We start from the raw sequence: 280,569 nt of genomic DNA on the forward strand, positions 1-280,569 counted from the left end.
CACACTTGGAAAAAGGGTTTGTGTAACGGAGTTGTGCTCACTCATCCCTCCAACCCTTCCCAAGTATTACACGCCACCTTGTAATTGCTTAATTGGACCTAGGCTTATGGAAATAGGTTTCAGATTAGCAGCTGATCAGCAGTGAACACATCAGCGCTGCTTGAGTTAACACGAACGCGTGCTTACCCAGCCTGGCATTAAGTTGGCAGATGTGTGCATCCCAGCCTGCCCGCTCTGGAGCAGAGTTCATTCCCTCCCTTACACCTTATTTTCCCAAAGAAAGGAAGCCTAAGCTTAGCCTGAGAAGACCTGAGTTTTCCCAGTCAGGGTTATAAAGCCAGATGGAAAAATCTTTATTATAGGAATTGTGGGAAATGAAGCATCTTGTTCATTGCTCACTTTATTTTACAATACTTAGTAGAGTAAGAACACCCTAGGAAAAGTATTTTACTTCAAATCCATAACATGGTACTAATCCCAAGTAGAGCAACAAAAACATGGGCTATACAGCGCTGTTATTACATCACGCAAGAGACACAAAATATTATTTTCCAAACAAGGTACTTTATGCACCAATTCTTAATGTTGTCTTTATCCAAGTCCTTAGCGGTCAGTGCATTCAGAACAGTTTTTCCTTCTCCTTCACATTTTGCAACTCCATATAATGATGCTGTTTTGCAGAACGGGTTAGTTCAGACATACAGTTGTGATTTTACTTTAAATGATCACCAATCCTATCAGTAGCTTTGAGCTATGTATTTGTACTCATTAGTGGTATAACACACAGGCAGTTTTGTTTTCAGTACTTTAAAACAGGGTTGGGTTTCATGTTCTTCTATCAGGCAGTATCTGTTGGGACAGTGTAATTCTGTACAGCTGCAGCTTTCTGATGTTCAACAGGAGCTGAGACTCAAGAGCTACAGCCAAGCCTGTGCTGGGGACTTTTGACAGCCTGTCTGCTGGTCAGGGTGAGCAGCACCATGATCCCCAGGCCTCGCATCCAAATCATTCCAGACCGCATTGGAATGGCATGTCTCTCAGGCTGCTGCACGTTTTGGACACATTTAAAATAACAAAAGGAACAACAGGCACAGAGCTTACTTTTGTAACAATTTCTTTGTTGTACAGCTGACCTATTGTTCCAATACATTTATGGAAATCTTACACATTTGGAAACTACTAAAATAAAAAGAGAGGTATCTAAAAGGTGCACAGAAGTCAGGAAGGCTCCCAGCAAAGATTTTTCCCAAAAGTAAACATTCTGGCTGGAACAGCTTGCTCATAACACTGGGCCTGTAGAGAACTGCAGTTTCAGCAGTCTCCAGTGCCACTGGAGTTATTAAAATCGGTATCAGAGTATCACTTATGACAGAGAGGTACTCATCCTCCAAGCTGGTTGCAGCACATTGCCCTTGAACGTTGTCTGTTACTTCTGCTTTGTCGACAGATCTGCGATAGCTCCTGGTAGCTTTCCCCTGTCTCTGAATACCCAGCAGACAAGCAGCGTTTCATTTGAACTGATTATCAATCAGGGTTCCTTTCATCTTGGCTTTCTTGGCTTCCAGCTCAGCCTGATTAAGAAAATAAAGATAGAATGAAGTAATGTCTGGATACATTTCCCTTCAGTGCTCCAATGGAGTTTGGTTGACCACCACAAGCTTTTCACACCAGGAGCAAGAGCAGCTCAAGTTCTTTGCTGACTCCCTCCTCCCCTGAGGTACAAAATGAGGGCCACCCTTAAAAATCATAAAAAGACCAAGACTAACTGCACAGATGACGATTTCATACTTTCTATCCTCAGGTGGAAGCTGCACATTTCCCCCTCCTTCCCATCTACTACTCTGCTGTCACAGCAGGTAGGATGTTCTGTGATGTTCTTGCCATAAATTCTTCAAGTGACCCTTCTGGTAGCAGCTGAGCTGGCAGGTCCTCCACAAGGCCCTTAGCTTGCCCTGATGCCTCATGGCAAAGACCTGCCCGGCCAAGCAGGCTTAAGCGCACAGCATTAGTGGTGCCCAGGTTGGCAAAGCCACAGTCTCGTTTCCCTCTCCCTTTTTCCTTGTCCAACAGGTCATGGAAATTCTCCCTGCAAAAGCTCTGCTGGCTGCTTGTCAATCAGCTCTATAAGTAACTGTATACAATTTTAAGTTCAGGAGGACTGGAGTATCTCTAGAAAACCTGTAAAGTCATCCTCACAAAGCTGCAAGTTACCTATGGCTGTACTAGGACCCCTCTATACTTGCAGCCCGATCTGTGAGATCTGTACAAAGCCAACAGATCTTAGGGATTCGTGTTCAACACCGAAGAAAACACTCACCAACTCCTGGAGCCTTCTCTTGCTCATGCCTTTGCGTTCCAGCTGTTTCTCAATCACTTTTGCATTCTGTGCGTAGGAGTCTGCAATCTCCCTCTGAAACACATACAATGTCACTTTGCAGCAGCAAACTCCAAAGTAACAGCAGCTCACCCACATGGTGAGACGATCTCTGGCTCTGATGGGTGTCTGAGACAGCTGCCCAGGTCAGACATGTCCACCACCAAGGGCAGACAAAACTCACCGCTTCAATCTCCTCCTCCTCTTCATCAATTGTGGAGACTGTGACAGAACTGAACTTGCCCATGTCTTTGGTCCGTTTGGTCATCATCACCTGGGTGATGAGCAGAGTATTTTGTTAAAGCTTGCCACAGTGGTTCCTCGAGGGACCACCTCCCCCTCCAAAGCTTTTGAAGCTTCTCATGCAAGTCGTTAAGATTACCTGAACTCCATGGGTGGCAAAGGAGAATTATCCCCACTAATTTCTGGGCTTAGAGCTGTCACTATCAGAAGCAAATTCACTGATACATAATAGATAAGTCAGATTTTTAGAACCACTGTGCAGACTACAAATCTGACCTACTTAAAAGTGGAAACTTTCTGGTGACTGAGCCTAAACATCAGGCACAGTCTGGACTTCCACGTTTATATTTTTTACCCTTTAGTGCTAGGTCTCCAAGCTGCAGTGACCTCTGTAAAGGAAAACTTTAGGCAGACAGGGAGAAGACACCAAACTGAGTTATCATTTAGAGGTCCTTTTCCTTCTTTTTTCTCCCCTTTGCCCCTGCTATTAAGTGATTTTATGCACCACACCTTTTTGAAAAGCAAAGCAAGCCCTTTTACTTCTCTAAAGCAGATTACCTTTTTGGGGGGTTCTTGTTTCTGAGTATATATGTTTGTTTTCCCAAAACCCTGGCCAAATTTGACCACAGCACCATCAACAATGAATGTCACAGGAGCATTTTTCTGTTGGTGTTGATAAAAGAGCAGCAGTCCACACCTAGAAACAGACACACATGTAGCTGTGAGGAAACCCTGATTCTGTCTTCCTACGGTTACCTCACAGACTCTAAAAGTCACTAAAGAGCCACCGCAGTCACTCACTTGCCACACTTCTTCCTGAACTGCCGCTCTATGCCTTCTGGTCTGGGGGAGAGAGGGAGAGCTTGAGAGGAGGGCGCAGACAGCGGGCACTGGTGCCCGGCTGATGGGCCCCAGCCGGGTGAGGAGGCAGGGCCCGCGCGGGGCAGCGCCGACCCCGGGCCGTGCAGGGGCTCTGAGAGGGACGAGGGGCGGAGGCCGGGGCCCACCTGCGCAGGAAGACGCTCTCCTCCTCCTCCGCGTTGCAGAACTTGTGGGCGTGCTTGGCGGCGTCCATCACCCGGGCGCGGTCCCGCGGCCGCATCGGCAGCTTCTCCAGCTGGCAGTCTGCGGGGCAGCGGCGGGGCCGGGATGGCGGCGGGGCCGGGACGGACACCCGCCGCCTTCCCGAGCCCTCCCCGCCGCCGGGCCCGGGGCCTACCCCCGCGGCCTACGCCGCCTACCCCCGCGGCCTACCCGCCGCCCGCGGCCTGCCCCCGCCGCTCACCCAGCACCAGCACCATCTGCCCGCACAGGCAGTAGTAGACGTGAAGCGGCTTCTCCCCATCGTCGTACTCCTCGCGGTCACGGGTGTCGGAACAGACGACGGAGCGAGACACCACCTTCGGCATGGCGCCGGGGCCCGGCCTCCCTCCCCGCGGGCCCGGCCTCCTCCCCCCGCCCGCCGCAGCGGCGGCTCCGCCCGCCGAGCGTGAGCCCCGGCGGGTCTGTCTCGGCTCTCGCCGCCGGTTCTCCGGAGGCGGTCGTTTCTCCTCAAAGGGGAAGCGGGGGGTGCCGGTGTGCACCCGGGGGGTTAAAGGCACGCCGTTTCCAAGCCCAGCGTGACACAGTGTGATCGTGCATTCATCACAACGGCAACGTTCAGGCCTTACGTCATTTCTCTTAAGGAGCCGGGGCGGACTCGGCACAGAGGTGCTCCGAGCCGAGAACAGGGAGACGGTGACACCGTTTCCCTTCACACACACTTTGGGGCAACTATGTCCAACTGCCAGCGCTTCCCTCGGGGCTGGCTGGCGGGTCTGCTGGTGTCCCCAAAGGCAGGGCACTGAATGAAGCCTCCTCTTGACAACCACCAAGAGCTCATCAGTTTCTTGTTGCATAGGCTGGGTAAGAGCAGGAAAGATCAAGAAGAGGATATTTACAGTGCAGCCGTGAAAGCAATTTTTAAAATGTTCTTTCAACTTCTGTGAGAGGCAGCAGATCTTCCTCCTGTGTCTTTTTCTGAAGTCACCTCCCCATGTGGTTATTTTACGTGAAGTTACAAGTGAGGAGACGTGGAAAAATGGGGCCTATCCAGTCTACAGCAGAAATTCTTTACCCTCAAAGGCTATTAAAAAAAGGTAGAAAAGAGATTATTTTCCCTTGGAAGCAGAAAGTGCAGCATGGCAGGTTGTGCTGGTTTTGGCTGGGGTAGAGTTAATTTTCTTCACAGTAGCCGGTATGGGGCTGTGGTTTGGGTTTGTGCTGGAAACAGCTCTGACAGCACAGGGATGTTTTCGTTACCGCTGGGCAGCGCTTACACAGAGTCAAGGCCTTTCCTGCTCCTCACCCCACCCCACCAGCGAGGAGCCTGGGGGGGCACAAGGAGCCGGGAGGGGGCACAGCCGGGACACCTGAGCCCAGCTGACCCCAGGGACATCCCAGGCCATGTGGCGTCATGCTCAGCGTATAGAGCTGGGGGAAGAAGGGGCAAGGGGGGACGCTGGCAGTGGTGGCGTTTGTCTCCCCAAGCCACCGTGCAGCCCTGCTTCCCTGGGGATGGCCGAGCACCTGCCTGCCCACGGCAAGGGGAGAACGAATTCCTTGTTTTGCTTTACCTATTAAACTGTCTTTATCTCAACCCAGGGGTTTTCTCACTTTAACCCTTTTGAGTCCCTCCCGCACCCCACGGAGGGAGGCAGCGGGGAGCGGCGGGAACACCGCTGCGGATGCCTACCGCCGCGCACCCTCCGCCGGGGCCCGCCGCCGCCTGGGCGCCCGGGGGCGGGGCCAGCCGCTCCCGCCCCGCCCGCCGCCGCGTCACAGGCCGCGTTTCCCCCCGCCCGCCGCAGCCGTTGGTACAAGCCCCGGCCCGGGCACCGCCCCGCGCCCCCGCGGTAGAGGCTGCGCTGGGGACTCGGCGACATCCGGCTCCGCCCCCTCTCCCCGCGCCGTTGGTACATCCCGGGATCGCCCGGCAGCCGGCGCAGGAGTCGGTTCGGCCCAGGGCTCCCCCCGCCGCCTCAGTGGTAGAGGCCGCGATCGCTCCTGTTCGCCAGCGCTGCTGGTGCCTCAGTCGGAGCTCGCTGCTGTCGCCGCCGCCGTCTCTGGGCGCCCCGTCCTCCCTCTGACAGTGTATGAGTGATCTATAACCCTGCGCCCGCCATGTCCACTCCGGCCCGTAGGCGCCTCATGCGGGACTTCAAGAGGTACCGGAGGCCGCCGGCCGAGGGGGAGCGGGGGGCGGCGGGCGGGAGGAGGACGAAGGGCCCGGCTCTACCGGGGGAGGAGGGGGGCAGCACAACATGGCGGCGGGGTAGGGCGCGCTCCGCTGATTGCGTAGCGCCGGTCGGCGCTGCCTGCCTGCGGGTTACGCTGTTTGCGCAGGGGCGTGGAACTACCTGCCTGGGTTACGCGAAGTGCGCAGGGGCGGCCGCCGGCCGCGCGAGGGGCGCCGGAGGCGGGGGGGGGGCGGCGGGGCCGGTGCCTCAGCCCTCCCTGTGCCCCGCAGGCTGCAGGAGGATCCCCCGGCCGGGGTGAGCGGGGCCCCCTCCGAGAACAACATCATGGTGTGGAACGCCGTCATCTTTGGGTGAGTCGGCCGGGGGCGGCAGGCCGCGGGGGCCGCGGCCGCTCTGCCTCCTCCTGGGGGGGTCGGAGCTGGGCTGCCCGCGGCGTAACGCTGTGCTCTGCTTCTTCCCTCCTCTAGGCCCGAGGGGACTCCTTTCGAGGACGGTAAGTGCGGCTTCGTGTGGGCCTGGGGTTTGGCTTTCTCGGGGCAGACTGCTGCAGTTTGACACGGCCTTGGTGTGTCACTGCCGTGGGCTTTGCAACAGGTGTGGGCTCGGGGATGGAGAAGGGACATGGGTGCATGTTCACCTGACCGCACCACCCTATGCTGCACTTACCTAAGCATTTATTTACTCCGAGAAAGTGTTGTAGGCTTAGATTGCTATGTTGACTGACAGAAACCTACAAATTATTTTATAGGAGCTTGCTTGTAGTCGCTAAATCTGACTGTCCTAAACCTAATCTACCATACCGTTCTAAGGATCTCTAAGCTTTGCTGTTGAATCCTGGATCATGTTTTTAGGGACACTCATATTTGGAATACTGCCAAAACCTGGTGTAGAACCGTTGTAGCTTGTTTTGAGTTCTGTTTTTTCTGATGCTGGAAGTGTTTTGCAACTAAGTCCCAACGTGAGTCAGCTGAAGTAGGAAATGGGCTGAATATTTGAGGAAGTTGTGAACAGATTTTTTTTGTTGTTTTTTTTTTTTTTCCTTGGCACCTACTTCACTCTGCTACAGTTGGTATCATTCAGGGTTAAAGATTAAAAGGACTTTTAAACTTTAAAGGCTGACTAAATAGGTCCTTGTAACATACCTGTGTCCTAGCAGTTTTTCTCTGGCCTTACTGTCTTTTGTAGCTTTACTGATGCTGTATGAATACTGTGGCATCTTTGTGAAAACTTGTTAGACATGAAATACTGTCTAACTGAAATCAGTGATGCTTTTTTTTTTTCTTAAGATGCTTTCAGTGTAGTCTATAATTAATCCTAGATCTCTATGACTCATGACAAAAGCATAGGAAAAATTCCTTAACTCTTATGTTGTTCTTGGCTAACTCCTTTGTCTCTGTTTGTCTTCGGAGGTAACACCTGTGGGCATGCCTGTAAATTGCAGATTTTTTTTTTCTGTGAAGATTTTAAATATTTCAGGCCTGAGAAAACTCCAAAGACTCCAGTTATTTTTTTAAAAAATATATGGGATTAATTCTGAAACTTGCTATCGTAGCTGCTTCAGAAGTCTAATGTTTAGAACTCGAGTATGCCATGATATTATGTAATAGAACAGATAGACTAAATCTATTCTGTTTTCTCGTCTTGTGAGCTTTAAAGAAGGCTCTCTTAAACTTCTGTTAGGGTTGTTGGGGCTGCTTAGGTTCTTGGTGCGCTGCCATTAATAGCGTGATTCACTGTTTGGAGCAGAAAGCTGTCTCCTTGCAGTGTGCTAAAATGCAGGTTGTTTCCATGTTCAGGCTCTTCGAGCTCAGTGTGGGGTTAACAGATGCTATAAGGGCTTTTTTTCCATATATTTCCATTTAGTTGCAGGCTGCTTTTGAGAGCCCTGACGTACTGATTTCCTCTGCGCTTTCCACTGTGGCAGCACTGTGTCTTTATTTCAAACACTTAGGACATGTTGCACTCACAGCAGTTTGAAGTTCAAACAGATGCTTGAGTCTGCTGCTGCTGTCCTACTGCTTTGCTTGATCTAATAATATAATCTTGGTGTGAGATGGATTGCTCTTTTCATAGCAAAGTGTGTGTTTTCACAGTATGCGCGCAGGAAAACAGATATGTCTTGCATTGTAGGATATGCTTATCTCCTTTTCTCTGGGATGTATCTTAACATTGTGCTAGATAACAAAATACTAAGTGGTGCCTAGAGATATGGGTGTATTGGTGCCTTAACTGTGCTTTTCCAGTAAGTGAGTGGAGTAGCACCGTTCAGATGCAGTTTAGCATAATGTAGGTAAAATCAAGGGAATTTTTATTTAACAGTACTGAGCTGTTAGTTTGGGCTTGTTTAGTAACTGTGCAGGACTGTGCAAGGCAAAGGTACACTGGAGCTCAAATCCTTTCCAGGAAGCCTCTGTAGGGCAGTGTTCTTCAGAAGTCGCTTTGTATTGGTGTCTTCAGGCTCTGTCACTTCTTGGCGATACTGTAAGACTTAAGATAACTTAGTTCTTGTGAAAGTAGCCTGTGAATTTTTTTTTTTTTGGTTGAACTAGAGGTGTAACAACTTCAACATTATGAGAATCACTGTTCTTTATACTCATTCTGGTAAGACCCTTCTCCAGTCTCAGCTCCCGAGATTTCTTGGCTTTGTCTGAACTGAAAACCTTAAGTTCAGACACGTTTGTTTACTTGCTGTGCAGCATAATGCGGCTAACAACCCTCCCTCCCCTCCACCCCCAGACTTCAGAGGGTGTTTTCACAACTCGGTGCGCAGACTGACTCGGCCTAGGAGCAACTACTAATTTAGATCAGCAGCATAACTTCCATCTTCTGGTTTAAGAGGACTTGATTGCAGGTGTCTGCAGTAGGACCCCAGGGATATTTACCCTGCCTTTAACCATATTTTTAAGAATCTACATGTGTGTGGCATCTGAAGTGGTAGTGCTGCCACAGGGATGGAAACCCAGGCCCTCCCAGTCCTTCAGACCTGTTCTTTGAAGCTGAATGGTGATACTGTGGTTAGTGCAGGATTCCTGGCTTGGAGAGGGTTAAGTAACACAGCTGTTGTAGTCTCCTGCTTTGCTCTGAGTATGCAGGAGGCTTGAACAGAGAGAGCAGGGCGTTTGCCTTCTGTAGGGTTTGTTCCTTGCTTACAGAATCTTGATTCTGTATCCTCACGCAGGAGAGGAAGAGATCATCCCTGCTTTATGGACAGAGGAGTAAAAGGGGGCTGCCCTCGCTCCTTGCAGTGAGGAGGACCCAGCAGGGCTGTGGGCACTGCTCCGGCAGGAGTCACTTAGGCCAGTGTACAGGCCGTGGAGAAGCCTCCCTGTTAGCCATGTCAGTGTCTCACATCTCGAAGCAGAATAAACAGATCAACAAGGTAAATAAATACAAGAGATAAAAAGAGAATGTTCTCTTAAGATCAGTGATGATCCTGATATCAATAATGACAATATGATAATTTTTAAATTGGCTGTCTAGGGTAAGTTGCAAGGAATACCAGTTGACAGCTATAAAATTAGTGACAGGCTGGATGCCGAAGGCCTCATCTCCAGCAGCGTGTGTCGTGATACCTGCTCCACTGTGTGGGCTTTCAGTGGGAGTGACCTTTGGACTTTGCCTCACTGGATCTCTGGATCTGTCCTTTAATAAAGCTCAACAGCGAGGTGTTGTGTAGCCCTTTCAAAGAGCCGTTGCCACTCTGGGTCTTAACTTGGAAATTTGAGTAGGTAGATGCTTCAGCTGGAAACTGTCTAATGGCTTGCTCAGATTTGTGTTAAAAGTGATGCTGTCCTGTCCCTGGTGGGGCAGATAGCTTCACTTTCTTTCAGCAGTTTTAAATGGATTCTAAGACCAAACTGCCTGTGTTACTGCTTTTTGGCCATCTTATCTATCCCCTCTGCTCCCACTTCAGTCAGTGTTCTGGAATAGCATTCATTTTCTCAAGTATGCTTGTTGAACTCTACTATTTGACGGTTTGTGCTCAGTTTTCAGCCTACTGCTTGCTTAGTCACTCTTCCACAGAAGAAAATGCCTGCTTTCCTACCTCATAAGGGGAGACTACTGAGAACCAGAACTGGGGCAAGGAGAGCTGGGAATCTCTTAAGATTTAGAATCAAATCTCTGTGTTTGATTCCAAAGGGCCAGTGTTGCTTGGGATTATCACTGTGTAGGGAGGAGGGGTAGTCCTGAGCTGATGCTTGCAGCTGGTAGAAGTTGTTACTATCTTGGCTTTCAGACTGATTTTGGATCAGTCTCTGTGCCTCTGGATTAGCTGGGGTAAAGCTTGAAAGCCCCACTGCAGACTTCTGCTAATTTGAACAATCTTAACTATGCTACTTTTGTTCCTTTTGTTTTACAGTACGATAGCATGCTGGGGGCTCTCTGCTGTTATGGTGTTAGGCTGCTAATAAAAAACAAACATGTAAAAACTTATTTTTAGGATGTTTGGACTTCCCACTGCTGTTCGGATAGCTGTGAAGCATCTGTACTGTATCTTCATGTGCAAACTGGGACGTCACAGCAATGACCTTCATTTCTTGCAACTCAACGTTATAATTTATCTCCTTATAAAGGAAGGAGTCCCTTAGAAACACTTCAGGTCCTTGCTCATCTGAAAAACAGGAAAAGGGTTGAAAAATCTGATCTCTGGCTACCAGTTGCTGGCACATAATTTGCCAGCCAAATAAAGGAATACGTTAATTATATCAGTGCTGGAAAACTCCCTTATAGTAGGAAGCAAGGATGAGCTTTATATCTGAGCCCATGAGTTTTAATTTGGGCACTGAGTGTTGAGGGAGGGGGGAAAACCTGTCAGTGATACGCAAGAATGCCTTTTCAAAAAACGTACCATGTCTGCACTGGCAGGTGTTAGAGCTGTTGCCGTAAGGTATGTCCCTTTTACAGGAGGGCTGTATATTTATACGAAGGGGCTTCAGATAGGTCTCTCTGGGCAGACCCAGGAACTCCTTGAACTGCCTCCCACTTGGCTGGTCTGAGGCTCCAGCATGGTAAAGAATATCTTGCCTGTTGTGAAGTCGAGAGCGCAGTGTTCCTCAGCTACTGATTGGAATTGCCAGCAGTGCTTAGTCCCCTGGACCCATATGTATGCAGCTTAGTTGACAGACTTCCTATTCTCAGATTGTCATAGCCTGAGGAGGAGGGACAAGATAACTTATGTTGGTGCAGGCTGTTAAAATGATTGGATTGGGGCTACACAGTTTTCTGTTTCAGCTTGATTAGCCTTTCTCAAAGGAGGACTAGTTAATGTGAAGTAAATTATCAGATTTTTATTTTAAGGTGTCGATTTGGATGCTGCTTTCAATACTGCTTTTCTACAGTAAGACCTAATCATTTCACAGTTGTTGATAAAAATGTATTTTCTTGAAATTTAAACAGTGAAAAAATAAGGAGGTCCTTGTCGTGATAGCATATCCCAGTCTCTAGGACTTAGTCAATCATGGCCTGTTACATGGCTGGTCGTACACCAATGTGTGTTGTTCTCACAGTGCACTGGGATTAGGCTTTGTGGAAGAAAACCTCAAGGGCAGATTTATTTCCTTACACAAACCTTTTGGTTGGGGTGGTGGTTTTGGCAGTAAAAGTCAGTCATGGGAGATACTCTTGTACCAGTACTGTCTGGGACTTCAGAGTTAATCATTAACTCCAAAGAGAGTAGAAGAATCACTGTAGGACTGAGCAAGCTATATTCCCTATCCAGCATGCATGTATGAGCACAATAGTACTGGTTTGTGCTTGCGGAGGGATACTAATTACTCATCCCCTGTGTAAATTCATTCTGAATAAAGGTTACTTATCTCTCTCAACTCCAGGAACTTTCAAACTTACAATAGAATTCACGGAAGAATATCCAAATAAGCCACCTACTGTTAGATTTGTCTCTAAAATGTTTCATCCAAATGGTAAGTACTTACATAATGCTTGCTCTTTTTTTTTTTTTTTTTTTTTTGCTATAGCATGCTATAGTGCTGTTGAAAAGGGTCTATTTATTATAAAAGTTTCCACTCTCTATTAAGCTACCAAAATTGCAGTGTGGTTCTGTGTAATTTTGGTAAAGATGAATATGTGAGCAGTGCTCAGGCTTGAAAGGAAAGGGGCAATAAAAGGAGCCTCTTAATTTTCAGGTGTTATAGCACAGTGTTGATGAGATGCTCTTCTCTCAGCTGCCTGTTGTTAAACCTCACAGAAGAATATTTTGTATTTAAACAGCAGTGCCCTGGGCTTTTGTTTATACGTGTGTAGTGACAGTGCTGATTGTCTTTCATCACTTTACTTCCCCAAAACGCCTGTAAGAATGTTGCACCTTGAAATGTAGTGCTAGTTTCCAGCTCTAGCCAGTGATAGTAAGATTGTTTCATTAATCCCCTTGGTAATTAGAGGCTGGAGATGTATGCCTTGCCTCCAAATAAGTATTAGCTTTGTGAAGAAATCCTGGAAACTTTCCAGTGTAGTAAGTAAGTGTGTGTGTTGGTAAAGTGCACCGAGGGAAGGTTCCTCTCGAGGTGCTGTTGGAAAGGGGACTAGAGACTGCCTGTGGTAGATACTTTCAGGGGAAATCTTATGTGTAAACAGCTTTTTGCTTGTGTTCTTTATTTGGTTCACTTGTGGGTAGCTTAAATTCTTTTGCCTTAAAATCTATTCATGGTTTTCCATAATGGTAGTTGCAATCTTGTAGAGAAGCTTGATGTCAAAGAATAAGCAGCGGTTGAGTTTAATTACCTCAGGCAGCTGTGGGTGACAAGCTTCACCTCTTCCTGCCTACAGGCCTGTTTGCTGGACTTAAGTCTGCCAGACAGTATTGACTTCTGTAGTGTTTGTCAGTTTTCAGGATGAGGCAGTGCTAGATAAAAACCGAGTAGCTGTACAACTTCTGTTTTAAGCCATTCTTCTTGAACCTTTTCTAGTCTATGCAGATGGTAGTATATGTCTGGATATTCTTCAGAATCGTTGGAGTCCTACTTATGATGTCTCCTCCATCTTAACATCCATACAGGTAAAAAGAACTCTGCATGAAAAGGCAGAATGCAATCAGGATGCTTTGACAAAAACAGCTCAGGAAACACTGTTTGTTTTGCTCCCCTCCTGCTAGGCAGTATAGCCGCTATACCTTGGGATTTGCTAGAGTGTGAATGCTTCCCAGGGGTGAGGGGAGCGGGCAGTGACTGCCGGCACCCACCCCGCGATGGCACTGGGGCGTTGCTGCCTGCCCCTCGGCTCAGCAGCCGCCTGCGCTGCCAAGAGTGAGGCTGATAGCGAAAGCTTCCCCTAACTCGCAGCGGGGATACCGCAGCCTGCCTCGCCTGCAGCTAGGTTAACCTCTGCTTGTTGACTTGTGCCGATAGTTTAAGGAATGTGTCGGAAAACTATGCATGCTTTCAAGTGCCTAAGAATCTTTTTCTCTTTGCACAGTCTCTATTGGATGAGCCAAATCCTAACAGTCCAGCAAACAGCCAGGCAGCTCAGCTATACCAAGAGAATAAGCGGGAATATGAAAAACGGGTTTCTGCAATAGTAGAACAGAGCTGGCGTGACTGTTGACCCAGGATGATGCAAATGAACACTCTGTTGATGAGGAAATAAACAAAGTGTCTGAGTCATCTTTTTCCTCCTAGCATTTACTTTGCAAGCAGAATAGCTGTTGTGCTGTTGCCACCCTCCCTTGCTGAAGCTTCTTCTCCTTGGACATCAGAAAGCACCCACTTTGAAGTCAAATGTTCTGTACTTGGGTTACTTGCAAAAGAGTTACTGATGCCGAATTCATTTCCTGTGGTCCCTCTCCAGTCTTAGGGCAGTATTGTGCATTTCTGTAGTGTACACTAAGCTTTTAATTGTAATTGTGTTATACACAGTGATGCTTATGTGTAGCTTGATAAAAGGGATGTTTATATACATACACATTTTTTAACTGATATTAACTAAAGTGCTGATGTGTCCAGGCTGGTCATTTACCTCTACTATTGGTTTAGACCCCACTGCATTTGTAAGTATTGAGTGAAGAAATAACCTCGTTTCCCTTTTGTATTGGTTTAGCAACTCCTTGCTCATGGAGAAAAAACAACTCTCAAATTGATTCCAGTTCAGATATTTACTAAGACTGTGGAATGCTAGTTACTGCTGCACTTCACACACAAGATTTATGTACAGATATACATAAATCACTACAGTTGTGGTACTTTGATCTTTGCTTAGGCTGAGAAACAACCCCCCCTTTTTTTTTTTTAATTTTATTTTAAAGGACATGCCTGCAGAGACTGCTTCAATATGTTTCTATAGTCCTGTCAGTGAGGCATTACTGGACAAAACCAGGTAGAGCTGTGGTACTCTGAGCGCAGACCTTCCGCATCAAGGAAGAGGTAAAACCTGAAGTGTTCCAGTGGTGGAATTACTCCCCTTCAGTGTCCTTCTCCTGCCCCTTATCTTTAGCTGAGGAAGATAAGAAGTTCTTTGGGATCCAGCTGTGCCTCGTGGAAAGGTTGATTGAAGTAGGGGGTAGGCACTTGGGTCTCTGCCGTTTCTGCTCTTTGTAGATTACCGTGGGGTTTGTGTGAGCTACTGCTGCATGCTTGAGTTAGTTTCCCTTCAGTTTTATGAAAATATTTTTTCAACTCTGAAAAAAACATTTGTAAGTCCAGACTCACTTTTTTTGTAAGGCTAAGTTTGTACATTTGGATACAGTACCTTAAAGCAGCAGTGTGGGATGAGACCTACAGTTGTGTTGTCCACTGTTCCAGTGTCTTTTGTGTGCACATTGGTCTGTTAGTTGAGAAGTTTAACTTTGCACAAGTAACCCATGTAAGAAACTGTACATTTTTCAAAACTTGTAAATAAAGTGTAACCTTAGTGCTTATTGTATAAATAGGCAAGAGGTGTATAACTGTGGTTATTTTGGCAGAGCCTGGGCCGGGATCAGGCCCCAGGTAGCCCCTTACGCAGGACAGTGCCATTGTTCCTGCCCAGGGCAGCAGCGGCGCCCTCGGGGGGCTGGGGGGGTGGACTTGGCCCTCCCAGCCAGGCACGGCAGCGCGAGGGGCAAAGGGCAGACACGAGCCTTAGTAAAACCAGCGCCTGCGGGAGCCCGGGCACTGTGTCAGCCTCAGCCTGAACTGTTGACAAAAAGGAGCCTGTGATAATGAGGTACAGCAATCTTTAATGGGCTCAGTAATGAATTGATAGAGGAAGCGTGTTTATTTTCCTCCTGTCTTACAAGGGCAAGAGCAGGATTTTAAGTGACTGACACATAACAGAAGCTCGTAGTGCAGCTTAGTTCTGCAGTTAAGATGGAAGCTGCCAGGCTCTTTTTAAAAATTCAAGTGGCCTTTGTACCTGCTGCTCCCACAGCTGAACAGGCCTTTTGTCTTACATGGAACAGCCTCTCACCACTGCGCTCCCACCAAGTTACAGGGGCTCCTCCCGAAGGACAGTGTCCTCAGAGCCCCGGGTGAGAGCTGCCCCGCTCCTGCGTGCGCAGAGGGAGGGGACAGCCCCTCTGCCTCACCTCGGGGTGGGTGTTTCCCGAGCGCTCCCTGTCAGAGCAAATCAAGCAACAAGCACCTTAGTCACACCAACTGTGTTAGAGACCCCAGCCCGCCCACCAGCACTGACAGGGATGGAGACACCAACCCCGAGTATCTGAGCCACGGCCCGTCCCAGCTGCGAGGGCTGCAGGCTGCTGCCAGCAGAACCCTTCCTGAAGGGGCTGAGTCCTGACGCCACAGAAGCCAGCACATCAGTCCCTCCATTTCTTATTTGCCTTGCTGGTTGCTTAAAAAAAAAAAAAAGACGCTTAAGGCAGCCAGAAACAAGAGCTGCACAGAGCAGTGTAGGGGTGTAAATCTCACCTTTACGCCCCTCTGGAGTACAGCCTTCATCCACTGACTGAACTGTAAACCACATACTCCCTCTCCAGAGCTTACGGCTCCACGCACACACCGCAGAGGGGGAGGCCGGCAGTGCCTTAGCTCAGGCCACCCCAACCTACAGCCACCCCCTGAGCAGGAAGGCAGCGGGCAGGTCCCTGGGGGGGGCCAAGGGTCACAGCTGCAGGCCAGCACCTGCCGCCCCAACCCCGCTGCGGAGACCCGGCTGCCTTCACGGCAGCACCAGGCGTTGAGGGCCTGCTGCGTGTCCAAGTGGGGGGGGGGCTGTGCTCCTGCCTGCAGGAATATCTGCCTAGAAAGTACCAGGCTTCTTCCACTCCTACATCACCATCTGCTAGAGCCCAGCGTTCTTGAGAGCAGAATTCAGAAGTAGAGAGGGAATAATGCACACACAAAACCCCAACACAACCAAAAAACCCAACATACTTTAAGAATTGTCAGATGATTTTTTTTTTCTACGAAGACAGCAGCAGCATGCTTTTATTTCAGAAGTCCAAGCTAGAAGGTGAGCTGCAGCCACTCAGGCAAAAAGAGGTGGGAATGCTCACTCTCTTCTTCCTGAGCAAATCTTACCTGCCAGGGCAGCCTCTTCCTTTCCATACTGTGGGGACAAAAATGTCTCTAACTGCACATCACCAGGATACTCTGCTTCATCAGTCGGTCAGTCACCCTCAGCACTGAGTTTTTTTAAAAAGAAAACAGAACAGGAGGTGGGAAAAAAAAAGCTAGAGGATGATGTAAAAAGATGGAGAAGCTAGTATAGGCAGCAGAAAACCAAGTGATAGCTGAGACGCACAGAACAGGCCAAAAAAACCTATTTCATGAAGCCTGGCTTCACGCTGAAGACTCGTCATCAGCCAGGCCCTGCTGGGACAGACCCGCACGGCTCGGGCCGGGCTCTCCCCAGGCCCCTCCCCAAGCCCTGCGCTCTCCTGCCAGGCTCCCGCAGCACCGGCGCCTGCGGGACCGTCCCGGCGCCCGGGCTCCCCCGCCCTGGAGAGACGCCGCACTCACACCACACGCCAGAGCAACACCACAAAGTTTACTTGGGATTCGCGCCTGACAGACACAAGCACAGGTACAGTAATGGAGCAGACATCATTAGGCACAGGTTTGACTTTGCTCAGGATTAAAGAGCTTATGCTCAAAGTAAAAAAATAAGTTATATAACAGTCCCCACAAGCTACACGAGCATCTTTGAGCGTGGGCTCTGCGTTTACCTCCAGTTCTTATATTTCACACTTCAGCATGGTATTTGCACATGTCAAGCAGTGCTCCAAGGTAAAAATGCACTGGAATTCTCTCGGTCCGATACAGTGACAGTTAAGGTGCTTTTGGGAATTCTCAGTATGGGAGACTCAATGTAGAAATCTATGAATAAAACTGTGTTGTTAAACAGGTTAAGGACATCTTTCTACATACATACACAGTGGAGACAAGACCTCTATATATTTCTCAAGAATAAATGCAGTTTTCACACATTTTTTTTTATACAAAGTGTGACAAATCCTGTTTTTTTCCAGAAATAAAGTTTTATTTTTATTGTCATTAATACCAACTTTACATACAGGTCTATTCCTCCAGACTGCATTTCCTTTGCTTTTTATTATTTTTTTTTTGTTTTTCTTAAAAAAAGGCATTTTTTTTTCCTTCCTTGGTCAAGAAGAATAAGGGAACTATAATTTTAAATGATGTCAAATTCCATCTCGTTGGACATGTGTTTTTGCTATTACAAAACTATTAAAATGTGGAGGAACAAGTAATATCAAAGACACATACAGTAACAGCACTACTGCTTTTGGGTTGTGCTAATATACTTGAACAGAACTTGGTCAGTTCTAAACGTCTAACAACATTTTTGAAATTATATTAACGAAGTAAAAGACTTCAACGTTAATATAACCCACAACAAGAAAAATGCAGCATCTCTTTCTTTAATCAAGTCTCTGGTGAGGCCCAACCTCAGTTTGCCTGAGGCATAATAAGCTCGTAATGCCCCACCTGCCCTTCTTGCTTCAGCTGGTCCAACAGATCCTCCTTGCGCCGCTTCCTGCTTACCACCAAGTATCTGTTGTGCCCCTGCCCATGAGATTTACTTTTAAGACCGTATTTTTGGGCAATCTGATGTATCTGCTTCCGCTCATCCATGGTCAGTTCTCTAGAGAAAGTCAAGTCAATGTGACTTTCTGAGCGTGCATAGTTTCGAATGATCTCTTCAATATCTCTTTTAGCGATTTTGTTCACCCTTTCTACATCAAGCCCAAGTCCCTCCCTTTTAAACTGCTCCTTCACCGAGATAGGCTCTCTAATTCCTTCACCGTCTTTCCCTAGGCCACCGCCTGTCCAGCCCATCTTTCTTAAAATTTGATTCCCAATGTTATCTTCTTTGATCTTCTGTTTGAAAGCCTCTTCTGCTGAGCGACCCCGAATCTCATTTCTGGAGATGACATCTTCGATGGTGCCTTTCTTCAGGTTATTAACAACAGTTGGCTGAGTCTTTTTGAGGATTTTCACGGCTTCCTCTGCTGCCTCATGCTTGACAGATTTCTTCACTCCAACTGCTTCTGCAATGAATTCATCTTCAAGCAGCACCTTGCACTTCCACCGCATGCCAGTCATCCTCTCAAAGACATACTCCACCGTCATCTTGTTGAACTGGGCGGTATCGTTGAGCGTACACACTGGATTGCTGGAGTTCTCATAAACCACGAGGTCCTTCAGGTCCTTCTTCCTCCCAGAGCCCCGCGATGAGCAGCCCACTTTCTGAACCTGGGTCACTTTGATGGCAGTTATATTTGACTGCATCTTCTGCAGAATCTTCAAGGCCTCCTCAGCCGCTGCGTGTTTGCTGGTCTTTTTAGTGCCAAATCCCTCAGCTAGGCAGTGATCTTGGAGATACACTTGACAACGCCATGAGCGGTTGGGCATTAATTCATATTTATATTCAACAGACATTTTGTTATATGAGGCAGAATTGTTAAGTATTCCTATTGCGTCGCTGGCATTCTCCGTGAGGACAAAACTAGTCCAGTGTTTGCTGGTATTAGTGGAACCTTTCACAGATTCAGTACCAGGCTGCATCGGGACACAGTCCCTGTTGGCAACTACAAACTCCTCATGAGGTTTAAGAGCAGGAGGGAAATCTGGGCGACTCACGCCTGCCTCACACACCACCAAGTCTTCGTGATAGGTGTGCTTGAACTTCCGCTGAACAACTCGCACTTCCACAGACTTCTTCAGCAGCTTGACCGCCAGCTCGGCGGCTCGATCCCTGGATCCGTTTTTGCTGCCGGCGTAACCAGTGGTCAGGTAGACGTTCTGACACCGCACTTCACAGGCGAAGCCATCTGTTAGAAGTTTCTTGCTCTTGGGGAGGTCAGCAGGGGCGATTTCTTTCAGAGGAACATAAATATATTCAGGATTTGTCTTGCATGCCTGAATTGAACGTGTCAAAAGATACGTATAGTTAATTTTATCAGTCCCAGTGTTTGTATCTGGGTTAGCAAGATTTTTCCAGATAGCTGCTGACAGTTTCTCAATAAAACTCTGCTTCAGTATTATAGCTGATGGGGGGAAAGTCTCTGATGCAGACTGGACAGTTGAAGGAGAAACTGAAACCTGCAGCACGCTGCTTGCAGTAGAGTCCACGCTATTCACAGCCTTCTTGGCTGCTGCTGCCTGGCCTGTAAAGCCAAACCCAGCCGAGTTGGAGAGCTGAGGATCCACCTCCCGTGCACTCACAAAAGAATTTGTACAGTTTTCAGGTGGCTGCACTATGCTGTTCGTATTTGCCTCCTGGTTCACCTCCTGCATTTCGTTATCCAGAGAATCTTCCTTCTTGTCATCTTTCTCAGCACTTGTGACAAAGTGTATGGGTTCAAAACGTGGTCGCACCCGGAATCTGGGGACCATCTTTTTGGGTGGCTCAGGAATCTCTTCCAGCTCTGGACCTATGGGGTGGAAGAAAAGGACAAGATTATCGATATGTGCTATGACAGGGAGACAGTGTTTTCACAGAGCAACCTCCAGGAGAAGCCTGCAGGCTCTGAGCACAGGATTCCCACTTCATAGCTAGAAACCAAAAGGTTTCCTTCCAAAGACATTCACAATTGATCAAATAAGACAATTTATTCTGGTGAAGGTCACTACACAGTATTTCTAGTTCCACAACTACTATGCAAAAGTCTCTGTGTATTTAGTTACATGGATTTTAGGTCCAAATCCAAACTGCTCTGCTCCTCAACATTGCCCACTGAACCCAGCCAGTCATTTCTGAAGTTAATCCATTCAAAGCTACTAAAACAAGTAAAAACTACAGCCAGCAAGACAGAACACCAGAGCGGGACTAGAGCCTCAGCTCTGACTCTGCTGCAGGGTTGTAGGATGATCCCAGATGATAAACTACTCTGTCTTCAGGTCTTCTCATCTAATGGAGGAACACAGTGCTACTGAACCGTCCTTTCCAAAACACGCAGGGCTGTTAATGACAGTGTTAACAGAAGCATATTTTCTGTAAATGTAACCACCCTTGGCTAAAAGACACCAAACATGGAGAAATCTGCCCGGGCCTCAGGCGACAGCTGCAGCAGCTGAGGGGGCCTGTTACACGTAACTGGTAGACAGACCTCTTGTTTCTTAACCAGAAGAAATGCAAATGAGGCAGAATATCCTGATACACAGAGCTACTGCAGAAAGTGAGGATCAAATAGCTGATAAGCAAATACGTCACATCTAAAAGATGGTTATACAAGACTCCTCTGGTGAAAGATTTAGCCCCCACACGCCAAAGTGGTACACGTGTGTCATTTCATGAGAGGAGCAAAAGGCCACCTCAGCGCCTTGGAACGAGCTGCCTAATCCAGTGCCAATGCATGCAATCGTAATATAGGTTAGGAAACACATCTGTCTAGACATCACTCTACCTTAACATATTTATCATAGCCTAGTTCATTGCAGATGAAGAAACCACTTCACATATAGCATAAACGGGCCCTTCACATTTAAATCAGGCAACAAAGCTCTTACACATGTGTTAAATCCTTCAGTGACCAGTTTTAATGAATTATGGCAAGTTTAAAAGTTTTTGATCAGTTTGGTATCCCTAGGATTGCACTGCAGCAGCATCTAAAGGCTCTCACCAGCAGAACAGCTCTTTATGCTGTCTGTAGAGAACCCTTCCCCTCAGAGATGCTGCCTGAGAGACAGACAAAACATGGGAGACAAGTAGTAATTTTCTCAGTTTTGCAGCTGGCCCATGGAAGCACAGAAAGATTGCTGGGTGTCAAAGTAACAGAAGAAACTTTGCCAGATCTAGGGATTATATCCAACCCTAGAGGAGTCCTGTGCTGTCTGACCATTGGTGCCTTAAACAGCCAAACTACTGACTAACGCTGCCTCACAAAGCAAGGGCCTGCCTGCTCACATCCACAACCCGCACCTGCACACATGAACGATTCCCCCGCCCCTCGCTCCGCAGAGGGCAGGGCGCTCCCAAGGTGCTGGAGAGGAGCCAGCGGACGGAGCCATTGAACTGCCAGCCCTCTCTCTCTGCCTGCTGCATTTCCTCCACAGGAAAAGCTACAGCTGGAACACTGACCCTGAGACCACAGGACTGGGCTGACATATGCAAGACTCTTCCAGGCACGGTAGGGAGAAAAAAAAAATAATTAACCCCACCACCACCCCCCAGTGCTCCAGGCCGGTTGCAACTCAGAATCACTAAGCTGAACTCCACATCTCCATGCACTTGTATAATCCCCTTCTCAGGTCGGAACGTCACCCCTCACCACAGTGAAGAAGGGCAGACAGATACTTCATTACATAGATTCAATTCCCCTACGCTGTCGCTAGGGAAAATCACCTACCTGGTAATTTCAATTAAAAATTGTATTTTCTTGAGCAAAAAAAGAACTTTACATGAATTACATACACCCCACACCATGGCAGAGGAGGGAAAACACTGCAGTCTAGCAGAGTACGTGACGGTCACTCTTCCTCAGTTTGCCGTGCTGGCTCTCAGAGGCGGCCCCGTGGCACCTGCTCTCCCCACGTTCCCACTAATGCCCACCCCACAGCGACGGGGAGGCATGCAGGCAGATATACTCACTGTCAGATGGAGAGTGGTATCTTTTTAGCTTCCTGCTAGGGACCAACTCGTACGTCCTCGTTTCCCCGATATCGATGCCTTCAGCCATCTTGAGAACCTTCTCCATGACCTGCAAGCCATATCTGTGTGGATTCAACAGAAAACCACTTTAGAACTGGTCCCACGGGGGCAATACTAACACAGGCAATACTAACACAGGCACACACAAGCTTTTATTATGCAAAACAAGAACCAAAGCTGCCTGAGCCAGGTACCTAGTGCAGGGGAGATGCTCCCCCGGATTTTTCTGGAGTATTAAGCCAGGAGCTGAGGCCCGGCCCCACGCCGTAGCCAGCTCAGTGCCCGCAGACAACCTGCACACCAGCAAACAGGCTCCCTGGCTCTAAGTGAACCCACCTGTGAACTACAAATCGCGCAGCCACCAAACTGAGTGTTTTAAACTTAAGCACATTATCTATCAAAATACAACATTTGGCAGAGCTACTAAGGGCATTAAGGAACCCAGGGACGTGGGGAAGGAGCTGTCCCCGTGGGCACTGCAGCTTCAGTGAACTAAGCACAGGGGTGACCGACTGGCACTGAAGTCTTGTCTGGGTCAGCAGCCACATGCCACACGTCACCAATACTGAAATCACAGATGTCAGATGACAAAGACCCTGCTCAGCCTTTATCGACCACTCTTTAAAAAGCCATACTAATTTTTAGCTCGGTAGCTGTAACTGAAGCATTTTAAATCCCTGAGCCATGACAGCGGTGAGGTGGCTGTAGCCAGCTCTGTGCAAAGCCCAGCCCCGCAGCAGCTCGCTCACAGCTCCACAGAGGCAGGACACAGCCCTTTCCCTCCCCGCCTTACATCCCCGACCAGCTCAGTTTTCATTGCTCCGGGGATCCATCACATGTTTTCAAGCCATTTGCACGCTGAAGCTGAACAAGAAAAAAGCCCAAGCCTTCCTTGACCAAGGAGAACCTACAAACACGACCTGGAACTTGCCTCTGACAGCTTCACGTTATGGTTCAGAAAGGAGAAAAAGCAATCTTGCACCTGTTCCATGGTGTGCTCACCTTCAGAGGTCAAAAAGCATCAGGTCACTGCCCATGGACAGGAGCCCCCACCTGACCCAACAACTAGTGCTGCAATAATTTGCACCAGTTTTTAAATACTACTGTTCCAAGGGCTCTGAAAATCTACTTGCTCTCCACTCAAGAAATGCCCTTCCTGTTCCTGATGCAGAGGGCCAGGCAGAAGTTAGATCCACTTAAATCACTTGGTGAGAACTCTGAACACAACCCGGCGCAGTCCCTGCTTCACCAGCAGGTGCCCAGCACCGCTCAGCCCCCAGCAGAGAGGCAGCAGAACCCTGCATGGAAAGATGACACCAAGAGGGATCAAAGGGAGGTGGACAGCGGTGATACCCTCATCCTCCCGCAGCCACAAGGGAGCAGGGTGGGAACCTCTATTCCTCTCTCTGGCTTACAGGGAGAAGAGTACATTACCTCTGATGGGAACATGAAAAACGATGCCCTTTTCCAGCAGGGTGCAAGAACAGCATTAGATTTGACACGTGCGAGTCACTCTTCTTCACAAACGATGGAGATGTTTGGGGCTCAGATTTCTGCCCAGGGGAAGATCAACCAGTCCCAACATGTGTTTGTCTAACAGGGCCTTAGAAATCTCCAGTTGTAGAGACTGTACATGGAGGCAGAGGAATCCCATGCCTCCAGTGCCTAGCTGAAGTCTCCCGGGTGTGACCCAAATATGTTACCTCTTATCCTGATCCCAGTAGCCCTGGAGCATTATGCTTCCCCCCATATTTTGCAGCCACCTTTAAGATATCTGAGAACACATGCATCTTCTCTTTATCCACCCCTAGACTAAATGAATCCTGTTACTTAACTGCTTCCTCAAGGACCATGTTTTCTAAGCCTTCTGGACATTCTCCAGATCATCCCCCAGCAGAACACTCCCTCAGTTTTCATCAGCAGAGACAGATTTGTATTTACTCTGACAAACAGGTTGTCTTCAGCTAGCAAGTGATCAACACCAGAAAAAACACCAAAAAAACCTCAACCCAAACCAAAACCCAACCAACAAACTTCAGAGAAAACAACAAAATTTCCCTGAACTTTGAAGTTATTCACTTGATACAGCAACAACTGCTTTTCCCAAGCAGCAAAAGGCAGTTTCACGGTTCCAGTGAAAGCTGTGGGTCCCCTCCCTTCCCCAGGCAACTCTAAGTGAAGCTGCCAATTGCATTTTAACAGCGCAGCGCATTCACTGTGCCTGTGTGGTGTGTTCACGTTCGTGCACAACACCAGCTTTGGGGAGACATCCTCACTGATAACGGCTCTGCACAGCATGATGCCTAAATCTATCCTCATGCTTCTCCTGAGAGTTGCATATAGAGATGTTCACCAGGGAATGTACATGCACTTACAGGCTTAAACGGCACCATTTTTTAGGATTTGAGATCTTGCCACGTAGTTCTTCACCTCTGTTGTCAGCACCCTGTATTACTGCACTGATTCCCAAAAGCACTATCACAAAGAAGACCCTCCATTAAGACAGCACATAAACACCATAAGATGAGCTAATGGACAAAATATACTTTATCTTAAGAAAATCTGCTCAATTTTAACATACTGCTCAAGCTTTGGAATTTGAAGCTGTTTAAAACTACGTTCAACTTTGGTGCTTGCAGCACAGGACCAGAAAGAAATAAGAAAACATGCAGACCTACATTTAAAGACACGGACCTGGCTCTGTACAAATAACACAAAATATTCCCCAGCAAGACTCTGGGATAGTAACATTAATAAAAGTCGAACTATATGCCCTTCAGCGTTTACAAGGTCCTCCGTCACTGCACGGTTTGCTGAAGTTAGTCGTTAAGCAGTTGCTTCTGTCTTTAAAGCCTTGTGTCCGGTTAAAAATAATCCTAACATCAGGAGTGTCAGTCAGGACGTGGGTGACGTTTCCGCAGATCCCCACGGCCTTGCTCGTTACGGTATGGTGGTTTCTGCACGCGAACACTAACCCTGACGAGAGCAAACCTCTTCCATTCACCAGGTGTATTTCTCTCAGAAAAGCTGAGCTTTAAGGGGACGGTATAGGCTGCTTCATGCTTCGAGGAATACTTTCTGCTCAAATTACAAAGCACAATACCACAAGCTCAACGACTCCTCAGGGGTGGGACATCAAGAACTACTTTCAAAACACACACGTACTTTTCCAGCAGCTTGCTCCCCTTGTTCCACATGCGAACTCACTCACATTCGAGCCAAGAACGCTTCTCCCGCACCAGCCGCTTCCATCCCGGCTCCTCTGGGGTTACTTTCTAAAAGGCAGCTGGGGCCGAGCTCAGCCCCGCAGCGCCGGCAGCCCCTGGGAGCGGGCTGGCCGGAGGGACGCGGAGCTCCTCCTCCCGCCCGGCGCCGGGGGCTGCCTGGCCCCGCTCCAGACGGCGGCTTCAAACGCGACTCCTGCCAGCAGACCGGGCCGCCTCCGCGGTGCCCCGGCCGCCCCAAGGGGACCCTCCTGAACCCGCTGACCCGCCGGGGCGCCCGCGGCGGGCAGCCAGCGCCGGGCCGCGGCAGGGAGCAGGGCCAGCGGCCGGCGCCCGCCACCACCGCCCCGGGCGGCTGCCTCGGGGCTCGGGCCCGGTCGCTGCGACCCCCCCCCCGCCCCGCGGCGGCAGCCCGGTGCCGAGGACGTCCCACCGGGCCTCACCTGCAGCCCATGAAGATGTGGTTGGTCCAGAGGACGGAGAGCGAGAGGAGCTGGTCGATGGCGGCGCCGGGGTAGCCGCGGAGGTGGCGGAGAATGAAGCGGCGGCGCAGCCCCCACTGCTGCTCGGTCTCGTTGTACTGCCGCCACTGCTCCAGCACCGACTCGGGCACCGGCTCGGGCACCCGCTCAGGCTCCGGCGGCGGCATGGCGGGCGGCGGCTCAGCGGGCGATCCCGCGACGCCGAGGGGGCCGTCCCCGCCGGTGGGCGCCGAGCCGCCGGGCACAGGCGCGCACGGCGGCGGAAGCGGCCCGGGCGTGCCGGAGGGGACCAGGCCCCACGTGCGGACCAGGCCGCGGCTCGCCACGGGCCGCCGGGGAGCGCCGGCCCCGCCTCAGCGGCCCGGCCCGGCCTCGGTGCCCCTCTCCGGCCCCCGGCCCGGCCCGGCCCGGCCCGCCGCGCCCCGCCCCCCCGGTGCCGGTGCGGCGGGAGCTCTCCCCTCCCCTCCCCTCGCCCCACCCGCGCGGAGCGGCCCGGCCGGCGCCGCGTCACGTGGCTGCGCGTCACGGGCGCGCGAGACTCCGCGGGAAACTGCCGCCACTGCCGGGCGGCGGGGCGGGCCCGCGCGCTGGGCGGGGCCCCCGGGGCGGGGCCGGGCCGCCGCCACCCCCCGAGGCCGCCCCAGCAGCTCCCCCCCGCCGGGGCCGGGCAGGAGGCGCCCGAGGCCTTTCCCCGCGCCGCCCGGAGCAGAGCCGCCGTCAGCGGGCCGCGGGGCTCCGCCCGCAGCGCCGGGGGGGACCCCGGGCAGCCGTCAAAACCGCACCCCCGCCCGAAGCGGGCTGGGAGGCTCTTTCTTTTCGGTGACGATCCAAAACCCCTCGAGACGCCGGGCCCAGCGCCTGGCTGGCCCGAGCGAGCTCACCTTCTCCTGCGAGGTCCCGCAGCCCCTGGCCGGAGGCGGGAGCAAGCAAACACGACAGCACGCACGCAGGCTTTCGTATTTTTTATTTAAAATTTACATTAAAGTTAGAAAGGTATCAGCCTAAACAGTGCTGGCTCTTCAGTGTTTGTCATGTAAGTACATAACGCGGTGCAGTTCTCAGGCGCTTCCCTTTGTAAGAAGGACACAAGAGCGGGAGGGCGGCGAGCGGCGCTCAGCTGGGAGCAGCATGCGGGGACGGAGCAGGACGGAGGAGCGAGAGGCGCCCGGGCCGGCTCCCGCACGCTCTAAGCGCACTGCACCCTACTCACAGAGATTTGGATGGAGCGCTATCATTATTATGCCAGCTGTCAGCATCGCCTCTCCCTCCTGCTACTGCTAAATTTTTTCTAACTTTTAAGACCAAGAGGAGGAAAAAAAAAACCCCAAAAGTACCACTCAAGCCACAGCCACCAGCCCATGGAGCTTATTTAATAAGGTGAGGAGACACAGGAGGACACCAATGAAAACACACAGTTCTTCTTACTTTATTTCTTTGTTAAAATTAAATATTTTGTGGCTGCCAACAGAGCAAATTGCACCATGTTCATATTTCCTTTTACTCTGAATGCACAAAACCAATCATCAACAGCTTATTGAAAATATTCCTTAGGCTTCGACACCCCATGGAAGCCCCATGACATTTATATTATTAAAGACAAAATTAGAAAAAAAATATGCCCGTAACAATGTTTGAAAATGTATTCGCTACATCATTAGTCCAAACATGACATTTCTGTTGCTCTTCAAAATTCCAGGTAAACCAGTTCCCCCGTATTACCCTGTCTTGTCACACAAATTACAAGACACTTCAATTTTAGACACCATGCAAGTCAGTAAAAGAGCTTCTTTCCAAGACACTAACACTGAAGATTTGTTTCCCCCCCTCCCCAGACATAAGACCCTTAAACTCTTCTAGAAGTGGCAGTCTTCTCCCTCAGACCAAGTGCAGCTGGCGAAGACAGATTAAAAAAAGCTACAGAGAGAGAAAAGGGAAAAAAAAAAAGAGAAAAAACCAGAAGATTAGCAAAAAAGAGAAAGACATTCAAAAAGCAGGAAAAAGAGATGCAACATGAAAACAGCTGACAGGATAGAACCTCCTTGTGGTACCTCAACTACTTCAAGGAAATCACACAAGTAAAAACTTTTTTTCTTTAAAAAGAGTCTATATAACTTTAAATAACATTCTAATAAGGCAAATGGTGAAGGAAGAACAGCCAGTGACCTGCAATATGTTAAAAAAAAGCCACATTAAATGTTTTTTTTAGCAGATAATCTAGAAATCATTGACAGACTGATGTTGACTGGTTTTGGGAGCAGGCCAACATTCGATAGTAGAGGAGGAAGTAAATACTCAAATTATTTTAACTTGCTTTAAAAAATACCAAACCACAAAACAGTCAAAGACTTGTATGGGAAATAAAACTGTATTTATGGTGAAGCAGAATACCTGAGAAAATACATTGCAATCAAGAGTTTTAACTGCCTTAACTGCTGGAAACAGAGGCCAGACCGCTGTCTGATCTGGGTTACTGCACAAAGTTTGCTGCTGCCACGAGCAGCTGGCCAGACTAACATGTTTTATGCAGAAACTGTTTGTGAGGCTTTAGCATCATCCAGACTACTTTTCTGGTAAAATTCTCAGCAGCAGCTTGCACTAAAACAAGCATTAGCTATCACAGCTAGGACTGAGGTGTACTTATCTTCCAAAAACCCAGGATTTGAAGGGGTTTTGTTGAAACTATTTGGCAGCATGCATCCTGATCTTTTGGGAGGGTCAGGACGTGTGGATTCAGCCCCACACAGAGACTTTTGCCCACACACAGCGCAAAGGGTCAGGGTCACAACAAGCAAGGCTGAAAGGGAAATGAGGATTACATGCTAGTCTTCAGGTAGCATGAATTAGCAAAAGAAAAAATAAAAGCAAATAAAAAAAGATAGATGATGTCATGAAAATGACACCAAGTATAAAGAGAAAAGAGGTTTTCTCGACTATGTGATAATTAAACTAAGGTGGTGGTATCATTTTAACGTCACCAATAAATACATTTAAACTGCGTTGTTATTTCGCCAGCAAAAATAACTCACAGAACTTATTCCCACATCCCTCATTTATCTGGGGAGAGGAAGCAGGAGAAAGGGGAATCCATTAATTTTAGGGGAAAAAAAAAAAAAGATTGTAGGATTTAAAGTTGCAGTATCCAAAACCTTGTTAGGACTAATTTTACATTGTTTAATAAAAGCAATAACCACCAGTACATAGTAAAGATAGAATCACGATGAGGATATAGGAGAGAGCAAGGGTAACACCATGGAAAGGTCACAGCTGAAATGCTGTCACATTTTATTAGACCCTCCGATTTAACAAGTAAATGAAGGTCCATTCCAGCCCATTGTATTCAGGGGTAATTACTCAGTACAGAGCCATGGGTTACTGTAAAAGAAGGGCAAAGAAAACAAAAAAACAAAAGAAGTAAATGTTAACCAGAATTCACTGTCTGATGAAGTCTTTATTTAAAAACAAAACTCATCCAGAAATACACAGAGAAGATAGATACCTGTGGGCAAACCACAGTTGCACTTGGCCAGAGTGAACTCCTGGCCCCGGTGAGCAAACACCCTCCTTTTTAGTGCAAATCTTGCCATAAAACAAGGCTTTTGCTGTATAGAAAATATGAGAAGCAACCTGGCAGCATCTGTACACTTCTAAACAGATGCCAAATAATTAAAAAAAAGGTAATACTTTTTGCATTAAAACCAGAAGTTGTTGGAATCACTGAGAAGAAAGTCAAAAGAAACACCATCGTCTTTCTTCACAAACACTGATATGTACAGCAAGATGACCAGCTTTCCCTGAGATTGGATCCAGGATGTGCATCCAGGCCAGCACACTGAGAGGGAGACAAGGCAAGAGATCCTTCGTGACCCCTGCAGCATTCAGAGAACACTTAGTTGCAAACCATGGATCCAAGTTTGAGAATCCCCCAAGCCTGGGGACTAGAGGTCTGGACTCAGGCCCACGCCTGTGAGGATGTCAGGTTTTGCAAAAAGTCCTTTAAAATGATTTGAGTCACACACGGCAGCACAGGGTGGGATAACGGGGGGGGTTAGATACAGCAAATTAAAAAAGGGAAGAGGGCAGGCAGTCTCTTGAGACAGCACATCCCACCCCATGGCAGCATCGGGTTGCATTCGCAGCGGTCCCACGATGGGGGCGAAACCCAGCCCACCAAGCAGCTGCGCTCTCTTACCATGCAGCGCTCACACAAAACGGAGGGAGGGACAAAGAGCCGAGCAACTGAGGGGACACTAGCCCAGCGCGCCCGCCCGGCAGCCTGCTGCTGCCCCAAGGGGAGAGGAATCAGCAATGAGCATCGCCTGCCAGTTCCACGTGGGCTACTGCCGAGTTCTTCACAAGAACCACCATAACCCAGAACGGCCAAGGGTGCAGCCTCTTGCTTAAAACAAAATGGTGAGCGCAGGAAGGGAGCAATGAGTAAAGGTGAGCAAACAGGCACAATGGCATAGCTGCGTGTTAACCGAATGTGGGGGCATTTGCTTCTGGTGTGAAGGGAAAGGTTCTACAGGAAACCCGAACTGAAAATGAAAGAAAAAGGCAGATTAATGGTTTTATGGATTAATGACAAAAAACAAAACAAGAATATAAATGTTTTCTAACACACACAACAAAAGAAGTGTTGCTAAGTGTTAATAAGGTTTAATTTGATTACAAAACATGCTTTATGCAGATGCACACATGCATACACGCACACACACTCAGCAGTGGGATGAATCAAATTTATTTTCTAAAACAATCCTTCCACAGTTTTGCAAGCTACAGGCCTCATCAACTGTGACTTGTTTGTATCCTTGCAAAACAGCGGAGCCCTGCAATACTTTACGGATCAATATGGAGAGTATTTTTCTGAATTCTGGAAAAGTACCATATATACATATTTAATTTAGCAAGGACAAATCCCCATTGAAAAAGGCACTGTCTGCATTTGTACAGCGGGAACAAAGAACTTCATTTGAGTCAAAGCCCAGCACACAACACTGTACAGTTATGAGGACTGCCAAAGCAATCCAAAACCAACAAAAATCAGTAATGTTCACTCTAACTGCACTTTAGCCGTGCCTTCGTACTCAGCATCAGAACGAACACTGTTATTCTTTGAGCTTATTTTTCCACATTCAGAGCCTGATAAGCAGAGAATCATTCTTTTCATTGTTTTACAGTTACCGTTGGCAGCAGAGACATTCATTCAACCGGACTGCTCAAGACAACTGCAAGCTCCAGTTCGAGTCAGTGCAAGACCCTTCTGAAGCTCTTCTGTTAAGTGGAACATCCCATTGAAATTAAATTCAAATGCCTCTCACTGACAGCGTAATGTTTACTTGCTTTTCCATTTCCCTTGGTGGAGCTAAGAGGGAAGGAATCCTGGAATCAGCTTTTCCCTATTTAAGGGCTGGAGAGAATATAAATCCTAGCTTTGTCTGCAGGGAAGGGTGGACTCGAGGCTGAGTTTTTAGAGTGTTTTATAGTTAAATGGTGCTGTTCCGACAGGTCCCTTCTCTGAGAGACCTGTGCACCTCAGCCTGGGGTGCTGCCACCCTTGCCTTGGATAATGAGTACTGCTGCTCTGTCAAGACGACTGACATTCCTGTGGGAGCTTTCTTCTTCCTCTCACCAGAGAATCAACAGCAAATTAAAAAGGCTCAATTAAACACATTCACTGTCATTAGCAGTTTAACTAATAATCCTAATGAGGATGCTGCTCTCCTGCCAGACAGGTGCATTTCTTGCACATCTTTGTTTAAATGAGCTTTCATTTTACAATAGATGCTGGCAGTTCACACTGCAGACTCTGCTTATGGCCAGGTTTGTTAACCCTTTCAGGCAACCTTATCTGTTCCACAAGCCTGCCCATGACTATGTGTCCACCTTACATCCCTGCTTACATGAAGGCAGAGACACTGTGGACAGAATCACAGCAACGGGAGCTGAGTAACACCCGAGACTCACAGTGTAACACCACTGACAGGGCTCTGCTCCAGTGGGAGCTCTCCACGCTTTGGCAAAACTCCTCAGAAACTCAAATGCTGGCCTTATTCAGGGGTAAAGTGCTCTGGCAGGCTTTCATACAGCCCTCTCCTACCACTAGCCTTAGCCTAACCGTGGGCACGCTTGTCATGGCTCCCAGGAGTGTGGGTCCCTGTCTGTCTGCTACAACTGAACACCCAATCCACGGGTGACCCATTGACTTAAAAATGTCATAAAGTCTCTCAGTCTACCTTCAGAGCCTTCCTTATCTGCTAAATGCTCAGTCCATCATCTCTTGTGGTTTTGGACAATCAACTATAATCAGTTAGCAGGTTTGGTTACTTGGTAGTACTTTCTTTAGAGCCCCCTCATACATACATACACACACACTCATACACACACACAGTTTGGTGATTCTCTGGTGCTTTGGGACAATGGAAAGCTCTATGTCTGGCAGATTTTGCCATCTGTTAATATGTGAAGGTGGGGATAGAAACTAGCCTTGCATCTACCTTCACCTGCACTGTAACCACAAGTTAACACTGCAACTTGGAGGGGTGGGAGGGAAGGAAGAGAGAGGGAACAGACATTTTCATGGCTAGCTGGGTTCTAACATCAGCACCACATCTCCATAGCAATTGTTGCCATAGTATCAACATGGCCTACATGATTAAAGAATCTATTTCTAAGGGAAACGAAGTAAAGAAAACTGAGCCAAGAAAATGCTGGGAAGGTTTAAAAGGAACAGGACCTAATCCTTATTTTTCTACATTTCATGTCCCAATACTGAGTCTCTCTGCATTTTACTTTGCAGAACTTTTAAACACAAACTTCACTGCATCCTTTTTCTACAACTACATATGTAGAGAGAGACTGGTAGAGCATGTATAGAAGGGTGAAAGCAGAGGAAGAGAGGCATAATACTTATAGGCTTCTGCACTTGCACAGCGTCTGCTTTTTTAGGAACTGTAACTGATCCCACTGTGAGGTCTATATTAGTTAATGACGCTTACCAGGACAATGTGCCTCATGCACCATGCAGCCAAACAGCAGCTAACTGTAAAACAGCATACATGTAAGAGCTAATAATGATGACAATGATGTAACAACATAAAAAAATCAACAGAAACAAGTCATGATTAGTGCAAACCGGGTTTAAAAGAATCACCTGGGAAAGAAAAAGGCTAATGTATTGCCAGCCACTAGTAAACAAGATACAATTAAGCTACAGCTTGTGAAATTCATGGATTGTTAGAGATATTTATGATCCAAATACTGAAATGAATTATTAAGGACAACTGGAGAAGTTACAGAGTACAGAAAGCAGCACCATTTCTAACACAGCTATCTTCCTGGAGGAGAGAGAGGCCTAACACCTTCCCAAGCCTTACTCAAGCACTGATCTATCTCTTTCATGGAGTTTTCTGTGCCTTTCTGTGTCCTTGACCGCCAAGGACAGTACCAACACTTTTCCATATGAGCGTGTCAAGGAGCTCTTCTCAGATCAGAACTGCTGCTAGGAACAGGAGTTCAACTTGGGCCACAGCAACTAATTGCTCATACTATAGAGCATGCTGTCTCCCTTTTCTGCACTCCCGACCCCGACTGATCTCAGGGCTGAAGTCTGCAGATGTCCGAGGGCTCTAAGCACGAAAGAACTCGGCTGTGTATTCCTCACAGTCCAGGCTGGGGAGAGAAGTCTGTCCCCAGTCAGTCTCAGGCTCCTCAGTATGGAAAGATATTAAAACCCCCAAAGGTAATTCAAAAGAGCAAATCAAAATACACAGTGGAAAAAGGAACGGATAAGTGAGAAGAGGGCAGCACTAGCTGCTCATTGCAAAAGAATGTTGACACTGAAGCAGCTCCAGCTAAAAACTAAAAGACTAAACCAGAATCTTGTTCTGGCTATTGGGGTTTTCCTCTCCTGTTTCATTTGATTCCAAGCTTAGCAGTCAAGGGGTATCTTCTCTGACAAACAGTCCTGTCAGCTCTTTGGGCACATGCCTTATTGTTCACATTAACAGCACTTCTCCACGTGCCTAAGACTACATAGTGCAGGCAAGATTTACTCTGGATTTGCCCCAGGGATGTGCAGAGAGGGGATTATGGCAGCGGCGTAGAAACCAGACCCTTGTTTATCTGCACACTGCTCTTTGTACACAGGCTAAGGTGGCACAGCACTCTGTTTCGGGAAATGTACCACAGCGAGAAGAAACTGCTCACTGCTAGGTGAGCCGGGAGGACTGTTTCAGCTGTTCAGCTGGTTGCTCTCGACCAACTGCATAGCATTAGGAGCCTGGCATGGCCACTGCAGACAGCCCAGATCACAGGACCCTGATGAGGGGCCGGATCCTGTCACACCAGTTCCTGGCACGGAGAACTCCTGCTAAAGCCATGCAGTATCTCTCACTATTCCTGTGGAAGGCAAAAAGCCGATTTAGGGCTGGAGAAGAGTACTAGCACTAATAAGAAGCTATGGCTTGTCCCCTGATTTTGCTGCCTTACATATTGCAGATTCCAGAATTCACTACTATTAGTCTCCCTGAATAATTTCCACAGTGTAAGCTTTTTCCCAACCTAAACAAATAAGACCCTTGCGACAGAACACGCTCCTCCCTGGAGTACCAGGACATCCCTGCTACCCACACACCCTAGCCTTGGTAGCCAGTATTGTTCTACTTCATTATAAATACTGACAGACCAAGGGAGGAGCACAGAATCTCGGGGAATAAAAACAAGTTCAGCCTCTCCCATGCTATCAGCAAGCAATGAGGGAGGTTAGCACTGCTTCCTGCTCTTCAGGATGATTGCTAAAGGTAAAATGCTTCCAGCTACTGCTCAGCCTTACTAGGGATTAAATCTGGCTGCAAACCTGCCCCTGATAAGGACTGGCTAGGTTGGGAAAGAGGTATGAACACCCAGAAAAATCGTAAAGGAGAACCATTACCAAAAAGCAAATACCACTGGGTTAGCAACTTACTTTTTTCTTTCCTTATCTCTTTTAAGGGTTTGCGATCCTCCAGCCTGTTGAGCCTGAGATTGGAGCAATTCAGCTGCTGTTTTCCTTTGTTTGAATGCATTTACTTCATCATCCAGAGACTTCTTCTTATCCTCTAGCTTCTTTTTTTCATCCTGATGTAACTTCTTCAGGCGATCAAACTTTTCGTGCAGCTAGAGCGAAAGGAGAGAGGTGAGCAGGACCCAGCACTACCAGATAGTTCTGTTCACAGGAAAAGAGAAAGACGGAAGGATCGCATAAGATCCACTGGTTTCTACATCATTTCTAGCCCTGAGTCGATGCTGCATAGACAAAGGGCAGGGCACAGTCTACTTCCACAACAGCTTACAAACCAGGCAGTGTTCTAGTGATGCACCATTGCACAGATTAATAATAGAGGATTGGGAGAATGCAACTGTAAAAAAAAAATTTAATCCACTTCCTGGAGTCTCTGCCTTATTCCGCTTTAAAGGTCAGTAAATTAATGGATTTTTCACAATGCTGAAGAAGTGTACAGGTATATTTTTTTACATAACAAGCTTATATCGGGGGCTATTTCTCTCCTCGAATTTTGCCACACTGCAACTCTCCATCAGAATCAAGACTACGTCACTTTCATGGTGCAGTAAGTTGTACACTACAAGCACTGTGATCTAGTTTTATCCTACAGGACGAACAATTTAATGTCCTCAGGACCTCAAGTTAAACTTTAGACTTCTTGATAAGTCCTAAATCACACTCTGCAGAAAGTGCTTTGGCAGCAGCTACCTACTGGGAGCGGCTCTATCACTCACAAACATGAAGAGACAAGTACTGCAGTCTTCACCTCTTTTTCAGCCTCCTTCAGCTCTGCTTCTTTTTCCTTGACCCTCTGGACAAACATTTGCCTCATTGCCTCTTCCTTTTTCTGCAGTTCCCCCAGAAACTCGTTTCTTTTCGCTTCGTAAGTTTCTTGTAAGCTAAAAGGAAAGTAAAGTCCAGTGATATGACTTGGAACAAACTCTGCTTCCCCCGAGTCTCTGAAATCAGGCCCTCCCCATGAATATTGCTTGCCCACAGCACCTTTGCTACTCACCCACCCACGTGTATCCAAGGTTTTCTTTATTCAACTGTTTCTGGGGTCTGTAAGCTCTTGCACTTTTCTGTATGCTAAATGTTGGGCAATTCAAAGAGACCAGCTGGCAACAAACACTAGTTCAGAGGGACACTGCTGTACCTCTGCAGCACAGACATTTTTACTCCTATACTTGCAGTTTCACAGTCAATCTTGCACACACTCTCTGTGTTTTAACCTTCCCTCTCTCAGCCAGCACCTTTGCTGGAGTCTGGATTTATCTGACCTGGCAGGTTTTCTTGCTACATTGGTTCTTTACAGGCTTTCTCAAGGACACACAAATACACACACATGCAGTTCATCCACAAATGTCTCCCTTGAGCTCTCCTGTCCCCTCCAGGGATCCCACCTGAAGGGCTTGCTATCTGGATCAGTGTCCTTGAAACCCATCTCTTCCAGTTTACATCGCCGGTACAGCTCATAGTGGCGTGTGTGGGTCTGTTCGCGAAGGTCTTCCATGTTCACACGGATCAGCATCTCCCGCAGTTTCACGAAGTCACAGTGAGCTTCATTCTCCACTATAAGACATGATAAGGAGTAAGATAGGGGCAGAAATAAAGGTCTCTTCCCGCATTCCCCACCTGTCTATTCCTCCAACAGGTTTAACAGCCCTTCCGAGAAAACTATCACTATAGACCTGACATGAGGATTTAACAAAGGACAACTCCCAGTGAGATACTAAAGTCCAGCAGGCTTCTGCTCTCTCACGAGAGCCCACGGTCTTCTGGAAGAAGTGTCATCATTCATAGCATGAAAATCCCAGGGCTCAACTCACCCTGCACTGTGCCCCAGGGGTACTGACGAGCTTTCATCATTTTGTTTCCTATTTTCATCTCCTCTGTGCTCCCGATCACTGCAAACGGCAAGTGGGCCTGGAACACATTCAATGATACCCAAGTTAGTCCCTCTCAATTCTGGCTGATTTGCCAGCACACAGAGATTAGCACAGCCACTGAGCAAGACAGTCATTATGCACACACTAATCTCAGGGAGTCTAGTCACTGGCCACTAGCCCAAGACAAGGAAGGAGAAGGGAGGGTCCTTTTTGGAAACCTTGTTAGCGCTACCACTCTATATCCTCTACCTGGCTGATCCTCCCAGCCACGGGGTCTCAGGTGAGGTGAGCCAGTGCAAGACTAGCATCAGAATGACAGCTTGAACAACGTGCTGCATGGCTCTGACTGCGGTGCTGTCCCGGGGGCTTGCCATGGCTGAGGAGAACATCTGCACAAGCACAGAAGCAGTAAGAGGTCTTGGAGCCTTCTTTATTTTATCCCCCCACCACTCCCTCAGCTCACACTGGAGCACAAGACAACTTGCTCTAGCAGATCATGAGATCAAAGTCCCTCTTCACCCCCAGAGTAACAGCTTCTTCCTCCCCACCTGCTTCACCCCTGGTGAGGAAGGATGAACACATCTCTGCACCATCTGCATGTGCCCCGAGGTCTGCCCCAGGCTTTGCTGGGAAGGGCCTCTGCATTCCCTGGGGCTGGGCTGAGCCTGCCCCATCCTAACACTCCATAGTGCCCCACACTTCCTGCTGCTGTGTTGGGGCTCACCCTCAGCACCCCCTCTCCCAACTCCCATAGCACTCCTTTATCAAAACTGGTTCTGAGAAACCCAAAGAAGTGCCAATGACGTTCTAAAAAGCTCATGATGTTAATGCTACACACAGCCACTGCTAGGTGGCTGCATAGCTAGAGGACAAAGGAGGCCAAATCCAGGGATCACACCCATGCGGAGGGATCCTGGGGACAGCAGAGCTGTATTGCTAACTCAGCTGTGCCTTGTTACACTCTTCAAGCCCAGGCGCACACTCCAGAGAGTACAGTTGTTACAAGTACCTGAAGGCTGACTAAGAACAAGGCTTGTCAAACTCAGAAATAAAAAAAAGTCACTTCTCAGTAAAGAAGGTACTTTTTGCCTTCTGCAGAGAGACTGAGATTTGCTCAGTGCAAGCTCAGCAGAGTTGGAATAGAAACACTCCCAACACCTCTCTGGGCTCACAAGACCTCTCCTTATGCTCCCCTCATTCCCCAAATTCAGGCAGGCAAGCAAACCCCCCCAGACACTGCTATTGTACTTGGTTGCATTTATCTGTCGTGCAATAAGTGAGATCTCTGCCCACCTCCACTTGCTCCTGGGAACTATACTGCATTCTACCGAGCAGCAAAGAAGTGCAGTGTTTCAGCACTTAAAAATAAAGTTGCCAGCTCCCTGCACCCACCCCTTCTGCTGAGTTTTGTGCAGTGACATTTGTTAGTTAGACCTTTTAAAGTGCACTGAGTTCTGGGCAATTAAAAGGGCCCCAGAAAGCCAACTATATGGAACGAGTGACCCTGGATTGCTCTCAAGAGCAGGTAGTGAAGTTCTAATTCCACAGGTTATCTGAAAACTTGGACAAGTTCACGACAGCTGGTACAAGCAAAGATTTCAGAGATATGTTTCCTGCTTTCGGAGTGTGGCTTCATACAGTCAAATTGCAAATACAGCAAAACTGCCTGCAAGCACTCACAAAGATGGGCTCTTCAGCTTTTACTCCCTGGCCTCCCAGCTCTTGCATGGGACACACACAGCATAAGCAGGGCTGGTGCTCAGCCTGAGGGGGCCACCCCAAGCCATGCAGAGGCTCTGTGCACTGGGACCTCCTGGGTTGCTCTCCATGCCGAGTTACCTTTGCAATCACACCGACATGCCAGCGCCTGGAGAGGCACGGGCCAGCATGGTGCTGTGCCTGCTCTGCACAGGGTAAGTTCCCAGCAGGAGAGGCCAAGCAGCAGAAAAAGGAAAGTGGTCTCCCAGGCTGAAGGAATCTGATTTTCAGCAGAAGGCTGTCTATTCCCCTGCAAAGGGCAGGGGATACAAAACATTGGAGGAGAAGGAAACAAAGCTGTCCCAACTGAACAGCCTCTGTACTGCAACAGGAGTTGCAACAGGAGTGGTAGTAGCCAACTTTTAGAGGAATAATTTGTCACCTCGCCTCTACAAGCTGTATTTTTTCCTGCCTTTCAAGACAGGCCACACACAGCAGCAGCACTATCCACAAACACTTCTGCACACGGGGTCAGGAGGAACTGTCAGCAGTCCCTGCAGAGCAGGTCACTGCCTCTCCACAGGCTGCAAACAGGCCTTGCATGTCCCATGAGTCCCGCTGTGCAGCCACTGTCAGGCAGCCTGACTGGGGAGGGGGCAAGCAGAGAGCCCAGGGCCAAGCAAGGGCCACATGCCACTTTCGGCTGCTCTGGGAGAAACTGGAGACATCACACCAGTGGGACATGCTGCCTACTGCCAGACACTGCCTGGGCTCTTCACCTACTGCAGGCTGAGCTCCTCACTACAGGATGCACTGGAACTGGTCTGTACTGTCCAACTGCTGGAAACTCTGGAACGCCCCAGGTACTAAACCCACAAAGGCCAGAGCCTTCTCTGCAGGTCTACACAGTGCTATTTCCAGAGGAAAAGCCACTGCAGTTCTGTGGCACCTGAGGTTTCAGGGCAGCAGCTTCCCCTCCAGGACACAGGATCAGGTGAATGTTTGCTAGTGGCAACATGCTCCTCACTGGTGACCCTCTCCTCCACAGCACACTGGAGCTGCCCACTTCTCTTCCCATCCTCCTGGGTGAGAGCTTCCAGACCTCCCTGTTCTTCAGACTGTCCATGAGGAGCATCTCATGGTCAGCTTCTCCCACAGATATTAATGCTTTTTGTTTGTTTCATATTGAGGTCTCTGGGAGAGTGAAGTAATGGGATTTCCAAGGGACAAGGCAAACGACGGGAGCAGGAGAAGCAACCCAAGACAGTGGCAGAAACACCATGCTATGGCCACACAGGTACAGCCTGAACCTCAGCTGTCCATGGGCCTGGTTACCCTCAACAGCAGAGTCATTTCCTCCACTGGTATCAATCGTATCAACTGTTCAGCTGCTGTCTTTGCCAAGGAAAAAGTGCTGGTGATTTCCTTCTTCCATCAGCAACGAAGTTCCAGCTCCCACCATGTGGGACAGCTCATGTAGCTGCATGTGGTTTCATTTAACTAGCAGGTGCAGGGAGAATATTTTCTTCAATAATTAGACTAATTCATTCAAAATGGAAAAGCCAATAGGGAGTTGAAAGAATAGGAGAGCTTGTTCTTCTTATTTAAGAGCAAAATCCAGATGGGAAGAGACCTGAAGAATTTTGGACAGTGTTTTCTCTGAACTTGTAAATAAATGCTTGGTGGAATTCTCAAAGAGATGAAATCTGTTTCAAGGAAAATCAGGCATCTTACTCTGAAGAGTTGTTTAATCTGATTATTTTCTAAATACTTCACTTGATGCCTTTGTTCATGGTTAAATACTTTTGTTTCTGATTATGATGGCACAGATTTTAAATCCTTCAGTTAATCAATTCCACCAGATCAAACAGTATTTTCTCTGTTTGGTATGCCAATTTGGACTGCAAAATACTCTGGAAAAAAATTTCAAATGCATCCAGCACAAGTGTATATAGTAAAATGCATACGAAATAGTGAGTTTGCATATTTTAAAGCCTAATTTTACTTTTCATGTGAAAGACAACTAACGCAGGTTACAATCAAAACATTCAAACCAGTCTCAATTTTCTCTCTAATTAAAAAAGAAAAAAAAAAAAAGTAACTGATCCAGAGAACTTGCCAGTCAGCAAGAAGCATTACTTAAATATGAAGACTGCATTTATAACCTTTCAAAGATGTTGATCTGTAACAGGCAAAGATAATGACACTTTCTGTAGAGAAGTACAAACACAAAGGTTAAGGCATCTGATTCAAATCGAAGTTTCCCATTCCTCAATTTTAAATATGACTAAAATTGGTAATTTAAGTCACAAACCTAAATCAGCCCATCCTGACTCTTCTACTGGTCTCAATCTCTCCACAAGTTCATCTTACCTGAAGCATAAGCAGATTTGTCTTATGTTACTAATAAAATCAGCACTTGGATACAAATGTTCCAGGTCTGCAAAAGTGGCTTGATCAGATTCAGATTCTGGCCTGCTTAGTTCTCATAAACCTGGTAATCATGATTTATATCACTTTAATGGAGGGTTTAAAGGGTTGATCTCTCTGTGCAGCAGCTGACATAACCCAGAACATCTATGACTTGAGACAGCGATTCCCTCCCAGGAGACATGTAAATGGCTGAAAGGAAAGATGAGCAGAAGTTTACCTCTGCCCTCAGAAGGGCCAAGGGGAGAGGACTTCTCCCTTTGTCATCACACCTCTGGTTCCTTGAGGACTCAGTGATGTTGCATCTTCATTTCCATGAGTAACTGTACTCCTACATAGTGAGAGCACTAAACACTGAGAAAGATGCCATCACAAAACTACTCTGTCCAGGAAACCACCACTGATAGCTCTTATGTTAGGACAAACTTCATGTTTCTTTCAGGCTTCTCCACAAGACTCTACAACTATTAATACTAGATCAAGACTACACAAAAGCACATCAGCTAGACCTGTACTTCACCAGCAGCAGTTAAGCAACTTCCCCTACTTGCTTTCCTGTAAAAACCTTTCTGGAAAAGGGAGCATGATCAGATGTGCTGTCAGAGGTGCCAAGGGACAGCTTCCTCCATCTTTAGGGAGCCGCAGACAGGCACCCACAATGCTGGGAACGCCAGAGCCAGAACAGGCACCTGCAGACACCTCAAGACATGTTTGGCCCAAGTTGTGTACTGCTTTTCACACGTTGCTGGTTAACTCCTTGCCACAGGATCCTGGAAGTTCACTGGTGGGGGGGCATCAGGTGATGTGTGGGACAGAAATCTAGAGAAACCCTTGAGCTGAACAGGGTTAGATGCTGGGGAAAGTATGTGGGGGAAGTGAAGCAGCACACACACTCCCTCTCTTCTTATATACTCCAAAAGTGACCAAAAGCAGATGTTTAGGGAAGAGGAGGGCCACTGCTCCCACCCTTGTGTTTTATTTCTCACATCAGCACATGGATATAGCTCAAGGGAAGCCAGTGTGCTCTAACCAGCCTCGTTGTATCCCCCTGACCATCTGTTCTGGCCAAGAGCACCAGAGGCAAAAGGCAAACCAGACCAAGGACCTAGCTAAGTAACCTGATCAATAATAAAACAGCTACTCAGTGGAGACAGAAGTCCCAAAACCAGCCAGGTGAAGTGGCTCTGCTGCAAAGACAGCCATGGGCAAGATGAGACACCCCGGAGGCAGGGCTTTGCAGGAAACACCAGCCGAGGAATGCAAAACTATTTGGTGTGAAAAACGCAGGGTGAGGAGCAGAGTGGTAAATGTCTGTAGACAGCCTGCCCCTCAAACCAGATGGGTAATACCCATCTGATTAACTCATAAGCCAGGCCTGTCCTTGCCCTGCACAGCCAGGCCTCACCATTTGTCTGATTTCCTACATGTCCCTCAAAAGCTATGCCTTAGGACAAGGAAAGGGTTAAAAGACAGTCTGTTTTCTGACTAGAAAATCCCACCAGAGAGGCAGTAAGTAGTCTACCACAAGGCTCTGTTAGCCTAGGATGACACTACAAGGATGGGATCCCTGTAGAATCCTTTGGTTTTAAGACACAAAATAAAAAGGAAAGTAGACTTAAGAAGCACCCCAATGTGGGCCACCAACCTCTACAGTGACAGTGCTGTTCTGGGGGAGGAGGAAGCATAGAATCACTTACATTCATTGTCCCATTTATCTCCGCCACTGATTCATCATCCGTTGGGAACTGGTAGATCTGAACCCCATTACTGACCAGTTCACTTGTGATTTTAATTTTAAATTTGGTCAGCTCACTCTTGGAAATGGCATCAGATTTGGCAATGATGGGAATGATGTTCACCTAGAAAAGAAGAGAGTGGTAAGAAATCCTCAGCTTTGCTCCAGGGAGTTTTTTCCAAGTCTGCAATACAACTTACAAAAACTTAAAAGTGCTCAATAGATCTACAGGATTTATCTGCCAACTCAGTCGTCTCCACTAGCGTAAGGGCTATTCAAAGTGGGGAGATGTTCTCTGGAAAGGCAGCAGCATTTCCATCACACACATAGCAAACCTGCTCAGTAAGAGTTAAATGTGCCTACCTTGCTGTCAAGCTTCTTCATTGTTACCAAGTCCAGGGATTTCAGAGAGTGGCCTGTTGGGGCAATGAAGTACAAGCAAGCATGGATCCGGGTGTCATGGTAGTTGTGCAAGACCCTTTTTATCTTCAGTTCTTCTTGCAAGTAGGCTTCAAACTGAGCATCAATGAACTCAACAATGGGCTTATAGCTTTGGTGGAAGGAAAAAAAAAATAAAATAAAGAGTTGGACATTGTGCAGTCAGGAAGGTAAACAGACAGTGCTCCTTTGCTTGCTTTTAAGAAACAAGCTGCTTGTTAAATTTCACTTCCCAAGACCAATTCTCTCAATCTCCCTTCCTGCCCACCCGTAAGAAACTTTACAGTTGCAGTACACCAGCCTGTTTGACAAAAACAGTCCTGGGGATTCAGCAGAGGACAGGAGACAGGCCATCCTCTCCAGGGAAAGTGGACTCTCATAGTTTGAAATGTGAGGGCAAGAGACTTTTAAAAGGAAGGATAATGGAGACACAGTAGTAGTGTGAATGTAGACCTTGCTTGCACTGAGGGAGAGGACAGCTTGCTGCTCTCACAGCCCCAGGTCCTGCCGGTGGAAGATACATCTCCATACAGCACTACCTTTGCCCAGCGCTCTGGGGCAGAAAATCCCTGCAACTCCCTTTCAAGGCTGTCTGAATACAGAGCCTGTCAGACTCATAGTGTAAAGGACATCAGCGCATCTTAAAACTGAAAAGAAAATCTAACAGACAGACCCTCAACAAAACAATTCCCATCTGCAATGCCTCCATGAAGATGCACGTTGGAGACAGTCTGGTGAAATGGCACATGCCTTAACTGCCACGCTCCAGCCACATCGGGACATGAGTTGCCAGAAATACTTCCCCAGGGTATCTCACTGCTCATTTATTGTGCTTCCTTTGGCAACACAGAAGAGCCTGACAGAAGTGGCTGTTAAGCCAAGTGGTCACTAGACCATGCTAACAGTTTGGTCGGCAGCTCGTGGTCAGCACAGCACAAGGAAACAAGCACAGATGCCCTAGAGCTCCTCACCAGATGAATTTGGGCAGAAGGCTGCCAGCAAGGTAAATATTCCTCTGATAGCACGGGAAAAGCTGCTTTGATAGCTGGAGCAGTGCTGACACACCAAGCCTCTGTCCTCTCTTCTACCTGTCCCGTCCCAAAGAGGCAACAAGGACAACCCATAAGAAGGAAGGAGGAAAACTACAGTGCAGTCTGGCCCGGTCATGATAGAGCCTCTCTCCCTCTTCACTCACCTGTCCTCTTTGTTAATCTGATCTCCAAAGCCCACTGTGCTCACAATAGTCAGTTTGAGGTTGACGTTGCTCTCCTGCAGGTCATAGGTATTGGATTTCAGCTGGACCCCAGGCTGTGAGTGAGACGCTGGGTCACCTTCAAACTTAGTGTTGAAAAGTGTGTCCATGAGAGTTGACTTACCAAGGCCAGTTTCCCCTATTGGAGAAAAAGACAGTTGAAATGTTCTGTTGAATATTAACATGGCTTGGCCTTTCAGCTTCCAAACATTAACAGGGGTGAAATTGTAGCAGATGAAAGCAGATCTCATGCTCCAAAGGGATCGTCTGGCAAGCAGAAAGCCATGTACAATGGGAGGCCTGTATTCCGGGAAAATTACATTTCACAGTCTAATGGCCATTAAAATTGTTAGAAAATAGAGATGAAAAGAAAGAGGTGAAGAGGCAAAGGGGAAAGCATCATTCAGATCCTACATAAACCCACAACTACACTACAGAAGATGCTGTTGTGATTAAAAAGTGTGAGAGGGAATGGGGCTCATTGCCATTTCCAAAAAAAGATGCTCCAGATCAGCATGCTTCTAATAAGCAGCCACTGAAATAGCCTCCTTCTGCACAGAAACACTGAGAGCTGGTTCCAGTTCTACAGCAAGTTGTACAGTTGGTTTCTTGTACCCACAACAGATTGAGTTGGGGGATCAGCCTTCTAGACTGGGAGGGGACATTTTCTGTAATATCCGTTTTCCATACCTTAGGGGCTACACAAGCTACAATACTCTAAAATCTGCTTCCAAAAGTTCTGCAGCATCGAACTGTTATTTGGATTCCATCTATCAATGGGGAATTATTTCCTTGTCTGGAAGAAAGAGACAAATCCCAGAGACCAGTCTTTTAGATACATCCCAGGAAGAACAAAACAAATCCCTCCGTGCACTCACTGCACAGGGGAGCCTCCCTTACCACGCTCTGACAATGGAGCCAGCTTTCCGAGCTCAGAGGATCTGACTGTGCTAAACCACTAAGCAGTCTGGTTTGCTGCCTTGTGAGGGCTGTTGTGTTGGGGAAATGGCGATTTCTTGAGCTGCCTAGCTGGCTTTTGCTGAAACTTTAACAGCCGGCCGAACCCCACCCACTGTGAAAGCTGCTCCTCCAGCCTGCTGTGGGACCAAGGGAGACTGTGTCTGGCTGCAGCAGCCTTCCTCCCCCTCCCTGAGCCTTCAGCTCCCGACCAAGACAACTTCATCATTTTCCTGCTTTGCTCAGAAGAAAAGAGCTTCTTATTTTTGTAGGTTTAGAGCTCTGCAACAGATCCAAAATTGCATGAAATGCCCAATTCAACAAGGGGAAACTCCTCCCCATCCTCCCCCGTCCAAATCTCTGAGCCTCACCCCTATGAGCAGGCAAATTCTTCTCTCTTGGCCTCAGAAGGGACTTCTCACTCTCACAGCTGAAGTACATGACAGGCAGGGCAGGGCAAACATCCACTGCCCAGGGAACTGAGTGGTCTCAGATTGCCAGGATCATGTGTCAAGTATCTTTCCAGAGGCAGCAACATTCATTAACATTTGAAAGTCAATGCACACCTTGAGCTGCCTGGGAGCCAGCTAAAAGCTTGTGCTCCATCACCAACTGATGCCAGCTACGGCCAGAACAGCCACAAGTCCAGCTGCTCTTCACACCAATCTTGTCTGCAATCTGAAGGGGAGAAGAGGGAATCAGCACCAGGAGCTGATGTTGCTGCAATCCCTTCTGCTACATCAATGCACCAGCCGGATCTACCGCCGACCAGAGTGCAGGGGCACCAGGAAGGGAGTGGGACTCAGCAAAGCACAAGGTTATCTCTATCGCTGGAAGAATGAGCTGGACCATCCAGAAGACTCATGGCTGACCACAGCAAGCCCTTCATTGACTTGAAATCTCATAGTCTGAGCTTCTGGGGTACCATTTTCCCCATACAGGGAGCAGGTGCGCAAAGCACAGCAGACCAGAGTGTCGCCACAGTTCGGACATGGATTTTGAGAGTTAACAGCAGACAGCCTGCACGACCTGCCAGGCCTTTCTCAGGGATTCCAGGAAAACGGCAGCATAAAAAAAGAAAAATCTAAACAGCCTGAGAAGGCTGCAGCATTTCCAGAGCCCCTGCCAAGGGATGGGTGGGACAGAGCAGGGGGTTGGCTGCTTGCCTGCAAATGCCAGGATCCCTGATAGGGCATCCCAGGACAGGGGAGCTCACAGCCCTGGGGTGCGGGAGCATCATCCACACACCAGCCTGCAAAGCCTCCTCCTGTGCTGCTGCCCCACGTTCTCTGTCCCACTGCCTGGTGGGCCCCAGAACAGGGTTGGATCCAGCAGTCCATGCCCCAAGCCCCCAGGGCTGCAGGACAGGGTGATGGGGGAGCAGCAGCAGCAACCAGGGCAGGGAACTGCTCTCTGCAGCGAGGGCTCAAGGTCACGTGTAGATCATGCTGGCTTCCAGGCAGACAAAACACCCTGTAAGCCACCTCTCCTTTCTGCTTCCTCCTTCTTTAGGGCAAAAAGTGTTCACATGAGGCGAAGACTATTGTTTAAACACATTCTGAACCTGCTAATCATTGCCTACTTTAAATCAATCTGATGTGTTGTTTCCAGCAAGAGTGACTTTAACTATCAGAGGGGCCAGGAGAAGTGCTAAGAGGTGCAGGCAAATTTTCAAGACATGCTTTTATAATTCATCTCGTGCCAGCTACACAGGGCCAGCAAAGGCAACTCTGAATTGACACACTGAGGTTTTCCTTTTGGAAGGGGAAGATCAGAACTGGTAACGCATTTTTCCACAGGTGCGAGTTGCCCATCTGAACACCTACTTCATGTTAAAACACAAAACACCCAGCCAGTAACATGGCATCTCAACCGTGAAGTCTGCAAACCAGAAATGACCTTCAGCCAGCAGATACACCCGTGCCCACACTGTGTAACCCCACTGACAGGGCACAGCATTAAAGCCTGCCAGGGAAGAGGATGGAGGAGAGAGGAAAGACTATCTCAGCTAAAAGAAACACGATGTTAACACTGACGGAGTGACATGAGATGGTGAAAGATTGAAGATGTCAATAATAAAGTGCTTTAACTGTGTTAAATATGACCAGAGCTAGGGAGCAGTGCTACTCTGAAGGGCAAAATGACAGAAGAGAGGATTTCTGAATCTCCTGGGAGTTTCTGCCTCACGCAGAGGCAACTTTCTGCTGGCTGGAAGATGTAAACAGTGCCAACTGCTTTTTGAAAGGACAGGAGTCCAGATGGAACAGATGGTCTGATGAAAAGGACAAGTAGTCTGTGCTTGTTCCAGCGACAGCGCTGGAATCTTCTCCAAAAAGCGGAGACGATGAATGGGGATTAAGGGAGGCAGAGTTACCGTGGAAAAAGCAGCGGTGTATGCAAACCAAGTGAGAGGCGTCCTTGGCAGGGAGATTATTTCCTGATGTCAGGCTTATAGGCACACATGTGATTTGATCTCCAAAACTGTATTTAGGATTATGCAACTCGGCAGTGGTCTATTCTCCTGAAACAGGGCTGACAAAACGCTGTGGGGAGGACAGGGTAGGGAGGGTGACCTTTACTGTTAAGAGTACTGCACTGGGAAACTCTGACAGTTATTGAAAAGCTGTAGCATTGTGCCTTTAAAGCATCATGGGATGAATTTTTGCTGTTAAGCCTGATAAATCTCAGAGATGCCAAAAAAAAAAAAAAAAAAAAAAAAAAAGGTGAGAGACACCATAGCAGTCAGGCTCTGGACACACAGCATCCCTACACCAGTGCCCAGAAGGCACCATCCACTCTAAACAGCTGACAGCCTGCCAGGCTAGAGACACTGTGCTGGGCTCCCTGCATCTCCTCTTGGTCTCCCGAGACACGCTGCCTGCTCCAAGTGCACACGCACACAGTGTCTTCAGTGCTCTACGGAAACAGTTCATCAAATCCCGCAGTGACAGAGCAGTGGCACCACTTGTAAACACAGCTGGGACAAGCGCCACTCTCCTCCCTTCAGCTACTCCAGAGAGATGCCCTGCTCTGGGACCAGACTGCCCTTCCTGGGACACCTGGCCAGGACGTCGCTCTCCCTCTGGGGCTCTCCAGCACTGCAGGGAGTGCGTGACCCAGCCATCAGTACTGCAAAGCAACACGCCATGCTGTGCAGGCAAGCGACACAAGGGCTACCCAACACAAGCTGTTCTGGGCGGGATGGAGATGAGTGAGAGCTGGAGGTGAGGTGCTGCCACGCCTGTCTCTGACACTGGTCAGCAGCTACGGTGGAGGAACTGAAGAAACTGCACCCACAGTAAATGCTCCTTTCCCTTAGGAACCTGGGAGCTTCCCAAACCAAAACATGTATCTTTGTGCTTAATGCACCTTTGCCGCTTCTTCCTTGCACAGTAATTTTGGCATCCTAAGCACTCTGCAGCAGTAAGATGAATTATACACCACAAAAGCTGTACCTCCTTTTTTGTGCTTGGTGATTTATTTTGCTTTTCCCTAGTACATGTTAAGTGAAACAACAAACAGCTGCTTGTTGGCCCCTTTCTCCACATCACTCAGAATTTAAGAGGCCCCAGTCATACCATCCTCAATCAACTCTGTGGGTGGACAGAGGAGTCCTTGGAGTATTTCCCCGTTCAAAGGCATGGAGCAGCTTTCACGAGTGCTCTTTCATGAGGGAACAACACCTGTCCTTCACAAGATCAACAACCATGGCTCCAGGTATCACATAATTCAATCTTAAAGAAAACGTACACACATACACAGCCCTTTCACGTGAAGAAATGGGAACTAATCCAATGTAGCAGGTTTGTTGAGACAAGCCCTGAGGCAGCTCAGCCTAGTAAGGCCATCTCTCACAGAGAGAGGAAAAAATAGTTCTTTCCATCTGACAGGCTACGAGGATGCCGCATGATTCACCCACTGTAAGACAAAGACTGGGCTGCAGGGACAAAAGGAACAACATGGGCTCACAAAAGATGCTGAAGCACCTCAGAGGACTACCCGGCTCCCAGCCACCACCATCCACCCCAGGGGACCAGTGGCAAGGGGGCAGGAGAGGGCTGAGGAGACTGATGGCTTTTTGATTGGTGGAACCCTGTTCTCTCCTCAGCTGGTTGCACCAGTGACCACAAAACCAACCACTGGGCAACTTTCTGGCTGCACAGCTCATCACCCCACAGAAAGCTGACTGCTGGAGAGCAGGCACAGCAGCTCTGCACGAGGAAAACTGTCTACATTCCTCCTGACCCCAGTCGGTCGTTTGGAAGGAGACCTCAAGCAGTTGTGGTATAGCCCCTGGGAAAAAAATAAGGTATTTCTGCCACAAAACAGTCATTTCTCGTTGCACTGAATAGGCCGGTCAGAACAAATCCTCTGCAAATTCAGGGAGAAAGGAAGGGGGAAGCTCCTGCTTATAATGGGATACTAGTTTAATGCACATATAACCTACCCTGGCAAAAACTGAGAAAGCTGACTTTAAAAAAAGTCAGCTTATTCTTCCTCTTTCTTCACTCCATCTCACTAAGAAATACAGTCAGCACAGGTCTCCGCCATTAAATACTTCTCCAGCCTTTGCACTGAACTAAGAGGCAACTAACATTTTATCACAGAAGCTTTAGGAATAAAATGGTTGTGCTGAAGAATAAAGTATCAGAGAAACCATCCACAACCCCTAACTTCATATGAGGTTTGCTCATTTATTCTATCTTTGGCTCTAGTCTCAAAGGGGAGACAGCTTTCAGCATGAGAAGAGCTAAAAATTGCTCCACTCTGGACATGCTGCGGAGAGGCATTTCTGCAAGATTTCCTTGGCTCCTTCACCAGGAGCTGGAGGAACTGGTGGCTCAGATCCAGTATGGCGCAGAGCAAAATTGTCATTAGATTTTTCCTTCAACAGATGCCACACACAGCTAAAAAATGAGGGGCAATGAAGTGCCTTTCTATCATGCTTAGTGGCCTGACTACAGGATCAGTTGTTTTGTTGGCTCCAATTCTGAGTTGCTCCCTGTTCTTTCAATTTTTCACCCCAAACTCCTGCTGTACAAGTGAGACCCAACAGAATACATGACAGATGAACTCTGGGACTTCTCATTTTCTTTCTCCAGGATGTTTAAGAGTTTAACTTTGTTACCACAAGTTAACAGAGGCACCAGACAACTCTTAAAAGGCATTTTAAAGCCGGACCTCCTCAACTCAAGATTTACAGATCTTTTTCTAATGAAGCTTATTAAATTTTCCTATACAGCTTCTTTATTTCCAGACTGATCATGTCTGTGTTACTACTATTCACAAAAGACTGACATTAATAACTAATGTGCATTGATCTTGGCAAGACCTTGTTATTCAGATCAACAAGTGATTAATACATCCTATTTCTGTCCTGCAAAGAGGAGAGCAGAGGCATTCAGTTCCTCTCCACATGTCAGAGTGAACATATACTAACCACAGGAGGCAACCACTGCTACACCTACAACTTGTAGAAAAAAAATCCACAGCAGCTCAGTAAGTGCGAAAGGAAATATTTTAAGACTACAGTCTTTGGGACAAGAGTTTCACTAGGTCACATCACATTCACGTACTGTGGAAATCACCTAGTGACTCAGTCTGACAGTGACCTCCACTTGTCAGCAAAGTTTATCATCTCACAGCAATGCCATTGTCAGGGAAAGTTTTTTTCTCAGCTCCATTTAACAGGGAGGGAGCTCCCCTCTCATCTCAGACTTAACCCTGTCCAGGTCTATACCATGAGCTGGATCTCTCACAGGAGGGGACAGAAAACCTTTGTGCAGGTGCAGAGCTGATCACCAGCTGAGTCCCCAGGAGGTATCCACAGCTGCAGCTCTCCCCTCTGTCACGCCTGGCACTGCTGGGAGCAGGATCTACTCTGAGCAGCCATGGCCACACAATAACCTCCTGCTCCCAGAGGCAGGGCACCAGCATCAGTAAACCAAAATAATTGTCCTATCTGACAGTTATTAATTCTCTATTATTAATTTCCTTATCCACCTTACCAAACTACTGTACCAAAGCCATACAAGATTTTACTTGTGTTACCTAGGAGTGCCTCTGAGGAGGGACCATTTGGGATCCTAACCCTGGGGAAGACCTGTGAGATGGGCAGATGTTGCAGTGACAGACATCAAGTACTAGTACAGTACCAGGCCCCAGCTGAGATCCATACCACATGGCAGCCTGGATAATCCCCTGACCAGCTAAGGCTTCGCCAGACACTATTTTAATTCAAGTACGCACTGAAGGGAGGAGAAAAAAAAATCGCTTTTTGTGATTTAAGAGAAGCATGACTGGTATTTTGTGAAAATAATTATTATAATAATTCAATGCCTAACCAAACAAGACCTCAGAACAAAGTTCTCTGGCATGAGTACCTATTTTCTTTTAAAAACATGAAATTCAAACATATTAGGAAAATAAAGATCATAATAAAAGACTGGGATTTAAGGCATTTTATTTCTATAGTTCAGTGCTTGGTAGAAAGACATACGGCAAAACCCCAGCAGGAATTTCCTAGGGCACCATTAAATCCTGTTACTGAAAATAGACAGAACAGTTGGGGAAATTTAAATCAAAGCTACCTTGTTAATGCTGTCACCTACAAGCTACATCCAGCTGCAGAGAAACCCTTTTCAGCAAGAGAACTTCCCAAAATGGAAATACTCACCCACACACAGGATGTTGAAACAAAACCCATGATTAACTGACTTATTAACCAGCTGGTCAGGCAAACTGTCAAATCCTACGTGTCCAGAAAGTGGGACAGTACGACAGCCTTCACCCTGAAATACAATGAAATAGTTGTGTCATTTCAAGCAAAGTACACTTATCTGTATAAACCCTTATGACCTCCCAAGTAGAATCAGCTGCACAGTCCAAACAGACATTTGCATGTATACTGTAAATTATGTCAGCACACTTCCCTCTCCCCAAAACAAATCCAGACAGTACAAATAGAACGTTTCATTAGCTGCACATTAGAAGGTAGCCCAGTCAGAAAAAATATTAAACTGCAAAACTCATACCCAAACACGGCTGCTGAAATAGAGGTAGCAAAACCTTTTGTTTCTTGAGAAATTATATAGACACTCAAGTCTCACCTTATATTGAAAACAAAAAGAATCCCCTATGCAAATGAATGTATATGATGCCTCCTCTAAGCCTATTGCAATTCACTTAATGTGAATTGTAACTCACATGTAATCCACATTCACAGCTGCAATTATAGAAACCAAACAGAAACAGGAAAACTGTACCTACATCTAGTAACTGAACAACCCAAACACACTGCCTCTGCAAAGCTCAAGTGCTGTAGCAAAGAAGTAGCAGAGGATACAGTCTTCAGTATCCTCCATGTTGTTATGAAGATGAAAATCCCAGACTCCAAATGGGAATCTGTCCAAATCTATAAAATGGCCATTAGACCAGAATCAGGGATCACCGAAGGAAGCTGCAAGCGAGATGCTTGCACGGGCAGGTGGCCAGACCACACAAAGCAGCAAGTCTTCTCTAGCTCTGAGTGTTGCTATCTGAACTTCAGAGCGTATCTTTCAAAGCTAGGAACTGAACAGAAAAAAAAAAAAAAAGCTGAGAAAGTGTTCAGAACTGAGCTGCTCTTAACCACTCATCCCTGTCAGAAGGGAGCCTGCACGGGGGTTTGGGAGCGGAGGTACCCAAACCTGCCGGCTGGGGGGCACAGGCCGCTCCTGCCAGGCCACCCAAAGGACTTCATGAGAAGCTGCTCCCACGCCCTGCCCTGCCCTCCCCTCTGCCAGACACCACCGGACACCCCCTCTGCCCCGGGAAGCAGAAGGGCCGAGCTCCAGCTCCTGCTGTGCTCCACACCCAGCACGGCCTCTTGATTCCGGAGAGAGGTCAGAAATCTCCACCTGGCCATTGCACAAAGGCTTATGTACACCAAGGCACTCCGGGTTCCAAACCCGCACAGCACACAGTAGTAAACCACATGCAGAGGCTCAGAAATGGCATCATGCAAAAAGGAGAGTCAGTGGTAACCCTGCATATATGTGTGTACTGTTTAGTTCCCCTCCTGCAGCCCCCCCAAAAAGGTTTTTCCCTCTCTGGAGCAAAGGCTTTTCTGAATAATGTATTTTAGTGCCAAATACAGAAAATCACCCTCTGACCTTTCAGGGACATCATCAGTTAGCAAGAAATATTACAGCCAAAAGGCGAGAGTTTATAGGGTGTAATTTTTAACTTACTCTTTCAGAATCATGTTTTCATGTATCTTGAAAGCCTGTTTATAGGGACAGGCATACTGGTTTTCCCTCTTCTGTTAACGGCACTGGTATTTTAGGCTAGAAAAACATCCTCAAGGACTGCACTCACTACAGTAGCCAGTCAGAGTATGATTACTTGCCTTGTTACTGTTTTGCTGGTGTGGGTTTTTTTTCCCAAGTATGAGGCTCCAAATACGCTTCTGCCATTAACCATATTTACCACCCTGTGATATGTAAATATGTTTCCCCTTAACCATATTTTGTGTATTAGTCTGACTCTTCCTGCCAAGATGTTCATCAAATATGGTGCTTTATTAATTCCTGAACACCTTGCCTCCAAATGACATGTTCAATAGGAAGGCACTCAAGTTCCTCAGCAGATTCTGTTTTCACCTTCTGAGGATGCAGCTCTGAGGCACAATAATTCACAGCCAGATAAAGCACAAAAAAGAGAGACCATTAGGCACGCAGATTTTGTGACAAGACACCTAAACTCTCCTAAACTGCTTCCACCAAAACAAAACCCCATCATTGGGGTATCTCGTGGCGGTGTTTGATCTGCACTGAGAGGACCAAGGCCCCAGTAAAGATGATGGGTGGACACAGTCTGCAAAGGCATGACAGAACCACAGGAAGACTCCTCCTGGGGAAGGAGAAATATCAAGAGTATTTTTAATACTCAGCCTTAAAACTGCACCATTGGAAGACTGTTTGAACACTACTCTCCCCAGGAAGCGTGGGCAGGAGTGTAGGCTCTCATTAAGAACAAATCTTCTCCTCATCCCTAAATATAAGTGTGATCCAGATGGAACAAAATAAACAGTAGAAGTTAAGCCACTCTCAGCTGAGAGAAGGCATTTACCATCACACAGAATTCAGCCTGCAAGTCATTTCCTGTAGCTTTTCTAGTCACCTGTGGTTTTATAATGCAGTTAAACCACACTTCACATTTGCTACAGGCTAGGAAACAAATACTGCAAAATCTGATTTCCAGTCAGATCAGCTGAGCCTTCACGTTAAGTACGCAGCCATGAGGTATATTGTGCTGCTCTGGCTAAAAATCTAAAGCTTGGCCAAAGGATCAAGAGATCAGATGCAGTAAAAAAAAAAAAAAAAAAAAAAAAAAAAAAAACAGAAAAGAAAGAATGTTTTTAGGTCAAACTGGTTTTGACACACATCAAAAAGTTGTCAGCAATTACCAAACCTGCGGAGAGAAAAGAAACATTTTCTATCTGATCCACCAAGAAACAGTGCAAGTCACAAGCCTTCACGCACCAAGTGGTGTCTCTGTATCCAGAACAAGGCTATATATAAACAGCATCACCAGAAACAACATATGAACACAGTGATTAGTCATCCTGCCTGTACATTAAATGTAGGTTTGGATTACCTTGTTCAAAACTGAAGGAGAATACGTTAAGCATATAAAGCTTTTTTGCTGAAAAAGTATCCAAGAGCTATCTTCCATTATTTATCTTCGAAAACAATCTTTCAGGTCAAATTTAAACATATAAAGAGGTACCAACAAGGTAAGCAAGGTCTAACTATTGTCTATGTGAAGGCTTTTTCCAAAAGCATCAGTAAGTGCTGAATGGCAAAGACTCCTTCCGTAATCTCTATTTTAAATTTAGAATCTTCTTGGAACGAAGACAAAGATGGGATCTCTGGGAAGACAGTGTGAACACTGGCACCACACCAAGATACCAGATGCCTTTTTTTTTCCCCCCCCCCATATACACAGAGTGACCCCCCCCGGACAGAATGGGCTATTGTTGCTCAGGAGGAAGCAGTGTTTGCCACAAACAAGATTCAAAGAACAAAAAGAGCAACACACTCTCTTGCTGCATGACCAGGCAGGGCTATTGCAGAGTGAAAGTAAGGAGTAGCCAACCTGGGGAGGTTTTTTTATTTTTTCCCTGTCTTTGGAGAATTCACACACCTTTTGTTAGAACTTCTCCATGCCACAGAAACCACCGCTGCCTACTCTAATTCTTACAGAGAACTATATGGAAAATATAAAGATGTTATAATAAATTACTCCAAGCCTGAAAGCACTGTACATTAAATATTAGTTTATATAAAATGGGAAATTTAGACTCCAGGTGTTTGAATCACTCCAGGGTTCTTGGGATGAAAAAACAATCACAGGAAAACCTTGCTAAATGTGTGTGTCTGTCTTGATCTGCTTTACATGACAAGTAGGTACGCTGCTGTCACCTCCTGACATCCTTGGAGCCCCGAGAGCCCATTACTGTTTTGTGGAGATAAAGAATTCTTCCTGAGACATGCAATGGTGCTGCTCATGGTGAATGTCAACATTCCATATTCAGCACTATTTCTGGTGGCCCGGACTAAAGGAACAACGAAAAAGGACACCATAGCAAAGGAAAAGCCTCCACTTGGGAATATTCAGGCAGAGCACAGCAAATAACAAATGTAACAGCTTGGTGTCCAAACAAAGCCTGCACTAGAAACTCCCCAAACTGCAGTACAATACTACTTCTGCACCTAACTGAAAAGAGTGCTTCAGTTTAGGACACCGTCAGCTGACGTTTAGTACTTCTGTCAAAATTTCCCACCTCTCCTAGAGAAGAATCACTTCAAACACTGAGGCCTCAGACACTCCCTTCAGAGGATTTCCAAAAGGCTGCGACAAACACAACAGCACCATCCCTCAAAAACACCAAATCAAGGAACGCTCAGAGCTCCACCACCACTGCTGATGCTCACAGCAGCCGCTCCCCTGCCCCTCTGCCACTCCGTAATGCTGAGACCTGGTAGGTTAACTCCTATACCTGAGACAACTTTTGCACGAGAAGTCAAACATCAAATCGCAAAGCAAAGCAGAACCTGAATTCAGGTTTCCACACCACAGTTTTTCACATCATCTTTAAGCCAGAACAACATCAGATCCCTTCTCATGACCTCGGTGTTGCGGCATCAATTTCCCCAGACTGCATTTGGCTCTGATTAAACAGCAAATTAGAGCAACACTTCCATCAGTTACTTCTCACTTGTACAAGTGTGTAATTCTCTTATGCAATGAGAGAATTATCCAGCAGACAGTATAATCATCCTCCACGAGATAAATGCAAAGCAGGAATGTAAAGTGTAGATGAAGACTTTGTATTTCTTCTCCTTGCTCAGCTGATAACAAATCATCAGGATACATATAAAAGAAAAGCAACAGAAAAGTGGGAGAGAAATAGTTCCTTATGAGCCACCACAGAAAACAAGAAACATCTCACCAAAGTTCCTGACCATCGACCACCCTCTTCAGGAGCATTGCATCATTCAGCCATTCAACATTCACAAACGGTCAAGTGCTTCTGAAATTTCAAATTGTGACAGCTCTTAAGATTACATTTCTTTATGCCCCTGCCAAAGGGCTGCAGAAACTCCACACTGTTCGGATACATTCCCAGGAGAAGGAGTTCTCCAGACGTTAAAAAACACATATCTGTATCAGCAGTCTTAATGATTTTTCTGACCTGTACTACAGAGAGCGAGAGTTAAACAGTGCCCGACAAGCCGGTCCTCTGCCCGCCCTCCCCCCATGGAGAGCAGGGTGGACACATCCCCTGTGAGTCTGTGTTTAAATCCCGCACCCTCTATGCCAGCAGAGGACAGGAGAGGGGCCTCGGCTCAGCTGTGACGGGGCTGCTACGGCTGCCCAGGGAGGAAGGGGTTTTCACTGACCACCTCCACAATAAACATGGGTTTAGATCAAGGGTTTGCTGGGACAGAGGCAGGGTGGTGACCCCAACCCTCCACACACCTAGCCCCAGCTCTGGCCCGTGTTTAACCCCAGCAGCACAGAGAGAGCAGCCCTCTACATCACCAGGATGTTAGAGCTGACTGCTCCACAAACCACGGCCACGACCGGATGCCCAAGACCTGGGCTGACAAGTCATCTGTCTGGGCAAAGACATTTTCAATTTGCAGCACACTAATTTCATGTCCATCTCACAGCTGGCCTTCCCAGTGCCTCAAGAGAGGCTGTGCCATACCATAATTCATTCCAGGCCACTAGCAGATGTCTGAAACTCCTGTACATTATCTGAGGAAAGCCTAACGTTCAATTTCTTTAAAAGACAGGGGAGCAAGTGAGTCACTTTACATACCTTGGCAGTCACATACAAAGCAATGGGTATGTCCAGAGGAAATAACATCACACGACCTGGCAAGGAACGGCTACATCTACCCGCTCAACAAGATTGGGTCCATGCTAAAACCTACTGCTTTGAAGATGAAACGGCAAGCATTCATCTCAAGTATTTCTGTACTAACGCCTGGACAAGAAAGTTGGAAGCCCATCAAAACACAGACAAAACGCTTCCGCATGCAAACACGTTACAGATGCCTCCTTAGCATTCCTCTAACCAGCGCAGAGGTGGCTCAACTCCCTCTGCTCCTCTTCTGGATAATTCTCCGCAGGCACACCGAGCTCTGCGCCGCGCCCGGGGTGCGGGCGAGCAGCGGCGGCCGTGCCCGAGGGCAGCCGGGGGGACCCGCGGGAACAAAGCGCAGCGGGGATGCGGTGCCGGGGTTCGGCGCGGGCTCCCAGGGCTCCGCCGCGGCACACGGAGCCGGAGCGACGCCCTCCGCGCAGCACGCAGTACCGGGCGCGGGATGGCGGTCCCTCCGGGAGGCGGGCAGCATCCCTGAGAGACGGGAACCACTGCCGCGCCCTGGCCTGGCCAGGGGCCCCCAGCACAGGGTGGGGGTGCAGGATGAGGCCTCTCCATCTCGGCAGTCCGGCCAGCCCCGCGCTGCGGGTCCCTCTGCAGCCGCGGCGGGGCCCAGGGGCAGAGGGACCGGCGGGGCAGGACCCCCGGGCCCACCCGGGGCGGGCAGCCCAAGGTCGCCGGGGCGGGCCGCTGCCCCGTAGCCAGCGGAGGGGACACACCCCAAACCTGCCCTTACCCGAGTAACCCCAGCTGCCCCCAGAGCTGCCCCCCAAACCCCGACACCTCCCTGCCCCCCCGGGAGGCCGCCGCCCCGGGCCGAGCCCCGGAGCCCCCCAGGCCGGCGCCCCCGCAGCCCGGGCCCCGCCCGCCGCCCCAGCCGTGCCAGACGCTCCCGCCTGCAGCCCCGGCCGGGCCCGGCCCCCACGAGGCCGCCGCCGGCAGCGCCCGGCGCCCGCTCCCACCTGCCGCGCCACCTCTGCCGCCGCCATCGCTGCGAACCCGCCACAGCGCCCGCCCCGGCCGGGCGGGAGGCTCCGGGCGCGCCCACCGCGACGCCGCGCGGGGGGGACGGGACCCGCCGCGCCCCTAGCCCCGCCCAGCCCCGCGCCCCGCCGCCCCGCCCCGCCGCCCTCCCGCCCGCGTCGCTCCCGCCCGCGTCGCTCCCGCCGCTCCCGCCGCTGCCCGGCTCCGGGAGGCGCGGGGCTGCCCGACCCCCCCGCGGCCCGCGATGGTGCAGTCCGGGCTGCGGGCGGGGCCGCGGCCGCGGTGTGGCAGGGCGCGGGGAACGGGGCGCGGGGGGGGCGCAGCCGGCCGGGGGCGGCGAGCGGGGCCGGGGCGCACGGCCAGCGGCTCCGCCAGCCCCCAGCCGCGGGCTGCCCGGCGGGCCGCCGCCTGCAGCTCGGCCGCGCCCTGCTCGCCCCCGCCCCAGCGCGGTGAGCGGCTCCCTCGGCCGGACCCTGCCCTGCGGCCCCCCGGCCGGGCTTAGGGCAGGGCCGTGCAGCGCTGAGGCCGGGCTGGGGTTTACCGTCTGGGTCTAAGGGTCTGAGGTCTCCCAGGCTCAGTAGAGCCCTTGCTATTTAAAATAGAATGGCTTTGCGCGCTGTCCCTGGGGCCCGCCGGGGCGGGTCGTGCTCCCCCAGCGACCCGAGTGATGGCGGCGGGGCCGATGTCTTCTCCAGGGGCAGCACAGCCCCTTCCCCGGCCCCTTCCGGCCCTTGGGTGCAGCCTCAACTCCCCGGCCCGGCGGGTGGGGGCCGGATAAGCCCATCTGCTGCTTTGAGGGTGTAGCTGGTGCCACTTGGGGTTTCCCTTCATCTGATGCCAGCACAAGCATCAAAAAAAGGCTAAGGGAGTGTGCCTACCCAAACAAAGGCTAAGCGAGGGGCCCTACTCAAAGCAAGTAACTCTTCCAGCCCCTGGGACCCTCGAGTAAAGTCCTCAAGGCTGGCATCCCAGTTTTAGCCCAGCCAGAGTACACCAGTGCAACCAGTCCCTATTGCAGGCATGACCTGGGTGGCCCTAAATGGGGCTTTGCACCATCAGTGCCTTCATTTCCCCAAAGCAGCACCTCTTTTCCCTCCTTATTTTGCCCAGCTACCACCCAACAAGTGTTTTAAACTGTTCCCCAGGATCCCACAGCCGTATGGGTCAAGTTTTCTGCTTCCCTGAGCCCACAAAAGCTACCAACAGCCAGTGACAAAACCAGGCAGTGCCAGAAAGGGAGCAAGGGGACAATTATGTTTTCACCACTAGTCATTTGGGCTTTATGGGATGATGCCAGCTCCCCACACATCCCAGAAAAACTGCTCCAAGTGGTTGGAGAAAGGCAAAGCTCTCTCAAAGGCCAACGACCAACCCAGGGCAGGTCAGAGCAGGGCTAAAGCTTAGGGAACGCAAAGAAAAAGGGTTGAAGGGCCTGGTGTGGTTCTTACGTGCCTGACCAAAACTACCTGGTGGCAGTTCAGCCATGCTATGGGTGTCTGGACAAGAAAGGCCTTGGGAGAAATGGGACTGGGGGCTGTTTCCGAACAAAATGAAGGTACAAACTGGTGGCTGCAGCTGCCAATAACACTGCCCATGGGGCCTTGCTGGGAAGTGAAACACAGAAGAGAGGAAGGCCAAAATGCCACTGGGATGAAACACTGCGGGGAAAGGGACCCAAAAACACTGCCCTGGGCCGGGCCTCCCTGACAGCACAGAGCTCCACAGGCCACCGGGAAAGCAGCCCCTTGGGGCAGTGGTCTTGGCCTTCATGAGCACAGCACCAAGGAGCAGCATTGCAATGGTGGGGGGCAGTTTGGGGGGCTGTAAGGCCATGTACCTCAGCAAGGCACCCGGAGCTTTGGGGTGCAGCCAGTGGCAGAGGAAGTCCCCCCAGGACCAGTGTTACGCATTTACACATGCCAGCCACCACAACAGTGTCCGACCCCAGGATCCTGCTGAGAATGCCAAGTCCAACTAAAGGTTTCCAATTTGTCTTTTATTAGCCCTTCAGTGACAGCTCGAGCTGGGTGCCTCCAGAAAGGGACCCCTACCCCAATTCATGCCCCTCAATTATACCTGTGCCACCCCATCACCCGATCCCCAAGTCCAATCTCTTAATTCTGGTCAGTGGTCTCTTGATTTTTTACTGGTTTTCACTGTCTCTGGGCTGGCTTTCTTCTGAGGTTACTTCATTCTCTTGGAATTGTCTCCTTGGTTATCTTCTTTATTCCGCTCATATCAGCTGAATTCAGCAAGTTCTTTGTTAGCAGCATTAGTTTTACCAAAAGTTTATCCTTGTTCAGCTCTTGTGGCCTGAGGCTTCAGCTACTTTAGCTGCTAATGCTAAGCCACTAATGCTAAATGAGACTATTCACAGAGGAATAGTGTTAATCAAATTTCTGCTGTAACACCAGCATCGGGCTGTCTGGGCCCCCCTCCACCCGCCGCAGCAGTGCCACATGTCCCCTGGGGCCCCGCACACCCTCCCGCTCTCACTGTGACAGTACAGCCGAGCGGGGCCCGGGGGGCAGACGGCACGTGGCTGTGGCCGTGCCCAGCACTGGCGGCAACCATGGACACGGCGTGACCAAAGGTCGCCTGCACCGCCCCGGCAGCGCAACAGTGCCGCGGAACCGCGCCGTGCCCGGCGTGCCCTCCCGCCCTGCAGAGTCGGTTCCTCCTTTGCTTAAGCCGGGGCAGGAAGTGTGGGGTGAGAGTTGGGGAGCGCGAGCTGCGAGCTGTGCCCTGCCGGGGAGCGGGCTGCCGCCCAGCCCCGTGGGAGGCACAGCCATGGCTCGGCGGGAGCGGGAGCAGGGCTCGGCAGAGCAGAAGGTAGCTGGCATCGCCCGGACGTTCACCCTCCTGGACGCCACCCGGCCGCAAGTGGGGAGCCTAGCCCGCAGCTCCCATCTCTGGCCGGCTGCCACAGGGAGCAGGGAGCGTTTCCATCCACTGCAGAAGATGGATACCAGTAGGAGTGTCAGCCGGGGCAGCCATAGCCTGGGGAGCTGGGGTAGGACTGCGGGCAGGCTCTCCGTCGGCCCCGGCAGTACCCGGAGAAAGGAGCTGAAGGAAATCCTCCTGCAGAGCAATAGCCCCAGCAGCACGGTGCGGTTTGCCACCGCTCAGAAGACATCCAACGGCAGCAGTGTCCTTGCAGGGCCACACCAAGAGCAGAAGCCTGAGCAGAGCCCCGAGGAGCTGTCTCTTGCCCTGGATCCCCTGGAGCATGAGTGGCTGCTGACGGTGGCACAGGGTGATGCGGACAACATCATAAGGCTGCTGGACCTGGATCCCAGCCTGCTGACCAGGAAAGACTTTGTGACGGGCTTCACTGCTCTCCACTGGCTTGCCAAGCACGGCCACTATGAGAGCTTCATCCAGGTCATCTCCCACGTGCAGAAGAAGGGCTATCCTGTCAACATGAACATCCCCACGGCCAGTGGCGGGTTCACCCCCTTGCACCTGGCCGCCCTGCAAGGACATGAACTGCTCATCAAAGTGCTGGTGGGAGCTTACGGGGCAGACACCAGCCGCAGGGACCACAGTGGGCGCAAGGCTTGGCAGTATCTTAGGGAAGACACCTCCAGGGAGCTGAAGGAGCTGGCAGGGGCCTTGGAGGAGGACTTGGTTCAGCTGCGCTCTCACAACACCAACAACAACTGTAAGTCATCCAGAGAGGCCAGGGCAGGGCGGGACTGTGTGGTCTCTGGGGCCGAGGGGAAAGCCCAGAGCTCCTGGAGCCTGTCAACGCTCCGGACCTTTGTCAGACAGGCATTTACTTTCTTCCAAGAGCGCTGAAGCTCTCCTGGCTCATTTGCCTGCAAACCCATGCTGAATAGCAGCCCGAAGAGCTTGCAGGGAGCTGTGAACTTGGCGAGGGCCAGCGCTTGAAATCTTGGCCAAGAGGGGATTAAGCCCCTGCACAGGGGCACCACGGTCACCCGGGGTCTCGCGTGGTCTTTTGGGGCTGTGCCGGTGTGTGTGGGGCAACCACAGCCATCAGGAGCACTGCCTGGGGACAGTCCTTCCAAAAAACTGCCTGTCTCCGGAGGGGTTTTTGCTCCCTGCCCCTGCTGATGGGGACTCCTTGCCGCAGCTCATCAGAGCCCTGTGGTGGGGGTTCATGTGCTGGCCCCGCTGTGGGGAGCTGCTTCTCTGACACCCTGCGTGCCCGTGGGAGAGCGCTGACCCACCGTGGGAGGTGGTGTCCCGTGCTGGGGGCCGGGGGTGGATGTTTGGGCTGCCCATCCCAGGCTGCCACCAGCGTGTGACTGCAGGTGGGTCATGCAGAAACTCTGTAACTTGGTTCTCCCACCTGTAAAAGGCTCCCAGCAACACTGTGAGTTGGAATGGTCATGGCGCCTTGGCTGCCTGGATGAAGGCACTGGCAGAATATAAATATTTCACATCCATACCCTAAGATGCCAGAGGCCTGGCACTGGGCTGGTGATGGAGAAACAACGATGGCTTCAGAAACAACCCCCCCCAACACTTCTTTATGTATGCTTCTCTGCCGGCAGGGAGAGTGGGTACAGACAAGCAGACCGTGCCACCATGCTGCAAACACTTTCCAGCTGCCTCTGAGATCCCCAGATCTCTGCCACATGCGCCTCCTCTGGGTTGCTGTTTGTTTATGACAGATAAAGCTGTTTCTCAGTAAAGTAAGAGCTGGAGTGTCCAGTTTGCCAGAGGAGGTCAGGCCCAGAGAAGTCTTTCAAAGTGTAAGGCAAGTGCCCCTGGCAGCCCTTCCGTGGGGACCCCCAAGACACTCAGCCCCACTGGGGATGGGGGCCGGAGTGGGAGGGACGCCCAGTGGGGTGGCATGGCTGGCTCCCACAGGGACTGGAATCTAGAAGCAGCTCTGTAAAAATGATTCATTGCTCAAAACCATGGAAAGACTGTGAGATTATCTTTGTGGCTACTGAGGTCATGCTCAAAAATGAAGCTCTTGATCCCTACAGCTGTATAACCCCACATGTATATACTGGTAACTGCATTAAAAAGGGCAAAGCCTCTGCTCACCTGTTTGTGTTTTGTTCACCAAATGGAGCTTTGACCAGCTGATTTCAACTTGCTTTTCACATTCTCAAAGGCCAGAGCTGCGTCAAAATAGCTTCAGAAAAACAACTGCTCCTTCCTCTTTTTCATCATCATGAGACCATTCCTACCACCTTAAATAGCAGGCCCGTTTGAGAAGTGACTCTCAGACAGCAACTGCGGAGTTTCTGTTCCCCATCACAGAGCAGCAGTCCTTGCAGAGACACCTCACTTCCAAGGGGAGCCACAGTTTCTTTCCAGCTGCATTTCTGGGGGTCTGCAGAGGTGACTAGATTATCTCTGGCCTGGCTTCACTGGTGAATTTACACCTTAAGGAAGAAAGTTCCATGGGTAACTCCCTCAGGGGAACTTAAGCCTGTGGGTTTCACAGACCCTCTGCAAACCCCGTTTATATTCAGATTGTGCTCGAAGTGCTGCTCAGACACCAGAATAACCCGGTCTGCGATGGACGACACATGGAAGAACAGCCTCCAGATGAGTAGATAGTGATCCAGTGACTGCATAGTGTCCAGTCCAGGTGACTTGGGTGGCCACATAGATGTGTCTGGACATCTTTTTAATCACTAAAGTCAGCAGCAGAGACATACAAAACAGACTGGGAATGTATTTAATACCTGACCTACACCAGTTTTGTAATGCTCTAACAGATTAAAGACTATGGCAACATAGCTCCTTCCAGAACTTCTCTGGCCACATCCATGCCACGGGACAGCAGGCTGGTTTCTAATGAGTCTGGTCACACCAGCGCAAACTCCATGAAAAGCACTGATGTCAAAACACCAGTGACTTTTAGTTCTGGTAACTAAGATACTGTTGATAAAGACAGGTGGGTGCATGTCTGACAAAGTATTTTTCGACCTATTAGCCCTCTGTCACCCTTTTGCAGCAGCATGCTGTTGGGGAGAGGTTGTGGGGACTGCTCTTACATCCTCCTCTGGTAAGGTGCAGAGTAAACAGTGGAATTAGAATTTCCTTGAAGGAGCTGTTTCCTTGGCATTTGTACCTGCAGCTTAGTCATGCTCCACCAGGAAACATGGACTTCAATGTTTCATTTGAAAGTGAAATTTAATTGGCAAATGCTACCCTTTATGACTAAATGATTTTTTGTACTTGCCTCCCCTTGACAACTAACCCAAACCCCCTAAAGGCTGCTTTTCCCCCTATCTTTTGGTCATAGGTTTGAAGCTGCGTTCTGCTCTGAGGCAAATCAGGCAGGCACTTCAGAAGGAGCAAGACCCTGCTTCTCTGGGTGGTGTTACAATATACTCATCAACGCCACCCCCTGCCTTGCCCGCGCTGCAAGTGTTCCTCTCCACAGAGCAAAAAAAAAGGATCTTCAAATCGCAGTACCCCTTCTGCTGCTGTACACCATGTTTGCCCCAAACACCACACCAAACCCAGTGACCCACCCCTCTGTCTTGCACCATTTATTTTCATACCTACAGAGGGGCAGTTGGTTTGGAAATATGTTTAAAAAATATTCCTCAAATATACAGTCAGCTCTCACTATGCTTCTCAGAAAACAAAAGCATATCCACCAAAATTAATGGACTAGAATATGCAAATTATGTATTTTTTTTCTTTAATGTTTCTGTTGATGCCTCAGTTATCCTGTGTTAGCTCAGCTCTGCAGAGATTTCTGATCCCCCCTGTAACTCTCACAGGGAAGGAGAGGGCAAAGAGAGCTGCCGCAGGAACAACAGAAATCATTCAAACTCAGAGGTATTTGTGTTGGTTAAGGTTTTGAAGAAGATTGATTTTAACCCAATTTTAATTTGTTCTAAATTTACTTAGTGTTATCTCTTAATGTCCAATTTGAAAAGCAGATTCAGTCAAATAGGGAAAAAATAATACAAGGGGTTATTTCCTAAAGCAGCTCCTTGGTGGAAGCTGCTTCCATCTAATAAAAATAGCACAGTAATGATAGTAATAGGGAGACTATCTAATAAATAGTAATAAATAGTTCAATCTATTGCTCAGGAAAGCTTTCCCACAAATGCCATGGAGAAAACTGTCTCTTTCCATTCTCAAGTTAATAAAATTACTTTTTTCCTCCACAGCCAGGTCCACAGACACAATTAGAGGAACTGTGAGTTGCTTTATCTGCCAGCAGCAGTGATGGGGAGAGGCAGGGGGCATTTCACAGGGCTCTAGGGATGATCTTCGATCCTCAGCAGTGCTGCTATTTCCTCAACACTTGCTTCAAAGAGAAGAGCACAGAAGAGATTTAAAAAACATGGGGGTAAAAGTGTTTGCAGCACGTGGGCGTCTGTTGAACATCTTTAGCAATGCTGTTTGCTGTGTTCCTGTTGCAGCAACTGCTTCCCCCCAGTAACAAAGCAGAAACTAGACTCTTACCAGGCAGGAAAAGAAACTAGAAGATACCTCTGAAGTTGGTAAAAATCCCAGCCTTGCTCTCCTGTGCTCACAGAAAGCTCCAGCACACCTTAGGATGGACAGGCTGTCATGAGCTCTGAGTGAGGCTGCCCACGGGGTCACAGCCCCCTTCGGGCACATCTCCCTGCTCCGCCGTGGGGTCCCCCCCGGGCTGCAGGTGGGTGTCTGCTCCCCCGTGGAGCTCCCTGGGCGCAGGGCACAGCTGCCTCCCCACGGGCTGCCCCACGGGCTGCAGGGGAACCTCTGCCCCGGGCCTGGAGCACCTCCTGCCCCTCCTCCTGCACTCACCTGGGCTCTGCACGGCTGTTTCTCTCACATATTCTCGCTCCTCTCTCCCAGCTGCTGTTGCCTGGCAGTTTTCCCCCCCCCAGTTCTTATATCTGTATCCCAGAGTTGCTGCCACCATCACTGATGGCCTTGGCCAGCGGCGGGTCCATCCTGGAGGCGGCCGGCATCGGCTCTGTCGGACACAGGGAAGCTTCTGGCAGCTTCTCACAGAGGCCACCCCTGTAGCCCCCCACTACCAAAACCTTGCCAGGCAAACCCAATACAGTTACGCGTTTACACATGCTTGGGCATATGCTGCTGCCCAGCATTATTTACTACAAATTGTAACAGGAAGGAGATAAATCTATTTACCTCCAACATGAAAAGCAACACAGAAGGTGTGGCAGCCTGAAGCTTCCTCAGGAAGCTGCCACCCAGGACCTGAGCCACCACAGCAGGCTGAACCCAGGAAACAGCACCAGAGCACTTCACAGCCCTCGGCATCAGGATGGGCTTTGCCGCAGGCATGTCCAAGAACAGGCTCACACTTTTAGTGTTTCCTGATGATGAGAGCACCTACCCCAGGTCTGCACTGCGGAAGGGAAAGGAGCAGCAGCTATGCAGGACGTGGTGCTGAGCCACAGCTGCCTCCTCCACTTCCCTGCAGTAAAAAGGTGATGGTTCACAGGCCCCAGTGCAGAGTGCCAGTGTCAGGGAGCTGGAGTGCTGACTACTCTGAGGGGTTTGATCCCTTCTTTCCTTTCTTCCTTTTTAAATAGCTGCTAACTCTTCCTTTGAGCAACATCTTGAGTTACTACCTTTCTGCTGAGGATGTTTTAAATGCACCTGTGGCTGGCATCAAGACTAACTTAACGAAGCCAACAGAGCTCCAAACAAAACTCAGAAGATTGTTATTCTAGGGAACACGCAGACATTATGTACTACAGTCTATAGGAGTATCACATTTTGCAGATCCAGTGCCCTTGCTCTATTCTTCGGTTCTCCTTTCCTACCTCCTAAAGTGAAACTTTCATCTGATTATTCCATCGCACCCACTCTTAGCCAGGATCTTCACCCCAGGCTCCAAGGGCTGCACTGCCCCACGTCCTACCCAGGAACAGCTCCTGGTGCTGCAGGCACAGGGGCCAGACACACACGGGGCAAGGAGCCCCCACCCTCAGCTGCCACAGGCAGGACGTTCACGAGGAGCCACCCGCAGCTGACTCAAGTGGGTGTCCAGGGGCAGCCTTGCTGGTTGCTCAGGTGCAGGACAGTTAGTCTTGGTATTCAAATATCACTGATTATTCTCAGCTCCATGTTCTCACTCCCTGGGCAAGTATTTTCATAGTGCTTCTGGGCATATAACCTATCAGCCCAGTGCCATAGTGCCATCATTTGCACTGTTCAACACTTACAGTTGGGAAATGCTCTTCTATCAATAAAAAAAAAACCAGTAAGTGATCCAACTGACCCACAGGCCTAGCTACACTGTACTATGTGGTCTACCCTGGATGGACAAAAGGGCCATGTAGGAGCTAACAGTGGAGTAGAGAACCTGCAGCTGTGACAGGAGCCAGCCACAGGGAACAGAGATGCATCCAACATGTAAGCATAATGTAAGAGAGGGTGGTAACTGGAGACTGACTTGGTTTAGGCAAGAGGTTTTTAGTCTGGATCCCCCTCACCTAACACAGCACACCTTGAACAGGAAGCCACCTAACCCCAGAGCATTTTCAGTGTGCTTTGTTCTCCAGCCCTATGAAATGCACCCAGCAGCTTCTCAGACACATCTTTCACACATTCTGACAATACTGCTTATTTTTTTAGTAACATTTCACAAATCTACCAGAACTGTATTCCAGAGTCTTTCCTGAGGTTAAAGTAATAAGAGGCTGATGCTCCAGCTATGGTAGCCATGATGGCCTATGGACCATAAAGTGAAGTCTGACTTTTTCAAACCTGCCTCTAGAACTTTTTAACTATTTGTTTGTCTAATAAAAGATTGTCTTCAAACTACCTCCTCTAAAATCAGTTCTGATTTTTACCCCTTTTCTTTAAAAACCGTTAGGCTTTGCTCTCAGAGGTTTACAGTAAATGAAAAAGGAAGACAAGACTATCTGAAAAGAGCCAACAAGGTTTCTCACACTAAGATTATATTCACAATATCGTTAGTTTTAATTCTGTTACTATTCTACCATATATATATATACAGGAAATAATTTCAACCAAGTCATTCAGGTCTGTATTTATTAGTAAGCCCATACACTGGCAATACTCATGAAAATGTCTGAAAAAAAGAACACTAATAGAACACAGTCTTCATGTTTCAGATGCAAATTACTTCAAGATTTTCCCAGTTAACATCAATAACCCAGACTAGCTTATAAAAAAAAATCCCCAAACACTGGGGATTGCAGTCCAACACTACAGAAGGAATCATTTGGGGATCGCCGACCAGCATGTGGGGTGTACCAATCTGATGCAGAAAGACAAGTGTTTAATTAGAGTTCCCAGGAGACAGTCTCTCTTACAAGCCCAGTTTGGTCCTTCTCCAGTGTCTCCTTTTGGAGTTGTACCTAAGACAGAAGTGGCGTAAATTAGCAAAGCACACATACATACACATTTGAGGATGCAAAGTGGACTGAAACTACCTTGAATTAGCTCAACAGTAAAGGACTGAAATCTTCCCTATGTGCTATAGTGGCACGCTGACAACGATAATCAGCTGTACACTTATTTTTAAAAATTTCCATCTCAGTTTACTTTCTTAATTCACTAACCAAGTGGGTTAGCACATTACTGCAACAGAACCTAAACTTCAGAGAGATAAAGATGCCTGCAGAGATGCATCGGCAGTGGTGTGTGAATATTCTACCTCCTCTTTTGGAGACTGTGCTCTTGCATTGATTGTCCAATGAGAATGAAAACTACCTCTTGAATGTATCATAGCCTAACACAAAAAGTATAATTTTTGTTCAAAATATGAAAGCAGAGTAGTGTATGGAAAAAGACCCTCTTCCAGGAAAGTATATTTATTTATGAGTATGGACTTGTACATGTTAAGAACAAACAGTTTCACCACCATATAGGCAAAACCGAAGACAGCATTAACAGGGTTACTCTCAGCAGGAAAATGGCAGTGCTCCCACAGAATGAAGCACTGCAATTGCAGCCTGCTTTAGCACACAGTTTGGATAAAACTAACGACCGATGTACTGAAGTGCCGAAAGACAGAAATGTAGAATTTTGCCCCATGATGAAGTATTCAAAAGTACTGCAATTTAGCTAAACCAAAACTCCTTTATAAGTCAGTATCTCGAAGACAAGAGTACAGTCTGGGGTGCACAATATCATTTTTTCCTAGACACAAATAAGTTAGAAGTAACAGGAACAGCACCTGACAATTCTGTGCTGTTTCACTGCCTGAGCCAGCCACTGCTACGGTCACTTTCCTCACTACTTAGGACAAAAAGTGATCTGGCAGCAAGAATCCTATTCCCTTAAAAAAATCCAGAGAGGGGCGTAGGAGATAAAAAGCTGGCTGCACAGTACGAGTGACTGAACTGTACTGGTTGAAGCTTTGAAATCAGAGGGCTCAGATATGCACCACCTTGTGCAGGCCTCACATTTACTTAGTATTCTGCGGTATTCTCATTGTATTTTCCTAGATACAATGCTTGAAAATAAACACTACAGGCAAAGAGAAAGGAACTGTTGTAAATTAATTCTGCAGTCACATGCCCAGGATCTTATACTATCCATTTTATCTTCCATACATCCAACAGGCCCTTTGCTCCCTGATGCACGATCTGTCTCTCAGAACACCCACGCTCAGCAAGATGCTGTTTCCTGAATATGCAGGAACCCAGAGGGACAGCTGTGAGAGGGGGCAGGTGTTGGGAAGGGGAACGTCAAAGCAGAGAGATTACTAGGGTAAAACTCCGGAATCAGTAATCCAACGTGCCATCACCTAACGTCTGTGGATACTTGCACAGCACGGGAATGAACCGCACTGCCACGGAAGGAAAAGGCGCGGCAGCCCCACACCGCTTCAAGCAAACACACCGGGCTGCCAGGATCCGGTGGAGTTACTCATCTGCAGCAGGATGCCTGTACGGTACTCGCGGCCCCAGAACCGCACTCCTGCTTACATAAATGCTTTTACAGAATCAGCTTCTGACTCCAGTCCACACCGCACTGGCAGCCCGATGGAGAGCCTGGGGGGCTGCACCTCCTCAGAAAGCCAGAGCCGATCTCGTTACCTGATCTTATTGCCCGTTTTCATGCGAATCCATTGCGGGATCGGCCGGTTCTGCTTCTGCTTCTTAGCAAGGAAGCGTTTGATCTTGAACGTCTTGTGAGACGACTGGAAGAAAGAGCAGCTGTTAGTCCCGCACGGCAGCCCCGCACGGCCCCCGGCTCGCAGCGGGCGGAGGGCAGCTCCGCCGGGCCCGGGCCGGCCCCACCGCGGGCGGGCGGCCGGCCTCGCCGAGCAAGGCGCCGGCCCCACCGGCCCGCAAGGCCTCGGCGAGCCGGGGACGGGAAAGGTGGACCCGGGGCCCTCCCGCGCGGCCTGCTCGCCGGGAATCCCCAGCCGGCCGGTGGCGGCGAGAGGGCTCGGGATGCCGCGGCAGGGCGGCGGATGGCGGCCGATGTCTCACCATGGCGCGGAGGTGCCCGGCGTCCCGGCGATGGCGGCGGCGGCAGAGGCGGAAGGGGCGGGGGGAGGCGGCGAGACAGGCGGCGGCGGCGGCGCGGGCTCCGGGGCCACAGCGCCCCCTGGCGGCGCGGCGGGCCCGCCCCGGGGCAGGCGCAGCTCAGTGAGGGACGGCGGCGGCACGAGTTTCTGCGAGTTTATTGGGTTTAGTACAAAATAGCTATGGCTAAAATTCGCTAGCTTAGGAGGAGCTGCTACTGGTGAAGTCTCTTTCTGGGCTGTAAAACAATACTTCAAGTTATGAGGGAAGATGAAGCAGTACCGAGGGCAGGAGTTCAGAAACGTTTCACTCTAAAGAAGGGAGAATGCTGGAAAAGAACAGGATGCTCAAACCAGCTACACGTGATCAAAAATAAGCATTTCAGTGTAGGTAGACTTTACATGAGAAACTGTCAAGAAGTACTCCAATATTAAGCCAGCTTATTCATACACTCCAACTTAGTTACTTTATCCAGAGAACCACTGAAGAGGAAGGTCTCTCCCTCCCCACCATCGTTCCTGCAATGCCAGGTGTTCTCCTCTTTACATGCCAGACGGCTCCTGTTCACTGGTACCTCAAAAGCCCCAGCCTGCGTACCTGTCTCAGTGCTACACTGATGTAATTTAGCTATCGCTGCCTCAGGCAGGAGCACCACACAACACAGCAACACCTATGTAACTCCAGGCAACTTCAAACTTGCTCTGCTTAAGTGCATCAAACAGCAGCTCCAATCACTCTACAGTAAAGCTCTGGCTTCAGATCCAGGTGTCGTCTCCTCCTGACCACATGACTCATTTATTATCATACTTAAGGCCATAAAGTCTCTCTACTTTGCAAAGATTCTCTTCTCTGTTGTAGTTAGATGCTGGGAAAATAAATTCAAATAACTGAAAATACAATGAGAACACATTTCAAATTCCAAATCTACAACTGAGGTTCTTTAACCAGAAACATCCAACAGCACAATGCCCCCTTTTCTTCCCTTGTTCCTTCTTTGCTTCGAAGGCACTTCTGGATTGCGTAGTACATGCTCTTTGGCTGCACAGACAGTCAGAACACATAAGGCTTGCATGCTAGTCACTCCTCTTCCTTCATATTACTGATCTCACGCTCTTGTTTCTTATCCGCTCCCTGATCTGTGGGCTTCGCAGCACTGTCTTCATACTGACACAGTCTGCTTCGGCTTCGGGCTCCTGGCTGGTACAGCTGCATAGCCGGACGATCCTGAAATAAATCAAAACTATTTAGACTCTTTCACAGCCCCATGCTATCACGGTTATTATGGAATCAGTGGTACTAGAAATGGCTCAAACTCAAACTTTTCAAGGTGTTCCAAGTTAAACTATTCCACCGTGGTGGCAATGTAACTTCAACTGTCTCAAATCAAGGTTGTCACTCGTGTAAGGCAACATCCCTGTTCAAGCCACAAACAACACTGCACATAGTTGAGGATATTTGTAAAGTTTCCTTTTGAGACAAGTTCAGCTCACCCTCTCTCAGAAAGAGGCAAACATCAGAGCTTCTTCAAAACCGTGAGTTTCATTTGTACCCAATAATGCCTTAAGTGACACGAAAAACTTGCATACTGATGCTGCAAAAACAGATTTGCAGAGCATATAAAACTAAGCTCAAGACATGTTTTCTTGAGTCTACAGGAGACTTTGTCATATTCTGCATGTAGCAGTCTTGTTCCTGTTTTAGAGGAACCTGTTCGAATCACACTCCTACTTTGAGATACATTTTCAGGCACATACAGCATCAGCAGAGATACAGGTAGATTGCTGATGCTCTACCAATACCTTAAAAATCCAGCCTATCGCATAAATCAACAAATGAAAAGGGATTAGCATCTTTACAATTTAGCCTATGGCACCTTGGCTTAATTTCTAAACAGCAACAAGAAATATCACAGTTTAGCAAAAGTTTATTGGAAACTCTCTGGCAATGGCAGAGTTTGTTACCAGAATATGGAGAAGTTTCAACAGAGAAACCACATGGTTCTTCCCTTGAAGTGCTTTTATCCTAAACCCCACAAACTAGTCCCTATGAATCAACAAATTAATTTAAAGAAATCCAGCACCTTGTTTCTGATACGATCCCTCTTAATTGTATCCTCTTTTTTATCATCTTTGGTTACTTTCTCAGATTTGTCCATGCTGCTGGTAAAGTCTGTGAGATCACTTTTCTTTCCCTTTTCTCTGATTAAGTCTCTCTCCTTTTTCACCTCTTCCTCTCTTCTTCTAAAAAGCTTCTCAAAGCGCTCGCTCTGCCTCCGACGCTCCTCTTCTTGGCGTCTCTGTTTCTCCCTCTGTGCTCTCTCATATTCTCTGTCTCTTTCAAAATCTCTATCTCGGTCCCTGTAGTCCTTTACACACTCATCTTCTGATCTGTATGAAAACAAAACTGAAAATTAAGCTCAAAAGATTCATCAAACAGAGCTGGGAGATCAATGTAACACTGGTGTAAATTTGCAATACGAAGACGACACACTGGTAGGTTCTAGGGAGCTTTTGGGAAGCTGTAATAACCTGAGTCATGCACGATAACCAGAGATGACACTGACTACTAGCATTTCCTAGCCTTCTGTTGACAGAGCTGGCTGAGACTCCTTTGGCTTTGGCAAACACCTGAATTTCCCTGTCTTATCGCTATTTCTCACATGGCAGAACTGAACCTTGAACAGATCACATAGCTGTTGAGAACTGCACTTTCCACTTTGACCTTTTACAAGACTTAGAGGGACTAATAACTGGAGTACACCTCTCCTCTCACCATGGTTGGAATTCTCTCATTGCAAGGACAGTGCTCACAGGCTGCTGCAGGTCCCCTACACCTGGGCTTCTTTTGCAGAGTTCCTACAGTGAATTGCAAAAGGTATTAAAATTTGTCCACTAGTGAAGAACTGTCAGGTAATTCACATGGCTTTTTGCAATTGCAGGGAGGTGCGCTGCCACAGAGAACACATCCCATGCTTTATATCAGAAACATAATTTGAAAGGAATTTCAAAACATGGTCATGGCAGAGCAGAGCGGCCTAAACCTCAGTATGATCAGGAAACAAGTTATATATACATATATATATTTATAGCAAGTACTAGAATACTTTTTTGCCTTCTCTTCTTTTGTCTCCCCATCAGATCGTTTGGCAGATGCACTACTCGCATTTTTTTCCTCCCTCAGAGTCTCTTTTTCCAGTTTCTTGGATTTTTCTTTTTTCTCCAAGTCTCTTTCATCTTTTTCAGGCTTCTTAAGTAGCTACAAAGAAAACAGAAGTCTCAACTAAAGAGCTCACTCTAATACATATTGTCTGGCACAACACCGAAATTGCATCAAAGGAACCACAGTCCAGTAAGAAATAAACATTAAAGTAATATTCCTGCAAATTGTAATATTTCTAAAAGCTGGAGTGTATGAGTAAGCATAATCCACGCAGCAGTCTAGGATTTTTCTCCTAAAACAGGCCATTTTAGAAAGCTTAAAAATAGTCTCCATTCCATTGTAAATTCACAGTTCTGTTTACCACAGCATGTACAACAGTCACATGACAAAAGCTTTAAATATTACTATGGAGCATTACAGCATGTAAACCTTTACAATGCCTAATACTGAATATTACAAAAAACTGGTAATTTACTAACACCAAACTCATGTGATTCTTCACACAATACTCAAAGCACATTTGAAGAGACTGATATACAGATAACAGGGGAAAGGGTGTGTAACAGTTTATAATAAAGAACTGTTCTAGACCTTAATCTTTGGTTCTTCTTTTGATCTGTCTCTCTCTTTTTCTGGGCATCTGTCTACTTTCTTCAGTTTTTCTGCTTCTTTTCTCTTCCTTCTCTCCTCCTCTTTCCATTTTCTTCTTTCTTCTTCTCTTTGCCTTTTTCTTTCCAATTCTCTCCTCCTCCTCTCCTCTCTTTTTTCTTCTCTCAGTCTCTGTGTGTTGAAAAGCAAAGAGAAATAGTGTAATTCCACACTACAAAACATCTCTTTAAGCTTAACAAGATACACTACCACAAAGCGGTAAGTATTTCATCACCAAATAACTCACCTCAAAACTGCCCCTACTACAAAACAAGTCCTGCTGTCTCTATTGTTCTGTTGTGAACCTGAACATGCTACAGTAGCATATTTTTTTTCTCACTCATAAGCCTTGATTTGTACCGTCTTAAAAAAAAAAGAAACACAAAACTAGCCTCAGCCTTTATCATTCTAATTTTAACTAAATCTGCCCCAACTGTGATTTTCTCCATCGCTAAAAGTTAAAATGTGCTAAGAGAAAGATCATCTACAAGGACCTCAGCCATAACTGCATTAAAAATGAAAGCATTAAAATGGAATGTGGTTTGGCGGTGCCACAAGAGACATTCAGCTGTAACCACAATGCTCACAAAGCACCACCGTTCCCACCAAGGCCGGTGTTCTAGTGGTTTACAACACATGAACCAGATGTTCACAAGGAAATTGGGTCAAAAGCAGCTTCTTCAAAAGGAAGGGCGGAAAACATATCAATATGTACATATCAATAATCATATAAACATATCAATATATACATCACAACAACACCCATGATTTAAATAAGCAAATTGTACTTGCAAGCAACGAGATTCTGGAGAGAAGTCTTACCTGTTTATTTTTCAAGAAGTTCAATAAAGGAGTAGTCTTTTTAGCTAGAGAATATATAAAACAAATGTAAACAATTTGCCTTATTCAATACTGCAATACCTACAACAAAACCCTGTATGAAATGAGGCAGCCTTTGGGATTACCCAGCCTATTTCCTCTCATGCACAGTGATACAGCAGCGAAGTATTCCAATCCTATCCCTGAACAGTGGCAACTATTAGGGTTCTATAAACTTCTTTACGACACTGATATGATATCCGATACACCTATCTGTAAAGGGATATACAGTCTGCACTAGGCTTTTCCCAACTTCTCTCACTTTGAAAGAGATACCCATAACATGCTTAAAAAGGGCATTCTAGTCATTTTGGTGGTATCTTACCCAACCACAGTATCTCTTAACTTGTACCTGCATGGAACACCACTGTTCACAGCATTCTGCATTGAACATCACTGCGTCTCACTGAAATGCAGCCACTCTGTAGCCTAGTCTGGCTAACAAACGTCTGACTAGCAGCTTAAAACAGGAAGGAGGGTTACCATATAAAACTTAAACCTAGAGAAGAATTTAGAGCATGGGAACAAAATAAAATACACCGAATAATATTAGCCTAAAGGTTTAACAAATACCAAGCAAGCACACAAAAGAATTCCATCTCCTCAAGGTTGACAAATCACAGCTTCAAATTACACCACATTTCTTTGTGCTCTAGGAAAATGTAACTATAGTACATAGATTTCCATACCTATTAGCTCTTTGTTTCTTGCTTCTATTTCCTCCAGCAAAGTTTCAGGAGTGGAAGTTAATTTTTCATCATCTGCACTGTAACTTTCCAAAAACTTCTTGTACTCTGGATCTACAGAGGAAGGGAAAGGAGAAAAAAAATTTTAAAAGAGGAAAATAAAAGATACACTGTAGCTTGAAAAGAATTTGCATTGAGCACTGCTAGAAATCTGGGTTAGATTTGCATAAATTGTGTTGTCACCTTTTCATAAATTGGCAGCTCGCAAATGAGTTGCCGCGTTATGTTTGTCTAGGACAATCATATTTAATAGATTTGCAGCTGATAAAGCAGCACCGATAAGCTTCACTAATAATTAAGCAAACATTCTATTGCTAAACTCCAGTGTCACAGTAAAAATATTACATTCAAATTGCTGCTAGAACTTTCAAGTCTACACATGCAAAACAAGCTAGCTAGCTGTTATATACCATCTTCAATAGTTCCAGTTTTGGCATCCTTTTTCTTACTCTTCTTTTTTGCAGCTTTTTGGAAAGGTGCAAATTCAACTATGGCAGCATATTCCTGACCTGTTAAGAGGAGAAGGAAAAATACATTAAAACAAGAGATGGAACAGATATAGAGCAGGAAGATAAGCCTAATGAGGAATATGCAATACTAGAGAGACTACTTGGAAAGCACAAAAAAGTCTTGTATTTCGAAAGCCATTTAATTAAAAAAACATTTTAGAGACAGCAGAATTCATGAACTAAACACTCTCATGATGCAAATTCATATTCACAAGACAGAACTATGAGATCTGAGACCGCCCATAACTGTCAGTTCAGACACCTCAGCTACACTGCACCACAAAATATCCTCATCCTAGAGACTATGCATCCACTGTGCAAGTAGAAGAGAATATTTTAAGGTAATGCAACTGAGGCAAGTCTCAATTTTTGGCAAAATACAACAGAATGCAACACGTTACAGCAGGCTTTATCTTCCGACAAGAATGCCACATTTATGGCTGCATAAATCCAATATTGCTGTTGGGTATGACAAATACGGCATGCTGATACACTGCAAACTGGCTTATTTAAAAGATCTAGGTGTTATCAGAACCTTGTCATGCAACCCTCTAAAATAAGGAAGAATCTTGTGGACAGAGCTTTATATCACAAAGAACACCTGGCTGGATGAAATGTAAGACAATGTACCTGAAAGAAAGTTCAAGGTGAAATCCTTAGCCTACTGAAACCTACAGGAAGACTCTCATTAAAGCTTCTGATAATTTTCACATCAATGAGAGAGTAACAACTTTTAGTGCTATCCAATGTAAACAGTTTTGAAATGCAAAATTTAAAATCATGAGATGTATTGAATACCTAATATATATTTAGAAAACAGTTAAGCAGTGACTAAATGCTTGGATGTTTAACCAACGAATTAAAGAATATATTTGCTTCCTACAGATTAATGTCTCCAGAGAGCAGTCACTTTCACAACTTAGACTGCAAGGAACAAGCTGTTCCTCTTACTGAATCAAGATGGATCTTAATGGATCAAGATGGTTGTAAACTGGAACAAGTAACAACCTGAATTAAAAACTTACCCAAAAAAAGTCACACTCAAGTGTACAAAACAAGTGAGGGGAGCAGCAGAGGGTAGCATCAGTAATCTCAGCTTCATTTAGTTTCAACAGCGACACCACCTACCCACTTTCAGTTTTCAGACGTTATACTCAGGCATGACAATGCAAGTATTACCCTCAGTAATGCAGCAACTAGCTTTACATTGACACCGCTACTACCGGGGTCTACACTTATCTGGGTTTTACACAAAATTAATCTAGAAATACGCAAAGTCAATTTAGATTAGTTTCCACAAAGTACATTTTCGTTGCTCTCTGAAATACTGCCTCATTCAAGACGCTAAAACCAGACAAATTGGAAGCGGCACATTAGGCTGCTCAGACCCATCTCTCTAAAATTCAGCTAGCACGCTACACCCCCAGCGGGGAAGGCACAAACATTCCACCGAGCACCGTTCACTTGCCTTTGTGATCGACAAAAACATAGCCGTCAAAACGATCCCTGAAGAGGACGATATCTTCCTGGTTTTTAAAGTTGATGTAGGCTCTCGAGAACATGTGAGGGTACAAGCTGCAGAGAGACAGGACCGAGAGAGCCAGGCTGACGAGGCGGCAGTGCCGCCCCTCGGGGCCGGGCCAGCGGCCGCTCTCGGGAGCCGCCCGGGGTAGGGGGGCCGGCGGCCCTACCTGGAGTCGTTAGCGAAGAACTCGAAGTAGTCGTGCTCAGGCAGGGGCTGGAGATGCTCCTCCAGCTGCTCCTTCGTCAGGCTGGGCGGCAGCCGCCGGATCACCACCTGCGGCACGGCGACGGCGGTCAGGGCGGCCCGCACCGCCGAGGAAGAACTGGCCGCCGCACGCCCCCCACCCCAACGCCGCCGTCCCGGGGCGGCCCCGGCTCCCGCCCGAGCTCTCCCCCTGCAGCCGCCACCGCGCGAGGCCCGTTACCGCGGGTGGGAGGGGCCCACACCGAGCGGCGCGCGGGCCCCACCTTGCTGAGCGTCTCCTTCTTGTCCTTGGGCCGCTCGAGGCGGTCGAGCTCGGCGCCGCCGGCCCTGCCGTCCGTGCCGGCGGCGGTCGCGGCGCCGGTACCGGTCCCCAGCAGGGCCCCCGGGCCGGCGGCGGGCCCGCGCCGCTCCTTGGGCCTGGCGTTTTCCTTGTCCTCCTTCATCCCGGGCCGCGGGACAGCGCCGCGCGCCCCCGCGCGCCCATTGGCCGCCGCGCCTCTCGCGCGACTGCGCCTTAAAGGGCGACGAGCCGCGCCCGAGGCCGAGGCCTCCGCCCCGCCGCGCTACGGCCCGCGGCACACGGCGGAGTCAGCCGCCGGGGCCGGGCGGCCAGGGGCGCGGCCCCGCCTCGTGTCCTGCCCCGGCACCGCCGAGGCGCGGCCCCCAGCAGCGCGGCCGCTGCCACCACCCCCCCCGCGGGCCTGCCTCGGTAGTGGCGGCGGCGCGGGGCAGGCCGGGACGGCGCGCGGGGCAGGCCGGGAGTGCCCGCAGGGAGCCCGGCGCGGCGGTGGGTGAGGGCAGTGCGGCAGCGGCGGGATGTGGTACGAGATCCTGCCCGGTATGGCTGTCATGGGCATCTGCCTCAGCATCCCCGGCCTCTGCACCCTCTACATGCACCGCTGGTGCAACGGCGGCAAGGTCAGCGCGGGCCGGGGCGACCGGGCCGCCAACCTCCCCCCCCGCGGCGGCCCTGCCCACGGTCTCGGACCCCCCTTTTCCCCGGATCCCCCCTTTTCCCCGGATCCCCCCTTTTCCCCGGATCCCCCCTTCCCCTCCCCGGGATCCCTTCCGCCGGGATCCCTTCCGGCGGGGCCGTAACAGGCAGCGCTGTGTGGCCCCGCAGGAGAAGAGGGTCGCCCGCTACCCCTACCAGTGGACCCTGATGGAAAGAGACAGGCGGCTGTCCGGTGTCAACAAGTACTACGTCTCCAAGGCAGGTGCTCGGGGCAGGTACCGCCGCGGGGAACGGGAGTCATGAGCTGCTCCCCCCATCCCCGAGCTCTGGGCTGGGGCTTCACACGGCCTCTGAGGTGGCCACTGGTCGCTCCTGGGGCTGTCAGAGCAAGCTCGGTACCAGCAGCTGGCCTGCCTGTGGGGATGTGCGTTTTACTTTTTTTTTTTTTTCTTTTTAATTATGACTTGGGTACTTAAGCATAGTTTGAAAACCTGCATTTTCAGCTATGCCCTCTTTTAAGTTAGTGACGAGCATGGTGCAGATACAGCTGTTACTTTTTCTTTTTCAGGGTCTGGAGAACATAGACTAAGGTGGTGGTACTTTGAAGAATCCACGTCTATATAAATGATTTAACTCTTCAATAAAGATATACACATATTCAACCCTTGTATCTGTGTTGCTGTGGTGGGTCGACCCTGCCTGGATGCCAGGTGTTCACTAAGCCACACTATCACTCCCATCCTCATGTGAGCAGGAGAGAGAATGTGTAACAAAAGGCTCGTGGGTAAGGTAAGGACAGATCACTCACCAATTACCAGCAGAGGTAACCTGACAGACCCAACTCAGGGAAATTATTGCCAATTGAATCAGAGCAGGATAGTGAGCAATAAAAAGAAAATCTTAACACCTTCCCCCCACCCCTCACTTCTTCCTGGGCTCAACTTCAGTCCCACTTTCTGAGGACCATCTCCTCCTCGCCCCCAGCAGTGCAGGGGGATGGGCAATGGGGGCTGTGGTCAGTTCATCACCCTCTGATGTCTCTGCCGCTCCCTCCTCCTCCGGGGAGGACTCCTCACACTCTCCCCTGCTCCAGCGTGGGGTCCCTCCCACAGGAGACAGCCCTTTGTGAACTTCTCCAGCCCGAGTCCTTCCCACTCAGGGGCTGCAGCTCTTCACAACCTGCCCCAGCGTGGGTCCCTCCCACGGGCTGCAGCCCTTCAGGCACAGGCTGCTCCAGCGTGGGTCCCCCGCGGGGTCACAAGTGCTGCCAGCAAACCTGCTCCCGCGGGGGCTCCTCTCTCCACGGGGCCACAGCTCCTGCCAGGAGCCTGCTCCAGCGTGGGCTCTCCACGGGGTCACAGCCCCCTTCGGGCACATCCCCCTGCTCCGCCGTGGGGTCCCCCCCGGGCTGCAGGTGGGTGTCTGCTCCCCCGTGGAGCTCCCTGGGCGCAGGGCACAGCTGCCTCCCCACGGGCTGCCCCACGGGCTGCAGGGGAACCTCTGCCCCGGGCCTGGAGCACCTCCTGCCCCTCCTCCTGCACTCACTTGGGCTCTGCAGGGCTGTTTCTCACATGCATTCTGGCTGCTGTTGCCCAGCAGTTTTCCCCTCTTCTTAAATCTGTTATCAATGATGGGCTCAGCCTTGGTGAAGTGCTAAAGCTTGGACAACAGGCCCAAGCAGAGTTGACCTATAGATGAACCCTGTGTATTTTATAACTGATAAGCATTGTGCTAGAAGGTATTATACTAGGTTATAACAACCCACTTACGCTGATGTAAAAAGTGCTAAAGCGTTGAAGTACTGAAGCCTGAACAAGAGGCCCTGCACTGAAGCTGCTGATGTAGTATGTAGTCATTAACAAAGTATGTAAGCTCACTAGTGAAAGATGCAGCTCACAGTAGTGAGGGTGAAGTGCTGAGAGAATGTCTCAACTTCCCTTGTTTAGCCTTATTCAAGGCTGGGAACCCAAGTGTTCGGCCTTGTTAGAAACTCCCTTGGTCTCCTCTCCCAAGTCCTGGCCAAGCTTTGGGTGGAATCCAACAGGAGAATGAAACCAGAAATTTCCCACTCAAAACAAAGATGCCAGCTATTCTGGCTTGCTGATTTTGGGTTATATAAGGCTCGACCCGCTCACAGCAACTCTGGATGCCTCACCTATGGGTGGACATACCATGCAGGACTTGCTGGGAAAGGTTCTCCAAATCCTCACTGTAGCGGGGCTCCCCAGTGGCTGCGGGTCTGGATGATGGTAACGTATGCAAGTGGTGATGGAACTTTCTTAATCACTATTCTCTCTCTCTCAGGTAGTAATGATTTGATGCATTACTCTGTATTTTCCTATTTAAGTGAACTATTCTGTCTTTTTTTACTGTATGTTTTCTGTATTATTCTGTTATTATTTCTAGTAAATTACACCTGCCCCTTCACTCTGGTGTCTGAGTTTAATTGATATCCCTAATCAGCAAAACACCTGGCCAGCAGCGGGTCCATCCTGGAGGCGGCCGGCATCGGCTCTGTCAGACACAGGGAAGCTTCTGGCAGCTTCTCACAGGAGCCACCCCTGTAGCCCCCCACCACCAAAACCTTGCCAGGCAAACCCAATACACCAGTGTTGCTCATCCTGTACTTCCTGCCTTAATGTCTGTTGCTTTTGTGCTCATCATCATTTCAGTTGCAGATTTGTTTGTGGTTAATAAGAGTTATGTACATATTTAATGTTTCACATATTGCTAGGTTTATGAGAGAATTCATCTCCTTGGACACATTAACTCCAAAAGGGCTGTCAAGCATCGGCACAGGCTGCCCAGGGAAGTGGTTGAGTCACCATCCCTGGAGGTATTTAAAAGACAGGTAGACATGGCCCTTAGGGACACGGTTTAGTGGTGGACTTGGCAGTGTTAAGTTTACAGTTGGACCCGATCTTAAAGGTCTTTTCCAACCTAAATGATTCTGTGATTACCCTGAACTGGGATTCAGGCTACTCCTTCACTGCCAGGTCTGAAAACAGAGGCTGAGATCTTCAGTCCATGGTGGGAGCTCTGACTAGAATCTTTCCTAAACCACATGAAAGATCTACAAGCTTGAAGGTCCTAGTCTATATTTAATCAAAAATGCTTCCATCGGGAGGTTTCAATTTGACACTGTATATATGACAATTTGGCAAAAGCCCATAACCTGTACCTGGAAATAACTGTTGTGATTATGGATGCAAAACAGAGGTTATCAATACTTGTGCATCTGCATACCAATCAGTAACTGGGGGGAGGATGCAGACCTTCCCACCGCTGCCCAGCACATTTACTGAAGAAGTATGAGAATCTCTCACCTCGCCAGGAACAGAGAACTGTTCGAGGTGGGACGGAGCACTCCCCACACAAATTCTCCCTCCCCTTGGCCAGCAGGAAACACCCGAGCTCCCGACTGGGCACAGACAGGGCGAGCAGCACCGAGAGGGTGTGAGGGGCTCGTGCAGAGCATCCACCAGGCAAACTGCTCTGCTAAGGCGTGCGGTGACAGAGCCGGTGACAGCCAACCCACCCCGGGTCACCAGCTGCTAGAGTGAAAGGCAAGGGTGCAGGTGCCAGCAGAGAACAGGATCGTACCCTCTTGCAGTCTGCCAAAAGCACCAAGAAGGGACCCTGGAGCAGGTCGAGGTTTGCTTCAGCACATGACCAGGAGAGACTTCAGCAGTGAGCTGAGGAGCAGCACAGGTATCTACAGCCTTTGATTAGCCTGGAACATGCCCCGTGTGTCAAACAGGTTAGTCCTAAATGGAGACTATGGCATTTATTCCCCACAAACTACTTCAAATATAGGGCTTCTACTTTTTTTTTTTTTTTAAACCAGAAATAATTCTTCCAAAATAAAACTTGAGCCCTCATCCTGTCAGCACCTCAGTGAACATGATGACTTCCCATGATTCGGTACAGCTAGCAGACATTAAACAAGGACTCTGCTATTTTTAACAGCATAAATAATGACACAGCTATTTGGAGATCTCTGTCCCACTGGATTTTTGGGATATTTGAGTACAGTTGATAGTCAATTACTATCGAAGAAAAAGAGAAGTTAAGGATGAAATTCCTCTAAGAACAAGTGGCGCAAATCGGACCACTTCGACCACTCCAGTGTATTTATAATGCATTGCCAAAAGAATTTCACATCTCCCTGATGTGAAAACAACAAAAATATACTCCTAACTTGCCATCTCCCCCAACAGGCTGTTAAAGAAGAGCTAGCAAAGTCCCTAAGGCTTGGAGAAGTAAGAAAGCACTTTTTAAAAATGGCTTAAAGATAGTTTTTCTTTTCAGAAATTTTCCAGACAATTACTGATGTCAGCAGTGACCAAGGAATAATTAAACGCCTGTGGTGCTGTGAAAGATGGATTTGGAGGCACAGCAAGGGAGAAGATGCGCAGTTCGGGCACTAACCCCTGGCAACATGGCAAATCCTCTTCCACCTCCACAACACAGCCATGGCTGGAATATCCCGTGGGTCAGCTGGGCTCAGGTGTCCCGGCTGTGCCCCCTCCCGGCTCCTTGTGCCCCCCCAGGCTCCTCGCTGGTGGGGTGGGGTGAGGAGCAGGAAAGGCCTTGACTCTGTGTAAGCGCTGCCCAGCGGTAACGAAAACATCCCTGTGCTGTCAGAGCTGTTTCCAGCACAAACCCAAACCACAGCCCCATAGCAGCTACCAGGAAGAAAATGAACTCTACCCCAGTCAAAACCAGCACAACAGCCCGTAGCCAGCGGTCAGAAATCTTGTATCCTAGCACAAAATTAAAATTGTAACATACCAGTCTTTGCCTTCACAAGTCAATACTCACAGACGCTTTAAACCAAAACTATTCTAATCCATGAGAAACGTTGTACAAATACAGAGGTTATTTTTGAAGAAGCAGATAGCTCTCACCTAATTAAAATGTGTGCTTTTTGAGGTTCTGTATGTGAACTCTGCCCTGTCTCTCCTCTCTTGCAGACCTTGCCTGTGGAGGTATTCTTCACTCCGGAGCCCAGCAGGCTGATTCACAGGCAAATGTTATTACTCTTCCATCACTGACACATCTCGGGAGGTTCTACAAGGTTTTTCATGCCAAAACCAAACAGGGACCTTGACAAAAGTTTGCAGCAATAGCAGAGAGGTGGAGGAAGCTGTCAAAATCTTGCCATGGAAAACAAAACAACCCTGTTTATCATTAGCTTCATGCCACCCCAAGCATGGATAGCCACCCCATGAGCACCTCCCTTCTCTGTAACGAATTTGTCCTGGGTTTACACTTGTCTAGGTGATGTTCTTTTTTTCCAGCAGACAGGCTTGCCCTGTGAATGAATAAAGGCAAGCTCTCAGCTGGCCAAACTTGGACTCAGTATTATTCTTACCATCTTAGCATTTACCTTCTTACTCCATTCTCCAGGTCAGAACAGTGTCAGTTTAGAGAAAAGAGGCTTAAGGACAACACTGGAAATAAAGTGGAAAATCCTCATGGAAAGACAGACTTTGTAATGAACAGCTCCAATTCACCAGCACCAATGCTCTGTGGGCATTTCGTGGAGAATCAAATAAACACAATGAAGAAAGAATGGCTCTTCCTTATTAGCATTTCTACTTTGTGGATACTTAAAAAGCATTAAATCTGTACAAAATCAAGTACAGCCTGACCTGGCAGCTGGCTCACACCTGGGTATGGGCAGGTACAGCAGGACAGAACCAGGTTCCGGAGTGTGAACGGGAAGAGGCAGCTGGGCAGGACTTGCTATTTGCAAACACCAGGTCTGCAGAACTCCAGGGCAAACATTACATGACTTTTATTTTCTTTATACAAACATACAAGACATCTCTGCTGCCAAAACTACAACACAGAGATTTAGGGGAACAAAACAATCCTCTAGAAAACACTTTGGTTTTAAAAGCATTTGAGAAAAAGAAGGTTAAGGGGGATATGCTTGGAAATGTCCAGTTGAATCAAAGATAACCACCATAGAAGCACTACCCAGAGTAGGCCTCTGAGTAGAGTTTAAAGAAAGCTATGTAATACTGCTGAAACAGACTAACTTAAAATACCCTGGGAGTTAAAATAAGGTTTTAATCTAGAACACTTCCAAAGACAAAGAAATTTCAAATAAATCGAAAGATACATCCTTGTTACCACCTGTATACATCCAGGGGTTCCAATCACTGCACCCCACTGCTCTGATACCTATGTATAACATAGGAGAAAAAGAAGCAAGCAACTTAATTCTTCACCACAGGCTTGGTGGATTGAAGATCAGACCCTCCTATTACTGTTACTTTATACCCCAATTGCAATCTGCTTGCTTTAAAGTAACTGAAGCCCATCTGTATTAAATTACAAAGTCATTACTATTTACAAGTCTCGTTTGAACCACAAATCAAACTCAACAGTTTTGAGAAAAAAATAAATCTAAAAGACTTAAGAAAAAAATACCTAAGTGGACAGTCTTAGATCTTAAAACAGGAACTTCAGAGTTCCTTCATTTTTGCTACTGTTACTAGTAGCTTTCTTCTGATCACCAGTCTTCTCTCATTAACCAAAATAAATGGAAAATTGCACTTATCAGCATCAGGTAACAAAGCCCTCACAGGGAATCCTGCTTGTCCTATTCAAAGCGAGCACAGAACATTGCCACGTCTAATCTTGCCTGCCTGTTCCTGCCCTCCCTTCCTTGCAGCCTTTCATTTTACAGGGATTCCTTGTAGATGGTGAACACCTCACCCAGGAAAATGTGACAAAAGAAACTCTGTCTCTTTGATACAAGTAATCCACTCCTGAGGCTCGGCCCTGTTGGGTGAAAAGCACTGCAGCACTTGCAGATTTTTCAAATCATGACTAGAGCAGGGGAGCTGCTGCTTGGTAGAATCTGTGGTGTACAGTTCAAAGAAAGAATTATTTTTCCTCTTTGCCCTTAGTCTTTCTGTAGACCATCTCTCGAAAGCTTGCAAGGATCTTATTCTCTCGTTTCCTCCTCTCCTCCTGGTTGAAGGATGCCAGAGCTCTCTTTTCATCTGCGCTGTAAATCTGGTTCTCTTTACGCAGACGCACAGCTTCCATACGGCGATGTCTGCAGAGGAGAACATTGTGTACATCAGCACGGGCAGAGGGATGTAATGCCCTGTCACAGCTTCCATCCATCAACTGGCCTGAATGTTTTGAGGGGCTTATAGAGATACCTACACTAGGGGACCCAAACTGCACACAAACCTTCCCAGGAAGGAGCGTGGCAGAGCAAGATACAGACTTCTGGGGGTGTCTGCTCTCAGGCAGTCAGCCAGAAGGCCCATCTGCCCCCAGGGTGTCAGCTGCTGGCTCACCAAAACTTAAGTGAAATTCCTGTCGGACTCATGAGAGAAAAGTACAGCCAACCTCTCACAATTTGATCTGTCTCCTACTGAAGAGCCAGCACATCACGACTGCTGTCCAAACACATCACCTTGGAGCCACCTGACACAAGTACCTCCTCATTTGAAATACAAGATCATTAGAAGTGTATTACCTGGAAAGAATTTTTAGCCTTGGAGGAGAAAGTGTCCTTAAAAAACCTCTCCATCTATCTATAGCAATAGGGAGTTTAGAGTACATTATTGCAAGCACACAGAGCACCTTCTTTTCCATGTTTTCAACTAGAACTCAGAAGCAGTCTTCCAACACGTCAACAGAGGAAGCAGCTCTGGAAAATGTCACCGAACCATTACCACCATCAAAACCATACCTGCTGCCACTCATGACATAACCAGAGCTCTCAAACGACGCAATCTCTTCACTGGTCAAGCCGATTTCACCTCTCCGGGGTATACGTTTTCCTGCTTTTACATACTCTGCCATCGCTGCACCTTCACCAGGCAGGAGGGCATGTCCATAGCTTCATAAAAACACAAAAGTGGTGATTTCGATCAGTCTCAGATAGAGAGAGCCTGAGCTAAACATCCAGCTTCTCTGTTCATTACTTGCTACAGCTGCATTTTTAATCACTTCCTTATTCTTTCCCACATATTGGCCTGTTTCCTCCTTATGGCTAACACTAGCAACAACATCTTAAATTACCGGTTGAATCCATTCTGATGAAACGGTAATGAAGACACTATACTGCTGAGCATTAGAATAAAGGCATCTAACAATTGATTTTCTAGGAATAAGGCTAAAAAGCATAAACCAGACTCTTCCACCTGAATTCAGGCCAGCGTAAAGGCTAGCAGCACTACCACTTCTGTCTGAGTTTCTGGCATAGCATTTCTCTCTGATGTGTGCCATATCGTTATAACAGCCCTTCTGAACAGTAACCTTCAGGCTTGATCTACTTGATTTGATCAAAGCACTGTTAGAGCTGGCTACTCACTTCAAAGGCCTATCATCCTGAGATGCATGAGTTTTGGGAGCTTCTGGTCCAATCAAGCTATCAGCTTCTGTATTTTCTGCAAAAATCAAATAATGAGAAAGATTAATATTGTGCCCGTTGTTCTTTGTTATCAGAACAGTTACACAGGTCAGCAACACCTAACAAAGAATTCACATAAAGGGCACCAAGAAGTTTCAATCCGAGTTTAAAGTCAGGGGAACCTACTTGATCTCTCAATCCAGAGATCTTCCCCTTGAAATGTTTCGTCATCAGAATCTTCACTACTTGAATCACTGGATTCCTTCCTGCTCTTCTTATTTTTCTTCTTCTTATACTTCTTCCTGTGATAAAGATAGACATACTATTTACCAAAATTTAAGATGACAGAAAGTGCTTGGAATCATACTCAAGCCATTAGTTTCTCAAGGCAACTTCCACCTATGGGAAGACTAGCTGTCTGCATACAGATTGTTGTTGATTCATATCAAACGCCTTACAGCAAAACAAAGACAATATACACACTGTTATGCCTTTCATATAACATTTGAAAGTGGCGCCCTACATTCACAGTGAGTCCTCTATGCTGCATGGTTCTATAGATTTAAAGAAAATCCAACAAATTAAGATTAGTTGACAGCATTTATAGCCCTAATTACAAGAGTGCTCAGCCTTCCTCACCACCTGCTAGGAAAATGGTGCTGCCCTCTGCTCAAAAGCAGGTAGAATTACACACAGCCACCTGGGAACTTACTTTCTGTTCTTCTTTTTCTTCTTCTTGCTTTTCTTTTTATCTTCATCTGAAAAAGAGAAAGTATATATATCAAAGAGATGATTAACTAAGGAGTTTACTGCAGAGTGAATTTCTCCCACCAGAATGCCTTAGTACACAGCTTCTCAAACATGATTTGTTTAGGTACAAAATAATACTGAGAAAGTATTAGTAGAACACTACCTGCAGTACTGTTCAATATGAAAACACACTGAACACATCTCTGGCATGAGACACCCAATGGATGCTAAATTCAAAAATCCTATTTCCTGAGGCCAGCCCGTAAGCACTCGAAGAAAAGGCACTGCAAAGGCAGCAAGATGGTGAAAGGAAAGAACACCAATGGATGCTGCAGCTCTATAATTTCAGGACACTGCAAACGCAAACAAAAGCCAGAAGCGTTGCTTTGCATTCAGAGGAGCAAAAGGAGAGCTCTCACACCACACACGTTGGCCAAAGCCCTCTTTTCTTACCGCTGGAGTTCTGCTCAGACTCCGACTCGCTGTCACTGTCCTCAGAATGTTTTCTGTGTTTTCTTTTAGATACCTTCCGCTTTTTCTTCTTTCTTTTCTTCTTCTTCTTCTTTTTTTCTTCTAGAATGTTTTTAAAAGATAATATTAGAGAACAGACAAAGATCATGGAGCTCCATATGTATCTTCCCAAGGCAACACTGTCCTTTGAGCTGGAGCCCACCACACACACTTCCACCCATCAAAGTCAGTGAACCTCTTGCAAGCAACAAGAGCAGGTTCTGGACTTTGGTAGCTTCCCATTTTCAAAACCAAGCTGTGTAAGCAACACAAAATACCTTCTGAGCTGGAATCTGAAGAACTACTCTTAGATTTTGCCTCTTCATCTTCTACCGGTGTATGCTCATCAGAACTGAATAAAAATACAAGTGTGCTATTTAAAACTATTTTGTAGTATTCAAGATCTAAGGTATGCATATGACCAAATGCTTGCAGATTTTGAGTCAATACTTGCAATAAACTATTAAACAGCTAACTTGCAGCATAGGAATTGCTTTCAGAACCACAACACAAAGGTCACCTGATCTACAATAAATCATATTTTGCATAACTGGTATGTTGGAATTATTTTTTGGGAAAAAAATGTAATAATCTCATTGTGTTGATTTAGAAGTGAACTGACATAACGTGAACTGTGGTAAAGGAATGTTTTTGTAAGGCATAAAACATCTTTGTAGGGCATAAGACATGTTTGTAAATTAAACACGCATATTATCACGGTCATAAAAAACAGAAGGAAAGAAGCAAGAATACGCCTTACTCGGGGTCAGGAACCTTTGGTGACAGCCCCCAGACTTCAGGTGCCCCCAGTTCTCCAATTCTCTCTCTCTCATTGAGTCTCCTGTAAGGCAAGACACTGTCAGTGAGCCCAGCATGCCGCACCCAGCACACAAACATTTTAAGCCGGATACCTGTTATCGTTTCCAACCGCCTGAAGCTGCTACAGTAAGAAGAACCAACCAGCGGCCCGGGAGGCCGGAAGGAAACGGCCGCACACCGCGGAGGACCGGCGGGTAACGGGCGCCAGCACCCTTCCAGCCCCGGCCCGGCCCGGCCGGGCGGCCCCGGCACAACCGCGGGGGCCGCCTCCCGCAGGGGAAGGGCCCGTCGGGCCGGGAAAGGGGCCGCACGGCGGCGGGCCCAGGCGCCCCCTCCCCGGGCAGCGCAGGCCCGGCGCCCCGGGAGCGCGGGTTCACCCGAGCGGAGGGAGGGCGGGGGGAAGCGGCGGGCGGGGGCGGCCCGGGGCCGGCGCTCACCTCTGCCGCAGGATCTCCTCCTTCTCCTTCTCGTAGTACTCGGGCCAGGCCTTGTGGTGGTGGCCGTGGTGCGCGGCGGAGCGCGGCCCGCCGGGGGTGCGCTCGCGGGAGCGGGACCAGCTACGGCTCCGCCGGTGGCTCGGCCGCTTCAGGCCGTTGCGCTCGCGGGAGCGGGAGCGCGAGCGGCGGCCGCGGCGCTCGGGGCTGGCGGCCGGCGGGCTGCGCGAACGCGACGCCGGCGCCATGGCGGCGGGGCGGCCGCGGCGGAGGAGCCGCTTCCGGGTGCCGCCCCACTTCCGGCGGCCTCCCCGCCCGGGCGGGGGCAGGGGGCGGCGGCGGCGGGGCGGGAGCGGCGCGGCCCCGCCCGCGGGGCGCACCGCTCCACCCGCCCGGGCGGCAACGCTGCACCGCGGCGGCGTTCCCGGCGGCGGCGTTCCCGGCGGCGGCTCCCTTTGTGCTGCCGGCGGCGGGCCAGCCCCCGGCAGCGGCTGCCCGGCAGCATGGACGTGCGGGCAGCGGCGGTGCCAGGTAAGGCGGCGCGGGCGGCGGGAGGCGGGGGGCGGCGGGCGGCGGCGGAGTAGGCCCGGCCCCGCCCCGCTCCGCGGGCACCGGCGGGGAGGCGGGGGCCCGGGGCCGCGGCCGGGAGCTGTCCAGGGCGGCCCGGGAGCAGCACTGCCCGGCGGGACAGCTCACGGCCCGGCCCCGCCGCCCGGGAGGGCACCCGCGGGGAGTCCCCGTTACTCACCCTGCCCCGGACCCCGCGGGGCTGCGGGCGCGGGGGCCCACCGCCACCCGGCAGCTCCACGGCCGGCTGTTGAAACTGAACAAATACGGCACCTGCCAGACCGGTCTGTCATGGTTTTCGGTGGCAGCACGTAAGGAGCACCCGAAACAGCAGCACGTGGGGAGAAAATGACACAAATTATCTCTTAAAACGCACGCTGTCCGTCAGGGTTTGAGCACCTTGCACCGATGCTTTCTTAAAAAACCACCCCAATTTCTGCTCTGCCCTGGGAAGTGCAGCCTAACGTTGCTGGGCTCCTGCGAGCTCAGCGTCAATGGGGCATTTTGGACGGCTGCTTCATCCCGAAAAGCCCATGCTGGTTTACGCTGGCTAAGATGTATGTCGGTGTCTTTTTTCACAAATGAAGCACTGTTTCAGTTCCCAAGCCTATCATAAGCAGCATAAAAAAATCTGTAAGAAGGAGGAAGCCTATTTAATTTATTACTACATGCAGAACGGGGGACGGAAAAGATGTTACCGGTGGTTTGCATATGCATATGGTGTAACCATGTCCTGTGTCTGTCTGAGGGCAGCCTGGCATCTCCCTGCAGTGGGGCACTGAGTATTCTGAGTGTCAGGGACTACTGCTTGCCTCACTGAAGTGGAGAAGGCTATCTTTTAAAAGGCTGTTGTTTTGTTTGGCGGTAGGGTCATTTGAATGAGACAGCTGGAAGTCTGCAGTGGCTCTGGTTTTGCCAGCTGAATCTGTACTGCATCAATTAAGGCTCAGTGACTTTGTCTCTGAGCTTCTAGTCTCAGGAAGAACCTGAAACCTAGAGCGACCCTGAGACTTAGCAGCCCATATCCACGCTCTCCTCACAGGCTGCCCGAGTTCGTTTACCCCTGTGGTATGTGAAGTCAGAAGAAGTCCAGGCCACTGTGTACACCCAGCACTGGTTACAGGAGGTCATGCCACCAACCCTTGAGAGAGATGGAAGCTGCTGGGCCAGACATATAATGTAGGGACCTTGTCCAGCTGGCAAGTACCCCTGAGGCCTTCCTGAGGACACGTGGCCTTCCCTAGCTTCTCCCCTGGGGTCCCCCACAGCCAGGGCTCAGGGCTGCCCCAGAAAAGGGGTGGAAGACTCTGAAACGTGTCCGGCGGCAGTGCGCTGTGCACTGGAGCCTGGGTTCACTGTGTGCTGACGTGGGCTGGCCAGGCGGCGGGGAGCCGGGGTGTTTGGAGGCACTGGGCACCGCAGCGCTCGGCACAGCTGGCTGCCGGCCCCTGGCTGCGGCGAGGCAGCTCTTGTGATAAGGCCACTCACGTCTCCATCCGAGGTTCTGTCTTGGCAAAATGGTGGCTAAAACATCTACCTCTCGGGAGCACTCCGCACCTCTGTTACTTGTACTGTAAAGTGGTGCTAATATGGTAAAGTGATTTGAAGTATTTATACACAGGTTATGCAATGCACATATATACAGTACCTAATAGCATCTACAACTACTAATGTCAATAAAAAGTATCACTGGACTTTAAATTCAGTTATGAGGCTTTATATAATGGGATTGACAGACAAAATACTCTCTAAAAAATTCCTTGAAGCACAAATGGTGGAAATTAGTATTTTAGAGTCCTTCAGAAGCAGTGGTGTTTTATTTGAAATTCTACAATGGAATATTATTTCTGTCCCTAAAAGTAGTCTTAGCTAGGATAACTGTCGGATTTTGATTTTACTGAAGGCCCTAAGGGGAAATTCACTGTCCTGTTTATCAAATTTAACTTATTTTAATGTAAAATATGTTTTTTCATGACAGAGAACGCTTCTTTGTCTCTCAGATGTCTTTAAAAGAATTTTCTGCTCCTGCAAACTGTATTTTTAAAAAAGAGAGCTCTTAAAATTGCTTAACTGAAAACTTGTCACTGAATTGTGTATTTTTTTGTCTTCTCACAAAAGCCTACACATCATTTCTTTAAATTTGTACTTCGTCTTTTCAGAGCCTCCATCCCAGGGTTTTTTTGGATCATGTCTATGCATCAAAATAAAAGTTGCTATTGTGTCTCTTATCTATTTTTTCAGTTCCAAGAATACCATGTTTAGTTCTATGTTCTAGAGGTTTGTCGGTAGCTTAGATAAAATGGTTCTTTTAATTTTTCACTACGTAAGTTTTTATGTCAGTCAAATCACCAAACACTTTCTAGGCTTATCTAAAAATAAAAGAGGAAAAAAAACAAACCCCAAAACTAAAGAGGTGCATGCTAGACAAAAAAAAACCTCAAAACACTGAAATTCTGCATTCAGGTGCAGGAGGACCGAGTGGCAACTTCAGTAAAATTTTTTAAGCTGGTCCATGGCAAGGTGACAGTGGGGTTCTGATTATATATATGATGTGAGAAGCTGCCACAGAGAGGAGCTTCTGCAAAAAGGTAAAAGTCAAGGAGATGGTGCAACTCTGACAGCTAGACCAGCATCTTTTAAAGTAGCCAGCATTTCTGTGCCTAAGGGTAAGCAGTTCACACCTGATTATTTAGAACTGATGATGCTTCAGGAGCAGGGCTCCTTCCAAATCAGTGCTCATCTTTATCTGTAAATTTTCCTGTTAATTATTTAGAAACCAGATAGGCAATGAGGAGAAGAAAATTCCTTAAAGCTGAAGGATGAAAGGCTAAGAAATGGTTTAATTGGGACCATCAGACATTTTTGGAGGAGGAAAAAGAACACTGGATTATACATTAAGAAATAAAACAATTACAATTGTTTTACAATATTTTAATGTAACCTGTGTAAAAATGACAAAGAACCTATATCAAAGGAGAAAAGTTAATTGAGGGGTTATAGGAGGAAGAAAAGCCTACCTTTTCCCCGGATTATTCTTTTCTGTTATTTATTCTTCTTCACTCAACTCTCTGGAAAAACCTATAAATAAACAGAAACTGGCTTTGTAACATTTCAGATCTGAAGGCTCGCTTCAAAAAGGCACTTCTGCTAGTAGCTATACAAATACAGGGAGTGTGGCAGGTGATTTTCTTGCTAGAAGGACTCATAAACCTAGGCAGGACCATTTCGCTGCTGATTGATATATGCAGTGAGGGATTGCAGTTGTTTGTGCCAGTGATCACGGCTTGTTAATGTTTTTGGTCGAACTTGGTAGAAGGACATTTGTTCTTGGCAAAGTTTGGGAATCTTAAGAAAATTTAAGAGCTCCTGTAGTTCAAGTCCACAAAATCCATAGGAAAAAAAAAAAAAAAGGAACATATCAGTAACTGAAAATGAAAAATATCTTTTATGATCTTGGTGCTCTTTGAGCGTTTATGAACAGTGAGAGTTTCCAAGAGAACGCATTGTGGCTATGTCACTTTGATGACCACATGTCGAATGTGCGGAGAGCCGCATTTTGTCGAAGGATTTAACGTCTTTACAGCTCCTAGTGGAGTCTAACACGTGCCACTGTGGTGCAAAGAATACAAAATAAATGGCCTTGCGGTGCGAGCGTGGGTGTTCAGGTTCAGGTTCCAGGAGATCGCCTCCGTTGGGCGGGGGTGCCCGCTGCGTCAGCGCTTGGCAGAGCAGCGCCGGCCGGCTCGCTGCCCCCGGGAAGGAAATGAGCCGCAGCGGGAAATAACCCGTTGCCATCGCGTCGGCACAGCCTCACCCAGCACGGTCAGACGTGAGGCGGGTGTCGGGGGGCTTAGTGCGGGTGTTGCCGGGGGAAGGAGAGCGGGATGGGACGGCCGGGAGCCAGGCACGACTTGTCAAGGCCGGGGCGAGGCCCGGGCGCTCGGCCGTGGGCTGCCCAAGGCCTCCGGTGGAGCGGGACCGGGGAGCGGCGAGGTGCGGAGCTTCCCCCCCGCCAGCGGCCAACACACGGGGCCTCGGGGCCCGTGACCGGCCTCCGAGCGGGCGGGAGACGGCGCGGAGGGAGAAGCGGGGGGCGGCCCCAGGCGACGTCCGGGGGCTCCTGGGAGCCGCCAGCCACCTCAGGCCGCTACACCGCTACCGCGGCGGGGAAGGCCCTGCAGGAGGCCGGCCCGCGGCAGCCGGCGGCAGGCCCGGCTTGGGGCGGCCGGAGGCCCGGCCCGCCCCGCCCCCGCCGGCGAAAGTTCCCGAGGCCGTTCGGGTCGCGCAGCCGAAGGGTGACGAGCGCGCTCGGGCGGAGCGCGGCGGCCCGCAGGGGAAGGGCAGCGCCGGGCAGCGCCCCCTGGCGGCCGCGCAGCGGGGGCCGCGCCCGAGCCCGAGTGAGCGGCGGCGGCGGCGGCGGCCGGTGCCCGTTGTGCGGGGAAGGGCGGCGGGAGCGCAGGTAACGCGGACCCTCGCCTTCCTCCTCCGCCCCGCGGGCCGCCTTCCCCCCTCCCGCCGCCAGCGGGGGCCGGCTCCGCTCGCCTCGCCTCGAGCAGGAAGTGGCGGCGGCGGGCACGGCCTGGCCGCGCGGAGGAGGCGGCGGGGCCGCCCGTCGGTTCCGGGCGCCGCCGCCGCTGGGCCGCTCCCCGGGCCGCTCCCCGGGCCCGCCGCCTGCCAGCGCCGCCGCTCCGTCTCGTTGAGGCGGGGCGGCCCGGCCGCGGTTGAGCCGCCCGGGGAGCCCGCGGCGGGGCCCGGCGGCCGCCCGCCCGCCAACCACCTCCCGCCACGGTGCCCTCCCCGCGGCGGCGGCTCGGAACGCTCGCGTTCATGGTAAACTTCACCGAGGGGTGCGGGGGGAGCCGAGCGGTGGCCCCGGAGGAGACCGAGATGGGCTGGAACCACAGCCGCCGTTCCGCGGCCGGTATCGGGGCGGGGGGGGGCGCCGCGGCCCGGAGGTCTTGGCCTCTTCATCTCCTCCTGCCCTTCCAGGCGCCTGGAAAGAAAGTTGCACGAGTAAAATTTCGGATTTACAGCCTTTAACTCGCTGTTCTTATATTTTGATGATTTTTTTTTTTTGCATCTTGGTGGTGGGCATCGAATGGGAAGTGCCGATAGATGGATTAGTTTGACTTTACAAATCATTTCTGTTACCGTGGTGCCTGGGTATCTCTGTTTCCAACACATAGCAACCTTGTAACTATAGGAGGAAGTGTAAAAAACCAAAAACTTTATTTTTCTCGGCAAGGAAGTGAGCTATCAGGAGCATATAATACACGGAGGCACAGATTTTGTTGTCTGGCCCATAAATAACCTGGACGTTCATCAGGCTTTCTCATGACAATTTACAGAATATTTTCACAATTAGAAAGAAATCTGTAATAATGTTTAAAGCCTTTTGGGGGACCTGAATCTTGCATCTTCCTGGTTTTCCAATTTACCTTATTTGCTGTTGAATCAGATAAGCAGTTGGTTTTCTGTTCCTCACCTTGTAAGAATAGAGGATCTATTCAGAATTGCACGTACCTTGTGTAGAAGGTGAAGGGACAAATAACAGTAAGAAACAGAGTTTGCAGAGTGCTATAGCATAGAAGCTTATGAGAGTGTCTCAGATTTGTTTTTTTCAAAAGAAGGAATAAGCAGTAAATATGGGAAGATTGTCATGCAGTTAAAAACATAAATCTGTATTTTTATTAATTTGATGCCTTTTACTTGCTTTTTGTAGGAATGGAGGGGAAAAAACTGATTTCTGCAACAGACACACAGTATTCTAGTGTGCTCCTTCAGTCTTTGAATGAACAGCGTGGCCACGGACTTTTTTGTGATGTTACTGTCATCGTGGAGGACCGGAAATTTCGAGCTCACAGAAACATCCTTTCAGCCTCAAGCTCTTATTTTCACCAGCTTTTTTCAGTGGCTGGGCAAGTGGTTGAACTGAGCTTTGTAAGGGCAGAAATTTTTGCAGAAATTCTTAATTATATTTACAGTTCCAAAATAATCAGCATTCGATCTGATTTACTTGATGAACTGATTAAATCAGGGCAACAGCTGGGTGTTAAATTCATAGCTGATCTGGGCATCCCTCCATCTGAAGGAAAAAACATGCCAAGCGAGGTCAAAGATGGTGCTTCAGGAACTTCAACCTCTAGTCCAGGTCAAAAGGATGCTGAAACACAAGTACCTGTAATAAGGCCAGAGAGTCAAGAGATAACGGATGGGATGCCAGTTATAACACAGTCATTCTCTTTACACGGCATAGAATATGAGACTACAAAAATTACAGTGAGTGATTCAGATGATGAGGATGATGATGTAATTTTTTGCTCCGAAATTGTTCCTCCAAAAGAATGTTCTAAAGGTACAAACGCTGCAACCCAGAACCAGCCATGCCCAAGTCCAGCTGGAGTTTCTGACCAAAAATCATGTGGCAGTGGTGGCTCTCCCCATTTGACGAGCACCGCAGGAGCTCAAAAACTCGCTTCATCTGCCAGTCAGCTAAGCCCAAAACAAACCCAGTCAAGTGCAGAATCACTTGTCTCTGTAACACCGCAGCATTTGACTCCTAACATTATCGTGCTAAATAAGCCTCTGCTTAACTCATCGCTCAGTGCCAGCTCCTTGCATCAAACACATGTGACCCCTACAATTAATTTACTTGAGGAGAACCAACAGCCATCTAATAATGGCTCCTTAACTGAAGTGGAAACGACTGCTGTTGATGATGAAGAGGTTGTTGAAGATGATGTTGATATCATTAGCTCTTCTAGTCCTGGTTCAGTCAGCAGTAGCTCTTTGGTTCAGCAACCTTCTGTACCCAAGGCAGCAACCACTGAGGGATCAGGTGTACAGAAAAAACAGGTTGTTACATTTTCGCAAGAGCCATTTTCTAAACCTGGAGAGTTTAAAATAAAAATCTCAGATGTCCTCACTGGAAACAACAAGGAATTCAGTACAGGTGTAGCACCAAAGCATGTGGCAGAAGGACAGAAAATCATAACATTAGATACGGCAACTGAAATAGAAGGGTTATCCACAGGCTGTAAGGTTTATGCAAATATCGGTGAGGATACATATGACATAGTCATTCCCGTAAAGGGCGATTCCGAGGAAGGGGAAGCCAAGCTTGATGAAACACCTAGAACGTCTGGTGGTGATTCTCCAAACAGGAAACGCATGAAAGTAAAGCATGATGACCATTATGAGCTCATAGTGGATGGAAGAGTCTACTACATTTGTATTGTGTGTAAGAGATCCTACGCGTGTCTGACCAGTTTACGAAGACATTTTAATGTTCATTCCTGGGAGAAGAAGTATCCGTGTCGATACTGTGACAAAATTTTTCCTCTTGCTGAATACCGTACAAAGCATGAAATTCACCACACCGGTGAGCGAAGGTACCAGTGCTTGACGTGTGGCAAATCTTTCATCAACTACCAAATTACAGCCTCCCACATTAGATCAGTGCACAGCCAAGACCCTTCCGGAGATACCAAGCTTTACCGACTGCATCCTTGCAGGTCTTTGCAGATCAGACAGTATGCATACATTACTGATCACTCGAGCAGTATACCCGTGATAAACGAGGGTGGAATTGTTTATCGTGTTGGCACGGGGAAGGATGGCACAGAAGGAACAACATCTAACCCTCCAGCCAAACAGATCACCTGGGATGACATTTTCATTCCACAGGGAAATGAAGCAATTTTTAAACAAAATCCATCAGAGGGAAGTACTGAATTTGAGTTTGTAATACCTGAATCTTACTGAAATGCATTAAATGGATTAGGATTCAGTGCAGAAATACTGCAGCTGTTTTAAATGAACTGTTAAAATTGCTGTAAAATCAAATGTTAAAAGTGAAAACAACTTAACTTGTTCTACTGAGACATAAAATGGTAGCACTTAGATGGATCATTAGTAGCTGCAAGTGATCTGTGGAAGTGATTCATCTGAAAGTTTACTTGAATAGAGAATAAGACATTTCCAAGGCTTGTCTGGTATGTTAATTTTGATCAAAAGGTGGGGACTTGTAGCTTGAAAAGGTAACAATTTCCTCTAAAGAGTTAGAAATCTTTCTTCTAAAGTAATTGAGGTGTTTCCTGTACCCATGCTTACTATGTAAACCCTTTTTTTTCATGTTAACACTTCAATGCCGAATTCTGCTGAAGAAACCTAAGATCTTTTCATTGTAGTCTCTTGCATATGGAACCATTTAAAAAAAAAAAAACCAACCCACAACTCGTACTTATTTTTGTGAACAATGCATTACTGCAGGGCTCAAAAATAACTGATCCAGTAGTTTGGAGTAGTGTATTTTTAAACTAGCATCTTGCTTCTCCTTTTATAAGTGCTACGAATCATCTGTCTTAGGGCAAATAGTCTTGCCAACAAGAGATACTCAGTTAGGGCTAACTGTATTTATACTTGGCAGTATGGTGAGAGGAGTATTCAGGGTCTGGACCATTATATTTTACTATTTTTGCAACAGGGGAAAAAAAAAGCCAAAACCTATGAAGCTCAATAGTGAGGAAGCTTAGTACACTTAGGAAGGAGATAATTTTGCCTTTTCAAAGCTTGAGGAATAATGTTAATTTTTCATAGTACTGAAAAGATGCCAATAGTTTGTTTGGAATATTGTGCTGTTCCTTTTTTTTTGCTCTTCAAGAAGGAGGCCTTCAGTCTGGTATTTTTTTTTAAAAAAAGTGATACTTAAAAGTAGGACTTTTTTTTTAGGTGAAGGCTATGAAATTTACTTTTCAAAATTATGAAATAATCTAAGTGCTGTATTGGCTTAGCACTGAGACTGCTGAGCATCTTGTATGCCTGTTTGGGTAGATTTTTAAGTGAAACAGGGATTTGGATTTTTCCTCCCCCATTTATAGAGTGTGGAAGCATGAGGACTAAACCAACAATCAGAAAATACCCTCCATCCACCATAATCCAAAGTATCATTTCTCTGCAGTTGTCTAGTTGTCATCTATTTTTAATTTGGGTTTGTTATACAGTCCTTTTTTTTTATCCTTGCAATTGGTACATGTTTAGGCACTTAGAGATAAATTAGATGTCCAACTTGAACAGGAAGCAGTAGATCTGATAAAAATGGCTGTTTACTGGAGTCATATTTAGCACTTCCGATTTAGTGACTTGTTACATTTTTGTAAATGGTAATATGAAAACTGCTCAAGTTCTAGAGATGACTGAGATTGTTGTGCATAGTACTAGTTAGTTATTGTAACCTTTCATTGCTTAAATTACAGTTAAAGGTTTTTTCTTTTTTTTTTTTTTCATGTTTTAAGTAAGCATCTTGATCCTATGACCTTCAAGGTTAAGGTTTTAGACATATAGTACTGTAGACAGACATTTAAATGGTAAGTGGTTCAAATACAACTTGAACTATGAAAAAGGGTACCAGAAATCTGTATGAGTAATGATGGGAGAAAGAGGAGGATTTGTTTACCTTATACATGTAACGCTCAGCAATTCTGTTTTGTAGGCCAAGAACATGATATACACGATTATTTACAGATCATAGTGCAGACCCCTTTGAATATAATGGGGCATGCTTTCAAATGTTACAGGTTGGATGGTGTCTGAGATGGCATTTCAGCAGTCAAACGTAATCCTCACAAGGCATAAGTATTGACTGCCTGTATTAGCACAGGTAGCTGTGACATAGCTGGCTGTGTGCTCTATTGAGACTTCATTACCTTTTTTGACAAGAAAAATACAATGTTATTTTTATTGACACGACATATCTGGAATTAAACGTACATTGCAAAGTGTACATTCAGTAATAATTAAACACAACGGCTATCAATATTTGCTGCTGATATATTTAAAACCTTAAATTAAACTGTGCCTACTAAAGGTCTCTTTTTTTGGAGGAAAACTGGAAAATTAGGGCTTTGTAACTATTTTTGCTAGAAGACTCGTGCTTGCATGTGTCTCAGGGTCTTCAGTTTTCCTTGGAAGTGATTTTTGATATCCAAAGTGCAGAGGTCATGTAAAGCATTTTTTTAATTTTACTTCCAGTATTTATTGGTTTGGAAACATATTAAATCCATTCTTTTAAAACTTTTTATGGGGCCATGAGCTTTTATATTTAGATTTCTGGCTATTGCACTTATATTTGTGGTTTTGTTTGGTTTTGTAAACACTTAGCTTCCAGTTTAACTTAAAAAACTTATGTAAATATTAAGAAATTGGCTTTGGGGTAATGGAAGAAAAAGATTGAATCTGAAAAAGCATTTATATAAAATTTAAAAATTGCAACAGAGTATGGTAGCACACCTCACAGTCATTTATATGCATATAAAAACATTAACGGATCTGCTGCAAAATATGATAATGGTGGCTGCATCCTCACTGTATGGTTTCTTTGGGGATTCATACCATAGCATTCCAGTATGTGAATTAAACAAATATTGAGATAACAATTGACTGCTTATTTATTTTGTACTGTTAAGGCATGCAGCTTATAAAAAGATGTGGAAGCTGGTAACTATATACATTGAACATTGACTTCTACAGCTATTGCCTAGCAACTGTTCATGTGAAACATTTGATCATTTTTGCCAGATCTGTAATGTATATAGTTGTACAGTCTTTCCTTAACATACTTTTTAAAGTTGTGTTCTACTTTTCATTAATCAATACTTGATATTAGTTCGTAGAGCTTTCTATGGCAAAAAATAAAAAAGTTTTAATTCTAAAGATGGGTGTAGCATGTTTCTTTTTAATGACAACTCAGCTTCTACAGCCTAACATGTGAGACTGCCAACGGTTTGTAGCTTCCTTTCCCAGGTCTTTGGGAATAGCAGGGAACCCCCTGGGTGTGTGTGGGTGAAGTGTTTTTATTCGGGGCTTAGGTTTTTTGGTGGGTGTTTTTGTTTGTTTGTTGGTTGGGGTTTTTTTTTTTTGGTTGAGGCTTTCCAAGAAAGCACATTAGCCAAAAAAAACTCCACCATGGGTGGATTGTGAGCTGAATCTTGTGATAAATGTTTACTCTCAGAATAGGCCAGGCTGCTTGGAACAATCTAACTACTGCTAACTCACTGCAAATGACCTAGGAATCAAGATAAACATATCGAGTTACCAGTGCAGTGCATTTCAGCTAACTCATAGTTAGGGCTCCTTAACCAGGTTGCTGCCTAGTTATGCTTTGGAAGAGTTAGATTATTGATGAATTGTGGCTAACATGGAGAAAATAAGTTATGTGAACGTCTTGTTACAGGTTAAGGAATGCAGTTTAATAAGTCACATCAAATGATGTCTTTATCTCCTTGGCACAGGGCTTCCACCTACTTCTGCTAACTTCAAACAGTAGCTGACATCATCAGGACAGAATTAGGCCCAGAGTAATACAGTAAACATGAAAGCAAGTAAAGAAGACACTACTGCACTGACTGGATTACTTGCCTGTGTAAAGCAGAAACTCAGCAAGAATGACTTTAGAGTGATTGAAGTCAAGGCACCCTGTTATGGGGTTAGAACTGCAGAATTATGAAGTGTGGGGGCACCTGGGGCTTTTAAAAGCAGAATTTAAAGGTGTATCTGGCTAATCCTGGTAGAAACACCAGTGTCTAATACAGCAAATACAGTTTTGGGGATGTTTTTTCGTTTGTTTTAACGTACAATGCTATTGTATTGGAATTCCTCAACATTAAAGCTGCTTACAAAACAGGAAAGTTGCTAAGGTCAGATGCGATTTATAAATGTTTACAAAAGTCACACAATTTTATTTAACTTTGGTAAAGTAATAAAAGGGTACATATGGGTCACAATCTTGACATTCTCATAAGAAATGATGAATACAGTGCAGAATGTTGCATTTACATTAAATGCTTAGTTTTACTCAAGCAGAAGGAAAGAAGTCATTCAACAGAAAATCCCACCAGTGCTTTTTTAAATGTGAAAATGGACTTGTCCTTTTAAAGTGAATTTAAAGCAGCAATGTAATTTTTGCTTAAATATTCCTTAGAAAAAAAGGAGAAGTTGGATAATTTCCTAGGTTTAGTATTTTCAACTCAAAACCAATGACACAATCATTTCCTAATTGTTACTCTGCCCACTAAGTTACGTTCCCCTCATGAGTTTCTTAGTCCTGTCCTGTAGTGTCCCCTAGTCCTAGCCCTATTTATTTGACAGGCACAAATGGTAGAGTATGTTTGCCAGAAGTGGGACAGGACTGTTAGCTTTTATTTGAAAAATGCAGCAACAAAATGTTTTTTGATTTTAATGTGCCCTTCCGACTTGTGGGGAGTTTTATCAGAAGTACTGTATATTTTGAAATTGCCCATGATCTCTTTATCAAGATTTAATTCAGGAAAATATAAAATGGATGATGCCCTAGTATACAGTTGTTTCCAGTATGCAAATTTATAGGAGCTGCACTTCAACAATGTATAGCGAAACAAAATATTACCAGGATATGTTCTGCATACACTACTGCTTTAAATCCCATGAGTTGTATTCTCTTCTCCAGCCATTTATTTTTCTTTATTACTAGAGAAAAGTTACACTTGCTTCTGGATAAAGTGTCATCCTTTAGCTTATTAATATACTGATTAGTACTTGACAGTGGAAATGATAAGGTTAACACACAGCCTAACCTAAAGGCTTTGCAAAGGCATAGGATTAAAAACAGCATTATAAAGTGTGGGTGTACTTTGAAAAGTGAGATCAGAGACTTCAGTGTTTGTTTTCCATGAGACAGTATTTTTTTTTTTTAGATTAAAAGTAGAGAGATGCCGCCATTTAAAATCCAACTGGATTTTTTTTTTTTTCCTTTCCCTCCTAGCAAGTATTCCAATTCTAGATTCTGAAAGTCAGATTTAGCTTTTAGGTACCTTTTGTCTGCATCAGCTGGAAGTAAAGGTAGACAATTGAGGATTAGGGTCAACAATCTGAAGGCAAGGAAATTATATCTTTAGGAAATAAGAGAGTAAAATGTCAATAACTTATTTTTATCCCTGAAGTAAGCAGCTGAGAATGCTCAGGTTGAGCAGCTCAGATCTGAATGCTGTCATCTGAAATCACTTCCAAGAGTAGAACCACACTTCACAGGACAGTGTGTCACATAACAAAGCTGACCTTTTGTTATGCAGGATGCATGCAAAATCTGTTGGAATCTAGATCAATCAGCACAGTCATCAGTTGAAGATTAAATGAAAGTCACAACAATAATTGCAAATTCCTATCAGTTTCATCCTATATTACTGGGTGTTGAATCTTACCCATGTGAGACTTAAATCTTGGAGAACTAGTAGTGGCTATTCCTTATGTGCAGCCCATAATACAGCTACTAAAACAGTGCTTATTCAGGGTGCTGATTCAGTCCATTAAAAAAGTTAAAAGTACAAGCTTAAAAAAAAAAATCCCAACCAAACAAAAGGGGAGAAAAAGTAGTAATAATGTTTTCACTGCACTGTTTCAGTGACTTGTGGACAGTTCTTGATGCTCTTTGTAGGAATACAAGGAAGATTTAGGCAGTGCAACCACCCAAACTGTTTGACTTTAGCATTCCTTACATAGATTTCAGAGAGAGACAACTCCATTTCACCTTCTATCTTAAAAAGCATCCTGAAATAAAACCAGCTTGCCTATTAAAGCTTTTCCCCTCAAAAAAGCAACATTCCAATTGTTTTGCTAGACATATATGAAAATATCCATTATCTCTTTTCATTAGTGTTAAAGTTTGAGACACTGCTGTGGTTCCCCCCAAGATTTTTCCAGGGCATAGGCTGTAACCAACAAGTAATGTGAGAGCTAGGTTCTGCGGCCCCAAAAGACTCCCAGCAGCTGGAACCCCAAGGCCAAACAAAACAAGCGTCAGGTCGAGCAGTCTGCAAGCACCCTCACCTTAAACAGACTGATACTCTCCGGCAGCGATCGATCTTGGCCACCCTTACTGCAGCCTGGCACAAGATGGAGTAAGGCAGACCAGAATCTATCATCTGTGTTGTATCACTTTATTAAAAACCGAGGACTACATGAACCTTGTAGTAGAACAAGGAGGCTGGAATTTAGGTCACCTGCTATTCACTGACACTGCAAGACATCAGCAGTATGTCCCCTTCCTCCTACCCCATTGTTAAACCTCTGAAATAAGTCTCGCACGAAAGAACAGTCCAATCTAATATTTGTATTTACAATTATCTTCTATATCTATCCTCCTGCTCCCTCCCACAGTAAAATATAACTACAAAATGTTCACAATTACTCCAATGGCAAATATTTTCTTCTTCTTTTCCACATTCTTTATGGTGTATAAGGTGGTGGCTTTTCAAAAGGTGGAAAATACGGTGGGGAGTAACGAGGCGGTGCATTAGAGGACCACATATAGCTGGGAGATGGCGACATTGACTGGGGGTCATCGGAGAGGCCAGAAGGAGTGGAGGCTGGAAACACGCTGGAATGCTGCAGGGAGACAGCAAGAAGGCTGTAATGTAACCACTTCTTAGTTTAAGGGACCACAGCAAAGCAATACTTCATTACAGAGTAGTGCAAAATTAACATTTCAAGGCTCACTTCTGCAAAACGTATGTACATACAAATAAGTATTCAAATAACTTGTTGCATTCAAGGTAAGCACAGTCTGTAAGTAACAGTTTTGCATGATGAGACTCCTTAGACTTAAAACTGAAAAAGGTATTTAAAAAAAAAAAAAAAAAAATTCTTTCTCATCACTTCTGTATACCTGCTGCATTTCACAGAGGCTGGACAACTGAAAACTGGTGACTCTCAGATCTTGGGTTTCAAACATCAGCCACTAGCAACAATGAACACGCTGCAGATAATTTCTTTTTACGCTGCTACTTCTCTTCATTACAAGTAAAAGACCCCCAGAAGTTAATGATAACTAAATAATTTATTCTTTCAGTAAGTAAAAAGCTTGAGAAGGTGGTGTCCTGGTTTCAGCTGGGATAGTTAATTTTCTTCCTGGCAGCTGGTACAGTGCTGTGTTTTGGATTTAGTGTGAGAATAACGTTGATAACGCACTGATATTTAGTTGTTGCTAAGTAGGGCTTATCCTAAATTAAGGATTTTTCAGTTTCCCATGCGCTGCCAGCGAGCAGGTGCACAAGAATCTGGGAGGGAGCATGGCCAGGAGAGCTGACCCAAACTAGCCAAAGGGACATTTCAGACCACAGAATGTCACGCTCAGTATATAAATGGGGGAGTTGGCTGGGGGCAGACCGCTGCTCGGGCACTGGTCAGCGGGTGGTGAGCAACTGCACTGGGCATCGCTCGTCTTTGCTTGGGCTTTATTTCTCTCTTCTTTTTTATTATATTCCTTTTCATTACTATTATTATTATATTTTATTATTTTATTTTTAGTTATCAAACCATTCTTATCTCAACCCAGGAGTTTTACTCTTTTTTTCAGTTCTCCTCCTCATCCCACTGGAAGCAGGGCGGAGTGAGCAAGCAGCTGCATGGTGCTTAGCTGCTGGCTGTGGTTAAACCATGGCAAGTGGAGAAACAAAATTTGTGCATACCTGAAGATTAATTTCTGCTCTCCAAAATGCCTGTGTTATCAAAAACACCTTAGGTCTAAAGCCTCAAGTCATATGTCGCTGGCGCTGTCAGACCTGTGCACAGGCTCGGTTCTGTCCAGAAACAGGCCACATAGACAACAAAATACAGCCACTTGCATTTGCTCCTCTGGCCGCTAATACACTGTGATTTTATCCCTGGCAGTCACACTGGCCCACTTGAACAAGCGCCCCACAGAGCGAGCCGTGTTGGACGGCGCTCAGCCGTGCCACCAGCACGCTGGAGCAGAGCACCCTTCTGCTCTGGCACGCAGGCACCACACACCCCTTCACCACCTTTTGGTTGTGGGCACGGACTGCAAACCTCAAATGTGCCTGGTGTAAGGCCCCAGCAGAGACAGGAGCATGAGGAGGATTTGCACTGTGCAGCGAGGGCCACGGCAGCGTGTGCCAAGGGAGCTGTGCCAGGGCCCGTGAGGCCGAGCAGCAGGCAGCTGTGACCGTGTACAAGGTCAGAGGTGACCACCTGGTTTCACCTTGGTGGGTGGAGGGATGACGGATTCTACAGTAATAGCAGGTTGTTTTCAAACAGCACGTTTTTGTGTCACTCCCTGAGGCTCAGCTCAGTTGTAAACAATCTGCTGAAGAAGGGGCTGCGCTCACTGTGCAGTGATGGAGAGCGGGACTAGGTGGAGGCTGGGTAGTCGCTCACTATCTGTTGAGAGCTGCCCCAGCTGTGCAGAAAATGCCTCTGTCACTCCCTTCGCTGCTTATCTGTCACCACAAGCTACGGCCTAGATTCATGTCAAGAGCCTGAGCAACTCCAGAACTAGCCTTGTACTATTAACAAGTTAGGAACTATCATCTATATTAAGCTATATCATAACAATTTGTGATCAAAAGCTAGACTCAGCAGTTCCCTAAAAACTGTGGAACTGAAAGTGTTTGCTGAACCACCGGAGTTTTCCTTTCCCCTGTTGTTATGCTGTATTATGTCAACCAGCCCCCCCGCTCTATAATTTACATGCATTATGACACTGCAAGTAGATGAGCTGAAGAAACCAATCATAAGGCTACATGCTCTATGACTAAGTATTAATGTAAGATATATAAGGCAGAGGGGCAAAAATCATTCTTTGCAATTCCCTTCAGCCAGCCTGAGACCCCAGCTGCTTACTGCCCTGACCATTGGACAGGTTGTATGATCTTTCTTTAACCTCTGCTCTCTTTCTCTTTTTTCCCCCCTCTTATTTGCCTTCTTAATTTCTATATCGTTATGTATGATTGATATGTATTGAGTATTATTAAGTTGTTAAAGAACACTGGATAAAGAAAGAGATTATTAAAATTTGGTTTTGATTTTCCTCTGCCTGACTCACCTGACTATTACTGGTCAGTGAAGTGTGCCACTCTAAGGGAGGAGGGAATTACTGTCTCCCCACTTGTACTTGCTTGGGAATGGGGCATGACACTCCCCTAACACCAACCTGTGACAGTTTATTAAGCAGATATATAGACCATGAAAGCCCAGCCTGCTCATTGAGGGCCTCACAGGAAGCCATACAAACCATTCCCATTTCAAACAACACAACAGCTCTTCCACCGCGCCCCAGTTCACCTCAAGCCCAATGGGTGGGAGCCCTTGGACTGCAAAGACATTTGGAAGGGCACCGCCACAGTGACACGGCCCCTGAACTCATTAGCAAACAGAGCCCTGGCTTTCACCATTATGAAGTGCCTGCGCCCAACTGCCTCAGCCACAGCCACCAGTCCTGGAGGAGAGCTGCCATGGCAGCAAGCATACCTGGCTCACACCGGCTGCAGGCAGCAGCCTGGCTTTGTCAACGAAGGTGGCAGCTTGGGAAGATGACACCAATTCCTCTTCTGACAGGGGGTGAAAGAGAAGGCCACTGCCACAGCATTTTCTCATCATCGCCAAACGTGGCTCAGGGCCTGCAGAAGTCAAAATGCTGCAGGACTGACACTTCTCACCCAATTGCCCCCAACCAAGCACACACAGTGAGTAGTAAGGTACTGGCACTACTTCCACCAGGGCCCTTTCCTCCTGCCTGGTTTCCATCATGGCCCACTGCAAAGGCCTGCTGCCTTCCTCACCATAACCAGGTGGGTGGAGGGTCGTTAGCCATGGCACAAGTGGTGGCTGCTGCAACACTCATCAGCTTGTGCTCCTTCATAAACCAGACAGCTGGGTCTGCGGTTTTAGAGCTGTGCGTGAAAGCCAGGCTCTTGCAGGGGCACAGGCTTCCTTACAAATTCTGGAGTGGTTCGGGTTTTTTTTTCCTTTCTCTGTGAAAATCGTGTGGGATGAATGGGAAGCACTGACTTGGCCAATTCTTTCACCAGAGGGAGTGCAGCCTTTGAAAGGAATTTGAGAGGCAAGGCTGGGCTTGTTCTGTGTGCTGTAGGATGGCAGGGGAGAAGGTGTCAGGGTGGTACAGACACTGCTCAGGTCAGAGTAGGGCTCAAGGCAACAGAGAGTCTCCGCAGCCAGAGGCCTCAGCTAATGCTTCCCTGCAGGCCCTCAAGTTCTCTGGAAGATAAGCAAAGCTCACATTTGAAATTGCATTTGAAAGACAGACTTGGCTATTTTAAGTTTAGATTACCTTGATTTATGCCCAGCTTTTGTGCCAGCTCCTAAGCCAACACCTGTGCTCGCAGCAATGAGACACAGAGAGACTTTCATCTGTCCAGCTGTGCTGTAAGCATTAGGAGAGCCCCAGCAGTACTTCTAGTTGAAAAGCAGGGCAAATCCACCCACGCTGAGCTCTGCTGGTACTGTGGCTGCACTACAGACAAACCCTGAGTAAACAGCGCTTAGTACCAGCCGAGTGGCTGAGAAGAGGACTTCACAGCAGAGCTTGGTTTGGTATGCGCTGAGGTTAACATTTTTGTAACTGCAAAAAGTTATACAACACTAGTGACTGTCTCAGGTTGTGCTAATCTCAAAAATGAATCACAAATCTGTGTAAGTAAGTCCTAGAAATTCTGATGTAAGTGTTCAAATATTTCTAGGAAGCCCTGACAACAGCGTTGTCTAGTGGCAGTAGCAGTAAAGCCAGAAAGGTTTCGATTCACAGTACCTCTAATGCATAGCTCTGATGAGGGAGATGGTGGCTATCACAGAGCACTCCTCTTAGTTGATGTCCAAGACCTTAAGGTCTTGTTAAAAAAAGTCTCCAGCCCTGATGGTTGCAAAGAAAATGTATGATGTGTTAACACCAACACTGTGGTAAAACCTGACAGAAGAGATGAGGAAGAAATGTCCTCCTCTTCAATAAATGAAAGCTAAAGTTGACAGCAAAGTTCACATGAAATCACTGCTTCCAACTGCACAGCTCCATAACTCAGAAGAGGAAGGGATGCATTACAGCAGAGGTGATGTTTGCAGGGACTGTTCTTAGACCAGCTGAAGCATGTGGAAAAAAAAGCCATAACAGAATAGCTTTTCAGTCAGTATGTGTCTTCAGGAGTTCAAACAGCTTGTTTCCAAAAGTTCATCTGCTTCTCTCACACAGCACAGTTGGCCTAATAAAGACCAGCACCTCAATGCCTCACTTTGCCTCTCTCCTCAAGAGCATTGCAGGTGCCAGAGGCAATGCCTATTTTTAATGTGGCCTCTAACAGAGAACAACAGGAGAGGCAGGCAGCAGATTCTGTTGCCTTCTCTTCAAGGACAGCTTTCAGGAAAACACTGCCTTAGTAAGAGAAAGCACTGCCAAGGACCAATGCCTAGTAGGAAAAGATTTGGTATTATCTGCAGGAACAGGAAAATTAAACTGTGTGAATGATGGAAAGACAGGCATCCAGAGTCCTGCAGACCGGCTGGATTTAACCTTACTGCTAAACAAGAAAACATCCTGTATTGTTCCCTACCTGAAAGTCATAGGCGGAGTAGGGAGGCAGGTGAGGAGTGCTGTGGTAGTAGGTGTTGTAAGATGTCACTTGTGGCCTTGAGTAGTAGGACACTGAAGGGTGTGCATTTTCAACCGTACAGTTCAGTGTAGGGAGGGAAGGAGTCTGTTAAAACAAAGAGGAGAATCTCAGGCTACTAACCAAGTCACAGAAAGCTGTCGGCCGAAAGAAGGCAGAAATTATTTAATAAGAGCACTGTGTGTCTTTACAGCTCAACTGTTGAATTAGCAACTGGCAATCCAGTTCTCTCTTAGGCAGCGGGCAAGTCCTGAGGTCATCTCATTCCTCAGGCACCTATTGTTTCCTCTCAGATGCCACAGAACAAGCTGGCAATAGCCCAGTACACACTAGTACTCACACAAAACAACTGTTCAGATTACACCTTCACAAGTAGGAGAAAGAATCCATTAATTCTGATTACTCTGGCGTTCAGTGCATTTTGAGATCAACGTATTTCAGCTCCTCTGTACTGCTGTTCACAGACACTTCCATGCATCTTTTTCTGCAGAGGTTTACAGGCTGTCTGGTGTGGATCAAATCTCAAAAGGCCATGATGCACAGCTGGGAACACGTCTCCCGTTTTGTTTGGGAAGATCTTGGGGAGTCTGAAAAGAGTGTAGGAAAGTTCAGAGTTCTAAAATAAGGCACCCTTAGTGCAGGGCCCAAAATGTGTTTGTAAGAAAAATGTAGCCAGAACAACAAATGCTCTTTTCTGAATGTCTCATTTTTGTATTATTCACAAGACACTGAAAAAAGCCCCAAATTTATCTGTCAAATGTTTGGGTTTCCCCATTGATCTGACCTCTGCAGAACAAAACTGTATGGAAGGTAACAGGCAGTCTGGTTAAGTGAAAGTATTTCAAAGCTCACATTGTCAGAACAGCATTTTTTTAATTATCTGAAGTTTGCAATCTTTCACCTGGTTTTGGTCCCCAGTTTACTCTCTTGGATTCTGCACCATGAAGAAACTAGATGGGGAGTTTCAGCCCAATATGGCTGCTTAAACAGTCTGTAAAGCTCAGAACCCTACTACTGCTATAGAATCAACAATTTGTGAACAACCACCACACATTTCCTTGTAGAAGGCCAATGCTATGAAAAGGAAGATCCATTTTTAATAAAGAGCTTATTTTCATTCATCCCAGTATTACCAACACCTTTTGAAAATACAGTTTCCCAATTCTGTTCATCTTTTCTAATTGTGTTCAGGTGGTGACACCAGATCAGAAAAGTGAATCATTTCCACTTTCTCCTTACAGTTAGTTCATGCCCTTCTTTCCAGCTTGACTGCAGTGATGCACAGACCATTTGCACTGAAATACCAATAGCTGTTTCCATTATTATTTTTAAAAGGCAATTTGTCTGATTTATCAGTTTCATTTAATGCACAGAGAAATTGGTACCATCTTACCATGTCTTTAAAGCCTCCAAGTATCGCTGCTGTAATGATCCCCAGGAACAGCCCCACTATGTTCAGAATCGTTGCCGACCAAAGCAAGTGGTAAAGGTGGATGATGTCCTGGCAGCTGCTGACATCAATGTATTCATAGTAGCCTCCAGAAATCTCTACTCTGCTAGATTAGAAAAACAACAATAATGATTAAAAAATGCACTGCAAATCATAAAGCCTAAGCACTTCTGTTGGACAGTAAAATGCATTCTGCAGTTTAATGATACTCTGGACCTAACTACCGAGGAAGCGGGGATAAAGCCTGCTAGATCCCACGCTTGCGGCATCTGAGATCTCCCTACAGGACCACAGCAGAAAACGGCTTGATCTGTTGTGAAACAAACAAGTCCTGCAAAGCCTGCAAATACTCAAATGATCCTGAGTCTGAATCTGCCTCTTATTTCTATCATCTGCAATCTCCACAGAGATCCTGGAGGCTTCCCAAGGACAAACTGGTCTTGGAATTACCCAGGGAAATCAGTCTGTGCCTCAAGGAGTGGCAGCTGCCCCTCGGGGCAGCACTGGCTGCTCCTCACAGCCCCACGAGCACCTGGGTGGTGTAAGGGCACAGGACAGCACAGCCGGCTGCCTGGCACCCCAGCGCTGGGACACAAGGCACATCCAGCCAGCAGCTCTGCTCCAGCTGCCTGACCTTTGCAGCCTTCATGGCATGGGCTTGCAGGACCCCTGGCACCCTGGCAGAGACAGGTCCTTCTGCTCACATTTTTAAGCTTTTCCACATACAGAAAAGAGACAGAGAAAACTTGGTTGAATCCACTTAGATCAATATTTTGTCAAGGGAAGAGTGGCTCCTGCAACACGTAGGCTGGTATCTCGCAGGTTAGATTCTTCAGTAATGACTTCTTTCTGAGTGCTGTGTGGGGGAACAAGCTGGCCTTTGGCATAGCTTAACAGACGTAAGGGGCTACAGCAAATTTCCCTTAAGGAAACATATTTATTGGGGACAAACAATACTAAGGGCTGATGGATGACTTATCTCACAGCTCATATATTGGGTTAAGCTCAAACTGCCCGAGGGCTTTGAGGAAACGGGGGAAGAACAGGCTTGTATTTAAGGCCAAGAAGCAGGAGATACAGGCTCAGCTCCCCAGCAGACTCTGCAAGGCCTGCAGGAACCTGCCCCCTTTCAGAAGAGCCACCCTCCTTCCCTCATTACTCAATTTCAGTCTCTCTCTTTTTTCCCTATTTGTTGTAACAGGCCACTGCTGAAGACACTGCAATGAGGGGTTGACTTTGACTTGTTTAGGCAACTGCTTGACGGGATCCCTTGGGAGACTCTCCTGAAGGGTATAGGGGCCCAGGAAGGCTGGGAGCTCTGCAAGAAGGAAGTGTTAATGGCTCAGGAGCAGGCGGTCCCCAGGTGCTGTAAGAGAAGCCAGTGCCAGAGAAGAGCACCCTGGCTCAACAAGGAGCTTTGGCTGCAACTCAGGGAGAAAAGGAGAGTTTATGGCCTTTGGAAGAAGGGGCTAGCCACACACAGTGATTACAGAGAGGCTGTGAGGATATGCAGGGTGGGTCTAAAGCCCAACTGGAAATTAAACTGGCTTCAGCAATCAAAGATAACAAGAAATGTTTCTATAAGTATTTCAACAGCAAAAGAAAGACCAGGGAGAGCCTCCATCCCCTGCTAGATGCAGGAGGAAACAGGGTAACAAGCGACAAGGAAAAGGCTGAGGTGCTTAATGCCTTCTTTGCCTCAGTCTTTAATAGCAAGATTAGTTGTACTGAGGGAATCCAGCCTCCTCAGCCAGAAGACAGAGGCTGGGAGAATCAACCCCCCCACATTCCAGAAGGAGATAGTGACCTGCTGCATCACACAGACATACACAAGTCTGTGGGACCAGATGGGATACACCCGAGGGTGCTGAAGGAGCTGGCTGGGGTGCTCACCAGGCCACTTTCCATCATTTACCAGCAGTCCTGGCTGACTGGGGAGGTCCTGACAGATCGGAAATTGGCCAGAGTAACACCCATCTATAGGAAGGGTCGGAAGGATGATCCTGGAAATTACAGGCCTGTCAGCTTGACTTTGGTGCCCGGAAAGCTGATGGAGCAGCTCATCCTTAGTACCATCACACAACACATGCAGGACAACCAGGGGATCAGGCCCAGTCAGCATGGGTTTATGAAAGGCAGGTCCTGCCTGACAAACCTGATCTCCTCCTACGACAGGGCGACCTGCTTATTGAATGAGGGAAAGGCTGTGGATGTTGTCTACCTTGACTTTAGTAAGGCCTTTGAGACTGTTCCCACAGCATTCTCCTGGTGAAACTGGCTGCTCACAGCTTGGATGGGCACACGCTTTGCTGAGTAAAAAACTGGCTGGACGACCAGGCCCAAAGAGTTGTGGTGAATGGAGTTAAATCCAGTTGGTGGCCAGTCACAAGTGGTGTCCCCCAGGGCTCGGTTTTGGGGCCACTCCTGTTTCACATCTTTATTGATGATCTGACGAGGGGATCGAGGGCACCCTCAGTCAGTTTGCAGATGACACCCAGTTGGGTGGGAGTGTTGATCTGCTCGAGGGTAGGGAGGCTCTGCAGAGAGACCTGGGCAGGCTGGAGCCATGGGCTGAGCCCAACTGGAGGAGTTTCAATAAGGCCAAATGCCGGGGGCTGCCCTTGGGCCACAACAACCCCCAGCAGCGCTGCAGGCCTGGGGAGGAGTGGCTGGAGAGCTGCCAGTCAGAGAGGGACCTGGGGGTGTTGATTGACAGCCGGCTGAACAGGAGCCAGCAGTGTGCCCAGGTGTCCAAGAAGGCCAATGCCATCCTGGCTTGTGTCAGCAATAGCGTGGCCAGCAGGGACAGGGAAGGGATCTCACCCCTGTACTCAGCGCTGGGGAGTCCGCACCTCGATGACTGGGTTCAGTTTTGGGCTCATCACTACAAAAATGACATTGAATGACTCGAGCGTGTCCAGAGAAGGGCAACGGAGCTGGTGCAGGGTCTGGAGCACAGGTCTGCTGGGGAGTGGCTGAGGGAACTGGGGGGGTTTAGTCTGGAGGAGGCTGAGGGGAGACCTCATCGCCCTCTACAGCTCCCTGAAAGGAGGGTGCAGAGAGCTGGGTTTGAACCTCTTTAGCCTTGTAGTAAGTGACAGGACAAGAGGGAATGGCCTCAAGTTGTGCCAGGGAAGGTTTAGACTGGATATTAGGAAGCATTTCTTTACAGAATGGGTTGTAGCTGTTGGAATGAGCTGCCCAGGGCAGGGGTGGAGTCCCCATCCCTGGAGGTGTTTAAGAGTTGCATTGACACAGCACTGAGGGATCTGGTGTAGTTGAGAATGGTCAGGGTGAGGTCAGTGGTTGGACTGGATGATCTTCAAGGTCTTTTCCAACCTAGATGATTCTGTGATTCTGCAAGGAGAAAAAGATTTTAAGCAGAACTGAGGCAGAGCGTAAACACAGGTTGTAAAAACCTGTATGTTAGCCTGCATGACCTCTGTATAACCTGAGCACATACCGTGACTGCCTTTAACAATACAACCTTTATGTGCTGTTTGCAAGAGCTTGTTCCTATGGAGATGTGTGAGTGCAAAGCTCTCAGCGAGCCTTGGTGTACCACCAAGAACATTCAGCATTGTAGAGATAAGTACAGCATGTACTTATTAACAGGAAAGGGCTCATCCAATGCTGCCACAGCCAGTGTTCCCAGCATCAGGAAGGATGCAAGATTGCTGTCACTTTTTCTATACTTTCCATCCTTTACATAGTATGTGAGCTTACCAGCCTTAAGTGTCCTTGCCTTTCTTACTGAGATCCCAAAAGAACCAGCACCTCCTCAGTACAGAACGCTTGTGTGGTACTAAGCAAGATTGAGATGGTAACAATTGATATGTCAGAGAGGGGAAAACGGGTCAGAGGCAGCCTGACTAGGAAAAAAAAAAAAAAAAGCCCAAACAGAAAAGTTGAAAGTTTTTCTATTCCATTCTCTGTGTATTGCTGTCTTCAGGTAATGAAAAGGGATCGTGTTCAGTAAATCATCAAAGGGAAGTGTGAGCTTCACCCCTCTGCAGTGGCCTCCACAGAAACAAAGTCCTACAGAGACCAGGGATTACCTTTCCCAGCATGCGGAACCACCCTCTCCCAACAGCAGCTTCTGATCTTCCTCTACCACAACCAATGATTTAAGTGGGGCCAGCCCAACTAAGTACTGTCAGAAATGCCAAGCCTGAAACAGCCCTAGGCAAGAGCCAATGCTAAAAAGATCAGTTTATTAATTGCTTGCTGACACACATTAGACACTCCAAATGATATAAGCAGCACATGCTGTAAATTGTCTTGGGCACAGGAGCCAGATCTAATGATGGTGTGATCACTATACAGTGGTTCTTGATTGGTAACCACCCTTCTGACTCATCTTTGCACAGTGCTGGTACACCTTCCAGTCTCTCGTGACCATGAAAGATATTCACTGGGCAGAAAGGGCACTGATTTATGAACGTCCAGGTGGCACCAACCTGCAAACTCTCCTCCCTGTTAGCAAGGTGGGGAATGAAATGGTGACAAGGTGAGGAGGAACAGTGTCCCAGTTTTTACCTCTTCTATCTTCTAAAACAAAACAAACCCCAGAAAACAAGCAGTGCCAACAGAGAAGGAAGGTGTTAGGACAAGAGACACTCAAGGGTAAAACTAGAGAAGGCACCAAGCACTGAAGTAATGGAAACTCCTGCCCTCTTCATTTTTCCAGCTGGGCTGGCCCAGAGCGTGCTCACCCGTAGCTAGTATGGCTTTAGTGTATTTCATACACCCCTTTAACTTGGTTATCTTTTGTCTGAGAGTCCTTGTGGCTAGCAACCACAGCTTAAGATCCCTTCCCACAACAGCTGTCATGAACAGATAACTTTGCTCCTGGCCCTTTAGACACCTGCAAACCAGCATGACCAATGCTTGCCCTTCCCACAGCCAGGAATGGTATTTTTAGCTTACTCACTTTCCACAGTTGTACAGGTCACAGCAGAAGCAGGTGTTGGTTTTTATTTTCGGGGTGCAGGGTGCACGACGCTGTGGGTGACAGATTGCCTGTGTGAATACAGAAAAAAAATACATAAAGCACGTAAGAGCATAATCATCAAACACGGTTTCTGCTGCTGTTTGGCCTGCTCTACATGTAGATTTTGCACTGATCTCCAGATTAGCCCCAGGCAGACTTTATCTTGCAGCACAGTTCCTACAAGATACACAGTTATACTGGAATAAAGATGCACTAGACTAGAACAGACCAGTGTTTCCTTTCACCATGGGGAAGTCATAGATAAGCATATGCCTGCACAGGAAAGGGGCTGTGCAGCTCTTAGAAACAGCCAAGAACTTGCTGAACTAACACTCTTCACCACACAGCAACTCAGAGCAAAGAGTAGTCAACAACATGACACAGACTGAGAGCAAGATTCCCATATTGGTGAATAACTGACTGAAGCAGTTAATTGCCTGGTTGTGGGTAGTAGTAACACCCAAGCTCACATGAACAGTCTTTGGGCTGAAAAGAAAGTGGACCCCACCAATGCCACTAGGTAGTACTTTGCACCTCAAGCAGGCATTTTAATTTGGAATCTTATGGGTATTCAAAACTACTTGGGAACTTGCAAGAAAATTTCAAAGACTCTCAGTGCACTGCAAGGGCAGTCAAAGATGTCCACAGACACTATCAGTATGTGGCAGGAAGATCCATCCCCAGTGGGCTTCTCTTCTCCACAGGTGCAGAGGCTGGTATACATTGCTTGTATCCACAGAAATTACTGCTGAACTCTTAACCTACCACCCTGCTTCAGCTGCACATTCATTACAGGAGATAAGAGAAACCAGTGTGTTTTCCTATCCCCCATCCCCTCCCCTGCACATGCTCCTTCACTCATGTGGCAAGGATTGATTCATGGAGGAATCCACTCCCCAAGTCCTCCTGGCATCCCACTCCTGCTCCAGGCCCAGCTTCCCACCCTTCCTTGCTCTGCAGACCTCCGGGACACTGGAGCAGCAGCTTGGCAGCAGGTTCCTCCACCTGCACCATGAAGCCAGCCCCTTCATGGAGACAGCACAGCTGAACCCGCTCTCACCTCAGGTGGGGTTGTACTCTTGGAGTAGTACTGACATCGCCCTGCGTAGAGTGGCCTCAGATCCTGCCGACGAAAAAGCACCAGGCTTAGCACTGCAGCAAAATCAAAATCAGCTAGCTGGTGTGGGGAACCAGGCTTAGGGAGATCCTGCTCTTGCAACAGCGCCTCAGTACAGCGGCTGCTCTGCCCCCACCCACAGCAGCCCGCCACCCCGGCCCCCCTGAGCCCCAGGTGATGTTTAACCCTGGTCTTTGGAGGCATGTATTTGTTGTAGCTAGCACAGGAGGAGCAGGCTCTTAAGTTGGGCTGCTTTGCGTGAGGGCAGCCACCCCGAATTGAATGATTCATTCCTCATAGCCCCAGACATCCCAGAGCTGCCTGATGTGTTTCTGAGGGTTCTTCATGCTGAATCATACCAATTTCTCATTAAATTGTTGGCTTTTGGGGCTCTTTTTCTCTTGCGGGAAAGCTCTGGAGGATTACCAATGGCTCAGCCTGCAAACGTGCATTAATGTCTCACTTTGGGGCAGCCTGGTCCCCAGGGCAAAATCTCAGGGAAAGCAACACTGGATGTGCAGTCACACCAGCAAACCCTTCCCAGGAGCAGCTGGACTTGCTCTCTGGGCATCTGATCCACAGCTTGGGATGGCAGGGCAGCGGCAGGCAGTAAGAGGAACACTATGTGCTAGTGTGGCAGGAGCACGTCTCCAGCAAGACCGTGACATTTTTGGGCTGTTAGGGGGTGAAGCAAGGCCAAAAGCAAGTCTGTTCATCAAGAGGAAGAAACCAGAGCCCTTGTTATGCCAACTGCTCAGCTCTGGCTGCCTCAGACACGCAGACATCCCCAGGGCAAGACAGGAGGACGTGTCAGCTCATGCCATCACCCAACCCATGAGGTCAGCACCTAAAAATCCCAAAACAAGGCTGTGAGGCTCAGACCCACACAGCCAGTATCAGGAGTCGAAGGAGCTTCACCTTTCGATCAAAGCTAATGCTTCACATGCCCTCAAAAGGGGGGTGAGAGATGGCCAAGACTTGATGGTTGCATCCAGACAGTTGGAGACCTATCACGCAGCTGAGCAGAGCTGCCCTTTGCTCTGCCAGCAAACCCTGCCATCCAGCTTGCTTTCTACCTTTGGAACACTCAGGGGCAGGAAAGGGGAGCCGGCTTTACAAGGAGAATAACATACAGCTGACATGGCGAGTTTCCACTTCATGGGTAATTCTGATCTTCTGAAATTCCATTCTGGTCACAAATAAACCCCAAATCTGTTTTTCTAATCCATTTTGCCAAAAATTAAAAAAAAAAAAAAGTAATCAAACTGCAGAGTTGCAGGACAAAAATCTGTTTGCAGTTATAAATTCCAAACAGAGAGTTGAAATGGAATTGTGGGTTTTTATTTCTATACTACTAACTGAAGCTTTTGCACATCCCACTGTACTAGTGGATTGGTCATGACAGCAGTAGCTCGTATTTTTTTAAGTCATTGAATGGAAACTGAGAACCTACTGCAAGTGCTTCCTGTTTATATACTGTAACACCTTAATGAGCTTCGTATCAAATTGCTTCATTCTACAACATCCAGCCGTTCAACCAGCATTAAGAACGACCTCTGCTAACATTTAAAATACAATAGATGTTACTGCTACTAGACTGTCCCTTGGCAACAGCTGTAATTCACGTTATATCTTACAGTTTTGAGACTCAGTACTAACACATGAAGGACACACAAAAAGTCAAGCAAAGTTTTAAGATCTTAATGCTTGCTGTTAATTTCAAAACATTTTTGAAAAACTGATACATTTTTCTAAAGTTTATGACTTAAAACAGCATTCAGCACATGGCATATTTACAGGGTTTGATGTGGCCTGACACAGGATTACAGACACCATTACTTTTTTTTTGTAGAGTAAAAGCATTGCAGGACCTGTGTTTTCCTGGAAGCACTTACTATGTGTCTGGCAGCAAAGACACCGTCTACTATGGCACAGCAGAACGCAGCAATGACACCAAAGCTGATGAAGACGATCGATGCAACCAGCTGAGAAAGGAAAACAAAGCAAAGTATCATCTGCTTCTCCACAACTGAGCATTTCGTAAACCCCAGTCAATAAGCCTTCAAGCAATCAATGACCCAAATGTTTGCCCAGGCTTTGCAGACGGGTCTCATTGAAGGCAACGGGATGTGCACCTCAAAGAAGAGCATCTGCTCCTGCAAGGCAGCAGGAGTAGCAGCCTTGTGCCAGACTGGTTCTCTGGGGACTTGATATTGTAATGCAAGTTTTTCCGTGACTCCAAAGTGCTAAACTTAGGTTGAGGATACACCTCCTTTTCTGGCTGCTACTCTCCTTAACCATAGCCCGGAGAAAAAGGAGGGGGATTTCTTCTCTCTCCCCATCCTGGGGCACTCTTCACTGCTCCTGTGAGCACCTCCCAGGCTGTAAGGACACAGGAGATTGCTGTATGCGAACCTCTCTGGTGAGACTACGCTTTCAGGAAACAATGCTTTCATGCATGCATAAGCACAAAGCCATGATACCCACGAGACCACCTAGGTCACAGGTGCTGTACACCCTCACAGCAGCCTGGCTGGGCTCCTTGGTGCCAGGTTGCGGCTAGTGCAGCCCGTGGGGCCTCCCCCTGGCTTGGGGGAGCTGCAAGGAGAGAGATTTCCACCTTCAGCTCAAGGAGGGAAGTCAGACAGGTCTGATCCTCTTCCACTGGCCCCATCCTGCCCATTAGGGTAAAAGCATTCAGAAGGTAAACCAGAAACGATCAAACCCCAATCCAAGTAAGAGAAGCAAAGTCTCTATTCCCACTATGCCACTTTAAACACCACCTCTGCTGAAATGCTGGTGTTCAGCTGGGGGAACCAGGCACAAGTGCTGCCATGACCCCTCTCCCTGCTCTTGAGTGGCAGCTCAGTTGCTGCCAGCAGGCTCCAGACCAGCTCATCACACCACAGAGCTCCCAATACTGATCCCAATCCCCCTCACCAAAGCACACAGGGGATATCAACAGAACTGGGGCGGGAGGGCAAGCGTGGCCTTCAAACAGACAGGTTCACAAAGACATAGCTTGGGGAACAGCAATATTTTCCATTTAAAGAACTGAAAGCTTTAGTGGGTTTTTCCCTGGTGGTTTTCCACTCCAGCAATCACAGCCTTCAAGTGTCAGTCGCTGGCAGCTGTTAAAAACTGCTTCTCCGCAAGTAAAAAGGTGACTACAGTCATCGGGAGCATTCAGCACTAGTAAAAATCACAAATAGCACAAATACAAAAATAAGAGTTAGCTTGGTCAACACTGACAGGTATCTGGGGTCTCCTGACACAGGGATTTATTTTTAAAGCTCCAGGTGCTAAGTTTGCTCAAAAACCTTGGTTCCTGCCACTGCACAAAGATCTAGTTCTCTGAAAGACAAGCCATGCCCCTTGACAAATACAAGCCAGAAGGATCCTATATGTGTTTTTAAAGTATCTCAGGATTTTTAGGTTAATCACACTGTTTTTACCACAACCTCCCTCAGTGAAAACAGACATTCCTCCAGCAACATCCACGTGCAGACCAGTTCAGTTTGAGCAATGAGTGAAGATACAGGAGGGCTCACTTGGGACCGTGGAAACGGTCCCTATAAAATTGCTTACTTCAGTTAGTTTCAGAATGAGAGAAAATAAAATGGTTTTCTAGATGAGGCAAGTATTCAAGATGTACGCTGTCCTACTGCAAATAAAAACTGCAGCAGTAGATAGAGCAGACTGTGAAATTAACCCAATGACAAGTCATGGTCACTAGTAACAAGCTGTTACTGGAGTATTAGATGCTGTGCCACGAAGTACTTGCAGATGGCAGCAGGTGACAAGTTTTCCAGGATTGGGTCCTATGCTGGGACCTAGTTTCTGCCAGCTATAAACATCAGTATTTCCTCCCCACTCAGACCCACACCATCTCCACACGTGGATCATAACTTGCACAATCCATTACAGCAGTCACACTGTTTCACTACTACAACCAGTGAAACCATGCAAGGGGAGAAAGTACAGCCTCTTACAGTCTTGGTGGAAGAAATAGGTTTTATGGCTTCGGTTATTTTGAGGCAAGTTTAGTTCCTATCTGTACTGTCCTTTATTTCATACATACATGAAAGAGGATATTCTCCCTAGATAGCATGACCCTTGGAGACAAGAAGTGAGCCAAACACTAAATATAGACAATTAGGGTATTTGTCAGTCACCCCTGCTTGCAGATAGAATCTAATATGGTTATTTAAAATAATACAAAGTTAATGATGATATTTTCATAACATCCCTAGTACAATATAAGCATCTGGTGTTAGAAATGGATTTGCCCACTTTATTTACACAGAGTTTACTCTCAGCTGGAGAAAGAAAAGCCTGAAAACCAAACACTGAGAATTTGTGATAAACAGGAGATAAACCCATACAAATTAATTTTTAAAATCCCATGGTTTTCAACTAATCTCACGATTTCCCAAGATTTTTGGTTTGGGGTGGCCAATACTGTCACTGTAGCAAGCAGAAGCCCTTCTCAAGAGCTGTGTGATATTAGTGATTGGTGCTCGCTCATCTAACTCCTGCCAAAGTCAGCCACACCAGGTCGCGTTCGGACAAGAAAAGACAAACTGCATTCAGCTAGTGCAGGAACCACGAAGCAGGAGTGTCCTGGGCTGAGGTTCCCTTTAGGCCACAGTCCAGAAACACATGGGCTGTGAAGCAGTTGGTTATTACTTTTCCATGGTGCAGATGACTGTCACAAAGGCATGTAAAACGCTGACTCCTGATCTGAGAACTGCTGAGCAGGCAGCTTGGGTGTAAGTCAGAGCTGCCTGCAGCGCTGGCGGGCAGGCAGTGATGGCGGGCAGTGCCTCCGGCCCAACCTGGGGGGATGAAAGTTCTCCCTTACTTTGACAAGTGGGAAGTGCAGACACACAGCATGAAAGCCAATATACTCGGATGGGAAAAACAGGAGAGGTCTATTCCAGTCAGCAGGCTGGAGAGAAGTGAGGAGTGCTGCTTCAGGTTAGCTCGCCCTGTCAGCCACACTGGGTTGCTTGACTCCTCATGCTCCCCAGCCAGCTTATGGGCAGAAACACACATAAGAACACTGCAGCAGATGTTGCTTTTAGCTCTTTCTGCCATCACTGAGGAGCAGCTGCGTAACAAACACCAAGACTGCCTTTTAGAAAACTAGGACACAGGGGAAGTAAGTACACAGAAGATTAAAAAAAAAAAATCCTGCACTGCCAGTGGTTTTATGGAAATATGTAATGGACAAAACTGCCACTGTAAAGTGCTCCTGGGCAAGTAGATGTGACTAAAGCACAGGGACAGTAAGTGACAGCTACTGCATGTCCTCTCTGCAGTCAGAGGAGAGACACACCAGCTGCCAACCGAGGCAGCAGTGACGCAATCCCTGCAAAGCTGGGTCATGCGTGCTTTTTAGGACACAAAATGACAGAGAGATGGAAAAAATAAACACGGGCTACCCAGGGCTCTTTAGAAGAAAGAAATAAGTCAAGTCAGAGCCACGCTGTCACTCATGGGCACCCCTGTGAAGAATGCAGGACTGGCATAAAGTGGTGAGTGATTGCTCAACCAGACCCTGTCGTGCTGCTAATACATGATGAGCAAGAGGCTTGGAAAACCTGCTAGGACAGAAAGAACAGAACATGTTGCTCTTGCAGAGCCAGGGTAAAAACAACAAAAAATATCCACTGGGAAACCCACCTCCCCTGCACACTGCCTGACTCTGGGAAAAGCAGTTTTCCTCTCCTACAGGGTCTGTCTCACCCTCTCCCTCCTGCTCTGCAGGGAGCACCATACTTGCAAAGCCAAGGGCAAGGCAGCCCAGCCAAGCCTCTGGATCAGGACAAGCAGGAATTTCTCCCAACTCCCTCTGCAGCTTGGAAAACGTGCTTTAGCCTTGGCCAGCAGCACACCCTGCTAATCTGATCCCTGAGCCCCCCACGGAGGCAGCTCCATCCCTGCAAAAGCAGGCAAGAGGGCTGGGCCAGTGGGACAGGCTGCAGGGACAGCACAATCCCCCCTCGGCCCTGTGCAACCTAAGGAGAGGGAGGCTAGAGAGATCTTGCTGCCAGAGCATGGGACAACCGCTGAGGAGGGGGACTGCAGCCACTCGCCCTGGAGAGGAGAGCCAAGCAGAGGTAGGAATGCCCACAGGGTGCTCCAGGAGCTGGACTGCACCTCCCCACATGCCACCTCTAGTCAGCCACACGTGGCAAGCAGAGAAAACAGGCTAGGCAGGACTGAGCTCGACAGCCTGCCGAGACCACATCGGGTACCACCTCCTTTCGATCTCTCTCTACCTGCACCTTTTGTTAAATTCTCCCAAAAGACTTCCCCCCACCCTAGGCCCTGTCACTGACACCTCCAAGCACTACAGTCCCTACCTTAAGGCACAGGCAGGAAGATAAGGGGTTTGTGAAACAGCACCTGCAGGACATGTTTAGGGGTCACCAGAGACCCAGTCAAGACCATACAACTCTCCTGTGCTTGCCAAAGGGGATAACCTTGGCTAGCTCTGTCCCCACTGCACAGAGAGACCCCCTCCCGCCCCAGCACAAGCACAGTTGTGATCGTATCCTATCAGCAGTGTCGGTCTCATCTGCTTTGTGCTATCCGCATGTTCACTGCCCACCTGCTCTCTTCTGAATGTTGCTCCCACGGGATGGGACACCAGAGACCCGCCTAGACAGTGGCTGCCCAGCCCCAGCACACAAAAGCCTCCTTGCAGTGTGAGGAGGGAACCTGAAAGCGCTGTGGTCCACACATCTGGTCTAGCCAGCATCTTCTCTGCTTCTCAGGTCCCCAGCTGCTGCTTTACAGCATGCAAAGTCTCTTGGTTTTCCTTCCTACCTGAAGATGTGTTTGAAGACAAGGCCCAGCAACATGTTAATCAGCAACACTAGAGAAGCTGGTTGCTTTTCAGTTACACCAGTCTTCATGCTTTTTGTCATGCCGGTATCATGAGTGAATCATCCTCCAGACATACCTAGAGAGCTCTGAGCACTCCTGTCCTCAGGAAGGACTTTCTGCTGGGCCCTCTAAGAGCTTTCACCTCTTGTCTCCGGGCTGGCTGTTACACCACCTGCTTGATCATTTTCTTTGCTTAGAACAGAAAGCCGCCAAAAGCCATTTTTGCAGAGCCCCAAGCCTCTACAAATTTATTTAAAATCTTTTAAAATAAATGTATTATGTATATGTTATTTGCCATATTATGTAAACACTGGGCAGGAGACTATGAAGCACTGACTCTCCTGAAAACTCCAAATGCTCAGACTCAAGTCCTTCAAGAAAATCCCACTGTGTTCAATGAGGCTGTGTATAGTCACTTTGTGCTTCCTTGAGCATTTTTTTTTCAGTTTACAAATATCTGGGTTAACAGCCTTGTTCTCCTGGGCTGCCAGAAACCATTTCTTAGCCCTCAAGAAGTATGCAACACAACCCTGCCAGAGTTAGGAAAATCAGTAATACTCTTTGCATACAAAATTTTAATTACTGTCATTTAAAAAAAAAAAGTTCTTACAATGAACTTACCATTTGCCTTTTGTTTTCTATTAAGTTTGATCCAATTATTCCAAGAAACGACCCAAAACCAAGCTGAAAAATAACATATTGTTAGCATTTAGATCAGGATTATATCCAACATATTTTACACAGACAGAACACAATTAAATCCAGAAGCAGCAAAAGAACATACTGCGGATGTGTGAGTACTCTTCCTTCAGCAAGGAATCAGTGGAGTTTCTCACTAGCAGGAACTATGAAGTGTATCCCTTACGTGACACTAAAAGCATGTGTAGAAACCAAAAGGATGAGTTCTGAATTCCATCCCCTCCCCGGTGATGTTGAGAAATGGCTGGTGGATGAGGATACACGCTGCTGTCTTGGAACAACCCTACGAACACTCAGGAGCCTCCAGACACAAACTTAGCAGGACCACATCACTAGCATCTCCAGGACCAAAGGTGTGATCAATCACCTAAGTTTTCAACTCAGAGAATATCTTGCTGTGAAGCATGAAATAGGAGAGAATTATACTCAGGATGATTTAGCAGTTTTCTGCTGCCTTCTCTCTCATTTCCAGGGGTAACGATGCAAGGTCTTCTACCAGAAGAGCTTACACCAGCCCAGCCAACAGAATAAGATACTCCAGCAAAACCAGCTTTTCTTGCTGCCATAACTGACAACAATGTTCTTATTTCAGCTCAGTTAAGTCAGCCAGAAGTGCGATTTCCCATCTCCTTTCTCCATAGCCTTAAGCTATTTAGCTACACTAAATAGAAATTTCTAGGCCAGAGCACACCTCAGCCAGGCCAGAAGCAGGGACTTCAACCAGGAAACACAGATTGGGAGGGGAGATGCAGCAGTACTTCTGTGTCACACCAAGAAAGGTCTTCGACCAGTGTAGAGCGTATCCAACTCCACTTCTATGGGTTGGCAAAATGAGAAATGCTGGAAGAGTCCTACAGTTGGACTGGTCATATTAAGCAGATACAAATCCAGTCAATAAACTAGGGGGGCAGTGAAGATCCGGGTGCGAATATCAAATAACTGGCCAACTCCTCGGGACCCAGAATAACGCACAAGACAAGCTGCAGTGATTCAAGAATGAGTCAACTAACCTGGAATCGGTATTTTAAGATCCAGGGATAGAAAACAAAGGTTTAAGAATTCCGATACTAACAAGCAGAGGCACATGCAGAGATTAGCAGATGCAAATGTGATGAAAAGTTGGTCTTAAATCTTTCCCTGCTCTGCTTAAGCCCAGTAACATTTGGTGCAGTGCCGCGGGCAGCAAGGGCTGCTGGCTCAAACAGCAGAGATTAAAGTGGAGCAGCCGATCAGACTGCTGCTTCCCAGCTGCCTGCCCTGCACTCTGAGCTCTCGGAGACTGTTGTCCCCACATCAGGGACAAACTACCATGGTGGGAAGCACAGCAACAAAGCCAGGTGCTGCTTAGCACTGGGACAGCAGGCAGGCAGGGCAGTGAGCCAGGGGCACTGCTGAACTGCCCCAAACTGATCGGCCAGTGCTTCTGGGCTTAATTGTTTTGTTCAGTTTGGGCAAGCAACAGCCACCACCTTCTCCAAGTAACTGGAGTTTTACAGCTCAATTTCAAGCCCAATACCTGGGAGATCCAGGCATTAGCAGCAACATGGATCCAGGCCCTATTTTCAGTCTGGTGATGTTTAGCAGCAAGGAAGTTGTGTGGCAACACACACCTAAGACAAATGCTTAAGAAAAATGTTTTGTGCCCCTTGATCTTGATCCAGCACATTTAAGAGGAATGTCCACATGGTGTTTCAGGGCAGCCTCAAACCATAAGGTAAAATACTTAAGATAACTTAATTCAAAAAAAAGAAATTAGCAAGTCTGTAAATCCAACAGATGAAGACCAAATACATCAGTGGATTCTCATGAATTAATAAGAATTCTCATTGCATTAATGGGAAAACCACTCGTTCTTCTATGAATGGGGCAAAGAGATCTTAGTAGTCTGCATCACTTGCATCACTTATTTGCTGGTGGATGTGATCCTCTGGGATGTCTGCTGAAAGGAGGACAGGACACAAAATGAATGCGATTTCCAGAGTAAAGCCCCAGGCCAACATGCTTGACAAGGAACCATTACAGAAGAGGTTTGCCAGTCAAAGCCTAAGAACGGTCAGTCATTTACACAGATGTCGGAACCTGGTATTACTTGGAGACAACACACATTATCTTACAGCTCAGGCATCCAGCCATGGGCAAGGATATTTCCCACAGATGCACAGTGGGGGTGTTCACAGATGTAGTCGAAAGTGTCAGTGGTTATGGAGGAGGGTAAAGGCAGTCTGGCTACAGGACATGTCATTGCACCCTCTGCTTCAGCTTCTCCAGTTGCACCGATGAGAAACTGCACTGTTTGGGGAAAAAAAACCCCAACAAAACCCCAACTAAACAAAATCCCACTGATGTGTGGAAGGTCTCCAGTGCCCACTTCTGTCCTCCTTCTGGGGCAGAGACCAGGGAAGATTATCCCAATACCAGACAGCCACTTCTTTGCATGTTTCCTCCTTGCACAAGAGGTGTTTACCCAAGACACCCAAGCTAAAGGAGGAAAGGACGGTGCATTAGGCATGGCAGTGATGAGACATCTGATGTCCCATGAGATGATCCCATCCATGGATCTAGTCCATGCATGAAGAAGCCACCCAGCACACAAAGAGACTTCTAGCTCTATCTTTTCCTTAGCAATGCAGGGCACTCAGGGTATGACGCACAGTGGTGCACCACTAAGGGTGCACAGAACCCCTGATGGAGATGCACGCAGGCCTAGCATTCGTGTGAAGTTCTGGATGACAAGACCTGCAATGAGCTGCTTCTTTGGGGCTGTGGAAGCCACCTGCTTGGGGACAACTCACTGAATACTCATGCACCACAGCAAGCCCTTTTTCCACAGTAAAGGGAGAAATCCCAGCTTGTTACGAAACACAGCTATTTTAAGCACCTGCTGAAGCATCCAGCAGCACACTGAAATGTTTTTCTGTGCAGGGAGAGAGGTGAGGTCATTGCATATTTCCACGCAGCAGATTAATGAACTGAGAGGGGGAATTTGGTGACAAACTGTCAGAGTGCCTCTGAATAAAGTAATTCAACGCCCTTCCCAAGTCCAGGAATTCATTAATTCCTTGAGTAGACCAAGTCTTATAAAAGCCTAAGCAATGCTGACGTTCCTGGAGCATAAATAGCATAGAAGATGTCAAGGGGATGTGAACAACAGGATCTAGCCATCTGCATCAGTCTGCAGGACCTGCTCTGCAGCACAAGATTCAACTCGGGCTGACAGAGCGTAGGCTAAGTGCGGAGAGCTTGAAGGCAGCCTATCACCTTTCTCAACACTTTCCTTCTATATTTCTCTTTAAAAAAAAGATCAGGCCTAAATGCAAGAGTTACTGGGACAAGCCAGAAATTCATTCCTAAACCAAAGAGGCCAAATGTTCCATGCTAATGGCTGTAAAGGGGCTTTCTTCAGTCACAGAAGAGCTTGTCCACCGAGAACTATAAACCTCCCTGAGACCGGCAATATGTGGCAAATAAATCAAACCGCAACAAGGCGGGAACAAGTCTCCACCTAGTTACCTGTACTGGCTTTAAGCCTCCAACTTGGAGGCTCTAAACCTAAAGGCACAGCACTCCACAGCTGTTACACCAGGAGCCTCTAGCTGGGGAGCTGCACTTACGCTCAACCTGTTTCTGAGCATGCCTCCAACATGCACAGGGACAGACCAGGACTTGCTTTGCAGCTCGTGTTAGACCTCTGCTCAGGCCGGGAGGGGCATGATGTACTTGCCCCTTATGCTTCTGCAGGAGGTTATAAATCTACTGGCAAGAAGGCTGGGCACCAGTGGTCTTCTCTAAATTAAGCCATTTGAAGCTACAAGATCGTCCTTTCCCATTTTCATCCATCGGTAACAAAAAGAAGAAATGGATGTACTAGCTGCTTTGATGTGCATGCTCCCCTGGCAAGCTGCCACAGCTATTGCTAACGTGCTTCTCCTCATTCAGGGACTCCAAATCTGCAAGTGAACTTTGTGACCACGAGTTCACATGAATAGTATTTCAAGACCTGGTCTCTCAACTGTTCTTGGCACCAGTGGTCCTTCTCTGCCTTACTTCTGTCCATGGTTAATGCAATATAGCAAACAAAGAAGTTCTAATGTTGCTTTGACTGACATAAGACCTATTTATCTGTCTCACTGTTAGCTCAAAAGCATGTTACTACCTAAGCTCAGAGGAAGCTGCCACTTAGATGGGATTTTTGCATGGGAATGAGCAGCAGGTGCAAAATAATAATAAAACAAATAAATCAAATGGCAATGAAGTAGCTGAGCATAATATTCAGGACAAGATCACCCTTTATAACATTCGCAGCATTACAAGGGACTTTGTAGGCAATAAGTTTTCTAGACCTACCTAGGAGTTCTATACTTACAATAACCCCTGGGTAATAACCTCCAACAGTCACATTTTGGGTTCTTGTTGTAGCAGCTAGGCCCACCGTTAGAATTAATACTGACACAATGAGGAGAGTCACAGTTACGTAGAGGGAATTTCTTTTTCTTCTATTGAACGACCCTAAAAACACACATACACAACAGAATTTGCTGATTCCATCTGGGGACAGTCACAGTACCGCGAACTTCTCCTCCCACCGTCAATCACATCATGGTGAATTTTCTTCTGACTTGAGAATATTTTTGGGTTCAGCTGTCGCTTTTCACCTTCACTAACATGCTCTATCAAGTGTTACTAGGGCATCTGAATTCACGTTTTCTTATCATTGACTTATCATTGCTCTGACGTAGATGAACCAGAGCCTTAAGAACTGTAACTTGGCAAAGCTCATTTGGATACATGGGAGCCTCCCAACCCCTCTGGCCTGGGGCAAATGAACTAATGAGAAATATTACCATCAGGCATTTATATATTTTCTGATCTGTCTAGTTATATCAAGCTAAATAACCACACTGTATGCCTTTGAGGGGGGAAATCTTGGCTGTAATCATAAGGCATCCACAATTTTCCATGCAAATGAGACATCACCAGTAACAGCCACTTCTCCTCCTCCTGTAGTATCATCCTCTACTTTCAGCAAGGACCAGGTATTTTTAGATGCTTGAATAATGAATTTGTGGATTACTAAAACTCATCTGCAGCTGCCTGATTATGATTTTTTTCTTTTGTATATTTATAGATCTCCCAAATGAGCATAAATATAAAATAGTGATTCCATCAGCCAAGAGGAAAGCTGGCTGCCATGTTACACTCAGCAACATCCTTAGGTGTGTTTGTTCAGCGTGTGCTCCGCCATCTTTACATCACTTTGTGGAACAGTCCTTCTGATTATATTTCATACATTATGTAGACATAACCCATGACCAGTGAGAGTGGCTGGTAGGATAACAGACTGTAACAGTTCCCTGCCGTGCTCCCTGTGGGCTGCTGGGGCCATCCAGAATCCCATCCCCGCAGCATGGGGCTCTCCAACAAACCCTGGGAACAGGTAAAGGTATTTCCCAGCACAGAGGCTCCCAAGTGATGTCCATGCTATCAGCATTTCTCAGGGTGTTTCAGAAAAGGACAGGGACGTGTCCCAAGAGCAAGGAGCTGCTTCCACCATCACTGAGTGTATTCCCGAAAACAAACCATGTTGGGAACCCCCATCTGAGGTGTTCAGGGGCTCCCTGACAGCCTGTATGAGGTGAGATAGAGCACCTGCAGAAAGGCCGGGAGGAAAGACTCAGCCAAGTCAAGCACAACCTCCTTGTCCAAATTCTCCAGGGAGAGGAGCACACCAGGCCTTGCTGAGCAGCTTTCTGTCTTGAAGGTGTACGCCCCAGAGGCCCTTCTTTAGGGTCTGCATATATTTGCAGCACTGCTGGAGAGATCTTTTCACCCTAACAGCTATACCGATGCAGCCATACGGACACACACTGGTGTAAGTTATCTCCTTCCCTCTTCAGGGACAGCTCTCCCCAGGGAAAAGCGCAGCAGCTCCCTGCTCCTCCGAGGCGACCCACCAGCCGTGCTGCTGTGGGAGCGCTCCGTCTCCGTGCTGGTCCATGCTCGGGGCTGGCACGGCTGCCATGAGCACCGGGCGGGATCATTTCACTTACACCAACCAGATGAACTTGAAATCACAGACAAGTCCTAAACCTGGGACTTAAAAACCCAACGCAAGGAGATGAAAGGCAAAATAGGTTTATAAAGAAAAGCAACATCCTTTTTGACTGAAGTGTCTCTGGAAGGAAAGGTCTCCACCCACAAACCTTCTGCTCATGTCCTGGAGCACAACTGTGGCTACACCACTGGGACAACACTGGGTCTAAGAGCAAGGAGCCTGACAGCTAGTTAGTCCTTAGCTGGAATGAACAGCTAGACAGTTACTAATTTCAAACAAAATAAAATAACTTCTAGAGAACACTAAGATCCAGGCTGGATCTTTTATCAACGATCCTTACGTTTTTCATGCTATTTTTTACAGGATGGAGATAAAGGTATCCAACTGTTTGCGGCAGTCTGCATTTGGGGTTAAGCTTTTTATTCTCCTAAATCTGCCAAATAAATCAACAATACAAAATCTAGACTTCTAAAGCATTTAAAATTCATCAAGATATCAGGTGATTCTGCACATATTGCCTCCCAAATACTACAGCTTGTGCCATGCTCCAATTCGAATATAATCATTTAAATACAAGTGTCACATAAACATCTTAAAATCCAAAGTACTGGCACCAAAGGTTTAGCTGAACAAAACTCTGGAAAGTGGAGAAAAAATTACTACTTCTTACATAGATTAGTTCTGAAAGGAGAGAGTGAACCTGTCTTGCTTACACACATGGTAGATAACCAAAATTTGATTACCGTTACAGTTTGGCTGGCAAGTGAGCAGAAGGTAAGTAAAACCAGCCGTATGTTCCTTACACAGCTTAACTCTTTACAGTTAGGCTCTGTGTGTGTGCAGATGTTTGTGTGCCATGCAAAACCACCCTGCAGAGCACACCAGAGCAAGCGTTGTGGGTACGTGAGCACAACATTTACACACACAAAGGATATTCCTGCAGTTCCACCAGAGATGCTTCAAAAAGCGACAATGAAAAAAACTGCAAAATGCGCTCTCTTCCTCAAAACCAGAGTATTTTATAATAGCATTTCTGCAGGAAAACACTCTAAAAGCAGCAGGCTGAAACAGTGTTTATGGATTCTGAACTTGTTTTCCACTCTTGCATTTCTACATTGTTTCACAGGCACACACCAACATGCAATACAAAAGGTCTCCAATTGGAAAACCTTACAAAGCTTTTCAATATTCCTCATAAGATTAAAAACCAACCAACCAACCACCAAAATGCTTTTATTCCAAGCCCTGACAAACCAACCATAATCCTTTAACTTGATCTTTGAGAAAGATGCCAAATTGAAGAGATAATGCTATTACCTCCACTTCAGCTGTGTACTGGGACACTAATTCTGTTTTTCCTTTATCTTAAAACACATTTTGTTACTTGTGTATTGAGAAAGTGGTTTTGTACTTCTCTAAAGATGCTTGCCACTGCTTCAGCATACATGGGCTCATACTCAGTATCTCCACTGAAAGCTGCTGAAGGGCTGCACTGGCAAAATCCTCTCCACATTAATTTCTGCCTAAAGTATTCCCCACTACATCATTCTTCTCTTCACTGCTGAGCTTGGTACAGCTTCACACACAGAAGTGGAGCTACGACAGCTTTGCTATCTCTGCATTTAAGAAACAGTAATAGCCTTTTCTCTGTGCTTTATCCAAATTAGGTATCTCCAAACTTGCAGCGTTGTGGTGGTTTGAAACTCTGTGAGGAAGGTGTGAAGAAACTGGTGCTATCTATAGTCTGGCTATTTCTTTTGCTAAAATGGCACTCAGAATGTGGACAGGCTTCAGAAAGATCATTTTTATTTTAAGCCCTGGAACCATCCTCTTCTTACAGCTGCCATGTATAAGCACACTCTAAAACCAAAGATATAGTAGGTTTTGCCAGATTACTTTAAAAGTTTGCAATAATACATATGTTTGTACAGGCCCTGATTTACTTAAGATTTTTCTATCAGAAGAAAATAGACAAGATGGCACAGAAACAGCAACGACTTCTCCATCTTGTTCTTGGGGGGGCAAAAAAACCACGAATGAAGAATAAGCATAAAGCAGTCCAAGCTTTAACTTTCACCCTAAGGGAACGGAGGGCAAAGGGCAGCGAGCGGCTCTTCATGCCAGCCCTCCGCCTTTCGTTCCACTTCTCGGCTAAAAAACCACTAGTGAGCGAGCCGTGCCCCGCACCGCGCTCCGATCCGGGCCCTGCCGGCAGGCTCGGGGCGGGGGGTGCCGGCCTCCGGCCCGGCGGCTCATCCCCTGCTCGGGTGGGCAAGCGGCAACGATCGGCGGGCGCGGAGCGGTGCGAGGGACCCTCTGCCCTCCCCGGGGAGGCGGGAGCGCGGCCGGGGCCGCGGGCGCACACCCCCTCCCCGCGCCGGAGGATGCTGCGCGACCCGACCCGGGGGCTGCGCGGGGCCGGCGGCTGCCTCCGCCCCGGCACGGCGGGGGGGGGGGCTCTGCCGCGGCCCCGCACCGGGGCGGGGTGAGACGGACCGTCCCTCTGCGGCTGACACCGCGCGGGCAGGGGAGCAGGGCCGATGGAGGCGGCGGGCGCCCCGGCGGCGGACGGGACGGGGGGGCGGGGGGTCCGGCCCGGCTGGGGCGGCGGCGCCCCCGAGGACCCACGGCGCGCCCGCGGCCCCCGCGCAGCGCATCCTCCCGGGCCGGCGGGGCCCCCCCGCCGCGACACTCACCCACGGAGTCGGGCAGCGCAACGCCGCCCGGGCGCTGCTGAGTCAGGGACTGCCGCATGCTGCCGCCGCCACCGGCGCTCCCCGCCGCAGCCCGCCGGGCCACGGCGGCGGACAGAGCCCCGGCAGCGGCCCCGCCGCGCCTGCGCGCTGGGGAGGGAGCGGCGGGGCCGGGCCGCCCCGCCCCTGCCCCCGCCCGGCGGCGCTCGGCGGGGCGGGCCCGGCCCTGGGCCGGAGCCGTGCGGGGCGCGGCGCTGGGCGGCGGCGCAGTGTGCCCGTGCCCTAGGGGCCGCCTCCGGGGCGCTCCCGGCCTGGGAGGGGCTCAGCGCCCCCCTGGGGTAGGGCCTCCCCTGCCCTCTCCCCGTCCTCCCCCAGCCCCTGCGCACCCCGCAGCTCCCTGGCACCCCTCTGTGTGTCCCCCACACCCCGTCCTCCCCGTCTCCTGCCTCCCTGCAGCGCTGAGCCCCAGCGCAGCGCCGGTGGCAACCGCCTCGCCGAGGCCACTGGCCCGGTTTCGTGCCTCTCGGTGCTCTGAGATCTCTGCTCCGGTGGCCGTGCCTGTTGCTGCCCGTGCCCGTACCACGGAGGCAGCGCTCCCAGGAGAGCCCGCGGGCTCCCGGCATCGCCGGCCGAGCAACCGGGACAACCTCTGTTTTCCGTATTGTGTCTGTAAAATGGGGATAAAAGCATCTTCCCATCAGGCTTCATAATTGCTTGTAAATCACTTTAATGCCCTGGGCTGAGAGGTGCTAAGTGCAAATCATGTAATTATTTCAAGCCAAAGCATATTTCACCAAGTTAAAAGAAACTAATCCTATCTCTGCTTCAAAAAACCCCACACTTTTATTGGATAAGAGCCTAATTACAGCTTCTCCCAGGAGAAAAGAGAAAGCGTACACTGACAGCGGTGCAAGAGGCAAGTTACAAATGCCCAGATCAATTAATGACAAAGAATGCATCACCTCCAGAGAAAACAGCCGTTACTTACCTCAGATGAACTAGAGGAGCCCAGTGCTCACTGTTTGTGCCTCACCTGGCAGCAGGGCTGGCACTGACCCCTCCTGCTCAGTTGCCCCCACTCCATCCCAGCGATGGAGGGGATGGGTCTTGGCTGCCTCCTCTGCTCCTGCCAGGGCCAGGCTGTGTGGCAGCACAACCGCTGTGACAGGGCGCGTGTGCCCCTGGGAAGCTGCTGGTACCCCCTAATGACACAGGCTGCGTTAAATCCCTGTGTCTCATCCCAGCTCACCAGCTTTGGACAGGCAACTCTCCGGCCCTGAGGCTCCAGCCTGGCCAGGGAGAGTCGGCTGTGGGCATGGCTGCCCGCATGCCCTCCTGCCGAGCCCGGGCAGGCACCGGGACCGAGCCAGCCCTGCCTGCATACCCGACACAGGCATGCAGCAGCCCTGGCCAAATCGGCACAGACCGAGGCAGCTGCCAGACCTCTTTCTTTCCCACTGCGCCCATTTATTAGCACAGCCGGTGAGCGGCTTTCAGCCATGCTCAGGAGAGGAAAGGGAGAAATGGTGCTTTGCCTGCTTGGACGGTGCAGTGCAGCCCTGTGGGAGCCCCGGACCAATGTCCCCATGCTTGGGGCAAGACAGCCTTTCCCCACAATTGAACAGGGGCTGGCTCTCCCAGGTTGCCGGCCCCATTGGGAATGTGCCAAGAGAATGAGCTGTGGATAGTGCTGAGCTCCTGCTGGGACAGATGGTGTAAAACAAGCCCCACCGTTCCTCCAGAGCTGGATGGGGCACATCCAGGGACAGGCAGCCCTTGCATGCTGCCATCACACCGCTGGAGCCTTTCCAGGCACTGCTGCACGTGTAGGGTTTTGGTGAGGCTGGCCTGATACCAGTGCCCTGTCCCCCCGCTGCCCCCTGCACTCCCAGCCCCTGGCAGCAGCAGGACTCCAGCACACACCCCCTGTGCCCCTAATGCACCATCTTGTGCCTGTAATTCACTGGTGGGAGAAGATCTGATAGTGCCTGGCCCCAGTCTGCAGGGTGTTACAGCAAAATGTCCCTTTGGGTTTTTCCCCCGTGGCGGTGGCCGGCTCTTAGAGCTGGGATGGGGAAGGTGACGCTGAATGCTCCTAGCTGCTGTCTCAGTTCGAAGGAATAAATATAGATCTGCCCCTTGCACTACCCCTTCACTGCAAAAGAGATTTTGCAAGCATTAACCACGGCCCTGCTGTGACTGACAAGCACATCTTGACAGACACATGCAGCCACCAAAAGCCCTAGCAATTTGCTAATGTTTATTAACAGTTACACGATCTCCCTGGGGCAGAGAGCCCGGCTTCCCCATGTAGGGCGCTGCCTGGCACTGATGAGAACTTGGGCGCGGGGCAGGATGCTGCGAGGGTGCTGCAAAGGGCACCAGATGCCAGGGGGCTTGGGATGGGATCCTGTTGCGTTGAGCTCACCCCTCTTAGGAAAGCAAGTTATTTTTTGATCCACTTCTGAACACTGAAGTCCTGCAGGGTAGGGAGGGGAAGCAGCGTGGTTCCCTGCAGACAGGCAAAGGTCTTGATGCAGCCATGCTCACTCAGCCTTTTTTGGGGGTGCTGCAGGGTTGGGGAGCTGTGCCTGTGGGTCCTGGAGAGCCGGGGCAACGTGGCACCTCTGATGGGGCTGGTGGTGCTGGGCTCAGCCCGGGGCTCCTGTGGTGCTGACGCTCACGTTTCTCTGCATTTGCCACCCAGGGATGGAGGGGAACGCCAGCGCTGGGGGCATGGAAGACCAGCACAGGAGCTCCCACTGGAAGGCGGTGAGTCTTTTGGGGTCTGCTGGCCACCCTCCGAGAGATGAGTCAGGGGCTGCTGCCAAGGAACTGCTTCGTGGCTGATAAATATAGCTGCTTTGCTTTAGGAAATGCTGTTTCATCCCTTAGGCAAAGTGTAAACACTTTGCATGGGGAGGGGAAGGGGCAGCAGGGGGTCTGGTTGGTGGTTCTGGGCAGCCAGGGGGGCTAGGAGGGATGGGGACACCTGGGCATGGGACACCCTCTGCACACCTGGCTTTCAGCAGGAGGACCCACTGTTGAGAGCTGACCTGGTCTGGCGTGAGGATGGGGGAAAGCCCCTGATCTCCCTCAGGGCACCCACAACCGTCAGCACAGTGTGATGCCACGAGGGATGAACCCCAGCTTTGCTTTGACGCCTGGAGTCACCCCATCTGCCACGGCAGGCAGCAGCCTGGGGCCATCCAGGGTCCCAACAGGTCTCACTGTGGTTGTGCCCCCTCCCCGCCACAGTACGCTCCTACCCCGGCTTCTGCTGCTCTTGCTGCTCCTCCTGCCCCTTGGCTGGGTGCAAGGGGCTGCTCCAAGACCATCTCTAGTCCTGGGCTACAAAGATAAAACACCTGTGATGGGTTGCATTCCAGGCCTAACCTAGCTCCCCAGCTCAAGGACCTCTGGCAGGGACCCGGCAGCGAGGTAATCCTGTCCTGTCTGCCTGCCCCACAGAGACTTCCCTGCCCACGGGGAGAACCCGGGCCCCCCTCAGCCTTCCTATGCTGCCACAGAACCCCCATGGCCTCTCCCAGCAGGTGGAACAGGACCCTTCATCAACTGCTGGATAAGCAGCACGGAGCCAAAAGAGCTGGAAACTTTTCCCTCCTTGCAAAAGCCGTCTGCAGGGCAGAGCTGTGGGGTTCCCCGGGTGAGAGCCCACGGGGGACCGTCCCCATGTCTTCCCACATCTCTAAGCATTGGTAGCAGCTTCTGGGTGAGGGCTCTACATACGGCATACAGTCCATGCACTGTCCTCACTGCCTCCCAGCTGCAGCTGGTGTGAAATCCAAGGGGCTTTTCCCAAAGCAGTACTAAGCATCGGTGCAGAGTCCCTGCGAGCAGTCCCTGCTGCTCTGGCAGTCTGCGAAAATGTTTCCAGAACAGCTGCGGTCTTTTATTTAATGAGGAGGAGAATGGGAGGAAGGAGAACTCCTCCTCCTCCTCTTCTTCCATCACTTGCCCCCGTGTGGGTGTCCTGGCAGTTGGCAGGCCCCACACCTCCTCTCTCATGTCCCTGTTGAAGGCTCAAGCTGCGGCTGCTGCTTTCCCACTCCAAAATCCTCTGCTTCCATCAGCCCTGAATGGTACAGGGCTGTGGCCACGCAGGAGCTGGCTCAGGAAGGACTTCAGACAGGGTCTGGGACCCAGGCCAAGCATTGCCTTCGCTATGCTGGCGGCCACGGGCATTTTGCCGGCAGCAGCGCTCTGACGCAGGCGAGCTCCCAGAAGAGCCCCACTGGGGCTTTAACTGGGTCTGATCAGGGCAATCAGTGCAATGATGATGGCTTAGAGCCCCCCTGGGTCTGGCCCAGGCTCTCCAAGGCATGAATTTGTGCTTTGGAGTTGGTACTCAACCCCCTTCTCGCTGTTTTGCAGAATTTCTGTGTCTGAGCAGAGTTTAATCCCCCCCTGGTTCGATGGTGTTTTCAAGCCAGACTTTCTGCCAAGCTGGCGGTTGGTTCCCGGCTCCCCCAGGACAACCCATGGGGTGTAAATATCTCTCGTTTGTTGGCCCTGGCTCCAACAGGTGCCCGTGGCCAGTGGGTTTCCATGGCCCTCAGCACAGACATGGGCCGATCATGCCGGTGATGCTGTGCTTGCAGCGGGCACGGCGGCCTCAGGGAGACGTGGCCGGGGCCCACGCGCGTGGCCCTGACGCAGCCGGGAGTGGCTGAGTCCTGCAGCAGCATTTACATTAAAGTGTAGGGAGGTGATGAACCCATCCAGATCTCAGCATCGCCCCTTCTCCCAGCGGCACCTGGCTCAGCCCTGCCCCAAGCTCAAAGCAAGGTCTGCACCCTCTCCCACCTTGCTGTCTGCCTTTGGAGATGTAGAGCCTGCCCAGGTTCAAGGGGCATTAGGAGTGGCTGCTGCAGCTTGTCTCAAGCAGCTCTTGATCAGGCACAGGTACAGAGAGATTTGTGTTCCCGAGCTCCAGACAAAATGAGTTTTCACCACTGAGGCAAAAAGCAAACTCTCCCCACCTGGAGAGATGCTTTTCCCTGGAACTTAGTGTAATTAAAAAATAACAACACAGGGATTTCTCCAAAGACTAAACACTTGCTCGCATGCCAAGAAAAACAAACCAGATGACCTTTTAAATAATGTTGCCTGCTGTCATCTGTGGTAGCACAGAAAACGTGCCGTTGAGCTCAGAGATATTGAAGAAGCGTGGGAACAACCCCAGTTCTTGCAGCTCACAGGTTTTTCTTTGGTCATGTTCATGCAGGTGATAAAAGATGAGTTTCTGTAAATGCCAGGACAAGGAGACAGTACCCACTGTGACGGCAGTGACGTACATGTCATGGAAAAATGGATGCTGGGATCTAAGCAATCTCAAGTCAGAACAGCCAAAACTGCCTCTCTTTAACTCAAGAGTGATGATGGGAAAATGGAAATTTGAAACATTTCCAGCTATTAAGTGCTTTTGCATTTATTTTTGGCCAATGAGATGTTCAGCTTGTGTGTGGGGGTTGTGTTCTGTAACTTTTCCAGGAAAATAAGCATGAGGAGAAGGTCCAGGATCCTGACAGAGGGGAGGACGACACCAAGGCAGAGATGGGGAGCAAAACCTGGGCAGACCTGGCTGGAGAGATGAAGATGTTCCTGTGGAACCCAGAGGAGAGAACATGCCTGGGGAGAACAGCCAAGAGCTGGGGTAGGTCCTTGCTTGAGTCCTGCTTTCAGGGATCATTGCCTTTTTTTGCTTCATGGTGGATGCACTTGCCTGTGAATGTCTGTAATAGCTTGGACTGACCACCCCTAGCCTACGTTTTCAGGATAGATGTTTCTAACCAGAGCAATAAAGGACTAGTAAGGAGGACAAGCAGAAAACCTTGGGAAAGTTACCCTTGGTCTGGATGTTAATGTTTACTGAGAATGTGAAAGCAAAGATTTTGGGCTGTCCAGACCATGTACTGGGAAGAAATTAGGAGCCCAAGCAAGCACGGGGGTTGCAGGTCGGTCTGCCACAGACACACACCTCTGCTGTTACCAGTGTCCCCGCTCCTGTAAGTCAGGAGCCCATGGGGAGGTGGGGTTGTCAGTGTTGGTGGGGGAAGAGTGCCCGAGTTGTGGGGCAGGCGTTTTGGGGAGGGTGCACACTGCAGGGCCGAGCAGCCCACTTTGCTTGCGTGTGCTCTGGCTCTGGGGCAGGAAGGGCTGGTCATCACTCACGCCGCAGCTTCCCGGGGCATGACATGGTGCCCACAGCAGAGCCTGTGTGTGCTACCACAGTGGGCCAGTGGGCTGGGACGTGCCAGTGAGGGTTCTGAGCACCCTCTCTGTTTTATCTGTATCCACATGGCCTTCAAAAATTATTTCAGAGCCTGGAGATGCCCTGGGTGGTTAAGTGCAGCCTGTGGCTGTGGGGTGGGCACTGCTTCAGGCTCAGTCCAAGACCAAGGTGCCACAGCACACATGATGCCGTGGAGCCTTTGCAGCACTGTTCTCCTGACAGCACATAGACACCACAGCGGAGTGAAAGTCCCCAACCTTAGAGCAGCATCATGTGCACATCCTCACTGGTGTAAGGCCACAGATTCTCAGCGGCTGCTCCTCAGTGTTTGCAGTCCTCAGCAGCTGGCACTGGCAACATGCTCACAAGCCCCACAGCCTGCCTGTGACCCCACCAAGTGCTCTGGGTCTCCTGCAAAGCCTGTGGGGACAGGCAGGAGAAACAAAGCAAACTGCCCATGAGCACTGGAGGAGTCTGAAAACCCTCAAGCACGAGTCTGGGGCAGGCCTTGAAATCTGCATTTGCCTCTCTGTGCCCTTTGCCAGCCATGGAAGCAGCCCAGGTTTGCTGCTCTTTTGCTGGATGGGAAGGTGCAGGAGCAGTATGGGGGTGACAGTCCTTAGCAACGTGGGTTTGGGGTTCTGGAGGCTCTGCTAGGTGCTGAGAAAAGCCCTGTGAGAGGACTTGCTCAGGCTGGTGTGGATGTGGCCCTGGGTGGCTACTGCTGGAAGTTATTTATATACAGCCTCGGAGAGGGTGCAGTGTTCTCCTGTGCCCTGGGAGCATCCTGGTGTGTTACACAGCCCCGCTGCCCTAAGGACATACACACACTTGGCTGCACACGTGTGTGCTCACATGTCCTACAGGGGGACAGGAAAGAGGCAGCGAAGCTACTGTGAAAATTTTTTTTTTTCCTAAAATTAGAGCATTTAGAGGTGAATGGAGCTGAACTCTCCTGCTCTCATCTCACAGGTGAGGAGGAGGGAGTTCATCCAGCCTGGGGCTGCTCCTCCATGCTGGCCCTGAAGGTGGTCCCCAGGGACAGGGGGGTCAGGGGTCTCATACTGCCAAAATACAGGGAGCCAGCTGGCCACAGGGTCAGCACTGGAGGCCCCAGCCCTTGGGAAAGGCTGCACCCCCCTGCTCTGCTGGTGACAACGCTTCCTGCTGTGCTGCAGGAAACATAAGAACAGGAATGGTAGCAGCACCGTGTCCCAACATGCACCGACTCAGCACCCCAGCAGCAGCTCCAGCCCCGCCAGGCTGGTGCAGAGGCACTGTCCCAGCAGCCTTGTGACAGGGCTGGACATTGTCCCCGCTGTGCCATCGGCAGCAGTGATAGTCCCATCCGCCCCAGCTCGACCCGCAGCAGGACAGGGACCCACAGTGGTTCCCAGCATCATGGCCCTGACAGAAGCACGGCAGGAGCACACATCTGCGTTCCCAGGGCTCCCTCCGAGATGCCGGCACGTTTCTCCTGGGAAATGTTTGGGTTAGGGCTTCACTTTGCTTTCTGAGTTGCTGGGTTTTTTTCATAGGCTGTGGCCTCTTGAGACATCCTCAGCCATCAGCCTGGTCCGGAGGAAAAACAAACCCATTCCCTGGACGTCAGGGCTATGAAACAGCCAGCGGTGCCACAGCCCCCAGCGATGCCGAGCCCCCATCTCGCTACAGTCCCAGCGCTGGGGTCCCTGCCACGCAGGCGACGGGACCCAGGGCAGGAGCATCACCCCACATCCCCCAGCGGGAATTCGTATGTGCTGAAGCCACTGGGTGCTCTTGCCATGCCTAGAGGGGGTGGGAAGGGCAAGAGCCAAGGTCAGGTCTGTCTGTCGGAGAGAGAGGAGGCAGGTGGACACGTGGATCTGGTCCTGACCCAGCTCTGGGAAGGGCTGTTACCAAAAACAGTACTGAGAACTTATCAACACCAATGTGATGTAGATAAGCAGACACTCCTTTATTAGCAGCGCTGGGTGAGTAGGGGAATCGTCTCACGTAACTCATGTAACATGCTGATTATATAGGATACAATAATACATATTAATCAAGTGCTCATACATAAACATGCTAATTCCTGTAAATCACTTTAATATCCAGCCTCTTCCCGGTTATGTGCACTGGAGTCCTGAAACGAGTCTGGGGTGTAATAAGAGTCGGGGGTCCATGGGTCAGTGGCCGCCATCTCCCCCTGTTGGTATGACCTTTTACCTAGTTTCTTCATAACTTGGCAGACATAGTCAGGTTGTTACAGTTCATTTTCTCTAATTTCTATTAATCTTACCTTTTGACATGCAAACCAATAAAGTATTATTTCAGGATTAATAATTATTGAACTATGTGGCCCAGTGTGGTCTTGGTCTGAGACTTTACAGGTGAGCTCATCGAAGCATAGCTGGTTACATGGTTACACAGTGTTCCACAGTTACTTAAAACGATGTACAATTGTTCTCCAGGTTTTATAAAACTAATATGCTTATAAAATTCTATTTGGCTATTTAATTAAGATCATTTTTATTATAAACCCCCAAATCAACTTAAATCAATAACAAATCAATGACAATCAGTAACAGGGCCATGCAGCAAAATGGGTACAGAGCAAAACAGCAGCTGCCCGGCCCTGGGGCTGGGCAGGGAGGGTGTCTGGCTGGGAGTCCTGCACCCAACAGAGTCAGGGTCTGTGTGCAGAGGGGGGCTGCGAGCTCCCAACTCCATGACGGACTCAGAGCTGCGGAGGAAACCATGCCCTGGTTGCGATGACAGCAACACCCCCTCTCTCTTTTGCAGGCTTGATCTTCCTGTTTTACTTCATTTTCTACACGTGCTTGGCAGGAATGTTTGCCTTTTGCTTGTACGTGATGCTGCTCACGCTGAGCCCCTACACACCTAGGTACCGGGACCGCGTGTCCCCACCAGGTATGTACCCCAGCCAGCCCGGCCTTGGGCACCCCTGCTGGCACCTGCCCAGCAAAGGGCTACCGAAACGGCGTGGCAGGGACCCGGGGTGAAGCCCTGCTGGAGCTGGAGCTCAACCAGCCCTCCATTACACAAGGTGTTAGAACTCACCTCGGGGCACTGACAGGGCTGCAGGTTCTTTGCAGAGGATCAGGCATCTTAAATAGCTCCATGTGAAGCATTCATTCTAATTGTACTAATTGTTATACTAGTTATGCTAAATATTAGGCTAATTATTCTCAAGGTAAACGAGTGAGTTTAGGCATTTCATAGGTGATGCCCATTCATTTCAGTTGCTGCTCCTTTATACTCTGTATCTTCAAAATAAAATATAAATTAAGAGTAGCTTTTATGCATTATTATTTGTGGGGGTCCTGGTGAGATAACATTCAAAACCTCCTTTCCCTATGACAGAAGCAGCATTTTCTCTGTATTTTCACGCTGGTGGGGAACATACCACCACCTCACCCTGTTCCCGGCCAGAGCTGCCTGCACGGCTGGGAGCATGGGGAACCGCTCAGCTTCCATGTGCAGCCCCAAGCCCCTCTCTTCCCTGCAGTGTTGCTGAGACCCTCCAGGTCTCCCATGTTTCCTGGGATATTTTGATGTGCATGGTGTTCTCTGGGTGTGAAATGGAGGTGAGAAATCAGCGGGTTGAGGAAAGAGTTTATTTGTGAGCTGGTTCTACTGCTCTTGTGCCTGTGCCCAGCTCCAAGCCCAGTCACAGTGCAAACAGCTCCTACAACACATGTCCCAAGCCTGTGGCCAGTCCACCCATGTCTGCTCTATTTCCTTCTCCAGGAGTAATGATCAGACCCTACTTGAATGGGTTCACCATTGCCTTCAACGTCTCTCAGCCCAGCACATGGCAACCCTACGTGGACAGCATGCACCACTTCCTAGCAGGTAAGCTCCTCGGCACCCCAGAAGTCATGATGGCAAGTTGTTTGCATCCATGCACACAGTGCAGGGGTCTCCTCCTGGGGTGCAGATCAGGTCTCGGCATCTCCATCTAGAAAGGGAGATCCCCATCTAGAAAGGGAGGCTCATAAGGTGGTCATGGAAACTTCTGTGGGAGGGAGTCTTGCCTTTCCAGTGGGACTTTCTAACCCCCTTGACACACGGATGTACTCTGAGAGTGTGGATCTGTGCAGGTCTTGAGAAACGTTAACAAGTCTCTTGGTCCCCACCAGCTTATGATGACAAAGTTCAAGAGGAGAAGAATATTGAGTGCATCTCAGGACGGTACTTCATCCAAGGGGGCAATGAAAGTGAGGAGAAGAAAGCCTGCCAGTTCAAGCGCTCACTACTGCAGAACTGCTCTGGCATTGAGGACCCAACGTTTGGCTACTCTAAAGGCCAGCCCTGCATCCTGCTGAAGATGAATCGGGTACAGAGAAAGCCAGTCATCTTAATTCCTTCTTTCAGTACATCCCAGTGTCATGAAGACCACGCAGGGCAGGGACTGAAACTCCTTCACTTCTCAGGCCCAGGGAAAAAGGGAACTAGAATCCCAAAGCCTGCTGGCTCATACCCACTAGAAAACATAAAACAGAAACACTACAACACTTGCTCAATTTGATTGCTGAGGCCTGAGTGCTTGGAGGGTCCTGTGCCAGGCCCCTGTGTGGGCAGAACTGAGCTTTAGGGCTACACCTCAGACCCCAGTCTCTTTATAATGGGAATTTTCGTAGAATCAAGTTTATCTGAAATCTTCTAACAGCATGGTGGCTCGGTGCATGCTGCTGCAAAAATAAATGTTGGGGGGATGTGCAGGGAAGTGGCTGTGTTGCTCCAGGGAGTCTGGGCTTTCTAGATGCTCTGGTCTGCCTCTGCTCTCAGGCCCGGGCAAGTTGCATTGCATGTGGTAGCAGACCCTGCTTCTAGGGGCATGGAACTCCTGTCCTGAGCAACATGATGGCGTATAGAAGAGCTTAAGCCCTTGAGAAGGGAGGCAGCACGTGCTTGGCACCGCCTTTCATACTAGCATGGATGTCTTTTGTTTTCGCAGATCATAGGCTATCGCCCTGGTGCTGGGGTCCCCGTGAGCGTAGACTGCAAAGTGCAGGTACTGCTTTTGTTTGTGCTCGGCAGTGTGGTGTGAAGGCCAAGTCTCTCCCTCTGATGGACCCCACTGATATCTGTCTTTGTTTTAGCCCCAAACACTCACAGACCCAGCGCTGCTGATGCCTCTGGGTGCAAGCAGGGATCAGTCCGCTGAGGACAGAGGCCACCAGTCTCCTGCTTCCCGCCCTGCCCCTCATCCTCCAAGCGCTGCCGGCTCCCGCCAGCCTCAGCGCAGCGCTCTGCTCAGCCCCCGCGGGCAGGGCTGGGTGCGGGGGTGCCCGCTAGAGCCTGCAGCTGGGGGGCAAGGGGCAGGGGCTGCTCACATCCATCCCTGTGAGCTCTGCAGGACACTTGGTCCTGGGGAGCACCCTGCAAGCCAAAAGCAGTGGGGTGAAGGAAGGGCTCCCACTGCCCCGTCAGCAGCTGGATCATACCCTTAGAAAACAATAAAGCAGATGGCAGCCACAGGGAGGGATCGACAGCAGCAGATTCTGCAACCCTTGCCTGTGCCTTCATAGCAGTGTTATTTTCTGGCTCAGTGCAGCAGCAGCTGGCTCTCCCAGCAAAACACACTGCGTGCAGGCAGGCAGGCGCAGCTGAGCCCTGACATGGATTTGCAAGAGATATCTGTATTAAAGCTCCTTCACCTTCCCCTGAAGGGAGCTGTATTTTCTCCATGTCCTATGTGTGTACCTTTTTTTGCAATCACAGAAAGGCAACGAGAGCAATCTCAGATCAGTCGACTTCTACCCTGGAAATGGGACATTTGACCTCATGTATTATCCCTACTACGGCAAGCTCACGCACGTAAGTAAGGACTCTGGCATCTTTGTTAGGTCTCCTTGGGAAGGAGAAGCCAGGAGCTGCTGCACAGACTACAGATGTGCTTTCTGGCTATTTTGGGCAGATGCAGGCAGGAGAGAGGCCATGGGCACTGGGATTACAGCACTCTATTTCTGTCTCTGACAAACTGCGGGAAATCCTTGGGGACTCCGGTTCCCTTTTGCCAGCAATGGAAATGGTTACATTTATCATCTGGAGACTAAGAGTGGCTTTGCTAACTCCCAGGAAAAGGTCTGAACACCAGCATTTTCCCAGGGTGTTATGGAAGTCAGGGGTTAGGTGGCACAAGAGGAAAAGGATGGGGCTTCTGTCAAAGCTATGACAAAGCCGCTTCAGGCTGGGTGGCTCAAAACAGAGCAGTCCTACATTGGTGGCTATTTCTGGACATGCTGGCCAGCACTGCTTTGGTCTGTGCTGGGCTGTACAGCATTAGGAGGTAACGCACTTTCACAACAAAAGCTGAAATGGAAGATGAGGCAGGCACCGGACTCCTATTGTCATGCTGCTGCTGGCTGAGGATGAGTAATCGCCCCAGATGCCAGGTCTGCATGTCCTCTGAGCACGCAGATCCAAGGGACACCACAGATTTCTTATTACAAGCTATAGGTCAGGTTTTAGAACAGCAGAAAGTATTTGAGAGTCCCATTATGCAGTGTTGCTTGTCCTGGCTAATCAACCCAAGAGACATGGTACAGTGCAAAACTCTTGCCATGATCCTGTCCCTTTGAGACACAGCTTCAGCATCCCCAGGAACCATGACGGACATCAGGCAAATGCACTCAGATGCCTGGGAACCGTGAACCAACTACTAATTATTTTTACTGAACAAGAAAGCACTGCCTGCTTTTGCACTCCCTTAAAAGTTACACTTGAATCTCCCTTCTTTTCAGGTCAACTATACATCCCCACTGGTGGCCATGCACTTTACAGATGTGAAGAAGAATTACATGGTCCCTATTCAGTGCAGTCTGAATGGGAAAGGTATTATCAACAACGTTAACAGTGACCGCTTCCTGGGCCGAATTATCTTCACACTCAGCATTGGAAAGTAGCCACTACAAACACTGGGCACTTAGTTTAAGTCAATCAGAGGCTTTTTCCTTTTAAAAGCATAAAGCCAGCATTTTTTCTGCTAGGAAAAACAGGCACATGGAGATTTTTGTTAATTTATTTTTGTTCATAGTTAGGAAACAAATGAGATGCAATGGAGCGTGGAACCACATTTTTCATCATCTGATGTAAATCATTATTAGTAAAAATTAAAAGTTATCTCCTGGGCAGAGAACCTTCAAAAGCAGTTCAGTTTTGATTTATAAAAATCTCTGTTGTCTGAACACTATTTTCATAAGGTCTTTTACGAGTGACCCCTGTGGAATGCATTTTTCCTGGCCTTAAATTTTAATCTTTACCACAGTTTTATGTGCATTTCTCAGGCAAAAGCTAGCAAGAGGGTAGTTTATTAGCACTGTTCTTGTTAAAATAATAAACAGCAAAAATTCTGGATTATGCCTGCAACAACACAGTTAAAAAGTGAAAATGTCAGAACTCAAAATGCCTCCTAGGATCTTCAGCTCCAGGAGCATCTTGACTGTAGCATTTTACACAGCATTGTTCAGCACACCCAAGGTGTTGGAGCAAAGGCCATGTAGAAAATCATTTGCCCTTGAACCTTTCCAACTGTTCCTTTCTGAAGTGGGAAGTTTAATGCATTTCTCCCTCCTCCTCCTCACTCCAGTACTTCTCTCTGCTCCAGGAATTCTCATCAAGTCTATTAAGCAGGGACAAGTGAAGGGAGCTCTTCTCGCCCTGTCATGCTTGCAGGTCAAGGGCTCCTCCTTCCCCAGTTCAGGCACGGAAGTGCCAGTGAAATATGTTAGACCCCACCAAATATTGGGGCCTGTTCTTCCCTTTTCCAGAGAGGTCATAGCTGTAATGCTGCAGGAAAGGCTTAGTCGTTTCATCGTAAGGGGCCAATGCTAGTATTAATCATAATCATCAGTTTATCATCCTCAAGGACCTATGAAGCACACCCGCCCCCATCAGAGCAGGGTGCTGCTAGCCTGAGCAACCTCTGCTGGGCAGACAGCCTGACCCTTCCCAGCCCGTCAGCACAGAGCCTTCCTATCCGACAGAGATGGACTACACTCTGAGAACACAGCAGGACAGGACGCCTTAGGATAATGTACTAGTTGGAAAGCACACTTACTAAAATTACTGACTGAACAAGAGCATTATGGTATGTTTGTCCTACATCCTAGTCCAGGCACTTCATCTGCCATCATTTCCTGATCTATATAAGTCTAAGAAGTCATTTTTTGTATTAAGAATAAAGCTACTACAGTAAAATTAACTCTACGGTACCATTCTTAAAACAGTGGTGTAAGAGATGCAGCCCAGGGCTTTAGCTCCCTGTGCTGGACAGTTAGGAACTGAATGTCAAAGCAGCATGTAACATGATCCTGGAATTTTGAGCACTTGATTAACCTTCTGGGGCCAAAGAGTTCAGAAGCCCAGTACAGTAAGACTCAAGTATCACAAACAACCAGCAGGCAAAACCTACTTACTAAAAATGGTTAAAAACCTAAAGCAGAGGTAGTTTGGGAACTAATTCTGTTCAGATGTGGTTATTCATATGACACCGACAGAACTAGGGCAACCCGATGGTTCTGCATGCACAACTCATCTGAAATGGCATTTCTGATCAACAAAAACTGGCTTCTGCCAATGATGCTGCTGCTGGGGTGGTGGCTCTTCCTTTGACATGAGAAACAAGTTAAACCCATGAACAGTTCTTTTAAATTTTTATTTCCATAGGATTCTGAAAGGAAACCAAACCCCTCATGCTTCAGGTCATGAAATTAACAGCCCTCCAGCTAGCCACAGGACAAAACTTTGTATCCAATCCGTACCTGCCTAGTGGAAGGATTTATGAAGCAGCTGGTCCTTTAGCAGACACTGGACCCATGCTTTGACCAAATCAACAAGGAAAGATCAACTAATCGGGATGTAAATACGTGAGCAGCTGAGAAGCCAAAGTTTCTGTTTCCCCACCAACATCCAGATCCGGTCACATTGGCAGTCCTGGTGGAAAAGCTCTCAGAGATTGCATGAATGTCTATTTACACTAAAACAAAGCTTTATAAATACTACAGGTAACTTTATTTTCCAGACACGTATTCTGCTTTCAGAATATTTGTACAGTCATTTCAATATTTGGAGAATTGTATACACCACTCTTTATGCTACAACCACCTTAAAGTGCTGGCTGAATTTTTTGACTTCTACTGAAGCCAAAATAATACTTTATATGTATATATAAAATATATATGTGCATTTAGCAAATTGCCATATTTTACTAAAATAACCTAGCAAAAGTGATGCAAAATACTTTGATCTGCAATCTGAGCATGAAACCATGGATGGAATCCATCTGCTGGCAGCAGAGAAGCCACACATTCTGACAAGCAGGTGTTACTGCAAAATTGCCATTCTCGAAATAATTCACCATTTACCACTGTGGCAGGGAAATCAAGTATTGCAAGAGCAAAGGTGCAAGACAAAAGACCAAGACAAACAAGCCCAAAGCACACAGTCCAACTCAGCAGCATTAAATTACACTCCTAAAAAATAGGACAACTTGGCTCAGGAGCCCATTTGTGGTACAAAAATCAGTTTTGTCAGATTCAGGCAAAGCTTATCTTTGGTCACAGTGAGAACAGGAATAATTGAACATACAGGTATTTCTCAAACATCAAAACTAACTCTTTAGAAATCTCCCTTCCCTGAATTGTGAGGCTGTTGTGAGTTACTTAGTAACATCAGTGTTGACCAGCTCCTTTGTGTATGTGAATTACAGAAGGTGCTTTCCCTACGACACAGATACAGGCTCAATGCACAAAGAGATTAAATATTAAAGCAGCTTTAGCAAACACTTGTTGCAGAGGACAGAAGCTTGTGTGGTGTCAGTAGCTCTCTGCAGACCTGGCCACTCTTTAGCTGTCCCACAGCTGGAAATTGGGGTTCACCAGCTGCAAGATGTACCAAAGAGGTTGAAGGAGCAAGAGGCTTCTTTCATCCTATCAACATGAACCTGGTGGAAATGAAGGTGAACATAACCACAAACAACTACCTTCTATTTTGGTATGGTTTAGATATAAAACAGAATCACAAAGGGTATAGCATTAATAACAAAGCAAGCATCTTCAAACAAGTCAGATGCTCTTATTCCTTTGGAAGTCACTTTCTTCACTACATTTATATATTAGTTTCTCCTTTATGACCAGCATTCCTCATATTAGAAATTTTGTGCTCTTACACTATTCAACTATTATTTGAGAGAGCAGTAATTAGGAAGTTAAAAGCAGATTAATTCTATCAAAACAGAATGGTTTTATATCTTCACTTGCATTCCTAGATCACAGCTTTTCAGAGATCCCCTGTTAATCCAGGAAAGCTGTCCAAAGGAACGGCAGGAATCTCTGAGCAATCTGTCTTCTTAGTCAGTCTTTGAGAGCTCTCAAAATACTCTTGAACCTCACACGGACCAGTGCTGAAACGCTGTGTAGTTTCTTTTATGTTCACAGAAAAGTGGAGACAAATTGCAGCTGGTGAGATTTCAGCCTCCCACCCTTGTTTCACAATTGAGCTCAGAACAAAAGGGAAAACACAGTCAAACAGAATAGCACAGGACACATTTCCTTTAGCAGACTGTTGGCTTTTTTAAGTAGTGAAAGTTCTCCAGGACTGAGCCTTATCTTCACAAATAAAGACATTAAAGACATCATGCTAGTACAAAGCTATTTAACATACATTAGAAGTAAAATTCTCCATACTGATGTTAAACAAATTAATTTACCAGAAGAATCAGATGTTCTTCTTATGACAGTTTATTAGTGAGATCAGGTACTACCTTTACATTCAGAAGGAATAGGAAATTCAGACTGATTCACAAGAACAAGCTGCTAATGAAAAAAGACAACAGCCATATGCCAAGTTCCCAGTAGAAATCTGTTAAGAGCTTGGTATTCATTTTCCCATAGCATTCACACCTTTAATTATGGGTTTTAGCTTTAGCATTATCTGAGATAAGCTGTATGCAACTAAAAATTTTCTTGTATAAAAGGATTAAACAACAGAAATAAAGTTTTATAGAGGTCTTTACTCAAAATAATTGCATTTCTCACATGGACACACATCTGGTTCTCAGAACACTCACTTTCTCCAAAATCATACAGTAGCTTCAAGTTCTGCAACTCACCTTCAGACTCAGGGCATGTTACTCTGTCATGAAGTGTGGTTTTAATTTTTTTTAATAACCAAACTATGAATTCATTTGGTCTTCTTTTTAAGGGGGCAGATCGGGAAGTCTGGGAAAAGGACAAGAGCAGGGAAGGTGGCAACTGAGATGGAATTAAGAGATTATACAGACTGATAGCCAGTACGACTTTTTCTTCTTCCAATGATATAAGATATAAAGACAAGAATGATAAGGAAGCCAAGTGCCATGCCCACTGCGATGGGAATAAGAAAGTTCAGGTCAGAATCAGCAAAGCATTCTTCAGCTGCAGAAAGAAGAAAAACAAAAAAAAAGCAAGGGAGAATAAATTAGTAAAGGAAATCAAGCATTAGAAACCAAAGAAAGCAAGGAGCAAACAGACTTTTTGAGAACTCGAACTGTTATAGATACAATAATGCATCTAAAGTAAAATCAGTATTGAGTAAAGAACTGAAGAAAGATGTGATTTCTTTAAACATATATAATACACACATAATTGATATTGGTAACATCTTCCCATCTGATGTTTAATTTCATTCCTCTAGCAAGCAGATGACTCAGATTAGAAATGCAAGGACAAAACAGCAGTGTGAGCACACATTAGCGGATCACACCTCAGAGTTATCAGCAACATAGCAACAGAAAAAAGACAGACTGGTGTATTACTCCTTGTCTGAGTGACTTGCCAAACCCTCAAGTCACCAGCACTTCTCTAGGTTCCAGACACAAAGAGAACTAACAGACAGCAAACCACGTAACGAAGTAGAAACTACAAGAGACAACCAAGACACATATGCTGAAAGCACTGAATGGAAAACACTGAAAAACTCTTTGGGTTGGTAACTTTATTTATTTTCAATCCAAATACAAAAAAAGGGTTATCAGTTTCAGCTGAGAACTATATAGCCATTAACTGAGATCAACATAGGAGAAAAACAAGAGACAGCTGTAATGCTACAATGGTTTTTAATATACAGGCTGTAAAATATGTGAAGAACTCCTTGCTGATACAAACACTCATGCAAGGATTAGCAAACACTGGGAACTGATTTCAAACTCAGGGATACACCCTAGACACAGAGGCAGGGCTTGGCAATTTTTCCGGTTTGTAAAGAGAGCCGAGCTCCACCTGTGTGGTGCCGAGATGTTTAGTAAGATATGATACAGTGTCTGTGCACTGCTCCAACACTGTAAGGGTGCTTGACTTACATGTTTTTAATAAAGCAGAGCTCCTTATAAAACTTTTTCGCTTGACCTTATATTAGAGCAGAGTTAAGTGTCACACATACATTCAATGCTTTATCAAAAGTTAGCTACTGTTTTAAGCAAATATTTAAACCATTTGAGCTAACTGAATTCTAACTGAATCAGCCCTGGTTATGGGAAGTTTACTGTCTTCATTTAGTTCACTACAGTCCAGTCCACATAAAAGGCTATACAGAGCCTTTGGCTAAGAGGAAAGAAAACAACACATGGAGGGGGAGGTTCAGCACTGAAAACACTAAACTCAGGCAAGCTGAGGGCACCTACTGCCAAGTAAAGCAACACTTGAAAGGGAAAAAAGAGGAAATATGTACCTTATACACTGAGCTACGTCAAAATATTCCAACTACTGAGAAAGTATTTAAGCATCTTAAAAGGATAACTGCATTTGCTTAGTCATCTTCGTTCATGCTTTGATCAGCGTACACAATTTAACTACTACATGCTGGATAATGGGTCATTAATACTAAACATGAATTAATTTGCTAAGGTGAAAGGTGCCCAGCAGGCAGTGACAGAAATTCCCTTTCTCTCTTCCTTAAAGGAAGGGGGTCACTGCAATACGCACCCTGCTATGGCACAGTTACAAGGAATTCCCAGGATAAAAAGGGTTTAGTTTCATACCAGAAACATTCCATCCTTTACCTCTCTCCAGTTTGCCACTGTTGTTGGCACACATTTATCCAAGTATTGTCTCTGTACAACGGTTAGAAGCTTCAGAGAACTGTCTTCAAATGCAGAACCTGGTAACTGGACAGCACAAGCAGACTCCACATTCCAGCCAGGAGGAACAGCTTTTTTGGCATATTTGGCTGAATGTCTCCGTTCAAAATAATCAGAAATTTTGACTCCCAACATTTTTAGCCCCAGTATAAAAGCTATCTTCCTTTTTAATTTCAATCATGAGATGCAGCCCATGTTTCTTAAAAACAAACCTGGTTTTACTGGTATATGCTATACAATAGAGAATGCTGTGGCAAATTAAAAAAAAAAAAAGAGGCGTCATTCACTGTCTGGAAAAGCTTCTTTTGAGGGCTATTGGCATGACATCATTAAGCTAAAAGATCAGAAATCTTGGTATCTTTGAGCACAATTTTAATATTTAGTAAACTGTATATAAGGCATAGACAATACTAATCAAACTGCAGTCTATGGTATATTATACCTATTAATATTCAACATCCACAAGAACACAAGTTAAATGCTGTTTCCACAGACCAGAACAAAATTATTTTGATTCACATAATGCCACTGCATGCCTGTAATATTCTGAAATTAGAAGGGCAGTATTTTGGAAGAACTGAAATGAATTCATCAGTTGATTAGGAACTAGAATATACTCAAAGTCATTAGGTACGAACATAAACCACAATAATACATTCTGTATCACTTCTTAACCAGGTTTGTTTTTAACAAACACATTTGGTGACCTGGCAAGCAAGCAGTCTTTTGAGTTCAGATTATTTTTTTTTTTAAATAAATTTCCTCATTTTAAAACTATTTGTATCCAGCATTACAGCATTTCTTGTAACCAACAAAGCAAACCTGTACTAGGACAACTAATCCCCCTAAACCTGCTCCTACTGCTACAAGTGCCATGAAGTTATCTACCTCTGGGCTGTGGTCTTGAGATAAATAGAAAAAGGGCAAGTTTGAAAATAAATGCATTTAAAGAGAAGTATTTAACACTATGATCTTCCTCCAATTATTTAAGAGTTATGCCTTTCACCAACAGGACATCAGATCATCACCCACAAAACCCTGATGTCCTCCCCCTCCCCAAAATATAGTAGCAATAATTTCCCTTCTCAAACATCACAACAGTCATAATTCCATTATATACTTTCTTGGAAAGCATGTATCTGCATATTACTGTAGATTTATCATTACTGTACACCACAAAATCCAGACTTCCAGTGTCTAGCTACTCACTGCAAGTCTCCAAGAGAGACAACAATACTGGAGATAGTATTACAGTAAAACCAGTAATGCTTTGACCAAAAAAAAAAAAAAAGTCTTTACACTTACTACAGGATATCAGTAACTCCTGCTTGTTCCAAGTTTCATCAGACTCTTGCAGACTGACTTGTACTCACAATTTGACAGGAATTTGATGCCTGCAGTCCCACTGGAGTTTAAATTCATTGTGACTGATTTACATCCTTAGGAACCCCACTGTTAAGCTCTTTAACAAGAGCCTATTAAAATATGTGCATTTTTCTTCACACTAAAAAAGCTTCAGCTGACACTTCAGAAAGGTGCTAACGTTATTCTGACTCTGTGTAGCAGATAAAAAGGTAGCTTTAACATAATGATTATGTAAGCAGCACAGGCTAGAATCAAGAAGAATGGGTACAAGAGCAGCCCACACTTTTTCCTCTTGTCATATGACCACAAGAGTTCACAAGATAGGCCAGAAAGAGGTATGGGGAAGGGAAGACTAGCATCTCTCTTCATGCAGACAAGTATGTAGCAGTACTGTTACCAGAAGAACTGGCAGCGCAGCCACAATCAACACAGCTTCTATCATAGACGATGAAGTTACTAACCAATCCCCAGAAGGCTCCCTAATGCTTCCCACGTTCACTGAATGCAGAGACCGATTTCGTTGCCCAGGATGACTGCAAGAAACTGAACTGTTCACAGCTGTACACCAATGTAAGATGGCCAGCAACATCAGTCACAAGAACAACTTGTCAGGATGAAGCTACAACTGATGAAGAAGTTTACAAGCAAATTCCTAATGATGAATCAGATGTACAGTGTCTCAATTAGCTCCCAAGCTGTCTTCTGCTAGTGGGCTGCACCCAAACACGCCTCAGAACGTGCTGCAAAACAAAGCATTAAGACACAGAAAACAGACTTTTCGAGGAGCCCCTTCCTTCACCAGCTAGATACCAGAATCTCAGATATGGACTGACTGAAGTTGACCTTACTCATTTAATTTATTTTCTTTAAAAAAAAGACAGTACAAGATGTCTGTTTTCAAATCGGTTAAAAAATGTGAACAAGTTTCCTTAAGAAATAGAACAATCTTTATTATTTAGAGCACATGTTGAACAGGTTGACAGTTCCCTACTGAGCAATACATACAGGAAAACTAGTGGTTTTATAACAACAGGCAGTCAGGTGAAACTTAAGATGTTTTTTGAACCAGTTATCTGCACATCAGTCTAGGAGTACTTTAATCTGAGACAATATACTTGCAAATGAATACTAAATTACAGGTTTTTGCAAAGATACTTCCAGTATTGTTGAATTTTGGGAGAAATTTGCACTAATCTTCTGTATTGTCACTCGGAAACCGTGCACAGTTCTAAAGTTTGCATGGTCAGATGAATACAGTGTGGTAACTACTCCTTAACAGATATGCGCATGTAACTGGTGCCACTGAACATCAGTCACAAAAATGCTAAAAATCTGTATGAACCTCTGCCTTTGAGGATGTATTAATAAGAAAGTCATTAGATCCACTTTTTTTTTATTAAAATGGTAAGTCTTGAAGCCTGTTTCAGGATTAAACTTAATAGTAGTTCTCCACTTTCATTAAAATGAATTTCAGTAACTGATGCAAATTTCAAGCTGTAGGCTACAAGCTACAGTAAGCACTATCCACCCATACTGGCTTCCTTGGCTAGTGTCAGGAGTAAACTGTTTTTACCCCCCCCCCCCCCCCCCAAAAAAAAAATTACTGAAAGAAGTGTTTTTTATGATTTGTATACAAACATGCCACAGACATCTCTACAACCCTAGAAAATACTAATAAAACACTGAACCAGCTTTGATGCAGGCTAAACTCATTCTAAAGGGGGAGACAAAGTTATGTTCATTAAATAACTAGTTTAGGCAGCTCATGTTATGACATATGCAAAAAAGCCACACTTACCTAAAAGTCTAGAAGACTTTTTTTTCCATGCAGTAAAAACTACGTATTACAGCACAAGGAGGCCAGAGGAAAGTTGTGCAGCAAGGATTAGTCTCTACAGAGCTGCAGTTTAAGAACAGTCCAGTTGCACTGCATTTTAAGCTAGTTATCCTTTCCATACAGCAAGGAAAAACAGATGTTGTGGGTCCATCTCAGACTTGTTTGGCTTTTGCATTCTTAACATTAATAAATGCTACACAGTAATCAAACACAAAGTACATTAAACATTCAGAATGCCAATGGCGGGCAGTTATAATGTGAATTTTGACTGGCAGAGAACCACTCAAGATGAAGATTTAAAGACAGCTCAAGCTGCAACAACAGATACTGGCTCATTAAATGAAAGCATCTTTTAACAATGGTCATTCAAAGCAACAAGACAGACCAGTTCTGTGCGGAGTATGATATAAAGTTAAGTGCACTTTAAAGTTCTGGAATATTTAGAAAGGTTATTCCCTTTAAACCGATGCCAGCAAAAAAGCTTGCATTAATTTAGCAGAACTCTGCCTCAGTTGAGTATTTTAGATGATTGCCAAGGTATAATAAGTGATGAAGAATTCAGTGCCTAACAGCAATTTTTTTTTTTTTTTTAAAAGCATTTGGAAACAGCACTGAAGTCTTCCTATATATCCACCATTTGGCAAGTATAGGCTACTCATTTTGTTTGTACAGTCAGGGAATAGGAATGATTCCTGAAACTACACCAAGGCAGGAGTTAACTACTCAAATTCTGTCAAAGCTAAGTAAGTTACTGCTGCCACTTCAAAAGATCACTTAATTACCAGCCTGAAGTTCAACTCTATGAAAAACAAAGTTGTTACTGGGCATCGAACAATCCTTGTTAAATACTATACAAGTCAGTGACTAATGCTGCCAGCTTAACCCACAATTATGACAACTAAGGAACGCAGAGGAGAGAAGCAAGTACAAATTCTATGCTATTCTGGGAGTTGCCCAATGCACATCAGTTTAGAATGTGTTCTTGTTTCAGGCTACAACTTGTAAAAAGCAGAAATAAATCCTAAACACTTTATGGTTTTCACAAGAAAATCCTTAGCCTAGCAATTCATCCAATATTTGACATCTTCAAAACAGTAATGAAACCCACGTCGTCGTCTTTGAGCAGGAAAACTAAAAACGTAGCTCTGCTTCATCTGAGATAAACACTCTCTCTTTGTTTCTCAACTCCAGTTAGCTGTGGCTAGTAATTACTTTTAAGTTTTGTGTCTTTTTTGGACTTCAGAACTTGCACTTGCTTTGTTTAGAGTGAAATCAGAACAGGAATCACATTTAGATTCACAAAGTTTGATATCCGGCATAGCTTTTTCTTCTGCCAATTATGTAAGCAACCACTATAATGGCAATCAAGCCAGCAAGTGCAGCACCAACTACAATTGGGATTAGAATGCTGTCATCGTCCAGCGAACACTCCTGGGCTGTAGACGAGAAAAAGGTTGCAACAAGGAATAAATAAAGACAGAATACTTGCCAAGTGTGGTATAAAAGTCTGTTTTCCCTAATCTGAAGGTGTTACAAAAGAATGTTTAAAATCAAGTATTATTACACCTTTAAACTAAGAAAGAAAGAACTGCAGAGGTCTCATGGGTACATCTAGCATATATTAAGCATCATAATCACATGAAACATCTGATGAAGTTACAGTAAGCTAACGGTGGACAAGCTTTCACGTGCATAGGATCTGTACTTAGACAAGGGAATAGCCATTCTTCTACTTTTTAGACAGAACCAGGCTAATAATGCTTAAGGCAAGTCTGGTGCTTTTACTCATTAAGAATAAAGTGGCATAGATTTGGTATCAAGAAACTATCCAGAATGGAGACATGTTACAGAGAAATGCAGTAACTGTAATTAAGAGAAGGAAGATAGCTGCAACTTGAACTACAGAGTATAATGGCACTCTAACTCTTTAGAACGTATTATGACAAATACCATTTACCCTACATACATCTAGGGAGTTAACTTACCTCTGCCTAAAAAAGTAAGTTCAAAAATCTGTACCAATCTATTTGTCTACAGACTAGCCTAGTATGACTGTACTGCAAGTATTATCAAGTACAAAGACCAGGTCACAATAAAGATTAAGAAAGAGGTCACTTAAGCCACTCCAGTTTTTCCCCAGACAAAACCAGGATAATGCATCAAACAAACATTTTAAAAATCTTTCTTTAGTTCTGGATATCCAAGCCTGCTTCTCAAAGAAGCTCCATCAGTTCATTTTTTCCCCCAACACGTTCTAAGTTCCTTAAATGGACAGGTAAAAAGAAACAAAACACCTAACAGTATTCCGAAAGTCCACTTCTGCTAAAGTTCTGTCCCATTCTCTTATTTATGCTACAAAAAGCTGTATATCAAGATGATGTTAGGTAACTTCTAACCTATACTGCACGACAACTAAGTCTCTCTTAAGTGTCTCTATCTCCTTCAAGTATTTTTTAAGTGAGAACAAAACTGTCTGTGAACTGGAATGGGAGTCTCAGAGCTTCTCTTCATTCCATGTGTTAAAAAAAAAAAACAAAACCCAAACCAAACCCACAACAAAAAAAAAGGAACAACAGAACAAAAACTTCAAAAATAAAGTGCTTGTGCCCAACGCTGGTACTTTTTTAGCAAGTAAAAATTCTGCAAGCATTGCAAGAATTAACAAAAAAAGAACTCTTACCTGTAGAGAACTTATTTGCCTTCACAAGGAATGGCTGAATCCATAGATTAAAAGTATGTAATTGAAGATTTTCATTAATGTCAAGAGTTTGTTCTTTTCGGCACATATAAGAACTACCAAGGAAAGCATCCCACTTGCTGAAATTGCTGTTATCTGCATTTGAAATGACTAAACAGAGGGGAAAAAAAGAAAATGAAATCTGCATGCCCACTTTAAATGCAAGAGTTGCTAATACAATCATAAGACTAAGGAGCTGAATCTAGAGGGGCAACTTTTCAACTCTAAAAAAGAAGTAGTCTGAAGTGTGGTCGATCCACTTCATCAAAAGAAGTCAGGCACTGTAGTTACTACAGTACCTAGCAGTAACCTGTCCTCCATATAGACATGGCGTTAGGCCTTCTTTGTACCTCCATTCATCTCAATGTTGCAGACTGGAGAGCATTTTAACTTTAGTGCCCTTTTAACTGCAGTACCTGTGACAAGCAACTTTCAAAAACCACCACACTTCTGATTTGGAAAAAGGTATGCTTTAATTTTTGAAGGACTGGTCTCTTCCCAGTGAGACTTAAGTAGAAGTGGTTGGAAGATACAGCAGCATCTTCAATCAAAGAAGACAACATCTGGTTCAGTTAAACCAAAAAAGCTTTAGAGTTGGTACACCTGTATGTCACACCTCAAAAGATTATGTTGCTGAAAACAGTTAAAGAAAGCCTCTTCATTTATATATGTTTATCACAAAGTAAGAGACCCCATTAGCAGAAGTTTCAGGAAAAGAGAATGAGCCCACACTGCTGTCTAAAGTAACGCTCACAGCCATTTCTGCTCATTACTTTTGTTCCTACCAACTTAAAAGCAGGAAATAACAGTAAGCATGAAGAGCACTGAAAAAGAAGTCAGAAGTACTTGATAACAGACATTGAATAAAAGCTGACACTTGTTTTAAGGCAGTACTATTTCTTACCAGAACCATTCAGACGGTTGAGCAGTGTAACATTCACCTCTTTCAGATAAAATTTCTGTATACTTGCGCTTGAATTTTTCTGTTTAAGAAGACAGAACCAACTGTCAGTGTTTAATTCTGCATTTTAAACTTTAAGAACACATGCTTTACAAAGGCTAACACATTTACCACGGTCTTATATTTTCTACAATTAACCCATTTCTCCATTTGTGAGGCAGTCAGCTAGTCAGTTCCACTTCCTATATGGGAGCAGCCGGCCACCAGCAAGTGACAGAAGGATTTTACTATGAGTGATCATCATGCAATGGTGTTAAATTGGAAACTTAGTTTAAAATAAAATAAGTTACTTACAACAACAAATGTGAAACTAATCAGTGTGCTATTTCCATCATTCAGTTTCAGAGTAGCTGTTGTGTTTCCACATGTACCATCTGCACTAGTTGTCTTTGGATTGACGTTGATCAGAAGAGGCTGAAATGCAGACATACCACGTCAGAGACATTTGGCTGCCATTACTAATCCACTGTTTCAGTCACTAGCAGTCTTAGGCTTGAAGAGCTTGTCATGAAGATGACAGCAGGAAGACTGAGCCTGGCTACTATCAAACCAAGGCTACCTGAGTTCAGTTTACGTGCTGGCAACACTGAAGCAAACACATTGCCCAGTGAAGTCTAATTTTGTCGATCTAACACAACTGGTTAGCTTTGGCTCCCTCTGGGGGGAAAGACAGGATCTGCAGGGACCAAGAGCCTTAAAAGCCAAGAAAGTTCCAGGCTTTTAGTATTAGAGGTACTCCCAGCAATGAGTTACACTGAATCCATGTAAGGTTTTGAAGCTAGATATTACGCTACAAAACTATTCTGATGTCAGAGAGCTGCTATGTACAATACTTAGAAGCAGTTCTGGACACCCAGCAGCGTATAAAGGAAATACCCTGCACTCACATTTCATACCAAATTACAGCAACCTTTCTACTCTTCTAAAACAGAAAAGCACCTTGTCTTGGGAAACATTCAGCTGTAGCCCCACAGTAGCCAGAAGACAAGTTTTATTTCCACTTTTCAGAGAATAGTTTCCGGTGTCTGGATTCTCCACAGGTTTGGGAGCAGTGGTTGGAGCAGGTGATAAAGTGGTGGTAGATGCAGTAGTCACATTGGCAACAGTAGGCGGAACAGTAGGCGCAGAAGTAGGTGTATCAGCACGACATCTAGACTCTGAAAAGAAGTTTTAACCACCATTTCAGTGCTGGAAGTTTTACTAAAGTCTTATGACTCAGAAGTCAGTTCAATACAGACACTGCTTTCTCTGTAGAATTCTAGGCTTATTGGGAGTCTGCTAATCACCAGGACAGAATTCTCAAACTCAGCACCATGGCACAGTATTCCAAACAATTTACAGCTACCATTTATTCTCAGAAATTCTGTAATGCCCACAGTTTTAAATCCACATAACAAATGCACTACTACTTACTTCCGACACATGGAGGCGAAACACATGGACAAAGATAGCTAAGTGGTTATAAGAAGTGTGATATGTATCTGTGGCAGACAAAGTAAGCAACCCTATTAAGCTGTGCATAGCAGGATGATGCGATCATCTCCTGAGTAGCTGAGCTATGAGATGAGACAACAGACTCTGGACTATTTACATGAAACAGCAGAGGCTGCCACTGAAAGTGGAAAGCAGTCAGTTAAAAACCTTGAAGCTCAAATGATCCAGTCAGCAACAGTAGTTCTGAAGTGCTTACTTCCAGTACCGCAATTACTGGAATACCTGCTTTATTAGGCTACCACCTTGGCACGAGAACAATCTACTTTACTATATACTACTGAATCTATTCTACTTATCTATTTGTCCAGGAACAAGAAAAGATGTACTAGAGGATATTTACATGGATATTATTCAACACAGCACATCTTAGAACTGGTGGACTTTTTACTATGGGACTTTGCTCCCTGCACTAGGGTGCAATACAAAAAAGCTCATTCACAAACTGAAATGCTCACCTTTTTTACCGATTGTGCCATTCTCAACAAAAGCCTGCACAGTAACATTCCAGAAAATCTGTGTTACATTTTCTGCGTCAAAAGAGTCAGTATTATGACACACGAAGACATTATTCAGTTGAACTGGACGCATAGTATCCTTTACAACAATAGTAATTGGTCCTACAAAGAAGCAGAAATATTTTCATGCCTTATGAACTACAAAAACATTTATAGGTAGTGCTATGTTTTATGTCATTTCATAAGACAGAGTAAGAAATAATTAACAATCATAACCTCTATTGAATGTTTTACCTATGTCTCCTGACCTGAAGTGCTAAGTAATGCAGAGAAGTAACCAAGGCTCCACAACCAGACAAGCCATTAGAAAGATGAACCCTTTTACTTAAGTTTTTATTTAATGGAAAAAAAATAAATCCTATTATTAGTAGGTATTAACACAAGGAAAGCCTAACTCTGTACTGCTTTGCTAGGTAGAAGGTCAAGTAGTGCACACTAAAGCGAATCTTGCAGATGCCTGCTATCTACTGTCAGCACCGAGGCTGTTCAAACAGCCCCTTTCATCCCACTTAAGGGAATGAGACATTCAGTGAAGCTAACTAGTCTGTTCTTATCCAGTGGGCTGGTACGATGAACAACAGTTAGGCAGTATATGATGACACTGAAGTCATTACATACATTATTAGTCTTTCTAACTTTGAAAAAGCCAACCAGTCAGGTACATGAGATCTGACACTTGTGGCTGAGATTGTTTTGTAAGCAGGATTCTGCACCGAACATTACCTCTTCTTTTTGCGTCAGGAAATACAGCAGTATCATTGGTGTTGTAGGTAAAGGTGATGAAGTCCCCCTGGTAAGTTTCATTGGTTTTTGTAAAGTTAATGCTCCAAGAGTGGCCTTCTCCAAACTGTACTGCCAGAAGTGCAGCTTGTGTGTCACTGCCACAGATGCTTCCATTGTGTGTCACGCTGGATGACAAATTCAAGGCCGCATTTTTCTAGAAGAAAAGGGTAATTTAAAATATTTTCACAGATAGTTCTTCCCCATGACAACACTGTAAACCTGCTAGAGTTAGATGGAACCATATACAAGATTAGTGAAATTATTTTAGGTTATTCTACAAAATTACAAAAAAGGATTCCTGACATCTGACTTGGAAAGGAGCCATATCAGATTCAAGTACTTGTCTGCAAATCTGGCCCATGCTGAGCTGCAATTTACAGTTACTATTAGGGCTAAAACCATTACTACACTGATACTGGTCAAACTTTGTGGTTTTTGTGTATGCCATTTAAGTAAGTGCAATGGGGCACTTTTAGTTATTTCTATTATTAATTGAGAACATATGCTTTGTTTTAAAATTAATATTTAGGAATACTCTTAACAACTGACTTAGTTTAAAAAAAAGTAAAAAAAAAAAGCATACTTAAAACTTTTACCCAGGACAAAATAATGCCTGATAAAAGTTACCTCAGAATACTTACATAATCATTATTGTTTGTTTCATATTTTATCAAGAATCTCATCATCCATTTTGCATACAAGCACGTAGCATTAGAGGCATCCTTTACATCCACCTCCACTGCATAGGACTGGAAAAAACCTGTAAGATATGATTATTAGCTATTAAGACATTGCTTTCACTTCGTTTTCTAGAACTGCTTAAGAGGACAGCTCATTACAAAGTAGTAAATGTCAGGACTGGATTCAGTGTGCCAGACACTGAAGGAGTAGCTAGATTTCTGAAAATTATTAAATCTAGGAAGCATACCATGAATTTATCAAAGCTAGATAAAAACTGGGAGAACATTTTATAGTGTATTTACCTAACAAAGACTAATAATCTAGATGAACATTAGCTTTCTGGTGACAAACTGAGTGAACTGAAGTGCACGAACACAGCACGTCACCAACGTGCTGCTTGTAGACCAGGGTCTTCCTACCGTCCTGTCTGCTTCATCAGTGGCACACCTCAAGTTGACCTCTAAGAGATGAGATCAGGGTCCCTTCACTGCTGCCACAACTTCTGGCTCAAAAGGCATGGATGTTAAATTCTCTTTACGTTTTTAGGTAACTTTTTCTAGTTGCTGTATTTTTAACCCAGCAGATCTCACAGAGGCATTTCCCCACTGCCACTTTTGATGTACGTTGCTGTGGCCATCGACCCCCAGAGCTCCGAGCTGGCTGCCGGCGGCGAGGGCTCACAAGATCCACACGCCGAGGCACCCAGCTGCCTGGAAGCGCTGCTCGGCTGGGCCAGCGCGGCCCTGGCCGACGGGCCCTCAGGTGAGACACACGCGCCGGCCGCCCGGCCTGCACCCCGGCCCGGGAAGGGAAGGGGCGCCGTCCCAGCTCCCCGCAGCCCTCCCGGCGGCGGCACCACCACCAGGGTCCCGCTAACCAGCGCGACAGGCCTCGCCACGCCCCCAGCTCCCCTTCTGCGGGTGACAGCGCGGCGGGGAGGCGGCGGGGAGGCAGCGCGGGGCCGCCCGGGGGAGCCGCCGCCGGGCGGAGCCGGCCCCGGGCCTGTGAGGGCCTCGCCGCCCGCCGCGACCCCGCGCGCGCCCGCCGCCGCGTCACGTGCGCGGCGGGGGGGGGGGGGCGGAGCGGCACGCGCCCGCAGGGACACCTGCCCCCCGCCCCCTCCCCAACCGCCCCGCCACCGGCCGCTCGCCCGCAGGCCCCGCCGCCCGCCCGCGGGCCCGGGACAGCCGCCGCCCCGCTCACCGGAGGTGCCGAGCAGCAGGAGGAAGAGGAGGCACGAGGCGGAGCGGCGCGGCCCCATGCTCCCGGCGACGGGGACACCGAGAGGCAGCGAGGGGCGAGCGGCAGCGGCGAGCGGGCGCGATAAAAACCTCGCCATCGGTCATGTGAGGGGAGGGGCGGCGCCGCCCGCGCGCCGCCAATCGCCGCGCCGGGGCTCGATTCCATGGCTCGCGGACAGGACGCTCGCCCCGCACCCCCTCGGGCGGGCGCGTCGGTGCGGCCCCGGGCCCCGGCCCCGGCCCCGGCCCCGGCCCCGGCTTCAGCCCCGTGCGCCAGCCCTTGCCCGCTGCGGGCCTTTGTGGGAGCGCCTTACCCGCGGCTGGCCTTGGCCTTGGGCAGCCTTGGCTGTCTCCACCGCGGCCACTGCGGGTTGAGGAGCAAAAGCTGAGAGGAAACACGCGTTCAAACAAGTTTAATATAAAGGCTTTCACCGAAAAAAAAAAAAAAAATCAGATGTTTTCCATGTTTACAATAAATAAAAAGGGCAAGAAGTGGGCTAAATTGACCCAAGTATTTAAGCCCGTGGTGCAGGAGCAGCACAGCACGGCCGGGGGTTGCCAGGGGGACCGGGCGGGCCGCCCCGGGCCAGCGGCCCAGCTTGAGGGCCGGGGCGGCCCTCGGTGGTGCGCCGGTGCCCCCCCGGTGCCCCCCCTCCCCCGGCTGGCACGGCTGCCGGCATCGCCCATCCTCCACGTCACCTCGGGCAGAGCAGAGCTGGTCTCAGGCGCTCCGGGGGCCTGTGCCTCCAGCGCGGCCGGGCAGAGCCTTCCCAGCCATGGCCTCTGTGAGGCTGGAGGGCGTTGGCACCAGCACCGAGAACTGGGGCGCTTTGCTGTGTTTTCAGTGATGCTGAAATGCAAACCGTGGGGCAGGAAGAAGGTGGGAGAATGCGGCTGCCTGGTGCAAATGAGGGAGAAAAGAGCCAGCGGGGTGGAGGGGGATAGAGGACAGGAGTGGGCAAGAAAGCTGGTGGATTTGAGATACAAAATGGGATGGATGTTGGATTGCAGGCTGGAGAGTATTGATTGGGGTGGGGGAAGAAAGGCTGGCTTGGCAAAAAAGGGGAGATGGGGGAGAAGACATTGAGGCTGGGAGACAGCAAGGAAAATGGCAGGCAGATGCTCGGCTGCCTGAGGAGGCAGGAACTCTAGACTCAGCGAGGAAGGGCTTTCCTGGAATAACATATTCCTGTTTCTGATGCTGTGGGAGAACTGCAAATAGTGTTTTGAATCATCAGGCAAAAAGAGACATGCCCAGTCATGGGGGAAGAAAATGAAAGCTCTTGGAGAAGACAATAAAACACATTGACCTAATACAGTGAGACAGTGGGAGTGTAGATGGTGTTGACAGGAAAGGAGGAAGTCTTGAGGAAGTTGAAATAATGCAATTTGTGATTAGATATCAGTTAAATACTCTCAGTTGTATACTTGCAATACCATACTGTTCCAAAGAGTATCACAAAACCAAACCTGACAAGTCAGGACCACCACTGCAACCAGCCTATCGTACTAATGGGGGTTCCACACACAAAGGCTTGCGTGGTCAGACATGTTCACTACTTCTCAGCATTTCTTTTTGTGCTTAATAACTGTATCTAGAACTGACTTATCCTGCATATTACGTACCGGTATATACATCTGTCTAAGCATCATTGCATGTTGTCATGGTTTAACCCCAGCCAGCAACTAAGCACTATGCAGCCCTGTGCTCACTCCTTTCCCCTCCCAGTGGGATGGGGAGGTGAATCAAAAAAAGAGTAAAAGTCATGGGTTGAGATAAGACTGGTTTAATAACTACAAATAAAATAATAACAATAATAATATAATAATAATGAAAAAGAATATAGTAAAAAAGAGTGAAATAAAGCCCAAGCAAAGACGAGCGATGCCCAGTGCAGTTGCTCACCACCCGCTGACCAGTGCCCGAGCAGCGGTCTGCCCCCAGCCAACTCCCCCATTTATATACTGAGCGTGACATTCTGTGGTCTGAAATGTCCCTTTGGCTAGTTTGGGTCAGCTCTCCTGGCCATGCTCCCTCCCAGATTCTTGTGCACCTGCTCGCTGGCAGCGCATGGGAAACTGAAAAATCCTTAATTTAGGATAAGCCCTACTTAGCAACAACTAAATATCAGTGCGTTATCAACGTTATTCTCACACTAAATCCAAAACACAGCACTGTACCAGCTGCCAGGAAGGAAGTTAACTCTATCCCAGCTGAAACCAGGACACATGAATATCAACATTCATATTATCTCAAAATACTTAGAGTATTTTTTATTTAGCCTTTGGGCTTAATTTACTGAAAACTTATCTGAAGAAATAAACTTGATATTTAATAACTGAGCCAGCACTTGCTGCAGGCTGTGGGGGAACATCCAGTAACAGCAGCACAGATGAAACCACAAATACTGAAAACAGCAAGTCTTTCGTCTTTCTCAGTTCCACCGCAAAGAATGGGGCATTTCAGAGGCTGGGGAGAGCCCTGCTGCTGGGGCTTTTTTACATTTCCTCAGGCTTCACTGTTTTATTGCAAAGTCCTGTTTTTAAAAAAATCATCTCTCAGGGAGTTAGGAACAATTACTTTAAGAGGATTTGACTATTAGGAGAGAGACATTGAATTAAGCTTTAATTAATTGGAGGAGAAAAAAAATTATTGGTATGTTCCAGGCAGTTTGTGTGGTGGAATGTCACCTTTTGTATCAGACAGAACATTTACTTCAGGACATGGAGCTTTATGTATAAACATTAGTATGTTCAAACACCCCCTTGTTCTGAGTGGAGAATCCTGAATATTTTATCCTCTCACTTCCACATAGGAAATAGACTGTAAAATGACTAGATGTTCTGCAGCCATAAAAGGAAGAGCGATTACCTTGTTTCCTGTATGCCAATTCAGTGAAGCCTGTAAATTAAATCAAATGGTAGCTATCATAACAAGCAAATCTGTTTCTGTTTAATAACACAGAATAAAAGTAGCGGCTGGTGTGGGATTAAAAGAACAGCATAGTTTATATAATTTAGCATAGTGAAAAATACATTGTTTTGCACCAGAAATATCATCATTAATATCAGAACACAGATTATTTATTCTCTTTCTTTCTTTGCACCTGGTTGCTTTGCCCTCCTTGTATCTCCATAACTGTCATATAACAGCATTCCATGGGCACTTTGTGGTATTATATCATTTTACTGTAATCCTAGCAGGTGCACTTTTTATGCAGAGGTTTACTTCTTGCTTGCTGTATCAGTCAAGATAAATGAGAGGACAGTTCCTCCCTTGGAGCTATGGAAAAACAATGCACGGTCTTATCCTGCTTTCAGTTAAGCCAATGGCAAACTGGCTTTAGGAGTAGCTTAATAGAAAGATGAATTTGTATGTATTCAGAGTCGGTGAACTGATGGTTTGTTTTCATTGTCACAGAATATCACAGGAGAGACTGATGTGCCTGTTGTGTGTGTACGTCAAGGCTGACCCTAGCCACAGTGCAGGGAGCGACGAGGCAGCCACAAAGCCTGCCCAAAGGGTTTCAGCCCTTGTGTGGTGCCCTTGGGGGGACCAAAAGATCAAATCCCACCTGCAGGGAGGCACCTCGCATTCACACACGGGATGAAGTTTGCCCAGCAAAGCGCACATGCTCCAGCCATCTGAATGTGTTAAAAGGCTGTCAGAAACAATGTGCTCTTGCATTAGCACATTGGCGGTCTCCTCTTGCCCAGCTGACAGAAGCTTGTTTTTGGCACTATTCTCCTTAAACAGAGAATTTTGGGGCAGTTCCCAAAGCCTATCTCCATTTTGTAGCTCTGGAGGAAGCAAAATGAAACCCTCTTCCTCTCTCGTTTAACAAATCCTCCAGCTTTCCTTTAAAAGAAAAATAAAAATTAGTGGTTTGGGCCAGATGTCTGATTTCTCTTAAATTCCATGGAAAGCTATTATATTCCCTACTTGTAGGATTCAACTTCTAACAAATATCCACTGCATCTTATTTATCATGAGTAATTTCTTTGTTGATTGTGGCAGTCATAAAGAAAGGTAAGATTTATGTGATAGTTGGACTTCAGTAATGTAAGATCAAACTCATATGGTCAGCTGTTTTCCTTTATGATAGAAGTGTGAATGATTGTTAACATGATGCAGAGAAAATGCCCTACCCTTTTACTTACAAGACAGAAATGATTTTGCATTTGTCATGATTTTGGGGGCCACTGGTGGATGGCAAGCTGATCCTGGTTTTCTAAGACATTCCTTATGTTTATTGCTGGATGTGAAAATGAGGACTGTAATGTTTCTGTACAGCATTACATTTTTATTGCACGTTATACTTAGCCTCATGGCAGTAGCTTTAAGAAGGTATTGACATGTACTGAGAACAAATATGCAAAACCTTATGATTTCTTCTTAAAGCTTCTGTTCATCAAGGAATATAAATTCATGCCTAATTTCAAATGCATAGGCTGTTCTGTGACTTTCATTCACATCATATTCTTGATGTCCAGTGTATGCTTAATCCTTTGCGAATCCTTTGGCAGTTTCAGCTGGTTAGATATTATATCTGTAATCAAACTTTTCTTAACCCTGGGACTTGCAAAAATTGATGGATGTACGTGGTCAGAAGCAAAGTGTCCAGTGTTTAATGAATCACTGAGAAACCTAACGTTTCTGATCTCTGGTGCAGAAGACACATCTTGAGATCAAAAGAAGAAAGAGATCATACCTAGGACATGCAGTAATCACTACTTCATTCCAATGCATTTTTAGTCATTCTTTTAGATGTCTCTTCAAACAACAGGGTGTTTTCTGTATTTTTTTCAGGGACAAGATTACAGCAGAACCAATTATTTCTTTCCAGGAGGCAGAGGAATGATTCGGTACCATTTCACGTGGGAGGGATGGAAAGAGGAAGAGATTAATGCTGGCTAGAGAGGCTCAGATTCACCTGGCAGAGGGGGGTGAACCCCTTGGGACTGTGCCAATAAGTGTGAGAGTTACAGTTATTCACCAGAGTTCTCCTTCTCATGCAGCCCCGGTTTGTAGCCTGGGAACCAAGGATTTGCTGTGATCTGGACACCATACTGAGGAGCATACGTTGCCCAGCACAGCGTGACATCTGCGATGCTTCAGCTGCGGTGCCAGCCTGCTCAGTGGTAGAGAAGGGATGACTCCCAATAGCTCTGAAAAAAATCGCTTATTCTCTGAAATGGCAAAAGCTGTGGTTCACTATTGCTCTGAGCAGATGGCAGTGTTTCTGAGCTGTTGGGTTTCTGGAGGAGGTGGTGGTAGGAAACCAAACCATTAAATGCCGCTGCAGGAAACTGCTGAGTCAAGACTGGGGCAGTCACGTGAAATGCCAAAAAAAGAAACCGCGGTGGGGAGGTGAAGAGATCAGAGTGCAGGTTGCAGTAAACAGCTGCAAAACTTCCTGCAAAAGCCCTCTGAAATCCCGTGTTGTGACACAGCTGGAAAAACACTTTCCCAGCTTTGCAGGAAGAAGCAAAGGCACAGACGGCGTATGTCGTCACAAGCCTGTTATACAAACAGAACTCATGTACGTGCAACTGGATTTAATCATACGCTGGCTGCCTGGGGAGGTGAAAGTGGGGCAGGAGCTGGGCTGTGGCATGGTGCTGGTACAGCAGCTGCTCCTTTGCTGTCCCACGCGGGCATCCTCAGTGCCGCGGGATGGAGGGGGAGGGGGTGCCGGTGGTGTTGGGGTACCCTGTTGTGCTCAGACGCGCTTCCAGCTGCTGCTGGGCGTGACATGTACTAGAGCACTTGGCAGCCAGGTTAACATGTGGCAGCAGATGAGATTTATGCATTTTGTGAGTCACACCAAACTACTGCTAGAGGTGAGAAAAACTTATTTGACTGGCAACTCAACATATTCTTTGGGCTTGTAACAGCAAAGTAGAAAAATGTCAATATTCTCAATTTTGTGTTTTTATCAACACACATTGCTAACTTGCTGGAGATACATCTGTCAGCTTCGAAGCAGAAATTATTTTGTGAAAATGGCTCTGCATACAAAGCACCTCCCACTTCCAACTCTTATGAAAGATGTGCTGACTGTAACTTTTAGCTGAGAAATTTCATCAGGAAAGGAAGTTATATCTAAAGCACAGTGTTGGAAAGGAGACTTTATTATACAGTCATTTTCAGATCTGGATATTTTAACTGCAGGATTTCAGTGCTATAGGATCCCTTGTGCCCTACAATAACATCACCTCCCTTTTACAGAAAGCACATCAGGGCAAATGGTGTATGTAATAATGATATCTGTAATTAGTCTACAGTTTCCAGCTCTGACAGAGGTAGGAAACCAGGCCTGGCAAACTCTGAGCTAATGCCTGTTCAGTGCATTATTCTGAGGAACAAAACTTCTGGGGAATGATCTCACTCGAGTTTAAGGTTGTATGTCTGCTTCGTGCTTTTGCAGCTAGATTTGAAGAAGCTGCTGCTACCATAGGAATAAAAAATTAGCCACTGAAGGGATACACAGCCGGGGCCAGCTCTGCAAGCAGCAGAATCGCAGCCTTTTTATTGGTTGCAGAACCAGTTCTGGGGAGGAGTGAGCCTGACCTAGTCCCTGGCCGCAGCCTACAAGCAAGCTTTACCTGCACGGTGACAAGGTTCCAGCTCACCCCTGCAGAGGCTGTAGTTTGCAATCTTTGTTCCCATCTCATGCCCAAATGCTGTACCTCCTCCCCAGCACACACCTAGCAAAACTTGGGCTGCAGTGTCTTGCCCAGCCTTTACTGAGAACTAGTAGAGCAGCCTTGCTTGAGCCTCAAGCAAGTACCAGCTGAAAGGTTTTCTTGATACAGTTAAGGGACTTTTGAAACAGGTACCTGGTTTTGACTGTGGTAACAAGTTCTTCTCAGATATACTTCAAACTTCAGAGACTACACAGGCATAAAACAGAACATACATTGTGACAATGTCATATGAGGTTTGGTCTGGGAGGGGAAAAAAGCTACCTATCAAAAGAACATCTTGCTAATAATCGAGCACTGATATTTCATGCTGTCTTAAAACTACATACCACTCCAAATGGTATAAAGAAACGCAGAAATGCATTCCATATAATCTTAGATGCAATTTACTATCATACTAGCCCCTCGGTATTTGCCAAGTCATAGTGGCTAAGCTTTGCAAAGAAGCATTGCAACCCTTGAGCCCTGCAATGGCCTGGGCATTACCAGAGTCTGCTGCCTGACACAGTGTGCCTTAATTGCATAAAGCATCTATGTATCTACTGGAAAGGCAGTTACTGCAACTTTCTTATTACTGAAAACATTATTAGATGGAGCAGAAACCTCTAGACAACACTTCTTTTTTTGAAAAGACAAAATGTCATAGCAAAAGCAAGTGAAGATTACTTAGGCATTTTAACACAGACATACCTAGTGACATCTGGTTTTCTCCAGCTCTAAAATACAGGTGTTTCAGGCTGTCAACTGATTGTCTTAAGGAGTAAGCTAAAGAACTATCATCAATATTATAGAAGAAATGTGATTAACTGTATTCTCTGAATAGTCTCATTGAGCATTACTGGCTTAGCATTAGCAGCTAAAGTAGCTGAAGCCTTAGGCTGCAAGAGCTGACCAAGCATAAACTTTTGATAAAACTAATGCTGCTAACAAAGAACTTGCTGAATTCAGCAGATACAAGTGGAATGAAGAAGGACCAAGGAGACAATTCTAAGAGAATGAAGTAACCTCAGAAGAAAGCCAGCCCAGAGACAGTGAAAACCAATAAGAAATCAAGAGACCACTGACCAGAATTAAGAGATTGGACTTGGGGATCAGGGTCCCTCTCTGGAGGCACCCAGCTCGAGCTGCCACTGAAGGGCTAATAGAAGACTAACTGGAAACCTTTACTTGGACTTGGTATTCTCAGCAGGATCCTGGGGTCAGACACTGTTATGGTGGCCAGTGTGCATAAATCCATAAAAATTAACAATTTAACATTTGTTGGATGTGAACTACTTTTTCTAATCTCAAGGGGTTTATCTACACTGCTGCAATGTCTTACTGATTTTAGAAAATTAATTTTCAAAGTTGCTTCTTTTGTTTATATCCTAGTGCTCATTTCTCATAAGCAGCAGCAAGATAAATTGAAAGAGTACTTTAAAGATGAGGTTTAATCAGGAAGCAGTTGCTTAACCAGAAGAAAAACCTGCTCCATTGTAGGTTGATCAACATCCATTGCTCCTCTTCCCTGTGAACTCCATATATTACAAGATACCCTCTGCACAAAGTCCAGTGTCTCTCAATCCCTCAAGCAAGCTTTGAGATGCTCATTTTTAAATACCACAGTATGGCCACAAGCTCTTGCCTCTTTAAGGGGTCATGGTGGGGAGGGAAATCCAAAGATACTGTCTTAAATTTGATTTGGCACGAGTTCATCTCAAAATCAGAATACAGTAACATATATTGCACTTGATACAGTAACAGAAAAGTATTTACTGCTCTCTGGTATTTTTCTCGAGTAGATAGATCTAATCTCCAAAGGCCCATCTGCTTCTGTAGGATTTTTTTTTTTCAACAAAAATCTGTAGGATTGTGAATGCAGGAAGTAGGACATATTTTCTTTAAAGAGAAACTGTTAGTGGAAAAGCCACCCCATGCATTTAGATGCCTCCAAACTCTAAGACAGAAAGCAAGCACCCAAGCAGTATTAGTGGCAGACCTTTACCTACCTATTTAAAACCACCACGCACTAGAAACATTTTGTGATGACAGCAGTGCTGTGCAAGGTCAGCCTCCCTGGAGTATATGCAAGCCTTCAACAGAAATCAGCGTGGAGGATCAGCACTTGCTTTGCTACAGCTATCCGTGTTGCCAAACCACCCCTCCAGAGCTCAGAAAAGAAAATCAGAACACTCCACCTCCCCTCTCCACTAAGTCCTCGAGCGCCTGCACTGAGAAAGGCCGGGCTGAAGATATTCCTGACAAATCCTGCTTGGATTTAGTCCAATGATTCCAAATAGCTGAAGAAAAATTAAGAAATGGCCCAGTCAGCTATCAATAACAGAAGCAAATTCCCTGTCCAGCCTTGTCCTTTGTACTTCAATAATTATACCAGAGCCATTAAAAAAATTACTAACTGTACTGGGAGACAAGAAATAATCACGCAGCAGGAGAGTAGCCTCCCCTGCTAGCAACAAGCCACCACCTTTGGTATTTTTGTACCATTTCTGGCACTCCTACACATTCTAATCCCGATTCAAAATTTGCCAGGATGCTTATTTCATTCCCCTCCAATAATCTTGTAGAAGACTTAGTAGAGAAAATAATTCAGGAATGGAAGCCACTTAGAAAACTCAAGGGATTTTAATGACTGAAGAAGGAACTACTTACTATATTTAAGTAGCAAACAAGTATTTTGCTATCAAAGCACAAGCTAAAGAATTTAAAGAAGCCACAAACATTAGTAAGCCCAACATACAGAACTTTGAGTAAGAAGGCATTTTACACACAAGAGTTTATCAACACAAAACTGTTTAATATTTATTAAATGACACAAAATACCTAGATAACAGACTCACTCTCTGAAAGGACATGTATTTACATTATTTACCAACTTAAGAAAGACTCTCTGTACCCATATCAGACTTATGAAACATAAAAAAGGTTTTGCTGCTTTTTGCATCGAAGGATGCAATGGTGATACATGCCCTGTTTGCAAGTCTGCATAAACTATAATTTTTTGATGCAGTGAAAAAGCACGATTTCATATTCTGGTAGCTGAGGGAAGAGGCTTCTGAAAAGTAACAGGGTTAGTTTTTTCCCCCCACTCCAGACATAATCTGAAGAACTGTTATACAAAAAGTATATTACATTTTTGAATGCTGCTGTACTCTTACAATTTTAGTGTAACACTTCAAAGAAAATATTCTTCCTACTATATGAAATCACTAAAAAAAGTGGTATTTGAACATTTCTTTAGATGTACTTTTTTTTTTTAAAGAAAGCATTAGGGCAAATGATATGTCTAGGGAAAATGAAAGGCTGACAAAAAAAAAAAAAAAAAAGGAAGAGCAGAGACCAAAATATGAAGAACAGCTAAAGCAACTTACTTAATTTGCTAGGGTTTGTTTTTTTTATTAACTATTTACTTTGGCACCTTTGTGTAAACTATAGAACAAAACAACGTTTACAACACATTTGCAATTACAGCATTTAAACAAATGGTCACTTTTTAAACCAGCCAAGACAAAAAAATAGTCCATTTATGGGTATAAAGATTAAAAAACCTAAAATATATATTTCTAAGAATAAACTGCAATTTCTTATGAACAAGGTGCTATAAACTGCATGCAAGAGTCAAGATTAAAAATGTGTGGCCAAACAGACAAGCTGTGTTATAGCCAGATGAGCTGTGGTCCAAGCCCACTTTAATTTTTTTCTTACAGAGATATATATGGCTCAATAGGCAGGCACATGATCCCAGCAAGAAGTTGCAGAGTTGTACGGCTGGACGATAAATCTTGGCTGCAGCTTTGTCATTACCCAGGAATGAGTGAGACCTTAGCAGAAGAGATGAACATGTTCTTGGGGAAAACCCATGAAGATAAAGGAAGGAAAAGCCTTCTCCCCTCCCCTCTCTCACCCCCTCTCTCGGCCTAGCCAGGGTTCTCAAAGTCCATTCTTTGGGTTGCTTTAACTGGATTGCCGCTTAGGGTCTGCCTCAGATTGTGGAAGGCTGATGAGATTTGAGGACATTTTCTATATAGTACTTTCTGCATTTAAGTTATTGAAACAGATGGGATAAGAATTAAAATAAACCTTCCGACCTTTCCGGTTAGTTTGACTGAATGCAACACACTTGTCTAATGAGGGAGGACTTCACCAGAATAAGTATTTTAAACATGTAGTGGTATTAGATTTATATGCTACAACAGACTGAATGGAACCAGTTCAATACTGATATTCATCATCTCCTGTTAAGAGTTAAGTTTTATGCTCCTTCTCCAAAACACCTTTTTAAAAGGAATCTTTTATTGGCTAAAGATACAAAACACATACAAGAAAAAGGAACATTGAATGCAAAATACAGAAGGTTTTTTGCAGGGGCATTCTTTCCTCCCCAGTGGATCTCTAAACTAATACTTAAAGATTTGCAGGAGCAGTCTTCAAGTTTCTTACCAGATAACTCTTAGTATTTTTCTTACAGAGGCAAGGGTGGTCCTGGATGTCTACCAGTGGTTATGCTGCAATAGTGTCAAAGCATAAGGTAGGTTTTCTGCAGATCACAAAGAGCTGTATGACAGTTAGTAGAGGGTGACAGCAAATAATTTAGTAGGAGAAAAAAAACCCATCTGCTTCATCTGTCAGCTGAGGACTGTTGCATATAAAAAGAGCTTGAGAGAAAACACAGCTGGAGAAGATACGGAATTAAACAGTAGATCAAAAAAGCAGTAAGGATGGGATGTGTCAGGTACAAAATACACACACATACTCACACTCTCCCTCTCTCACACATGCACACCCCTGAATGTGGGATCACAGTGATAAAAGTTACAGATCATAGAGAGCTAAGTTACACTGTCATTAAACAAAAGTAACATCTTGCTTTCAAGAAATATCTGGTATTCCCCAGGACTATCAGTGCCTGAAAGAGAATGAGGTTTTTCATTGTGCTCTGCAACACAGCTGATCGTAGGTCTAAAGCCTAGCTGGGTAAGGAAGAACTGTTACATGGAGGAGTTACCTTTTCTGATGACACTTTTTTTTTCCCATGTATTCCTGGCACATGCTGCTATAGCAATAAAAAAATGCATTTTGTTGAAACAAAGCTCTACATTCAAGTGACTTATTCTCCCATGTCTTATAAAGATGCAAAGAATGCTCTCTGGTCATCTAAGAAAATATATTTTAGATGCCTTGCAGCAGTACTTAACTTTCTATATGAGAGGTAGGCTTCTGGGTTCTAGGAGGCCTGCCACATCTAGGGCTGAGTTCTTAAAGCTTTAAGTTAAAGCAATCCAAAGCAGGGCAGTCTTAGAAGAACTGCCCTGTCTAAACCTTGAGGTTAGTTCAAGTTTAGAATGTTGCAAAGCAAAACAAGTATTAAAATTCATTTGTAATTTTTGTTCTTACAGCTTTACCACAAGAACAGTGTGGCTTTTTCATAGATATCTGTAAATAGATTCTCTTTTCTAGAGTATTGCTGCCAAGAGGTGAAGGCCTCCTACCCATGACTAGTAAAAACTGTCACTTTTTCCATTATGGCTGTTTTATGCTTAAAATTCCCAAAGGTGATCACTAAGTCTTATAGGCAAGCCATATAAATCTAATCTGAACTTGTTTTGTTGTAGCAGTTATTTAAGAATGGTGTTTGTATATACAGTATACATGCCCACACTGCAAACTTTATACATCATTTTATATTGGTACCATTTTGTCTTAACTGTGACCAAGAGTATTTTCCATTAGATCAGCAATAAGCATAGCTTGGCATATTCCCCGTTTTCCCTCCCTCAAGGGAAAAATCCAAGTGTGGGCATCAACCAAACCAAAGGTATGTTACTAACTGAAATGCATTCTGTACAGTAAATTAAAAGTTTGCATGCAGTTTAAGCATTTTAAAGGCTATTTTCTTATATTAATTAACCTTCTGTTTCCATTTAAAGTGTGAAAGACATCTGTCATATCAAGGGACTCCTCTTCAGACCCAGAGACAAATGGAATCACAAAGACCAGGTACTTTCTTTCAGCTTTCTGCACATCTTACTAAATAACATGCAAAGAGTTCAACAGCATTCTTCTTAAAATGTAAATAGTACTCTTTAAATGGGCATGTTAACCACTGAAAGAAGTCCACTCTACTATACTTTTCCATTACACTGCTTTCATTCAATCATCGGTAGTATAAAAAGTCAATTAACGGGATCAACAGGCTAGTTTATCCACTGGCAACTGTGTATGACACCAAGTGTGCAGTAAAACAAAGGCCAACATATGTTTATGCAATATAGTTGTACTGATTTGGGTTTTCTTTATCTCTTTCCATGTAGTCCCTGTCAATTAAGGATTCTATTCTCTTCTTAAGGTCAGCAGGCTGTAAAATAAAGCAGATGTCAGCATTATTACTTTGCAGTTAATGTTTCTCAGTTCTTTCTTTCTACTGAAGTCAAATATCCATACTGCTTAAGATAGTCGAGGAAACAGAAATCACAGTTTACAAAGATAAATCCCTTAAAGCATCAAAGCTTCTAAAGTCTGCAATGCGTAACTGACAGAAGAGAAAGTTACAAATTAGCTTGTCACCTGCAGCTAAGCATAGACTTTTACAGCAGGGGAAGATGCTGCTGTTTAAACTCTACTTTAAAGAACTGCAATTCATGCATTACACACGAGTGTGTTTCTAATTCTGACTTTTACCTGGTAAAAGATGGTACAAGTTTCATTTTATCTCGATGCCAGTGAGTTTTGAGAGAGTTTGGGTGCCCTAGGATTTTGTTGGGTGAAGGACTTTATAAAAATGCCTCATGATAAAGAGCAAGGAAAATAATTTAAATCATCTGGTAAAACCCTGCAAAGCCCAATTACAGTTTATGCAATACTTACATTTCTTCAGGAACTTAACATGGTAACAGAACCGGATTATGTGGCAGTACCTTTTATTTTACACTTCCAGTGACAGAAAGCACTGTATATTTGAACTCAGATGCATCACTGTATTTGAAAATCCATTTCCATGTGTACACAATAAACTACTCATTTTATATGGCAACTGGTGGCTTCTTTAGCTTTGAAAGATTCACCAACATCTAATTTTCATTCCATATATATGTGTGTGTGCATGTATATATACACACACATTAACCAATATAATCTGTCTGGAAAAAACATCGTTCATTCATTTGTTACTAATTTATTAAAAAGTATCAACCAAATTAAGAATTAAAACCAATTCTGCATTACTTATCTGAATCTTTTTGCCCTCATCCCCAGGAATGCATTGCCAGAACACTTCGATGCAAGAACAGCAGCATACAAAGAGAGCTACCTTCAGTTACTGCTAACAGACTCTGGTCTGAAAGCTTTTGGTAATAAGTTTTATTAGCTTAAAAGCTGGAGGTAATATTCAGATAAATTAATGCAATTCACACTTTAAAAATTCCTGAAACTGAGTATTTGTCCTTCCTAATAGTGAAAAGACATATGTTTTAGACAGAAGCACTGTTTAACTGAGGACATGCCAAAGAATGTAGAAAGAAGTACTAAAGTTTTAGAAGAAAAATCGGTACTATACCTTTACTGGGAATTTAAGCTGGTTGTAGACCTCTGACACAAGCAGGTTATGACTCAGTGACTTGCGCATCTTCATGATTCGTACAATTGCAGCGTCAATCTGGTATTGCCGGTCCTGGAATACTCTCTCTGTAGTGCTTGCCTGTTCCTCTACCTGAAGGATCCATTTAGAAAAGTTTTAAAGAGAATACTAGAACTGTCAAAACAATTCTTCTTTATATCTCTAAGACAATTCTCAGTGCAAGACAATAAAATGTCAAATACTTGACACAAATCCTTTACAAATATGAAGACCAATTGTCTATTAAAAAACCCACTTGTATAAGGAATTAAAATCTTTGCACAGATTTTCCTTGGATGGTTGTCTGTGAAAATTCACTGTGAACTTGTTTCTATGTTCACAAACCATAGAATAAAGTTCCAGGGAATGATCAAGGGCAAAAAGAACATTGACTAGCTGAAACTTCTTTTAAACAACCATTTCAGAGACATCTAGCATCATTAGTGTCTAAGTTAGTCTGGAAGCACACATTTGAATCAGCATAGTTGGGTATATGTTATCATGCAAATGATACTTGTAACTTTTACAAAGATGTCAGTATGTACGCTATACCCAAGAGGAAAAAACCTTGTAAATGGGCAGGCAACAAGATACTTAAGGCAAGGATCTAAATCACAGAGCATAAAAAAAGAATATACCGTTTCTTTCATCTGAATTTGGTTGATCTTTATCCTGAAGAGCTTATGTCTGAAGTCATCATTACATGTGAATTTATCACCATCTTCTACATCTTTGCCTTTGGGGCTTTTAGTCAGTACTCTGGCTTTGCCACAAGCCAGAGATTGAAGTGTCCTTCTCAGCTCTCCATCCTCTAAAGCAGAAACAAGTTGTTTAGGTTTTTTTTTTTTTTTTTTTTTAGTAAAACTACTTGGAAGTAGTTAGCAGATAGGTTCAATACCAACCTATCCCAGTGGCTTGCTTTATCTCCTCCAAACTGAACTCCTCTCCTTCATTAAACATGAGCAGCACCAGTGTCTGGAACAATGAGACCTGAAGTTCTTTTTTGCCCTGTTACAAAGGAAATTAATAGACATCACTAGGCTGTTTTTTGTTGTGGGTTTTTTTGGGGGGTGGAGTGGGGGAGTTTGTGGCAGGGAGGCATGGGCAGGGTGATGAACAAGTCACTCTTGTATGTCAATTATTTCATTTAAAGGATGTGATTGTTATTTCATTCATTCGGGAATATGAAAGAATAAAATTACTGGTCACCTTGTGTTTACTATGAAATGCAGAATAGTCTAACCTTCTAGCCTCTAGTTTATTATATCCAGTGACAAAACTCACTCAATATATGCATCAACTTACTCAAGACAAATCTCAAAGCACTAAGTACTTAAAATTACAATTTGGAAGTGTAACAAACATTAGTTTAAGAAACACAGTATTAGGAGCTATAGGATCTCTGAAATAACCAAGTTTGATAATACTTATTTTACTGTTAACGTTTTTCTGAAAAGTAGAACTGAAAGTCCTTTAAACAGTTGTGTTCTTGTACAATCCAAAACTTTTCTTTATTTCAGTGTGAAAAGCTTACTGTAAAGATATTTCATGCTGTCAGATGAAGGAAGGTCATCTATGTATGAAACACAGCCCCCTTTTTTTTTCCTCCCCAGTATAAAAATTAGTGCCATTTTTAATATGGAACTAAACCCACTGGATATTTTCCCCAAGCAGTAACCAATAACTTTTTTTCCCCACCAATACGGAAATCAGATGCATCTTCTTAGGCCTGAATACATCTGTATCAGAAACTATCAACTCCAGAAACGATAGCAAGAGGTCAAAAACTAGAAGTAATTGCAAAAATAGTGCTAAGTTTTCCACCACAACATAAAAAAGCTTCCCCATATATTCCCTAAGGTGCAGCCCAGACTTGGAATCAAAAAAAGAGGAATAAGAGAAACAATACACTTACCTCTTTAAATTCTGCTTTTAGTACACAGTGTCCTAGTGTTGACTGCCACTGAAGTTTCCTACCACTGTGTTTTCCTAAATAAAAGGTCTTGAAAATCTCCTGCAGTTTTACCATCTAAAAAAAGAAAAAACCCGAAACACTAAAACACAATTGCTACTTTAAAAGCAGCCCTCCCTCCTCCACAATCAAATAAGCCTGAAATAAAGGCTTAGAAAGATGAAGGGAACCGCAAGAAAACAAACTTGATTTAAAAAAAGACAGTTCTGCATTTCTTCCTAGAGATTATATGCATATTCAAAACCAAGTTGCAGATGGTATTAAGATGCATTACTGATAGGCTGATACTTGGCATAATATGTCTATATTGGTTACCTCTGGGGGCAAATGGACCTCCATAGGCACGTAGGTTGGCCAGTAACCCATAGTCAGAATATTCACTGTTAGTTCAATGTTGCCAGGTACATTCTGATTTTGCATATACTGCAGAAAGAAACAAAGTAAACTGAAACAAAGCAATGTTTATTTAACATGTTTCAGGTAGCACTGAAAAGTTATAACAGGCATTACAAGACCACAGAAGACAAGTGACCTTAAGACATCTTTGTTATATAAACTGTGAGTTACACACAAGAAAATTAGGATAAGAAAAAAGGACTTTTTTGAAGTTCTAAAGGCACTTCCATACAGGAAGAAAACAGCAAAAGTTATCAGGCTAGTGGGAAGATGCAGCTAATTATGTGCGAATGAAGGAAAGAACAGTAAAATTTGCTTGTCATCAAAACATTATAGAACCACCAGAACTAATGGGCAAAAACTTACAAGCCAGTGGTGTTAAAGTGTTTTACAAGTTTACAATAATTCTTCTATTACTGTGGGTGGGTTGTGTTTTTTTTTTTTTTTTAAATAAGCTTGTTTGAGGTTTTTTGCTCTGTTGTTCAGGAAAGCCATTAATAAATTCAGTAAATTTTTCAAAAACACAGACAGAAGAATTAAGAAATAGATTCTAACTGATTTTCAGTGGACTGTTTTCCCAATTGGGCTTTTGTCCACTCCCTCCGAAAGCAATCATCTACAAAATAATTTTCTCTCTAGTGAAAGAACAGTACAGACAACTGAAATAATTCAAAAGGAGTTTAACTCGATTACAATAGAAATGTTCAGAAATGAAGACATTCTGCACCCTCTCATTAGGCTTTCTGAGAATAACTAATTCAAAAAGCAAGTAAATGAATGAACCATGGCAGGCTTTCCTGCAGTACCTGTTTAAACTGTATCATTATGTCTTTTGAAAGCTCCATGTCTTTAAACATTCCTTCAAGTTTGCTGGTGAAAGCAGCTCCACATTCTGTAAAAGAGAAATGTAAATCTTAAAAATGAATCTTGTTTATTTTCACCACCATGGAGTAATTATTCTAAATATCAGAATGCAGTCTGAAGCAAGATGACCTATTTCAGCATATGTTCTCACATAAAGACCTGGATTCTAATTAAGATACAGAATAAGGTTATAAACAAGGGGGAAAACGTTTTCATGTGGCAGCTATTCTGCAACCCAATTGTTTTTCCATATGGACATTGACTGTTCATCCTAGGACTCCACTGGCAACCTGTCACTCAGACAATTCTAACCCCTACCAGGTGCCTGCCAAACTGTCTCTTGATGGCAGAAAAACATCAGGTTCTAAAAGTCTTACTCTTGCCACCACAAGACTATCCCACGAAACTATGAAGACACCAGCAGAAGACTGCTAGCTGGCAGGTTCACATTTCAGACTATACAGAGGGGATAACAAGCAGAAGTCATCCTCAAGCTCTCTGAGCACAGATTTATTCAGCAGGGAACCTCAACACTATCCCACAGACTAAGATACACTGTGCATTTAAGCTCCTGTGTTCTGGCTACTGCTACTGTAAATAAAAAATAAAAGCAAACGAGTCTCCTCAAAACCCACCAGTCATTCAAGAATTGTACACAAGGTTCTTGCCCTCATATAAAGGAGAAATACAAACAGCACTTCTGGGAAGGCCTGTTAAAATTAGTGTTTTTAAAACAAAGCATGCTGATAGATAGATACATAGATATTTACCATGTTTGAGTTTGGAAAGCATAGATTTTTCAGCATCTACTGATGCACTCTTCCCAACTAATAGTCTCTTTGCTAGATCTTTTTTATAAAAGGCCTCAAAGACATCTTTTCCTGTAAGAGATGAGATTTGATAGTGATCACAAATCATTGCTTGTTTTAAACATACATTACCTACAAGACGTCCAAATTCAAAGCTCAGTAAATCTAACAAGGGCCTTCACATTAAGATTTCCACAGATTTTGAGTCAGGTTTTGCTACTGGCATTTTAACACACAAACTAGTTAAACAGCACTACACCAGCGAACTGCATCTATGAGAACGAACACGTGAAAATGCAGACAGACTGCAGAAATTATTTCAAAGTACCTTTATGATACTGATCAAACAACTGTATCCCCACAAAAACCCCAATACTTACCATATATGAATCTAAATATGATCATAATTTTATCCAGCATTTTTTCAAGTTCTTCATCAGTAGCTTCTTTGTTGCCTGCACGAAGCTTTGAATCTACGTATTTAGCTAAAAGTGCATTAAGGAATAGAAAGTTTAGCATATGCTTACTATTACAATGAAATAATGATTTGGTTTTTTAAACAAATAATTTAAATAGAAAACATCTAATATGGTGAAATGCTTTGGAAATGTAAAGGATCTTGAAATCACCTTCAAATCAGTTTCATCGCAGCTAGCTTAATATATTTTCATAGACACTATAAAGTTATAAAAACATTACAGCCTAATATTTGAGATAAGCAATTGCTGCATTTTAACTTTGTTAGCATATAATATGTTAAAAAAGATTTTGCTTATGTAAAAAAATCCTGGTCCATATTATGACCTCAAAGTACAAAGTCACTATTGCTATAGTTTGACATGGCTATAACAAAGACAAGAAAAATATGTCAACTGGTTATTTAAATGTGTTGACTATATTGCTGAATTTCTCTTAGCAGATTACTGTGTTTTAATTTCAAATGGTTTGGTAAGCCATTACAGTTAGTGAATTAATTTTAAAAAAGGCAGGCAGAAAGCTCTACTCCACAAGCCTAACAGCATAACAGATTGCAAAGCAGGTATTATTCAGTGCGTGGAGAAATGATTAAGTTATTCAAAAGTGCAGAAAGCCAGGCTTGTAATGCACAAATCTGTAAACAACGTTCTTTGCAAACTACAGAGGCTGTGTTCCTGTAACACGAGGTACAGTGCATCCTCCTGTTTCTTCACTTTTATATATTAAACCACAGATAGATATGCAGAGCCCCTAATAGCTCTGTGTGCATGTGTTGGTGGCACAGGTATGTAAGCTTTTGAAAGAGTAAAATTAGCGGTATTCTCACATCCAGACACCAGTCAATTGCTGGAATGCCCAAGTTCTAATGTTCTTCACTCTTCTAATTCCCAGTTTGACAATGAATGCATTATGTCTTAATGCACAATTCCATCATATCCCATCTGAAAGCTGCATCAGCAACTCCCTCTTGTCCCCCCACCCAAACTCTCACACAGGAAGAAAACTGAAGAAAAATACCTATGAGTTCAGCTGGCTTATTTGGTCTTTTGTTAATGAATGTTTCAAAGGCTTCTTTCATAGCATTTACAAACTTCTCATTCTTGAGAAAGCAAACATCAATAATATGGTCAACTTTGTCTTTAAAGTCAAGTAGTTCTTGGACCATGGTTTTGTCTTTTTCTGGATTAATTACTATGGTGCTACCAAATGCCTGCAAAATAAAAACATATCTTTCAATTAGCCTGAATAATGAATTTAAATGACAATACTTCTAAAAGCCCAAGTTATCCTTGTAATGTCTTGATTCTGGTATTCATATGAGTTCCCCTAATACAACAGAAGTAATAGCAATGAAGTATTCACTATATAATCATTCTTAGATCTTTTATGTTGATTCAAAACCAATCTGTGAATAAGTGAACAGATTCAGAACTTTTGTCTGAAGAAATAAACTTAAGCATGACAACACGTGCTTTTAAAACGTCTATATCCTCAGGTGTTACACAAGTAAAAATCCCACTAAACTCATTTTTATTTAACAGTACTCCTATACTGCTACAAAGTGTTCCTTCACAACAACCATACTTAATGTGACAACATTTTCACTAAGTAATAAGATGAAACATCTTAAGTAATATTCAACTGCTTTTTGAACTTCAATTGGTTGGTAACTTAAGCTGCCACCATTCTGCTATTACCAAAATGTCTGTTGGGAGAAATACAGTTGTCCTCCACAACTATAAGCAAGATAAAAACTCCGTGTTTATTTGGAGTTTAACAATTCAACTGAATGTTTAGTATTTTCTTTGATAGGGTTAGAACAGTTACTTGTACTTTTCCTAGTACAGTTTCAAAAGCTGCCTATTAAATATATGTTTATAAGAAAGCAGGTTTTAATTCTTAGAAAAAATGCAATAGTTTATAGAGATCACTCAAATATCCATGTATAAACTCCAGCAATACAATAGTGGTATCTGCTCCAGAGGTCTAGAACAGTACCTTTATGTACTCAATCCAGTGCTGCAGGAGAACTTGTACTCCACCTCTCACACGACTGAACAATTGATATAGAAGAGACAGGTCTTGAATGCGGTTTTCATCGAGAAGGTGGTTTAAACCTGCAAATGAGAGAATTTAAATAGAAATTAAAACCAGAGCAATCCAAAGAAAGCACACCATGCTATTATAGTAAGGGACCTCTTCAAAACTAGCATTTTTTTAATCGAACAATTGTTTTGGTGGTTTGTTTTGTTTTGAGGTGTTTTTAAGCTAACTAATTTAACAGCAAAACACAAAATGGCTACCTGAACTGACTCAAACCTTAAAAACCTTGTTATTGCACTGGATATCTTGGACTATATGTAATTTACACAACATACTTATCACAACGCTTTTGCTTACTTCTGCTTTACTATTCCCTAAAGATTTGAAAAGTTTATGCTCTAATGATCTGTAGGAAAGGTTCCTTGGCAAGACAGAGCTCAGAGTCTCAATTCTGGCTGTAAAACAAATTTTACAGATGTTTGAAGGCAAGCAGCTTCAAGAAATATCTTCACATTTTACTTTCTAACTTTTTGGCAGAGAAGGTCTGATGCTCCACAGCTATGCTCTAAGAAAGCAGATGGGTAAATATTGCAAACTTGATACTCCTCTCAATAAAGAGTCTGTTACAGATGTGCAGGAAGATGCTAACATACCTGTTTCATTCAGAATCTGGCTAATAAGGACTTGGTAATTTTCTTTTATTATTCAACTCTTGTTGTACTCATATCTATTTCCAGACTATCCCTCAGAACAACAGAGGGTCACAACTCCACAGACACTATTGTGTTATTGAGGCAACATACTTCACTGCTCAAATTTTATTAAGTTTTTAAAACAAGCTGCTTTTTGCGAGCAAGTAATCAATGTTTCCCCTTTGTTGTATAGCCATAATTTGAAGGCTACTCCTTTACATCCGAGTCTTCAAAGTGCTATTTAACACACTGAATTCAAGAGTCCCTACTGTAGCTTTCCTTTTGCTTTGCTCTGTATCTGAAGACAGCATTGCATCTCATTACCTCTCAAGGAGAATGGTACTTGCCCTCTTGCAAAACCGTCAGTGCTATTTCATGAACCAAGTAGCAAAGGGCCTTAAAGGATGATGTAGATTGTGACCTGCCCCAGCACCTGAATGTGCCACTTCTTTTTTCAGCACAGGAATTGAAAGCCCCAAAGCAGTAATTAGAAACATTTCTATAAAGAAGAAAGATTACCTTTCTGAAGAATGGCTGTTAAATGTTCACCTAGAAGCTGCTTTTCTACAGTAGCAATTAGTGGCTTCCTATAGAAAAAATGTTTAGAATTACTTTTCCTTTTTCCATTATTGACAGTTTTAAATCCAATCCTTTTTTTTTTGAGATTATGTTAACTACACTTGTCATTGGGAGTGCTCTAATTATCTGTGGCCAAGGACCTAAAATGATTATACACATCTTTATCCTTTTTCCTCCCCAGTAAGCAATCTTTTCTGTTTGCTGACTGAAGACTTAGTTCACACAATAAGCCTGTTGTACATGACCTCTAGGCAGCTGGACAATGATTCATCAGTGAAGAAATTGGGCAAAAGTTTGTCAAAGAATATACCTTCTCCTGTTTTGTAGGAGGAGTCATGTCTTGAGAGACAAACCAAGGAGACTTCATGAGTCAAGAGGTATTAAAACAAAACAGGGAGCTGGCCACTAATAATGGTGCAGAAGAAGGAAGCCACTAAACAAGGTAAATGTTTTTAACAGTTGAAGGAGAAAGGAAATTAAAATGTATGATGGTAGCAATGAAACACCTTCCTCTCAGAGATATTCTCTGTATCTACTCTTTTAAGAAGTTGCTACCACTTACTCGAAGAGTTTTGTTGTATTAGTGACCTGAATTTTCTCTCAGACATGACAGCTGTGGCTTTATGTTAGGAGAACATTTCTCCTGTCCTATCAGTCATGACCTCCACTTGACTTTATTTGAGGAAATCCTGCCTCTAAGTAGAAAAGATTGAAGAGTGACATTAAGCCAATAATTTCCCAGACTCCATAAAGAATATGCAAATATTTTTATATAAATATTCAGAGCCTTTAGCTTCAGAATTCTCTACCTGGGTCCTATCTTTTTCAGGCAGGACAACAGTTGATTAATTGCATTTCAGCAAGAAAGAAATGTTTGGACCGGTGGTGGCAGCCTATTTTTCTCCAACCAAATGCCCCAAAACGTTCATGTCAAAGCTAGTGGCTTAGAAGGATATTAGCTGTGTGAGCCAACATAGTGCTTCACTGTAAACAAGGAATTGTGGGAGTGAGAAGCATCTGATGATCAGTTAATAACTGAAATAAACTGTAGCTATTAGAAGGCCCTCAACAGAAGAGCCAAACAGCTAACAATATCAAGCAAAGAGAGACTGCACTTACTGTGTGCTCTGATCCAAATAAGTGATTATCCTGTCTGCTTCTTCTTCCAAGCGCTTGTTGACATGGTGAAGATATTCTGGAACCTGAAAATGCCAGAGTAGTTTTGTATGTATTTAAAAAAAAATAGACAGTACTGGTCTGACAGCAGGAGCACCTCCAGTTTTAAGCAGAAATTATTAGCACTGTGACTGAAGGCAACTGCATGTGAATTCCTTTTTCAGAGTACTAAAAAACATAAAGGTCACATCATTACCCTGTATGCTGGCTAAGGCAGCATAATAATTCTGCTCCCTGAGAAATGTTTCATCCTTAGGCATAACAAATATTGTTAAACATTCAAAATACCTCTCTTTCCTGCATAAGCCTCTGTCCCTCTGCTGCATACAGGCGGTTAGTCTCTTCCAAGAATCTATGTTCGAAAGAGTCTTGATAAATCTAGGGAAGCAAAATGACAGCAACCCAGGGTCAAGCTTACTGAGCACTAAATAAGAATCTGAGCTGTTTACTCGTTTAAAGGTGAAAAGTTTACTCACCTGCAAGTCAGAAAGCATGCTTAGAAGGCTTCGCAGTAAACTCCTATCAATAGCCTCACCATTTCTTTCCCTCTCAATTAGCAGAAGAATGCCATCAATAGTTTTGTTCTGAACCTTCTGATCACTGATTATATGAGTTCTGAACAATTCTAGCCCCATATCCCTAAAAAGAAAATAAAGACTGTTCAATAAATTGTGTAAGAACCAACCCCAAACATTCTCCATTAATAAAATTTGACCTAGATCAAATGGAGAGGTCAGTAAGTACTACCATTCTTCAAGTTCCTCATTCCTCTGGCCCAAAATCACTTCAGATGAACACACACATAAACACTAAAATAAAACATGACGAAGCATTAACAGTAAGCTGCAGATTTTAGAGACCAAAGGGCATACTTTCTTCCTAAATAACCACCTAACTTTTGCAGCATCTTTATTTTTCACTTGGCTGGCAGGATGATGGAAACCAAATGAACAGCAAGCCTTCACAATAAAAGGATAATGTCACCCTGGATCCCAATTCCATGTTTAAGCTGTTGGACAAAATTCTTTTTTCTTTATCAATTTCTAATCTCCAATTCTTAGGCAGAACATAGCAGAACTCCATGTTGTGAAAGAGAAGGATCTCTACTTTGGGCATTCAAGTTAAAACCTCCCATGAACGTGAAGCTGTGGGTTTGGGCACTTTTAGGAAAAGCCAGGCCCTCCTTCCACCACTCCTTCAATCTCTGGCAAAGTAACTGAGGAAGTGTCAAATGCACTGTAGGGCCTTTGCTAATTATTACAATATTGGGAGAGGGAGAGAGCATGAAGGTTGAAGTCCAAAAGAGAGTAACTTGCTTTTATTTTAGGTAACTTTTTCCTTCAAAAATATTGACAGAACTCTGAATACTATGCATGCTAAAGCCAATAGCTGGGCAACTCAAACCCTCATACTTCATTTGTTGAACAGGCTCTTTCCTTTAACTGTGCAAACTGGAAGGTGATATCTACTTAGCTGAAATTTGCTATCACAGCTAATTCTAGAAGAATCCTGTAATTCATGGAAAATAAATTAAAAGTGAAAGCTCCCTTCACAATAAGCATGTATGTATTCACCATCTCATTTACTGGTCACTATAAAATTTATATTAAAAAAACGCCTGAAAATCTGCAAGATATAAGCAGTAATTTAAATATACCCCCAAGATGTTATTCTCTGTGCCCTTACCAAATAGATGGCAGCATTGAATTCTGAAGTACGTAAGTTCGATCCAAGAACAAAAAGATACTTCTAATCATAATCTGTTATGAGAAGGAATAAAAAAGCCACAGTCATTTTACTCTTGAAATTGAAGAGCAACACAAATTATGCTCAACAACAACAAAAAATCCACTGACAGGTTTTAGTCAGTGTTTCCTTAGACAGCACTGATTTGTTTAAAATATTCTGCCAATCTCAGCGAGATGATCAATGCGACATTTAGCATTTTTCTGTATAAAAGAATAGCTCCTTTTATAACAGGTATAAAAGGAGAAAGGTTTGCATAGAAACAAGTTAGGAGTTGGGGGTGTGTGTGTGTCCAAGATCAGACCAATGTGTCAAGAAACACACTACAGACAAGTATTTTCAAGGCTCAATTTCTAACAAACTACAGTTGTATTTCATGAAGAAGCCTTATATAAATTTAAGACAACATTTCAGAAGATACTATGTTTGCAAAGGAACAGTTAAGCAAAACATAGGCTGACTAGGCAACTGGTTTTCTTTAAAAAGACAAAAAACTTACCATTTGTCTGCAGTGATCTTGCCAACATTTGTCTATTTTCTTTAGAAAAAGGACACTATCCAATGAATCCATGAAGAAATCATTAAGAAAATTATGATTAATAGGTAGTGTTAGCAATGAAATGAACCAACATAATTATTTTTTTGAAGACACTTAGAGAGCACAACAAACTCACCTACTCCAAAAAAGAACCAGTTAACTTCTTGCAACATGTTTATTTCTAATGAGGGTCCTTGTGTTAATAATGAGAAATCACAATGTTTTGAACAGTTTAAAAAAAAGGATCTAAATACTTTTGAATGTTTTGTTTAATCCCCCATCCCTGGGGAACAGTACCCCCATACCTTAAAAATGAATGATCCACAATACACCTAGGAGCCCACCACTACGCAGATTATATAATTTCAGCTCATGTTAAGAGGCAACCTTAAGAGATAAATTTAATCCTTGAAATTTAACTTGCATTTAGCTCACTATATAGTGCTGGTACTAATTAATATCCACTTAATAGGATCTTGATCTGATGCGACTCAAAACTTTTTAAAATAAAACATTCTGATCCTCAGAACCACCAACATTGTATACTGCCAGACCACTAGCACTTTTTAAAAAGAAAACAAGAAGTACTTGTTGGAAGACTTTTCTGTTTACCTGAGCATGGCAAATTCAGCTTATAAAAAAACCTGAAGTGATACAGCCAACATAGCCTTTTTAAGCCTTGCTGTAAGTCTAATAAGAACTTTTGTAAGATGTCAAAGTGTTTCATAAATACCAATGAAACTTTCTCACAAAACTTTTCACATGGTTATAGACATAAAGGAACTAGTGGTGTTCTCTGAGGTCCCACAAAAAAATGAAAACAGACCAAATTATGCAAAAACTAGGAATTCAGATTACCACAGCCTAGTGTCATGAACTAGTCAAAGAAATCCATCACCACATACTGGCAGGTAAAAACGTTTTGGCTCATCAACAGCTAAAAAAAGGATATTCTCTGAATTGGTGAATTTGTGCTTTAATGTGGTCTTCACAGATCTGTCTCAATTGTTTGTACAAGTTTGCAGAAATCTTGTAGGAGCAGAGATTTTCAACAGCCTGAAGTAAAGAGAAACAGATACTAAGAAATCTGTTTATATTCTTATATGTGGTTTTACAAGGAAAGTGGGAAAAAAACCCCAGAACAACCATAGAATTCTGCTTCTCACTCAAGAATCTACCAGCTTTTAACTGTAACATAGGTAACAGCTGCATGCAAGACACCAGAGAAAGACACGGCACTATAATGGTAGTAAGAAACAAGGGAAGGCCATGCCCTGAACAGCTTACAGTTTATTAATTTCAGTTGGAGTACCAATATCTCATAAGGAACTGCAGGACTTGCATCTCTAAGAACAAGGATATTAGTTTAATATGTTCCTGCAGCTTGCAGGGTTTCATACTTCAAAGCAGACACTTAAGGTCTTAATTTTATTAACTGCCATGGTTTGCTAGTGTTATTTCCTTTTGCACTCCTTTCCTCACACCCCAAAGTACATATATATATATATATACACATTTTCTCTCTCTCTCTCCATCAACCCCTTGCCTGAATAAGTTTAGTTATAACCCTGAACAATTTTTAGTAGTATGACTACATTCCAGATGTTTACAGTGTCAAATCTCAGATTTCTAGACCATAATCAATTATTAGAAGAACTGTTGCTGTGCTTCACAGCAAGAAGTGAAAAGAAGTTTCATGGGGACATGTCCTGGAGATTGATCAAGCAAACAAGCATTCCTAAGTCCGGACTTTTCCAAAATTCATACCAGTTGCCAGATTTGGAACACAACTGAGCAACTGCAACTCTTTGTGGATGGTGAAAGACTATTAAAAATATATGATTGTTTTGTAAAACATCTGTAGAAGCTAAAGAGGAGAGGTATATATGATTTTCAACTAATGCCACTTGATTATATTTATTTTCTTAATGGAAAATACATCAGTTGCCAGTACAACCAACTTGTAGGAAAAAAAAGGACTGGAAGATCAAGTTTGTTCCCCAGCAACTGCAGGCAACCATGCAGGGACAGTGAGTTCAGAAGTAGACAGAGCAGATCTACGCCATTACACTGAAGTCCCCCAGAATATTTTCCAGCAGTCCAAACAGAAGCCACCAGCAAACAGTAAGCAGCCAACACTAAAAGCAGAGCAACAATCAAAACAAGGAGTTCCTCAGTTTATCCTAGGATATCAACAGTAATCATTCTCAGTATCAACAGTAAAAAACTCTCTAGAACAAGTACACTACAGCTAACACTGGCTCTAGGACATAGAGGAGTTAAAAAACAACAATCAAAAAAACCTCCACAAAAACCCAAACCCCCACAACAAACCAACCCACACACCATTAAAAACAAAAGAAAAAACCTGCATAAGCTTACTGTCAGAAACAAACAGGTATAGCAAGAGTCAGTGTGCCAGTTAAGACTAAAACAGGTCTGAATGATACTTATTAGCAAAGCCAGAATTATCACTGAAGTGCACATATCTTAGTATTTGGAAATAACAACAAATTCAACTCTCAGCCTTAATAACTTGAGAAACCCAAGCAAATACAATGATGTAATAGGAAAACATACTGTACAGTTCACTGTTCAGAAGAGGTTATGGACACTGCTCAACTCTATTCTGCTATTGTACCCACAGGGTCAGGCTCTAAATGAAAAAGCAGCAAAACACAAAATAGCCGCTACTTTAATTTCAGAAGAAAAAGAGGATGGAAAACACTATGCTTGAAGAGCCCGATTAGACCTTCAGCAAGTGCAATAAATGGTTTTCTTCTTTCGCCCCCCTCCACTTACTTTGGAGAAGCCAACTGAGAGATGGATGTTTTGGATAGAACTTGCTAGTTACCTGCATAACCACAGTTAGTCTTGCTGCTACCTAACCAGCCTAGGACACCAGCAGCCATTTTGCTGTACTTCTCGTCAGTTCATCCATCTCAACTACCAATGTTTTCATAACTGCTGTCTATCAAAACATGTACTATTTAACCATGCTGCTCCAAATCCTTAAAAGAATTAGCCTCTGCACTGTAGACAGACAAATGCATATCATTAACTCTTAGTGAAATAAGTTAACATGTAGTGTTCATATAAAGCTGTGCTTTTGCATTTAAGAAATTACAAAGTGTTAAACATGTCTGCTAGTATTGAGTGTTTGACCATCAAGTGCAAAACTTTGCAGCTTCACTGATAACATCCATAGAAATGTTTTAATTTTGTGAATTCTGCTCAATTGGCCTTTTTTTTTTTTTAAGGAGATTAAACTTTCTAAGCACATGAATACAAAACCTTTTACTAAGATTTGTTCTGTGGAGCATACCATCACTTCTGCAATATTATGCTTTGCAAATGTGATTACTGGTGTTACACAACAATATTCATAAAGTATCAAAAATTCCCAACAACTTTAGGGGCTCTAGTTCACAAAATTATTTTGTTTTGAATTAATGGAATAACACTTTCTGATAAGGGAATCTGTGCCCCGAAGATGGTCAAAACATCCAAAAGTGAAGCATCATACTTCCTTTGTGTAACATATGTTCTTTTGTTTTCTTGAGGGGTTTTTTTGTCTGTTTGGTTGGTTTTTTTTTTTAATTGCACCATCCACACCTGGGATTGTGTGCTGAGGAAAAGTAGGAAAAAACCTGAACAGCTATGAAGACAGAAAATCAGAACTTTCCAGAATTACTTAACTCTGATTAAAAAAAAAATTTAACTAGGTATCTGCTACCAAAGATCTAGATCTGTATTTCCTGGTACTTATCCAAGGAAAATTATTCTACCAAAGCAGCTTTCAATTCAGTAGCACTTCAGCTACTCAAAGATGTGTATCTTTTTCTCTTGCTGGGGAGGAACAAAGCACGTACAAAGCCAGGGTCCCACAAAGAAATAAAGCCTCAAAATATTTTCTCAGGGGTATTTGCCAATATAGACAAGAGTTAAGCCAAACTCAAGAAGTCTAACTCCATTAATAAAAAGCATCTTATTTTGAGGTGTGCAGCAGAACTTTTGCAGACTCTTTTGCAATTCACCTCTATACTTGGATAATGGTGTCTGCCAAGGCATATTTGGCATCAGATTCATTTACCAAGCAGCTGTTCAGAAATGACATTAGTTTAGTTAGCATTTAAAAACACTAGTGATTCCTATTACTATTTTTAAATCAAGAGATTTATTTTTAGATTTATAAAAAAGAAAAATTTCATACTTGATTGCACTCTATTTCATTGAAAAGTATTTAAGTTAGAGTGTTAAAATTGAGATTTACAAAAAAAAGGATATTTTTAGTTTTCTGAGCATAAGCAACATTAAATTAAGCCTGTGGTAAAAGCGAGTAGAAATTTAAGCTATAACTGTGAAGCAGAAGCAAGGCTTTCAGTAGAACTTTGTGTTTTTAAACAATTTTGGATATTCTTCAAGTATTTAATTAACAGTTATTTGCTGTTGTGCAGTTTAAAGTAATTTACAGCATGAGCAAATAGTGGGTTGCAATTTGTTTCACCAAGTTTTGCAAAAGTAACAATACTATTGCTACTTTAACAATACTATATATTATCCTGACAAACTGTAAAAAAGCTATTTTTAGAGTAATTGAACGTTATAAAAGATTATAATGAGCTTAAAACTACACTGGACGAAGGAATTTGGCCCATGAGGTTCTTGGTTCTACAAGGAATGGTGATTTACCCTTCCCTAAATCTGTCCCCAAACCTTGTGCAAACAGGATCTTTCTTCTCAACTTTTCACAAAAATCAGTCATATCCAAATGCAACTCTCACTGAAAAGGGGAGAGCAGGGGAAGAAGACACTAAATATAGATGGAGAGAAGGCTCTATACACACAGAGAAACAAATCAAACAACTAACCAGTTAATAAAGGCTTTAAAAGTAGAGTAAAAAGTGTAAGTGCTTCTTAATACCTAGCTAAAGCAGTGCTGTTGCTAGGCCACTACAACCACAAGTACCACGATGTTAGAAGGGAAAAGGTGAGGAGGAGAAGTCTCCCTAACACATTCAGCTCAGAAAGCAGAAGTGGAGCTTATAAAAAAAGTTCGGAAATGCAGTTCAAGTCTGACCACTTCCTAAAACGTTCAGGGCAAGACAATCAGAGCTGTTGCTGGGAATAAGTTTTGATTCTCAGAAAAGATAGAATGTTGAATGATAAAAAAAATTACAGTCAAACCAAAATAATACAATTAATGAAGAAAATAGTATTCTATTTACTTTTAAGAAGTCAAATTAAAATTTTCTTTTTTTTTACATGATTTACAATTCTCAATCACGAACAGACACTGTCTTTAAAAAAGTATATTTGAATATAAATTTATGTTCTTTTTTTTTTTTACCTGAACACCGTTTTTTAGGATTTTATATTTCCCCTTTAGCAGCTACAGACCATAAACCCCAAAACAGTAGAAGAAACACAGGTCCTTGCTTTATTTAATTCTTGTCAAGTGTTGCAAGGGAAACCATACCTTGGATTATGTCGTGGCACGTAAAAAAAATTTCCCAGTTCAATCTTCAGTCTTGTGACATTTTTACTGATGATTTTAAAATTTAAGAAACTATTCGATGAAAAGCGGCTATCAAACAAAACGTCATATTTTTAGCACTGTATCAAAAGTGTTTTAAGCAAAAACTCCAACAACAAAACAAAAAGCCCTACCCCATTGCTTTTACTTATAGCACTTACCTGATAGAGCTCCTCTAAATTGTACTTAATTGAAGTACTGTTCTGGATAGCTTCTACAGCTTCTTTCAGTTTTTGCCAGGTTTCATCTGTGTAGTTTTCAGGCAATTTGGGTTTATCTTTAAAAGAAATTATATAGAGTTTAAGGAAGTATTTAGAAAGAGAAGAACATTTCACCTTATATATAAGTTACAAATGCAGCTTTGAGTGGAAAGAGGTGTGGGCTGATGCTCTAGATTTTAATTTATACTAAGATGAAAAGAAAGCGTTTGTGTAAAAGCAGTATCTTATTTACATTTGAAATAGTAGTGCATTGTAAGAATTCAGCATTGCTCTTTACGTACACATCACAGCATCTGTACCCCAATCGGTATGTGTGATTTATGAAAATCACAATATTGTGTCTGAGCAACTCAAGAAGGGATAAAGGCTAAAAACCAGCAAGAATGATCTGCATCTTCATTACACTCTTTTTCCACTACCAGGACAGTACAGCTGAAGGAAAGTGGACATAAAAGCTGAAAACAATGTATGAGAAGATACAGAATTGTGTATAACTTAATTTTTTAATTTACGGTTCATTAATTCTAGTCTGTATTACCAGTGGGAAAGCAACCCTCAAGAAGCACACACAGAAATACCATAATTATAATACAGGCTTTATGGTTGTAAGGAAAACCTTCCTATGTAAAGTAATCCATTTATGTCTCTCTTGGGTTTGGCCAGTGGATATTTATTAGAGTTAGGCACTCTTTTAATGTTCAAACAGCTCCAGCTTTGCAGATTTGACTCATTCGACTCTTGCTGTGATTTTTTTCAGCCTCTTTCCCAGAGATGCCTCTGCTATGCAGCATCTTCAACAACACTAAAGCATTTACAACAGGCTAAAAGAGATTCCCCAAGTCAAATCCTCAGAATACCAGGCCTATTTTAAAATTGTGTGTTCTCATAACTAGCTAAAATGACCATTTTTGTTCTAAGAAGCACATTCCCAAATGGAGAAGGAAGGAGGAGAAAATTTAGGAAGACACATGTACATCCATGCCACCAACAGGTGAAATCAGCCCAGAGTTTATTAAAAGCGACTTTTACATACCTAAAGGTAAAAAACAAATTATGAACCTTTATGATTTCTCTAGAAATAACAGAGAAGTAATTTTTTGTACTCCCAAGCATTTCCCTACAATACTGGCAATATCCCAACATTAGCTGTATCGTAAGAAACTAGAGAAACAACTAACTACAAGTGAGACATACCTATTTTTACTAGCAACTAATGAGCCTAATGAGTATGCTACTCAGCAGTAAATACCAAGATTCTGGATTTTAGGAAGTTAATTAAATTGTAAAGGATGTTATTGCCATCACACCAAGATAAAGACAATAATCTTAAGGTTACTATGCAGTTTAACATCTAAGAGTAAATAAAAAGCAAAAGCTGGCTGTTTCTTGAGACATCCTTTTCAAGTGATTCAAATACCAATTCATACGGAATCATGATCACAGCACCATGCAATTCATGACATTTAACAAATTTTAAACATGAAAAGTTGACTTCCCTTAAGATAACAGTGTACAAGCAACAGAAGAGTGACATTTCTCACTATCATGCATCATAAGCATAAATTTAAAAATAATTAGTCAAAGTAAATGATGGTGACCTGATGGGTAGAGAACAGGTTTGAGAATTAGAAGGATCCTAAAGGAAAGTTAACACCATGATCATGAATCGCTGTAAAACATTACAGTGGCTAAAATAATCCTAACCCTTACCTTCTGTGATATCTCTACAGAACATTTGTATCAATTCTGCATTTAGAAATTAATTTTAATGTCAGTACTATCCACCCCTCCCAACACCAAACACATGGGGAAAAAGAAAAATAACCCAAGAAATCAAGGTATCAGACTATTTCAGAAGATAGCAAAAGGCAGGAAATAAGAAAAGTCCATGGTTTCCCTGTCTTTATAGGAAAAAACCCCCAGAAATATAGCTAAGCTTTCTGCCTACATCTATTTGTGTATTTGTTTACTAGAAAATGAAGCAGCACCACAGCAGAAAAGTTTCATTTCTCTGCTTCAGTTGGTCTCTACTAACAATACTCAAGAATTTATAAAGCAATATAAGCTTGTAAAGTGAGTCTGTTAAAACAGAAGAAAGACATTAAAAAAACTAAATAATAAAAATTACAGCAAGGATATTGAAAAGAAAACACTCAAAAAATCCGAACTACCTACTCTAAAGGAAAGTGGGGAAACCAGAAAGGAAATCCGCCATGATAGCCTGATAATCACTAAGCAGGAGCAGATTAACCTATAAACAGATAGCATGGATAGAGGCAAGACATATAAACTCAGGTCCAATTTAAAAAAACGCGTTCTGTGCAAACACTTATCATGAACTGGGCTAAAACATATACTATGCCCTCAATCAGGATTACTAGAAAAGAGGTAGCAAACATGAAAAGTTTGAAGAAAGGCAATTTCCACACTTATGTATTAAAACCTCTCATCTAACATACAAGTTAAGGGCTTCTCTCAAGACATGGTGTGAAAAGTCTGAAAACTAATCCCAAACAGCAAACTGTAGTTCAGGATGTGTACATGACTGGGCAAGTATGCATCATAGGGCATTATTCCCCCTTCCGTAAGTATAGAAACATTTACCACAGAAAAGCATTTCCTGCAAAACTTGGAGCTATTTGAAAGCCAACCGGTTTCTGTGTTGAAAACAAAACACAAAGTTGCGCGTCAGCTCCCCATAGTGTGACAAATTAGGGCCTGTTACCTTTAAAGTTCTTGATCACTAATTTCTTAGCGGAGCCAGGTTTACTGTTGGCGAAACTGGAAACAGTAGAGGAGGCAGCTTTGGTCAGGCCATTTGCATGGTGCCCCACAGCCACTGACGAAATTAAAAGGCTTTTATTTTTGAGCTGTTGTTGGTGCTGCTGTTGAGAAGAGGCAGCAGGAGAGGAGGAAGACGACTCTTCAGCCATCTTCACATCGAGTCCAATAAAATCCACGGAGTCCTCAAAGCGCAGCTTCTTCTGGAGGTGATGGTTAGAGGAGGCAACCCCTGAGGAGGAGCACGAGGAGGTGGTGATGACAGAGGAAGATGACGAGGAGGTGTTTTTGGAAGGAGAAGAGGCGCAGGAAGAAATGGAATCAAAATCTTCTCTTTCAGAATTGCTGTTGCTGCTGTTATTTAACTTTCTCTTCTTGCAGGAGGAGCTGCTGCTGGTATTACCATCAGTGGCAGGTCTGACCTCCTGGGCTGCAGCGGGGGGGTTGGGGGAAGAGAAACCTGTGGGAAACATGAACACACAGAAGTGAACAGGCTGAGGGGCATCAAATCCTTGTGGTGTGACAAAGAGAGAGAGAGTTTGAGAGTCAGTCTCTGTTTGGTGTCTCTCGGGGGGGGTGTCTTTCAACTCCTCTCTCTCATCAGTAGAGTCCTTCCGTATTCCCTCTCCTTCGCCGCCTTCTTTCTCGGAGGAATCACCTTCTCTCCTCTCTTCCCCTTTTCTTTATTACTTTGTTTCTTGTCGTAGTTTGTCTCTGCTTTCCTGCTTTTACTCCTTTCTCAGCGGAGCGTCTCCGTTCCTGCCTCTCGCCACCCACCAGTTTCTTTCAATTCTTCTCTCCAACACCAGTATTTCCCCACGGCTGCCCGCTCCCCCAGCTTTTCCTTCCGCTCCCCTCCTGCTCCGGCCGCCTCGTCTCCGCCGAGCAGCAGCGGGGAGGGCTGAGCGCGGCTCCCTCACGCCTCGGCTCCAGCCCCTCGCCCCACACGCCTCCCGCTCCCTCGCCGCCGCCCGGCCCGCTCTCCCCCCGCAGCCCGCTCTTCTCGGGCTCCCGCCTCCCCCCTCTCTGCCTCCTGCTCGCGCTTCCTGAGGGGGGACGGCCCGGCCCGGGGCTTGTTATTGTCAATACACGGCAGAGAGGGAGCCTAAAGATGGCGGCACATCCGGTCGCCGTGCATGCTGGGGCGCGGCCGCGCCCGGAAGCGCGGCCAGGCAGCCCGGGTAGGCGGCGGGCCCCACCTCCAGCCCGGCGGCCCTGCCCGCGCGCCCTGCTCCCGCCGGCGCCCCCCGCTCCTTTCCGCTGCCCTCTGACCCACCGGAAGTGATCATGGTTGCCGGCCGCTCGTAACGGGCGCGCTCCTCACCCCCCCCCTTCGCGCGCCGGCGCAGGGCGCGTCGTGCGGGGAGGGGGCGTGGCCGCCGCGCTTCGCGTGGGGCGGGCGGGGGGCGCTGGGCTTGTCCCTCGCCGCGCCCCGTACCTGGGGGGCGGGGCGTGCCCCTCGCGGGCGGGTGCGGCCGGTCCCGGGCGGCCTCGGCTGCCGGGCCCGCAGGTCGGTGCTGGCCCCGCAGGGGTGCGGTGAAGGCCGGCGCCCGGCTTTTCGCTTGCCGCGGGGACTTCGGCTGAGGTAAATGCGGGACCAGATGGGGTTTGGTTAGAACTTGGGCACGCTGTGCTCTGAGCCTGCGGTCGAGGGCTTCCGCCTGTCAGCTTATTTTGGAAATGATTTTTCTCACATTATTTATAAACGATCATTTGGTGTCAACTTTTTCATATTATTTTGATATATTATATATGGACTTGTATTGGGCTAAAGCCTGGGGTTGTTGGTGTGGTTGTTCTTTTTTTTTTTTTAACGTTTGGAAGCAAAAATAGAAACCGTGGCCCTTTAGTGGCTCTTTTTTGATGCTGCTGTATCTATTACCAAAGGAAACGTCAGCTCTCCAAAGACCGTTGTTATGATTCTATTACTGTTGAGAAATAGCTGCGGAAAAAGTAACAAAACAAGCAATGGGTTTTGTTCCAGAAGAGATTCTCCAAGGACTTCAGCTGAGAGCTTACACCTGCCTTCCTGACAGCGGAGTTCCTTGGGGGAAGGCTGTTGGCAGTTGTGTGTTTGATAGAAAAAGATACACTAACTTGTCTTGACAGAAACTGTGGTTCATATAGACATGAATGTAATTTTACTGAGGTTTTTCTGGAGCATGCTTTCTGTCTAACTGGCAGACAGCTCCTGAGGCCTGAAATGTAATGTTAGTGATGTGTAGAAAAGTACTTTTTCCAGATTAAAGAAACCCAAAGCTCCAGTCTGGTTTTGACTAGAACAGGCTGGATAGTTCCAAAGCACTAATGAGTTACATTCCAAGTCAGATGGAACAGAAATAAACATGTTTGCTAAGTGAATAAAACTTACATGATTACGCTGCCAAGTTTTCCTCTGTTCCTGGCAACTGTAGTGCTCACTTAAGCCAAATTAGGTGAGAGGTGTAGAGATGTAAGAGATTGTAAATTTCTACAGATTCTTGGTTTATGAAGACAATTGGATTGATAAAAGAGGAGACATGAGTTAAGTGTCCCTTTTCCTGGGGAAGCAGGAGGGTTATCCTGTCCATGCAGTCACTCAGGTGCGGAAGGATCAGTAACTGTGTCCCATCAGTTAGAATACGCAGCTCCTGACCAGTCATGGTCTGGGATACAAGGGAGAGCCGGTGAAGGCAAGATAAAGTGCTGGGGACCCAGGAGGAAGCCAGGTGCAATGGATTTTGCCCTTTGCCCACTGCAACATATGGGGGGAAAGATTCTAAATCCTTTCTGTTTAGTGTATGATCCTGAGGAGTGGTTTGTGTCAGGGCTGGAGGGTTGCAAAGCCGTTTGCTGGATGCGCTTCTTGCTTTGTCAGTCTTACCCAGGTACCATACTTTTAAAATGCTGTTGCTTAAAAGTGACACTGCAACAAGAGCAAATGTCTGCAGCTTTTTGGTGACGAGGCTGAACAGTAATAATGAGAGCTGTATTACAAAATTCCAGTCTAGGTGCTTGGGACTTTCTTCAAAAATCCTTTGTACAAGCAAATTTAGATTGGGTAAGCAGTCAGCTGGCCTTGAAGTCTTTGCAGCTACACCACAAAAAGCATGTGGAAGAGAAGGTGGAGATGCTGAGACCACACTCAAGGTTAGCTGAGCCCTGAGGGGAAACAGCGGTCCAGGTGCTTTAAGGTAGCAGAAGAATGGAGATAAGAGCTTCCTGTTGGCAAAAGCCATTTTAGAAAATTTGGAACTAATCTTGCTATTTTAGGCTAGCATGAAACCAGGAATTCAGATGGTTTTAGTGAGACATGTCATATTTATTGGGGGTCATGAAGGGTAGAAGTTTACCTTACGTTTCTAACATCCGAGGTGGGACTATGATGACTTTTTCAGTACAGATTTTTAAAATGTGAGCACACCTGAAAGGATTATTTACTTGGCAAAGTATTATTTAATAGAAGTTATTCTGAGGAGCGCAAAAAAAATGTATGGAATAGTTTGTTGGCGTGACAAACTCCTGTTCTCACTTTCTAATCTGGGTATGAGCGATGTCACTGTGTTTCAGTTAAAACTGAATTCTTGATTATAGCTTAGTACTTTTAGTGATGCCACAAAGTAGGTGGAGGTGGTGTTCATAAGTTAAATGCCTGAATATTTATATAATGCCATAGTTCATTCCTATCCTTTTTAGGTTATTTGTGTGTTCCTGACTCTGTATTTCACTATCTGAATAAATGATACCATGTATAAAGGCTTGATTTTACTTTGTGTGACTGATGTTAACTCTTAAGTATTAGGTTTTAATTAGTTGTTACAGTATCAAAGGTGATTATTTTGTATAGAAAAAAAGAACTTGGTAGTTAGCACAAGTGATGACCTGGTCTTTTATGTTCTCTGCTGTCTCCCCTTCATGCCAGTGGTAACATTTCCATTACTCTAAAAACAAGTAGGGCAGTCGCCTCTATGTATGTTTACATAGCTGCTACCTGCCTAAAGAACAAAACTGTGCATGTCTGCTCTTCAAAGAGTTAAAAAGCAGTATGGTAAGTTCCTTCTATCTGTGTTTTTCTATTAATACAATTCCTGCAGCCATCACCAAACAAAACCTAGTTTGATTCTATGTAGCACTGTGTAGTGTAACTTCACCAGAACCCATCTCTCTGTCTGGTGGTTGGGATCTTCACTGCAAGCCAGGTTTCTTCTGCTCCTTCTCCACCTGGAAGGATGTGGCACCCGCACCCCTGACCGATTCCCTGGCCGGCTCCCGTATCTGCTGTTTGACAAGAAACACTTTTTTTTTTTTTTTTTTTTTTTCTCTCAGAACGCTATTGACAGGGTCTTGTATCCTGTTCTAAAACTGGGAGGAGGATCACTTTTGTCTTGCTAACTTGAAGGTGGCTACATTTTTTCCCGCTAAACATATTTTGTGTTTAAATGGCGTTAGCAGTTATTAGCATTTTGATTTTCTTTTAAAGGATTTATTTTAACGAGAAGTGGTAAAACACCTGGGAAAACTGCAAGTCTGCAGTAACAAGCACCTAGTCCTCTGTGCAAGCCTAACGAAGCCTCTCTTGTGCAACGGGCGGCGGTTCGGCGGAAGAGCAGCCCCGGGCGTTAGAAGGTGGGAACGGCTCCCCCGCGCCTCGTCTGTGGGTGCGCTCTGACAAACGGGGTTTTGCGTGGGGCTTGGAAAGCGACAGGCAGAAAATCCTTCGTCAGCCCGCATCCTTGAAGCTGCCGTGCTAACTTTAAGAAATGCCTTCAGGTTTGACGTTGGAGTTTGTCCTTCCTGGCAGTTCTGTAGCTCAGAACGACGTCACGCTGTTGGGAGGCAGGCGCACGGGAACGGCGATACGGGCCCAAACCAGCGGGGTTTCGAGGGGAGCGATAAGAAGGACAGACGTGCACAGGGCGAGAGGCGGCCGGGACAACCCCGCTGAGCCGCCGGCACGGCCCGGCCCGGGGCCGCCGGGCGCCGCCCGTACGCATGCGCCGAGGCTACGCGCGTTCCGTTGTTATGGAGCGGCGCGACAGGCCGTAAAGTGCGTGGCGCTTCCGGCTGGCGCCGAGGGGAGGGCCGGGAGCCTCGTGTGAGGGAGCGCGGAGGCTGTGGGTGCCCGCGCCGCCGCCCGCCGGCCCCACGCCCGGCCCCAGGCACCCGCCCGCCTCGTCCGCCCGGCGCCCACCACCCCCAGGATGTTCAAGAAGTGAGTGTGACTGGGCCCCGCCGCCCTCGTGAGGCCGGGGCTGGGGGGCGGTGGGAGAGCTGCGGGGAGGGGGGTCAGGGTGGGCCCGGCGCCCCCTCTGCCCCGGCGCTCGGCCCTGCGCTCGCGGGACCGAGGCGGCCGGGCCCTGCTCGGCGGCTGGGGCAGCGCGGGAGCGGGCGGCCTCGTTCCTCACCAGCCTCTGCGGCCGCATCGGCCTCCTCGGGGCGCAGGGTGCGCCCTCAGCCCGCGGGGCAGTGCCGCCCTGCAGCCGTCAGCTTTGCCTTCGGGCGCGCTGGCCTGGGCTGCTTGGGCACTCGCTTGTTAAAAGACCTAGAAAGCAAGCTGAGTCATTAATTTCTCTGAACTTCGGGGTAGTACAAAGCGCAGTTTATATGCCTGTGGTAAAGGTGAAGGACTCCTGTAAATACATCTGAATAGGGCTGTAGGTGTTAGTGTTACCAGCAAAGTCTGTTCTGCAAGTTGAATCATTCAGTAAAGCTGTGTGCCAAGGTGTATCGCTGAGACTAAAAACATGATTCATGGATGTACATAAAGTTTAAGACAGCCTACTAGTGGGGACCCCTCTGCTGTTCCCCAGTCTAAGTGTTCCCAGGGGGACAGATTTAAGCCTCCTGAAATCCTAGATTTGAAAGTCGGGCAGATGCAGTACTACTGAAGTTTTACAGCAAATTCATAAACATTTCTGAAAAATGCTGCTGAGATACGGCATCTTTTGGGCAGCAAATTGTGCACTTTTGAAATACACTCTTTTGGCAGATTTGATGAAAAGGAGAATGTATCAAACTGCATCCAGCTGAAGACTTCAGTTATTAAAGGTATTAAGAATCAGCTGATAGACCAGTTTCCTGTTATTGAACCATGGCTAAACCAAATCATGCCAAAGAAAGACCCTGTCAAAATAGTAAGATGGTAAGTTTCTTTTCTCTTAAACTTTCTTCCAAGATGCTATGATTGCTTCCTTTATATGTTTATTTTGTATAGTAGATGAACCTACTGTTTTTGAAAAGCATCTATCATTTCTTAATAGATAATAATCCATGTTATGGCCAAACCAGAAAGTTTGCATGTGCTCATCACACTCTTGAAGGCCTGCTAGCAGGATGTTTCAGGAAAGCAAAAATGCTGCCTAGTAGTAAATGTGCAACATTTGGGGACTCTTCAGGGACCAGCCTGTTGTTGAAGGGAAGCATTCAGCTTTATGGATATGGAAGCTCAAACGTGTTCACATAGCTGCTAGTAGCATTGTTTTACTATTTTTGGGCTTCCATATATTATCTGGATTATTTTCCTTTTTTAAAAATAGTAGTATATTTTTGTTGATTTCTCCTCCTTGTTCACTCTTTTTATTGCATTTAAAAAAACTCCAAAGACATGCACTTTGTGAACAACCAGATGTTTGTCTGTATTTTTTTTTCTTATTTTTAAAGGGAAAGGACCTGTGTAGGAGGCCAGTGTTGAAGAACAAGCTATAAAAAAAATAGTATTTTTAGTTTTAAATTTTCCTGTTAAGTGCCTGACTTAATTCTCAAATGCCAAGATGGACCAGATTCTGAAGTGAAATATTTAATTTGAACTGTAAAAGAGTTAAGTAGCTCTTGGAATAATTTGTTTTTAATCTTGCAGTCATGAACATATAGAAATCCTCACTGTGAATGGGGAGCTGCTGTTCTTCAGACAAAGAGAAGGGATTTTCTACCCGACACTAAGGTTGCTTCACAAATGTAAGTTTCCTGAGGATGGTAGTGGTGAGGAGAGAGGGGTGAACATGTGATTCCACAGGACTTCTCTAGAAGTGAATTAAAAATAATTTACTACTTTTGTGCATATATATATATATATATATATTCCAGGATAGATCTTAAACATATAGCATGCCTTCTCAACTGTAATTTATTGCTTTGCTATATCAGGTGCCTATATGGGTTGCTTTCCCTGTAATTAATGTAATGCTATATGTTAAGAAACGTGAACTTTGTTTTCTAAGAATCAAGTTGTGCAAATCTGCAAAAAAAAATCTTGAGAGAGTTTTCCCTTAGAGATCTACATTTCTTGTTATTAGCCCCATCTTTACTCTTTCAGGTCTTCCTTTAAAGCCTTCTTGCTTCCTTCCGAATACTTGTAGGTTCTTACTAGAAAAATATTCTTTAATCATGAGTTTAATGATGTAATGTATACTTATCTCCTATAAGAATTTATGTTGCATGCTTTTTACTTTTTCCACTTCATTATTTTTCTTGCTGTTCTCACTGTTCTACTTGATTGTGTTACTCTGGTTTGGATGAGTGCAGGTGTCCCTAAAACTGTTACTCCGTCAAATCTCAGTTTGAAATACTTCAGGAAGGTGCATGCACTTGAAGGCTGGCTTGGAAAGCTGGCAGTTTTCGTGAATATTGTCTATGTTTGCTTTTTTTTTTTTGTCCTGTTACCATTAAACTGTTTCTTCTTCATGTAAGAGGTTATACATGAAATTTGAGGGATTAAAAACCTCTTAGTATGTGGGCTCTTGTGTGATTGTTTTCGCTGGAGGAACTTGTTAAAACTGTTACTTTGTGTATGAGTGTGCAGGTGGCATAGTTTTGGGTTGCCCTTTGGTTCTCAGATAAAAGATGTGGTCTGGGAGAACAGTACTTGTGTCCTTCCCGGACAGTACAGCCAGCGGGAGCTCTGGTAATTGTTTCTCAAACTTCCTAACCTCGCAGTGCACTGTAGACCTAATTGCCCCATCTAAACTGACTTGATAATGAGTTATTCATGTTGTCATATTAATTGTGATGCTGTATCTTTCCCCTCCTAGACCCATTTATTCTACCACATCAGCAGGTTGATAAAGGCGCCATTAAATTTGTACTAAGTGGAGCTAATATAATGTGCCCTGGCCTGACGTCTCCTGGAGCAAAACTTTTCCCTGCTGCCGTTGATACTGTTGTTGTATCCTTCTTTAACTATGAACTACTGCTTGCTGTGAGATGAGTTAAATTTCTGTTCTGGTGTTCTCAGCTGATCGTATTCTGAATTACTTTGCATTTTAATGGTATTTGATGGAATAACTAGTAATCTGAAAAGAACTGCAGTGGTGCAGATGTTAATTGGCAAGGCTAAAATTGTTCTTAACTTTTTTTACTTACTGTGATGTTCCAAACTCAATAAGTATTTCTGCTGTGCTGTTGGGTGGGATGCTGTTCTGTTAATCTAACCAATAAGTGGAGCTCCTTTGTGATTTTATGCAGAACTGTAAAAATAGTTGAGGTACGGTGTAATTTGTCCCCTGCCTCCTTCATCAATCTTGTATCTCCTTCAGCTATAGAAGAACTTGCTCCTGTTCCTAGGGAATTTGGAAAGATGTAGTCAGGACTTGCTCTATGTGTCTGATGAAATTAGCATATGTAAAATGAGGAAAGTATGCTAATGCACTCATTGTTATATTACTGAGAAAGGAAGCCTGAGCAAATACAGCATTAATAATACTAAGCTGTGCTGCTTTTGTTGTTAGTTAGATGCTATAGGAAAAGATCAGCAGTTAGCAGCACATGTTGCTAAGCTTTGAAAAGGACATGTCTGACTTCAGTACTTCTGGTTTTTTAGATTTGTGTCTCAATTCTTCTGTACCTTGAAATCTAAAATGGCCCCACAAACATGCAGTTTTATTCCAGAAAGGGTGAGATTATCTTCTCTCAGTGTTAGGCACAAAGGAAGAAATGGAGTGTAGCGGTGGGAGATCTTTTTCTGTAATTGCTGTTTGAAGTTCATAAATACGTGCTTTGTGCTTTGTTCTACAGTTGCGATTCAGTTGTTAAATGCAGTGCATTGTTTCGCTTATCTGTAAGAGCTAGAGCTTCAGAATTACTAAAGGGGTAAAAGTTCAACGTGGGAGTTTGAAACTTGGAAAGTCCTTTTCTCATACTGCTTTTACTTTTCTGAAATAGTTTTACAAAAATCTGTTTTCCTTAGCAGTAATTTGTAGGCAATAATGGCAGAGGGAAAACAACATGCATTATGTGTGGGAGTAATGAAGATGTCAGCTGAGGACATGTAAGTGTCTTAAAATTTGAAATATAACTTGTCCCATGTCATTATTCCTATGTTAGTTTGGAATATAAGCACCACTGTCAAGGTTCCTGCCTCACTGTTGCAGCGTATGTTGTTCAACTACAGAATTTTTTTAAGTTTTCATTTTGTTGATTAATATTCAGGGAAAGAAGAAGAGCCAGGGAATATCCCTACTTATTTGTTCACCAGATGGAATTAAAATAGTCCTTTTCATGTGAATATGGATTTTAAGATGCACAACATTAGTGCTACTGCTGAATGTCAGTATTTCTTGCTCTCAGATTGTACTTTCTCAAAGATCTTGCTGAACAAAGATATATTTGTATAGAGTACTTGCTACCTGGGCTGGGCAAGAGATGTAATTTGGATCTGAGGGGACTGAAGATGTTGAAGTGATTTTTGTTTGCAAGGACAGCAGAGACTAAAGTCCTGCTGGTGCTTGGTTGTCCGGCTGGGCTTTCCTCTGTGGCCTGCTCTCTACCTTGTACCCGCATGCAGCATTCCTGCTTGATGTGCTTACTAGCTTTGCTGAGCTTCTCGTGAAATGTAGAGGTCTGTTCGGGGGTTAAACATCAACTGAAAACTGTTTGACAAGGGCAAGAGACAGAAAGTAGAAATGGATGTCAGTTGTTCTTGGCATTCTGATAGTGCTAAATAATAAGTGGCTAAACCACTTTGTCATTTTAAGTTCTGTAACGTCTTGCAGTAGGATGTAAGATGCCCCAGCAGCTTTGGGCTGAGTTGGTTCTAGCCCTGTCTAACACTTCTGTGTGTGAAGAAGCTGATTTTGAAAGCAAGTCACTCTTGTGGGGATAATTCTCAGCAGGATCATCTCTGCTGGGTCTTGAATTGTAATGGAAGCCCAAGGGAGAGAGTTGGGAGTGTGTTACAGAGGATGGGAATAGAAAGGGACTGCAGCAACCTGGATTTGGACCTACTGTAGCTGTCAAGGTGTTATATTCCTCAGGATTCTTTGTAGTGCCTTCAGAAGACCAGGAGTAGGTGGAAAGAATAGCTCCCTCTGTCCCAGTCCTACATCTGCAGTGATCTGCTGTGATCACTGCAAACCAAGATTAGCTGTATTCCTAATCTGAATTTCAAATTCATCAGCCTTGCAGCTGAATATCCTGTTCCTGTGAGAAGCAACATGAACTGGGGAGGAAAACAAAATGATACTGGTCTACCGCAGCCTGTGTTTTTATGTGATACTGTTTAAACTAGAAAATTGTGAAACAGTATGATTTGAGTCTCTTGGTGTGATTATGATATATGATGTGTTAATGCGATTAACATCGCAGTATTTTCCTTCCTGATTACTTCTGGACAAGTTGTAGAAGTAATTACTTCTGGACAAGTTGTAGAAGTAATGGAATACTTTGTGTAAATACAGTAAACTAGATTCTCGGGGGGAATAAAACTTGTTCTCAGTCCTAGAATGATGAGATTTGTCTTGTTTATTGTAGATTTTTTTCATGGAATAATGTGCTGGAAAAAGGTGAACACATATCCAGTGCAGACACACAAAATTTTAAAATATTACATGACTCAAAAGATATAGAAGGATAGTATGTCTGTAACATGCTTCAGGTCTTTAGCAGATTAAATTTAGCCTTTATAATTAAGTGGGTAGATGTCCTGCAACAAACAGTGAAGCATCTCACCTTCAGTTGCTTGTGTCAGTGGCACCTTGGAACCAGAACTTGACAAATTCCACATTCCAGCCATGTTACACCACCTCCTGTGCTGGGAGGGCAGGAATCACTTAAAATTGCTGCTCTACTTTGATAGAGAAATGCTAAAATTAAGAAAAGTAGAAGTGTTGTCTGAAGAACTGCTTCCCACACAGAAGTAGTTTAAAATATTGTGGAAGGTTGTTGACAAAACGTGGAAGGCAAATATTGTCCTCTTATTCAGCAGTGTGGGTACATGTAATAACAAATATTGTTTCTTGTCCACCTGCTGTTGAAGATTATGACTTCCTGGATGATAGCTTCTCCCCTTCCAGTTGACGAACATTACATTTTCTACTTTAAATATGTGCTGCTCTAATATTTAACCTAGCTAATAAGTCTGTACCTTTTTCCTTCTACAGTGAGAAGGTCAACAAAGGGATTGGTATCGAAAATATCCACTATTTAAATGACGGCCTTTGGCATATGAAGACATACAAGTGAAACAAAAGGAACTGTGTTACCCCAAAGGAACGCACTTAGATTAAATGTGGACTGCTTTGTAATTCCTTGTTTTTAATGTGACTGAATGTACAAATTATTTTGTTCTGTGGCTATGCTAAATAAATCAAGTGAATGCGAAAGTACTGTTAGGCTACAATAGTTTTCTAGATTTCTTTTTATTACAGTTCTCTTGTTTTGTCTTAAACCCAAATCTTCAGTGACTGAAGATATCTGATGGAAAGATCCTGCATGGGCTGTGAGTAGACTATTTCAATCAAAGGAGGAAAAAGCCAAGAAATGTTTACATTTTTATGCTCTCCTAAAAGAGTAACACCAGGTATATATGAAATATAATTAATATGGTTTATAAAACCTCTGAAACATTTCAGATTTTTTTCTTCTGATTAACATCTTGTTAGTCTACCTGTTTCTTGAATGTGGAGAAATCAGTTTTTTTTGACATTTATTTTTTAACTTAATTTATTAACAGCATTAACTTCAGTATTTTACTTAAGGATTTTTCTCTTTTTAATATGCATTTATCTGTATAGGATTTATGAACTTTGACTGGTATGTGGACTAGAAATTCTTTTATGCTAGTTCATATCTAAAGAATATATATAATGTTCAACTTTCTACCTGCCAACATGGTTTGATATCGCTCTCCTTGTAGCGGTGTTTATAGTAATGGTGGGCATACTTCAGATGGAGTGTGTGCCAACTTGGTGCCTGATGCTCTTCTCCCCGTTTGCCGCCTTATTTTAGGAGCAGAAACAAAATCACTGTTTAGCAAAGGCATGATAGCAAAACGTGGTTATCAGTGTAGTCAGAAGCAACTTCTTCGGGTGGAACTTCAAAAGAGATCTCAGCTTGTGCACATTGCCACGTGTATGTACAGCTACAGAATGGGTTAAAGAGTACTGTGTATTTGTCTGGATAATCCGACTGTTCAGCGGCTGCACACCCAAAGCTATGCCTATGGAGAACAGCCTGTGCCATGGAATCATTTAATAAACTAAGGAAACTTTAAGGTCTACCACTCATAACTCTGTCTCTGGAAGCATTTATTAGTATCTCAAGTCTCTATTCAAACTCTTGTGTTTTATGATGGCAGAATGTAATTTTGCGTGCAGGTGCCTTGTCTTGGTGCTGTTCTGCATGTTTAGTTTCCCCACCCTGGGACTGTTAAGATAGTGGCAGAGGTGTTCTCCATCTGATTCTCAGGTCAAATTAAGACATGGGAGATGGAATGTGCCACCTAATATGTGCTACTTGTAAATAGTTTTACAGAAGAAATTTAAAATATAATGCTTTTGAAAATGACAGGGTAAATCTGAAACTTAACATAGGAAGACAAAAACTAAGGTGATCATTACAGCAGTGTTGCAGAAAAAAGTGGTCAAACTTCAGTTCTTCATTTCAGAATGCTAATGGACATTTTTGTGCATCTTAAAGACTGCTAGAAATGTACTAATTTCTTGTTAGTGCTATGAGAAATCAGTTTGTGCTTCAGTGGTTCTTTTTTGCATAAAATGAGCTAGTCTTGAGTTCTCTGGCTTTTCCCCCTTCCATCTTGCCTCCTTTATGTTACAGTACCTCTCAGATCTGATGAGACTTAACTTGGGTTTGAATTATTAACCCCCATTCTTTTTCCTTGACTTGCCCTATGACTGCTGTTGTTGCTGTGGGGTCAGAACTTTTTTAAATACTGGAAACACCACTGAAATAAAAATTTTACTTTGTCTGGCTCTGTCAGAGTATTCCCAACTGTGGATCTAACCTTTTAAAAATGATTCTTTAAGAAGATACAAGTTAAATCATGCTTAATTTATATACCAATTTAGCAAATATATTAAAAAGTTATATTTATAGTATAAAAATGTTAAAAAGTTTTATCTAGGTTCTGGCAGCAATCACATATTTGTCTTGCTATGTTAGCTGAGCTCTGACTGGCACGGAGGAAGAGAGTGTGCAACAGGTGAGAATAGGTTCACCTGAAACACTTGAGCTGTGGTAGCTTGCTTGGGGGTCTGAGCAGTTGTCTTACCATTCTTGTCAAAAACAAAGGACCTGATGTTTAAAACCGGAATGATGTGGATATTATCAGCTCTGAAGCAGCTGTTTCACTTCTCCACCTGTCCCATTGCAGCTCAGGATAGGATGAGATATTACAAATGGTCTGTTACAGAAGGGTGAGGTAACATACTAGCTTCTCAGGTCTTTTATGTAGTTACTTTTATAGTAGCAACAGAGCCTGTGAGAGTCCTAGGTGTAGCAAATAAGATGTACCTTGGCCTTAAATCTTGAAAGGTCCAAGTCAGGTCAGTGAGTTCCAAGTGGCGTCATTACTGAAGTGCTGTTTACTCCTACTTGTGACAGGAAGGGTGTGTAACTTGCATAAAACGTATTTCAGGTGCACTCAGTTGTAAGGAAAAAAACCACCCACAAACCAAAAAACAAAACCGAATACACCCACCAAAAAACACCCCCAAACCTAACACAACAGGACCACCCCCCAAACCCAGTATTGGGGAGTTCTGCATATTGCTTTGTTGTGCACATAACTAGCTTTAAATAATATCCAAAGAAAGGTTGGGAGCGCAAGCATGTGTTGCTCTTTCTGCTGCTAACAATAGCTATAAATACATCTACACTGCACTTGTGTTGACAGTTAACTGACTTCTTCCTTGTAAACACTATTAGCACCACTAACAGGAGTGAAAGTAACACTGAACCTTTATCGTAATATGCTTATATATATGAAAGTGGAACTTTAAATGAGCAATTACTCTTGTGTTAACAGCCTACCTGACCATGTTAATAGTTATTCAAATATTGTTATCTCTTGTCTGCTTAAAAACAGCCGTGCAAAGGTCTCTTAGTTATTCTGTTGCAACTTCCTAACAGATCTTAGCCGCTTGCTTCCTACTCATTCGTTACTGGGTTAGGAGGCTGTACATCAAGTGGTAAGTGCTGCCAAACCAGCATGGTTCAAGCTGTTGTGTAGTTTAGTGTAAAGGAAATAGCTTAAAGTTAAGTCTTTGAAATGGAATCTGTAGTCAGTTTTATTGGTACATCTTAGAAAGATATAAAGACATTCTAGAAATGCCTGGGAGAATTGGAAGAATCAAAGTCTTGCAAAAATATATTTGTAACAGTAGACTAAGTTCATTTGAGTTTTCATTAATAAATATTTACATGTACAAACCCCCCATATAAACTTAATTTCCTTTTATCATAAACATGAAGTTATTTCATTCCAGCACTGTCAAAAGCCAGAAGCATTTCTGTATAAAATATTTAGAAAAAAGTTCTCCTTCCACTTTTAAAATTGAGCTTTACCAAACCTCAGTGTGCAAAAAGGAAAATAAATGTACACCAGTACTGCCAGATGCAAAAAATGGAATCTGCCAGTACAAATTCATGCCAGGAGAAGAGCTGATTCCATGGTTCCAGGCCTTCTCTGAAGAGACATCAGTCATTGTCTGAGCCTGGAGGTGGCAAGAAGACGAGTGCATCGTTGTAGGTGTGGCCGTAGGGTCTCAGACGGTAAACGCCGTACATCATCACGTGCATGTGGTTCGGGGCCAGTCCGCTGAAGGTGATGGCCATATCGGAGCAGCAGCCATCCACCACCTGCTGAGGGTGCGTAGACATCGCCTCCTTAATGAGGGCACCGACCGATTTAGTGTTAAAGACGTCTTTTCCTTCCGAATCTTCCGCGTTTTCGGCAAACACTCCAGTATACTTCAGGCAGATTGCTAACTGTTTATCCTCAGCAAGTTTCCAAATCATACCTCCCTGCTCCGGACACTTGTCAGAGTCTTCAAGAACACGGGAGAACCGTCTTAGTGATTCAATGCTTAAGACGATTCCTCCCTCACCATCTACATACTCGAGGTCACCAGATTTCACAGTATGGCCTATATAAAAAGGCTGCGACGGGTCTTTTTTCAGTAAGAAATACTTCAGATTTTCAATAATAGCAAATGTTGTTGGATATGCAAGGAAGAACCAGCTGAATTCATCTTTATAGCGTTCATACGTTACCTTGAAAGCTTTTCTCATCATCACCCACATATCATTTGTGTTGAGGGCTATAGATTCAAACACTTTGACGTTTTCAGAGCTGTAGAATTCCACCTTGTCGCAGTGCTTGCTCCATGTCTCTTTCACTGCAGCCCAGTGCCCCAGATCTTTGGGTTTCACAAGGATGATACAATAAACACGGATACTTTTACTAAGCTCCATGCGTTCACCTTCTGAAAGGTTTAAGACATCTTCTTTGTTGGGAGCCTGGATGTGATGATGCTCGTGGTGATGGGCTTTAGTCCCGTGGCCCACCTTAATGTGTCCGAGGAGTGTCACCAACATGCAGAAGGCTCCTCCAAGCACCACGCCTTTCACAAAGGAGCTGCTTTCAGAAATCATTTTTCCTAGAAAGGAGACGCACTGTAAGAACTTACAGGAATAAGTTTAAAACGGCAAATTCCGTACAGTTTTAATACGTTCTTCAACTGCTAAACCCGGCTGCAGTTCCCTTAACTCACACACCAGGACACCGCTGGTGAAAGAGCGGCAGCAAAACGAAAGTTCCCATTCGCGGCTCTCGTTACCGTTAACGGTACGACAGACCCCGCGGGTGGGTCTTGTACCCCGGACCTGCTCTACCGCCGTGCCCGCACGGCCCCCGTCCCGCCGCTGCTCCGCGCCGGCTCCGCAGCCTCCCCGCCCGCCCGCAGCACCGCGACGCCGCGGAACCGGCTCGCGCGCTGCCGCGGCCACGTCACGGCCCGTGCGCGGCGGCGCTTCCCCGTGGGAGCCCTGCCGGAGGCCAGGCCCCGTCGGTCCTGCGACGAAACGACCCCACTAACGGCGGCCCGGCCCGCCCGCCGCGGACACCCGAGACACCCAGAGCGCCGGGGGCGCCTTACGACGGCTGGGGCTGGTGCCGGTGCCGTGACCCGGCAGAGCCCGTTCCTGCCTCCCGTTCTCCCGCGCCGCCGCTTACCGGTCCCGCCGGGGTCGCCCGCGCGCACCACACCGGACACCGGTCCCCGCCCCCCGCCCCGGAAGCGCGCGCGCCGTCGCCCCGCCCCTTTCCTTTCCCCGCCGGAAGCGGCGCGCGAGGCCCCTCTAGGCACCGCCCGCTCGCTGGTGCGGAGGCGCCCCCTGGCGGCGCCGGTTCCCGTGCCGCCGCTGCCGGCGCCCTCGCCCGCGGGACAGCGATCCCGGCGGCCCGCCCGCCCCGGCCTCTCCCCGCCCCGGCCTCTCCCCGCGGGCGGGTGTCCCTCGGGGCCGGCGGGGGAGCGCGGCGGGGCCCGGCGGGGAGGCTGGCTTGCCGGAGCGGTGGGGACGGGAGCCTCGGCAAGGGCGGGGCGGCCTCCGCGGCCCCGCGGCTGGCAGAAGCGGCGCCAGGCGCTGCCGGTTCGCCTTCAGGCAGAGGCCCGGCGGGCTTTCTCGGCGGGCGGCGGCCGAGGCGTGCCGGGGCAGCCCTGCCATCCTGCGGGGAGCGCCGCTGGCAGCGCCTCCCCGGCGGAGCCCGCGGGCCTGCCCGGAGGCGCGGCGGGTCCCTCCGAGCGTGAGGCGCGGGGAAGGGCCGCGGCGGGGCTGCTCTGCCCGCGGGCACAGAGCGGACGGAAACGCCTGCGGGGCTGGTGGCGTCTCGTTCACCGCACTGATCGGAACCTGTGAACGAATTTACGTGACGAACGGGGGGGAAACCGGTTTTCAGTTTCTAGCACAAAGTCGCTGCTTCTGAAGGAGAAGGTACATGGCTGGGGACAGGGTGGAGAAGGAAACGCAGAACCAGACTCAAACCAGATCCAGGATAAAGTCCGCTGACGTCGATGGGATATACTGCTCTAAAGTTCCAAGCCAATACGATAAACTCTGCTGGAAGCATATACATTTCACTTGTTTTTCTTTTCCCCAGCATAGAGCACAACACACAGACACACGGGAGTAGTTAACATTTAAAGAATAAAGCCAAAACATTTCCCTACTAATACAACTTTTTCTTTCCTTTAGTGGTAATTATTCCTGAGCTCCAAGTTGAAAGAAGTACACCAGAATCACTTTCTACACATTTCTCAAGATCTTAGAATTGACACCTGATTGAAGGAGCATCACTGAACAATAGTTTTCTCCCTTTTTCCACCAGCTTCTTGGTAAAAAAAAGAAGGATTTACATGTTTTATCTCTGTTAGCTGATCATAGTGTGCCTTTAGGCTGGCACAGTGGTTAGGATAAAGTCCTATATAGGTTTTCCCTATATTGTAAGGTATGCCCTGGTTGGCTGAACTTAGTGGGTTTTATTTAAGTCAATTTACAACTGAGCTGCTCTGGATTCTCCGGCATGAGCTGGATTCCCCAGATGCCTCAGTTATTCAGGTAAGGGTTTTTTTTTTTTAGGCTCGTGGCTGTACTGTAGACATCAAAGCTTAATGATGATATATTTGGCAAAAAGATCTGTAAGAACATTGATTGCTTGACTGAGCCTGGAGAACCATTGCTTGTGGTTCAGGTAAAAATGTTACAAAATGGTGATTTTGGTTGGATCAATGTGTATCTAGAATGGCTTCATTCAGTGGAACTAAGCCCCAATTACAGACTTACAGGAAAACACTGTCAGTTTGTATGTTTGGGTAGTTCTGTTACTACACTAAGGGAACATCATTTATTCTATCTTTTCCCATCTGGCTGCTTTTAAGGTATAAATAGGTGGACAGTCAGGTTGTTATCACATACCAGAGATTGGAGGTCAGTTCAAAGTTTGTTTTACGTACCTCCTGTTTGCAGAATCAATTGTGGCTCTCAGGGCTTCAGCAGTTGCTTGATCATGTATGTCAGAGAGATTTGAATGTGTTGCGACTCACTGCTTCAGCTGATCCTTCAGCAAATTGTTTTCCTGCTTGACTTCAGTGAGGTTCTTTCCAAGGTTCTGACAGAATGACTAATGTGGCTACAGATCTTGACTGTCACTTTAATATATTTTCAACATTGCTTTTATCCAGCAGCAGATCAGTGTAGAGAAAGTTTAAGCAGCATATAAAGCATGTTATAAACCTGAAGAGACTCTTCTGGCTTCTGTGTTGTTTGAAATTGTTGCTCAGTGTTAAAAGGAATAAAATGGCATAGTAATGTATAAGATCTCACAACAGCCATTGTTAAGTATTTTGGAGCTATATTAGAGTTCATTTAGAGACACATGTACTCCTGTAAACTATCCATCTCAAATTACTACAAGAAACTGTTTTTAAGAATTGCAGGAGATAAGCGTTTGAAGTCATTCTGCCGTGGGCTGGGAACCAGTCAAATGTCATAACCAAGGAAGGGCCAGCCCTAAGATGGAAGTTAAGCGAGGAAAGCCAAGGCTGATGCTCGCTCACATGGTAGGAATGAACCGGGAGAACTGACTCCTCTAAGATCACTGCAAATGGCTGTGCATTAGTTTTGTATTAAAACATACAGTCATCTATGTACACAGAATATAATCTAGTTTTCAGCTTTGAATACTGACTTGCTGACCATTGAGATGTTCGTCAGCTGCAGCTTCACCCCTTACTTCCTGCTGATCTTTTGTAGTACCTCTGCCACCCTCAAACGGTAGCAGCTTCTGAAACCTACAGACCTGTGCCAGGATCTAAACTGCTGACAGAGCTGAAGAGTTCCATGGCTCGTTGCTTGTCTCAACAGACAGCTGATCCCCTGCTGTCTCCTGTTTGTCTTTCCTCGCTGGCTGCAGCTGCCTTTGCCTTCTGATGCTCTTTCTTGCCTCCAAGGAAAGACATCAAACATTTTGTTCTCACTGTGTGGTCCAAAATGCCCATGAGAGATTTGCTAGTATCAAAACATACTTGATAGGAACTTTGTTCCAATTAATGTGAAATGTTTCAGCTGACACATGAGTTGTCATTTTTTACAGTGACTGTTTGTTAATGATCACAAATGACTGTCCACTCTCTTGGAAACAGAGTATTCTGTCTCTGTTATGTAAGCGTGCAGCAGAGAGGTTGGGCTAGAGCAGTGCAATAATGTTCAGAACAGGTAACCGAAGCTAAAGGTGAGCTATTGCAGACATTTCTGGGCAGTTAAAACACCAGTTGAGCTATATGTCATATAGAAAGAACCCTTCATCAGAAGATACTGTTGAAATTGTTGGAAGTGCAGAGGTATGGTTGAAGTGGGACAGCCGACTTTGTTGTCAGATCACCTGTGTATTTATAATGCTGAAGCTACTGGAAAACACGCAAGTTCTACCTGTCCATCTGTCTCCTGTCAGAAGAGGGGGTCAAGTGTGCTTATGGTCTGAAGGCCACAAACTCTCCTCTTGAATAGCTGAACTCCCATTGAAGCCAACATAGACAGTGTGGGAAAAAGGCTTTTATGAAGACACCGACTATTACTGTTCTGTTACATGCTTGGTACTTCCGCTGTTTCATTCAACACATGAAGTGCATAATGGAACAAACACGTTTGCTGAGGTCTTCAATCCTATTGTTGGAAAAGGTCTGGGACTCTCTGTTCTAAAATCATAAAATAGTGAGGTGGAGGTTCTAGTTTGCAGGCAGGTAAAGCAGATTTCTTCATTCACTTCACAGGGAGCTGCTCAGCTCAGCATTTTGTTTGGAGGAAGATGGATTATGGAGCCAAACTTTAGCCCCTTCTGAAAATTTTTCCCTACATCCTCTTCTTTGCTTTACTTACACACTCAAAATCTGGAAAGCCACGGAGTCTTCATTAGTCATACGCACCTTGAGCAATTGTGCACAGCTACATAGGACACCAAGACCTTGTCACAGGGGTAGGCACTGGACAAAGGAAGAAATTTTTAAAGCCAGCAAGAGATACCGTATTACATTTTTAATAATAATTTCAAAACATAGGTTGAAGTATTCTGAAAAAGTGTTCTTTCCAGTTGTTGGACAAAATGCTGGAATTACAGGATGAAATTGTATAGCCCACATTTTATAGGAGGTAATGCATGATATGATATTTTAGCCTTGAATTCTGTTAAATTGATTAACTGTGTTAAACAATAGTTTTAAATCACTTTTCTCTCCTCTTTCATCTATGAGCACTGTCAATGAAGGGCTTGGCACTGAAATAGCCATTATTTAAATGGTGTCCTCAAGAACAGGAAGATATATGGGAAGCAAAAGATGTGTGATTCCAAAAGAACTTACCCACTTCGGACTGCTTTATAATTTCTCAGTTTTTAATGTGTGTAGCTGAATGCAAAACCCATCTTATTCTCTGGGTATGCTAAATCAATCAAGTGAATGCTAATGTCCTGCTAGCTCCAGCAATTCAGCTGGAATTGAACTAGCAGAGACAATGCCCAGAGCTGAGCTGACATCATTGTGAATGGCTCCAGTGCACAAATACAACAGAAAGAGAATAGGAACTAGACATTTTAATGTCAACTCTCTCAGAAGCACAGGAAAAAAAAAAAATCATCATTGATCAAATAGAAACAGGCAGGGGAAAAAAAAGGCGGAGGTAGAGAAATCTTATTTTTCAAGCTCCCAAAGGAGAAAAAAAAGTGGAGATGAAAATAGAATTCTATCAGAAAGAATGGGTTCTTAATAGTCCTTTAAAATAAAATGCATGAAACAGTGATGAAGTGATTTTGCTGCATCTTTAAGGAGCTTGCTTTTGTCAGTCTGAGGTTATTTGAAAAATGGCCTCTGCAGAAAATTACAGTCTCAAATTATGGTTTTTCAGGCTCAGCTTGCATAGGTAAGAAGCACCATCGTGAGCAGCAGTGACAAAGACAGCCCTGTAGCACACAGAGAAGCCAGAAGGGGAACCTTACTCTTTGGGTCCTGCCTTGACATGATTTACAGACAGTTTGTAGAGCCTGAGCACAGGACTAGGTTTGTGTTTTGGTTTACGGGAATTCTGGTCCTGTGTCTGAGAAAATCTTTAGACATTGCCTCAGCTTGGTTACCTGCAACCTGGAGATACACAAAAGCTTCTGGCAGGGTATTTATTATAAAAGGGATTATAGTCAGTAAATAGTTATTGTTACTAGATGGAAAGTTCTGTTGACATTAGCTCGCTAAGCAAAGAGGAGGAAGAGGAAGGATGGAAATAGGAGAGCATTTGATGGGCCTGAATGTCAGTAGCTTCCGTGAGATACTTTCTTGTACTGAATGTTGACATCCCTTCATTTCACCAAGGAAACTGAGGTTTTGCAGTATCAAAGTCTCCAAGCAGACATTTGCTTTCCTATACTGATACTGAAATAGGAGATTCCTGAGCTGTGTGCAGAGGCAAACCAAAAAATGTCTGCTAGATATGTGTTTGCAATAAACTGGAATTATTAACAATGTTAGAGCAGCAACTCAGAGCCCTGCACTGCAACTGTAAATCTGTGAGAGGAGATGTACCACGAACATTATATGCCTGGTCCTGGGGTGGGGGAAGAACTGTGTCAGCTTTACCTGCTAGCTGAGGACCCATGAAAGAGAGAGCTTGTTCTGCGTAGGAGGGGATGCTGTCACTCTGACACTGCGATCAGATGTAGAAGCTTTATGCTTTCTGGTGAAGCAGGGATGTAAGCAGTGCTAATAGCATGCGCGTGTGAGCAGGGAGTAGCATAGACTGCAGGCAAAAGAGGAGAGCGCATAGGGTCTGAGATTGCGGCATTTGAGATCAGTTGATGTGTCAGATTTTAGCCTCTTTCTCTTTCAAACAGACCTGATGGTGTGGTATTGTCTCACAGGGGCTCAGCTTGGCCAGCCCTAGGGTGCTGTCTGGTTTCTTTCAGTTTGGTTTGTAAATAGTGGGCTGTATTTAGACTTCTGACTCGTACAGCCTTCTATTACTGCAGCTGCTGCACTGCAGCTTTTAGCAGAGGCACTGCTGTTGACACCTAAACCACAGCACCCTGCGTTCTGCCTTTTATTGGCCTTTATGGATCCCTTTAACATATACAAAAGAGCAAAGGTGACACTGCTCCTCAGCACTATGGCAGTATCTGCAGTATGCCAGAGGCTTAATCTTATGGGAGGGGGCACCCGGAGAAAGGCACCTGCAGTGCTCAGTGTTGCTCCTGGCTCTCTGCAGTGCTGGCATCGAGGATGGAAATGGTGCGAAGTGAATATTGGTTGTGTTTGCACCAGCTGCACCTCCCAGCAGTCCTTTGATGGCAGGGACCAAGCCATTGTCACTGCTGCCTGGGACAGCAGATAAGATGTCATTTTCTTAATTCCCAAGGGAAAGAGGTCCCAGGCAGTAAATAATACAGTGGGGTCTGTTGAGGGGCAAGAGAGGGAGTGCTATGTGCTGCATAATCTTCTCTGTTCTCCCCTCATTTCTACAGAGCTTCCAGGTACCTTATACTCTCTATATGGGAATTTGTTTTCTTTAGTATGTACTTTATCTAACATGCTCATAATTCCGAGAGTACGCTCAACAGTTTCAGATGTGGATAAGATGATACATGGATAATGGTGCCCTAGTTCCCACTCATATCTAAACATCTACCTTAAGGTAAGAATAAAGCAGTAGCTGATTGTAACACCTTCTTTCATCTGGGCTTAATTTTGCTATCTCACTGTTCTGAGGAATTTTTATTGAGAAAAAAGTCATACATGTTTGGGTCAGTTATATCAGTACAAGAGGCTGTGAAGCTGCTATGAAGGAATAGAAAAATCTCTTTAGGAGTGTGAATTGTCAGTGATGTACAGTATCTATTCACACTCCAAAAGATTGAATTAAAAGTGATAATTACGTGCTGTTTTTGCTGCCTAAGTGGTTTAATGTCATTATGGCTGTGCTACTTAATGGAAAAGCTTAGAATCAGACTAGCATGGGAATACTAAAAATTTTAATGGATTTCTGCTCAAGTCATTCTTCCTATTAGGAAACAAACGCAGCAAAATATATAACTAGGTCTTTGGATTCAATTATTAATCCTCTCTCCTAATTTCAAGAACAAAATTACCACTTAACAGCAGTTCTCTGAAACAGAATTTTAATGATACGAGTCATCTTATAGTTGAACACGATTTTTCTTGATCAGAACAAAGTCAGAAGATTCTCAGTGCTGAATCAGTTTTAATTATTAATCCTAAACAGTTAAAAAATATACTGTCCACTGCATGTCTTGAACATCTGTCAAAGAAGCTGTCAGAAATGTTTTCAATGGGTTCTTGTGTGTTGCCTGGCTTCTCTGAATGAGGAAAAGGCTTTGAAACATGGTAATTGGAATGGGATTATAGAAATAATGTATAGGAAGAGAACTATACCATACAGTTGGAAGGGTTTTTATGGGCTGATCCTGACATTTTATAGTTCTAAACTAAATCTGATGAGCTTCATCAGATGATCATGTCTCTCCAAGGAAATATGCAGTAGTTCAGGTGAAATGCTAGTTTTGACCATGAAATGAGAAAAAGAAGCAGGTAGGACACTGAACAGTTTTGGCTCATCCTTTTATAGGTTGCTACTAAAGCAAATGGATTGAGGTATCGAGGTAATGCAACTTGTGCTTCTTGAATGTGGATGGAGATATTAATGGCTTATAGGGAGGTGCTATTGGTTACAACTGCTATTGCAAGTTCAAAATCAGAAATAATCCCTTGTAGAAGCTCTGCATAACTTCTCTAGGAGGCATACAGATAAAGGTGAGAAGATCCAGAAAAACCTTTCTTTCTTCATGATTAGCCACATATTTGGAGCTGTTCAAGCCTCTGATTATTCCCTGGGATTTTTTACATCGCTTCTGAAGACTCTATAAAGTCAGGGTCATTTTCCTCTATGGTGTTAACTACCAAAGCTGCTTTCTTCCCAGTGTCTCATGGCAACTCTTTGTGCTTTTTGATTCCTATCCTAGAAAACTAAAGTTAGCAATTCTACAGAATGCATCTTATTTGGGACAACAGTAATTTGCCAGGAGAAACTTACTGACACATCTGAAAATCAAGCCACCTTTTTAGGCCAGTAAGATGTCAGTCCTTTCTCACTGCTAGTGTTTTGGTGTTTTATACAACATGAGTCAAGCTGATAATGACCAAGAGGCTTGTTTGGCCTGTTAGTAGTAGTAAACTTCTGGGCATTCATAACAGAATACCCAATGCTACAGCTTGCCAATCTGTTTAGATGATTACATAGTTTTCCTTCTCAATGTATTACTATTTTGTTCTGCCTCTTTCCATGCTTTAATGACAAATAAAAAAGTGTAATAGACTCATATTGTATGTTCCCAAGGTCCTTCTGGTGGAAGTATCGGGACTCCTTTACAGTTGTACTCAGTTTTCCTGACTTACAGCAGGACAACAGAGAAGTCTTACAACTATGAACAAATAATTTGAGGTTGAATTTCTTTCTCTATGAAACTGAGAAATTGATACAGGTTGTTGACAGAAATGCTCATATGCAAATGGACGTCTTGAAAGCCTGACTCTGAGGTTCATGGATGTTATTGGAATCAGTGGAAATACTGCTGCTTCGTTTTCTGCTATGATCCCAAATTGTCTATCAGCATAGCCAGACTAATTGTGGGAGTTTTCTCCTCTGGTGATTTTTCTGGTTGGAAGTCCATCAGGAATACCACCATGATCAATATTAATATAGGTCTTAATACAGCTTCCCCTCCTCAATTAGAAGTGAAAGGGAATTTGGAGTGCAGGATCGAACCCGTAATTTGTTACTTACATTTGATTTGAAGCTTAGTGTCCAAGGTCGAGCTAAAAGGCTAACGGAATAACTCAGGCCTGTGAACAACTCATCATGTTAGACAGAAAGCAATTTGGTCCAAGGCGCAGCATGTTGGAAGATTGCCACTTCCTTTCTCTTTCAGTACTGTTCTGCATTCTCACTCCTGTAAACAGTCTCTTCATCCCTTTTTTGTGGGTAACTGGGCTTCCTTCCTGAAACCTTCCCAAATTCAAACTGCATTTGGCACTAATTTTGTATTTGTGTTTGATACAAAAGTTTTCAAAGGAGTTTCACAGACACTAATCAGGGTAAAAATGCAAATCTAAAATCTGTCTTATTCTAATGTTTCCTTTGGAAACCATTTAATTTCTTACAAGCACACTTTGGCAGATGATGTGGCCCTTATGGTAATAAATCACAGGAACATAAGACACTTCACTGCAGCTGCAACGTGGCTAGTTAGGATCCTATTCAAGAAAAAGGCTTAGGCAGTGTATTTTCTTCCCTATACTCTGCTGTACTATTTCTCTCCCTTATAGATCAAGTGAAAAGACTCTCAGAATGCTCTTATAATTGTCTCCTTAGAGTTATAATCTGCAAATGCTTTTTTCTAAAAGATAAAAATACCCAAATCTTAATGGAGCCTTTTTTAAATGGCACATCATTAACTCTCCAACCTCCTTCACGGTTTTGTAAATCTCTTTAATAAGGGTGAGAAGAAGCTTAGAGAGGTCTCTTTGATTAAAGGTTTGACCTGGAATTGCTTTGAATTTGTATTATGGAGTCAGCAGGTTTACTGTGGTAGTCTTAACAGAGAATCTTTTGAAGTACTTTGCAGGTAGAGCTGTCAAGAGAGTAAGTATTAGATAAAACTGGCTAAAACCACAGCAGAACCAGTTAAGCATCAGGGCACTATGTTGAAAAGCCATATCCACAGAGCACTGGGAACAAGCGATCTTGCTGGTTTAAAGCCTGAATTTCCAAGTCTTGGGAGTGGGGTTATATGGCAGAATTTCAAGAAAAGGAGGATAGATTCAGTGATCCGTGAGATCCCTTCAGCCCTCTGCCCAGGGTTCCTGCAAGATAATAATCACTAAAAAATAAAAATTCTAAGAAATTACTCAAATCAGCAAGAAAAACAGCCAGGACACTGAGTTTCATGGAACTTAAGGTGCTCAGTGCTTCATGACCATGCATGACTTGGACAAGCAACCAAGGACACAAAAGCCTGTGAGGCCTTTTAACCCCACTAATTTTGAGTCTTATGGTTACAAGTTTCTTAGAAGGTGATGTTCCCCTCAAGATGCTCCCCTAAGAGATTTGCTGTATTTGTCAATGGTGGCCTTGTAATTCTGATTAATGGAAATGCTTCTCTGTAGGATATTTCTCTCTGCTGTAACTTTTTGCAGGATTTCTAAAGCTTAGCCAAAACTTTCAGCATAGGGCAGTGAGTCTGTGCTGGATTTATTGTACAATATTTAATATCTGATTTAAGGGACATTTAGGAGCAGAACCATCCAACATCTACAGTACTCAAGATATGTCAGTCTCAGAAAGGTCAGATTTTCTTTGGCAATGTCCTTTTTCTTTAGTTTTTGCTTTCACGGTTGGACATCTTGGCATGAATATACCGACAACATTCCTGTAACTGCCAGCTAAGGACAGGAAATTGCGGTTTACAGAAGTCAGCATTGCAGTACTGGGTCTTTCTACTTTGGAGAGTCTGTTTGATAGGCCCAAACGTCAGCATGATGGAGCATGCCTTTTATGTAGCCAAATTTGAAAGACCTATAGCAGAGCCATAATTTGGCAATACCATTATGAAGTCACCAAGGGACGTTAATCTTAATTTCCCTTGCTTGCCCGTTCTTCCTGGTTTTCTTACCCTGCAGAAGTGCAAACAGTGTATGTAGAGAAACAAGTGTGTGCGCGTTGGAGCTACACATTCACTGCATGGTGACAGGTGATGTCAGCTGAACTTCCCACAGAAACAACACCATCTCAGTAGCAGTGATGATATTTTTCAACCTTTCAGACAGTGTGTCAGGATTTTTCCTCCTAGCTACATCCAGCCCCTGCTGCTCTGCTTTTGCAGGTGTCAGGACATGTTCTTGGAGACGTGCCTCATGCTGGAGGTAGGCATGTGAAGCAGCCTGAGAGAGCACTGGTCCTACTACTGTCTCTCCCACCTACCCTTGGTACAGGACCTGTTATCCAGATCTTCCCCTCCAACACACAGGGCAGGTCCACGCTGGCAATTTGCTGGGCAGAGAGGGAGGCACTGCTGGTGGGGTAGGGAAAATATAAGGAGAAGTGTGTTTTTCCTCTCTCAACTGCTAGAACAGAAAGACTGTTCAAAGAGGACCCGGATCTGGAGAAGGGAAGTAGGGAGGGCCCCAAGAAGGAGTGGGCAGAGCAGAGATGGTGAAAAATAGGCCATGAAGGTGGCATGCAGAAAGCCCTTTTAGCCTTAAAGCAAAGTGAAAGGTCTTTGCTGTTCCTGAAAGAAAGTCTTTTCAGTGGTTGTGGGTAGGGTTTTTGTCAGTTTTCAGGCAATGTTAAAAAAAAAAAAGACTTCTGTTGCTCTGAAAAAAATGTTCTTTCTCCCCTGCAATGACAGCATCAAAGACATTGCAAGTGAATTATTAGGCTCTTGTGTACAACATGCACATCCTACCCTGGAACTTGGTGACTGAACGTAGACAGATTTCTCTGCAGTATGCTCAGTGGTTTTAATCCCTCCTGAGGTTGATGACAGAGGAGGCCCCAGCTCTTATCAGAAGTCCTTAGCTCCTATGAAGACAGGCTGAGAGAGCTGGGGTTGTTCAGCCTGGACAAGGCTCTGGGGAGACCTTAGAGCAGCCTTCCAGTACCTAAGTGGGGCCTAAAGGAAAGATGGGGAGGGACTTTTTACAAGGGCATGTAGTGATAGGATGAGGGGTAATAGCTTTAAACTGAAAGAGGGCAGATTTAGATTAGATATAAGGAAGAAATTCTTCCTTGTGAGGGTGGTGAGGCCCTGGCACAGGTTGCCCAGAGAAGCTGTGGCTGCCCCCTCCCTGGCAGGGTTCAAGGCCAGGTTGGACGGGGCTTGGAGCAACCTGGGCTGGTGGAAGGTGTCCCTGGCCATGGCAAGAGGTTGGAACTAGGTGATCTTTAAGGTCCTTTCTAACCCAAACCATTCTATCATTCTATGATTCTCTTAGAATAAGCTCCATTTCTATAGACTTCGGGGAAATTGACTGCTGATCTCTTTAGGCTGATTAGGTGGCAGCAAGGATGAAATACTCTTGAGAGAAGCGTTGCTGCAGAGTTGCGTGGACAAGAAAAATATTTAAGGTGATCCCAGAAGTAGCTGGTATTCAAAGCACAGATCAGGCGAGTACACCCAACACATCTGATGGGACAGGGTAGGGAACAGAGTAGAGCACTAGGAGTGCTGCATTCAGAGAGCAGTGCCAGATGCACTGCAGGCTTCCTGAATGCCTGAACTTCAAATGATATTTGAAGTTTTGTTACTGTTCTTTTTGAAGAAAGATGGTAGTTATAAATTCAATAAAGAGCAGTAGCATAGTACCTGCCTCCAAATGTGGCCAAATAGGATAGTTCAACAGCAAGTTGAACAAAATAAAGGATTTCACTGATTTTTCTGTAGTTCTGAGATGCATTTCCTTTATGACTCCCCAGAAATCTGCATATATCCTCCTGGAGAGAGAGAAGTCATTATTCCTGTCTGTGACAGCCTACCCTTTTTTTGAAATAATACAGCAGTATTTAAGTCTACTCAAATGCTGTATGACCTTAGGCTTTGTGCAGTGCTAATGTAACTGGTGGGATGGTCTGATAGTAATGAGATGAAAGGGCTCTAGGTCACTGTTGCCCTTTGTGTCCGTAGGGAATGCTGTCCTTCATCCTGCGTTTGATCCAGCTCTAACTAATATGATGCAAAAACATCCACAAACTTTTCTATCAGAATATATATTTCTATAAAGAAAGATCAGATCCTTAGTTTGTTGCTGAAGTATGTGGTGCTACTTGTGCATTGTCTTCACAAACATCAGCAAGAGCAGGAGAGGATCACCTCTCTTTAAGAAAAATTAAATGTCTGGAGAAATGTATGTTCTGTGACTCCACAGCCCTAACATATTTCTTGTGTGGGCTAGCCAAAGGCTCCTGTAGTCCCCAGCTGCCTGTGAGATCAGGCTTTTGAAAGAAGGAATATATGGAGCCATGGATGTGACACTGGTGCAGGGCATCATGAGTGTATGACGACAGACTGGGGCTAAGCATGCACTGCTTTTCCCATGCTGCACATAGGGGAGTTTGCTTGTACTAAACTTTCTTTCATTTTTTGTTATGGAGTCTCAAACAAGTGGCAGAGTACCTAAAGGGCTAGCGCTGAGGCAAGTCCAGCTGCTTTCCAGGTGAGGGGTTTATTCACCCCTTCCCCGTTTTAGGCACATAATCCTTTGGTCCTCTGAATCACCACCTCTTTTGGAAACACCCACCTCTTTCACCTTGTATTCTTCTGGGGGGAATACAAGTTCCTATCTTTGTATACTGTGATGAAAACTAAAGCAGGCTCTGTGCATGCCCCTTCAGGCACACAAAGCTGGAATAGGAAAAATAAAAATACTACCTTCTAGTCCTTCGAACTCTGACATCTGCCTCCTATTCTCTGATTTTCATACTATGAGATTTCCTCATCTATTTTACTGGATGTGTAGGAGCCTTTATTGCTTCCAGTATTTAGATAGAATGAAAACTATTGCTTAAATGAATAGCTTCTGAAATTGTTTCCTTGCTGGGAATTGTTAATATGCCATATGGATTCAACTCATGTATCTGAGCTAATATTGCACCTAGAATTGCTAAAACTATTTCTTTTGAACCCTTAACCCTTTATTAGATAGGAGGATTTTTTTTTTTACTTTTAGTAGCTGAGGTTTTAAATGTATATATGGGGCAGTCATTCAAGATGTCATATTTGGGCATCTCCTTCTCCTGGAGTGATATATATCTTATTCTCTCACCAAGGATCTCAGGATGTTTTGCAGTTATTCTCAATTCAGATGTGAGGAAAAGGAGGCATAAGAAGTGTCAAAATGTCTCTTGCAGAGCTGAGAATAGAGAATCATAGAATACCAGGTTAGAACGGACTTCAAGGACCACCTGGCCCAACCTTCCTTGGCAAAAGCACAGTCTAGACAAGATGGCCCAGCACCTGTCCAGCTGAATCTTAGAAGCGTCCAGTGTTGGGGAATCCACCACTTCCCTGGGGAGATTATTCCAGTGGCTGATTGTTCGCATTGTGAAAAATTTTTCTGCTTGTGTCCAAGTGGAATCTTCCCAGGAGTAACTTGTACCCATTACCCCTCATCTTCTCCATGTGACTCCTTGTGAAAAGCGAGTCTCCACCTGCTCTGTAGCCACCCGTTCAATACTGGAATACAGTGATAAAGTCTCCCCTAAGCCTTCTCTTCTCAAGGCTGAACAAACCCAGCTCTCCCAGTCTCTCCTCACAGGGCAGGCTTCCTAGTCCCTTGAGACCCTTCAGCTGCCCTCTGCCTTCCTAGGACACCAGACAGACCTCTTCATTTCCCTGTGTTGGTGGTCCAGAAACCTGTATTGCTCAGGAATACATCTCTCTCCAGCACTCAGAGGTCAGTGTGAAATTCAGCAGGAACTGGCCAGAGTAGCCAGTGTTGGGAGAGTTGGAAAAGGCTGAAATGAATATGCGGAATATGCGGAATAAGGACAAGAGATTGATGGAGATTTGAAGGCAAGCGCCTGTAAGTGGTTGACAGTACTCTCTCAGCCTACTGCAAATGCAGAATTAAACACACTGGCTTTAATCTTCCTCAAGCTTGTCTGAGGTTTACCTGCTACATGCAAGGAAATAGTTACTGCTGGCTCAGCTGACAAATGGCAGTTCATTAGGATACGGTAATTTGATTGCTTGTGATTGTCTTTCTCTGCTCTTAGTATCTGAGAAAGAAGAGTATTCTAAATGGTAAGGGAAATAATATGTCCTGATTTATGCCACCAAAAAAAATCCCAGAGGAAGATTAATTCCAAGAAACAAAAGTGTCTATTAACATAAATGACTGTTAGCTATAGTGAGCATTAAACTTAAACGTACCTGTTCTCTCCATGTGGCGCCACAGTTTTTAGCATAGAGGCTTGAGTGCTACATTAAGCTGAATGAGGAATAGTGGAAGCTTTATAGCTCAGCTAGGCACTGAAATGGTACAGGTTCGGAAAGCCTGACGGATGAGACAGGCTTGAGAAAAATAGGTGAATCAAGCTGTAGTTAGAAAACCAACTCAGCCCCAATACACCCATTTCTCCTATGGTTTAGTAACGATACTTCTGTTGATTTACTTGCCTCACCTTGTCTCAGGAGATGAGATCTATAACAATGATAGAGAGGTCCCTTTTGAACTTACGTGAACTCACTCAACAAGGGGATTAAAATTGGATTTCAGCTTAGTAGCTCTCGTGTCGTCTAGCATCAGGAAGCGTGTTGCTAGCAGGGCAGATATCTTGCCTAGTGTATGCCTGTGTGTCCTTGAGTATTAATGCGCTACATAGATGCCTCCCATTTTTAGGGCAGACCTGTTGTGGCTGGGACTATCCTTCTGTGAGCTGTTCTCAGGCCACATGCGTTGTGCTGGTACCAGCCCACCCCTGCTCTCTGCCTTCGCTGTGTAACTCTGCCATCTCGACCGTGGGAGGACAGTGCTGTGCATTTGCAGTTGCTGTTCTGCGTGCTGGCAGGCAGCCACCGAATTTACGCCTGTCTGCACTACTTCAGCTCTGCAGTAAGCCCAGCACGTTTTCCTCAGCTGAAGAAGCTACTCTTCCACACTTGCAGGGCAAAACATGTTTGCTTTGGAGGTGTCAGGGCTGTGTGTATGTACAGTCGGCCCAGCATGGTGGGAGGAGATGTCACTGTGGTCTCTGGCCCCTCTCAGGCTGAAACTGGGGGGAACTGACCCAGCTAACCAGAGATGGGCTAGTTGTGTCCATGCTGCATGGTGAAGTAGTCTTGCACGGGGGCTTTGCATGCTGGGCTCTGTTCCCTCCATTTACATTGCTCTGGCACGTTGTGCTCATGCTGGGTTGATGAGTACTGGGTCAGGTATGAGGGGTTATTGCTCAACTGCAGTACTGTCAGTGGTGTTAGAAGAAATGGGAAAGCAACAAAAATACTTGAGATAAGCAGCTGCAATAATGCAGCACTAATGTAGGCAGTGCCGAAAGAAGTGGTGACTTCCACAATTAGCCAACCTCCATTTCTAAGGGGGAGGGTGTAAAAATGTTTGGCAGATCTGTTCTGAAGAGGACACTGGAGAGGCAAGGATATGAAGGTGTCTGCACTAGGAAGTTAAGGCCTGGTAGAAAAATCTGGAGCCTACTGCAGCTGTTTAACAGGCAGCTGTTGGAAGCAACAGAGCTGGGAGCTGTTTCTGATCTGATGAAATAGATCCTTCCTTTAAGATTAACTTTGTGGAGGCAAGCAGGGCAGTGACTGCTTCCTCCTCTGGTGGCTACAAAATCTTCAGTAGATGGTTACCTCAGCTGTCAATCCTGGACCAAATAGGAGGCCTGATTTTTTTTTTTTTTTTTATAAACTGAAGTGTCCTTTGTCTTCATATAATACATGTGAGAATAGCCCTTGAAGTATTATCTTGGAAGATAACTATTTCTAACAGCTTGTTCAGAAAGGAATAGACTTTTACTCTATCAGCCAAAGATTCTAGCTCCAGCTCTTGCTTGTTTGTTACTGCTGGAACACTGAATAAGAATAAGTAAAAGCTCAGATCATTTGGTAGTTGAACTTCATCCTGGTGGGAAAAAACCTAGATGAGGCTGCAGAACAGTTGTAGAAGAGGTGGCAGTATTGCTATGAGAAAGCACCTTGAAGCAGACTACATTTATTCACCACAGCTGGCAGAACTTAAAGAACAGAAGGTTTTTTTGGCTTGAAGGTGGTCACTGTAGTACTGAAACATAGAAAAGTATGGTAGAAACCAGTCTGGCCAAACAGTGTATTTGTGAGGCTATTCCATGTACTGTCCTTGGTGCAACTCATCCAAAGGCTGACAGTTCTCTGCATTGGCTGTAGCTGATCTTGAGAGCTGTTTGCTTCTGATTATCTCCACTGGAGGATAAAGTAGATACGTGGAAGAGTTGCTACTGGATCTGCTTTTAGATAGACTTAGAAACTGAAGAAAATGAAACTTTTCCTTAAATCAGGATAGAAAGGCTAATGTGCTGGGAGATTGCTTGCTAAAGCTGAGTTGCTTTCCATCTGACAGAGTGGTCAGTAGACCGGTATCTTGATTGCATTTGTTTTTAAGCAAATATCTTTCTGAAGGGGGAAGGTAAAAAATGCCAGCCAGCTTCACCTCAGTAAAAGGAGTGCTGCTCTTTCCCAAGCTTGCAGTCAACACTATCTCTTGTTCTGAGACAATCCCAAGGGCTGGATTTGTACATTGTTTTACAAGCTTTTACAACATACAGGCAAAGCAGACCCCAGAGGAGCTGACTGTGTTTTTGGAGAGAAAGAACTGTCTGAAAGCTACATCCTTTGTTAAGGTATGGGTTAGTCTACTGCCTGTCATATTTTAACTCCAGTTGCCCTTCAAGCACACATTTAAACTCTTGCCAGTAAGAGACCTTGTAAGCCATTTCATTCTGACTGCTTGATATCTGCTGTTGAAAGACTGGTGATAAAATCCCATGCATTAAATTACACTGGAAAACTAGCAGCATGATATAGAATAAACTGCAGTGTTGTATGCATATGGCTCTTGGCACAATATTAGTCTTGGTCTGTGAGAAGGAATCCCACAAAGTAAATTAAAAAAATGCATAAAATTTCTGTATTTAAAGCATTTATTCTAACTCTGTCAGCTTTTCAGCTCTTTTTAAAAGACCCCAAACCAGATCTGTACATGGCACAGCTGAACAAAAGCAACTGAGGGGAGACTTCTTGTTAAAGAAAACACTGGCTGCATTAAGCCTTTGCTGTAGTGCTTGACTGCAGAATAGATAAAAGGTTTGGGAGTAAAAGGAGAAATTATGTTTTCCCATTTGTCTGCTTTCCCCTGCATGATCAGTAGAGGCAGAAGTGCATGCCAGATCCACCCTTCAGCATGGTGAGGCACAAACAGGTAAGTGCTAACTCCTAGTTAGTGCTTCTGTCCCTTCTGAAGAAGATGGCTACCATACTGTACTGCAGGAAGGGAAGAACTCTCCTGCTCTGAAGGACTGGTGCTACTCCTCCCTTTTCCTAATTATGTAATTAGAAAGAGCTAGTATTGGATTACAGTCCCTGAGCCTGGCCTCTTCTACATCTTGAAGTGACAGCTTAGAAGTGGAAAGGACCAGGGCTATTTTTATTGCTGTAAGACATTTCTCTTAACCCTAGAGGCTGAGTTGTAAGTTGTATGGGTAGAGGGGCTGTGAGTGACAAAGGATGGCTGTATTGGTGGGGCTGTACAGGAATTTGGCAAGCAGCTCCTACAGTAATTAACCCAGGGCTCTGCTGGCTCCCATTGGTCTGGTTTGCTCTGGGTGGATTGAGGGGATTGCGAAAATTATCTCCACTCACAAGACACAGTGGAACACAGTATCCTATTTTAAGAACAAAAGTCAAATTTTTGGAAGTACAGCTAATGGACTGAACATTTGATGTAGAGCCCACACAGGTCACTCAGTGAGGCTGAAATAACATAATGAGCCTTAACCCTTAACAACTTCCTGATTCCATTGTGGCCCTGGAAATAAAATTCTGTCTGTATGAGTTCTAGTGAGTACCAGGCTGCATGCTGTGTGCAGCTCCCCAGTACCAGAACAAGTGCTCTTTGGCAATGACATGGAGTGTGAGGCAGTGAAAAGGATGGGTAGGAAACCTCTCTTGGTCCATGCTTCCTTTCTTTTTGCCAGATCAAACAAGTGACCCTAGAGGCTTGGTAATACTGTACAGAAAACAGCAGGTGGTATGCATGGGTCAAACCTAACTATTCTAGATGGAGTAGGGACTACATTGATTCAATTCTCCTTCCTTCCTTCCTTCCTTCCTTCCTTCCTTCCTTCCTTCCTTCCTTCCTTCCTTCCTTCCTTCCTTCCTTCCTTCCTTCCTTCCTTCCTTCCTTCCTTCCTTCCTTCCTTCCTTCCTTCCTTCCTTCCTTCCTTCCTTCCTTCCTCCCTCCCTCCCTCCCTCCCTCCCTCCCTTCCTTCCTTCCTTCCTTCCTTCCTTCCTTCCTTCCTTCCTTCCTTCCTTCCTTCCTTCCTTCCTTCCTTCCTTCCTTCCTTCCTTCCTTCCTTCCTTCCTTCCTTCCTTCCTTCCTTCCTTCCTTCCTTCCTTCCTTCCTTCCTTCCTTCCTCCCTCTTGTTTTGACTCCAGTTATATTCACATCTGTTTCTCAACAGAGATGTTTGCTGTTATACCTGGGAGCTGAAGCTTTTTGTAGAAGATGAGTTATAAAGTGCTTAATTAGGAGGGTGGAGAGCAGCTTGAAATGAGACCTACACCTTCCCAGTGAGAGTGACATTATGCTTCTCAGCTGTAGAGGCTGTATTGATTAATTCACGCTGCCTTAAAATGCTGTTGTGCTAGTTACCTTAGCTCTAGCAAATGAAGTTGTGATAATGAAGCAAAAAGGGTTTGAAATAATGAGACACAAAAATAATCTCTGTGGTGGAACAGTAGAAAGAACAGTAGAAAACTCCATCTTAAAAAATGTCCAAAGCATCTTTTCCTGTGTGACTGGCCAGCGCAATGGTAGGGTGGCACACCAGAGTGTCTGCTCTGCTTTCTTCCATCTGAGAAGATGGGGAGAAGGCAATTTCTGAAATGGAAAGGAGAATACAGTGAGAGTACTTAAAATACTCCAGACTCCTTGATAAACGTGACAAATAAACTTAGACAATGAGCAGTATATCAGAAAAGCATACAGATTATGCTCTACTTGAGGACAGGTAAGAAGGGAGCTCTCGCTTATGCCCCAAAAAACCCACACCAAAATGAAGCCCCAAAAACCTCTTGGCTATTTCTTGACTATTTTGAAAGCAAGTAATCTAGCTCTAATAGGTTGTTTTCTAAGACGAAGGAACCCAAATCTTAGTATTAGTAGAATAGTACCATGGGCATCTCTATCTTGTGGCATATTCATTGTAGGAAGAAACTGGGGGGAGAGGAGAAACAGGAAAGTGACTCTTGTCCTTGACAATATTCTGGTTGTCAAAATAAAATACATTTGTGATTGAAAATATTTATTTGAACTGAATGCAAAAGAGGATCAAAACTATTTTATCACACTCTGTGAATAAAGGGGTTGAAGGAAGGGTGCTTAAGTATGAAGATTTCATTGCCTTTGAAACATCATTTCCTATAGCATTAGAAATTGTCAGCTGCTAGCCTGAATTTGTACTGGCTTTTATATAAAACAGACCAAAAGAACCTCTACCACTTTAATGGTTCTCAATGTTAGTGTATCATCCTCTATTTCATACTCACCAAGTGCTTCTACAAGCTCTGAGTAACTTCAGCTGGCAAAACACTAAAAAGTGGTTAATAATATTTGCTCCTTACCAATGAGATGGTCTCAAGCCCAGTTCATTTTGAATTGTAATCCTCAGAGCTGTTGCCTTCTTACATTCCAGTTGAAGACAAGGGTAGCTGGAGGAGCTTCTTGTAAGAGAGGATACAACTGGATTAGGTTGGGTATGGTGCTGTGCTGACACGGGTACAGCCGTCAGCAGTGGCGTTACTGAGCTGAGAGCAGGGGTAGGAGACTTTGCCTCTGTCTGCACCTGCATTTTCCAGAAAGCCCTAAATGACTTGCCAAGAATAGAAACCAGGTCTGTGCAGTGGTAATGATCTTTCTGCTCTCTGCGTGTATTTTTGAGATGAATACATGCTAAAACTAATCTAGTAGTCATAAAAATCAGTAAAAACTACCCTGCTTGAAATAAAAATGTCAGACCCACTTGTGATTATTTAAGAGGAAAAAGTCATCATGTGCTGCATTAGAGATGAGGCCTGTGCAGAAGAGATTTTTAGATTTTCTGTATTCTCTCTCAGTGCAGCACTTATGGCTACTCTGGAGCACAGCTATTTAAAATAATAGTTTGATGACTTCATTAAACTCTAAGTTTCTCCAATACAAAGCATAGTCCAGAGAGTTTTTTTAGTATGCTCTTAAAAAGTCAACAGTCCATCCCTTCTTGATGTGTATCCTTGACTGTGGGAACAAATGGTGCTGTGACTAGTCTGAGCCGCATCCTTGTTCAAAGAGGCAAAGTATTTCTCTAATTAAAAAAAAAATTGGGATTATTTGTCTAAACTTTTCAGTGTAACCTGAATTAGAGAACTGTGGATTTGGGTCCCAATGTAATATGGATGCAGTTGCAAAAATCAATGCATAAAACAGAGCCCAGAAGAGAATTATATTTAACGGGAGACAGAAAATCAAAACGGATTCCAAACAAATTAGAAATTAGGACTGCAGCAGCTTGAGCTGAGTTTGCCTTATGGGGAAAGATTATTAATGTAAGTAAGGTGATTTTTTTGCCAGAACTCCCCATCAGTAGTATTTGCCCATGTCATGTCTCTCTTCTGTGACTTAACACAGTGATATGGGTAGCAGATCAACAGTGGTAAAATGACAAGAAGATAATTAAAGCTTTACTTTACAACATGTTGGAACTTTAAAGATATTGGAAGGTACTGACACAAATTCTGAGCACCTGAGCTGCAGCAATATCACAGAGCAGAAGCAATATAGCTTTTAGTCTAGAGAAATACCTTGTATTTCCCAGATCTAATAAAGTATATTGGATCCTTAATTTGTTTTAGAAGACGATCCAAGTGCTTTGCATTTGTTTAACCTAATCCAATCTTAACCATTGCTAAAATGAAAGGGCTCTGTCTGGCGTGTCACACAGAGAAAGATCTATGAAATATGTAGCTTTTGGAAGAGAATGGTCACTTGTGTTTACAACTGTATCCAAAACAATGAGAAGACCCCCCTCTTTCATATAGGTTCATGTAGTTTAAAAAGCACTCGAAGTCTTATAACTATTTACATAACTAGTAGCTAACTAGTTATGTAACTAAGATATTTGTAGGAAGAAAAGGTTCAGGGGAGACCTTATTTCTATCTGCAACTGCCTGATTGGAGAACGCAGAGGGGATGAGAACCAAACTCTTCTCATAAATGAACAGGGATGGTGCAAGTTGGAACATAGGAAATTCTGGTTAATTATAAGGCAAATCTTTTTTACTCCAGTGGCACCTAGAGAGGCTGTGGGATCTCTGTCCTTGGAGGTGTTCAAGCCGCAGCTGGATGGGTCCCTGAGCAACTTGCTCTAATTGACCCTGCTCTGAGCAGGACCTCAGGAGGACCCTTCCAACTCAAGTTATTCTGTGACATTATGATTTTTGAGACTGGAACTGGGCCTTTAACTCTTGAACTAGTGTTTATTATCTCTAGTAGTACTAATATAATCTCTTGACTGTCTGTAGCAGCTGAAGTGACCTGAAGGCATTTGACTTGACAGTATGTACAGCAAAATCATTTTCACCTGGGTCAGTATGTGTCAGGCTGTTTTTCATGGAGTCTGGAAGTAAAGAAACAACCACGGGAATGTTTCTGTATTTCCCCACATCAACATAGTTGAAAATAGTGGGAGTCAGAATGCTGATTTGTGGTGCTGAAAAATGATAATTGGAAAAATGAAATAAATTTTAAAAAGAGAAGAAAAAAAGAAACTAGTTCAGGACATGGCAGCATGATATGAAGCTGTTTATGTGTCAGTGCTATAGTAAGAGTAAGAACAACTTCTATTTTAAATATTGACAGTGGAATATATTTTACCCTGACTTTACATTGGATTCCCACACAGATCCAGGTGTTTTCCCAGTGCTCTCCTTCAGGTAACCTGTGCTGTAATGGCAAGTGTTTTATGGACTGCTCTGTTCCTTTCCCCAGTTCTGCTGCTCACCTTCCTGATCCTATGCCATTTCTGGGTGCTAGCGTCAATTACTGAGGAGAATGTGTTTCTTTATCTTTACCGAGATTTTTTCTGTCTGAAGCAGGTGAAGGAGTTCATACAAGGACAGCTGGTTATTTACAACTGTCCAACAGTCTATTAAATATTTGGTCTGGGTACCTGAGATCCATGGATCCATTTGGATAGATAGTTTAAAATGTATTTAGTGCACTTAAGCACCACTGTCCCTTTTTTACCTTAAGTTACTGCAGCATTCTTTAATGCTGCTCTTTGTTATATTCATCTTGCAAAAGAAAATGTTTAACGAACCCACTTGTGATTTTCCAACTATTTGTCTGGCTGCAAATTGTCATTTCCAAGAGGATATATTAATGGTGCTGTCATCTCTTGATCATATCAATCTTAAGCATGTATGTGCTGTTTCTGCCTTGTTCCCACATAGTTACAAGCCTGTGTTTGGCAAATGAGGATATGTTTGCTTTCTTGATTAAGAAGGTTCTAAGAAATTTTTGCATGCTTGGTAGGACATAAGTTATGAAAAGAGCTGGTTTAGAAGAGAAGCCCAGCAGTAGAGATTCTTAGCATTTCCCTAATACTTTTCTCTGCTGGGCAGAAAGCAGTTTGTGAATGCTAATGAAATCAGCTTTGCACTACCCCAGTGAAATAGCTGTGTATTATTGTTATGAGAAGATGGAGGCACAGCATGATTAAGGGACTTGTCTGGATTCATATGGCTGCTGGGATTCCAGCATTTGTTCTGGTGTTGGCTTTGGCTTTCAGCACTAGACCCAAGGGCCAAACTGGGATACAGTACAGGCTTGGTAAAGTGTTGTTTTGTTTTTTTTTTTTTTTTCCTTCCAGAAACTATTTTGTGTCCTAAAAGCTAAACTCTTGTTTAAACTAAAATGTCTCTACTCTTTATGGTTGGGAAGTTGATATTCAAAACATGAACTGCATGTAATCAATGCCTTATTCCTGCAGTCAGCCTGAAATAATAAATATTAGAGAGGAATGGACTGCAGGTGTTTCTCCCATGATGAGTTAGTTGAAAAGTTTGTCATGAAGACTCAGGTGATGCCAATGAACTGTTTCTCGTCCAGTCAAAAGAGACAAGAAAGGAGCAGGGTGAGCTCATTAATGTGCTAGAAGAGTCTGTAGACATCACATCTTCTGCATCAGAGGGAAGGGATGTTGGGTTGTATGCAAATCTTCCTTTCTTTCCACTCTGATCCCTGCCTGGGTCACAAAGAGACGAGCTGTCCCTTAGAGCTGATCAGTGGTGCCCTGTCATTTGAATTCACCTGGTGGAGGCTATAATTTAATCATAATTTTTTCTGATGAGCCGTCTGATGTCCTTTCATAACTCTGGCATTGTCAGGATTGCATGTTGAAGACTAGCTGCTTCTACCATAGAATTCTGTAGCGTTTAAAAGGAGCCACCTTAGTACACTGATTAATTTTTACTAAAGTTGTTTTAGTAGTTATTATAGTTTTCCTTCTATAATATTATAATAATATTTGTCTGTATGATCTTCAGAATTTTTAAGCTTCTCTGGAGGAACTGGGAAAGTTGGAAAGAGTTGGCTATGGAGAGCCCAGGTCCTTTTTTCATATCCTCACACACTTCAATATTTAAACTGCAATAAAGTCAGTGAATCTGGTCAGGTGGTTTTGTTGGCATGTGGGGGTGGGAATATGTACAGGGTTTATTGGCTTGGTCTGTGTTCAGTTTAGGAAAGTTGCTGAGGTCATCCACTGGGTGAAACAAAGCCACTCTCTTGGGATCGGTGGTGCTGCAGCTGCTTTACCAGTGCTGAATCCCAGCCAGCTTCAGAGCTGATATGCCTTTATATGCTACCCTGCAGAGAATGGCATAAATTAGAGCCTGTGCAAGGAGGCCAATAAACAGTTTAATTTAGTGGTTGGTAAGTACTCCTGATTCCCAAGATCCTTCCAGGATCTAATTCTCTAAGCACCTGTGTCAGTGAAGTTACAATTAACCCTCAGTTCACTGGCAGTGTTGCTGTACCTAGTAACTTGGGGCTCCAGCAGCAGAGAGGTACTTGGGATCTCAGATATTTTTGGGTGGGCAGGAGCAATCGGTTAAATGAGAGGCTGGATTGTAATGCAAAATGGTCAGTTGTGTGCTAAGCCGGTGTGAGAAACTAAAGCGTGCGTAAAAGAACCAGCATGGCAGCAAGCAGCAACAGGACTGTGTCTAGTGCTGGGTGGCCTGCTGCCGGACAAAGAGAGACAGTAGATGGTCTCTTTCATCTGGTGCTGTTGTTGCCTGTGGTGACAGCAGCGTCCCTGCAACTAAAGTCTGAAAATCTGAAAAGAGATAATTTCTGATGCTTTGGGAAGGATTTCTGTTTACCAGGACAAGGGGAAAGTGAGCAATCTCTGTCAGAGTTAATAAAGTAAGCTGTCTGAGATCATGGAACAGAGCTGTCTGGGTCACTGGGGTAGTGCTCTGCAGTTCCTTGTCTCAGGATGGCAGTGGAGGTACTGATCAGAGACTGTGGCCCAGTGGCTGCCGTGCCAACTTCATCCATCCTGGGTCTTGGGTTTCCAGGTGGCTGTACGCTACTCCACTGCCCTTCTGCCTCAGTAGGTCCAGTAGCTTCTGCATGAAACCATGCCTGGAGCAGCCTGTCAATTACTGTTCATCTAAAAATGGTATTAACAGCAAGCATGTGCTTATGTGTGTGCATGCTGGGAATTGGAGAGTAAGCAGTCCAACATCAGCTTTTGATTTAGGCTTTGGGGATGTACAAGCCTCCACAAAATATGCTTTTTGTGATGGAGAAGCAGTGAGATGCATTTATATGGCAACTATTATAGTACATGATAGAGACTGGGGACAGTACTCAATTTTTTTCTTGAAAGGCAGCATGTTCTGCATCTCACAGAAAGTGCTGGGAAAATTACAAATAATCTTCTATGGATGTGAATTTGTTTGTGGCATAAGCCTCTTCTCCTGTTGCCTGCTCTGATGACCTTAAAATTTTAGGTCAGTTTCTGAAGTCTCAACTAATGAGGACATGTGCACACAGAAGCATTTGACAGAAATTGGGTCACACCAGCCTTTTCACTATAGTAAAAAAATACCTTAGTAGTATTAGTGAAAATTGCCTTTTTTTTTTTTTTTTTTGGTGGCAGAAGGGAGGCAAAGTGTACTTTGCTTTCTTAACAGCCTCACCCTTGTCAGAATCAGTTAAAATGGAAAGTTATTGCAGCGTGAAGATCAGAGCAAAGACTCTTGACAGAGTGCAGCTGGTTCAAATCAGCCTTGATTAATCCATCATCTATGATTGAAAATTGGTAGTGTAAAGTTGTCAAGGTCACTGCATACAGGACAAGGCTGATGGTGGTTATTTCTTGAGGTGCTGGGCTTTCACCCACATTTACACCAAGCCCTAAATGAATAATATTTAAAAAATGAAAGGAGACACTATTGCTTCGCAAAGGCTTATTCCCTTCTTTCTGAATTTACTGGGGCTTAGATCCTCAAGAAGGCAGGTAAGGGACAAGCTACTACTTCTGGGACCTGCAAGACCAGAGTTAAAATCCTTATAATTGTATTAACCCAGGAGGAGCCCATGTCTTCAGGTGTATTTGGTTTTTGTTACTGGAGTGCCACAGGTGCCTTAAATTCTGCTGCTTGGCTTAGAGAGAGGTATACCACACCTGGGCTGGGTGGCCCAGTCTCTAGCTGGGGCTGTATTTAACCTGTGCTTCCCACAAGGAGGTGTCTCCACACTTGTCTTGTTTGTGGTTCCTGATCTAATGGGTATTTGTTAAGGCCTAGGTAGGATTCTGTGGAAGTAGGCTTTCTGGTGTCCTGTAGAATGAAAAAGTGGTATTATGAGAGGACTAATGGTGGATTTTTTTTTTATTTAGTAAGATTTGACCTATCTTTTGGGTGAGCACTCTGACTGCTAGACCACCTGCTGCCTGGAGAGGGGTACAGCTGGCTGCTGAGAGAAGAAAGGGTGAGCATGATGTTTTCACTTTGAGATGTGGGGGTACTGGGAAAGGAAGGAACAGGGAATCTGAAGTTATATAAAGTAGCAATAAACTGGGGTAGAGGGGGAAGACTGCAATCCGGGTTGTTATTCTCTGCTAGTATGCCTTGGGTACTATGCTTCTCTCTGGTCAGTGATTGTGTAGCTAATCAGTGTAGAGCAGATCTGCATTAGTTTTTGTGAGGCTAATAAGCACTGCTTTCTTTCCTTTGTCCCAAAGTAGCCTGATACCAGAGCATTCTCCTTGGAGCTGTGTGCTTGATAAACTTGGCAAGGAGGGATCTGAACATGTGACTTTCTGTGTAGTTGATCCTGGGATTAGATAGACTTCTTTATAGCAAAGCTTAAAGACAGTATGTTCCTAGTAAATCTGTGATTTCTATTTGGTGGTTAGGTCAACTGCTTTTGTGTGTCAGTGGAAAACATATTGCAGGTAGCAATGATAACTGGGGGAAAGGTATTTGGTTAGCACATAGAAGGGGGGGGAAAAAAAAGCCAGAGGCAGTGGTTCAGAGAGATTTTTTTGTTCAAAAAGTTCAGGAGACTTCTCCAGGTATGTGGGGAGGTGCATCTCTGTAGCTGAAAGAGAAAGCACTTTGGAGAAATGGGCTTTCTGTGCTCTTAGTGCTTCCTGCTGACAACCTTAAGAGGCTCCTGTTGTGTTCTTTGGAATTCCCATTAATTACCACTGGAGTCAGGCTAGTAACAATAGAGAGCCCTGAGCATTACAGATAACTAATAAACCATAGAGGGATGAATATGGAAGGGAGTGATAGTGTTATTTTTCATCTGGGCTCCATACTGAGTAGTGACACTGGCCCTAGTGTGCATTACAACAACTGGGTTACATTTCAGCCGAAGGGCTCTGTGTTAGTTAAAGGGCTTTTGTGGTTTCCCTTCTGCAGTTCACCCTGGTGTTTGTATGGTGCATGGGGAAGGGTAGTTCAGATGCCAAACGCTCCTTCACAAGGCAGAACAACACAAAAACGTGGGGAGCTACAAAACTCTGACTGGAGCTTTCATTTCTTTCAAATTGGTGCACTTCAGCACTGTGTTGAAAGAACACTGCATTGTAATTAGTTGAGCCCTGTTTTTCTGATAACTGCTTAAACCTTAATATCCTGAAAAGCATAGTGTTTTTCTATCTAAAAGGAAGGTTTATGATCCATGTTTTTGTAGAGCCTCATCCTTAAGGAGAAATGGTCCATTACATGGAATAAAGTTCCTGAATGTTTTTCAAGTACTGGTTTGCTTTAGTAGAACCATTAGTACCACAATTACTTATAAAGAAAAATGAACAACAAACCAGAAAAATGCTTTGCAGATCTCAGGCTGTTCATATGTATAATGTTGCTATGTACTTTATAAGCAAGCAGATCCTTCTGCATTTATTTTGAAAGTTGGTATCATGTTAATAAGTTGAAGGCTTCCTTAAAGCAAGTAATTTCTATTTGCTGGCAGGGTCAACAACGTTTAGAGCTCAATAGAATATTGAATGGCTGCAAAACTATGCTATTCAAATACAACTGCAAATATATCACTCTCTACCTCTGCTCCACCCGCATATCATAAATAGCTAAGGGAGGAAAATATCAACTGCTGAACAAGAAGATTCCTAAATGATAGACATCAATAATTTAACCTATTATAATTTATTCATTCCTTCATTCCTCACTCACTAGGGCTAAAATGAATGCTTTTGGTTTGCTTTTTTCTAGCAGTATTACCATAAGGAGAGGTTTCTTTTTTTTTTATTCCTGTGGATTCAGTGCATGTACAGGCAACAATCTATCACAGTAGAATGAACTAGTGTAGGCAAAGAATGGCGGGCTGAGAATTAGTGGGCTTATAAAAACCATGGGCAGACAAGCGCTAGAGCATTCAGGACACGGGGGGAAATGTGCTTTTAGGTAGATAAGCAATTACTCACACTGGCCATCAGTTTTATTGTCTATTATTTTTCTTTTTAATCTATAAAATGGCTGACCTAAGGTTTGTACCTAATTCTGAGGAGAACCCATATAGTTTGCATAATTTCCCTTGAAAGTGGCTACTGGGCTCAAAATGTGTCGCTATAACAATTGCCATCAAGGAGAGGCAATGTGGCTTGAGGAAGTTTCTGTACTCATTAGACAGTCTTTTCACTGCAGCTTAGTACTGAGTAAAATCTAATTTAGTTTGTGTCAGAAGCTAGGTATTTAAACAAAAAAGAAACCTGAAGAATAGGGTGTTATTCAGATTTTCAGGTTTCCATGACCCATTGTGGTAATACTGCATTGAGGTTATACAAAAGCACAGGACCTGCTGTTGATACATTAACTAATACCGTTGTAAAATAGGGTTGGGAGTGGGTCATGTGTTCTGAGATGCCCGGCTCAAAGCTGCTCAGAGTTTTTTCCCGTTATTTTCAATTATCTCTAAGGTTAAAACTTCCCCATCCATCTGGCCCCTGTTCTGGTGTTTGATCACCTGCATGGTGAAAAAAAACAACCCTAAAACCCCATGCAAATATCTAATCATAATTTCAAGCACTTGTCTCAATTTGTTGTTGTCTGCAAACTTGCTGAGAATGTTGTCTAGGTAATTTTAAAAAGACTTTAAATAGCATTGACTCTATTGTCTGTCTCTGAAGGATGTTACTAGTGGCACCAGCTTGACTTGGTGCTGTTGATCACAAGATTAGTGTTCTTCACTCAAGCCACTTATGCTGTGTTTATAGGATTAGGATAGTAGCTGATGATTTATACATTTCAGTGTTGTGCATAGCATGCCTGGATGTACTTCCTTGTTGACTAACATCCCCTGTTCCCTCCTCATTTAGAAAAGAAAAGCAAATGAAGTGTTGCAACTAGTGTGCTACTTAGGAGCTACACAATCTTGACTAATGTTGATATACATCAGGGAGCAGCCTCTGGAGTTCAGCAGTGCTGTCCTGAAGGGCCCTTTTCTTTTCCTCCTCTTTTGCAGAGCACCCATGAGAACACACCATCACGTGCACTGTGCGGCTTGTACTTTGGGAGCAGCAGATCCTCAGCACTTCCAGCTCTCGTGGGTTTGGGAGTGAGGTGTCGTTAGGCTGCTGCTCTGCTGTGTGTACAGCACTAGTGGGTCAGGGTGAGCACTGGGCAGGTGTGAGGCAGCAGCGTGCTCGGAATATTGGCAGTAATATCCACCATAGCTCTCCTTGTTTTGGCTCATTGCCTTGACTGTCTCCTGTCTGAGTTCAACTGCTACTGGTGGTCTTAGGATAGTGTTGGTTATAGAGCAGGGTTTGCAAATTGTTTGTATTAGCAATAATATACTTTAATTACAAACAAGCAGAGGTTACTTCGCTCCTGTAATGTGAAGCATAACTTTGAATACCAGGTGCCCTACTCTGGTGGTGGGTAAGCAAGTTAGATGTCAGGTTACAGCAAGGGCAGACTGCTCTGCAAGGGCAGGTAAGCTGGGAGCCAAGGGTGATGCTGAGCCAGGCACAGCAGTGATGTCCCTGAGCTTAGACACCTCCTGAACCAAGGGTGAGAGGCCCCAGCCAAGACCTCTCCTGTATCTTTCCCCACTGTGTCTCTTCCCAGCAGTTGGATCTCAGGTTACTGCTGTGCCAGGTCAGAGCAGGCCTTGAGCAGCCAAACCCTGCCAGAGAAAGGTTGCAGAGCATCTTAATACACTTGGACCTTTACATTACAGCAGGAGATATGAATCTCTTTAATTTGTACATATGATACCTTGTAGGTGCACAGTAAGACTTGTTATAGTGTGGTGTGTTTTCTTATAGCTGATAAAGGGAATTAGGACCTGAAATTTAATGTGTTTTATCTAGCAACTTGCACAGCCAGTCCCACAGCTGATTAAAACAGATCATAGGCTGTTGGTGAATATGTGTAAGACCTGAGGTACGTTGACAGCCAACAGGAATGAAAGGAAAATTTGTGTATTTCAGCTACAGACTTGACAGAAGATGAATTAGAGAGCAGTTAAAGTCAGCCTGAGTGTGATGCCTAGACTATTATATTATGTGAACCTTATTATCAGATTAATATAATGCAGAAGAAAGAAGATAGTGTTTAAAAATCAAGAGACTCAAATCCATAGCCTTGTCTACCTGACTGAGAGCAGGACCATCTGTTTCTTGCTAGTGTTTGCAAGTGTCAGCTTTTATTGCATTCTATCTTCCTTCTGCTCAGAGAAAATCACTTTCTAATTAATGAGGAAAACCTCCCAGGATGTAATAAATATCAAGACCTTTCTTTAAACCTTTTTGGCTTTACTGAGTTCTGTCTAGTCTTCAGATGGCCAGCTCTTACCAAATGATGGCACATTTCAAAAATAGCTGCCATGTCCCCTGTGATCTTATCTACTCTGCTCAGGAGAATGGCAACTTGTTTGGAAAACAAATGGCCTTAAGTCATGGTTCTGCTACTCTTCTGGCCAAGTGGCATGGCATCCCTTTTGCTTTTACTGCTTTCCCACTATTTTTCTTGCCATGATATTTTCATACTAGTGAAAAATACTATGGATTGCAAGTGGTGTGTGGTCATACTTTCAATTCCAACAGGCTCCTCTTTGTTTTATGCAATTACTATTCACTAAGTTAATGTGTTACTTATTTGCTCTTCCAGGTGCTTCAGTAGAAATGTTATACAAAATGGAGTATAATGTTAATCCCTATGGAAGCACACTTAGACATGCCTTTCTTATTCAAAACACTGCTGCCCAATGTTGCTCTTTGCTTTTGACTTCCAGTTAACTTTCAAACCATCTGACAGTGCTTCTGTCCAAACCAATTTGATTCAAACATTTTAGTGATTTTTGTGAGGCACTGTAGTTGGATGTTTGATGGAAGTTTAAGATACTGCATCTCCTATGTTCCTTTCGGCTACTATTTGTTGTAATTTGATCAAACAAAGCAATCAATCTTCTTAGGCCTAATTTGTTTTATTGGTTATAGTGCCATTGCAAGCAACAGCATGCAGTGTGGGATCTTCATCCTGGATTGAAGCAGGAATGTTCCACTGACAGTTATGAGGGTTGCTATCATTTCTGCCCAGACAGGCATTACCATACAGGTGATGAAAATAGAAAAGACATGCAGATGACAGAAATGCAGCGTTTTGCACTGTGCCAGGAAGAAAAACACTGTGATGGTTCTGTTCTGAAGTTGCTATGTGGATGCTAAGGTAGCAGTAACGATACTGTGGCTCAGCACGTGCCCCCAGCCTCCTCTTTGGGCTTGCCTGTATCTGCTCTTTATGCCCATTTCTATTTTCTGGGCATTTCATATGCCAGTCTCTGACTCAAGCTTTAGGTGCCACAGTAATATGCATATTAAAGCACTTTTCCTAGGCAGAGGGCTCTTCTGAGTTGAAGGAAGGAGCTGCACTTCTCCAGGATTAACAGGAATTGGTCTGGCTAAAAACTAACATCATAATGAACCGATGACCAGAATTCAAGATGCAGCAACTTTGCAAAACCTAGTCAAGGGAGCTTGTTCTCCCTGGTTGGAATATAGTCAGAATTATAACAAACCTTGGCAAATATAAGCTCTCTAGTGCTCTTGCTCCCTGCCAGAAGAGTAACATGCTGCAGCTGGCTCTGTACTGCAACAGTTGGCTCTGTTGCTGCCTCTGTAGCTTTGTATCTTCCCAGATAGCCTGTCAGCCATTTTTCAGAGAAACCTGTAGCTCTGAAAGTACCCTTAGACCTGCTACACATCCTCCCCTTCTGTGTGCTTCAGCATTAGCACAAGGGAAACGGAGAAAATGAGTTTAATCTTGGCTAAATGCTCCCAACTGGGAAAAGCTTTCATATGTGGAAATGCCACAAGAGGAAAGCTTTCAGGTTTTTCTGCAGCTCCTGGACTGAGGTTGAAAGGAGAATTAGGTTGAGCCCAGCAGCCTTCTGCTGTGCGCCTGGAGTGTGCAGGGTGCTGCTAGTGTCCAGTTGGTGCTGTGTGCCAGTGTGCTCTCTGCTTTCCTGGCAGTACCACCGTGCTGACCAAGCTTCCCTTAATGGCTCTTGCATTTGGAAATTTGTCTCAAAGTGCTTACTTTGCAGCTGTTCAATGTGCTGCTTCGCAGCGATGGCCAGGCTGGAACACTTGCGCATGTGTCTGAAATGTTTCCTGCTGGGGCACAAAGCAAACTGCTTTTAGTAGTGTAGTGACTTTGTGGGGAATCACAGCACTGCTGAGGTGGTTTGCTAAAAGAGTGTGTATGGCTGTTCGTGTGTTGTGTTTGTTTTTTCCCCTTGGTGTCTCTTGAAAGACAAGGATTCCCGCTCGTGCTTGTGTGTGTGCTGCATAACAACCTGTCTGCAGCTGGCAGTTTGCTGCAAGAGGACCTACATCACATGCAGAATTTGTGACTGCAGTTGAGGGGTGTATTGATTTTGTGTACTGTACTGCTCTTCGTCTCTTTGGGGGTCAGGATCATTACAGCTGTGCCAAGAGCTCCTGATTTCTTCCTCCTGTCCCTTAACTGTCTAAACCAACCTAATATGCACAGTTTACTGGAAAATTGGAAAATAGTATGGAAAAAATAGCATGTGCTCAGAAGTGTGTCACCCAAATAAATGGAATGGGTAATGTTGCCCCGAGCAAATAGGATTTATAGCAATTTCAATATGTGGGTGTGGGAAAAAATACAGACAAGTGTAATAAAAGAAATATTGGTTGTTTTTTCAAGCAATCGGTGTGTAAAATATTGTCCTTGGGACAGAAAAGTTACCTTGATGCTGAAATAATGCACTCAGCCTCTGCCTGTCAGTGTTACATCAAAGCCTCAGTAAATTTTTCATTCCCCCAGGCATTATTTTACAGCTGTTGTCCTCCATACCAAATGCCATTCATAACATGTATTTATAGCTGGAGTGATCTTTGAGATTCTTTATAATATATAAAAATGAGGAAGCTACTGCAAAATGGCTTTTTGTTTCCTCTGAGACTTGCAAAATAGATGTTAAAAGCAAATGATTTAAAACAGCAATTTTATTAAAAATGTATTATTGCCATTTGTAGCTTTCACAGCTATTCCCCAGAACTACCCCAGGCTTCCAAGGATGAAGTGTGAAGCTTTGAATCTGCAGCTTTGTTTTTAGCTTATTTTAAGCTTTGAGGCAACAAATCTGCTGGACCAGATTTATGCCAAATAAATGTGTGCCAGACTTATGCCAGTAGAGCTTCTGGTTCAGTCTGTGTGTCTCTCTCAATATTCAGCTTTTTGTTTCATTTCAGTGGGAGACAGTTAAGACAGAGAGAAACTAAAGACTGGTTATATTCAGATACTTGTGCAGATCAACACCCAGGTGGATTTACAAATGCCTAGGGAGGTTATCTGTTTCCTTGCCACAGGCTTTGGAAATGAGCAACCTACATAGGCCTGCCTAAAAGTGCTAGTAAGTACCTAGGTAACATCCGAAAAATCACCCATGAGCCGAATGTGACGTTCCATATCACACAGAAGCTGAGATGGAGCAGCAATTTCCACCTAGATTTCTGTGTTCCAGCTGGTGCCTTCCTCCATTTGGAGGCCAGGCTGCGCAGCTCTGCTTTGCTGATCTGGGGTCAGAATTTGCATATTGATCCAGGTCTCATTTAGCCTTTTATTTACTTCCAAACGATCAGCATGTACTGGGCTGTATTTCACTGGTCAGTTTGTTAAAGTGGTAAAAGTGATAGTGTTTAATGAAGACTGATTAAATAGTCCAGACTGCAGTCAGTAATTAAGACACATATTTCAATATGAAGAACACAAATCTCTGAAAGTAGTAGGAATCTATCCAATGCTGTCAGTAAGAGGAGCGGTCAGCACTTGCGCTGGTAAGGTCCCAAAGTTGCAGTAGAAGACTGACTTGGCACAATACGTCTCTATTTGAGGTGTAGGATACTTGACAAATGCGGAACATGTAGGTAAAGATTGATAATAGTTTTGAAAATATTAAGATTTCAGTGTTGTTTTCTATTTATCTGTGCTGGTCCAAATGCACATATGAATTGGTTAATGCAGGCAGAGCTTTTAAGCCAGAGATGAAACAGGCCTTCATCACTGGTAGAGAAAGGGTTTCCTTAGTACAGAAGAGCTACAAGGAATAACATTGTCTCCTGCCTTTGCTGGAAACGTGGGGTTGGGATGAAAGGGTTACTGACCTGCACACCTCTCCTTTGGACACCAGCATGAAGAACAGCTGGGAGAGAGGTTCATCTTTGCAGGCTGCAGGAGAAAGGGGTTTTGCACTGTTGTTTTAGGTAGCTCATTTTTCCTTCCGCTCTAACTATTGAAGAGCAAGATAAAATAGAAGTATAGGAAAGACTTTGACAGTTGGGTATAACCTATTGATTAAGTTGACATTTATGTCAGTAGTAGTGGAAGAAATTCAGGTCAAGTCAGAGGGTAATGTTTGTGCTGCAAACCCTGCTTTGTGAGCCTATTTAGTGAGAGAAAACATTTTTTTTTTTATGTCTTGAAAAACAAAGATGATCTTCACTGCTACATTATGGCATCAAGAAATTACATCATAAATTGCTATTTTTGTCATTAAAACTGTTGGGCTTTTTTTTTTTTTAAACCGAAGCCTTCATAAACAAAACAAAATAGAGACATTAAAGAAGATGGAATATACTTCAAGGTACAGACTAGATCACTGTTCTGCTACCTCCTGTTTTTATTATTCTTTGCTTCTGATAATAGCTGCTTTAGAGGAGGTTTTAAAAATGGATTGTCCATGATGTTCTTCAGTGTCAGATATAAATAAAGGAAAACTGCTGCATGTTATTTTGTTGAAAGCTGCTTGTAGAGCTGTGTAATCAGGGCAATTATAACTTTGCCTGTAGTTTGTCTTGTGGGTTTGCTGTGCATACCAATTAAATCAGTCAAGAATTGAACATAATTGCCTGGCCTCCTTGTACATCTGGGAACTTGCTCAGAGTGTAGTGGTTTCTAAGGCTGACTCCCCTGGATCCTACATTATTTATGATAGCAGTTTTTCTTATCCCTTCAAATCTATTTTGAGGGGATTTTGCATTTTTATATTTTTCTGCATTGCTCACTTTTCCAGTGTATGGATCAACAGTGAATGATGTACATTTGAAAAGCCCAGAGCTACTACTTTTCTGTTAGTGGAAGGAACTGAAAAGAAAGAGGCAGTAGAAGCTGGTCACAGGACGGAACAGAGAAGTAACACCCATCTGGAGAAACTACAATGTTTAGGACTTCTGGGGAAAAAAACAGTATTCCAGTAGAGTGAGACTACTGGTGTGGGTGCATGTACTTGGATGGGGAGGAATAAGACTTGGTGTCTTCAGATAGTAGCTTACTGTCCGTTTTTCTCCCTCCAACCTGTTGACCATCCTAATTTTGTGAGTGTTCTAATAATCTTCTGGATCTTGGCACAATACTGTGCATGGACCATATATTAATCTTCCTTTGGGCATGCAAGCTTGGTTCTTCTCTGGAAACATTGCCTTTAAAAAACAAAAGTTAATCTGTTTTACATGCTCTGTTGGCAGCACAATCTGTGTCATTCTCCACAGAATGGTAACTCTAATGGCCAAGAAATTCACCTTACGAATCTGTTGTTTCTCTTGTACTCTCAGGATTTCCCATATTGAACTCAGAGTATTGGCCACTGCACTTCAGATTGGAAACTGCCTCCTCAGGCTGAACCTCTTGGCTGGCTGCCCTTGTGCCACCGGCCCTGTGCTCCACCCATCCCCTTGTGCGCTGCAGCACCTTGACAGGTAGTGTGCCAGCATCTGTAGGGAACAGGTGATGGCTGGTGATGGGCAGACAGCCCGAGTAATGTAGTAAATTCAGTTTTGAAACAGATGCTTGAGATTCTTGATGATTACAAAATGTAATGACTGAAGAAATGAGGGAAGCCAACGTTGCATTGTTGAGGGAACACTATGTTCTGAACTGAAAGCCTGAATTACTTTAAAAAAGAGTGAATGATCGTGGGTTCTAAGGAGTTCCCTATGTTCCCATCCTCTACTCTAGCACTGGAGGTGTAGGAGTAATGAAGAAAATGGGGAGGGCTTCTGCATGTAAAATACTTGTTATGAATTTATTAATAATGATAAAGGACAAAGTCTTTCAAGAGTGATTCCAATTTTGTGATATGGTAGCCAGTAAACGCTGAAGTTGGCACTTATCAAGTTTATTGCTATGACTCCAAAAGCAGTGGAACTTCTGATTATTTTTTTTTTTTAATAGATAATTGATTTGGCAGATTATAAACACAGCTATATTTCTGCCAGGCGAGAGTGGGAATGAGTGTCTTTGGTTATCTTACGAGATCTGCAAGTGGGTTTCTAATGCCTTCATTCTCTTTTTATCTTCAGTTTTGTTTCCTGGTTGTGGCAATTTGTTCAATGTGTTATACAAGGAAAAGATTATTTATTAAATGTCTCAAGATGGTGAAATGGGGAAGAGAAGTCATAGAACTTAACTGATATATATTGTGGAATATAGGCATTTTCAATAACATAGTACAGTCTCTTTACTGCCAAGTGTTGTTATATTGCTATATTGAATATTAAATACTCAGAAATTGATTATAGTATTGCGTATATTTTGTATGATATGGCTACAGCTCATAACACACTTATAGCTCAAAATCCAAGTAGAATAATAAAATTATGAGTAACCTTGGAATTATGTAATACTTTTGCAGTTCTTTAGTCTTCACTACTGATCATTAGGAATAGACAATAAATTGAGAAAAATTACAATGTTAGTGGATAGAGCTTGAGAAGGAGTTAGGATTCGTCATGTTTCTGACTTCTGATCTATAAAATGTAGAATTCAGGTGTCAGTCTGGGGTTGTGATGTGGTCAGTCCTCTGTATTGAAGAAAGGTGTGGTTTTCGGAGTGTATATTGTCTGAGAAATCTTGTTATTGCCATTAGTAAATTAAAGAACACACTCTAATATAAGGGATGGAGACCTCATCTTTCAAATGGATCCCAAAATGAATGTCTGAGTCACTATATATTTCAGGAACATTTGGTAAATTTAAGGATGCAAGTCTGTCTGCTCATAACAAATTTCAAATTTATACTTAAGAAAATAATCCTGTAAAATGTTATCGCTATATGATGTTTAGTTGGATTTGATATATCTGTACAGTAAAACTTTATTACTTTTGCTTTACTATGAGAATTATTCTGAGAAGGGGGTTATTTATATAAAATACTAGTGTGAGGAGAAACCAGGGAAAATGTCAGTGAACTTTCTCAACATGTTTGGAGAGAGGAAGACCTCTGGTCTGCAAAGGGAAACCAGTGAGGACAGGGGAGGGCTAAATGGATTCTGAGGTGGTGAGGAAGGGTTGGTGACTTGATCCAAGGAAGAGGTTGCAATCCTGCCTGGGAGATTGCGTGTCCCAGGATTAACCTCTTGTGCTTGTTGTTGATGGAAACTCTAAAAATTGATGCAGCCTCAAAGATATCTTTTGACTATAAGTAGCAGTCATGATGATAGTAGTAATAGGGAGTATTATTGCCAAACGTGCCCGCTATTGTCTTTTAAATACACATAAGAACTAGCAGATGAGTTTCTATTATCATACTGTCAGTTTACTGAAACTAAATGTTTAATTGAGATGAGGAAGCTATTAATGATCCATGTGAATATATTCAAAGAACAGGCGCTTTATGGTACTGTTAAAAAATAATTGGTCTGTTTTTATCCTAGATGATGTTACAACTCCAACATCAGCAAAATTTTGGAGATTACCATTGCTTTTGGTGAGGTGAACTCCAGCAGTTGTGCCTGTTTGATGCAGCTGGTCAGAACTGGGGGGCTGTGCTGGGCAGCTTCCTGGGGAGAGTGGGAAGGGCTTGGGCATCTTTAGAGCTGCAGTTATCTCAGTGTTTGTCTCTTCCAGAGTTTCAGCAAAACAGCAATAGATACATTTGGGTTTAAAACAATAAAAGTATCCTTCCTACAGCATGCAGGCAAAGCTGATTTTTTTTTTTTTTTTTTTTCCCGTTTCCTCATGGCTATTGAGCTCCGTATTTAATAAATGCTATTAGAGTAACAGTGGGAAGTGAAATATCCTGTTGAGTCTTAATAGAAGGGTTATCCCTCTGCTGACAGATCATAGTGATGTGTTAATATGGTGACTGGGATGGTTTTTGCCACATCTGCTACAAGTTTGGCTACACAGTCATGGGTAATGTTGCCTTCTCTGGGATGACACCCTGACTGCTGATCAGACCCTGTGCTAGATTGACATGCTCCTAAACTTAGGTGTGGGCAGCAAGTGTTTCTCAGACAGATATCCTGAGCAAGACCCTACTTGGTAACCCTTTTTAGGACTTGTTTTGGGGACCAAATCTAATGTGTTTCCCCTAAAGTATTCCCAATGATAATAGCTTTCCTATGCATTGCATTTGTGTGTGCTGTGATAGACAATGTAACCCCCAAGAGCATGCTAAAGGAAGCAATATGGAGAGACTAATACAGCTGCTATATCAATCATTCTCTGACAAATTGTAGAAGATGCACATATCTGGGCCAAATAATGAAAACTGCTGTATTTGTAGCAGAGGTGAATGCTACATATTTGTATTGAATACAAATGTGTCCTATCCACATGTGAGTAATCCGTGCTCTTGAAGTATCCCAGGGACCTTACCCTAGACCCCACTCTCCAGCTCAGTTGTTTGTTGTTGTTTTTTTTTTTTTTTTTTTTTACTAAAAATCATCTTTATTAGCCAACATGCTAATTTCAAGATCTGTTTTAACAACCTGTCACCCTCCCTACCCTTCTCCTTTCAGTAGCATTTCTCCATTCAGATGAAAGGAGTTTTCTCTGGGGTCCAGATACCACCTCCTGAATTGCTGTGGTTTTGGGGCTAGTCCAGTTAGCTGGGTAGGGAGGGTGTCATTGTTCCTGCCCAGCTGAGGGTAAGGCACCACCCTTGTGAGAAAATAGCTTGTTTGGCATACGCTGAGATACTTGGTAATACAAGTCTTGCAAATCAAATAGAATTAATTGTTAGCAGGATTTTTACCAGTAATGCTGCACCTCGTTTGTGTGATCTGTGAAAGGATATCTGTGTTTTCTGCTCCTTTAACTACTTTTTGAAGTGCCATGGGACGTGTCCATGGAGGTGCCCAGCGCTGAGCAGGTGAAAAATCCAGGGACAGGAGGAAGACTTGTTAGTGTTAGGCAATTAAGAAATAATAAACACAGCTGGAAAACAGTTGAGAGGGAAAATTTAGCTGCAATATAAGATTTAAGGGACAAATGTATAGATAACTTTAGTCAAGCTACAAATATCCCCACAAAAAAATCCATTAACCCTCGGTGTCCCGCCCCTCCCCCATCCTGCCCAACAGTCAAGTGAGAGGAGTGATGCCTTCAGGCAGTCCTGGGAATTTTTATTTGTCTAAATAGCAAGGCCTTCAACATAACATAATAAGATAATATAAATAATAGTTCTTCACCTAATGTGATTTGCTGGCTTTTAGAGATGATTAAAGCAACTATAATTTATGGAAATATCAGGAAAATTCAGCATCTTAAATCTCCCACGATCTTGTGTTAATTTCTGATTGAAAAACGGTATTTTTTGAAAACTGTCAATTTTTGGCAAATGTATTTTATTGAACAGCCAATTAAACTCGAGATGTGGTAAAATACAATTAGTATGGGGCCTTTTGTCTTCTATGAACTACCTGAAAATGTTTTGTAATAAAAGCTGAAATGTCTCTTACTAGTAAGTTGAAAATTGTTTTTTTTGGGAGGGGAATAGGGGGCTAGTGTCAAAATTCTTTTGCAAGGTGAAACACTGCATTGTATTCTTTTTCCTTGTTTTCCTTGTTTCCATTAATGGGAACAAGTGTTTTTATGTGTGACTTGATATGTTGGAAAAAATGGTAAGGGATGTAATAACAGGCTTGAGATCACTGGTTGTGAGCTGAGTTGAGCTCTATAATGGTCTCTTGAAGCTTATTTTGTGTATACTTGTGCTGTAGAGCAGTACAGCATTGTATAATTATGACTATAAAAGTGTGAAACCTGCCACCCCCCTGAATAAATTACAGTGAAAAATAAACACCAAGATACATGTTTTGTTTCTTTGAGTGATGATAGAGGTAGACCAGAGATTTGCAGTTAAGTTTTCCTCCTCTCATCCTTTGATTGCACTCCCTATTTACTGGCCTCAGCTGACAGTTTTTGTTTTCAAGGAGAAACTCTGAAAAATAGCTTTTTCTGTGACAAGATAGGGTTTGGAACTAATACTGAAAAGAAACTTGCCTTTCAGCTAGTGTTCTAGTGAGTTGCATAACTTCTTTATTTAATAAACTGAATCCAGCACAAATATTTAAAGAACCAATATTCTAATACTTTAAAGAAATAAACAAAATGATGGTTGCTTTTTATCCAAAGTACTCCATCACTGGTAGTTTAAAAGCAGTCATCTGCTCTTCTTGCATAAAACCTTTTCAATGCTTCCATAATTGGATTTTACAGGTAGCTATTTGTATCATCCTTCATTTGCACATGTAATCCAGAGGTATCCTCTGCTCCCTGTCTGAGAGCGAAAGGCCTGGGAGACTGAGGAACTGCAGCTTCCTGAGGACTTTGCAGATATGACTTCTACACTTAAGGGTTTCTTTCAGTGGGAGAGGATTCATGCGTGGAGACTGGGGAGTAAGGGGATGAGGGCTGGCAGTTGGGGTGAGAAACCATAATGTATTCCAAATAAATTTTTAAGAGATGCTGTTTTAAAATCTGGTTTCTCTTTGCTTTCTTCATATCTTTCCAGTCTGTGATATTCTGGGTAGGACATGAGGAAAATGGGTTAATTATTTTGTGAGGCAAAGACTTTCAAGCAGACTAAAATTTGAGCTCTATTCTGCATTCCTGTCTTGAATTAATCCTGAAATATGGCACAAACAGCCTGGTCTGTCCCTTACTGATCTCAGAGGACCTGATGTGCCCAATCCTCAGGACTGAGGATGGGAGCAATGACAAAGCAGGGTTTAGGATTGCACCCCTGGAATAGTGCTGTGTAGCACTACACAGTAGAGTTGTGTAGGAAAGGTCACAGAAATGTTACACATGTACTTACTGCAGAACAGGAGAATATACAGTTTTGTATTTCAGTGGGTTTACAACCTTCTGCAGATCACTTCTTAACTTTGCTTATTTTGTGAACCAAGGGCTCTGCAGCTGTTTACCTGGGAGTCTTCCTGACGTTCCTGCTAATCCATTGCTTGCCATCCAAGGACTGCTGCCACATAATCTAGCCCAGATGTTACAGTGACTGGTATACAGGGCAAAACCCTGCGCAGAGCTCAGTGGATGCTAACTGTATTGCAGTGTTGGGATACGTGGGTGGACAGGATATAATAATCTTTGGTGACATCTTTGACCCTTGGTTGTAAGAGCAAAAACTGTGAATGGAAAATCACTTACCTTGTGAGATCGAGTTTTCAGACAAGGTGTTTATGAACCCAGATCTATCATCAGGTAATAAAAGTAGGATAACTGGATAAATTATGGTGAACCCTGACGGAGTTTGCAAGTTTAAGCACTCTAAGAAAGAGAAGAGCTGGCTCTAAACTGGAACACCTAGATGTTTTTGGTGCTGGTTGACCCTATTGTGACTTGCTCTACTAAGAAGAGTGCAAATTGCTGAGAGAGCAATGGCTGTCCTGCATCTAATCAGTGATCATAAGGGCAATGTGCAATAGCATCGTTATACAGTAGCTTGCGATTACACGCATGAAAAGAGGCTGGTAAAAGAGGATTTCCTGACTGTTCTAGTCAGTAAAATCAAGTCCACCAACTGAGAGGAAATTAAGGCAATAAAACCCCCTCTGACTAGCAGGCAAGGAAAATACAATAAAGCAGAGGGTCTGAGAGCTCCACTTTTACTAGAACTTTCCCTAATGAGGCGAATAGTATCTGAGAATAGATGAGTGCCCTCCAATTCAGCAGAAGTTAAGGGCTTGTGCTCTTCGCAGTAAGAGGCCACTTTGTAAAAACGCTTACTTGATTCTCTTCATCCATCCATCTATGCATTTTTCTTCTCTCCTGGCCTTCATGCTTATTTTACAATCTCATCTATGTTGTTTTTCCACATAAGAATTAAAATTTTATCCTTTTCAGATAGGTAGTACAGACTCTAATACATGGGGTGATTTTTATTCCCTTTCTCTGCTAGTAACTGCCATTTTCTGAGTGTATCCCTCTGTATATGTCAGGGATATCTTAGCTGTTCCTACCTGCTGCATGTGCTGAGATTTCTCTTCAGGGGAACGTTGAAGAGAGCATAATAAAGTGAGCTCAGGTCACTTTGAAGGAAGTGGATCTCTGAAGATTTAAAATTGTCCTTGATGTGGCTGATCCCCTCAATGTGGGTGGGGAATTAATAAAATCAATCTTATAATGCATGGATGAAGAGATGGTTTGAGTGTGTGTAGACCATGGATGAGCAGTGGTACAGTGTCAGCTGCTGGAGTTTAGCAGGAGTGAATTTTGGAGATGTGTGATCCTTTCAGTAGTGTGCAGGAGTGACAAGGCAAGGGCTGTGGGCACAGCAGGCAGTGACCTGACAGTGAAGATACTGCACATGATGAATGCACAGAGCCTGTGAGTAGCTGTTGCCCTAGGCTTCATAGACCTTTATTTTCCCCCGATATTTGAAAAAATTGAGAGCTTGTTCTGTAGCAGTTAGAACAAAAGACATGCAGGCTGGGAGGGACTTATGGAGATCCATGCATCTGGTCTCACCTGAGGAAAATTCAAGTGTTATTTACCTAATTTAAATATGCACTCTGTCTGTAAATGTAATTCTTTTTTATTTTTTTTAGCACGAATTGTTGTTAAACTTATAGCTGTCATCCACTTTTGTTGGCAGTATGTGGCTCAGGTACTATATAAATTATCAAATTAACTTTTTTCCTTTCAATTGCAACTACTGGTCTGATTAATAGTATAATTAAAAACCCACTACCCATTGGGAGCAGTAGAAACTGCAAGGTGTTTTCTTATCTTGTCAGAGCGCCAGCACAGAGCAAACTTCAGTTGAAATTACAGATGTTCAAGTGGCACTGAAAAACCAAGCCATGGGCCCGATTTTGAGTTCTGTTTATTTCCTGCCTCCTGATAGCAGTGTTGTTCTGCATGTCTCTCCCTTTGCATTGGCAATAGCAAACAGTAATTCTGGCAGGTCTGATGTCATGACTTAATCCTTAACCTGCACAGTGAGTTTTGCACCAGGTAGTTATGAATAGGTCGTGAGTGTGAGTACGGGGCAGTGCTTTCCAGAGGGTGCTGGGGACTCTTAGATCCTACTCCGGAGACAATCTTTTTCCCAAGACAGGACTGTAGATGTCAGTGTTTAACTAGCGCAGTGTTACTGACTTCCCTGCTGCATTAATTTAAGTGAACATTTGATTCTGGTTTTTCACTGCAATGGGAAAAATGTGCTTTCCAAACTAGGACTCGGTATCTGAAAAGAGCGATCTCCTTCAATGAAATAGTGCTTGATTTCAAAGCGTTTTTTTCCCTCATTCATAATGAAATTCCCTCTGTGACCTTGTGTCTTTCCATAAAAAAAAAAAAATAAATCTGAATTAGTCTTGCAAGTATGTGCTGTTGATTTGAAGCTCTGGTTTGGTTGTTTTTTTCATGTGACAGGATGCTGTACAGTATTGCCAAACGGTATTCATGAGAAGCACAGAATAGTTCTGAATGCTTTTCAGTATTTCCCAAGTTGGTAAAGAAGTATTTTTACCAAGGACTTGTGTAGTTCGATTAATATGTGTTTCTTAATGGGGCAACTGAAGCATAGTGAAGGCTCCCATTGACAGCAGAAGACTATAACCACAGAACATGGCAATTTTTGCACAATATATGCAGTTTTTTAGCATCTTTAATTGTACAATCTTAAGTGCTGTTTTTTCTGTTTTAAAGTCTGATTTCAAGGGTACTTAGAATTTTAATTAGATTCCTTTTTGCCAAACCCAGAATGTTTTGAAGATGAAGGTGGGGTAAGATTATAAAATTTTGGAGCATCTGCTGAACTGTGAATTGGAATTTTGTGTTAGGTGAAGGCTACTGGTTAAAACAAATGTAACAAGTATATATCATTTCCAAATTAGACATGTATCTTATTTTCAGGATAACAGCCTTTGCATATTATAATGGGCTTTCAGACAACTGCATCTGTCACTACCCAACGAAATCTTTCAGCTAATAGAACACTGTGTAAATAGGACTTGAGTTCAACATGTTCTGACTATTCAGTGCCAAGAAGTAAAGCCTGCAGAGTGCTTGCTGCTACATACTTGTTTTAGAGTGCTGCTTCAGCATTCTAGTTAAAATTTAAACAGGTGAATAATATTAGTTCCCGTTGTAATTGAAAAGGATGAGGAATTCCAGTAAAAAAATAAAGTGAAGATTTCTTCTAAGAGCAATGAGATAGTTGTCTTCTAGATAAGAAACTCTAGAAATGTTATAGGTGGGACAGGTAGGGCAGTCCTTTAATCTGTCTTGGTATTTCTATACTTGGGGGAAGATAAAAAAATTAATGTAGTTGTAATTTTTGTGTCTAAGTTCCTAACTGAGGAAAACTGGCCCAAATTTGTCCAGACTGTGCTCAAACTGCAAAATTCCAGCTGGGACAGGACTCCACTCCCTACATCCTGCCCAATGTTCCCAGCTATTGCAGGGTGGCGAATGCCAGCTGGGTATTGCCTCCCCTGAGAACATTTGCTTTGCTCTCCAGCATCCTGTGCCTTGGGTGTGAAAGTGGTGGCTGCTGGCTTTATATTTGGGGGGACAGGGGTGATAGGACTGAAGAAAATGGGAATGGAAAGCCTGCAGGAGACTGAGGGTTGGAAGTGGAAAAAATTAGAATGTATCAGTGAGAGCTATTTCCAGTGTAGAGCATAAATGCTACTTAACAAGGACCTGAATTGATCTCTTCTGGAATATTGTGTACAGTTCTGATGACCCATGTCCAAGAAAAATAAACTGGTGCAGAGAAAGCTTGCTAGTGTGATAGGGAAAATAGAGAGCTTACTTTATGAGAGGAGACTAGAAGAGGTTGGCTGGTTTGCTTAGCATAGTATAACGAAGGCCAAGAGGGGATATCTTTGCCTGTAAATATATCAAGGAGATAAATATCAAGCAGGGGGAAGGCTCCAGCTGGAGGCCAGCTGAAGCTTAGTTCCTAGTAATGGCTATTGCTGGCATGAGAATGAGGGGTTATAAAACACCTATTCTTTTGTTGGCCATGGAAGTGAAGGTGCTGGTGCTGCTGAGTGGTGGGAGATGAACCACAGTGTTGAAGGTGGTGATCAATCAGCCAAGGAATGACAAATCAAGGGTCCCATGATCCCTCAGAGTAGGTTTCAGGGGAAGGGATCAGACCACCACTTTGGCCAGGCTGGTTATGAGGCACAAGGACCTTCCAGTCTCTGACAAATGGGAATCTTTTGACTTGATCCTGCACTTGTTTCTATTTGTGGGCTTCAACACAGTTTGCCACAGGCAGAAGTGTTTTCCCATGTAGATGTCAGACTAAAGCTTACCCAGAACCTTTTAAGAGGAAGATTTTTTTTTTTTTTTTTTTTCATTGTTTGCTTCATGGCAGCCTGCCACTTCTAAATAAATTTAAACTTGGTGGGTTTTCTAGACTATGAGAGAGCTTTGGGGTAAAGCTGGAAATAACAATAGGCACTAATGTAGTGAATAATGTAGTAACCCAAACTATGGGTTCAACTCTCAGTCAGCCTGAACTGCACTTGAGAATTTAACTTGGTATCTTGTATTTTTGGGTGGGTGTGTCTAGTCCCAGTGGAGTTCTATTTTGTCCTCTCTCCTGATCAGTCACAAAATTTTTTTAGAAAACCTGTATGTAAACCTGTATTGGAAATCAGAATGTCTGAACCAGGATCTTTTAGGAAAGAGGTGAGAACTGAGAACAGCTTGTGCTCTGAGAGCTGTGCAGCTGGATTTTCCTAGCGTCCAGGTGCTTATTGAAGGCTCTTAGGCTACCACATCTATCTCCATTAATGTGAGGTGCAGGCTGTTTCCATATCGTGCAAAGCTGCGTATGTTGACTTGGAGGAGCAGGCAGTTGTTGATGGCTTTGCTGGATTAGCTAGTCTTTCAGATCAGTTCAAATGTCACTGTACCAGTTGGACATAAAAAGCTGTATTTCATAGTTTATCAACAACTTTACAGCATGCTGTTGGAAACAGGAACTTTTGCTGGACATTTAGTTAACTTCAGAGATTAATTTCTATTCTTTCCGCACTTTTGCATTCAAATGCATGCTCGGAAATGCCACTTACGTCTGTAAAAGCCTGAGGCTTTATTAATGTAAAACTCATAACTAAATCTGCTAACAGAAGAGATTTGTCATTATTTATATACCTTTATGGAAATATTTAGCCATGAAAGAAATAACTTTTAGGGCCCAGTCTTGCTGTCTATATGTGGGCAGCTCAAGGATTTCTAAAGCAGATGCATGTCTTTGAGAACAGTCCATGGAAGATCCATGTGCTTTTAACACTGTGCAGAGGCTGTTCTCATTTTCCATGCCACTAATTGCCCATAATTTAACTGGCGTGACTTTACCCCGTGAGAGGGCTGTCTGCACACAGACACTGAACTCTGCCTGCATCAAGATTTGGTCACTGGGAACTCTTTAAAATTGAAAGCTGACTTAAAGCTTTACAGAGCAGCTCCCAGGGGAAATGCTTCACAGCAAAGAGAACAATAAAGAGAACAGGCTTCCCCCGGGAAGATTTTCTGGATTACATCCAAGCTTTGGGCCAATGTAGATCCTGCTCCCTGTAGGAAGCACGTGTCCAATTTTCCATGTTGGATTCAGATTTAATTTTAGCCTTAGCTTGGGTGTCTTATGTAATTCATCACCTTGTGGAATGATCTTTTTGCTTCATAAAGTCATTGCTGAGATAACTGTATTGCTGGAAGATTTATCTTGATTCCAAAGCACTAAGTGCATCCTGTTTGTGTTGAAGAATTTGTTCTGCATTTGTGAATCATCTGTGAGAGATGGTTGTGATTCAGCACCTCCTACAATCAAACCTGGTCAAGTCTCCATTTGTGCAATCTCTGTGGCTGTCACTCAGCTGAAACAGGATCTCCTCTGCTGGGATCTGAGATACTGTAACCCCAAAGAAATTAGTTAGGAAAGTCAAATTCTGTGTCTTCAGGAGAACTGGGAGGTTTAGGAACCCCATTAGTTCTGTACATGCCTCTTGCAAGAACTGGTATTCAAATTTCGGGTAGGCTGCATATTATGTAAGTGTTTGCAGCAGGGAGAGTAAATGCTGACTCTACATTAGCATTTTAGCTTGGATTAAGACTGTGATTTTGAAACTTATCTCCTAACTGTCCTCACTTAGCGTACCTTTTTTTGCATCATGGGGCTGTCTTGGAATATATAACCTGGATTTGTTTTGGGTGAAACTGAACTGCAGAATACAATCTAGGATTGCATCTATAACATGCCCCAATAACCAATGGTCATGTTGGTCTGTGGGACCAGCTAGATTTTGTCTGAAGGGGAATCTCTCAGAAGTGTGCACAGTGCAAATATTGGGTCTTTAGCACCACCTATTTTACTCTGTAGATCTGCTCACACTGTGCTGTGCTACTTGTTAGAGCAGACATATAACCTGAGCCCTTCAGAGCTGGTAGCAAAGAACCTCTCTGAGCCAGGAATTCATTCAGTGTCAAGAAGATAATCCTATGGAATGTATGAAGATTGTCAGTAGACAGCCATTCTTTATAACTCCATGACTCACAGTTAAGACTTGGATATAACTTGGTATTACTGACGTAAGTTATGCTGCTACACTGCCTGTAACTCAAGGTAGCACTTTAATGCCTAACTTCAAAAAAACAAACACTCCAACAAACCTAACCTGATTTTGGAGTAGTCCCTATACAAACAATACAAAGAGTTGTCTTGGGAAGCTAGACATTTTAACTGGTGAGGTGCTCAGTGAAAGGCAGGTACAGACATCTCTGATGAAACGGAAATGCAATCATGCTGAAGCACTCAGTAGAAGGGTGCTTCCCTTCTGCTGACATACAGGTCTTCAGGTAGGATTGCACTCCTCGTGAAGTTAGTGTCAAAATGCCTCTGGATTCCACTGAATGAGGCTCGTGTATCTGTCAGCCTTTGTCTGACACAAGGCTGTGTTGCAGGAAAAATGAAACCTTTGCCCAGGTCTGCATATGTTGCGTAGACTTGAATATTTTCCCCCTAATGTACTGTCCACCTCCCCAGGTTTAGGTATTTTGTTTTACTTTCTTATAGCAAAGCAGAATGCTCCTGGGGACAGCAGAAGCTGGTGACATACCGACTTGAGGCTTTGTGCTGCCCTGTTAAATGAAATAGTATCCCATGCTCTGGCAGTGGGTATGAAGGGGGAAATGTGACTCACTGAATGTGTGTTCGTGGCAAGATCTGAGTTGTGATTCCTATCTGTTTATTTGGGGCTTAGGGTTGTTCTGGGCAGAGTATTTCCTTTACCTTGATTTAAATCATGCCAGATTTCTAAGGTCTGGGGAGAAGAGGCGGGATTGCATAATTGCTGAGTACTAAAATTCTTAGGCAGGGTTAATTTAGAATATGATAACTCAGTTACTTGTTGTGGCAATTACTGAGACATCACAGGCTTTCATGCTGCACACCACACAGCTTAAGAGACAGAATCTAAGTTCACAGCATGCCACAGCCTTAGTCATCCTAACTTACATCCAGCAGCCTTGTAAGAACAGCCCAGTTTTCATTAACTGGAATAGTTTGCATTAGGCTCTAACTGTAGTACTGAGATCTGAACCACAGAGGTTGCATAATGTCATGCTTTTAGCAGAATGGACATGCATTTCATTGCATGCTGTAGCTTATTCCCATACGTTTGTGTATATATTGGGTCATATTGTGTATATATAGTGGGAGCTGTTGCAGAACAGTGGGCTATATGTGGTTCCATTGTTTTAAATATGTCACCTTTGAGGCCTCTCTGGAAGGTTTGGTTGCATAGGACTTTTTCAAGGTTTCTTATGAAGGGTTTTTTGGTGTTTGGAGTATTTGGAACTCTAGAAATAACATCGCTAATCCTCAGGAGTTGTAAAGGACGGCAGTAGGATACTCAGCAAAATGCAACACTTTAGCTTACAGAGTACCACCTAAGTGGAAATTGTAAGATCTTGTTGCAAACGTTTCATTGATATGAACATCCACGTGACCTTGGGCCATTTCTGCTCCTTCTGTTTCTATTCCTACCTCTTCTGCCTTCACTGTCAGCACGGGGTGCTTTTCTGGTGAGAATTGTGGGCTCTAATTTGCTTGTGGTTCACACCTCTGGATGCTTCTGCAATGTAAGTGAAAATAAAAGCTTTCACAGAACAGTGTAATTATCTTTCCAATATCCAGTTAGTTCTTTTACAGAACATTCAAGACAAGCCTCTGAGCACCTGTTTGGGAAGTAGTGGGCACATTACAGTCTAGAAGAGTGAAAAAAGTTTAAAGGGGTAACTGTTGTACAGACCACAGAGGGGGATAAGACATTTTTGTAAGAATTAAATCAAGGAAAACTGTAGTGGTCTTCGCAGCTTATTTGTTTTGAAGAGCTGGAGACTCCTTTTAAGCTCCACATACTCTCCTGGCTATCATCTACCTGCTTAAAATCAGGGCTAAATTTGACCCTCTGTTACATGCAAAAGGTGATGGCCAGTCTGAGAGTTGCCCAATATTAATTAGTAGGGGGGAGTTTTTAGTTTGAGAGCTTTTCAGGGCTTAATAGCTTTGCTGCTGTATTCCCTGGTAGAAGTGGGCTTGCCTCATAGGGGCATTGGGAAGCTTAATGATTGTCAGGTTCTCTTCCACAAAAGCTCTTGGGCAAAAGGCAGTCTGAGTACAATATCTATCTTCAGAATGGCTTCAACCCTTTGCAGTTTGGATGGCAGCATGCTGAATGAGAATCTCTGTGACTGACAGTAGTAGAGTGCCTCCAAGCTGTTCTTGTTACATGCATTTTGAGTTTTTGAGTCATCTGCTGGAGTATAATAAGTCCCAAAGGCAGGCAGAAGAGCCTCTGAACCCATCATCCTCTTCTCTTTTAGTGTTCAGGTTCTGTCTGTCGCAACAAGTATTTTCAAATGTCTCAGCACATATTGTGCCAGTGTGTAGCTGCTTCTGCAGTGAAAGACTTCATCCCGAGCTGGTGACAGCTGCAGTGGCATGCAGGCTGTCTGGTTAAACCGTTCCCTTCCAGGTACTTCTGCTCTCTTGAGTGGCTCAATAGATATTTGTTTTCAGGTTGTTTATCTGCAATGAAGAAGTGTTCTTGTTTGGGTTATCCTTACCCTGCAGATCTTGCTAGTGGGAGAAGATCTTGGTTCTGGAATTATTATCTCTGAATTCCAAGGACAATTTGTCCTTTCCAAGTGATAGGGACAGGCCTGAAATATAGCCTTAACCTGGCTTATGTTGCTGGGTCAACTCTCTAGTAAGCAGGACAGTATGATGCAAAGCAGTGTTGACTTGACTTCACGTAACATTTTTGTCTCAGCTAAGGCTGGCAGTACTCTTGAAATATGCACATACAATGTACCCAGCTTTCTAAAGAACTGGAACAATAACACTAAAAGTTAAGCTAGTGGGTAACTTTAAAGATATGATGCTTTCTTCCATGAAAAGAACTGCTAATTACAGAAATGATGTGTTAATTTAACCCTATAGACAAACTTTGCAGTTCCATGTGGCTTGCTCCTGGCTACCTTAGACTTCTTTTTTCTACATTGGACATATTTGATTAATATTATTAGACTTGCTTTGCAGTAATCCTTAGGGTTGAGTAGTCTTTCTTTCCATGAGATCAACAACACTTTCCCACTAAAGTGCTTTTTTGAAGTGTAGTCATTCCAAATATGGTACGCCCAGTATAAAACCCTGTAACTGTTAATTAAAACAGATTGAGATTTGCACCTTCTGTTATATAGTCATATTTGGAATGATAGAAAATGAGAAGTTCTGTACAGGAAAGCTTTCTGCTCAGACACTGCAAATGTCATCTCACCAGCCACTGATTTCCAAAGAGTGATACAAGGTACCTGTTTTCCTCTATGTTTGTAGCTAGCAATAGATGTGGTATGTGTCAGAAACTGTTCATATTCTAATGACTGCTTTGGTGACTGAGAACAAATGCTGATGAGAGCACAGGATGATGTGCATACAGAAAAGTACATTTTAGGCATGATTGAACTGTTAATCATGTGAATGCATTCATACACTTCTGAGTTTGTTGCTGGTCATTGACCAGTAATGCTGTAGTAGCAATGACTATATTGGAAAAACATGGTATGCAGGGGCAGGAGTTACCAACTCACCAGATTACCATCACAGTAATTCTCTCTATAAGTTTATTACTTTTTTTTTTTTTTTCCTCAAAATCTCTGATTATGTAAACTAGTAATGTATATGCGTGAAAAAGATGATTAAAGATTTGCTGCAAACAAGCCTTTCCTGAAGACTTTTGTTTGGAAAACTTTCTGTTAATCAAGCTTGAAAAGCAGGTTCGCAGTGTTACTTCATGTGTAGCACTTGAAAGAAAAGATACAGATTCCTACATTTTTTGTATCAGACTAAATGGAGGTACCTAGCTTCTGATCAATATGCACATTCTCTGGAACTTGAGGTACCTGAAGTCCCTTAATTTTCAGTGGCTGTTTTGGGGAGGGGGGCTCTAACAAAGTACAGAAGAGCATGAGGAATATGGGTTCTTGGAGGCTTGGCCTCAAGAGAGGCAGCCTGCAGTGGCAGTCTCTAGCAAAAGCGCTCTGAATAAGTGGTGTTCTGGAGGCTGAACAGAGGTGTAGCATTGTTTCACACTGTCCTGAGTGGAGAAAGCCTTGTTCCCTGCCAGAGTGAATATCTTCCACTACTTTCCCCCTAATGGATTGTCCCTTCAGTTTTTGAGAATTTTAATGTGTTTAAATGTTTTGACGCATTTGTTTTTGCTGATAATTGGGGTTGGAATCTAGGAGTTTGCCATGAAGCTGCAGGAAGGAGAAATCATTAATTCACATAACTTTCTGATCCATCCCCAGATCTCAGAACGTCATGCGTGGCATAGGCAGTCTGGTCATGGCTTTCTGTCATTTTGTAATACTGAGAGTTAGAAATTGAGGCTGACTTTTTTTTTTTTTATTCAACTTTCTCTCTTAGAGGGTGGTAAGTCTATTAAAAACACGGAAAGAATATTGTGCCACTCTGACCGCTTCACTGGTTGCATTTTTTTGGTACAAGTATTTACTGTAAAATCTTTTCCTTTCAACAGGACTCTGTTCTTAACCTCAGCCTTTCTCTACTGTGGTTTTTAAAACAGGTAATCTGAGGAACCATACTCTTATATTTGCATGTTTTAGGGATCTGTAGCATATTCTCCTGTGTCCAATTCATGTGTTTCTCCCTCACTGCAAGGAAGTCACTTCTAAGGTTAACTGCAAAAGCTGTTGAAATTTTGCATGGTGGGAAAAGAAGCACCTTATCAAAAGGCACAGCAAGGATTGAGGTAGATATAGTGTGGAGTGCCTAACAGTGCAAGCACAACTTGACAGGTAGAACAGTCCAGCAGGAAATATGTAGGGCCTAACTCTGTGAACTGCAGGTTTTACTTTGTAATAGTAAACGGAAATGGGGAATGTTTAGCATAGGTTAGGACTGAGCCCTGTCAAAAATTAATTCTTTTAAACAAATTAAATAACTGGAAGATTTGCAAGATTGCACCTTTGCTTTTTCCTCCCACCCACTTGAATTGATGGGTTATTTGGTTTCATTCAAAATAACTTCAAGTTTTAAGAGGTTTCAATAAATGCTAATTCTGCTTTCCATACATGTGCCCATTAAATGCTTTTGTCTCTAAAATGTTTGCAATACCTTGATTTCTATGCACTGCTCCTGTTAGTACTTTTTTTTTACCAGAGTTCAGGGATTAAAAAAAAGGCAAGCAAAAGGGTATTCTCAGAGTTACACAGACTGCCCCTAGATAAAGTGCAGGGAAAAATAGCACGGCAAACCTTTCTTCCCTGCCTTTGCACAGAGGAAGAGCTCATGCTGACCTGCTTGATTGTTTTCCTTGTCTTGTTAACTGTAGCATGTGATGATAACATAACAAAGCTCTCGTTTCACTAATATACCCCTCTCTGGTATCTGGTCTTATGGGTGAATAGATTTTGGGACTGCACCCTATGGGCCATGGGCTATACACAGAGGAGCAGGGTGTGAAGCTGAGATGTTGTCAGCTCACAGCTGGACACCCCCAGCAGATGCTTTGTATTCACTTATGGAAGCAAAAGCAGCTGGATAGTTGACTTCTCTTTCCTGTTTGGAGATTTTTTTCCAGCATAAGATTATTCCTGGATGACACAAAGGCGCGTAGCTGAATGCACACAGGCGCTGCTGGGAGCTCTCCTGATGGCTGGCCCCAGGCACGCAGGGAGGAGAGTGGGGAAGGCCGGGTGTGACTGTAAGGCAGTTGTACTCCAAGTCAAGGTTATTGGAGCAGCCCCTTGCAGCTGAAGGAACTTGGTCAGATAGTAAATCCTTTAGGCTATTACAATTTTGTCCTGATGCAATTTTTCTTTGCTAAAACTGAACATAGCCTCTTATATATATTTTTTTTTTTGTTGTTGTTGTACATGAGAAGTTGGTTTGCACCTGTTTTTCTTGAATGTGGAGATTGTTGGCTTCTGTTGTTTGATCTAATAACTTCACTTGCTGTAGAGACACCTGCAATGGTTCATTTCCTGAGTGAAGTAACTTTGGGGGCTTGTGCGTTTGAGGGCTGTGCATCATAAAGGGACTGCCATGGTGTTCAGTTCAGTGCTTTACTCTGAGGAAAGAGCACCCTTGCTTGCTCCTTTATATAAGAATTCACTCCTACAAAGAAAGCAAATTGCAGAAGACCTAGTTAAACTTGTTCTTAGTAACATTTCGCCTTGTTCCTGGTGGCCACCAGGAAGGGGGAGATACACATCCTTGTAGCTACACAGCACTTTGTAGATGTCTGATGGCATGGGCATGTAGGATGTATGACTACATGGGGCAGCCCCTTGAATTGGAATAAATCTCTGACTTTCTAGCCTAGAAAGAGGCCAAGGTAGTTTCTTCCCAGAAAAGCTGTTCATTTGTACTGTTATCATATGGCAATTGCCTCCAAGCTTTTGCCTTGAAATTGCCAATTGAGGGCAGCTTTGCTAGTACTTAATGTACCCTGTCCTTTGTGGGTGATAAAAAAGGGCCTAATTTGTGGAGATTTTGCACTTAAGTGTCAAAGGAAGTTACTCGTCTCAGCTGCTTGCATTTGATGGCAAGCTCTTTCTTTCCAGCCATGGCTGTGTTGTGGAGGTGGAAGGGGATTTGCTGTGTGTTGCTTCCTCTGAGGGTCTGGTTCAGCCCGTCCTTCCCTCCCTGCTACAGTGCAGATGTCACAGCAGCTGCTCTGCTGTCAGATCTGCGTGCAACTCCCTCTACGGAATCTTCATTTAGAGCCTTCTCCAAGGGAGTTATTTTGTGACTGAACAATGATGTTTACTGGACTTATAGTTTGCCTAAAACCACCTTTTACAGAACAGTGTTATTAGTATGTCTTTAAATGGTAAAAGCTGGGTTTGTGTGCCTGGTGCCCCGACTTTGCTACCTGAATTTTGGGAAGCAAAATCAGAGACAAAGTACTCTCAGTTCTTCAAATACAACCACCTCAACAGAGTTTCTCTTCACAGACACTGTTCAAGACTAGATTGCCTAGCAATCTTTTGGTTTGGAATTACAACTATTACTGGGCTTTGAGAAATGTGGGGAGCCTGGTGTCCGTGAGCTGTGCTGTACGGGCTTCATTCTGTGCCTCTTGTTCAACACCTGCAAGCCCAGTGCTAGCTTCCCTTTCCAGCGCCCAAGGACTGTGCATACTTATTTTAGAGCAGAAATCCAGCTTGCAAGGAACTGCTTTTTCATAGTGCTGTTCCTCCCTAAAGCTTTGGGACAAACTCCCCTCTGCCATGAACCCCGCTGCTGAGAGGCCTGTCTGGGGGTGACTCTGTGTGTGCCTTATGGAAAGGTCAAAAGGGGCAAATGCTGTGAACTGGGGCTTCAGCCCTCTTTTGAGTTCTGGCCTTCAGGATGAAAGGCTGCCTCATGAAACACGGCCTCCTGACTTGTTCCAGCAGCCATCCTTGCGCATGGTTACTGTGCCCTGTTGACAGAGTGTTGAATATCTTCAGGGTGTCCGGGGTGTTTCTCTGTAGTGCTCTGTGAGGGGCGGTGCTGCTGATGTCCCCCAGCGTGGGCTGGTGCTGCGCCGGGGAACTCGGTCTGCTCTGACTCCAGCAGTCCTTAGCAAAATAAGGATTTAAATCTGGGGCTCCCAGTAGGTTAGTGCCCGAACTGCACATCTTCTCCTTTGCTGTGCCTCCAATTCCATCTTTCACAGCACCACAGGGGTTTATTCCTTGGTCACTGCTGACCTCAGCAATTGTCTGGAAAATTTTGAAAGAAAAATTATCTTTAAGCCATTTTTAAAAAGTATTTTCTTGGATTAGTCACTTCGTCACGCTTCAGGGACTTCGCTATCTCTTCCTTAACAGCCTGCTGGGGGAGATGGCAAGTTATGAGTATATTTTTGGGACTGTTTTATCTTGCATTGTCCCTCAGGCCCTTGTGATGTACAGAAGTGTGCAAACATCCTGCTCTTGGGTGTTGGAATGGGGAATGTTGATAATGCATAGTTTTAAACATGAGAGTGCTGTTTTATGAAGGAAACATGGTATTGTAAGTATGTTTCTGAACTCTAGTTGAATCTGTGATAAGGAGAGTCATTTGATCTAGGTTCAGAGACTCATAGTAGTAAAACAGATGTCTCTTAGTGTAGATATAGGTTCCTAAAACACATGTCTCCCAAGGGATGTTTTTGTCCATAATAAATAGTAAATAGTGTACTGGCTTAACAACATCTTAATATGCTGTTTTCCTGACTGTAACAGTGTGGAAACTTTATATATGTATACAGTTTTTTCTTTCTGTAAGGTTTGTTGTGATACAGTTGTGATATTAAAAGTGGTAGGAAGCTTTTAATTGTGATTACAGTGTTGCTTTGATCTTTTTCTGGAGGTGGATGGAGAAAAGCAACCTATTCCTTACAGGATAGGCACATTTCACTGAAGGTGGTGGGATTTTCACCTTTGATTACTGTGGATCACTGATTTGTATTGAGATTCCTCCTGAGGCTCTAAATGAGGATGACTGGTGAAGGAGAGTGACTGAATCCCTACAGTAGCATTAATTACTGCCTGGAGCAACTCAGGAGAGGACAGAGAGGACCTGGCATGTTACTGAAATGTTCCTCTGGTAGCTCAATTTCTGTGGAACTAACAGGAGAAGAATGCAGTCTCTTTAACATTTCATTGTTAACTCCTAATTAGAAAGAATTGTGCTAAAATGACAGTTTATTTTCATATTTATTTTTTATTTTCCTGATCTTGAATTGCTTTAGATTTCTGTCATGCCTTTTAGGGATTTTTAAATGTAAGCAATCATGTCAAAGAGATGTGTTATTGTTGTATGCTGTTGTATTCATATCAGGGCTATGTGAAATATTTCTGGCAATGCTTTACAAACTGGAGTGGTCCTCTGTGCTCAGGAGTGCCACTTGTTCTTAGATAAATTTCATCCTTAACTTCTCTTTTCTTTGGTAGTAGTTGACTATCAACTGTACTTAAATATCCCAAAAATCCAGTGGGACAGAGATCTCCAAATAGCTGTGTCATTATTTATGCTGTTAAAAATATCAGAGTCCTTGTTTAATGTCCGCTAGCTGTACCGAATCATGGGAAGTCATCATGTTCACTGAGGTGCTGACAGGATGAGGGCTCAAGTTTTATTTTGGAAGAATTATTTCTGGTTAAAAAAAAAAAAAAAGTAGAAGCCCTGTATTTGAAATAGTTTGTGGGGAATAAATGCCATAGTCTCCATTTAGGACTAACCTGTTTGACACACGGGGCATGTTCCAGGCTAATCAAAGGCTGTAGATACCTGTGCTGCTCCTCAGCTCACTGCTGAAGTCTCTCCTGGTCATGTGCTGAATTGTCATATATACAGCATCAAACTGAAACCTCCCGATGGAAGCATTTTTGAATATAGACTAGGACCTTCAAGCTTGCAGATCTGTCATGTGGTTTAGGAAAGATTCTAGTCAGAGCTCCCACCATGGACTGAAGATCTCAGCCTCTGTTTTCAGACCTGGCAGTGAAGGAGTAGCCTGAATCCCAGTTCAGGGTAATCACAGAATCATTTAGGTTGGAAAAGACCTTTAAGATCGGGTCCAACTGTAAACTTAACACTGCCAAGTCCACCACTAAACCATGTCCCTAAGGGCCATGTCTACCTGTCTTTTAAATACCTCCAGGGATGGTGACTCAACCACTTCCCTGGGCAGCCTGTGCCGATGCTTGACAGCCCTTTTGAAGTTAATGTGTCCAAGGAGATGAATTCTCTCATAAACCTAGCAATATGTGAAACATTAAATATGTACATAACTCTTATTAACCACAAACAAATCTGCAACTGAAATTACAGTGTGCGTAGAGTAACAGGCAGAAAGTACAGGATGAGCAGTGATGGCATGGCAGTAACTGTGCTCTTAAAATCAACCCCTCCATGGAAATTCAGGCTCCTTCATTATATGACACGGAGGTGAGAATACTTTGCACTTGCACTATACATATTCACAGTGTTGTACAAACATTAGCTATAATTAATCCTCACAACACCCCTATGGGGAAGATTTATTGCTTACTCCTGTGACAGCACTGTCAACTATCACAGGTGGGCTACCACTGACTGGTTATTGTTGCAGTCTTTATGCAGAAATCCTCAGCAGCTGGCACTTCAATTTGTACCAGGATGTAGCCAGGATTGTACTAAGTATCTCCAGCTAGTCCCTATTTTTTTGTGCCTTTGTAATCACATGGTCTCTTAAACATGGGTGGGTTTAGCACTGTGAATCAGGCAATGTTCCTTTCCTGCTAATAGTTTCTGGGCTGATGAAGTCTGCTCCTTGTGTTACCTCCCAGCAGCCTACCCTCCCGTTGCACTCCCAAAAGTGTTAAACAGAGAACTAAAATATCTGTGTTGTGCAGAGAAATGAACAGCAGTGATATCCAGGTGTTGTTCTGGGGATGTTTCCATATGAGTTTAACATCATTTTTCCATACCATATAGGCTTTAAGGTTTATTTTGATCACCAAATACCAACACTGTTGCAACTTCACACCAGGGTACTTAACCAAATTTTAAGCAACCCAGAGAAACAATGATAATCCACCCAGTGATGCATCTGACTTGCACTCACGCTTTTGCACTCCTGCGTTCACAGGAACTCTTGCTGTCAGTAGCCACTTGTCCTTTGCGGTGTTTCTATCCTGTTCATTCGGGGTTCCTACATGGTGTGCTCCGCAGAGAGTGTACTACGAGGCAAGTTATGTTAAAGTTATGTTGTCGACTCCTGCAGTTTAACTGTGAACCTGTTTAACTTCTAGTCTTTAGTGCCTATGGGTAAGAAACACAAAGGTATTGTGTATTTTTAACTTGGTGCAGAAAATATTTAAAACTGATTTAAGAAAAGTTGAAATTTCTTGATAGGTTAAAAAAGATGCCTCTGTAAAAACTGAATTTAAAATGGCATTTTCAGGATCTCTTTTGTTTTTTCTTTGGAGGAGAGACAGTTTTGCCTTAGAGATTTTGTTTTGGTGGCACTGAATGAGAGCAGAGCTCTGGGCATTGGGAAGCTCAGTATTTCCTGCCTGTTCCCAGCTTGGGAATGTGGCTGCTTCTGCTGTGGAGAGGTGGGAATACATAATGCTTATCCTTTACATGGGCTGTTGTTCCTTTGATTCACATTTGCTGAGGACACTGAGATACTGGAATAATACTAGCATGTATAATATAGTGGTCAAAATAATATATTTTTTGTTTAAAGTTGGAAGAGGAGTATGTTTTATAGCAAGTAATCCTGGAGATCCAAGTGGCAGTTCCTGGTGTTTATCAGAGCTGGGATCAGGTTTTAGAATGAACTTGAAAATGTAAAGCTGTGTCAAGATTTATGTTTTAACAGTAGAGTAGTTCAACAGGGAAGCTCTTGTTGTAAAGATTTTTTTGTTGTCAGAGCTCCTTTATTCTCATTATGTTCCCTGCCCATGTGTTATCATGCTGGGCCATATCCTCATGTTGAATGGGTGCAAGGCTCACTTTCATTCTGATCTGCTCAAGGAAGAGTGATAAGATACAGATATGTATCATTGGGTGCTGTTTCTGTTGATATACCTACCTTAATGCAGGATTTTCAGATTTTTAGGGGCTTTAGTCTAGTCTCTGTTGGTGTCACTCCAATGGCTTGAAATGAGTTTTTAAAATGGTATTAGAGAATAATAGAGGGTAAAGACCAATTGCTTGTGCAAGAATGTTGCTTGTGCGTGCTATTGGATCATTATATTTGCACTTGAATTAATGCAGATATGTAAGGCAGGGTGTTTTGGTCCTACACTGTTGATTTGTATGTGCAAAGGCATACATACATTTGTGTACGCTTCCCATGCATGAATATGCCGTCTGCCTCTGAATCTACTATGGATTTGAAAAATGTTGGTGCTTCCAAACCCAGCCACACAAACGTTTGGATACTTGCTTCAACTGCTTTTTTTTTTTTTTTTGTCTTTGGTGGCTTTGCACTAAGCAGGGAGGAAATGCTAACCAAGCTCTTCATCCAAAGCAAGGTTTTTGGAAGAGTCTTTTGTCAAATTCTGTAAATGAGAAAGGCCCAAAGGAAAAGACTGTGGCTAGAAGCAGCAGGAAAACATCAGCCTGACTGTAGAAGAGGGGAAGTAACTAAAATACTTATTTCTACTAGGTTGGAGAACAACATATGTTAGGTAGGCTTGACTTTTTCCAAGCATAAACTTTACTGTAACATGCTCTGCTACACACAGCAACAAACACTCCCTAAAGCAGAACATCAAATGGAGCATTCAGTGAGCACAGGGTAGTGGATGCAGGATGGTGTTTGTTTAAAAAGAAGCTGGCATTTGTCAGAAGCCACGGCAAATATGCCAGTATTTTTTATTTTCTACACAACCTTTGAGATATCAGACATGTTCTAATGAGATTCTGAAATACCAAGCTTATAAATATTGATAGGGAAAGTTCGTTCTCATCCGTGGAGAGAGATTGCATTTTGCAATTATACAGCTTCACTCATGTGAACTGTATTGCAATTTGTTCTTCTGCCTCTTTCAGAGGAGAAAACCTTTCAGAGTTACAGTTCAATCTCAGTTCTCAATCAACCCTCTTTTGCCACCTGTATTTCTTAGCAGATACTTAAAATTGCCTGGGATCAGAGGGTGCCACACAGGAAGATTTCAGAGGCTTATGAGCAAAACTTATGAAGTGGCAGCAGTTGTTTTCTGTTAGAATAATGTGAAATTTGGTCACAATTTGTCATTTTAAAGAAAATGATGTATTTTTAACCAAATCTTATAAAAATATTGACATGGTATTTTATGAATTTTTTTTTTTTTTTTATTTCGGGGTTTTATGGATAAACTCTGTGCAGTATCCTCTGGGATAAGTCACAGCACATTCTAGATATCACATGTTATTGTGTGAAACTGGGCTGTAACCCAGTAGTGTGCTATGGTTCTTGTATCAGTTGCAGTGAAAACATACGAGATTTTGCATCAGTCTTCAGTTCATCACAGTAAAACTCGTCAGAAATTTCCAGACTTAAAAGCAAAATGAAACAAATCCCTCCCTCTCCCCAACCAACACAAAACTCAGGTTTCCTGGTTAATAACCCTGCTGGTGATATTTAATCAGGTGGGCTTAATTTTGAAGTCTGTGAATATCAAAATTGGACTGTCTTTCATTATGAGAGATGTAAGTCTCTCTCCTTAAGTCTGACTGGCGCTCTGATTTGCAGGCAATATGTGACTGCAGAGATTGCTTTTCATTCTTTCAGCCTTCACAGATATTTTCACTCCTGCATCTAAACTAACATCCACTGTGAATGATGGCTGACAGGTACATAGGCTTTTGTAAACTGCATAAGCTGTGTATGTAATCTTACGCTGCTTGTTTAGTGTCTTCAAAGCTGAAGACAAAGCTTTTGAATCTGATTCGAAATAAAAGATATATGAAGCAAATGCTTCCTGGGGAAAAATGACTGACCTCAGCTGCTTACTTCTAACCCCAGACAGGGAAACTGAGCTTTGCATTCCCTGTTTTGAAACATATATAGTAAAACTGTATAATAGCAAAGCGGGTTGTAATACACCTCACACCCAGAGGGATGTTTGTAGGGGCATGGAGGGCTGTTCGAGCTGGCTGCTGCTTAGCTGTCTCTAGTGCTGTCCCTGGGTTTTGATCTTGCAGAGCTGCTGGGCAGCAAGGTCTGTGTGCTCCTGCGTCACACCCAGAGCATTGCTCAGGACCCTGCTGCTCTTCTCTGCTCTTCTGCACTTGCTTGACCTGGTCTTTTTCTTTTCTACTGTAACTGGGGCGCCCCTTTCAATGGTCCTTGTTGTATTTCAATAGGATGAAGCCATCATGGGGACTGCCCACCCTGTCAAGATAAACAGAAGGGGGAGGATCCAGCGGCTTTTCAGAGCTACTGCTTTCCTGTGCCAGCCACAGGCTTCTCGCCTGGTATCCCACAGTTGGCTGTATTTTCAAATCTGTTGACCATAAATCATAATCACTGAAAAATTCAGTGTTTGCTAAATAGAAAATAGGGATAGGCCATGCAATGAATGATCAAAGCTGTTTTAATAGTACAATTTTGTCAAAGGTACATACCCATAACAGAGCTGTATTCAAACTGAATACCGTTAAGCTTTTATTAGTACCTAGTGAGAGCATGTAAGTACACAAGATATTGAAGTAAAATTACATCCTGAAGTTCTTGCCCTCAAAATTATGCAGGCATTGATTTTCAGTATATATTGCAGTTCCTTCATGCAGAACCATAATATATTTACTTACTATCTGGTAGAAGGACTTGTGAAATTACCTACTTCTGGGTGCATGAACCCATATCAGAAACAACCTGAAATCACACACAAGCAAAAGTCCAGGTCTCTCCAAGTGCCTGAAGCTATACTGTCCTGGGTTGTGATTGGCAAAAGCAGAGTCATCCCAGTTGAGGTCTTGTATTTGAGCCCCTGTAGATATAAGTACATTGTTGCAGAAGGGGGTGCTCTTCAGGTGTGTCTTTCCTTAGGTGATAGCACTGAGGCGAAATGACACATTCTTCCTGTCACTCTGCCTGGACACTTTTCTGTAGGTGAAATGAGAAGCTTCATGTGACTGCCAGGGGTGAATATCACAGCCACGTTGCAAAAGGAAAAATCTTATGGAAGGAGTGAGGCAGAGGAAGTCGAGACTCACCGGTCCAACTTAGCAGAGCGTATCTGGGTCACTGAAATATGAGGTGAAGTTAAAACAGCACGAACTTAGAAATTGTTTTTAATGACGTGCAAACTGTGCTGATGAATGTGCTTTGAGGAAGAAACCTGTGGTGGATGGGAGCTCCTCTGGGCTTTGTGCCAACCAGAAGTCATATGGCTGTGGCAGGTACCGTGCTGAAGCTGCACTAACAAATGCTGGTGAGAGGCTGAACAAATATTTTTTGGCAAGAACCTACAGAACTTGGATTCAGCAATGCATGAATGTGATTGTATATGTTTTGGCCCTATTGGACCTATGCTGTATCAAGTGGACATCCCCTGGATATTTTCCTGGCCTGTGACATGTCGGTTTCGGATGAGTGTTCCCCTGGAATAGTTTTCTGAACACTGCCAGGCAGCAGAGGATGATGGAGGAGCTGTGTGGCAAGAGGTTTTGCCCACTTGTGGCTTATTAAACTGTCACAGTAGGTCTTACAAGAACAGATACTTTATCCTTTGTGTATAATGAAATTACTTCTCTGTGCAATTAAATACAAATACAATGTTCTTTTTTTTTTTTTTTTCTTTGTGTTGACAATTGCATGCTATGCATGTCTGTCCCTTCATCCTCTCTATCCCCAGTACAGCTGCATTTCACTGGTGGCTGTGGTGACTTGCTGAATGATCACTTCAAGGATGTGTTCCCTGCTCTGAACTGTCCTTCAGGGCAGCAGTGGTTCTTTATGCAGACAGCTTCAGTATCAGGCCCAAGACTTTTAAGAAGCCTTCAGATTCATTGAATGGAAGTGCTGTGAAGTATAATTATCTTGAATTTAGAGTGAACTTGAGTACCTTTGAAGTAAATGTGTGTAAAACTTACTTTTAGCTTTTGATAGAGAAAAGACCATGATGTTCAGTCATGGATGTAAAATTCATCATGTGTCAGGCCAGTGCTGTGGTTTGTGGTGGTATAGATAAATGCCAAATGTGAAGCTCTGCTCAGTGCAAAGCAGCAGCAATGTAAAGCTGTCTGTACTTTATAAGTCTCTTAGTATAAGAGAAATTTTCCAACAGCAGCCTGTGATAAGAATGACTGCAGTCTTTGGATGTTCCCCTAATGCACTGCAGCATGTATGGAAAAGTTAAATGCTTTAGAATGTGTGAAATGTCAGTGGAATATCTGTAGTGAGTGTTTCCTGTTGATATTAAGGGGGAGTGACTAGGGCAGAACGTGTACGAGGAAACATTCTACTACCTCATCAGTGCAGGTTGCAAAAGATTTCTTATTGAAATATGAGGTTATGGTTTGCCTCAAGGACACATGCAGATGTGTTCTGTAGGTATTTACCCGTGAAAATTTTTCACAAGTTGATGCATTAACTACCTTGCATTTGTTCAAGGACAATTCATGTGTAGAAAGC

General features: G+C 44.8%; 16 protein-coding genes and 1 non-coding gene across 27 annotated transcripts; 6 read left to right on the forward strand and 11 right to left on the reverse strand.

Annotated features, from left to right (window-relative positions):
• Positions 1-382: 382 nt before the first annotated feature.
• STEEP1 (STING1 ER exit protein 1) lies at positions 383-4,247 on the reverse strand. Of its 2 annotated transcripts, XM_074914958.1 has the most exons (7): positions 3,903-4,244; positions 3,625-3,742; positions 3,419-3,460; positions 3,176-3,314; positions 2,559-2,648; positions 2,318-2,410; positions 383-1,571 (listed from the first exon to the last, which is right to left on the reverse strand). In XM_074914958.1, exons 1-7 carry the CDS (start codon positions 4,024-4,026, stop codon positions 1,509-1,511), a joined length of 669 nt encoding a protein of 222 aa, XP_074771059.1. In that variant the 5' UTR covers positions 4,027-4,244; the 3' UTR covers positions 383-1,508. The 2 variants fall into 2 exon arrangements, with proteins under 2 accessions (XP_074771059.1, XP_074771060.1); XM_074914959.1 differs by lacking the exon at positions 3,419-3,460 and having other exon boundaries at positions 3,903-4,247.
• A 1,303-nt stretch (positions 4,248-5,550) lies between these two features.
• Positions 5,551-14,731, forward strand: UBE2A (ubiquitin conjugating enzyme E2 A). Of its 2 annotated transcripts, XM_074915091.1 has the most exons (6): positions 5,553-5,823; positions 6,126-6,206; positions 6,324-6,349; positions 11,688-11,777; positions 12,780-12,868; positions 13,285-14,731. In XM_074915091.1, exons 1-6 carry the CDS (start codon positions 5,780-5,782, stop codon positions 13,411-13,413), a joined length of 459 nt encoding a protein of 152 aa, XP_074771192.1. In that variant the 5' UTR covers positions 5,553-5,779; the 3' UTR covers positions 13,414-14,731. The 2 variants fall into 2 exon arrangements, with proteins under 2 accessions (XP_074771194.1, XP_074771192.1); XM_074915093.1 differs by lacking the exon at positions 11,688-11,777 and having other exon boundaries at positions 5,551-5,823.
• Positions 14,732-16,795: 2,064 nt separating this feature from the next.
• NKRF (NFKB repressing factor) lies at positions 16,796-26,019 on the reverse strand. Its single transcript, XM_074915407.1, has 3 exons — positions 25,586-26,019; positions 21,859-21,980; positions 16,796-19,702 (listed from the first exon to the last, which is right to left on the reverse strand). The coding sequence occupies exons 1-3, from the start codon at positions 25,789-25,791 to the stop codon at positions 17,715-17,717; spliced, it is 2,316 nt and encodes a 771-aa protein (XP_074771508.1). The 5' UTR covers positions 25,792-26,019; the 3' UTR covers positions 16,796-17,714.
• Positions 26,020-27,544: 1,525 nt separating this feature from the next.
• Positions 27,545-58,571, reverse strand: SEPTIN6 (septin 6). Of its 3 annotated transcripts, none has more exons than XM_074915586.1 (10): positions 58,465-58,571; positions 51,740-51,854; positions 44,050-44,245; positions 42,780-42,966; positions 42,379-42,540; positions 36,494-36,590; positions 36,068-36,236; positions 35,431-35,563; positions 34,587-34,777; positions 27,545-28,996 (listed from the first exon to the last, which is right to left on the reverse strand). In XM_074915586.1, the coding sequence occupies exons 1-10, from the start codon at positions 58,489-58,491 to the stop codon at positions 28,972-28,974; spliced, it is 1,302 nt and encodes a 433-aa protein (XP_074771687.1). In that variant the 5' UTR covers positions 58,492-58,571; the 3' UTR covers positions 27,545-28,971. The 3 variants fall into 3 exon arrangements, with proteins under 3 accessions (XP_074771687.1, XP_074771688.1, XP_074771685.1); XM_074915587.1 differs by having other exon boundaries at positions 51,740-51,847; positions 58,455-58,491; XM_074915584.1 differs by lacking the exon at positions 27,545-28,996 and adding an exon at positions 33,310-34,021.
• Positions 58,572-61,184: 2,613 nt separating this feature from the next.
• On the forward strand, positions 61,185-62,363 carry SOWAHD (sosondowah ankyrin repeat domain family member D). The gene has a single exon (XM_074915439.1). It carries the CDS (start codon positions 61,277-61,279, stop codon positions 62,285-62,287), a length of 1,011 nt encoding a protein of 336 aa, XP_074771540.1. The 5' UTR covers positions 61,185-61,276; the 3' UTR covers positions 62,288-62,363.
• A 6,078-nt stretch (positions 62,364-68,441) lies between these two features.
• On the reverse strand, positions 68,442-71,012 carry RPL39 (ribosomal protein L39). The gene is made up of 3 exons (XM_074914847.1): positions 70,873-71,012; positions 70,474-70,577; positions 68,442-68,787 (listed from the first exon to the last, which is right to left on the reverse strand). Exons 1-3 carry the CDS (start codon positions 70,873-70,875, stop codon positions 68,739-68,741), a joined length of 156 nt encoding a protein of 51 aa, XP_074770948.1. The 5' UTR covers positions 70,876-71,012; the 3' UTR covers positions 68,442-68,738.
• On the reverse strand, positions 69,260-69,391 carry LOC141964835 (small nucleolar RNA SNORA69). Its single transcript, XR_012634396.1, has one exon. It is a non-coding gene; the product is annotated as a small nucleolar RNA SNORA69 (small nucleolar RNA).
• A 21-nt stretch (positions 71,013-71,033) lies between the features above and the next one.
• UPF3B (UPF3B regulator of nonsense mediated mRNA decay) lies at positions 71,034-79,021 on the reverse strand. The gene is made up of 10 exons (XM_074914845.1): positions 78,842-79,021; positions 78,541-78,647; positions 78,318-78,424; positions 76,751-76,849; positions 76,284-76,394; positions 75,538-75,581; positions 74,659-74,847; positions 74,012-74,163; positions 72,989-73,295; positions 71,034-72,132 (listed from the first exon to the last, which is right to left on the reverse strand). The coding sequence occupies exons 1-10, from the start codon at positions 79,019-79,021 to the stop codon at positions 71,986-71,988; spliced, it is 1,443 nt and encodes a 480-aa protein (XP_074770946.1). The 3' UTR covers positions 71,034-71,985.
• A 334-nt stretch (positions 79,022-79,355) lies between these two features.
• On the forward strand, positions 79,356-80,195 carry NDUFA1 (NADH:ubiquinone oxidoreductase subunit A1). Its single transcript, XM_074914846.1, has 3 exons — positions 79,356-79,496; positions 79,702-79,791; positions 80,102-80,195. The coding sequence occupies exons 1-3, from the start codon at positions 79,395-79,397 to the stop codon at positions 80,120-80,122; spliced, it is 213 nt and encodes a 70-aa protein (XP_074770947.1). The 5' UTR covers positions 79,356-79,394; the 3' UTR covers positions 80,123-80,195.
• A 5,117-nt stretch (positions 80,196-85,312) lies between these two features.
• On the reverse strand, positions 85,313-90,698 carry NKAP (NFKB activating protein). Its single transcript, XM_074914984.1, has 9 exons — positions 90,439-90,698; positions 89,943-90,023; positions 89,461-89,534; positions 89,126-89,245; positions 88,635-88,680; positions 88,109-88,224; positions 87,884-87,959; positions 87,260-87,409; positions 85,313-86,611 (listed from the first exon to the last, which is right to left on the reverse strand). The coding sequence occupies exons 1-9, from the start codon at positions 90,681-90,683 to the stop codon at positions 86,437-86,439; spliced, it is 1,083 nt and encodes a 360-aa protein (XP_074771085.1). The 5' UTR covers positions 90,684-90,698; the 3' UTR covers positions 85,313-86,436.
• Positions 90,699-90,848: 150 nt separating this feature from the next.
• ZBTB33 (zinc finger and BTB domain containing 33) lies at positions 90,849-104,821 on the forward strand. 3 transcript variants are annotated; one of them, XM_074915229.1, is made up of 2 exons: positions 90,849-90,966; positions 96,725-104,821. In XM_074915229.1, exons 1-2 carry the CDS (start codon positions 90,939-90,941, stop codon positions 98,764-98,766), a joined length of 2,070 nt encoding a protein of 689 aa, XP_074771330.1. In that variant the 5' UTR covers positions 90,849-90,938; the 3' UTR covers positions 98,767-104,821. The 3 variants fall into 3 exon arrangements, with proteins under 3 accessions (XP_074771330.1, XP_074771332.1, XP_074771331.1); XM_074915231.1 differs by lacking the exon at positions 90,849-90,966 and adding an exon at positions 94,651-94,824; XM_074915230.1 differs by lacking the exon at positions 90,849-90,966 and adding an exon at positions 95,379-95,461.
• Positions 104,822-104,953: 132 nt separating this feature from the next.
• Positions 104,954-134,510, reverse strand: TMEM255A (transmembrane protein 255A). 2 transcript variants are annotated; one of them, XM_074915233.1, is made up of 9 exons: positions 134,352-134,510; positions 129,967-130,109; positions 125,526-125,588; positions 119,903-119,992; positions 117,951-118,013; positions 116,831-116,919; positions 111,841-112,000; positions 110,391-110,534; positions 104,954-105,417 (listed from the first exon to the last, which is right to left on the reverse strand). In XM_074915233.1, exons 1-9 carry the CDS (start codon positions 134,407-134,409, stop codon positions 105,259-105,261), a joined length of 969 nt encoding a protein of 322 aa, XP_074771334.1. In that variant the 5' UTR covers positions 134,410-134,510; the 3' UTR covers positions 104,954-105,258. The 2 variants fall into 2 exon arrangements, with proteins under 2 accessions (XP_074771334.1, XP_074771333.1); XM_074915232.1 differs by having other exon boundaries at positions 111,841-112,003.
• Positions 134,511-137,057: 2,547 nt separating this feature from the next.
• ATP1B4 (ATPase Na+/K+ transporting family member beta 4) lies at positions 137,058-151,211 on the forward strand. Its single transcript, XM_074915642.1, has 8 exons — positions 137,058-137,120; positions 139,863-140,025; positions 143,389-143,517; positions 144,358-144,462; positions 144,750-144,946; positions 145,568-145,624; positions 146,335-146,430; positions 147,357-151,211. Exons 1-8 carry the CDS (start codon positions 137,058-137,060, stop codon positions 147,516-147,518), a joined length of 972 nt encoding a protein of 323 aa, XP_074771743.1. The 3' UTR covers positions 147,519-151,211.
• A 125-nt stretch (positions 151,212-151,336) lies between these two features.
• On the reverse strand, positions 151,337-165,461 carry LAMP2 (lysosomal associated membrane protein 2). 4 transcript variants are annotated; one of them, XM_074915639.1, is made up of 9 exons: positions 165,304-165,461; positions 164,061-164,179; positions 163,360-163,573; positions 162,577-162,738; positions 161,567-161,784; positions 160,925-161,041; positions 160,571-160,649; positions 159,610-159,777; positions 151,337-152,027 (listed from the first exon to the last, which is right to left on the reverse strand). In XM_074915639.1, the coding sequence occupies exons 1-9, from the start codon at positions 165,437-165,439 to the stop codon at positions 151,885-151,887; spliced, it is 1,356 nt and encodes a 451-aa protein (XP_074771740.1). In that variant the 5' UTR covers positions 165,440-165,461; the 3' UTR covers positions 151,337-151,884. The 4 variants fall into 4 exon arrangements, with proteins under 4 accessions (XP_074771740.1, XP_074771738.1, XP_074771742.1 ...); XM_074915637.1 differs by having other exon boundaries at positions 160,922-161,041; positions 165,304-165,460; XM_074915641.1 differs by lacking the exon at positions 151,337-152,027 and adding an exon at positions 156,674-158,365.
• A 9,956-nt stretch (positions 165,462-175,417) lies between these two features.
• On the reverse strand, positions 175,418-200,724 carry CUL4B (cullin 4B). Its single transcript, XM_074915636.1, has 20 exons — positions 199,433-200,724; positions 196,648-196,763; positions 191,903-192,006; positions 190,912-190,981; positions 190,353-190,426; positions 189,143-189,305; positions 188,955-189,044; positions 188,610-188,692; positions 187,431-187,498; positions 186,175-186,293; positions 185,194-185,386; positions 184,080-184,184; positions 183,661-183,771; positions 182,833-182,918; positions 181,946-182,053; positions 181,574-181,687; positions 180,561-180,666; positions 180,297-180,469; positions 179,599-179,751; positions 175,418-178,401 (listed from the first exon to the last, which is right to left on the reverse strand). The coding sequence occupies exons 1-20, from the start codon at positions 199,959-199,961 to the stop codon at positions 178,306-178,308; spliced, it is 2,661 nt and encodes an 886-aa protein (XP_074771737.1). The 5' UTR covers positions 199,962-200,724; the 3' UTR covers positions 175,418-178,305.
• Positions 200,725-204,500: 3,776 nt separating this feature from the next.
• Positions 204,501-211,064, forward strand: MCTS1 (MCTS1 re-initiation and release factor). The gene is made up of 6 exons (XM_074915404.1): positions 204,501-204,679; positions 205,457-205,609; positions 206,324-206,421; positions 207,495-207,628; positions 208,662-208,729; positions 210,840-211,064. The coding sequence occupies exons 1-6, from the start codon at positions 204,669-204,671 to the stop codon at positions 210,919-210,921; spliced, it is 546 nt and encodes a 181-aa protein (XP_074771505.1). The 5' UTR covers positions 204,501-204,668; the 3' UTR covers positions 210,922-211,064.
• Positions 211,065-213,973: 2,909 nt separating this feature from the next.
• C1GALT1C1 (C1GALT1 specific chaperone 1) lies at positions 213,974-216,005 on the reverse strand. Its single transcript, XM_074915130.1, has 2 exons — positions 215,933-216,005; positions 213,974-215,357 (listed from the first exon to the last, which is right to left on the reverse strand). Exon 2 carries the CDS (start codon positions 215,350-215,352, stop codon positions 214,396-214,398), a length of 957 nt encoding a protein of 318 aa, XP_074771231.1. The 5' UTR covers positions 215,353-215,357; positions 215,933-216,005; the 3' UTR covers positions 213,974-214,395.
• Between the last annotated feature and the right edge of the window lie 64,564 nt (positions 216,006-280,569).

Source organism: Athene noctua, chromosome 11, assembly GCF_965140245.1.
Source record: "Athene noctua chromosome 11, bAthNoc1.hap1.1, whole genome shotgun sequence".
NCBI classification, from domain to species: domain Eukaryota; kingdom Metazoa; phylum Chordata; class Aves; order Strigiformes; family Strigidae; genus Athene; species Athene noctua.

What these genes read in the sequence shown, in the direction of transcription:
- STEEP1 (XM_074914958.1), bottom strand. Translation starts at nt 4,026, where the DNA reads ATGCCGAAGGTGGTGTCTCGCTCCGTCGTCTGTTCCGACACCCGTGAC. An exon ending in TTCAGGAAGAAGTGTGGCAA is followed by an intron (nt 3,315 to 3,418) that starts GTGAGTGACTGC and finishes GTCTGTTTCTAG; the next exon opens with GTGTGGACTGCTGCTCTTTT. An exon ending in AGGAGGAGGAGATTGAAGCG is followed by an intron (nt 2,411 to 2,558) that starts GTGAGTTTTGTC and finishes TATGTGTTTCAG; the next exon opens with AGGGAGATTGCAGACTCCTA.
- NDUFA1 (XM_074914846.1), top strand. Translation starts at nt 79,395, where the DNA reads ATGTGGTACGAGATCCTGCCCGGTATGGCTGTCATGGGCATCTGCCTC. An exon ending in GCTGGTGCAACGGCGGCAAG is followed by an intron (nt 79,497 to 79,701) that starts GTCAGCGCGGGC and finishes GTGGCCCCGCAG; the next exon opens with GAGAAGAGGGTCGCCCGCTA. An exon ending in ACAAGTACTACGTCTCCAAG is followed by an intron (nt 79,792 to 80,101) that starts GCAGGTGCTCGG and finishes TTTCTTTTTCAG; the next exon opens with GGTCTGGAGAACATAGACTA.
- UBE2A (XM_074915091.1), top strand. Translation starts at nt 5,780, where the DNA reads ATGTCCACTCCGGCCCGTAGGCGCCTCATGCGGGACTTCAAGAG. An exon ending in TGGAACGCCGTCATCTTTGG is followed by an intron (nt 6,207 to 6,323) that starts GTGAGTCGGCCG and finishes TCCCTCCTCTAG; the next exon opens with GCCCGAGGGGACTCCTTTCG. An exon ending in GGGGACTCCTTTCGAGGACG is followed by an intron (nt 6,350 to 11,687) that starts GTAAGTGCGGCT and finishes TCTCAACTCCAG; the next exon opens with GAACTTTCAAACTTACAATA.
- TMEM255A (XM_074915232.1), bottom strand. Translation starts at nt 134,409, where the DNA reads ATGCGGCAGTCCCTGACTCAGCAGCGCCCGGGCGGCGTTGCGCTGCCC. An exon ending in TCTTTGCTGCCAGACACATA is followed by an intron (nt 118,014 to 119,902) that starts GTAAGTGCTTCC and finishes TTTCGTCGGCAG; the next exon opens with GATCTGAGGCCACTCTACGC. An exon ending in TTGGAGGCTTTAAAGACATG is followed by an intron (nt 110,535 to 111,840) that starts GTAAGATGGTAC and finishes TTGTTTTAACAG; the next exon opens with ACTCCTTCCCTCCCTACACT.
- UPF3B (XM_074914845.1), bottom strand. Translation starts at nt 79,021, where the DNA reads ATGAAGGAGGACAAGGAAAACGCCAGGCCCAAGGAGCGGCGCGGGCCC. An exon ending in AAGAAGAACCAAAGATTAAG is followed by an intron (nt 74,164 to 74,658) that starts GTCTAGAACAGT and finishes TTTTCTTTGTAG; the next exon opens with CTACTTAAGAAGCCTGAAAA. An exon ending in AAAGAAGAGAAGGCAAAAAA is followed by an intron (nt 73,296 to 74,011) that starts GTATTCTAGTAC and finishes GTTTTCATACAG; the next exon opens with ATCAGAAGATGAGTGTGTAA.
- LAMP2 (XM_074915637.1), bottom strand. Translation starts at nt 165,439, where the DNA reads ATGGCGAGGTTTTTATCGCGCCCGCTCGCCGCTGCCGCTCGCCCCTCG. An exon ending in CCTGCTGCTCGGCACCTCCG is followed by an intron (nt 164,180 to 165,303) that starts GTGAGCGGGGCG and finishes CATATCTTACAG; the next exon opens with GTTTTTTCCAGTCCTATGCA. An exon ending in TTAGTTTCACATTTGTTGTT is followed by an intron (nt 160,650 to 160,921) that starts GTAAGTAACTTA and finishes CTTCTTAAACAG; the next exon opens with AAAAATTCAAGCGCAAGTAT.
- NKRF (XM_074915407.1), bottom strand. Translation starts at nt 25,791, where the DNA reads ATGCCGCCGCCGGAGCCTGAGCGGGTGCCCGAGCCGGTGCCCGAGTCG. An exon ending in CACATCTTCATGGGCTGCAG is followed by an intron (nt 21,981 to 25,585) that starts GTGAGGCCCGGT and finishes GAATCCACACAG; the next exon opens with ATATGGCTTGCAGGTCATGG. An exon ending in ATACCACTCTCCATCTGACA is followed by an intron (nt 19,703 to 21,858) that starts GTGAGTATATCT and finishes TCCACCCCATAG; the next exon opens with GTCCAGAGCTGGAAGAGATT.
- MCTS1 (XM_074915404.1), top strand. An exon ending in ACTAAGGTTGCTTCACAAAT is followed by an intron (nt 206,422 to 207,494) that starts GTAAGTTTCCTG and finishes TTCCCCTCCTAG; the next exon opens with ACCCATTTATTCTACCACAT. An exon ending in AAGATGTCAGCTGAGGACAT is followed by an intron (nt 208,730 to 210,839) that starts GTAAGTGTCTTA and finishes TTCCTTCTACAG; the next exon opens with TGAGAAGGTCAACAAAGGGA.
- RPL39 (XM_074914847.1), bottom strand. An exon ending in AAAACGGGCAATAAGATCAG is followed by an intron (nt 68,788 to 70,473) that starts GTAACGAGATCG and finishes CTTCTGTCTTAG; the next exon opens with GTACAACTCCAAAAGGAGAC.
- SOWAHD (XM_074915439.1), top strand. Translation starts at nt 61,277, where the DNA reads ATGGCTCGGCGGGAGCGGGAGCAGGGCTCGGCAGAGCAGAAGGTAGCT.
- C1GALT1C1 (XM_074915130.1), bottom strand. Translation starts at nt 215,352, where the DNA reads ATGATTTCTGAAAGCAGCTCCTTTGTGAAAGGCGTGGTGCTTGGAGGA.
- ATP1B4 (XM_074915642.1), top strand. Translation starts at nt 137,058, where the DNA reads ATGGAGGGGAACGCCAGCGCTGGGGGCATGGAAGACCAGCACAGGAGC. An exon ending in GGAGCTCCCACTGGAAGGCG is followed by an intron (nt 137,121 to 139,862) that starts GTGAGTCTTTTG and finishes TAACTTTTCCAG; the next exon opens with GAAAATAAGCATGAGGAGAA. An exon ending in TCCTGCTGAAGATGAATCGG is followed by an intron (nt 144,947 to 145,567) that starts GTACAGAGAAAG and finishes TTGTTTTCGCAG; the next exon opens with ATCATAGGCTATCGCCCTGG.
- CUL4B (XM_074915636.1), bottom strand. Translation starts at nt 199,961, where the DNA reads ATGTTTCCCACAGGTTTCTCTTCCCCCAACCCCCCCGCTGCAGCCCAG. An exon ending in ACTGGATTGAGTACATAAAG is followed by an intron (nt 185,387 to 186,174) that starts GTACTGTTCTAG and finishes TTTATTTTGCAG; the next exon opens with GCATTTGGTAGCACCATAGT. An exon ending in AGCTTAAATTCCCAGTAAAG is followed by an intron (nt 178,402 to 179,598) that starts GTATAGTACCGA and finishes TTTATTTTACAG; the next exon opens with CCTGCTGACCTTAAGAAGAG.
- ZBTB33 (XM_074915229.1), top strand. Translation starts at nt 90,939, where the DNA reads ATGGACGTGCGGGCAGCGGCGGTGCCAG. An exon ending in GCGGGCAGCGGCGGTGCCAG is followed by an intron (nt 90,967 to 96,724) that starts GTAAGGCGGCGC and finishes TGCTTTTTGTAG; the next exon opens with GAATGGAGGGGAAAAAACTG.
- SEPTIN6 (XM_074915584.1), bottom strand. Translation starts at nt 58,491, where the DNA reads ATGGCGGCGGCAGAGGTGGCGCGGCAG. An exon ending in AGATAAATGGGACAATGAAT is followed by an intron (nt 36,591 to 42,378) that starts GTAAGTGATTCT and finishes AATGTGTTCCAG; the next exon opens with GCCCACTTGCCGTTTGCAGT. An exon ending in CCAGATAGCAAGCCCTTCAG is followed by an intron (nt 35,564 to 36,067) that starts GTGGGATCCCTG and finishes CTTTCCTTTTAG; the next exon opens with CTTACAAGAAACTTACGAAG.
- NKAP (XM_074914984.1), bottom strand. Translation starts at nt 90,683, where the DNA reads ATGGCGCCGGCGTCGCGTTCGCGCAGCCCGCCGGCCGCCAGCCCCGAG. An exon ending in CCAAAGGTTCCTGACCCCGA is followed by an intron (nt 89,535 to 89,942) that starts GTAAGGCGTATT and finishes ATTTTTATTCAG; the next exon opens with TTCTGATGAGCATACACCGG. An exon ending in AAGAAAAAGAAGAACAGAAA is followed by an intron (nt 88,225 to 88,634) that starts GTAAGTTCCCAG and finishes TCTTTATCACAG; the next exon opens with GAAGAAGTATAAGAAGAAGA.